The sequence below is a fragment of the Triturus cristatus genome, chromosome 7 (genome assembly GCF_964204655.1).
Source record: "Triturus cristatus chromosome 7, aTriCri1.1, whole genome shotgun sequence".
In the NCBI taxonomy this organism is placed as follows: domain Eukaryota; kingdom Metazoa; phylum Chordata; class Amphibia; order Caudata; family Salamandridae; genus Triturus; species Triturus cristatus.
Window position 1 is genome coordinate 1,827,751,518 of NC_140590.1, and position 288,358 is coordinate 1,828,039,875.

The window sequence follows — 288,358 nt, forward strand, 5'->3', positions numbered from 1 at the left end:
GCAACACCATGTTACAGCAAACATTTTACACTCTTTGTTACAGAACGCGAAGGTACTGCCTTGTCGGTACTCACACAGGAACAAGCAGGATCACACAAACCGTGTGCTTATTTTTCTAGTACATTAGATCCCGTAGCTCAAGCTCTGCCTGCGTGCCTGAAATCAGTGGCAGCAACAGCTTTAGCAATCAGACAAAGTGATGCCATAGTGTTAGGACATCCGTTGACAGTACAAGTACCACATGCAGTAGAGGTTCTTCTGAACCGAACGCAAACACAACACTTGACCATAGCAAGACTTACAGGGTACGAATTAACATTGTTTCAGCCACATATAGAGATTAGACGTTGTAATACATTGAATCCTGCCACACTTCTGCCAGTAAACGGAACAGACCCACTAGCACATGACTGTATTGATGTTATTACTATCACGACGAAACCTAGACAAGACTTGACAGATATCCCATTGTCAGACCCAGACCTAACGTTGTATGTAGATGGTTCATGTATGAGAACAAGTACAGGAGAGTTAGTGGCCGCGTATGCAGTCACAACAGAAACTGAAGTTATTGAAACAAATTGTATTAGCACTTTGTCAGCTCAAGCAGCAGAGCTCATCGCTCTGACACAAGCCTGTATTCAAGCCACAAATAAGAAAGTCAACATATACACAGATTCACGTTATGCATTCGGAGTTGTTCATGACTTCGGCGTGCTGTGGCGAGAGAGAGGTTATTTAACTTCTCACGGTGCCCACATTCAGCACGGACCCCTTATTCATGCTCTGTTAGACGCAATTCATCTACCCACTGCAGTATCGATTATGAAATGCAAAGCTCATACGAAAGTTACTGATATCATTTCTCAAGGCAATGATCTAGCTGACAGAACAGCTAAACAGACTGCTCAAATTCACACATCTGACGTGACAAAGACTATAGTTCCGACAGCAACACATTACATGACAGTTAAGGATCCCGCTCTTGATGTAATTGACATACAGACACATGCTACACCAGACGAGATAAAGAAATGGACTGAATCAGGAGGGACCCAAACGGACCAGGGATGGATGACGAAGGAGAAATCTGTATGGTTTCTTCCTGATTCAATGGTTCAAGTCGTCATAAATACCATACATAGTCCAGCACATCTAGGAGAGAAAGCTATGCTAGACAGCATTCAACACATTTGGTTCAACAAACATTTACGAGCAGCAGCTAAGCAAAAGGTCCGTACCTATATGATATGTTGTCAGTTTAATCCAGGTAAATGCATCCCCGTAGAGCAGGGTGGATTTCAGCCCCCTGATCACCCTTTTGAAGTCCTCCAGATGGATTATATCCAGATGGAACGTTGTCGAGGATTCAAATATGTTCTCGTAGTTGTATGCGCTCTTTCCCGTTGGACAGAGGCGTATCCCGTCTCAGATTACACTGCCCCGACTACTGCCAAACAGTTAGTTCGAGAATTCTTCCCACGGTATGGTTTACCACGTGTCGTCTACTCAGATAACGGCCAGCCGTTCTCATCCGAACTAATGAAACATGTTTCACTTTTGCTAGGATATAAATGGAAGTTTCATTGTGTCCGACACCCCGAGGCAGCAGGTCTCGTGGAACGACATAATCAAACTCTGAAAATCAGATTGTCCAAAATATGTAGAGAGAAAGGTGTCGACTGGGTAGTAGCTCTACCAGTTGCACTCTTTTACATGAGAATGGTAGCACACTCTCGAACAGGGCTATCCCCTTATGAGGTGATCTTTGGCAGACCACCAAATATGTGGGGGACGCCTATACCTCGTAAAATAACTGATGTTGACTGTAATATGCTGACAGATTACCTGGCTTCCTTGATGTCTGCACTACAATCTTGTCGTTCACAGGTAGCTGCAGCCTTTCCTGACAACACCGAGGTGAAACCCCATGACGTAGTTCCGGGGGATCTAGTATTTGTGAGGAACTTTGATCGGAAGACTCAGCTGGATCCTAGGTGGAAGTCGCCACAATTAGTCTTGCTTACCACGAGGACAGCCGTGAAGATCGAGGGCCGGAAAGGCTGGGTGCATTCAAGTCATATCAAGAAATTTCATGGACTATCCTCCGATGTAGACATTGTGCCCTGCATTCCCTCACAGACTGATTCAAAACTTCCTTTGGTTGAAAAGACTGAAACCGAACTCTATAAAGTAAAACTGAGGCCTAGAACGTCAGACAATTTGATTGTTTAAGTCCTCTCCAAGGTGAAGCGGTTGAATTTGTCTCTGACATGTATCCTCTAGACCTGAATAGGGAAACCGATGAAAAAATGTTAAAACGACATGCGTATTGTAAATCACTGCGTAGTCATTGTACAGTGACGTTATTAATTCTGTTTTTCTTAAGTCTTTTAATAATCGTTGCAAGTATATTGTTGCACATATATTATCCTATTTCTAAACATGTTTACAATGTTACTGCCGAACATTCTTTTAGTGAATTACCACCGCATGAATTGTCCTATAGAGTTGCGCTGCGCAATAACACTTTCATTAGTATGTTACATCATTCCCATCAGACCAGCAATGCTACCAATTGTTGGATATGTGGCCAACTCCCCCCCTATCAGGATTATAAAGGAGTTTTGCCTCTCTTTCCATATCCATTCACACACAATGGCTCCTGCGGAGCATGGTTCAGTTTAATCAATTCCTTAGATTCAAATTCAGTAGTTCATCAAGACAATTGGGTATGGGGAAACCTGAACCTAGTTTTGCTCAAAGTCTGTTACCCTAATAAGGAGGGACTTCCCAAAAGAACAGGAACTGATCTAGAAAATGAAGTATATGGATTAGGTAATTTTACTCTTAACCTCATGATCCTGAACGTTGAATCCGAACCTACACCAATCTTGCCCGCCATGTCAGTATTCCCAGTTTAAGGGGAATTATGTGTAAGAAAGAATGGTTCCGTACACATGGGCCATAGTAAATGCGCCACTGTGATAAAATTCAGTGATCAAGGCAAATCTACATTTAGAGCTTCTCGTCATTCCTACTTTATATGTGGTCATATCGCATATATACGCTTACCTCTAGATTGGGATGGTACCTGTTACATAGCATTCCTTCTGCCACCTGTTTTTCTAGCCCCACCTGATTATCATAGGAATATCCATTTAGTACACAATAGAGAACGGAGAGATCTCTCAATTGTCGATTACACTGAGACGGCATGGGAAAAATATACAGATTTCAATAAAGGTCTTTTTCCCTATATAGGTACAGTTACTAATAGTAAGCTGATACGTAGATTAACCAGGACCCTTGAAGCCGTAGTGAATGAAACTATTTCCGCCTTAGGCAACTTGACAGAGGAGCAGTCTGCGATGAGGATTGTTGTTCTTCAAAATCGTCTTGTCCTTGACGTCATCCTGGCCGATAGGGGTGGAGCTTGTAGGGTCATCGGATCAAGTTGCTGCATATTCATTCCAGAAAATTCGCCATCTGTATATAAAGCTATAACTCGCCTTCATAAGATTGTAAGCCAGATACACCAGAATCCAGGAACCTGGACTTGGTCCAGTTGGTTTTGGAGCGTGCTGTCAGCCTGGGGATGGAGAATACTATCCTTCCTAGGTATTGGCTTTCTCATACTATTCAGTTGCTGCTTATGTCTACAATGTGGGCCAGCGATTTGTGGTCTGTGTGCCACATCGTGTATCCCACATTCAAGTTTTCGTACAAAATCCCGGATACAGAAAGAAGAACAAATGATACTATATGAACAGATCGATGGATTGATGAAGATCGATATTTCTTGAGGTCAGTAGGGGACAAGGAGGGAATGTGGAAATATGAATTTTCATGATCCATTATGTCCCCTATCTTAGACCCCAACGGTTCCATGTATATGCTACAAGTACATGTATGTTCCTTCCAGTTATGAAGACGCAAACACATGTGCGTCCACCGTCAACATGTCCTCTTTCAGATCCGCCATGAATGGGCCGGATAATCCATTCCTAAGTATGAAAGGCCACTGACTTTATATGGCTCAGTTACTCTATTTTGCAGTTCAGGCGAGTAGGCCCTGAATGCTGCCATCAAGCCTTTCCCTGTTTTCTAGTTCGGACAGCTCCAGTCTGAGCTCGCATCTGTATCCATGAACTTTGTCCTACTCCCTGCGCGGTTAACGGTGCCTGACTTCGGCCTGTCTGCCTGCCAAAAACTGTATTTCACCTTCAAAGATTATCTGCTCCGCTCCCCATCCAATGCATTCTTGTCTAGTAGTTTAAGTAAACATTCTTCCAGCTACCGAGCAAAGGGCCCGGCTTCTCTGTCTTCATGCAAGTAATTCATAAGCCCTGTTACCATGAAAGATTTCTGCCCTCGCATCTAGTGTAGACACTTAGACGCTTGTACACGCACACACAGTCAGTATAAAATAAGATTCTATCCTAAGAAACCTTCCTTTATGGATAGCATAGTTCTTTAAACATAGGATGTTAGATATGATTTGGGATTAGGTTGACTTGACCCCCCAGACTTCGTGTCTCCACATGTAGAGCTAAATGTCAAGTTCCCTTCACCCCTTAGTTGCACGTCAATCACACGTCATGCTGCTGCGCGCGCATCTCTGCCAAGTATTTCTGCTGACATTGCGAAATCATCTCATAAGATCCACCCATTTGTGACATCACACCTAAATGACGTTTTCTAGTTACACCCAGTTACACCCATTTTCATTACGCATGTATGATTTTATCTTCACTATCAATTGTTACGCCTCCTGCATTTGTTTCACTGTAATGTTTCTTCTATAAAACTGATTACTTGTCAATGATGTGTTGTTCTTCACTTCCTGAACCTCCGTGGTGATGGAACATGAGATCCCCGATTCGAATCGGCATTGGAATAAAGCCCATTCCGAACCTCTAATACCACGGATTCTGCCTCTTATTTTACTGAGCTGTTTTTATTATCTTTCCGTATCAAATTAAGTCCCGGTAATTAAATTATTTACCACAATATACATACTCATGATTTTAATTAGTCCATATTTTGAAGTAAACATAAAATGAATGTGTCAATGTGCAAAGAAATGATTGATTCCACCCCTCCTCTGGGTTGCTGCTGTTGTCCTGGCAGGTTGCCTCAGGTCCTCTTCTTCTTCCTCTCCAGCCTCTGGATTATCCTGATCAACACTGTCCTTGGTCAAAGGGGCATTAGTCCAGATACATATGTTGCGTCATATACAGACAAGTATAAATTTGCATCTCAGGGATGGTGAGTATAACAGTCTACCGCCAGATATGTCAAGGCCCCTAAAACAGGATTGGGAGACACCAAAAGTCATTTACACTATGGACCTGGTGCGGCCTAGTGCAACACACCTTGGGGATTTGACAGTATTTGGTATCCATTCATTGTTAGTCTGTACTGACAATAGCAGTGCAGATTTTCTCTATAACAATCACGATACACCCTTGGAGACGTCGTTGTTAGTTGTCAGGGTTATGCCGGCATACAGGATATTGGGGAGGAACCTGTAAAAGGATGCCTGTGATACTCCTGCCACTCTGGTGGTGGAATGTGGAAACGCTCCTGATGACAGCTTGTGGAGGACAGCGAGTAGCTTGTTCTGTGGAGGGCTGTTGGTGCAGTGCTGGGATGTGGGCTGCAGCCCAGGAGCTATCTGGATCAGGAGGTGGACAATGGAATGGGTTATGACCTCTTCTTGCCAGGGGTGAATGCAGGTGATCCTCTGGCAGTAGAACTCCTCCCTTCTTCAGCACTGCCGTGGTGGTGGTTGTAATCACCCTGCTTCTCCCTGTCCTTGCACATTGTGTGCACTCATGCTTCCCCAAGCTGGAGTGTAAATAGTACTAGTTTTATGGAACTGTCCAGCATGTTGGTAATTTAACTGTCCCAATGAATCATGTGCACTATTGATCTGAGTAATCCCTGGTTTCGTGATTGTTCCATCAGTTGCATGTTAGTGCGCTCTGGATATGTCCAACAATGATTGTATACAAGAGGAACATTAGTTACGCAAAAGACATTAAGCCTGTTTTATTTACAATCATGGTACGTAGCCACACAGCCAGAGACACGCACACATGGCCTAACTGATAGAGAAACATAGTCAGCACACCTCCATGTGGGGCAGCTCGAGCCCCAGGCTATAAAAAATGCTCAAACCATCTGCGGGCGTTTGTCCTCAGCAACGCTACATGACCTGAGTGCCTTATGTCTTCAGCGACGATCTTCCCGACTGGGGGTCCCTACTACCCCAATGGTATATGGTTGTGCTTCTCTCCTTCTTCCACAGTTCCAGGCAGTTCTAGAAAGTCTCTGGCTTTCAGAGGTTTCCTGTCTCCAACTTCCTGTTGCTGAAGTTCTGGTCTTCCTAGGTTGACACATCCGACACAACTGCCCGCAAACCTGCAATAGTAAAAAACAAACAGACAAAGAACATTCTCAGGTCTTCTCTATGCGGTGTCTTGCACTTGTCATTTTTAACTGCCTATAACATCGAGATAATTAGGAAAATATTGCCATAGAATTGTTTTGTTTATTTTGAACATTTATTCGTCTGTGGAACATTATATTATTTGAACAGTGCAATTCTGCATGTGAACATTTTATGTGATTCTGCCTTCTGCAGTACATGACTGCCTTTCTGTAGCACATGATAGAGGTTTTCATCAACAACACGAAGAGCGGACATTGCAAAATAGAAGATGTAAAAGGCATTCCCTCGTTTTGCTAAAAAGTGTTTTTTAAGGACAGATTTGCTTAATTTCTTTTCTTTTCATTGGTTATTGTGAATTTCCTGACACTCTCGTTCTTTGTGTAAAGCAGTGGACATAGGTGGGTGTTGTTCTCAAACTGCAGAATTCAGTCTGTACAGTAAGTGAAGATTAGTGTCATTAATTCTCATTCTTATGTTACAGCTTTTATATTGATCACTTTGACTCTCCACAAAAGGGTCTTTCAAGATCTCTAACTAGTGCTAATATTAACCTTGCTTGATATGTTTGTTCCTTGTATACATGTACAGAACTTTTCACCGCACTTTGACTCCAGGGGTACTAACCATTTCTTATTCTACTGCATATTAGATACCACCGACATAAGAGGGCCAGTCAGAAGACCACCACACCCTGATCTAGTGTACCCTTGATCCAGTCCCTGTCCGGACATGGATCACAAGACCTGCATTATCTTTTTGTTTCCTTCCCATTCCCCCTTCCCATGTGAGATTCTGAAGGTGCTGTGTTACCACGGTCAGAACTAAGATGGGATCGTGTCCAGTCATTACCCAAAGGGAAAGGAGCAGTTGTTCAGGTGAGTGACACAAGACAGTAGTGGTGGTCTCCCAGGTGCTCCTGGCTGCAATAGCAGGAGGTCCATGGAGTTCTCCTATTATCCAAGGGCCTCATTTATGAGGCCCCTTTTGTAACACATGCGCCCCCGGACATCACTTTTTGGAGGTTTTGGTGGTGCAATGTGCCATTGCAAATTTACAAGGCCACATAAAGCCATGTTTTGTGTTTTTTCATGCCCTTGGAATTATGTTCCATGGGTGTTGCCGCCCGTGTTCCCATGCAACACTCAAGGAATCTAAAGCATTCCCAGATTAATGAGTAAACCTGGGAATGCGGCAGATTCAAACGCCTTCCCAGGGGTGGCATTAGGGAGCAGCAACGGGGAGAAATGTTTTCATTTCTTCTTGTTTTTTCCTTTTTCTATAGTGTGCTGCATTCAGCAGCACACTTTGAAAAAGGTTATCACCTGAATTTATTGATTTTGTGCAGGAAGGTGTTCCTTCCTGTGTAAAACCAATCAGCACTGCAATGCATGCAGCAGCAGGTTGGACTACGGAAACGCCCTCTACGCAGGAGCCTCTGCCAAACTCCTGAAACGACTCAAGTGCATTCAAAACGCCTCTTCTCGCCTGATCCTCGACATCCCTTGCCGCAGCCACATCACACCCCACCTGAGAGACCTGCACTGGCTCCCCGTCAACAAGAGGATCACCTTCAAGCTCCTCACACACACAAGGCACTCCACAACACCAGACCAGCATACCTCAACAGATGACTCAGCTTCCACACCCCCAACTGCCAGCTCCGCTCCTCTGAACTCGCCGCAGTCCCCCGCATCCGAAGAGCGACCTCCGGCAGCAGATCGTTCTCCCACCGCGCCGCCAAGACCTGGAACACCCTCCCCATCCACCTACGGCAGACCCAAGACCTGCTAACCTTCAGAAGAACTCCTCAAGACCTGGCTATACGAGCAGTAGCAGCATCACCCCAGCGCCTAGAGACCCTCACGGGTAAGTAGTGCACTTTACAAATGTCCTAATTGATTGATTGATTGATTGATTGATCGATTGATTGATTGACTCTTGCTAAGAGCTACAACAAAACTTCCTACACCTATTTGTTTAAAAATTAGGCAATATGTCCATGTAATAATATAGACCCCACAGTCAACAGTGTATTAAGAACATGTCACTTATTTTATTTAGAACATGTCAATTCATTAATTTCATTATTTTTTTCTCTTTTTTTTATATAGAAAACCTATACAAATATATTTTTTTTATATATAAAACAATTACAACCTGTCTAAAAAACCCACACCATACTGATATTGAACACACTGCCAATGTGGCACATTTGACTACACATTCACAATAAACAAAAAAATAATAAAATGAGAAAAAACACAGTATACATAACAGTGAAACAATAATGATAACATAAGACCAGCGCCAACGCGCGTTTCGGAGATCCTATATATCCAATATAGGCTCCTTCTTCAGGGCGTGTTCGATAGGTCTTTTAAATAACAACATATGCCAAACATCATTTCATATCCGACATCATGTGGTGGGGGCGCTTTGCATATATTCAAATATTGGCAACTGTTGATACTGTGGGTAAAAAAACCGCAATGAGTATAATCCAAGTATATTCAAGTTTAATTTAATTAAATAATGGCTAAAGTTGGGAACAAGAAAGTAGAAAAATAACACCCAAGAGGTCCGCAATCACCAGAATGTGAAGTTGATAAACCGAAAATTAGTGTGAATCCATAGGTATTAGAAAGAGAAAGTTCTAGATTCCCATCACCTAGATAATGAAAACTGCAAATGAATACATACTAGGAACCAGCATTTTTAATCAACAACCTTAGATATAGGGTTGACTTCAAGAGGAGTGAGACTTTATTTGTAATTCACTGGAATGACAAAGATAAGAATGATAAAGTGGCAGGATGTGTCATCAGTTGTATATATTTATACATTCATAGGAACTAAGATCCTGCAGTTCTTTGAGAACATGTCAAAAATAAGTACCAGTGTTAAGAAATAAGTGCTGGTGCTGAGCACTGGCACAAATTAATCCCTGATCCAGACATATCACTCAATAATGGGCACATACTTAAAACAAGTGCAGTTTTCATTATCTAGGTGATGGGAATCTAGAACTTTCTCTTTCTAATACCTATGGATTCACACTAATTTTCGGTTTATCAACTTCACATTCTGGTGATTGCGGACCTCTTGGGTGTTATTTTTCTACTTTCTTGTTCCCAACTTTAGCCATTATTTAATTAAATTAAACTTGAATATACTTGGATTATAATCATTGCGGTTTTTTTACCCACAGTATCAACAGTTGCCAATATTTGAATATATGCAAAGCGCCCCCACCACATGATGTCGGATATGAAATGATGTTTGGCATATGTTGTTATTTAAAAGACCTATCGAACACGCCCTGAAGAAGGAGCCTATATTGGATATATAGGATCTCCGAAACGCGCGTTGGCGCTGGTCTTATGTTATCATTATTGTTTCACTGTTATGTATACTGTGTTTTTTCTCATTTTATTATTTTTTTTGTTTATTGTGAATGTGTAGTCAAATGTGCCACATTGGCAGTGTGTTCAATATCAGTATGGTGCGGGTTTTTTAGACAGGTTGTAATTGTTTTATATATAAAAAAAATATATTTGTATAGGTTTTCTATATTTAAAAAAAGAGAAAAAAATAATGAAATTAATGAATTGACATGTTCTAAATAAAATAAGTGACATGTTCTTAATACACTGTTGACTGTGGGGTCTATATTATTACATGGACATATTGCCTAATTTTTAAACAAATAGGTGTAGGAAGTTTTGTTGTAGCTCTTAGGTTTTCTCCCTGTACCTTCCTCACACATGTGAAATAGTCAGGGTCCCTCTATCGTTGTTTATTGATTGACTCTTGCACCATGGCACAAGAGTGTCTGCATTGGCACATGGCAGCCATTGTGCGCCAGTGCAGGTGAAACGGACAGGAATGCGCCATATCTTCTAGATACGGCCAATTCTTGCCCTTTTGTTTTGTCAAAGGGCAGATTCCTTGCGGCGCTGCCCTGCACAAAAACCTCTCAAATGAGGCCCCAAGTGTGTTAGCATAATTTTTAAGATCAGATAATTCCTAGTATTATAAACAGCAACAAATAGGACCCAGCAGCAGTTGTTTTTTATGACATACAAAGAAATCCTTGTAAATATCGCGTTGTGTGTTTTGCAGGAGTTGTTCCACAGGAACGCATAACTTGCATCTCATTTTCAGTAAGTCACACTAACCAAAGTGACACTGTGAAAGATTGCTGCTAACGCAATAAAATAGTCAATAACGGTGCTTCGCTGCAACTTGTAAACAAGCATTGGCATTGCCAATAGGTCTCGCCTTTGGGACCTTATAAGTGTTTAGCCATGCAACAGTTGATGATCTTGCACCAAGGATATTGTGCTGCATAACTAAATACTTATAAGGTTTCCAAAGCGAGACCTATTGGCTATGCCAATGCTTGTTGAAATAGGGTACATAAATGAATGGGGTAATGCTGCAACTCGGTGCTCTTTTGAACAGGGGTAAAATAACCCACGTAAGTGATGTGTTCAGCCTTCACCACAGCTGTATATTTCACATTAGTCCCGAGGATTCACTGCACAGTCCCCATGTGCGACTTGTGAGGGGCAGGCTCCAGCCTGGATGCTGCAGGACTACTATTGCAAACGTATTTTCTGCCACCGACCGCGCGCTCTGATAACTCGGAAATCTGAAGGATGCAGGCAGCGCTAGCGTTCCCGAGGAGCTAAGGCAGGAAGGAGGGGGCGGGGCCGTTCTAAATGGGATCCTGTCCCGGCATAAAACGTGGGCGGCCGTGGTTTAGATAACACAGGCCCTGCTGCGTTAACCACGGTTCGGTGTGAGTCAATGAAAGGAGTGGAGCTACTCTTCTGACGGAGCGGTGAAAGGACAACTAAAAGAGTCAGGACTGACAGGAAGTGAAGTACTAAACCAAACGTTAGCTAAACCAATAGAAACAAAGAATAAAGAAATAAACTGCAGAGAACGAGAGGGAAAAGAAAAGAGAAGCGACGGATGGAAGCTAAGTTAAGTGTCCAGGAAAAGAGGCGAACTAAAGTGGAAAGTTTGTAATCAGGAAAGGGTGCGTACAAATAATTGAACGCGAGGCTCAGAGAACAGAGGGTGTAAGAAAGATGGCAAAATGAGTGTGATATGAACAAGCAAAAAGACAGACAAAGAAAGATTCGAGGGAGAGAAAGAGGAAAGGAGGAAACGTGTGACAGGGATATGAAGGCAGCGTAAAGAGCAAGCAATAGTTCACTTTAACAAAATATCAAAGGAAATAAATGAGAGATAAACATTAAAAAGAGAAAGAGAGCAAAAGCATCACGAGACAGCAGGAGAGGGATAGTAAGAGCAAAAATATAGACAAGCGCTAGTAATGTTGCCAGTTGTGGACTAACAGGAAGTGAAGTATTAAACCAAACGTTAGCTAAACCAATAGAAACAAAGAATAAAGAAATAAACTGCAGAGAACGAGAGGGAAAAGAAAAGAGAAGCGACGGATGGAAGCTAAGTTAAGTGTCCAGGAAAAGAGGCGAACTAAAGTGGAAAGTTTGTAATCAGGAAAGGGTGCGTACAAATAATTGAACGCGAGGCTCAGAGAACAGAGGGTGTAAGAAAGATGGCAAAATGAGTGTGATATGAACAAGCAAAAAGACAGACAAAGAAAGATTCGAGGGAGAGAAAGAGGAAAGGAGGAAAAGTGTGACAGGGATATGAAGGCAGCGTAAAGAGCAAGCAATAGTTCACTTTAACAAAATATCAAAGGAAATAAATGAGAGATAAACATTAAAAAGAGAAAGAGAGCAAAAGCATCACGAGACAGCAGGAGAGGGATAGTAAGAGCAAAAATATAGACAAGCGCTAGTAATGTTGCCAGTTGTGGGTGTGCTGGCAGAGGAGGCTGGGTCTGCGCAGCAAAGCGGCCGTGCGGCCGCGAAATTGAAAGTGATCGTGATCAAAGCGGCCGTGCGGCCGCGAAAGTGAAAGTAAGCGCGGCGCGCGCGCCCGCGCACATGCACTGTAGCTTTAGGCCACGGCAGCACTTTGTAAAGCCCAGATATAAAATGTCTCTTCGAGCCTTTGGCTCGCGAGACCTAAAAAGGCGATTAAAAAAATCTGCCATAGTGTGAAACAATGAATGCTATGGCAGTGTTAAATCCTTGTACATGCCCCTTAGTGTCCTAGAGTGAGGGACTGCAGAAGAAAAGAGGTGTGAAGGGAAGAATGGGAGTAACTGAGACTCTCCAAAGACCACTCCCCCTTCTAGAGGCCTGAGTATTATTGCAATAATTTATTTTTTTCAATGTATTCATTGATTTATTTAAAGTGTTTTATAAAGCACAAACTAATTACTAATTTCTAATTGCTCGCAACAAAATCATTGTAGTAGCCGTTTAAATAATGTGGATACAAGCACTAACAAAAACAATAGGTGTGGCTTGTTTTAAGTATGTGCCCATTATTGAGTGATATGTCTGGATCAGGGATTAATTTGTGCCAGTGCTCAGCACCAGCACTTATTTCTTAACACTGGTACTTATTTTTGACAGTGCACCACATGGTGGCACTAGCTGTCTATTTTTCCAAAAGTAGTACATCAGCACAGGTTGTGAAAAATCAATGTACGTTTAAAAGTTAAAAATACCAGCATACCCAGGCTATTCTCACTACCAGGGCAACCTTGTATTTTTATTGGGTCAGAATTGTCACATATATCGGTGTGTGATGGTCAGCAGCAATCAATGGCACTGGAATCTGGGAGCGCTAGCTAGGGTTCTGGGTGGGGTCAGCAGCAGTGGCTTCCCATAATTTATATTGTTCCCTGGCACACACTTCTTGACAAACCAAGCACTGGTCTGGATGCAATAATATGAAGATAACTGAGAGGCATTCGAATCCTGGTCAGCTAGCACACTGTGAAAAAGCACAGGATTTTAGATAGCCTGTTAAGCCACACCTTTTAATCACAGAAGCTATTACTCTTGGAAAGGACTCTTGGGGGCATATCAGCAAAGCGAGGCGATAGAATTATCGCCGCTTTTGCAGCCGTTTTCGTCAGAAAAGCAGCGATAATTTTATCGCCTAATTAGCAAGCTCACGCTACTGCGGGAAAATTTGCGTTAGCGTAGGAATTCCTAACGCCCAGCTTTGCATCTCTAATGAGATGCAAAGTGGGCGTTCCTGACCTGGCATGACAGGAGAAATGTCGCTAAGCGACGTTTCTCCTATCATCAAGCCCCACGCTATGAAGCATAGCGGCAAGAAAAGTAGCGATAACCCCTGTTATCGCTACTTTCCTTATGCCTGCTTCAGGACTGACTGAGCCACGATATCCTATGGAAGGTGGATATCATGGCTAAGTTTGTGAGTCCTTATCATCAAGCTAACGCCACATTGCATGAGATTATCGCTTGGTTTCCAGCGATAATCTCACGTTAGGCAGTTAGCGTGAGGATTTTTATCGCTGAGGAGATAATCGTTGCTAATAGCATGCTATCTCAGCGATAAAAATCCACGCTAGCCGGCGATAATTATCCTAGCGCTAAGTGCGCTTAGCGATAATTATCACCAGTTGTTGCTGATATGCCCCATAGTTAGTTTAAGATTACTTGGGCACCCCCCTTCAAATAACTTCTCCTTTTATCTCACTTAAAGAACTGCTAAAGTTCATACATACAAGTCGGAATTTCTGCTAGATACTCCATCCACATTTGACAGCACAAGTCAAAAGCAGTAAGCAGAGACTGTCTCTCTCTGTTTCCACTGTCTCTTATGCTGTCTAAAGTTCATGCATGAACTAGGAGAGAAATTCTGAGTACAAAATGTATGAATTTTAGAAACCCCAAGCACACAAAAACAAGTGTTTAACTCTACTCCAAGCCAAAACAGGGTAAACTATAGATCAAAATATTGCAATTAAGAATTCATAATTTTATTCCAGAGAGAGTACATTTTAAATAAGAAGAGACTGCCAACATCACAGCATGATCAGACAATAACTGTAGATGTAAAAAGGCCGGAATTGAAGAAAGTGTTGTTAGATAACTTTTGCTCAGAGAATCATAAAATCTGCAAAATAAAATCAAGTGTATGAAGCTGTGAGGGGAACAACCATCACAGGGACTTACAAAATGTGAATAGAGGTCAAACTGGCCCAGGGGAAAACAGATGCAAAAACTTTATTCGGTTTATAAGAATAAAACCATAAAGTATTGTCGTACTTTGATATTCGGGACCGCGTAGGGAACAGGGCCCTACCCCTGTCTATCTTGGTATTAGCGAACCGCAAATGGTAAATGCGGCATGTACGAGTGCTTTATACATCGTTCTAGCTGTGAATGCACTGTGTACACGTTATTCTGCTCCACTACGCGGGTTCCATTTTGGAAGCAGTGGCCATCTTGTCATTGCCCTCACATAGGCTATGATGGAGTTAATACGGGCCTCACAGTACATGGGCTTTCCCTCTGACTTCTCTGTGACCTGGGCAGCTGGCTCTGCTGCCCCAGGTCAAACCGGTTTCACGAGCTCCCCTTCCTCCTTCCACCTGTGATTAGCATCAGGGTATGATCCGTCATAAAGCCCTTTCATTCTACACAATCCCCCGGCTAATCTCTTCCACACCTGCTTGTTCCTGCTTTATGACTTGTTTCCCAAAACAGGAGATGCTCATGTTTATTGGGGGGTCTCTTCACATCAAACATGGGATCTGAATCTTACTGTGTAAATCATTGTGGGCTGGCCGAACTGGAATGTGGGATGGTCATCATGACTCTGCCTTTTCTTTGTAATGTACACTTGTATATTGCCGTATCATAAAACCTAGGAATGTATGCTTGAGGCAAGGAAAAGTGTATTTAAGATGAAGTCCGTTCCTATGATTTTCAGCAGTCTCCTGAGAACATACACGCTGTTGTACTTCTAGGATACCTGTCATTGGTCTGCAGCCAATAAACGAATCTTTGACTTCACTCAGAAGACTCTGTGTTTCTGTAGGTCCGGAACAGGGTGAAACCCAGAAGTCATAGGGTGTGTGCCCCTGCACCGCTGGTTCTAAAATACCCAGTACTTCAGTTTGGCGCCCAACTCGGGACGATTTCAGCGGTACCAGTCCAAGCCAGAGGTTCGTGAGGAGCTTCGTGTGGAAATTCCGGAGGAAGGCCGCCACTTCATCGACCCCTGCATGTCGACGTGGTCCGAAAGTCTTTTCTGCGAGGTTCTCCGCGTCCCGACGGCTACGAAGGACTGCTGCCCTGATTAATCGACCTGTTTTGGACCCTTGACGAGTTTTGAGAGAGCGAAACAATCGAGAGAGTCTTCTGGTGACGCCATCGATCAGCAATATTCAGTTAAGTATAAGTGGAGCGTCTCCTATTTGTTTTTTGGTATCCTTCGGGATCGTTTGACTTGGTAAATTGGTACTTTGGAGTTTGCAAACGCCAAAACCAGAGGACTCGTGTATTCACGAGAATATCGTAATCGATAATCCTTTGACGTTTGGAGCTAGACTAGTGAGCGAAGATGCCTGGTTCTGGAATATTTGGTAGATTATTCTGTTTGGTTTGTGGAAAAGATTTCCAGCTAGAGGAATCATGTCCGGTTCCTCCGGTTGGAACTCCAACTTATGAGCTCTATGTAAAACATGGCGTAGGCCCCATTGCATATAACGAAGTGTGGATCCACTACACCAGGAAAGATGGTGTTTTAAAATGGCCCCAAAATGGTAGTTTTGATACCGATATTTTAGATAATTTGGAAATTAAATTGTTTAAGAAGAAAGCCCGGCCGGCGATGTTTGACTCTTTCCGCTTATGGCGAAAGGAAGCTAAACAGAAGGAAATTAAGTTAGCAAAAAAGAATAAGAGAGAGAAAGGTATGTCAGTAATGCAAGCAGCTGTACAATTTAAAGACAATGAGGAGGAGCAAATGAATGAGCAATTGCACAGGCAGCGTAAGTTAGGAATTGACAAATGTTACCCAGCTCTGCCACATTCTAAGCAGAGTGAGTCAGAAGAAAAGGAGAAAGATCCCCGGATGTCACATTTATTGAGTTCGCCACCCCCGTATGCTCAAACTGCCACGGCGCCTCCCCAGCTTGTAAATATGCCACCTCCAGTGCATATACTGCAAGCCTTGCCGCAACCGCCAGTTGCTTTGCAGTCAGTTCCTATTCCTGTAGCGCAGCCCTCTCAAACGCCGCCAGTTGTGCTTCCCACTGCCCCCGCACTTCCTGCGACTTTGCCTAATCCAGTAACTGCCTCCCCTGACACTCTTCCTTCCACCACTCCAGTACCTGTCTCTACATCCTCTTTTCTTCCCTCTGTTTTTCCCCCTGTTCTCGCCTCCACTTCTCCTTCAACGCGACAGCGCTTAGCTAACGTGGTTACTACATTAATGTCTCCTCTCTTTGGGTCATCTGGTGCGACTCCTGGTTTACAGCGTAAGCAGTTGCGCAGCCAATTGCCTAACCCCGATGAGAAAAAGGTAATAGATCATATGGCGCGTAGATGGATCGTTTTCCCTTCACTGTATGATGTGGAATCAGTTGTCAACACTTTCCATCAATGGGATGCCCCTAAACAGAGATATGTGTTTGAGAAAATGTGCGAAATTCTCTGTGAAGAATTGGAGGATAGTGGTAAAAATCCGAACCTGCAGGAGTTGTGTAGAGTGAGGTTCGATTTTGGAACTGGTATAATTGTGGACCGCGAAGTAGATAAAGCAGTTGCGGTTGTATTGTCCTTTAGGAATGACGATTGCCAACAGTCATTGTTTGAACAAGAGGTCCTTGTGGGGAAAAAGGCAAAAGCGCGACAATACCCTATGAGAGAAGTTCCCCCGGTATGGAAGGAAGCGGTTGCAGCTGTCGGTGGTAACCCCGCTGTGGCAGCGCATTTCCAGCGTGTTTGGGTGCATGTTCCATGGAAGCGCTCTGAGGTGTTAGCGCTTAAGCAGTCCTTGCCTGATCCCCGTAAAAACCCAGCAGGTTATTATAAAGAGTTGTCACAGACGGCAGGGTCATGCATTATGAATCTGGCCGACATAGACATGTTGTTTGGCAATGTTGTTCCACAGCCTCTATGGGGATCAATTCGTAATGTAGATCATAATGCAGAACTAGGAGATACATGGGCTAACATTGTTGCTGCTGATGCTAGACAAACGGGTGGTGCGAAACCAGAACCTTTAGTAGCTGAACTGCCTGGTAGAATCATCACGTATATGAAGACAATAATGCCTGCGATGCGCGTAAATTGGGACAAGTTATCGGCATGCAAGCAGAAGAAAGATGAGACGGTGTCAGACTTCTTTACTAGGTTTGAAGAAACGTTTATTGACCACAGTGGGCAGGATATGAGTACTGAGGGCGGCCAACGGTTGTTTGTGGATAAGTTTGTGCAGAATTTACTTCCTGACCTGTGTAAAAAGTTAAAGGATTCAGAGAGTTCCTGGGCTGTTTCTTCTTCCGCGCAAATACTGGCTACTGCACAGTATTATGAAAATAGAGATAAAGACGAGAAAGATAGAACGGAGAAGAAAACGAAGGAACTAAAGACAAAGGTCCTTTTACAGCAGGCCTATGCGCCACGTGGAGGTCAGAATAATTATAGGCAACCCCAAGGTGTCTATCACCAACCCCAACAGTTTCAGAACAATCAGCAGATGAACGGGTATTATCAACCACGTGTCCCTGTAGGTCCCAACCAATGTTCATACTGCAAAGAGGAAGGTCATTATAAATATAGTTGCCCTAAATTAATGCAGCGGAACGGTAATGCGTATGGCGCAAGAGGTAGGGGTGGTCAGCAAGCTCCTAGAGGCCGAGGGCGTGGGAGTGTTCCCCAGAACGCGCGTCCTCTGCCGCCTCAAAGTACCATCAATGGCTTTGATCAGCAAGCTAACGCGACTAGTAATACGGCCCAGTATTATAATGGTGATTATTATGCAGAGGACGGTGATGCAGAAAGTAATGATTACTAGGACAGCCATAGACAGAGAGAGGGAGTTGTTTCAGTGCCAGTGGATCAGAGTGGACCGTATGTTGAGGTGACTACAGCAAATGTAACGGAGCCTTTTCTGCTAGACACTGGTGCTGCAAAGAGTTCAATTATGCATTCAAAACTCCCTGGCGCACCTTTGTCTGGCGAGATAAATGTTTCAGTAGGTTTTTCTGGCGCCCCAGTAAGGAACCCGATTTCTAGTCCCATGTCACTTTCTGTTGGACCTTGCGAGCTGAAAGCACCCCTGATCCTAACAACAGGTTGTGGTGAGAATTTACTGGGATTAGATTTGTTGAAAAGATTGCACGCTACACTGTATTGTTCTCCTTCAGGGGTACAACTTACATTAGGCAAGAAAGTGATTTCCCCGATGTACTTGTCTAAAAATACAATGCCGCCTGAACTGTCATCCCTTCCGGATGCCCTTTGGGCTATTGGTCCCAATGACGTGGGCCTCTTGGAGATACCGCCATATGTGGTGACTTTAAAGGCTAATGTCAGACTGCCACGTATTCCCCAGTACAAGATCTCTAATGAAGGGCAGAAAGCATTGTTAGACATTGTCAGCGACTTGATTAAGAAGGGTGTGATCGAGGAAACAAGAGGCAACGTTTGCAATAGTCCGATTTTACCTGTCTTAAAACGGACGGATCCTTCACAGCCACCTGTTTACAGATTTGTGATCGATCTCAGAGAAGTTAATAAGATTGTTGTGCCACAGTTTCCGGTTGTCCCCGATATAACTGCCTTGTTAACGATGATTCCGGCCTCTGCTGCATGGTTTTCAGTGATCGATTTAAAGAATGCTTTCTTTAGTATCCCAATTGCAGAAGAGAGCAGAGATATTTTTGGTTTTAGTCTGGGAGGCCGAAGCTTCCGCTTCAAACGCGCTCCCCAGGGCTACTGTGAGAGTCCATCAATATACAGTCAGGCTCTGAAAGCGCAGCTTGATGCACTTGTTTTACCTAGTGGCGCTATCCTGATTCAGTACGTGGACGATTTACTGATCGCTGCGGATACTGAGAAGATCTGTAAAGAAGCCACATTGTCACTGTTGCGCCATTTATCAGCTTTCCATCACAAAGTGTCTCTCTCTAAGCTGCAATATTGTCGACAAGAAGTGACCTACTTAGGTCATCTCTTATCGAAGGAGGGAAGAAAACTGACCCCAGAAAGAATTCAAGCCATTGCACAGTTGAGTGTGCCAAAGACACAGAGAGAAGTGCGTGCTTTCTTGGGCATCACTTCATACTGTAGGCATTGGATCCCTAGTTTTTCTTTGTTGGCAAAACCTTTGTTAGCCTTAACATGCAAAGGCACACCGAATCCTATCCCATGGTCTGAAGAGTGCCAGAAAAGTTTTCTGGAATTGCGTAATGCATTATGTTCAGCACCTGTGTTGGGTACTCCCGACTACAGTAAGCCTTTTACATTGTATGTTCACGAGAAAGACGGATGTGCGTTGTCAGTGTTAACACAGCCTTTTGGCGACAGACCGCGCCCATGCGCATATTTTTCATCAACCTTGGACCCTGTAGCGAGGGCATTGCCAAGCTGTCTGAGAGCGACAGCTGCTGCAGCGATGTCTATCCGACAATCGGCTGGTTTGGTAATGGATAATACATTGATTGTTATGGTTCCGCATGCTGTAGACACATTATTAAATAGGACCAAGACACAACATTTGACTAGTGCGCGGCTATCGGGTTATGAACTTACACTGTTAGCTAATCACATACACATAAAGAGATGCAATACGCTGAATCCAGCTACATTGTTGCCAATTCCAGCAGACTCAGATGAGATTGAGCAACATGATTGTCTGTTCAGGACAGAAGAAGAGACGAAAGGGAGAGTAGATCTAAAGGATACTCCCCTGACTGAGTGTGATGGCACTTTATGGGTAGATGGTTCATGCTTCAAGCTCCCTAATGGTGACACGACTGCTGCATATGCTATCACGACTTTACACACGGTCGTGGAAACTGCACGAGTGCCACATAATTCGGCCCAAGCAGCAGAATTAATCGCCCTCACGAGAGCATGTGTGTTGTCTGAAGGAATGAGAGTGAACATATACACAGATAGCCAGTACGCCTTTGGCGTGGCTCATAATTTTGGGCATTTGTGGAAAGAGCGTGGGTTCCTGACGTCGCATGGAGCTAAAATTCAGAATGGCAAGTTGGTAAATGATCTCCTTGAGTCACTGACCCTACCGTTGCAAGTTGCGATCATGAAATGCAGTGCGCACAAGAAAGTCACGGATGATGTTGGACGTGGGAATGCGTTTGCTGATGAGACCGCGAGAGAAACAGCACAGAATGTGAAGACTAGAATGTATGTTGCAGGTCCCGCAAGATGGGTTAATGATGTGGGAATGTGTGAGAACACAATAGAGAGTGTGAAGTCGCTTCAAGCTGAAGCCACAGAGGAAGAGTTAAGCAAGTGGAGAGAAAGCATGGGTAAGTTGGATGAGAATGGTTGTTGGATTGATCTGACAGAACATAGGCGATGGTTGTTGCCTGATGCATATGTGCTCCCAGTAGTTACTATGGCACATGGAATGGCACACATCAGTACGAAAGGTATATGCAAGTTGTTAGCTCCAGTATGGCAGAATGCTGGGATTCCCAAGTGTGCAGAGAATGTGGTCAAGAATTGCATAGTATGCTTGAAGTACAACCCTGGTAGGGGAACCCCAACTCCGGCTGGTCACTTTGCACCCCCATCATGTCCATTTGAAGTTTTGCAGCTGGACTTTATTCACATGGAAAGATGCAACAACCTGAAATATGTATTGGTGGTTGTTAGCGCTTTCTCAAAATGGATTGAGGCTTATCCTCTGAAAGATAACACTGCCCTATCCACAGCCAAAGCCCTTGTGAAGGAATTTTTTCCTAGGTTTGGGATGCCAAGAATGGTGTGGTGTGATAACGGAAGTGAGTTTGTGGGTAAAGTGATGAAGAATGTATGTGAAGGGCTAGGGATAAAGCAGAAGTTCCACGCTGCAAATCACCCCTAATCAGCTGGATTAGTAGAACGCTACAATGGAGCCTTAAAGCTCAAGCTGGCCAAAATCCAGGCGAGCACCGGTCTTAAATGGCCTGACGCTCTGCCTCTAGCACTCCTGTCTACTAGAATGACCATACACTCACGAGTGGGACTTAGTCCTTACGAGGTCGTTTTTGGCCGTCCCGCCAACGTATGGGGTGTACCGAGACCTACGAAGTTCAGTGAGATTGAGCATCCAGTACTGCTCGATTACCTGTATGATTTGACTGTTAAACTGCGTGTTTTGCACCAACAGGTACATGATACTCTTCCCCAAGCCTCTGAACCTCCTGGACACCCTATCAACCCTGGCTCGTGGGTCCTGGTCCGAAACTTCCAGCGCAAGAGCAACGACGAGCCCCGCTGGATCGGCCCTCATCTTGTTCTTCTTTCGACAAGATCAGCAGTGCGAGTGAAAGGGAAGAAGCACTGGATTCATGGTACTCACTGCAAAGTAGTCCCCTTGCCTCTGCCATATGACCAGTGGGTCAAGGAGGGTATCGCCGACTCAGAGACAGACATTGTACCTCGCTTTGTACCATTCAGTGACGCACGCTTAAAAGACACAGTTTCAGACCAAGAGAGTGACAATATTCTGCAGGAAGCTGTGCCACCATCAAGTCGACTGGACACTACTGAGCCCGAACTTTTGTTTCAAAACCAAACAGCACCTGGCCGTTTCCGCTATAATTTGAGACCTAGGCCCATGGACAAATAAAGATTTCCTCATTATTTCCCTTTTGACATTTTTGCTCTCCCATCTGAAGGACTTTCTTGATTTTTGTTTTTCGAACCACCATCCGGGTTCTGCCGCAGGGTAGCGGTGCCAAGACTTTGGGGTACAGGCCGAAGACGCTAGGTCGACGGTTCTGGTTGGTCTAGGGCGTTTCCCTGGACTGACAGGCGTACTCTTTAGCAGAAGAAACTCATCCACCGCGAGCGGCCCGAGTAGAGGATGGAGTTTTTTAAGATGGAGAGACCGATTGAGGAAATGAACTTTAACGCAAGGATGTGTAGAATTGTAAAAAGTAAATGTTTTGTCTTTTCGTGCCTTTTTACATTGTGTAGTATCATAATGTTTATTGTAGGATTTGTGTTTTTCTCCGCTCAAAAGCCCATTGAACCCACTCAACAGCCTATATCTCTTTCTACTGCCTCCTCTCACTCTTTTCACCCTTTGCCTGAGCACGAACAGACCAGACGATCAGAGTTCGTAAATAACTCGTTTATCCAGCTCTTGCACCAGCACCAACTGGTAATGAATACGACCAATTGCTGGGTGTGTGGGTTAATGCCCCATACCATTAACAAAGGTATTCCCTACCTGGTGCTGCCGTACAGTTACAATGGATCGTCATGGGCATTCCAAACCATGTTTCTCTATGCTCTAGATACATACTCCCCTCGCCAACCGCGTTCCATCAGACCCATCACCAATAATAAGGCTTTGATGAAAGGAGTTGCCGATATGAGCAGGGATATTAATGCATACTCCTCTATTCCCAAAGAAGAGTTGAGACCTTATGTAGGATGGAACGCGACGGGGTATAGTATTAGTCTGGGTGAAAGACAGCGAAAAATCTCATCTCCAATCTGGGTCGTACCCCACATGGGTCGGTTCTGCTTACAGGGTAATGGTCAGAATCCTAGAGCTCAACTGGGAAGAAGTGACTGTACTGAAACGTACACTTTCTCGTCACAGTTTTCCCCTGCGTTTTTGGCTGCTAAGGGCACATATTTCATCTGTCATGACCGAGCATATACATGGTTGCCCCCTGATTTCTCGGGCACATGTTATATTGCGAACTTGCTACCGCCGACTTTTACTGCTGCCTCTGACTATCACAAGACCAGAGTTGTGAGAGGTGTGATTAGTAAGGAGGATACTGCCGGTCAGGAAGCGGGAGACTTCTTCTTGGGTTTCCTGCCGTTTTGGGGACCTATGGTCAATAGTAGGAACCTGAGACAGCTGACTCGTGTGGTTGAATCCACTGTCAATGTAACGGCTGGTGCCCTTAGTAATCTGACAGCTGAGCTCCAAGCGGATCGCCTTATGACTCTGCAGAACCGCATGGTTCTAGACGTTATTCTTGCAGACCGCGGTGGGGTATGCAAGGTCATCCAATCCAGTTGCTGCATTTTTATACCAGATAATGCTCCAACAGTGTATCAAGCCATCTCCAAACTCCATAAAATATCTGAAGCCATACACGTGGATAAGGGAGATTGGTCACTGATGGGATGGTTCTGGGAATTGATATCTGCCTGGGGTTGGAAAGTTCTGATGGTCGTTGGAATGATCTTAGCCATTCTTTTCCTGTTCTGCCTGTGTATACAGTGTGCTCCCGCGATATGTGGCCTCTGTGCTACCTTATGTGTAAGGAAACCTGTATCGAGGGACGAGCTAAGTAATAGGATGATGCTACAGCAACATCTCCATGACTTCGTGAACATTGACCTAGACTCGGATTAAGATGAGTATAGTAATTGCCTATGTAAGGGCAAAAGGAGGGTCTGTCGTACTTTGATATTCGGGACCGCGTAGGGAACAGGGCCCTACCCCTGTCTATCTTGGTATTAGCGAACCGCAAATGGTAAATGCGGCATGTACCAGTGCTTTATACATCGTTCTAGCTGTGAATGCACTGTGTACACGTTATTCTGCTCCACTACGCGGGTTCCATTTTGGAAGCAGTGGCCATCTTGTCATTGCCCTCACATAGGCTATGATGGAGTTAATACGGGCCTCACAGTACATGGGCTTTCCCTCTGACTTCTCTGTGACCTGGGCAGCTGGCTCTGCTGCCCCAGGTCAAACCGGTTTCACGAGCTCCCCTTCCTCCTTCCACCTGTGATTAGCATCAGGGTATGATCCGTCATAAAGCCCTTTCATTCTACACAATCCCCCGGCTAATCTCTTCCACACCTGCTTGTTCCTGCTTTATGACTTGTTTCCCAAAACAGGAGATGCTCATGTTTATTGGGGGGTCTCTTCACATCAAACATGGGATCTGAATCTTACTGTGTAAATCATTGTGGGCTGGCCGAACTGGAATGTGGGATGGTCATCATGACTCTGCCTTTTCTTTGTAATGTACACTTGTATATTGCCGTATCATAAAACCTAGGAATTGTATGCTTGAGGCAAGGAAAAGTGTATTTAAGATGAAGTCCGTTCCTATGATTTTCAGCAGTCTCCTGAGAACATACACGCTGTTGTACTTCTAGGATACCTGTCATTGGTCTGCAGCCAATAAACGAATCTTTGACTTCACTCAGAAGACTCTGTGTTTCTGTAGGTCCGGAACAGGGTGAAACCCAGAAGTCATAGGGTGTGTGCCCCTGCACCGCTGGGTCTAAAATACCCAGTACTTCAGTATACAATAAAAACATTGTAATCACAAAATAAATAAAAAACAATCCATATTCACGTTCACAAACAGATATGCATTCAGCGTACAGATTCCCCATAACAATTATGATTTAGCAGCATAAAATAATCTCTTAGTGGCCAGCAGAGTCCTACATGGGGGTCTAAAGTTCCTTACTGGTCGTGTGGCTTCAGACCATGCCCATTTCTTAATCGATGTGGATGATAAGATTCATATTACACGATCAGACTAGGAAATAGCACATTACGCTGATGTCTCAAAGGTTAGGGCTTCAAGGTGTGCTGGCTTCTTCCTTCTTCCTATGGCCATTGTAATGAGTGTTACAGATAAACAGATATCGCTATTTTCCAAGGCGTATAAGTAATTAAAAGCATCTTGATAATAGATATCTTTACCAATTTAAAAAAGGGAGGATAAAATACGTTTGCTAAGGTCCTTATTAAAGCTGCAAAATAAAAAAAAGTGCATTGTGCTTTGTCGTGACTTACCATCAAATGGACATTTTGGGAGATTTTTAGTCCAGCTCCCCTTTTTGGAAAAGCAAACTGTACTGTAATATGCCTAATCGCAGTCTGGTAAAATAACATCTTTGCTGGCCGTTCTTAACAATTGTCAAATAATTTGACTGGTCCCCATGTACATAATGTAGCAGATAACTAGCTATGTGGATTTTTTGCTTTCATTAAAATCTCTGTCTTTATCTCTTTGTCCCCTAAGTATGGTCCTGACCTCTGTTTTGGAATAGGTGAGGATATTAACTATATCATCTACTCCTGTAACGGGGTCCATTTTTCTTAGACAGGCCTCTAAATAGGACAACTATTTAATTTTCGTCCAAGCATCTAGGCTAAGGCAATCTAAAATTATTCCTTTGTCAACTTTGTTCCTGTTTTACCCAATATATTGACCCAAAGAATGATGGGCCTGATATGTAGGTTGTCATAAGGGAACTGCCACTTCCTTATGTGATATGTACATTCAGCTTGATTTCGGTACTGCCAATAATCGAGCCAGAAAAAGGTTTTCTAATGTCTGCAGCTTTGCACAGTTTGTAAAACCCCAAAGAGCAGCACCATAACCAGCACTTGAGATGCATTTACTATTGTACAGCATCAGCATTTCTCTAATTGTTTTTTGGTGTATTTTACTAGAAAACCTACAAATGTATTCTATCACCATTAAAAAATTAATTTTAGATATGTTTAACTGACTTTCCCAAGAGCCCGATGCAGTAAACTGAATACCCAAGTATGAAAAAGTTTGTGTCTCGCCTAGCCTCTCCCCCTTAATATGATGAATCCTCTTGTTTACTCTGCCTTTTCCAGCTACCATGGTAACAGTTTTCTTCAGATTAACTTTCATACCTTTATTATCCATAAATTTTATAATGATATATATCAGGAGCTACAGCCCATTAGCTATTCTGGATAGGAGGACGGCATCATCTGCATATAATAAAATGGGGACAGGGCGAATACCGACCTTGGGGACATCGGCTTTCATTTTTTGTAGGCATTCATCCACCCCATTAATGTAGAGTGAGAGGAGTAGGTGGGAATACCATTGGGACAGATAGTTGATAATACCCTGAGGGGCTCCCAGATCCGGAAGTGTTTTCCAGAGTATTATTTACCATACCAGATGGAAGGCACTGCTCAGATCAGCAAAAGATAGGTACACCTGTCATGTATCAAATATCAGATACATCATTCTTCCAAATCACAGTCGATGCAGCTCTCTGGAAGGCTGAAAACTTAACTCAACATGCACTTCAGAGGCTGTTCAAGGATAATAGCATTTTAGTATATTAATGACTGAAAATCAAAGCTAGAAGTTATATTTGGTTGCTCTTGGATAAGCCAGAACTTCTAAAACATACTAAAAATCGACTTGTGAATGCTGTTTTGAAGAACATAATGAGAAATTGTCCTAGACCAGACATTCGAAAACTCCTATCCTTCCTTCACTGAGCTACCACTAAAACACCGTTATTGTTTGGAAATCCCATATACACCCACTCGTGCATCAAGTATTGCTCTGGATTTTCAGACACACTCACTCTTGTATCAGGTATTGTTATGGAATCCCAGACATGCCCACTCTTGTATCAGCCATTGTTAATGAATCCCATAAATTCCCACTCCTGCATCAACTGTTGCTATGAACTCCAGACACGCCCACTCTTGAATCATAAATTGTTGTGGCATTTCAGACACACTCACTCTTGTATGAAATATTATTCTGGAATCCCAGACACTCTCACTCTTGTATCAACTATCCTTATGGATTCGCAGGCAGGCCCACTCTTGAATGAAGCATTGCCCTGGCATCCCAGACACTCTCACTCTTGTATCAACTATCCCTATGGATTCGCAGGCAGGCCCACTCTTGAATGAAGCATTGCCCTGGCATCCCAGACACTCTCACTCTTGTATCAACTATCCCTATGGATTCGCAGGCAGGCCCACTCTTGAATGAAGCATTGCCCTGGCATCCCAGACACTCTCACTCTTGTATCAACTATCCCTATGGATTCGCAGGCAGGCCCACTCTTGAATGAAGCATTGCCCTGCCATCCCAGACACTCTCACTCTTGTATCAACTATCCCTATGGATTAGCGGGCAGGCCCACTCTTGAATGAAGCATTGCCCTGGCATCCCAGACACTCTCACTCTTGTATCAACTATCCCTATGGATTCGCAGGCAGGCCCACTCTTGAATGAAGCATTGCCCTGGTATCCCAGACACTCTCACTCTTGTATCAACTATCCCTATGGATTCGCAGGCAGGCCCACTCTTGAATGAAGCATTGCCCTGGCATCCCAGACACTCTCACTCTTGTATCAACTATCCCTATGGATTCGCAGGCAGGCCCACTCTTGAATGAAGCATTGCCCTGGCATCCCAGACACTCTCACTCTTGTATCAAATATCCTTATGGATTCGCAGGCAGGCCCACTCTTGAATGAAGCATTGCCCTGTCATCCCAGACACTCTCACTCTTGTATCAACTATCCCTATGGATTCGCAGGCAGGCCCACTCTTGAATGAAGCATTGCCCTAGTATCCCAGACACTCTCACTCTTGTATCAACTATCCCTATGGATTCGCAGGCAGGCCCACTCTTGAATGAAGCATTGCCCTGGCATCCCAGACACTCTCACTCTTGTATCAACTATCCCTATGGATTCGCAGGCAGGCCCACTCTTGAATGAAGCATTGCCCTGGTATCCCAGACACTCTCACTCTTGTATCAACTATCCCTATGGATTCGCAGGCAGGCCCACTCTTGAATGAAGCATTGCCCTGGCATCCCAGACACTCTCACTCTTGTATCAACTATCCTTATGGATTCGCAGGCAGGCCCACTCTTGAATGAAGCATTGCCCTGGCATCCCAGACACTCTCACTCTTGTATCAACTATCCCTATGGATTCGCAGGCAGGCCCACTCTTGAATAAAGCATTGCCCTGGCATCCCAGACACTCTTACTCTTGTATCAACTATCCCTATGGATTAGCAGGCAGGCCCACTCTTGAATGAAGTATTGCCCTGGCATCCCAGACACTCTCACTCTTGTATCAACTATCCCTATGGATTAGCAGGCAGGCCCACTCTTGAATGAAGTATTGCCCTGGCATCCCAGACACGCCCGCTCTTGTATCAGGTATTATGCAACACAGGACACAACCGCTCTGGTATCTAATGCTGTTTTCAAATCCCACTGTCTCTGACCACCAGGCACATAGCACATTTTAATAAAAGAAAATATTAGAAAGATTTCACAGACAAAAAAATTATGAACTTTATTCACTTAGAACGATCTAAACAAGAATAATAATGATTTCACTATCAAAGTAGGAGCGGCGCAGGGGTAATCAATTCAAAGTGGAGATGTAAGACCAGTTGCTGATTCAAATCCATTCAAAGACATCTAACTCCAAAGCCAGATATAGCTCTCCTGTGACCTGCATCTTGCTGGCAGAATTTGAATTGCACTGATAAAAATAAGTGTTTATTTCCATTTTGGAACAAACTCAAATGTTTGAGCAGAATGGGAAGCGGCTCAGAAGAAGGCAATAGCATCACCATTTGCATCAGTCAAATGAGCAGCCTAGCCCCTGGACACAGCTGATTGTCTGGCACAAAGCAAGACAGGCTGATGCCACAAAAGAAGGCATCCTGTACAATCAGAACACGGATCTGAAGGCAAGCCATTCGGGTGGCAATATGCTTACTTACACAGACATCTCCCTACTGCTCTTTCACAGTCTTTGCTTCATCACTGGAGTCATAGGCAATATGTTCATACTCGCTGTGAGTCTCGCAGATTGGCTCAAGAGCAACAGTGGTCTCAACTCCTGCGACATCATCCTCTCCAGCCTTGGTTTCACCAACATTTCCCACATGTGTGTTTACTTTGTCTACAATGTCTGCAGCATCCTTGGGGGAGAATTCTATTTACTGGGCAATGTGTATGTACTTGTTTTCATCACCCTGTTTTGTTTGCGCTCTTCCAGCCTTTCATTCACCACCGTATTCTGCATCTACTGCTGTGTGAAGATTGTGAATTTTAACACTCCATTCCTCAGGAGGCTGAAGGAGAGGTTCCCAGGGGCAGTGCCCTGGTTGCTCTTGGGACATCTCTTATTTTCCTTTGCCACTTCTCTTCCTTTAGTCTTATATGAACATATTAGTGACAGTGGTGATGAGCTCTTCAACAACTTAACTATCACATCCTTGAGTAACTCTAGTGGAGGACACATCCATGATGCATTCTTCAAGACCTCACCCAGCACCGCCTCTAATGTCTCAAGTGAAGGAACCATAAGTGATGCATTCTCTAACATCTCAACCAGCACAGTCTCTAATGTCTCGAGTGAAGAAACCATAAGTGATGCATTCTTCAACACCTCAACCAGCACAGCCTCTAATCTCTCAAGTGAAGGAACCATAAGTGATGCATTCTTCAACACCTCAACCAGCACAGCCTCTAATGTCTCAAGTGAAGGAACCATAAGTGATGCATTCTCTGACATCTCAACCAGCACAGCCTCTAATGTCTCGAGTGATGGAACCATAAGTGATGCATTCTTTAACATCTCAACCAGCACAGCCTCTAATGTCTCCAGTGAAGGAACCATAAGTGATGCATTCTTTAACATCTCAACCAGCACAGCCTCTAATGTCTCGAGTGAAGAAACCATAAGTGATGCATTCTTTAACATCTCAACCAGCACAGCCTCTAATGTCTCGAGTGAAGGAACCATAAGTGATGCATTCTTTAACATCTCAACCAGCACAGCCTCTAATGGCTCGAGTGAAGGAACCATAAGTGATGCATTCTTTAACACCTCAACCAGCACAGCCTCTAATGTCTCAAGTGAAGGAACCATAAGTGATGCATTCTTCAACACCTCAACCGGCACAGCCTCTAATGTCTCGAGTGAAGGAACCATAAGTGATGCATTCTTTAACATCTCAACCGGCACAGCCTCTAATGTCTCGAGTCAAGGAACCATAAGTGATGCATTCTCTAACATCTCAACTAGCACAGCCTCTAATGTCTCGAGTGAAGGAACCATAAGTGATGCATTCCTTAGCATCTCAACCAGCACAGCCTCTAATGTCTCAAGTGAAGGAACCATAAGTGATGCATTCTTCACCACCTCAACCAGCACAGCCTCTAATGTCTCAAGTGAAGGAACCATAAGTGATGCATTCTTCAACACCTCAACCAGCACAGCCTCTAATGTCTCAAGTGAAGGAACCATAAGTGATGCATTCTTCAACACCTCAACCAGCACAGCCTCTAATGTCTCAAGTGAAGGAACCATAAGTGATGCATTCCTAGGCATCTCATCCAGCATAGCCTTTAATGTCTCAGGTGAAGGAACCATAAGTGATGCATTCTTCAATGTCTCACCCAACACAGTCTCTGATGTCTTGAGTGAAGGAATCGCAAGTGATAAATTCCTTATCATCTCAACCAGCACATCCTCTAATGTCTCAAGTGAAGGACATATAAACAGCCGTTTGAATGAGTTACGATTTTACAGCCTTTTCTTAATAAACTTCTTTGTTGCTGCGTTGTGCATGGCGACTCTCAGCATTGCTGCTGCAACAATACTCACTTTCCTCTGCAATCATATGAGACGCATGGGGCAGAACATGGATGGATCTAGCAGCCCCAATGTTGCAGTTTACTTGGGGGCCATAAAAACTATAATTTCCTTGTTTATGCTCTATGCCTTGGTGTTTCTCTCTCAGTGCTTCGAGCAGTTATACATTGTCCTCCCAGGCACTCTAGAATTTTCAATATGTTCATGTATAATTTCCATCTTCCCAGCCGTGAACTCTGTAATCTTAATCCTGGGCTCCTCAAAATTTAAGAAGGCGTTCACAGAGATCATCTGTGGTTTAAGGGGCTGCCAAAGACCAAGAGTGCATGAAGTGGCCACTGTATATGACACGGCTGTGGCTCATAACACAGCAATTCCACTTGACATGCCAACAGCACATGACAAGGGTACTGTACATGACATGGGAACTGTACTCGGCATGTCCACTCCACATGACGATTCTAATGTACTTGACACAACTGCTGCACATGACATCGCCGGTGCACATGACATGGGCAGTACACATGACACAGCAACTGTACTTGACACGCCTGCTGCACATGACATGCCCAGTACACATGACACAGCAACTGTACTTGACACGGCTACTGCACATAACACAGCTGCTGCACATAACATGGCCAGTGCACCCGACACAGCAACTGTACTTGACACAGCTACTGCACATAACACAGCTACTACACATTACATGGCCAGTGCACCCGACACAGCTACTGTACTTGACACGGCTACTGCACATAACACAGCTGCTGCACATAACATGGCCAGTGCACCCGACACAGCAACTGTACTTGACATGGCTACTGCACATAACACAGCTGCTGTACATGCTGTACATGAGATGGCCAGAACACATGACACATCAGCTGTACTTGACATGACTACTGCAAATAACACAGCTGCGGTACATGATATGGGCAGTGCACCCGACACAGCAACTGTACTTGACATGACTACTGCACAAAACACAGCTGCTCTACATGGCTGCTGTACTTGAAACCACTATTGTACATGACACGCCTGCTGCAAAATGTAGGCACAGATTTATACCATACACACAGACATACACATAGATATGGAAAGGGGCTTCTGGAAAGCCCCTTTCAGCCATTGGCTGATGTCGTTCAGTTCGGTGTAGGATGGATGCAGGCATTAGCTAACAGCAGTGTCCCTCAGCCACGGTACCATCCCACAGCGTTTTAAAGAGGTAAACAATGTGAAAGAAGTTTACACAGCCTGTTGTTCCTCCTTCTCTGCTGAGCTTCAAGAGTCCTAAGAGCCTCAGCGCCTGGCAGGCTCCCATCATGGTGCCCCCATCTGGCACTCCTTGTTCTCCAGCCAGGCTTCCCTGCGGCAGCTGAGCGCCCCTTGCCAGGCTCCCATCATGGTACCCAACCCCCATCTGGCACTCTTTGTTCTCCCGTTAGGCTTCTCTGCGGCAGCTGAGCGCCCCTTGCCAGGCTCCCATCATGGTGCCCTCCCCCTAACCCCCATCTGGCCCTTCTTTGTTCTCCCGCCAGGCTTCTCTGCGGCAGCTGAGTGCCCCTTACCAGGCTCCCATCATGGTGCCCCCCTCCCCCCCCATCTGGCACTCCTTCTCCCGTCAGGCTTCTCTGCGGCAGCTGAGTGCACTTGGTCACCTGTACTATTGTCCCCTATGGCTCCCTCTTTTCCTCAAGAAGGCCCATTCTGAGCACTCATTATTACCCTTATCTGGGTCACATTAACATACCGAGGGGCTGCTCTGCACCCAGTGTGCACTTATCAAGGGGGTCTCCTTGTCCTCATAGAGGCCCACTCGGAGCACCCTTCACTGCCCCCCCCCCCTTTGAGATTCTTTCTACTCCCTCCAGCCCACTGTACACCAACTGAGAGTGTGGGGGCTTTTTATCATGCTGCCACTTGTGACCCCCGTTCTCCCAGCGCCTAATTTGAGGAAGTGGTTTTGGGGCTCAGCACGGGCACTTAATTGTCAATACTGGCACTTATGACAGATACCACATGGTGGCGCTGTTTGTGTAATATAGAGATGTGCACAACAACAGGTGTTTGTTAATCAAATAGACATTAAAACAACTAAGCTTTGGGGGCTTCGAACAGTCTGAATGGTCACACTTGTAGCAGTGTCATGGTTAGCAGTTGTGTATATACTGTCATTGGCAAATGCAAAAACAACAATTGATGGACAGAATGCAGACCAATGTCATACATTCACCCCAGTACAGAGATCTGGGCCTAAATCCATCGTTTTTTTGCTCACCATGCCATTCCAGTTTGAACCCAGCCATATGCAAATCAGTCTTGACCCTGTGCCTCATGGGAACAGTCCAGCCTGAACTGCCAAGCCAGGCCCTCCCTGGACTGGAAACAAGCATCCTAGGACCGGTTTCGGGGTTTCATCCCTCTTCAGCCAGGATAGCTTGATTCCAGTGGCATGGAGAGCACGGGACTCACGTCTGAGCATACCCGTCCCACTCGGGGTGACAAATGCAAAAACAACAATTGATGGACAGAATGCAGACCAATGTCATACATTCACCCCAGTACAGAGATCTGGGCCTAAATCCATCGTTTTTTTGCTCACCATGCCATTCCAGTTTGAACCCAGCCATATGCAAATCAGTCTTGACCCTGTGCCTCATGGGAACAGTCCAGCCTGAACTGCCAAGCCAGGCCCTCCCTGGACTGGAAACAAGCATCCTAGGACCGGTTTCGGGGTTTTGGGGCTCAGCACGGGCACTTAATTGTCAATACTGGCACTTATGACAGATACCACATGGTGGCGCTGTTTGTGTAATATAGAGATGTGCACAACAACAGGTGTTTGTTAATCAAATAGACATTAAAACAACTAAGCTTTGGGGGCTTCGAACAGTCTGAATGGTCACACTTGTAGCAGTGTCATGGTTAGCAGTTGTGTATATACTGTCATTGGCAGCACTGGCAGTGGCAATGGGAGGTGCAAGCTGAGGTGGCTTCCTGATGAGGGCCCTGGCACTTATTTTTTTTATGAATTAAGCACTGGCTTATCCTAAAAAATAGGTGACTGCGAGACTGTTATTGTTTTAACTTTGGCCAACCCTTCTCCTGCTGCCCGGCTGCTCCACAGCAGCTGTGAGAGCCCAGTGCGTCCCTGTCATGCTGCCCCTTTTGGCTCCCCTTGTCCTTAAAAAGGGCCGCTTCCAGCGACTGTCACTCTACCTTCTTTGACTCCCCCACAGTGCTTTAAATGGGCCGATACTCACCGGTACTGAGTACCTGCACTTCTCATTGTTACCGCTCTGAGTACCGACACTTCTCTGCTGCCAAGGAGAGTACCGGTACTCATCAAAGGTAGGGTCATTGTTGCTTTGGCTCACGCGCACGAACGAGGCTGTCTGACAGCCAAAGCGCCTCTAAAGCTGAGCCGCCTTTAAGCAATTCAGCAGGGCGCATCTGCATAATGTCCGGTGTTCACCACCACGCTGTGTTTGACAGAGCAGGGTCCATTCTGGCCCTATGCTGTCAATCACATTCACACCATGGTGTGCATTTGTGCACACACTCGATTCCAGGCATCCCGCTGACAGCAGCAATAGCAGCAATTAAGAAAGCCATGGGAGATAAGGGGTGTAAAATGACCTTTATCCCGCCTCAGTCTTTTGTGTGAGTGTCTGTCTTTTGCCTGCTTGTGTTTGTGTGTGTGTGTGTGTGTGTGAGAGAGAGAAAAGCAAGTGAAAGAGGGAGAGAATCCAGACACTAGGGAGGTATTTTAAAGGGTATTCTTGGAATGCTTTGTGTGAGCATTGCTGCTTGTTTCTGTGAGTGCGCACTCAAGAATATATAAGTATTCGGCCACATAGTAGAAGTGTCTTATATGTCTTGTCCTTAGCCCCGCCCACTTGATACACTCATAGCTCATTTTAAGAGTACCTGCATTTATTTTTTACCATTTAAAGCACTGCCCACCCCCTTCTCCTCCCGCCAGATCCCGTTTACAAGCCGTGAGCACCATGGCTTCCATAGTCATTAGTGTATGAGCAGAGAGCCTCCTAGGACTTCTAGCTGTAGGAACCTATGACCACTATGAGAGAAAGATTCCAGCAGTGTCTTTTATTTACTAGAGGAGCCTGGCAACTGTGACCTGGATGAATGCTGCATTGTTTACAACTGTAAAAAGAAGGATGGCCTGCATTTGGTTGTCATCAGATTAATGATGTAAGCATTGCACATTACATTTCGCCTCACATGACTCTAAAGAGCATTTGTGTTTCAAAAGTTAAGGAGAATCTTGCATGGAAATAACAAAATGTGTCACATTACAATCGCGCGTTTTCTATTTTACTCCAAAATGTAGGCCCAGATTTACAAAGACATTGCGTCTTATTGTTATGCAGAGTGTTGTCTTGACATTTACAATACAATACAATTCGAGATTTCTGTTGGATTGTAGCCAAAAGTAATGCAGAACTCTGCAGTATGCTTCCTTGTGTTACTTTGCATCAACCATGAGTTATTTGCTTGGGCATTCTTGTGGAACCACCCATGGTTTTGACGCAAATCCTAGCAACAAAGAATTGTAGCTAAGGATTTGCACCAAAATCCTGCACCTCCCTGAGACCGGTGTAACAAGTTGAAATGTTTTCATTTCTCCTCATTTTTAGCTCTGTGCATGTGAGTTGTATTCTACAGCACATATACAACGAGGAAAATACCTAAAAGCTTAGTTTTGATACAGGAAGGGACGCCTTCCTGAATAAAAACTATGCTTACCACATCGAAGACACCCCCTTTTCTTGCACTTTTTTATATAGTGCGAATGTGGCCCGGTATTGGAGCACATTACATGAGCACCAGTTAAATTACACAAGGTCACTACTTTGGCACTATGATGCAAGAGTGTCTGCGTTGGCGCATGGCAGCTTAAAGTGTGCCTAAGCAGGAAGGGAGGAGTTTTGTGCCACATCTTATAGATATGGTGCTGCTTAGGTCACTCCCGTACACGTGATGCAGCGTTGCACGGCAGCTCTAGCTACAGTGCGACGTTGCATGATTTCTTTTTAGTGATGTGAGATGTAATGTTGTTTCCGTGGGAGGAAGCGAGAGGAGTGTGCCTTAGCATTTGTGGCATCTTGAAATTTATGAAGCAATTAGTCTCACAAATGTGTTCAAAAGTGAATTTACAAAATCATAGCTTTAGTTTTTGATATGTATCCTAACACTGTGTGAATAAATGATGAAACCTATTTTTTTAATTTTTTTACTGCCTTTATTGTTAATGACTGTAAAAGAGGTTGGAAAAATGTGCAGCCATTGCATAACAAAAACAGCCTGTGCTGGTTTAAGGGAAGTTTTAAAAGCTGCATTGGGCGCTCTTGCCTCACTGAAAAGGTGTGCTACATTTTTCTGTGCTCCAGAGTGAAAACTATCACAATTATTACTGACACCACATCAACTGTAACAGCTTCACTTTTTATTTTACACTGCTTTCTAGTGTTGTCACCTTCTAAAAGGTTTCTTTGTTTAGGTCATGACTAGTTTTTGTCTCTTTCCTAGTTACCTGGCTTCTTGTCGATTTTCTTTAATACATCCCTGGTGATTGTATGTTCTTCTGCAAGGACGTAGCACACTGCGAGCAGTGGGAATAGGGGGACTATGAGGCAGATGTAGAGGTTGGCAGACAGAGTTTATGCTCTTGGGATGGCGGAGGACATTACCTGATGCATCCCAAGGGACCTTGGCTGACCAATGTAAAGTTGTCCGCCAACCCCACGGACAACTCTGTTCCTTGAGAGAAGCCGCTGCCATGGTGGCTCTGTCAATGCAGGAAGAGTTTGACAAATAGCACCACCCTCCTTACAGCGGCCATTCATCTTTTTTAATGTTTTTTGTTTTTCAAAAGCGGGAATTTGTTTTTGATAAACACAATACTATTGACTCAAAAATCCTGTGAGTATTCTCCCAGAATGTGGGAGTCAATTTGTTTTTTTCTCCTGTCCCTCTCCGCCAGGTTTCTCCTGTCAGTGAGACTGGGCTCTCTGGAGATTACCGGATAATTCAGATGCAGTCATTTACAGTTGTCGCTGGAAAGGGTGTTGCATGTCCAGCCAATGATTGCGTAGGTTGGTAAGAACCTTTTTCCTAATTAAATCAGATCTTCGCGTAGCTTCTGCAATATCTCCTAGACACAGCTGCAAAAATATGGACAGGCCTGCAGGCCCAGCTGAGGAGAGCCTGAATGGGCAGCAGAATAGGGACTTCAATCTTGGTTTCGCATCTCTCCTAGCTTGAGTCCTGGCTGGAGCATGCTGAGAAGAGCAGAGTGTGGTTAGCCAGCCTGTGCCAGACCTGCAGGCCCAGCTGCGGAGAGCCTGAAGGGGCAGCAGAATAGGGACTTCACTCTTGGTTCGCATCTCTCCCAGCTTCAGTCCTGGCTGGAGTATGCTGAGCAGGGCAGAACAGAGTGTGGTTAGCCAGCCTGTGCCAGGCCTGCAGGCCCAGCTGAGGAGAGCCTGAATGGGCAGCAGAATAGGGACTTCACTCTTGGTTCGCATCTCTCCCAGCTTGAGTCCTGGCTGGAGCATGCTGAGCAGAGCAGAGCAGAGTGTGGTTAGGCAGCCTGTGCCAGGCCTGCAGGCCCAGCTGAGGAGAGCCTGAATGGGCAGCAGAATAGGGACTTCACTCTTGGTTTCGCATCTCTCCTAGCTTGAGTCCTGGCTGGAGCATGCTGAGCAGAGTAGAGTGTGGTTAGCCAGCCTGTGCCAGGCCTGCAGGCCCAGCTGCGGAGAGCCTGAAGGGGCAGCAGAATAGGGACTTCACTCTTGGTTCGCATCTCTCCCAGCTTCAGTCCTGGCTGGAGTATGCTGAGCAGGGCAGAACAGAGTGTGGTTAGCCAGCCTGTGCCAGGCCTGCAGGCCCAGCTGAGGAGAGCCTGAATGGGCAGCAGAATAGGGACTTCACTCTTGGTTCGCATCTCTCCCAGCTTGAGTCCTGGCTGGAGCATGCTGAGCAGAGCAGAGCAGAGTGTGGTTAGCCAGCCTGTGCCAGGCCTGCAGGCCCAGCTGAGGAGATTGTAACAGTAAAATGCCAACAAGGGATTTTGTTTTAGGAAGGTTCAATTTCTTTGTGCAAAGCAAAAAACTTTTTATATGAGCTCAAGACTGATACTCAACCAAACGTTATTCAATTAAATTCAGTCAAAGATATATAACAACACACACGGGGTATTTTTTGAAGTGAAAAAATCACTGGCTTTTTATATAGAAACAATTGATAAAAAGGAGTACAGAAAACAGATAAATGTATAATGTGACATGAAGGGAAAAAACAACCAAATATTATCCACAATTCATGACATTACAAATATCCAATCCAATGAAATAAACAGAGGTCTATCTCATATTTAGAGAACAATCAACTGTGCATGCATGCTGTGGAAATGGATAATACAGTCGACGTTTCGGTCTGTTAGGGCGTCAATCAGTCAGATCATCTTCAGGACAGTTGAAAAATTCAAATGAAGACTCTCATGAGTTGTTGTTCAAATAGAGGAGTTATCACTTCCTCATTGATGATTGATTATACTTCATCCGGTCTTAGTTAGGTAAGTATATACCATATGAATGCCTGTAACGAGATGGGCAACAATGGAAGTCAGTTTTCTGATTATTCTGATCTTGTGTGACAAGGAAGGCCAGTTGGTCCTTCGTTGACAGGTGTCTTGATTCAGAGAGATGATTTTGTCAGACCTGTTGCAGATTCAGGTACCGTCCGTCGATAGGAACTCGAGCGAGGAGAGCCTGAATGGGCAGCAGAATAGGGACTTCACTCTTGGTTTCGCATCTCTCCCAGCTTGAGTCCTGGCTGGAGCATGCTGAGCAGAGCAGAGGAGAGTGTGGTTAGCCAGCCTGTGCCAGGCCTGCAGGCCCAGCTGAGGAGAGCCTGAATGGGCAGCAGAATAGGGACTTCACTCTTGGTTTCGCATCTCTCCCAGCTTGAGTCCTGGCTGGAGCATGCAGAGCAGAGCAGAGTGTGTTTAGCCAGCCTGTGCCAGGCCTGCAGGCCCAGCTGAGGAGAGCCTGAATGGGCAGCAGAATAGGGACTTCATTCTTGGTTTCGCATCTCTCCCAGCTTGAGTCCTGGCTGGAGCATGCAGAGCAGAGCAGAGTGTGTTTAGCCAGCCTGTGCCAGGCCTGCAGGCCCAGCTGAGGAGAGCCTGAATGGGCAGCAGAATAGGGACTTCACTCTTAGTTTCGCATCTCTCCCAGCTTGAGTCCTGGCTGGAGTATGCTGAGCAGAGCAGAGCAGAGTGTGGTTAGCCAGCCTGTGCCAGGCCTGCAGACCCAGCTGAGGAGAGCCTGAATGGCAGCAGAGTAGGGACTTCACTCTTGGTTTCGCATCTCTCCCAGCTTGAGTCCTGGCTGGAGCATGCTGAGCAGAGCAGAGTGTGGTTAGCCAGCCGGTGCCAGGCTTGCAGGCCCAGCTGAGGAGAGCCTGAATGGGCAGCAGAATAGGGACTTCACTCTTGGTTTCGCATCTCTCCCAGCTTCAGTCCTGGCAGGAGCATGCTGAGCAGAGCAGAGCAGAGTGTGGTTAGCCAGCCTGTGACAGGCCTGCAGGCCCAGCTGAGGAGAGCCTGAATGGGCAGCAGAATAGGGACTTCACTCTTGGTTTTGTATCTCTCCCAGCTTCAGTCCTGGCTGGAGTATGCTGAGCAGAGCAGAGCAGAGTGTAGTTAGCCAGCCTGTGCCAGGCCTGCAGGCCCAGCTGCGGAGAGCCTGAATGGGCAGCAGAATAGGGACTTCACTCTTGTTTTCGCATCTCTCCCAGCGTCAGTCCTGGCTGGAGCATGCTGAGCAGAGCAGAGCAGAGTGTGGTTAGGCAGCCTGTGCCAGGCCTGCAGGCCTAGCTGAAGAGAGCCTGAATGGGCAGCAGAATAGAGACTTCACTCTAGGTTTCGCATCTCTCCCAGCTTGAGTCCTGGCTGGAGCATGCTGAGCAGAGCAGAGCAGAGTGTGGTTAGCCAGCCTGTGCCAGGCCTGCAGGCCCAGCTGCGGAGAGCCTGAAGGGGCAGCAGAATAGGGACTTCACTCTAGGTTTCGCATCTCTCCCAGCTTGAGTCCTGGCTGGAGCATGCTGAGCAGAGCAGAGCAGAGTGTGGTTAGCCAGCCTGTGCCAGGCCTGCAGGCCCAGCTGCGGAGAGCCTGAATGGGCAGCAGAATAGAGACTTCACTCTAGGTTTCGCATCTCTCCCAGCTTGAGTCCTGGCTGGAGCATGCTGAGCAGAGCAGAGCAGAGTGTGGTTAGCCAGCCTGTGCCAGCCTGCAGGCCCAGCTGAGGAGAGCCTGAATGGGCAGCAGAATAGGGACTTCACTCTTGGTTTCGCATCTCTCCCAGCTTGAGTCCTGGCTGGAGCATGCTGAGCAGAGCAGAGCAGAGTGTGGTTAGCCAGCCTGTGCCAGGCCTGCAGGCCCAGCTGCGGAGAGCCTGAAGGGGCAGCAGAATAGGGACTTCACTCTTGGTTCGCATCTCTCCCAGCGTCAGTCCTGGTTGGAGCATGCTGAGCAGAGCAGAGTGTGGTTAGCCAGCCTGTGCCAGGCCTGCAGGCCCAGCTGAGGAGAGCCTGAATGGGCAGCAGAATAGGGACATCACTCCTGGATTCGCATCTCTCCCAGCTTGAGTCCTGGCTGGGGCATGCTGAGCAGAGAAGAGCAGAGTGTGGTTAGCCAGCCTGTGCCAGGCCTGCAGACCCAGCTGAGGAGAGCCTGAATGGCAGCAGAATAGGGACTTCACTCTTGGTTTCACATCTCTCCCAGCTTGAGTCCTGGCTGGAGCATGCTGAGCAGAGCAGAGCAGAGTGTGGTTAGCCAGCCTGTGCCAGGCTTGCAGGCCCAGCTGAGGAGAGCCTGAATGGGCAGCAGAATAGGGACTTTACTCTTGGTTTCGCATCTCTCCCAGCTTCAGTCCTGGCTGGAGCATGCTGAGCAGAGCAGAGCAGAGTGTGGTTAGCCAGCCTGTGCCAGGCCTGCAGGCCCAGCTGAGGAGAGCCTGAATGGGCAGCAGAATAGGGACTTCACTCTTGGTTTCGTATCTCTCCCAGCTTCAGTCCTGGCTGGAGTATGCTGAGCAGAGCAGAGCAGAGCAGAGCAGAGTGTGGTTAGCCAGCCTGTGCCAGGCCTGCAGGCCCAGCTGCGGAGAGCCTGAATGGGCAGCAGAATAGGGACTTCACTCTTGGTTTCGCATCTCTCCCAGCGTCAGTCCTGGCTGGAGCATGCTGAGCAGAGCAGAGTGTGGTTAGCCAGCCTGTGCCAGGCCTGCAGGCCCAGCTGAGGAGAGCCTGAATGGGCAGCAGAATAGAGACTTCACTCTAGGTTTCGCATCTCTCCCAGCTTGAGTCCTGGCTGGAGCATGCTGAGCAGAGCAGAGCAGAGTGTGGTTAGCCAGCCTGTGCCAGGCCTGCAGGCCCAGCTGAGGAGAGCCTGAATGGGCAGCAGAATAGGGACTTCACTCCTGCTTTCGCATCTCTCCCAGCTTGAGTCCTGGCTGGAGCATACTGATCAGAGCAGAGCAGAGTGTGGTTAGCCAGCCTGTGCCAGGCCTGCAGACCCAGCTGAGGAGAGCCTGAATGGGCAGCAGAATAGAGACTTCACTCTAGGTTTCGCATCTCTCCCAGCTTGAGTCCTGGCTGGAGCATGCTGAGCAGAGCAGAGCAGAGTGTGGTTAGTCAGCCTGTGCCAGGCCTGCAGGTCCAGCTGAGGAGAGCCTGAATGGGCAGCAGAATAGGGACTTCACTCTTAGTTTCGCATCTCTCCCAGCTTGAGTCCTGGCTGGAGCATGCTGAGCAGAGCAGAGCAGAGTGTGGTTAGCCAGCCTGTGCCAGGCCTGCAGGCCCAGCTGCGGAGAGCCTGAAGTGTCAGCAGAATAGGGACTTCACTCTTGGTTCGCATCTCTCCCAGCGTCAGTCCTGGTTGGAGCATGCTGAGCAGAGCAGATCAGAGTGTGGTTAGCCAGCCTGTGCCAGGCCTGCAGGCCCAGCTGAGGAGAGCCTGAATGGGAAGCAGAAAAAGGGACATCACTCCTGGTTTCGCATCTCTCCCAGCTTGAGTCCTGGCTGGAGTATGCTGAGCAGAGCAGAGCAGAGTGTGGTTAGTCAGCCTGTGCCAGGCCTGCAGGCCCAGCTGAGGAGAGCATGAATTGCATCAGAATAGGGACTTCACTCTTGGTTTTGCATCTCTCCCAGCTTCGGTCCTGGCTGGAGCATGCTGAGCAGAGCAGAGCAGAATGTGGTTAGCCAGCCTGTGCCAGGCCTGCAGGCCCAGCTGAGGAGAGCCTGAATGGGCAGCAGAATAGGGACTTCACTCTTGGTTTCGCATCTCTCCCAGCTTGAGTCCTGGCTGGAGCATACTGAGCAGAGCAGAGCAGAGTGTGGTTAGCCAGCCTGTGCCAGGCCTGCAGACCCAGCTGAGGAGAGCCTGAATGGCAGCAGAATAGGGACTTCACTCTTGGTTTCGCATCTCTCCCAGCTTGAGTCCTGGCTGGAGCATGCTGAGCAGAGCAGAGTGTGGTTAGACAGCCTGTGCCAGGCCTGCAGGCCCAGCTGAGGAGAGCCTGAATGGGCAGCTGAATAGGGACTTCACTCTTGGTTTCGTATCTCTCCCAGCTTCAGTCCTGGCTGGAGCATGCTGAGCAGAGCAGAGCAGAGTGTGGTTAGCCAGCCTGTGCCAGGCCTGCAGGCCCAGCTGCGGAGAGCCTGAATGGGCAGCAGAATAGGGACTTCACTCTTGGTTTCGCATCTCTCCCAGCGTCAGTCCTGGCTGGAGCATGCTGAGCAGAGCAGAGCAGAGTGTGGTTAGCCAGCCTGTGCCAGGCCTACAGGCCCAGCTGAGGAGAGCCTGAATGGGCAGCAGAATAGGCACTTCACTCTTGGTTTCGCATCTTTCCCAGCTTCAGTCCTAGCTGGAGCATGCTGAGCAGAGCAGAGCAGAGTGTGGTTAGGCAGCCTGTGCCAGGCCTGCAGGCCCAGCTGAGGAGAGCCTGAATGTGCAGCAGAATAGGGACTTCACTCTTGGTTTCGTATCTCTCCCAGCTTCGGTCCTGGCTGGAGCATGCTGGGCTGAGCAGAGCAGAGTGTGGTTAGCCAGCCTGTGCCAGGCCTGCAGGCCCAGCTGAGGAGAGCCTGAATGGCAGCAGAATAGGGACTTCACTCTTGGTTTCGCATCTCTCCTAGCTTGAGTCCTGGCTGGAGCATGCTGAGCAGAGCAGAGTGTGGTTAGCCAGCCTGTGCCAGGCCTGCAGGCCCAGCTGAGGAGAGCCTGAATGGCAGAAGAATAGGGACTTCACTCTTGGTTTCACATCTCTCCCAGCTTGAATCCTGGCTGGAGCATGCTGAGCAGAGCAGAGCAGAGTGTGGTTAGCCAGCCTGTGCCAGGCCTGCAGGCCCAGCTGAGGAGAGCCTGAATGGGCAGCAGAATAGTGACTTCACTCTTGGTTTCGCATCTCTCCCAGCTTAAGTCCTGGGTGGAGCATGCTGAGCAGAGCAGAGCAGAGCAGAGTGTGGTTAGCCAGCCTGTGCCAGGCCTGCAGGCCCAGCTGAGGAGAGCCTGAATGGGCAGCAGAATAGGGACTTCACTCCCGGCTTTGCAACTCTCCCGGCTTGATTCCTGGCTGAAGCATGCTGAGTAGAGCAGAGTGTGATTAGCCAGCCTGTGCCAGGCGGCTTTGCACATTGTAGCTGTAGGTTACCTCATTCTCCTAGAAGCAATCAATCCCCCCTGCTCTCATGCTTATGACCCCACACTCCTTGCTGAGACACTGACTACAGAAGGTAGGCAGTCGGAATGACACACCTACTGTACAGGTGACTGAGTTAAGTCCCCTACCCCTGATATTCATCAACGGTTGGCCACTGCTTAATTAAGTTGCTTGTTGGGCAAGACCTATCGACTTTATCAATGCCAGTTACTTTGGTTTCTACCCCAAGCCGAGGGAATGTAATAATAGCGTTAGAACCCTTCTGCCTCAGTCTATAACTGTTGCTAAAGACCCTTACACTCGTCTTAGGACTTGTCTGTGACACAGACATATTAATCAGAATTGGGGCCTTCAACAATCGTTACTCTTTCTGCAGCAGACTGTAATGCTTAATTAATAACTTGCTCATCAATTCCCTTCCCAAATGCTCCCCTCAGCTTTCAATCTTCCCCCAGTGAACTTTCACCCTAGTTGTGCCCATACTTTTCATCCACTTTGTGTGAGAGAAAGCCTAAGTTTGGGTAGTGGGTGAGAGTGTCTGCCTGTATCAACACAATTTGGCTAAAGGTTAGGGTAGCAGAAAGACATCATGTACCCTATGACATCGTCAGATGAAGTAACATCACAGGAAGTGATCATCCACGGCCCTTGACCCTACTGACCACAAAAAGTTACACGACTGAATTAAAAATAGCAAAACAAAACACAATATCACTAAAATGACACATTCCTCATAAATTAACTAGGATGCTGCTTCAAGTGAGGTAACCGTGATATTCCACAAAGCACATAGGGACATATTTACAAGCCTTCACCGCCACCGAAGCGTCACTTTTTTTGACACTTCGGTGGTGCAGCACAATGTTCCATATTTACAGGATGGCGCTAAGCCACCTTGCAAGGCTTAACGCCACCCTGTAAATATGCCCCTTTCTGCCGCAATCCTCTGCGGCAAAGGTGCGTGCAATGAGTGTTGCTGTGGGCGTTCCACCACAACACCCATTGCTTTTTTACGCTGCCCCAGAATTACAAGGCTGAGGCAGCACCAAAAACTAACGCTATGGAATACCAGGTGTTAGAATGTGAAATGAGAACCAATTATTAATTTCTTCTAGTTTGTGTCTCTTACCATGGGGTGCTACATTCTGCAGCACACATAGAAGACACAAATCACCTTTATTGATCGTTTATGTGCAGGAAGGTCTCCCTTCCTGCATATAAACAATTGTCCCTGCATCACAGGCACCCTTGCAACATGGCTGGTGCAAAAAAAGCTTCCTAGCGCCAGCACTAAGGGAATCACAGGGGTGCACCGGGTTCTTGTGAATATGGTGCATCCCTGTGTTTTGAAAACGTCGGACCGCGGAGCTGCCAAATTTGGCTGAACACCTTGCTCCGACATTTTATTGTAATTTGTCCCTCACTCATGAGCAATCATTGTATGCACAGATACAGCATAGAATGCCTCACCCAAGCGTAGTCATGATATTCCAAGGCCAAACCCTATATGCCGAGGGGCAACCTCCAGTGCCATGTCACAACAACCATATGCCCAGGAATGGCCTAAAATGACCACACCGATATAGAGTCATTCACAAACTTCAAAGAACAAAGCTTTCATCTAACAAAATCCGTACTAGCTCAAACGACAGATAGCAGTGCTATCCCTCTGGTAACATGCTGAAGCCTCAGACAACACACCTACAATTCAAATAGGAAAGGGGATGTTGACTATTGAGCTGAAAGTGCCCGCTTCATACTAAAACTGCAGGACATACACATAGGATACCTTTCCTCATCAATAATTCAAAATTAATTGGTCTGCATTTTTGAGTGGTCTGTAAGTGTGACACTAATCAGTCCTTCTTGTATCATCATTAAACACTCCTGATGAGCCTTCAGATTGCAGACGTTTACTCAGGTTACACTACTTTAATGGTCTCAAGCTGAAGGATCAATAGATCTTACATTCTCATAGCTCATGCTGCAGAGTTACTCCTCATCCTACAAAGTTCCTACAAGATGAAACTTCAGACAGCAGAGCTATACTTCAACTTACGCACACATATCATAGGTTCGGCCTTGAAACATGTTAATATGTGCGCAGTCGCTGAACAGAAGTCTACCCACATTTTTGCAACTACTGAATTGATTAAGACTACAAACAAGGTATAAACTACATACACAACAGTTGTGTGGTAACATGTTGGCCTGAATATTGTATCTTTACTATTTTGAGCATTCCTCTGCTTAAGTTACAGGTGCTAAACAATTAATCAATTAATGTTGTAGGGATTTCCCCTCTGGACCCACTTTGGTTCTCCCTTAGCTTTGCATTTGAGGCTGCCTCTGCTTGCTCTGCATAGCCACCTACAATACTTTGTTTTTGTGACAGCCTTTCTTAGAATACTCTGCACATGTTGTTTGTTATTCAGGGACTCTTCTTGGGATTAGTCTGCGCATTACTACAAGGTTGCTGGGAATGCATGACAACTTAGTGTACTGCTTTTTCTGCTTGTTCAGCAACAGATCCTAAAGTCTAGACATAAGATGGACACATAGCTGCATCTTCATCACAGCTCAACTGTTTTATCATATAAACTGTGTTCCGTCCCCTTGGGGAAAGAAAGGAGAATTCTGGCAGAGAGAACTGTTCTGGAATGACAGCAGTGCCTAACATGCAGCCCTGCGTAAACTAAGTTTACACTCATGATGCGAACCACCTAACTGCATACACCAGGTATGAGGTCGTAGGCCAATCCCAGAAATCGCAAACATATATGTCACTGTGCTCCCATAGTAAGGGGAGACCTAGACAGATATATAATTTGCTATGGTTGGGAATATTTATCTATATAGTCTGTTAGTAATGCTAATTACTTTGTTTAGTTGCATCTTCCTAATGATTGCAGCACATTTGCTTCATAATGGACTACAAAAGTTTCAATAACTGTATTGTAAACTTTCTTTGTCTTTCTCCTGTTTACTACTGGCACGCATGAGTGACTAAGTGAGTTACAAAAGGGAAGAATCTGTTTCCCAGTTCCCTTGAGACTAGAGAGTCATGTTTGAGGTTTGCAAAATCACCTGTTACTCTGGGAAGGTTAGGGGTTCAGGTGAACACTGTTAGCTAGCCAGGATGGGGCTGACAGGCACTGATGTAGTGGAGAGACTCAGCTGCATATTTACAAAGAAGTGACAGAGCGCGGCATTAGCCTTCTTGGCTTAACGCAGTGCTCAGCCACTTCTGAAACACAAAGCTGCACCGGATATGTGCTGCTTTGTGCAACACACATAGAAGTTGCAACTCGTCATTTTTAAAATGATTTACTTTATGTGCAGGAAGGGACACCTTCCTGCACATAAACAATAATACATTGCATTTTCCTGTTTCTATTTGTGCTGCCCAATGAAGAACACATAGAAACAGCAAAAGGGAGGAGAAATAAACATTTATTCTTTTTTCGCCATGTTATGACCAGGTTGTTTTTGGTCAAAATTTTGGCTCCCGCTCCTATTTACGCCATCCTTGTACATAGAGGACACCATCAGAATCAATGGGTATTGCGGCGGAACACCCACGGAAACACCCATTACCCACCCCTTTCACCCTAAGTCTAGCGTGAAAGGGTGCCTTATTTACAAAGCAGCATTAAGTCACAAGAAATTTCTTTTAAATACGTTCCTGTGGCGATAGGGGCTTGTAAATATGCCCCTCAGTCTTTACATACTGATGTCCTGTCGTCCTAAAACACAGTTCTGCATTACCAGCTGAATCTGTGCAAAAACACTGCCCATGCATTATTCAGATGACGCAGCTTTGAGGTTACACTGATTGTCCCTGTAACATCTCATTTGATTGAACATTACCTAGAACAAATCTTGTTCAGATACTGCTCAGTGGGTTGTGTGATATTTGCAGTAACACTGGCTTTGAGATTCGGCTTGGTACATCGACTAAGTCCTTATTGCCGGAAAACCAACCACTTGTTTACTAGGAAAATCTAGAAAATGCATCATGTATCATGTGCAAGTATGACCCGTTTACATAGTCCTGGGCAGCACAAAGTAATTTAGAACTTGAATACTCATATCGTATCGTATAAAATGTTTATTTCCGATTCAAGGATCCACAAAACACAGTACAACAATTAACTGTATAAAATCAAATAAATAGACATCAATATGTTCAAGAATCTCATAAAACATCAGTGTCATTAAACCTCATCCCACAAGAAGAGTAGGAAAAAGAAGAAAAGAAATGGAAAGAAAAATAGAAGTCATAAAAGGGGAGATTTCAAGGGGGAAAGAGCGGCATCTCCAATATAAATAATGTCAGAAGGTTCACTAATATGCATTATTGCTTCGGGACCTGACAATTCACAAGTGGGGGATCCAGGCAGCGTACAGATATTTTGTCACCCCAACAGCAATTACCTCTCCCATGTCCAATCTTAAAGTGCATAGTGCCTGAGCACAGTGAGGACAGCCAAAAAGATTACATAGCGACCTCAGCCATTGTTTTCATAGTCTATCATAGACAGGACAGAAAAAGGTAAAATGGTGCAGAGTTTCTTCCGATGACTTGCATGCGGGACACACATGAAAACTACAATACTATGTACCCCAGTGTATACACAAGCTGTTTTAGAAAGAGTTGCAGGAGAATGGAACCTGGCACAATATCAAAAAAGGATTCATTAGTGGGGGAAAGCTTGATGTCTAAAGAATAATCAGTAAGACTACCCACTTTGGCACCTATCAGATCCCTCAACAACAAAAACTCTTTCAGTCGTTCTTTGACCAAGGAGCGAGAGACTTGTTTTGCCTTGGCAGGTGTTTCCATGAGCAAGGACAGGTCTATCTCTTACAATGTGGCTTTTATATGACCGAACCAGCCAATCCCCTCACAACCTGGAGATTTATGAAGATCCCTGATCACAATTCTATGGAAGTCCAGTTTATCCATAGACTACAGTCTATGCTAGTACAAGATAGGGCGACACGTAATAAATTGATTTATAGGAAGCTCTGTGGAAGGTTGAGAATGCTCCTCACAAACCTTTTTTCGGTTTTACCAAGTTTATCGCTTTTGATGTGTCCCCATATTTCTACACCATACAAGTCTGTGCTTTTTGCTTCGATGTTATAGATGTCCACCGCTGGTTCTAGAGAGTACGCATGGGCCCCCTTTGCGCAGTTTGGCTACAGCAACATCTTCTTGTTGGAGTCTTAGTGAACATCTCTTGATATGTGACAATCAGCTCACGTTGTGATTCAGGCAGACCCCCAAATACACAAACTCCTGCACTTTTTCTAAAGCAACGCCCTGCACCAAAATACTAGTTCTAACAGATTTGTAAGGATTAAAAACCATAATCTCATTTTATTAGCATTTAGTTCAAGACCACGATCACTACAGAAAATTATAAAGCAATCGAGTAGTGCCAGCAGACCACGCAGGGTTTTGGAGATTAAAACCATGTCGTCTGCAAAAAGTGGCATCACAATTTTATGAGGGCCAAGTTTTGGTGCAGCGTTACCAGGAAAATCAAGTGTGTGCACTAAATCATTAATATAAAGAGTAAGAAATCTCAGGGGCAGATTTACAACAAAGTAACGCAGCACGGTGCAGCAAGTCATTTTGCTGCGCCGTTCTGCGTTAGTTTGGAAAGCACAGAGATGCGACATATTTACAAGAATATGTCACATCTCCGTGCTTCCCCTGCGCTGGCGCACAAACTGCAGCCATGCGCCGGCGCAGGCACCCTTGCACCATGGTGCAAGTATGCCTGCGTCATGGAGAGATCACAGGAGGCTTTTTCCTCTTTCAAGGCGTGCTGTAGAATGCAGCACACATTGAAAGAGGAAAAAACGAAGAGAAATGAAAACATTTCTCCTCTTTGCGCCTCGCTACGCCACCTCTAGGATGGCATAGCATGCACGCGCATCTCCAGATTTGCGATTTCTCGTAAATCTGGAGATGTGTCTTGTTCCATGGGTGTTGCGTGAGAACACCCACAGCAACAACCATGGAAAGCCCCTTCAACGCACAGTGCTGCGTGTGAAGGGGCCATATTTACAAGAAGAGGAAAAGTCACGCAGGGTGGCTTTTCCTCTCCTTGTAAATATGGAGGAGCCCCCTGCGCCACCAGTATGTCACGAAAAGTGACTTAGTGGTGGCGCAGGGGGCTTGTAAATCTGCCCCTTTGTTTTTAACCTTCCTAAAGGAGCATCTCCAGCACAGATACACTTGGAATATGGCCATCAGAATCAGGAATATTGTAAAATAGCTATCTTTGCAAAATTGTGTTGGAAATTCCGAGCATCCGAATCCGGAACTCTGAATAACCTATGCTGGACTGAAATAAGGACCCAGTTTGATCAGAAAACACCAAACACATGGGGCGAACATCTGAGTACAGCCCTGGAAGTTTTAGACATTCAAGAAGTTTGATGGAAAGAACAGCATTAAATAGAGTGTGCAATGCCACGCCCAAGAAATTATCTTTTATGGAAGACAAAAGAAGACTAACCAAATGTCGACATGTTTGGTCTGGAATAAATTCATACACACAGCTAAAACCACAAGCTTATTTAGCAGCTCATTTTCAACTAACATTAAAAAAGAGTTTTATTCTGCACTGACTAGGAGATTATAACTCGAAGGACTTTGTTCCTACCTGGAAAAGTAAACATCATGTTGAAAATTGTCGTTTATGTGGTTACCACACAGAATCCATATGCCATCTGATGTGCGCCTGCCCTACAGTAAAAGATGAAAGAAGGAAGCTTCTAAAAGTAATCTTAAATGAATTAAACATCCGCCCCTGCAGGCAGGCCATAACTAGCTGGATGGGGGGCTCATCAAACATTTTAATTTGCCACGGGGTAAAGTTCTTGACACTGGTTAACAACTTTCTACTAAAAGCGGACTTGGAATAAATAATTGAGCCTGAAACAGGACTGGAAATTTTATAAAAATTGTAAACATTTTAAAACAATGCATTACATTTTTGGAAATACCATTCTTTTAAATTGACCGTTTTTATATTATTTATTGTGTGCTTTATGGTTGTGATAAACCAGATAAAGGTTTTTTCGACTGACTGACACCCACAAATGATTAGAGTTCCCAATCTCGGGGCCAGCCCTGCTAAACATCAGTTTCAATCTGAAAAGGGTCTGTGAGCTCACCGTGGTTGCCATACCTAACTCTGGCAGTATTGAGTGCATGCCACCTGATTAGGACAGACAGAATATTGCAGGGAACACCCATCTTTTCCCGAACTTCCCACAGCTTGGCCCTGGGAATAAAATTGAAAGCTGTTTTAAGGTCAACAAAGACCACAGAAAGATTGCCCTTGTCTAGCAAGACTGTTTTCCAATATAGGGCACAGAAACTGAGTATTTGATCCACTGTACTGGCCCTATTCCAGAAACTCGCCTGAAGCTCTGACAATACAGAGTTGTCCTTTGCCCAGTCGAGCAGTTGATCCAGTATAAAACGAAAGAATCATTTTTGCGATGGGTCGATAAGGCTGATGGGCCTATAGTTCCCAGCGTCTTCTTTGGGCCCTTTTATGTGAATCAGAACAATCTCTGTGGTCAACCAAGAGTTGGGGATCTGGCCACCTACAATTTTAGAATGAAACAGCAGCTGGAAATATGTGGCCCAGATTAATGATTCTGAACTAAAGAAAGGGTATCGGGCCGGGGACTTTTTGTACTGGGAGAAGCATTAGCACCACCGTTACATCTTTGAGATGGAATGATACAGAGAGACCTTTAATCTAAGGGAAGACATAGAAAATTCCCTAATTGAGAAAACTCTGGGTTGGTCTTAGATAAAAAAAAATTGGAAATGGTCCACCCAGGTCTGTGGCTGTAACTTATAATTGACACTGGTGGTGGCATTCCGCCTGCCATCCCCAGAATGATTCAACATCCCCTGCCCGAACTGCTGCTACTAAGTCCTCCCACTTCTCTTGTTCCCGATCAGTTTTGGACTGATAAAGTGCCTCTTTATACTCCTTCCTTGTGTTAACAATGTTTTGCCTGTTTCAGTTTTTTAAGCTTTGTATAAGGCTACCTCTTGAGTTCCTGCAACTGGAATTGAACCAGGCACTTGCGGTTTGGACCCGTTGTGTCTTGCAGACGTCTTTAAGGCTTTAAGAGAGCTAACAAGGCTTTCATGGCATGTAACAATAGAATTATGATATGTAGTTGATGGCCCCATGGTGTTCAGTGCATTCAGGTTATTCGTCACCTGAGCATATATCTGGGCCACTATTTTTGGGTCCTTGCAAGCAGCCCCCCACTTTAGGACTCGCTTGTTATTCGAGATTGGCATGGCAACCCCAGAGTTCGGGGAAGCACATTGATGAGCAGTAGATTTATCTTCACTTAGGGATAGATGGAGAGCATTATGGCCGCTATCATGGCACTCAGCAACTATCATATCTATAAGGGATGGACATAGCGGCAGGAATATGTAATTGATGCAACTCTTTCGTGATGCTCCCTTAAAAGTGTGGGCACCACTAAGGTCTGAACGGAACATACCTTTACAAGCCCTGAGACCAAAGGGAAGAATTATGATCATCAATTGGTCAGCAATGGGAAAGCATCTTGTAGCAAGGCCCAGATCTAACACAATGTGATTGTAGTAGTAGAAGGCCACCAAGGGATTTTGTTTTAGGAAGGTTCAATTTCTTTGTACAAAGCAAAATACTCTTTATATGAGCTCAAGACTGATACTAAACCAAACGTTTTTCAATTAAATTCAGTCAAAGATATATAACAACACACACGGGGTATTTTTTTGAAGTGAAAAAATCACTGGCTTTTTATATAGAAACAATTGATAAAAAGGAGTACAGAAAACAAGTAAATGTATAATGTGACATGAAGGGAAAAAACAACTAAATATTATCCACAATTCATGACATTACAAATATCCAATCCGATGAAATAAACAGAGATCTATCTCATATTTAGAGAACAATCAACTGTGCATGTATGCTGTGGAAATGGATAATACAGTCGACGTTTCGGTCTGTTAGGGCGTCAATCAGTCAGACCATCTTCAGGACAGTTGAAAAATTCAAAAGAAGACTCCTGCATAAATATAGTATCAATTAATTACAAAAATGGAACATAAAATTCTCTTCATAGTAGATAGAGAAAGCAGAGGGATAGCCCGTGTGTGAGAAAGCAATCTTGTTTAAAGAAATCATTGTGGAAGAGACACCTTATACCGAAGATTATAGCAGCGTTGTAGCATTACCGTATACTTCAGTGAAAAGGGTAAGAAGAGTATGTTGTTATTAGTGTTAGCTCAATGAGACTGACAAAGAGATGTTGCGCTTACTCATGAGTTGTTTTTCGAATAGAGGAGTTATCACTTCCTCATTGATGATTGATTATACTTCATCTATAAGGCAGAAAACAATTATAGAGTGGTCATGGTTAGGCCTTTTAATGAAAAAACGAATGTTTATGTTAATTTATATAGTTGAGACATACCCGGTCTTAGTTGGGTAAGTATATACCATATGAATGCCTGTAGCGAGATGGGCAACAATGGAATTCGGAATTCTGATTATTCTGGTCTTGTGTGATAAGGAAGGCCAGTTGGTCCTTCGTTGACAAATGTCTTGATTCAGAGAAATCTACAAAACGAAGATTCAGCATGCTGTTAGTTAAAGAGAGCAAAACAATAATAGGTTGTCTTGTATGGTAAAGGGCTTCGAAGGTAGATGGCGAAATAGAGGCACATCGTGTGCATTAGACTACCCACATTTAAAGATATGCTAGCAAGGGAATATCTAAATGCTGGAGGGTGGCGTGTTATTAATAAAACACAGCCCGTTATCAGGACAGAGCGCCCAGCATTGGTTGTGCAATCAAACCCACGACTGAAATTAACACTACGTGGTAAAACGAGGAATGCTGTATCTATTACTCACGATTTTGTCAGAACCATAGCAGATTCAGGTACCGTCCGTCGATAGGAACTCGAGCACAATGCAGAGTTCATCAGCGTTTATTTAAAGGCGTTTAAGTGGCCACAGCTGTTTGTGATTAAAGCACGAACCGGATAAGACAGAACTACCGTGAATGTAGCGGACATCTTGTAGTATGTTTTTTTACAAGATTAATGTTTCTGTTAAACATTTTTACGTATTGCCGTGAGGTTAAAGCCTTTATGGGATGTAAGGACTACAGTAAAAGGCACAATAGTTGACGGTGACAGTGTCAACGAAATGTTAAACGATAAGTTAAGTAATTGCCGAAAAAGGCGGACATCTTGGAAAGGTGATTTAATGTATTTGTATAGCTTGGGATGACTGAATAATTGCCGAAAACGGCGGACATCTTGGAAGGGTGATTCGTGTCACGTCTTAAGGTTGATTTACTGCATTTGTATAGCTTGGGATGACTGAATCATCAGATGTGCGCTTGTTTAAAGTTTTCATGATTACATTAGAACAAAGTGCAAAGCAACAGAAATCGTGAGTGAAAAAAGAGAGAAAAAGTCAAAATAGACATTATTCACAGCACATATCAATTCTAATACATGGTAACAGTAACATTACTAACCTAATATACAGCAATGTATGGCAAGTAGAGCATAGAGATGCTATAAATAATACATCTTATATTCCGACAAGTTGACAAATCTTAAAAAAGAGGCTCTAACTTACTATACATTGATATACAACATGTCAATTAGAAGATACATAATACTGCAGCAAATTCAAGCGTCTCACGGGCAAGCATCCAAAGTAGTCAATAAGAATGTTGTCTATATATACAGAAAAAACATTCCAACGAACATTTATTGATTTTATATGTCATCTAATATAGAGTTGATAGACATTGGTCTCATATACACATCATGTATACATAAGAACACAATTCGGGTTCAGTTAAGGTCATAGTATTTGCAGAAAGGAATCATAAGGAATGGGGTATAGCAGCTGCAAGAATGAAGATTTAAGTGAGACACGCCAAGGTATGCCACTCAGTTGCCATGTTCAGACCCTTTTTGATATTATCAGTTTTGCAAATCCATTGGTTCTCTTTGATCGTCAATATGCGATCAACATTAGCCTGTCTGATTGTGGGTTTTACCACTTCTATGATCCACCACAACATCTCTTTCTCCGTATGTCGAAATCGTGTGTAGTGATCAACAAGTGGGGCATTTTCAACTTTACATCTAATTCTAGATTGATGTTGTAAGATGCGTGTTTTGGCCATCTGGGTTGTCTTTCCTATGTAGTTAAAACCACATGGGCATTGGATGCAATAAACCACATTTCTGGTGTTACAGTTAGAGAAAGATTTGAGTGCTACAGTATATCCATTAAGATCAAAGGATTTCAATTTGATGGTACTAGGGCATGCTGCACAGTTGCCACATTTATGGTGTCCCACTAAAGGTATTATTTGTTGCATACCATCAACAAGATGTTGTTGTGGTGTTTTATACGTGTGGACCAATCGGTCTTTGATATTAGGCCCTCTTTTAAACGAAAAGAGTGGTTGGTCTGACAACTCAGGTAAGGATGCCAAAAGCGTCCAATGTTTTTTTACAATTTTTTTTATTTTGTTTGTGGCAGTCCCGAAGGTGGTAACACAAACTAACATTGGGTCCGGTGTCTTTTGTTTGATTTCGAGAAGGGCATTACGGTCATTGTACCAGGCTCTCTTTAGAGATTTCTTAAGTAGTTTATTTGGATACCCTTGTGAGTGCAGTTTTTCTTTAAGTTTCTTAGCCTCAAGAAAGTAATCTTCTCTTTTGGAACAGTTTCTCCGTAGCCGGAGAAATTGTCCAAATGGGAGTCCATCCTTCAATGACTGTGGGTGGTGACTGTCATATTTTAAAAGAGTGTTGCGTGCCGTTGGCTTAGTGAATAAAGTGGTATAAAGTGTGGTGTCTTCCCCTACTTTAATTGAGATGTCAAGAAAATTCATACATTGATTGTTAGAATCAAGTGTGAATTGCAGGTTTGGATTTCTAGAATTGATCCATTCATGGAATTCGGTGAGTAGCTGTTTACTGCCTTTCCAGATTAAAAAAACATCATCTATATATCGTAACCAACTGGTTATGTTGGCCGCAAAGGGATTGAGTAGATCGTAGATGTGTCTTCGCTCGAAATCAGAGACATAGATGTTAGCTATGTCGGGGGCATAAACTGCCCCCATCGCGACACCTTTAAGTTGTTGGTAGAATGTACGCTTGTAAAGAAAGAAATTTTCACATAGTGAAATTCTGATACATTCGACAATAAATTCAGTTGGTACCGCATGTGGCCTGGGTCTGTTGTTTAGTAAGTCTTCAATGATCTCTAAGATCTCTATCTGTGGGATGTTTGTATACAAGCTCTCGATATCCATGGATACCAAGAGCTCGCATTTAGGATCAAAGCTGTGTTTGTCTACTACATTGATGACTGCTGTAGTGTCCCTGATATATGTGTTTGTTTCTGTGGCAAAAGGTCGAATGAAGAAGTCGGCATACTGAGCTAAGGGTTTTAAAATTGAGTTACAGCCCGATACAATTGGTCTACCGGGGGGTGTCGAGGTATTCTTGTGGATCTTTGGTAATATATAAATTACCGGAACCGTGGGGGATTTGTTTATCAAGAATGCTGCTTCCTTTTCACTAAGCCAACCTCCTTCCAAACCCATTTTGCTTAGTTCTGCGATTGTTTTCTCAAGTCGAGGAGTGGGGTTGCTAGATAGTTTTTTGTAATGAGACTCAACCGAAAGTTGTTTAGTTATTTCGGTGTTATATGCTACAGAGTCCCATAGGACAATGCCTCCGCCTTTATCGGCCGGTTTTATGATCGTATCAGGCAGTGCCTGGAGATTCTTAAGTGCCAAATGTTCATCTTTGGTGAGATTGTATTTAACACGAGCTGGTGTATTGAAAAGGTTGTCAATTTCTGTGAGGATAGCATTTTCGAAGGTGACAATTTCTTTAGCTATCATTGTATTCGGAGGGAAGAAGGTGGACCGAATATGTAGTCCAGTTGTGTCAGAGTCGCGTGGTATATTTTTGTTAGCAAAAAAATTTTTTAGTCTTACTGAGCGAAAGAATTTAAATAGCTCTAGTTTAGTTTGGAAGAGATTGTTTTTGTTTGTGGGGACAAAAGAAAGTCCTGCTGAGAGAACTGATATTTGTACCTCTGATAGTTGGTGTTTAGATAAATTGAAGATGGGTATTGTTTGAGTAGGATTTACCACTCGTAAAATTGATTCCGGGTTTGACGATAACCTGGTGTATACTGGTTCCGGAACCATCCTCTCCTGGTGGCTCGTGTTCTCCGTGGGTAAGGAGATCCTCTCCGATCCTGTCCTAAAAAAGGCTGTCGTGATGTGGAGGGTTGTTGATCATAAGAATGTCTATGGGTGTTATCTGATGCCTGATCACTATCGGTATCAGAAGTGGTGTCGGAAAAAGTCACTTTCTTGCGTTGGTGGTTTTTAGGCCCTTGATTAGACCCCTGTGTTTGATAAAAATCTTTGTTTAAGTAGGGATAAGTTCTTTCCTTACTGTATTTCCTTATGTCTTTTTGTAGTTTATCTGTTTTTTTGTGTGAGTTGAATTCTTCAAAGTCTTTTATGGTTAAGGCAATTTTATCAAGTAATGCTTTCGCATTAGTGATGCTGGAGTCGGTGTTGATCTTATTCTCCAAGCTTTCTATTTCCTTAGTTAGTAATTTAATATGTTTGATAGCCGTTTCTATGCTAAGCACCATCCAAGTACGAGAGCATTTATTGGATGCAAAGCTGAAACCTATTTTAAAATCTTCATCTTCAATGAAGATAATAGGGATGTTTTTGATCTGAAGTCCCGTTGGGATTATATTCGCATTTAGGCAGTCGGTGAGGAACTTAGCATGTAGTTCAGTACGAACTAATTTCTTTTTCAATCGTTCCAAGTGATTGAGATCAGTTTCGAAGGGTGAAGATGTAATAGGTCCTCGGGTGCCTAGCAGCGAAGGGCCTGCAGCTATTTTCAACATGTATTCATCGGTGTATGATAGGGTTTCAGCTTCAGACATGGATGAGGCTGGAAACACTCTTGTTTGAGGATAAGTGATCTTTAAACACTATTCTGATATACCACTTAAAAAAGTGACCCGAAGCAGACAATTGTCTGCGCTTAAAATACTTAGATCCAGGGGTAGCACCCAATATACCCTTGAGGGCTTGGGCAAATGTGATTGTAATAGTAGAAGGCCAACAAGGGATTTTGTTTTAGGAAGGTTCAATTTCTTTGTACAAAGCAAAATACTCTTTATATGAGCTCAAGACTGATACTAAACCAAACGTTTTTCAATTAAATTCAGTCAAAGATATATAACAAGTGCTTCGGGTCACTTTTTTAAGTGGTATATCAGAATAGTGTTTAAAGATCACTTATCCTCAAACAAGAGTGTTTCCAGCCTCATCCATGTCTGAAGCTGAAACCCTATCATACACCGATGAATACATGTTGAAAATAGCTGCAGGCCCTTCGCTGCTAGGCACCCGAGGACCTATTACATCTTCACCCTTCGAAACTGATCTCAATCACTTGGAACGATTGAAAAAGAAATTAGTTCGTACTGAACTACATGCTAAGTTCCTCACCGACTGCCTAAATGCGAATATAATCCCAACGGGACTTCAGATCAAAAACATCCCTATTATCTTCATTGAAGATGAAGATTTTAAAATAGGTTTCAGCTTTGCATCCAATAAATGCTCTCGTACTTGGATGGTGCTTAGCATAGAAACGGCTATCAAACATATTAAATTACTAACTAAGGAAATAGAAAGCTTGGAGAATAAGATCAACACCGACTCCAGCATCACTAATGCGAAAGCATTACTTGATAAAATTGCCTTAACCATAAAAGACTTTGAAGAATTCAACTCACACAAAAAAACAGATAAACTACAAAAAGACATAAGGAAATACAGTAAGGAAAGAACTTATCCCTACTTAAACAAAGACTTTTATCAAACACAGGGGTCTAATCAAGGGCCTAAAAACCACCAACGCAAGAAAGTGACTTTTTCCGACACCACTTCTGATACCGATAGTGATCAGGCATCAGATAACACCCATAGACATTCTTATGATCAACAACCCTCCACATCACGACAGCCTTTTTTAGGACAGGATCGGAGAGGATCTCCTTACCCACGGAGAACACGAGCCACCAGGAGAGGATGGTTCCGGAACCAGTATACACCAGGTTATCTTCAAACCCGGAATCAATTTTACGAGTGGTAAATCCTACTCAAACAATACCCATCTTCAATTTATCTAAACACCAACTATCAGAGGTACAAATATCAGTTCTCTCAGCAGGACTTTCTTTTGTCCCCACAAACAAAAACAATCTCTTCCAAACTAAACTAGAGCTATTTAAATTCTTTCGCTCAGTAAGACTAAAAAATTTTTTTGCTAACAAAAATATACCACGCGACTCTGACACAACTGGACTACATAATCGGTCCACCTTCTTCCCTCCGAATACAATGATAGCTAAAGAAATTGTCACCTTCGAAAATGCTATCCTCACAGAAATTGACAACCTTTTCAATACACCAGCTCGTGTTAAATACAATCTCACCAAAGATGAACATTTGGCACTTAAGAATCTCCAGGCACTGCCTGATACGATCATAAAACCGGCCGATAAAGGCGGAGGCATTGTCCTATGGGACTCTGTAGCATATAACACCGAAATAACTAAACAACTTTCGGTTGAGTCTCATTACAAAAAACTATCTAGCAACCCCACTCCTCGACTTGAGAAAACAATCGCAGAACTAAGCAAAATGGGTCTGGAAGGAGGTTGGCTTAGTGAAAAGGAAGCAGCATTCTTGATAAACAAATCCCCCACGGTTCCGGTAATTTATATATTACCAAAGATCCACAAGAATACCTCGACACCCCCCGGTAGACCAATTGTATCGGGCTGTAACTCAATTTTAAAACCCTTAGCTCAGTATGCCGAATTCTTCATTCGACCTTTTGCCACAGAAACAAACACATATATCAGGGACACTACAGCAGTCATCAATGTAGTAGACAAACACAGCTTTGATCCTAAATGCGAGCTCTTGGTATCCATGGATATCGAGAGCTTGTATACAAACATCCCACAGATAGAGATCTTAGAGATCATTGAAGACTTACTAAACAACAGACCCAGGCCACATGCGGTACCAACTGAATTTATTGTCGAATGTATCAGAATTTCACTATGTGAAAATTTCTTTCTTTACGAGCGTACATTCTACCAACAACTTAAAGGTGTCGCGATGGGGGCAGTTTATGCCCCCGACATAGCTAACATCTATGTCTCTGATTTCGAGCGAAGACACATCTACGATCCACTCAATCCCTTTGCGGCCAACATAACCAGTTGGTTACGATATATAGATGATGTTTTTTTAATCTGGAAAGGCAGTAAACAGCTACTCACCGAATTCCATGAATGGATCAATTCTAGAAATCCAAACCTGCAATTCACACTTGATTCTAACAATCAATGTATGAATTTTCTTGACATCTCAATTAAAGTAGGGGAAGACAACACACTTTATACCACTTTATTCACTAAGCCAACGGCACGCTACACTCTTTTAAAATATGACAGTCACCACCCACAGTCATTGAAGGATGGACTCCCATTTGGACAATTTCTCCGGCTACGGAGAAACTGTTCCAAAAGAGAAGATTACTTTCTTGAGGCTAAGAAACTTAAAGAAAAACTGCACTCACGAGGGTATCCAAATAAACTACTTAAGAAATCTCTAAAGAGAGCCTGGTACAATGACCGTAATGCCCTTCTCGAAATCAAACAAAAGACACCGGACCCAATGTTAGTTTGTGTTACCACCTTCGGGACTGCCACAAACAAAATAAAAAAAAATTGTAAAAAAACATTGGACGCTTTTGGCATCCTTACCTGAGTTGTCAGACCAACCACTCTTTTCGTTTAAAAGAGGGCCTAATATCAAAGACCGATTGGTCCACACGTATAAAACACCACAACAACATCTTGTTGATGGTATGCAACAAATAATACCTTTAGTGGGACACCATAAATGTGGCAACTGTGCAGCATGCCCTAGTACCATCAAATTGAAATCCTTTGATCTTAATGGATATACTGTAGCACTCAAATCTTTCTCTAACTGTAACACCAGAAATGTGGTTTATTGCATCCAATGCCCATGTGGTTTTAACTACATAGGAAAGACAACCCAGATGGCCAAAACACGCATCTTACAACATCAATCTAGAATTAGATGTAAAGTTGAAAATGCCCCACTTGTTGATCACTACACACGATTTCGACATACGGAGAAAGAGATGTTGTGGTGGATCATAGAAGTGGTAAAACCCATAATCAGACAGGCTAATGTTGATCGCATATTGACGATCAAAGAGAACCAATGGATTTGCAAAACTGATAATATCAAAAAGGGTCTGAACATGGCAACTGAGTGGCATACCTTGGCGTGTCTCACTTAAATCTTCATTCTTGCAGCTGCTATACCCCATTCCTTATGATTCCTTTCTGCAAATACTATGACCTTAACTGAACCCGAATTGTGTTCTTATGTATACATGATGTGTATATTAGACCAATGTCTATCAACTCTATATTAGATGACATATAAAATCAATAAATGTTCGTTGGAATGTTTTTTCTGTATATATAGACAACATTCTTATTGACTACTTTGGATGCTTGCCCGTGAGACGCTTGAATTTGCTGCAGTATTATGTATCTTCTAATTGACATGTTGTATATCAATGTATAGTAAGTTAGATCCTCTTTTTTAAGATTTGTCAACTTGTCGGAATATAAGATGTATTATTTATAGCATCTCTATGCTCTACTTGCCATACATTGCTGTATATTAGGTTAGTAATGTTACTGTTACCATGTATTAGAATTGATATGTGCTGTGAATAATGTCTATTTTGACTTTTTCTCTCTTTTTTCACTCACGATTTCTGTTGCTTTGCACTTTGTTCTAATGTAATCATGAAAACTTTAAACAAGCGCACATCTGATGATTCAGTCATCCCAAGCTATACAAATGCAGTAAATCAACCTTAAGACGTGACACGAATCACCCTTCCAAGATGTCCGCCGTTTTCGGCAATTATTCAGTCATCCCAAGCTATACAAATACATTAAATCACCTTTCCAAGATGTCCGCCTTTTTCGGCAATTACTTAACTTATCGTTTAACATTTCGTTGACACTGTCACCGTCAACTATTGTGCCTTTTACTGTAGTCCTTACATCCCATAAAGGCTTTAACCTCACGGCAATACGTAAAAATGTTTAACAGAAACATTAATCTTGTAAAAAAACATACTACAAGATGTCCGCTACATTCACGGTAGTTCTGTCTTATCCGGTTCGTGCTTTAATCACAAACAGCTGTGGCCACTTAAACGCCTTTAAATAAACGCTGATGAACTCTGCATTGTGCTCGAGTTCCTATCGACGGACGGTACCTGAATCTGCTATGGTTCTGACAAAATCGTGAGTAATAGATACAGCATTCCTCGTTTTACCACGTAGTGTTAATTTCAGTCGTGGGTTTGATTGCACAACCAATGCTGGGCGCTCTGTCCTGATAACGGGCTGTGTTTTATTAATAACACGCCACCCTCCAGCATTTAGATATTCCCTTGCTAGCATATCTTTAAATGTGGGTAGTCTAATGCACACGATGTGCCTCTATTTCGCCATCTACCTTCGAAGCCCTTTACCATACAAGACAACCTATTATTGTTTTGCTCTCTTTAACTAACAGCATGCTGAATCTTCGTTTTGTAGATTTCTCTGAATCAAGACATTTGTCAACGAAGGACCAACTGGCCTTCCTTATCACACAAGACCAGAATAATCAGAATTCCGAATTCCATTGTTGCCCATCTCGCTACAGGCATTCATATGGTATATACTTACCCAACTAAGACCGGGTATGTCTCAACTATATAAATTAACATAAACATTCGTTTTTTCATTAAAAGGCCTAACCATGACCACTCTATAATTGTTTTCTGCCTTATAGATGAAGTATAATCAATCATCAATGAGGAAGTGATAACTCCTCTATTCGAAAAACAACTCATGAGTAAGCGCAACATCTCTTTGTCAGTCTCATTGAGCTAACACTAATAACAACATACTCTTCTTACCCTTTTCACTGAAGTATACGGTAATGCTACAACGCTGCTATAATCTTCGGTATAAGGTGTCTCTTCCACAATGATTTCTTTAAACAAGATTGCTTTCTCACACACGGGCTATCCCTCTGCTTTCTCTATCTACTATGAAGAGAATTTTATGTTCCATTTTTGTAATTAATTGATACTATATTTATGCAGGAGTCTTCTTTTGAATTTTTCAACTGTCCTGAAGATGGTCTGACTGATTGACGCCCTAACAGACCGAAACGTCGACTGTATTATCCATTTCCACAGCATACATGCACAGTTGATTGTTCTCTAAATATGAGATAGATCTCTGTTTATTTCATCGGATTGGATATTTGTAATGTCATGAATTGTGGATAATATTTAGTTGTTTTTTCCCTTCATGTCACATTATACATTTACTTGTTTTCTGTACTCCTTTTTATCAATTGTTTCTATATAAAAAGCCAGTGATTTTTTCACTTCAAAAAAATACCCCGTGTGTGTTGTTATATATCTTTGACTGAATTTAATTGAAAAACGTTTGGTTTAGTATCAGTCTTGAGCTCATATAAAGAGTATTTTGCTTTGTACAAAGAAATTGAACCTTCCTAAAACAAAATCCCTTGTTGGCCTTCTACTATTACAATCACATTTGCCCAAGCCCTCAAGGGTATATTGGGTGCTACCCTTGGATCTAAGCAGATCTAACACAGGCACACCCCAAGCAGCATCTTCTTCTACGGGTAATTTAGAAGGCTCAGGGCCGAAGAGCTCGAAAGTAACATGGAAGTCTCCAGTGATAATTACCCTGTCATTATTTTGGAGGGAATCTAAGGCTTTTGTTAGAATGCCCAGAGTATTAGATATTCTGTTTACCCCACTGGGCCTGTTGTAGGAATATGTCTCTTTACACCGCTAGCAAATACCCCGCGGTAGGTTACAACGCGGATGTTACATCGTCCGCGTTGTTACCATGCATGGCATTACATCGCAAGTCGTTTCTACGACTTGCACTAGGTGGCGCGCTGGACTCAGGAATAGTATAAATTACTATTCCTACTCCAGTTAGCGCAACAGCAGGGAATGTGTTGGATTTAAAATCCAACACATTCCCTGGTGTTGCGCGCCATCTAGCGCAAGTCGTTGAAACGACAGGCGATGTAATGCCATGCGTGGTAACAACGCAGACGATGTAACGTCCGCGTTGTAACCTACCGCGGGGTATTACCCGCATTGAAACCGATGTTTCCCCTGTTGTAGACGTTAAAAGCATACCAAAAAGATCCACCCCCTAACAGTAGACAGCCCCATTAACATCTGGTGAATTTATGTCGAGCCACGAGATGTGGAGCGCTAGCAAATTTTTAAACCACACCATCAAGCCCCCAGCAGGCTGCACTCTTCCTCATGTAAAAGCGGGACAGAAATAGGTGATAAACCCAGACCTGTAAACTGACTCCACACACCATGTCTCTGGGAACATGCATAAATCAAACGTGTTAACAAAAGTCCCCCAGTCCCGGTCTACCAGCTTGGATTTAAGTCCAGCTAAGTTCAATAAGAAAATGTTCCAAATCTTTTGCTGAGACCATTAATTGGAAGATGACAGAGACTGGTCGTGGTGTAGTGGTAAAATTGAGATGACCGAAGATGTCCTTCTTGGGGAAGATCCAAGTGATGAAGCTGCAATCTCAGTAAGTAGATTTACATTTACATTTACATTTACATTGACAGTTGGAAGTCTTAGAGTGAGCCTAGCTAGGCACAGAGCTAGAGGGTGTGAGAACAAGGGCCCGATGGAGATTTTTGGCCACAGCAAGAATGGGTTTACCAGAAACTTCATCCTGTAGCCGTCAGTACTGAGCAACAAGAGATGAAACAATTACAGGGGGATTTTTCTCATAAGAGTTGGCAATTATGAAGCCGGCATTGCCCCCAGGAAAAACACTCTATAAGGCCACTTTAGAATAAGGGGGGTTTAGTGCAGCCAGAGTCACCCGTAGCACAGGGCGGCTACACTTTACCCCTCAAATGCCCTGCAGGTCCTCTGGGGCAGAGAGTTAGAGCCATTACTGGCCATCAGTGATTTGCTGAGCAGCCGCGGGGTTCACGTGGGATTTCGGGACTACGGGACTACCTTCTGTGCCCCTGTGAGGGGCGGTCATCCATTGGGGTAGACACGACAGACTGTCCAATGCACCAGTAACACTGATGTGGTGATTCTCCTTTTGGCCAGGGCCCCTCCCACTGGTGATCTCGAGGGCTGGCGGTTGTGCACTTGGGTCTCAGTCCCGGGGGCGGCATGATGTGGCGCTGCTGCTGTACGAAGGATTAATGTTTCTCCGGCAACGCTCTTCTGGACATTGGGTGAAAGAACCTAGTCAGCTCATGACTGGTGCCCGCACTGCCTGCGCAGTCCGATTCACAAAGGAGACACGCCGGTCCTACTCCCAGGGGGCATGGGCACAGACTAAGCAAAGTGTTTGATATGCATTTCCCTGGGGAATCCGCTGCCCCAAACCCTTGCCTTGGGTTCAGGCAGGAAAAATAGAGTGCTCCACATGTGCTATTTCCAGAATCAGGATGCTGAGCAGCGCTCACCTCATGTATCCTCTGGAAGAGTGCCCACACTTCATGTGGAGAAAAAGTGAAGCTCTTCAACTACACTGTGTAGGTCAAGCAAGGAGCAAAGAACATTGCTCTCCATAAGCTGGGCTCTTTGGAGAAAACTAGGGGGGTGCTCAGTGAGCGGCAGGCAGGCCAGTACATAAAGTGTAATTGCAGAGTGGTAGTCCCTCCAGTAGCTCAACAGGCCAGCACAATCAAAGCAAGTAGTCCAAATGGCAGTTCCTCCTAGCAGCACAACAGTCCTCTGGCAATGCGCAGCATGTAGAGACAGCAGTGTCTGGTTACAAGTCCCACACAGAGTCTAAAATCATGGGTTGAGAGCCCCTGTAATTATACTAAAAATGTCTTTATTCAAGGGATGACTTCAAAGCACCCCTTAGAAGTGTGCAACAGTCCCTTTCAGCCCAGCCCTGGCTCCAAACATTGTTAGGGGGTAAATCAGCTCTTTGTGTGAAGGCAGGACACAACCTATACAAATGTAAATTATGAACGCCCTCTTCTTCTCCCAGCCCAGGAAGACCATCAGTATGCAAATGAATGCAGATGTATCCCTGACACACCAAGCCCTTGCTGTGTTGTGGCTATCTGGAAAGTATGCACCAAGTGTAGCTGTCACCCAGCCCTAAACAAGGATTTGACACATGTCCCACCTTGTACTTCCACAGCACACTGCCCATAGGGCTACATAAGGCCTACCTTAGGGGTGACCTATGTGTAATAAAAGGGGAATTTAAGGCTTGGCAAGTAGACTTAAATGCAAAATCAAAGTGACAGTATACTGCACCTGCAGGCCCTGCAGTGGCAGGACTGAGACAGGTTTGAAAGGCTACGTCTTTGAGTGGCACAAGCAGTGCTGCAGACCCACTATTAGCATTTTATTTACATGTCCTGGGTATATGTTATATCACTGTACAAGGGACTTACAAGTCAATCAAATATGCTAAACAGTTATAAACCAATTGTATCTTGCTAAAAGGAGGGAGCACATGCACTTAAGCACTGATTAGCAGTGGTAAAGTGCCCAGAGTTCTAAAGCCAACAAAAAGAATGTCAGAAAAATATGCAGAGAAAGGCAAAAGGTTTGGGGCTAACCGTGCAAAAAGGGCCAGGTTCAACAGGCTGTCTCTGGAAAAACACATCTATGAGACAAGAAGCAAGTTATGCATACCGTCTCTATGTAACTGCCAAATTTGTATTATTGGTGTACTACCAAAAATTGTTTTGCATCAATATCAGTAGTTATTACTAGGATTTCTGGTTCCTACATTCTGATTTCTTGCGCAAATCTATTTAGGGGCAGCTGGAAAGTTTCTGGTCTAAGCTGCTGCCTCAACGGTAGTCTCTGGATATTATGAGGTTTCCCAGGTAAGTGCCTGCTCTTAAAGTGTTTTGTAAAAGCTAGTAAGAATGTCTAATGAGGGCGAGGTGTAACATAAAGTTTCTGATCTCAAGAGTCTGAGCTGTCTGCTGGTCGTTTTTGCCCAGGTGCAACCAGTTCTAGAGATAGCAGAAGGTTATGTGAACTGAGAGTTTCTCAGCTGTGCTGACGGTTGAGACCACCTTGGATCTGATCATCATTAGGAACTGCCGTAAAATGCTCGAGGTGTGTGATTCAAGGTGCTCACTCAACATCTAGACCTAGAAAAACTGTCTGAGCTCCACCCACAGCCTGTGAAAGGGCTGAGGTTGTGCTGGTGCTGGTCCAGGCAGTCAGCACTCTTCTTAAAAATCTACCTAGCTTTCATGGTCTCTCACCCCAAGTTCTTTTAACTCACATCCTGAATCCTCACTCTCTGTCCATAGGCGACTTACATCCTTTCTCTCTCACGCAGTGTCTTTCTTTCTTTAACTCAATCTCTCTCTCATACACTCATTCTCTCCGCCTTTCTCTGTCTCTCACACTCTATCTCTCCGCAAGCTTACTTTGTTACCTTAGTGAACATTTTAATGCAAATACTCTTCAAGGTGTCCTTCAACCCATCATGTTTTACCCCAAGGACACCATCACTTGGCAATAGCTACTGATCTCTCTCATCATGACCCTGCATCTCAGGAACTCATGGATCCTAGTAGTGAGGAGTAGCACAGGATCAGAAGGGCTGGAGGGTCAGAAGAGTGCAGACACCAGCACAGAGGAAGCAAAGATAGTGGTAGGAATGCAGGAGGATAGAGTTAACAAAATGTGTTGGTAGCTACAGTAGGTTTGTTTGTTTGAGTGCATGACATCTCATTTCTGGAATTTCATGGTATAATTGACAGGTTTCTTCACCTACCACCCTACCACATAAGAGCTGTATTTGGACTGAGTATTTGTAAACAATTAGCAGAATTGATGAGCGCCTGACAAAGCTCTTGAACACCACAAAATAAAATGTCAAATGTCCATCCTTGCTGTCCTGTTCATCTCACATCCCATTACCCACCGGATCCTCCATATGTAGCCAAACATGCAAAGGGACTCCCTGTATTTGTTGATGGACATGTTTCCAAGACAAGAAAGAAAGATTGTGATACAGACCAAAACATTAAAAGCTGCCATGTTTAACTATTTCTACTTTTGCACCCATAATGTTCTCATGAGCTGTTTAAAGAAATTCACACTCGGCAGGAGGCTTCGCTGCTGGTATCCCCCAGGTTACATCAAGTACAGTACCTATTGAAAAAAAATTGAACTGCAAGCGATTGGCCTCTGTCAACTATAACTACAAGTTTCTGTTAAGTTAGTCAATCTGTTGCAGCTTCCAGAAAGGGCTTGAGCACATCTAGTGCACCCTTGACAGACTTTTACTGATCCAACTTGTAGTTATCCTGGATGTGCAGTTGAAACTTTGGGAGCGGAGGTTGAAATATGTTGTAGCATGAACCTTTACAGATTCAGTCTGCAGTAGCTATTGTTAACAAAGTTCCATTAGATTGTGTCTGGCCATTGACCCTGTCATCTCTGTCTTCATGGGTTTATTCTTGTACATGCTCACAATGACTCCTAAACCATGAGCACTAGAGCAGCACTGTGGAAGATCTGCCATATCCATCCAAAAATCCATTTAAAAGGATCAAGTACACCTGATCACTCACTTCAATGGGCTTTGCAAATGATCAGTGTCTTAGAATGGTGTTAAATCAATACTATAGGTGATATTTTGCTGGCTTTAATTTTGGTATCCAAGAACGTCCTCAATCTCATTATCCTCCAGATTGAGGATGTTCTCATAGAAAAATGTTGAGATGCATTTCCTGATATTTCCTGATATATTTTGAAAACTCTTGTTTAAGTTATTTCTCTGGAAAGCTAGCTATACCAAGTCTTCAATCATTTATTGTTATTGGATCACAGAAACCTCCACTACTGTCTCCCTTATTTTAGTTGAATTCCAAGGTCTCTGGTCATTGCAAGATGGAACATTTGGCAGAGAAAAAATCTACTTAAAAACATGGCTTCCATGACAATCATTAGTAAGGAAAAAATGATTGAAGGATGCAACTGTATTTCAAAATCAAAATACTGTCAGCACAGAAAACATTGCCTGGAAGTGGCATTGCCCGACCAGGTGCTGATTCAAATCAGTTCAAAGACAACTACTCCTAAACCTATACGTAGCTCAGTTGTGATTCATGCTTTGTTGAAAGAATTTGAATGACAGTCACACACATCTCTGTTTTGTTTTCATTTTGGACTGCACTCATGTGTGACAGCAGAATGTGAAATATCTCAGATGAACATTCGACTTGTTCAGAGAAGAAGAATGACAAGATAATCTGTTTCATCGCACAAACAAGAATATTGGTAATTATAGATGGGATAAAGTACACCAGGCCATATGATATGGGGATACTGCAAGTCTGTGATGAGTTCCTTTATAAGGTCATGGAAATTCAAGGTGACTTGCAGTATCATTATAATGTACAGCTACATGGTCACACCAACATCCTGTGCACAAGCTTCTTAAACCCTGTGTGTCTTGCTCTTCCATGTACATTGCAGATTCAAAGAATAAAAGCAGAACCTCTATTGTGAAATTTAACACACCAAAAAGCGGTTAGTAGTTTGTGCTAAAAGATATCAGGATCAGTTTTGTTGAAGTCCAATAAACAAAAAATGCTGTGTTGAACCTTAAAGAGATTCTATCTTTCCTGTAATTATTTATGGTGTGAAAAAATGGCCATATTGCCATGATTAATGATCAGCTTTTCAACTTAGAAAATCATGTCAGAAGAAAGAAAAGCTTGTTCCCATTTTCCTTGATCAAATTGCAGGTTCAATGATGGTGCATGTCCTGCCTTTCTCCTTGGAGGCTGGGTCTGTAGAAGGGATTGTGATGTCAGAACTCACCTGTAGCAAGTTATTACAGTCCAGTGCGTAGGAAAGTGGGCTACTGGTTAAGGAGAGTGAAACCCTACTCAAGCATCAAACACAGTTCTTGTCAGATTAAAACACAAGCAAACCCACAAATTAACCTGTCCTCAACGCTCTAGTACATTGGCACAAAAGCAGTCAGGCTTAACTTTGAGGCAACGTGTCAAGTATTTGTGCAGCATTTCATTCAGTAATAAACACAAGAAAAAATCCACACTAATTCAGTAGAATGTAATAAATTATTTGACATCAAAATGACAAACTTCAATCAGTAAAACAGCAGCTATGTAATTTTAAAAATGTAAGTAAAAATAGTGCTTAAAATCACAAAGTGCCAACTGTGGATATCTGGTCATGTTTGACTGGGAAAAAGTCACAAGTTGAGGCCAACTGGGATGGAGCATGGACCAGATACAGGGACCAAGTTATGCCTTCTGAAAAAAACTGCCTTATATCCTGGTTGAGGAGTGATTTGAGGTTCTGCATCGAGGATGGGTTGTGCAGCGCTGGGACAGGGCTGCACTGTGAGGTCCTGTGTCGAGGATGTGTCACGCAGTGGCGGTTCCGGGGAGCTGTGGGGCTGCAGAGCCAGGTCTTGATTCAAGATGCGTTGCGCATCAGAAGTTCCGAGGAGTGGCTGGGCTGCAATGAAAGGTGCTGTGTGAAGGAGGTGTTACGCAGCAGTGGTTCTGATTCAAGACTGCGAGGTGATGGATTGCGTTGCGCTGCAATAGTTTTGCATGGACTACATCGGGGCTAATAGTGCACATTCAGGCCCAATTCCAAGAGTCCATGACTGAAGTGGCACCATCTGGCAGGGTAGGACTCACAGATGACAGAGTCCTGGGTTCAAGGTGGTCAGAGCCTTTTCTGTCATTGAGGATCTGATCAGGCGACAGCCAACTGGTATTTGGAGTCACCCTGGTAGTCCTGGGTTAAAGATGCAGATCTAGTCCTTTTCACTCAGGCAGCAGGACAGCGAGGCAGCAGGATAACAGTCCTTCTTATGGTAGAGCAGCTTACTGAAAAAAGTAAAGACTATTTACAGATCCTCTGATGTTGTAGGTGTAACATCAACTCCAATGCCCTCATTCTTTCCATTCCTGATATCACAAACATGTCCACCTATGTGTATCCTTTGTCTGCAATATCTGCACTATGGTCTTGTGGGAATTTTATTATCTGTAAAATGTCTATATAGCTTTTCACATCACTGTGTTTTGTTTTCACTCTTCCAGCTTTTCATTTGCTGCTGAATTGTGCATCTGTTGCTGCATAAAAGATTGTGAGTTTCAAAACTGCATTCTCTGTGACACTGGCGGTGAGGTTCCCGGGAGCAGTTCTTTGGTTTTCCTTTGGATCTCTCTTAGATTCATTGTCCCCTTCTCTTCCTTTTACTTTATATGATCACTTCTATGCCATTGGTGAAGCTTTCCTCGACATATCAACCAGCAAAGATTCTACATTTTGGTCAAAGGACACAAACATAACTTCTGAAGTGAGGACCACTTTTACAGCTTCTTATTAAACACCTTCATTGATGCATTGTGTTTGGTAGTCCTCACCTGTGTTGCTGTGACAATTCTTGCCTTTCTCTGCACTAGCATGAAGTGAATGCATCAGAACATGGATGAATTTAACAAGTCCTACTTTGATGTTTACTTGTGAGTCAATAAAAAGGGTAGCTTCCTTATTTATCCTCTATGTCTTGGTATTACTTTCTCAGTGGCTCATACATATACAACCCTTCGCGGCACTCAAGTTTCAAGTGTTTCAAGTTTTATTTTATTAATTATTACGGAACTCTGAAGTAGTCCACATGAAATCACAAAGTAAACATGCATATAAATGAGATAAGATTCTAATTTTCAAAGAAATACTAATATTAAAATATTCCACTCCAACACGGGATTTGACAATCACAGAAGATATCCAAAGTTCTGAAAAATTATCATTTAACAAAATTCCAACAAGCAGCAGCATGTTATACAAAATGAAGTACTAAATATCTTTCATGCCATCAGTGCTGGAATTTTCGAAATATATATTAAATAGAAACAATTAATTTTATACCACAGAATTACAATAAAACAATACAAACAACTAATACATAAAAAGTAAAAAATGTTTGCATAGGGAACCCTATCAACCTTTACAACATACAAACAAGTGCACCTTAATATAATTATAAAAAGCACTTATAAAAGTAAAAATGTATATTACAAAATATTTAATTTGGAGGAGAATAAAGTGATTGTAGTACTGCTAATGCTGAGAGGATAGATACCTGCAAACATTTTGACCACAGCCATTTCTGTCTGCATAATGACAAAGCAGGACAAATGAACCATACCATTTAGCTAGGAGAGGACTGATAGGTAGCTTGCCCTGCCTCAGCAGTATCCAAAAACGTCGGACTCCATGCACCAGATTCCATGTATTATAAGTCTGTACTTTATTTATCAAACAGGAATCGATAGCCGGATGGTAACCCCTCTTTAAAATATAGGCATCCCTGTCCATGTGTAAACTTAGGGACCAGGTGGCTCTTTAATTGGTGTGGTGTCACAGTGGTAATCACTGGTCTAGATTCCGCAGGTCTATTGCAATTATATGGTTTATATATCTTATCTATATCTCAATGAATTTTCATTAAGACCACCTAAAATATATTTTCGTCGCCAGAACCTAGGTGTACCATGGTCGATCTTTGCTAGGCTGATGGGCCAAAGCGCTACCCTTGCAAGGTCCAGCACCCAAGTACTTCTCAACCCGAATTCTAGCCTTTCAGCAGCCACAGAGAGAGCTGGGTTAACTGAGGCCACACTCCTTAGAATTCCACCTTCCATTGTGTTTAAGAAGCCCCATTTTGACACGTGTCTGCTGTGTTTGTCTAAGTGCATTTTTATCCCTTTTACATCAATTGGTAGCCCCTTAATGGGAGGTAAAAATGTATATGGCGAAGACCTTTCATCCACAGCACAGTATCCATCCTCTTCTAAAATGGGATAAAATCAATCCCCCTAGTTTGGAAACTTTAGGACAATCAGTAATTGTAGAATAGAAAGTTACATTTGCTTTAAAACTGACCTTAATGGCTAAAAGAGAAACTAAATTAATATCATACCTTGGATAAGATTTAAATTCTCAATCTCCGTAAAACATTTAAGCAGCAAGGCCCTCTTTAGAAATAATTCTCCATCAAACAGGGGAATAAAATATAACCTATAAGGGTCCACATTACACCAAGGAGGTTTTAACCCTTCTAATTATGGAAAACCTCTTTTTTTTACTGGAATCTGTGAAAGGAGCCGCCATTAGTTTCATTAAAGATGATATAAAAGAGAATGACGCCCTTTAATCTCCCATTGGCACCACTGCTAACCCCTCTGCCAGAGCGTTAGTGTGAACACTTTCAGGGACGTTAGATTCAAAGGAGGTGATATTGGAAGGGGAAATGCTCCGTGTAGCACCATTGACTCCACTGCAAATTCCTCTGCAGATAAGTTAATCTGACTACTTTCAGTGTCAACAACTTGATGAAATACTTGGGGGGGTTGAATTAATCCCGTTGTACTAGATACAGCCTCTATGACCTCTATATCTTCTCTGAAATATAGTCTCTTTTTAGCAAATCTGTGCATAGGTTTTTTCTTCTTTCCTCTTTGCTTTTCCTTCCTCTCTTTTCCCTTTGCCCGTGGAACACCTAAATCACCAGAGTTTATTTCATGACTGAGCTGGGTTTTAAAGATTGGAAATACTTCCTGTTCAACCCTTTTAGCTGAACCATCCAGATTCTTCCCATTAAAAGTAGGAGTAGTATTAGAAGTAGATTGTATAGGATCAAGTGTGGGTTCAGATAAGCTTCCTGGATTTGAAACTTTTTTAACCAACATCTTACACTAGGGTGTACCAACCTGATCACAAACGCCAATTTGACAACCAACATCAATCTGAACATTCCCTTAACAGGATGTCATAGCCACCTCTATTTCTACTGATTCAGTGAGACCTATTTCCTTTCCCTATTTATTTCTTATCAACTCCTCTAATCTTTGAGTCTCCATATCCAGAATACAGTTAAAACATCCAACAATTTTTTCAACAGCTTTAGGAGAGAAGATAACAGCTTTTCTATGCACACTAAAGAATCTGATACTTCTACCTCTTCATTTAAAGGGTGACTGGGTTGGTAGTCACTTATAATAAGATAAGGGGTCACAGAGAGGTGACGTATCAAAGAAGAATTAGTTGAAGGAGTGCTACTGAACAGTCTCATTCCCAAGGAGACTCTCGCAGCTGGGGTACCCACATTCTGCACGGTCTTACTAATAATATCGTGTAAATCATATTTTTACAGAGGTCTATATCCAGATCTGATAAAGTAAAATCCTCATCCTGGGCATTGGCTACTATTGGAGAACAAGTAGCTTTGTGAGGAATCATGTGTGGATCATTGATTACGGTCACTGATGCTGATTAAATGGGGCTGATAAGGTCAGGTGAGAGGTTGGGCCACTTATACACCCAGAACTCCATACAAGATCTTTCTATAAAATAGGCAGCCTCCCCACCCCCTCACGGCACTCTTGAATTTTTAATATGTGCTCTTGTAATTTCTATCTTCCCAGCCTTGAACTCCATGAACCTAGTCCTGTACAACTCAAAACTCTAGGAGGCCTTGACAGATTTCAAGTAACATTTGAAGTGCAACCAACGACATAGTTTGACACTGCTGCTGTTGACAGACTCCCTTCGATCAGTGAGGCATAATTCCATATCACAGGTCTGCGACACTGGGTGCCACTAACCCTGTTCAACGCAAGCCAGCGACACGTGGTGCCACTAACCCTGTTCAACGCAAGCCGGCGACACGTGGATGAGGCCTCAGGCCTACCCTGCGGACCAGTAGGTCCCACATCCAGCACTTAGTCGCGAATCATGAATGGCAGAGTCCACACCAGTGAACGCACGGAGAGGAGTAGGAGCAAGATGCGGCTCAGTCCAGACGCAAGCCGGATCAGAGTCATGGAGGTGATCGAACACTATCAACAACTGACCTGGTGCCATCAACCCTGTTCACCACAAGTCCACATCCCGTGGTGCCACTGAACCTGAACTACGCAGGCCAGTGGGGCCACCAACCTAAACCGGTGACACTCGGTGAATGGCCCGTGCTGACCACTGCCTCAGGCCTACACTGCGGTCCAGTAGGTCACACATATGGAACTGTGTCTTGTGTAAGATGTGGAGGAGTTCACACCATTGGACACGCCTCATCTCAGGCGGCATCTCCTAACAGCACTGGTGCCACTAACTCTGTGCGCAATGAGTCATGGGCACTATCTGGTTGGACCTTGGTGGCATTTGAGTCCATGACCCGGTGGTTTTCTGCATCTCCATCTAACTGGACCGGACTTGGTGTCAGACATGTGTCTGTTCCATTCATCACCACCATAGTGACTGTTTCTGCGTGGTCCTGCCCTATGCATCATGCCCTGGGGGTACACCTTCCACTGTCCACGAGACACTCCGCGACAAGCCCCTTTGTCATCTACGGAATCGTGCTCTGCACTCATGACCCTGCCCCAGTACCCTGCAAGTCAAAGGCCCGTGGCGGTAGGTCCATGCAGGACACTGTGCATCCGGGGCGACTAACTCTGTGCAGCACAAGTCATATGGCCTTTATGGTTGAATGGTTGTGTCCTTTAAGATGTACACTGCTGTCGATTCCTGACTGCATCAGGCAGCCCTTGCCCGCTGGTTTGCACACACCCCACACACATCCAACACAGGTGTCACTAGGTAAGTGTGCCTGCTAATAAATGTGGCCATGCGCACGTGCCCATAGCCACTCACACCATCTGAGCAAGTGTGTCCGTGTGCTCATTGTGTCAACATGATGGGCACTGGCCCTGCAATATCACATTGTGCTGTCTTCAGTGGAGGTTACCATGTCACCTCAGTGTTGGCAGTGAGCCTAGACATGTAGCCCCGCACGCACCCCTCTGCATGCACAAGTGGCATGTGGTGGTCCGACGTATGTCAGGTCAGTGTAGGGATGTGCTGATTCGGCAGGGGGAGAAGGGCGTGGCTCAGACCTGGCCTTGGGCAGGAAGTGCAGTAAGTGTGTCTCTGTGTTGGGGTGTAGTCGCCACCAGGGTCACCGTAGTCAATGTTGCAATGTAGCATGCACCAGGAGGGCGGGCCCGCACGTACGGGGACATGGAGCACAAGACTGCTTGGGGTCTTGGCACATGCATGCCAAGTGTTATGTGTGTCAGTCCTGCGGATGCATGAGTCAGTTCCTTGGCCTCTTTTGTTGCATGATCACAGCCAGCCATGGGCTGTACACCTGTGTCCGCCCTGTCCGGAACATTGACCTACACTCATGTGGCCGCACACCTTCAAAAGGCCAGCATCATGGTGTTGTTGGCATGCTGCTGGACATGCGCGGACAGGCATTACAATGGCGTGCCGTAGGAGTGCACATGATGCAACCGCGCAGGGCAAACAAGTGTGGGGGCTCGTGGGAGGCCGCTCATGTGCCACGTGCTGGGCATATCATCCATGATTTCCAGAGTTGCAGACATCCCACCACACCCACGCCAGGCCTCTGTACATCTCCTGTATGCATGCAGATGGTGAAGTTACTGTAGGGATTTAAGGTCCTTTGTCTGAACTATCAGGCGGTAGCATATCTGCAGTTCCGAGCAGGAACTTGCATGTGGCCAGCCCCCCCGTCAGATACAATAGCATTTGCTTCCGACTCCCACACTACGCACTGCCCGATGTGAGACCAATGTGTACACATCTCACATGCAGAAGTCCTTGGTCGTAGTTGGCGTGCATGAAATGGCCTTCACACGGACTCCCACCCCACCCCAAGTCTGCATCCGTTGCACACAGACACTGCTCATTGCACCGAGCTGTGCCATTTTATCCACCGGACTGGTGCAGGGCAAGCCAGTGCCGCTTCATGCAGAGCCACTGATGCAACGGCAGATTATCCTAGACACATGCTCGACTCCAGTCACGTGGAGCTGTACCATGCACGTCTGCTGCATGTCCTGGGGGCACTGCTGTTGGCAGTGCTGCGGATCAGTTACCAGATGAGCTTCCGCCTTGCGGACGTCACCTGCGTTCAGCCTGTGTTGCATTGGATTAGGAAGTGTGTGTGTGCCCCCTGTTGGCCCACGTCCAGGAGTGTTACCGTGATGCCCGTTTGTGGCATGCATAGATGTTTGTCATGCAGGCTGGATACTGGACCTGGGAGATTGCACAAGTCGTCATGTGCAGTGAGCACATTGAGCCACTACCCGATTGGGCTTTTGTTGCACATTGGGTCCAGTGGTTGGAGTCAGCACATCTCTCCGAGTCAGCTGAGGGATTACGTCGACGACATGTCGGATGTGGTGGACAACGATTGCTCATTGAAGATGTTGGCCTACGCTGCTGCACTCGCATTCATGGACGAGTGACAAGGTACCTGCAGCCACAACTGGATGTGTCCCATTACACGTGCCCCGACGCCTGGTTACATGTTGGTAATCTGGTCACATGTCCCAAGACGACAGTGTACATGGCTGCATTGGCCTGGATCTGGGCGCTGACAACCAACGCGGGTTGGCACTGACTTGTGTTGGTGATGGGCCCCCCGAGGTGGACATGGCCGCTTTCCTACGTTCCTCATTCAGACATGCTGCTACATTGGTCGGCATATCATGGCACTTCTCTTGTTCGTACTGACACGCACTTGTTGATAAAGTTTCCGCACTATCACTTGTCTCCAACTGTGTTGTGTCTTGATTTATATGCTAATGTGTGTGTCACGGACTCTCTGGCTCCCTGCCATACGTGCATTGCTGCCTCATCAGGACAGTGGGTTTGCACTTGTGCATTATCATGTCCCTGTTTTGTGCTTTGCCAGATGCGTATGGCCATTTCCCGGCCACAGGCGGGTGCACTTGTGTCCTGTGTTCAGTTGTGCAAATGTTGATGTTTGAACCACATTTTGTTCGATGTTGGGGTGCACTGCTTCTTATGTGGGTGTGCTGCATTGTGTGTGAGATGTCCCTTCAGCTCTGATTTGGTGCACCCTTCTCCCTTTCAGGCAGTATGGTTTTCACTTCTGTGCTTGTTCAGTGGTGTGATATTGCCGGGTTGTGTGACTTGTGCTCTTGGTTGGTGTTGTTACTCTTGGGTATGGTTTGTCTGCAGTTGTGCTGTACTTAATTGTTCTTGTATGCCAATGTGCCCATCTCCTCCCACCCCCTGGTCCCTGCTGGTTCCTCTCCCTGTTGCTGTTGTGTCTGTTGTTTTTGGCAGTTTCCGGTCCCCGAGTCCTGCCACCATCTCCAGACTGATGTGGTGGACACTATTTCCTCCATGTCATCCAGCTCCTGGCGTGGTGCTGGACACCCACCTCCGGTGTGCATTGCTGCCTTATTGTTGTTGGCGTGTTTCTGCTTGTTTGTGTGTTTCACATCATTCCAGATGTTCTGGTTTTCTTCCATTATCTTCCTCCGCTCTCAGGCTGCATTTACCTTGTCCAAGATGGCCTGCCTTGTACAATGTTTTGTTGCCAATGGGGCTTGTGGGGTTGAATACTGGCCCGGGTTGCCTCCATTGTGCCTGGCTGTTGTTTTCTGTTTGGTTTGTCTTTCTTTTTCAGGCTTTTGTTGTGCTTATTCCCACCTGCCGAGTGTGTTGCGGGCCTGGCGGTGCTTATCCCTGCTTTCCTCATCGCGAATGGGCTCAAACATGTTTTTTTGTGTTGTGGTTTGTCTTTTTATCTCCGTAGAGGTGGTTGTATCGCGGAAATTGCCCGCGGTTTCGGCAGACCATCACATGGTACTGCCTTGTTGTGAATTCCACGTTGACACTGGGTTATTTTCCCACGAAAGGCTGCGATGTGTAAAGTTGCATTAGCATTTTTTGGTGATGTTTAGCACACATTCTTGTGAATATGCCCCAATGTTACACGACAAGTCCTTCCTACATCATTTTCATGCTTGGAGTTTTTGCAATTTCTTGGCAGAACATTGTGGCAGTTCTACTGTTAAATGCTAAGTTTCGTGGGTGGGGCGATGGGGTAATGAAAATAGTGAGCATTGAAGAGCATTGATTGTTATTGGAATTAATCAGACAAAGAACTTCACCAGACAAGAAAACTTTGCACCACATCAAAAAAGAGCTATTAGTCTGTCAATTCTGTCTATATCCAGGGCTCTGACATTTCCCATGAAGCACTCCTAATTTTAAAATATTCACAATCCTGTTTATAGTAAAAGGAATTTCAGGAAAATACATTGGTTTGAAGTGAATATACCTATCTAGTTTAAAGTTTTCTCTGTAAATTACAAGGCCAATCGCATCATCACACTAGACTACTGACCACCAGTTCTCCACTCTTCCCCCCATTGGTAGCATGTGTGTCACCTGTCACATCACTATGGTGAGATGGGAGACTCCACGTCAAGAAGAGGAAGTTGAGAAGACAAGCCTCTGCCTTCAACTTTTCAGCTCCTGGAACAACCTCCCTGAAGAAGTGAGACAGCCTCCTTCACCTCTGACCTTTAGGAAAGAAACGACTACTCACCTTTTTCAATTCTCCATCTTATTCATCATTATAGACCCATGCATGAGAAGCACTGACCATGTTGAAATTACTTGTTTATTTTCTTGCCCTTTCTTCCCTCTTTATCTTACAAAGTAAATGCCTAACCACTGCCCTTGGAGCTTACAAAAGCCACAGCCCAAGGTCCATCCAGGGTAAAGTATCTGTTTCTCAAATGGTCCTGGTCTGCACTATATAAATGTAACTTAATGTAATACATATTTCATAACAATTTCTAGGAATCAAGATCCCATATGTGGTTAATAATTCAACCACAGTAAAACCTACAGATTTTGAAACACTATGGATCTAACCAACGTAATCATAAAAAGGCGCAAATTGTTCAAAATACCTCTATAAGGGCAATGAGAAGCACCTTGGCTTTCTGCCACAACACAGAGCGCATCACCTGTACTTTTTCCAAAGCTTTCCATGTACAACGCTGGTTAGCAGGTCATAACATTTCAAGAACATTATATCGGAGCGAAGACAAACTTACATTCTGGTAAGCATCAGAATTAGGACATGCTTCCTAACACTAAATCCACATTTACTTTCTGTCTTTGATGTGAGTCCTTAAGATCCAACCCCAGTAAACAGCATTTCTTCAACAGACGTCACTGCAGTCTTAACAGAAAACCAAGTGAATTTGTTGTTGATGAAAGCTCAAATATCTGCATGTGCATTCATCTGTTTGCCTCAAAGATATTTATGTTTTTACAAGTAAGATATCTCCACTGGCATCAATTAGCATTATTTACTTGCAGAACGTGCAGACATTGATTCCTGAACCTCATAGAAATAATCATATTTATATAGTGTTCAACTACAAGTCAATCACTCTGGAACTTCCTTTTGTTATTGACACATCTTATTCTCCCATTTTGATGTGCAGATACTTAATTAACAAATTATTTACAAAACCATTTTGAATGAAGATATCAGACATCACACAAAAAATGTATGCGCTTATGCTGTGTGTCACTCTTGGAAACCTGTCACCATTAGTGACCTCACTAACAACTTATTTGTGAGGTCACAGTGATACAACAAATAAGGTGTGAAAATGGTATAAACAAATGGAACATTTTAACCATGAAGGTATCAAATATGCAGCATTTATTTTTATAATTCAAAATTTCAAAAGAAGAACAATTTTATAAATGTGGGTGTTGTGGACCTTATTGGACCACACAGGGTAATTATTTGAACAGTCCCCAGTGGATTGCCCACTTATCAGTTATTTTTAATCCATCCGATGTGAGTTCGTAATGAAATTCTAACTTTCTTAACTCTTGGAAATTGACTTTTCCTTTCATCCACATTTCTCTATATCAAAGTAACTTCCTCGTCTGATTGTGTCTATGCATTTCAACCCCATTGGACCTCCTACTCCTATGGGTATTCATCAGGACTGTTATGACTCAACTCTTGCCTTGGGGAGAAAAAACATCGGTATATATTTATGAAGGACATATATACATATATATTGTATGTAAGGTGTGCCCACCGGCTGCAATACTGGACATGACCGGAGTTTTGATGGAAGGGCCACGATGAGAGGCCCGCCGCAACTTGGAGATTGAACTTTACAACAGCCAGGGTCTGCAGAAGGGATTTTCCTGTGCACTTCGTGCTACAAGGACATCAGCTTGAAAGGCAAGTCACGAGCTGTAAGGTTATTTGGTGGTAGCGGGACTGTCTTGTGAAACACTGTGCCCGTCTTCTGGAACTTTCCGTTTAAAGGCAGTGATTGCATTCGGCGCACAGTGGCACAAGGGTAGGTTTGCCACTTACAAGCATTGAACAACTAATGGGAAAAAAATACGGCAGTTATGGAGCATTATGGGAATTGTGGTACTTTGACTACATAAAAAATAATAAATACACTTTGCAGCAAAGGAGAACATTTATGGATGAACACTATTGTACATGTAATATGTGACGTCATCAGCAGTGCATTGCAGGGGCCCGAGTTATAGTTAGCTGAACTAACTATAACGGGGGAATTTCTAGGGTTTTGTATGAGGGAAATGTCCAGCTAACTATAACGCCCCTGAAACCTATGGTTTTCTCAGTGAATATATATATATTATTTCATTTCGGACACTCTGCGCCAGTGATGTGCGGTCATGTGACAGGGGTTGACTGGTGCTCTCACCAATAGGAGAGCGCAGGACTATTTGAAAGCGCAGGCGGGGCAGTATCCTGATTACTACAGTGGCATCCGAGGAAGGCTTTATTAGCCAAAATGCATCATGCCTTAAGCTGTGTGGAATAAACGTTTCTGAATCTACTCCCTGTGTGGCCTCCTCCTTTTCTTGACTGGAGGGGCTTTGTGCATATATATATATATATGCATATATCTTATATTTTGGACAGTTCTGATTAAAGTTCTGCTCCCCTCGGGTTATCAGGAATTGTGGGGTGACAAAGGGATCTCCCTTGTCATGACTTCCTTGTTGATGGATTTGGTTTTACTGGCCTTAGGATTCTGTGCTCTTTAGCTTCTTTTTGCATTTGTCACCCTGAGTGGGACGAGTATGCCGAGACGTGGGTCCCGTGCTCAATGTGCCACTGGAATCAAGATATCCTGGCTGAAGAGGGGTGAAACCTGAAACCGGTCCTAGGATGCTTGTTTCCAGTCCTGGGAGGACCTGGCTTGGCAGTTCGGGCTGGACTGTTCCCATGGGGCACAGGCTCAAGACTGATTTGCATATGGCTGGGTTTAAACTGGAATGGCATGGTGAGCAAAAAAACGATGGATTTAGTCCCAGATATCTGTACTGGGGTGAATGTTTGACATCGTTCTGCATTCTGTCCATCAACTGTTGTTTTTGCATTTGTCACCCCGAGTGGGTCGGGTATGCCCAGACGTGGGTCCCGTGCTCTCCATGCCACTGGAATCAAGCTATCCTAGCTGAAGAGGGGTGAAACCCCGAAACCGGTCCTAGAATGCTTGTTTCCAGTCCAGGGAGGACCTGGCTTAGCAGTTCGGGCTGGACTGTTCCCATGAGGCACAGGGACAAGACTGGTTGCATATGGCTGGGTTCAAACTTGAATGGCATGGTGAGCAAAAAAACGATGGATTTAGGCCCAGATCTCTGTATTGGGGTGAATGTTTGACATTGTTCTGCATTCTGTCCATCAACTGTTGTTTTTGCATTTGTCACCCCGAGTGGGTCGGGTATGCCCAGACGTGGGTCCCGTGCTCTCCATGCCACTGGATTCAAGCTATCCTGGCTGAAGAGGGGTGAAACCCCGAAACCGGTCCTAGGATGCTTGTTTCCAGTCCAAAGAGGACCTGGCTTGGCAGTTCGGGCTGGACTGTTCCCATGAGGCACAGGGTCAAGACTGGTTGCATATGGCTGGGTTCAAACTTGAATGGCATGGTGAGCAAAAAAACGATGGATTTAGGCCCAGATCTCTGTACTAGGGTGAATGTTTGACATTGTTCTGCATTCTGTCCATCAACTGTTGTTTTTGCATTGGTAGGCCTTCAGCACTGATTGTGCACCCAATTAAGTAACACTTTAAACATGCTGCAGGCCTGCCATTACAGTCTGTCTGTGTGCAGTTTTAAACAGCCGCTTCATCCTGGCAAAATAAATCTTTTGCCAGGCCAAAACCTTTTTTATACATATATGATACCCCTAAGGTAGGCCCAAGAAGGCCCGGAGGGCAGGGTGAAATGCATTTATAAAGTAGGATATGTTCTTTTAAGTTTTACATGTCCTGGTAGTGACAAACCTTTCAATTCGTTTTTCACTACTGCAAGGACTTCCTCTGCCAAGGATAACATTGGAGCTATCCTTATTACAATTTGTAAGTGCAATTTCCCTGATGGAAACAGATACCCAATTCATGTTGGTGTCTCTGAAATTGTAAAGAAAAAATAATCACAACACTTCTCCCGGGTAGACCTTTAAATTCATTACAATAATCTGAGCTCAACCCTCTGGTAGCTATCGCCCAGAGCAGATAGGCTTATCATAGGGAAATGAGTAAAGTATTTATGAAATACCAAACATTAATGAAGTCACATTGCAAAACAATGAAAATCCCAAACCAAATTGCAAAAAAAGAGTATAATTTAACAAACATAATAACAACAAAATTACAAAAATTCAATAAGGGGAAACGGAGCAGTTGGCGAGAACCTAGGTGAAATTTGACACTGACTGCGATGGAGCCCAGGTCAGATACACCAACCAGGTTTACTCTGATCAAAGATTTTACATTCTAACATTGGTCATTTAAGCCCCAAATCACCATGGCAGTATAATTCTACTGCCCCTCAGGGGAGGCACTTAGAGACTTGCTGCGTGTCAGAGGCTAAAAGTAGGGTACTGTACAGGCCCAGTTGCCAGTGATCAGTTGGGCAGTTGCAGGAAAAGGCCTCCTGTTGCTTGTTGTGGCCCTGTAGCTTTCCGCCTTATGGCCCTTGGAGTACACTTCTCTTTCCTTGGTACAAGAGAGAGTGGGTCCAGTGGTCCAGGGCTCTTCTCAGGTTGTAGACAGCGAGTTCAGTCCTCTCTGGTCCAGTAGTGTTCTGAAGTGGGTGCCTGGCGATGACACATTTATGCCTGGCCCGGCATCTGGGTGGCACACCTTATGGATGAGAATGACTCCAGGGCATGCCTTAACCAATGGACACAAGTTCCTGGGACCAACTCTACCCACTCTGGAAATTTTCAAGATAGCTGAGGTCTTCAGCCACACTAAACTTTGGCTCTGAGGTGGTGTGTGTGGGGAGTGTACTATGGTAGAACAAGTGTCCTGAAACTTCTAACACTATAAAGTGTTTTGGGACAGTCACTATACCCCCTTAAACCCAAAGACAGAACTTTGATAGAACACAGCGAGGTTTTCCAGCAACCAACCAATGGATCCTCATTTGTTTTGACATGCTGTTTTCCTTTCTTTCAAGTATGCCCTCATTGTTATATGTGAGAACCCTGAGACAGAAGTCTGCTAGAAGAAAGCAGTGTTTTCCATCAACCCGAGAGTGAATAAACTAACATTATTTTAGCATCCTGTTTCCTGTCCTGTCAATTGTTCCCTCATGTTATATGTAAATCCAGCACACATATTAGAGAATTTGACACTGTAATGTCAAAAAGGATGCTCACAGATCTACGCAGCATATTCTATCAGGTTCAATGGACTCCTCTCTGCTTATTTAGGACAGCCAATTGTGCTCCTGGATGCATTTCCTATCCTTTTCACACCAAGTCAAGTGACAATTACTGGCTGTCAGACGGGGGGAGTAAATGCAAATTTAGCCTCCAGAAACATCAGACAGTAAAAGGGTAACTTTCTAAAAGTTACTTTTCCTTACTATTTATTTAAACTCTGACTTCACCATTGAATTGGAAATTTTTTATGACTATTAAAAAATAGGTGTTCAATTATTTCTCTAGCTAGCGCCATTCCTGTGAAAGAGTATATGGATTGTTATCTGTATCTGGTTTTCTACATCGGCCAGCTATGCCTGCCACAGTGAAAAATAGCTTTTGGTTGTTTTTGTTCTACACATCCTAATTTTAAATACCATGTGCCCTGCCTTTTGAACTACAAGTCCTTCATAGGGGTAAATATTAATAATTAAAAGGGAGGTTTTGAAGGGTTTATCTTGACAGGTCGAATTGCAGTTTGTACACTGCCACAGTCAGGCTACATTGGTAGACCTGAAGCCATATTTGCACTGCCACTGTATTGGATGGCACAAGAAGTGCTTCAGTCCACTTGTGTAATTTAACCTCAGGGCCTTGGTACATGTTGTACCATATATTAAGTTCTTATAGGTTATTTAAATATACCACTTTGGAATATGCCAATTCAACCATGTTTTAAGAGGGAGCACATGCACTTTACCACTGGTTAACAGGGTTAAAATGTATAGTGTTCTACAGACTGAAAAACTTTAGGGTCCAGCAAAAAATATGACATGACCATGCAGGAAAGGCAAATTTTCTACATGAGCTATAAACAATCTTTGTAACATAGTCTTCCCAAAGTCAGCTTGTGCTACCAATGAAACTCAAACACAATGGATAGATTATTTACTCTCCATTTCAGTTTACTGCATCTTACTGCTCCGTATCTCAGAACACAGAGGTGGATGCCCGGCCATCCATTCTCCTCAAAGAATGTATACCTTATATTGTCTCAGAACCTGTAAGGGGGAGGGCAGGGCCACAGCACAGACCGGGGCTTTTGGGCCCCAACAACAGTGGTTGAGGCCGTTTGCCATTGGTGTACTGGGGGTCAACAAACTGGGCCAAGTACAACTTTTTCCACACTGACAATCAAGGTACCGAGGGTGAGCAGTCACAGGCTTCTCCGGGAAGTAGCGGGCGAGGGGTTCAGAACTCAACAATGAACCAACAAACAAAATAAAATATTATCCAGTCAAGTGCTAAACTTTTAAGGGAAGGAAAGTGCTGAAATCACACAGCATTATGAAATACTACACATTCTAAAGGTAGTACCCTCATAGGGTTGTATGCCTCCTATGGGATTTAATGAAAGGTGGATATCCCTTCAGTGCCCACTTCATCCCCTTTCTCTCTTGTGTGCCTTTCACACAAAATCTGGGTACTGGCTTAGGTTAGGTACATGTGCATAGCTGCGATGGGCACAGGTAAACGCGGTGGGGAGGAGCGGGTGGGAGTGGGGGGAAGTTGACAAGACGACAGAATGGGTATAATTAAATAAATAAATAAAATCTATTCCGTCGTCTGTCGGCATACCCCCTGACACATCCTGCCCCGCCGCACCGTGCTTACCTGTGCTGGCCGCCACTGCATGTGCAGGTCTCTAGAGATTACCCCAAAGGTAGGCGACATGTCAGTTTAATATTCTTACAACCCGACAGATGTGTGCCTGCAAAGGTGGGCACTAGCAGCAACAGTTTCTTTGTGCTCTGATGCCTGTGAGTCTAAGGTGAGCAGCATTTCATGCTCTTGAGCTCTGGCGCTGGAGCGGAAGACCTCAAACGATGGGCTAGCCTCCTTCGGGTCATTCCTTGTGTGTCCAGTCTTCCCCTGCACCAATGTAAAATAATAAAACATCACCGCTTTCTCTGCCTGTCTATGACCCGCTGCCAGGGTGAAGGCACGTGCGCAACCAAGGCCACTTTGCGCACAGCTTCCTCTGCCTGTCTGCGCCTGTCAGAGTGCCAGGGTGGCACAATAGAAGAGTACAGCATCCACTGCTGTCTGTTGTAAGTCACGGTCCCAGGATGAAGGCCTGTGCCCATCCACAACCACCCCGAGCTATCTATGTGTGTGCCAGAGTAGTAAATTACAAGAGTTCTTCTTCCTCAGCATGGCCCTGTACCCCGGTGCCAGCAGGCAGAAATATGCGCACCCAAGGCAGCTCTGAGCCCAGCCTCCTCTGCCTGCCTGTCACGTGTGTCCAGTGCCAGGGCACAGGCTTGCGACCACCCAAGGCCGCTCTCTGTGCCACGGCACAGGCTTGGGACCACCAATGGCCGCTCTCTGTGCCACGGCACAAGCTTGCGACCACCCATGGCCGCTGTCTGTGCCACAGCGCCGGCTTGCGACCAACCTAGCCGCTCTGTGTGCCATGGCACAGGCTTGCAACCACCCACGGCCACCCTGAGACACCTTGTGTGTGCCAGAGTAGTACATTACAAGAGTTCTGCTTCCTCAGCATGGCCCTGTGCCCTGGTGCCAGCGGTCAGAAATATGCGTACCCAAGGCAGCTCTGAGCCCAGCCTCCGCTGCCTGTCTGTCGTGTGTCCAGTGCCAGGGAACAGGCTTGGGACCACCCAAGGGCGCTCTGACTCCCTCTGAGCCCACCCTCCTCTGCCTGTCGGTCGTGTGTCCAGTGCCATGGCGCAGGCTTTCGACCACCCAAGGCCGCTCTGATTTCCTCTGAGCTCAGCCTCTTCTGCCTGTCTGTCGTGTGTCCAGTGCCAGGGCCCAGGCTTGCGACCACCCAAGGCCGCTCTCTATACCACGGTGCAGGCTTGTGACCACCAATGGCTGCTCTCCGTGTCATGGCACAGGCTTGGGACCACCCATGGCCGCTCTCTGTGCCATGGCACAGGCTTGCGACCACCCACGGCCACCCTGAGACACCTTGTGTGTGCCAGAGTAGTACATTACAGGAGTTCTTCTTCCTTACCATGGCCCTGTGCCCCGGTGCCAGCAGTCAGAAATATGCACACCCAAGGCAGCTCTGAGCCCAGACACCGCTGCCTGTCTTTCGTGTGTCTAGTGGCAGGGCGCAGGCTTGGGACCACCCAAGGCCTCTCTGACTCTCTCTGAGCCCACCCTCCTCTGCCTGTCGCTCGTGTGTCCAGTGTCATGGGGCAGGCTTGCGACCACCCAAGGCTGCTCTGACTTCCTCTGAGCCCAGCCTCCTCTGCCTGTCTGTCGTGTGTCCAGTGCCAGGGCTCAGGCTTGTGATCACCCAAGGCCGCTTTCTGTGCCATGGCGCAGGCTTGCGACCACCAATGGCCGCTCTCTGTGCCACGGCGCAGGCTTGCGACCACCAATGGCCGCTCTCTGTGCCACGGCGCAGGCTTGCGAACACCCATGGCCGCTCTCTGTGCCATGACACAGGCTTGCGACCACCCATGGTCGCTCTCTGTGCCACAGCGCAGACTTGCGACCACCAATGGCCGCTCTCTGTGCCACGGCGCAGACTTGCGACCACCCATGGCCACCCTGAGACACCTTGTGTGTGCCAGAGTAATTACAAGAGTTCTTCTTCCTCAGCCTGGCCCTGTGCCCCGGTGCCAGCGGTCAGAAATATGCGCATCCAATGCAGCTTTGAGCCCAGCTTCCTCTCTGCCTGTCTGTCGTGTGTCCAGTGCCAGGGCGCAGGCTTGCGACCACCCACGGCCGCTCTCTGACCTGCCAGCTCCGCCGGGTGCAGCCTCGGAGCAGAGGTCCCGGCGCACGCGGTTTCCCTTTCCTGCTAGGTGTGCGCTCTCGGCACACGGGGCTGCGCGCGGCGCGCAGACATCAGCTCTGAGGATGGCGGAGGAGCTGGATACCTACTCCGAGCTGGACCCCAACCCTAAGGATGAGGAGAAGGAGGAGGAAGGCGCCTACACCGAGCTGGACATGGGGACCAAGGAGGAAGAGGAGGAGACGTACACGGTCCTCCACCTGGAAGCGCCGCACAGAGGTACCATGGGCTATGGAGGGATACGGGGCTGTCCGAAGCTCGTCGGGGGCTTCTCGCAGCGCTCTATTAGGGGGGGGGGAGGGGAGGTCGGCGCACAGAGACAGGAAGCCGCACTTCCTTTTAGAAATGGAGCTTTTCCTTGGCACCGTCTTCCCTTCCTGTTGGACACATGATTATTGAGACGCACATTAATTAGTTTCATGGTTTCATGTTCTCGAAGAAGTGCTTTTGAAGATGGTGGTCTTGTTATTTCGTTTTAACTTCTGGACACTGACGTTTCCACAACGCGACCCCCCCCCCCCCCCTTTTTCTTTTAATCAATCGATATGTAATATTGACCTTTTAATTGTATTTACAATTCAACTCTAACGTGAGGGGATACGCTTTAAAAAAACTGTAATGACTTTTCTTCTTCGCTCATTCAATTTTTTTCTGTTTTTGTTGCCATTTTTTTACTGGATAAAGTTAGCTATTTTTTATTGAGTGCATTTTTATTTACTTTAAACCCTGGACAATTTGATAAGCCGGTCATCTGGGCAGTTCTAGGAACTCACAACGAGCCCGAATGTGATTTTAGCCAGATGGATTGTTCTCCGGACTCAAGCAACAGGAGGTGTCTGCTGCTCCCCGGCATCAAGCAACAGGAGGTGTCTACCTCAACCTGAACTCAAGCAACTGGAGGTGTCTGCCTTAACCTGGACTCAAGCAACTGGAGGTGTCTGCCTCAATCTGGACTCAAGCACCTGGAGGTGTCTGCCTCAACCTGGACTCAAGCACCTGGAGGTGTCTGCCTCAACCTGGACTCGAGCAACAGGAGGTGTCTGCCTTAACCTGGACTCAAGCAACTGGAGGTGTCTGCCTCAATCTGGACTCAAGCACCTGGAGGTGTCTGCCTCAACCTGGACTCGAGCAACAGGAGGTGTCTGCCTTAACCTGGACTCAAGCAACTGGAGGTGTCTGCCTCAATCTGGACTCAAGCACCTGGAGGTGTCTGCCTCAACCTGGACTCGAGCAACAGGAGGTGTCTGCCTCAACCTGGACTCAAGCAACTGGAGGTGTCTGCCTCAACCTGGACTCAAGCAACTGGAGGTGTCTGCCTCAACCTGGACTCAAGCACCTGGAGGTGTCTGCCTCAACCTGGACTCGAGCAACAGGAGGTGTCTGCCTCAACCTGGACTCAAGCAACTGGAGGTGTCTGCCTCAACCTGGACTCAAGCAACTGGAGGTGTCTGCCTCAACCTGGACTCAAGCAACTGGAGGTTTCTGCCTCAACCTGGACTCGAGCAACAGGAGGTGTCTGCCTCAACCTGGACTCAAGCAACTGGAGGTGTCTGCCTCAACCTGGACTCAAGCAACTGGAGGTTTCTGCCTCAACCTGGACTCAAGCAACTGAAGGTGTCTTCCTGATCCCGGACTCTGCTGCACCCCGGTTTCAAGTACCAGGTGGTGCCTGCTGCACCCCGGCCTCAAGCTACTGGAGGTGTCTGTTGCAATCCGGCCTCAAGCAGCAGGAGGTGTCAGCTGCACCCTGGCTTCAAGCAGCTGGAGGTGTCTGCTGCACCGTGGCCTCAAGCAACAGGAGGTGTCTGCTACACCCTAGCCTCTAACGAAAGGAGATGCCGGCATCACCCCATCCTCAAGCAACAGGAGGTGTCTGATGCACCCCGAACTCAAGCAACAGGAGGTGCCTGCTGCACCTCAGCCTCAAGCAACATGAGAAGTCTGCTGCTTCCCGGCCTCAAGCAACAGGAGGTGCCCGCTGCTTCCTGGCCTCAAGCAGCAGAAGATGTCTTCTGCACCTCGGCCTCAAGCAACAGGAGGTGTCTGCTGCACCCCCGCCTCAGCAACAGGAGGTGTCTGCTGCTCCCCGGCCTCAAGCAGCAGGTGGTGTGTGTTGCACCGCAGCCTCAAACAACAGGAGGTGTATGTTGCGGCCTCAAGGAACAGGTGTCTGCTGCAACCTGGCCTCAGGAACTGGAGGTGTCTGCTGAACTATTTCAGGGCCAGCAAATGGTACAGTGTCCATTGAAATTTGCAATGCAGTTTTCAAAACTCAGGAATGCATGTGAAGTGGACCTAACACCTTCCTCGCACTGTTCTTGGAATGTTGTGGTGATGGTGAGCAGTTGTGTATCACCGTGTGCATCAGTTATGTATCACCGTGTGCATCCCTGAGGCTTCTTGAAGCTTTTGGGAGAGCGGGCGAGAAGAAACGAGAGGTTAAGACAAAGAACTGAAAAACGAGACGTGTAGCGGGAGTTATCTGTCTCATAACGCTGCTACCTTACGGCTGACGAGTAGGGTGACCAACCATCTGTAAATTTCAGGGACAGTCCGTAATTTGGACCTCACGACCGTTGTCCGTGAGGAACCCTTTTACAGACGCCTTTTGTCCGTAATTTTGGAAGGTGCAGGGAGCAGAACTGTTCCCTTTGAGAGGCCTCTGCTCCCTGCTGGGGCGCCTCACACTCCTCCTGGAGCACAAGAACAGCCCCACCCGCGCAGGTTCATTCTGTATGGGGCTGATTGCCACGTACAGAATGACAATGGGGCAGACTCGGCTGTAAAGGCATGTGGTGGCCTCCTCCTGCCTCAGTGTACCAGGAACAAAACAACTCGTGTTTAACCTTGCTAATAGATTTGGAACGTCCCTACAGTGCACGAGGAACTCTTGAACTCGGCGTCTCAAGTGTAATTAGGGGCATATTAGCAAGCCAGCCGATAAAATTGTCGTCGCTTTAGCGGCAGAAAACTGCCGCTAAAACGACGATAATGGGCTTGATAATATGCTCTATGGAATTCCAATTGAAGCTCAGTTTAGATGTCCTTCACATCTAACATGGGCTTCAATTGGAATTCCATAGAGCATATTATCAAGCCCATTATCGCCGTTTTAGCAGCAGTTTTCTGCCGCTAAAGCGGCGATAATTTTATCGGCTGGCTTGATAATATGCCCCTTAGTCTTTGAGACCGACCTTTGATGTGAAGTCGATTTCACCGCCCTGTTCACTTCTTGAGCTATCTTTTTTGTATGCGCTTTCAACGTGGAGGTTTGAATTATTTCCACCTCTCGAGGCAGGTTGAACATTGGGCAAATTTGGCTACCAAACAGCAACTTTCGCAACACCTGAATGCTTCCATCAATCTAAGGAATAAGCAATCACATCAAAAATTGAGCCCCCAACAAAGTTTATGAGCCTTACGAATACAATTACAGAACCCAGTCACAGCCCCGAAGAGAAGCCCTTTGATTCAGAAGGGCTTTGAAACGCGTTGGCACTAATTTAACCAACAGGGGATTACGTTTTTAAACTAAGTAGCAATTGACGAAATGTATTCTAAATCTGATGATATTCTATGGCTAAAGCTAAAATATCCCTGTTGGATGGTACCCTGAGTTTGCTCTATAGGGTTTCCTTGGCCATGCACTGTTGTTGACTGGTAGCAATTTGAATCTGTACATATGTGTAGTCTGGATGTTTATAATTTAACAAGTTGTCTCTCAGTGTGAACTTTGTATCGTATTATTGCGTTTCATGTGAATTTGGTAATGTGAATTTTTGTAATTTGTGAAGGAAGTTGTTTAATTAGTTAAGTGTTGTCCTTCTTTTGTACTAAATATTATTGAAGCTAATCGAAAACAAAAGAAAAAATTAAATGATTAAATGATTGGATCAAATTATTAAGGATTTTGGCCCGAGTCTGTTTAACTGATGACAGCATATCTAAATGGTCAGGTAGTTATCCCTCTTGTTCAGTGTCCAGCAGGGCATTCTGTTAGATGGATGAAATGTAAAACGCCCACGCTGCACCGGGAGAAAACAGTTTATATATAGAAGCCCGTGAAACAAGTTAAAAAGAACGGGTTATAGTCCTTTCACTGTCTCATCATTTTAGAACTGACGTATTTTCAATATTATATTCAACACAGCCATGGTTGCTGCTTTTTTATTTTAAGCAACTAACAACCATTGACAAAGCCAATAGTTCTGGCTTGTTGTTGGTGTAATGATACTTGCTATATTATATATCTGGATGCAATGACAGAAACAACATAATACCAGTCGGCAGGAACACTATGCTAAGCACATATTTTTAGCTTAGGGGTTTTAAGCCACGCCCTTAATTACATCGAAGACCCACTTTGAAGAGACCCCCCAGTTTTTTTACCCGCTTAAGGCCCTGGAAACAACATCATGTCACCGTCACCTCACGTCCTGGCACTGTGCATCATGCATAACTTCTAAGTTTTCAGATTGCCTATGTGCAGGGGCATAGTGAACCCTACCCCCACCCCACCCCTTGCTTTAGGAACTACAGTGAGGTGAAGTTCTTGATGGGCCTCTTCTGTCTGCAACTCTGCAGACAAAGGCTCAGCTCATAATATGAAAAGGTGGGTGGTAAATAAGTGATAGAATGTGTGAATGGCTGGATGGATTAGTGAAAGGATGAATGGATTAATGAAAGGGTGAATGGATAGATAATGAAAGAAAGGATAGATGAGTGAGTGGAAGGATGATGGGAGAAAAGGTAAATAGATGGATGTATGGGTGGAGGGGTAGATGGATAGGTAAAAGGGTGGATGGATGAGTGGAAGGGTAGATGATGGACAAGTGGATTGGTGGATGGATGAGTGAAAGGATGGATGGATTGATGAATTGATAAGTGAAATGGTGAATGGATGAATAAGTGAAAGGGTGGATATAGGGATTAATGTGTGAGTGAAAGGGGGTTAGATGGACAAAAGGATGGATAGATGAGTGAAGGAGTGAAAGGGTGGATGGATGAGAGAACGGATGGATGGATGAGTGATAGGGTCAATGGATGGATTCATGGATGGATGAGTAGATGGGTGGGTGGAAGGATGGATGGATAAGTGAAAGGGGGATGAAGTGAGAGAAAGGGAGGATGAAAGACTGAAAGGGTGAAGGGTTGGAAGGATAAGTGACTGGGTGGATCGAAGAGTAAGTGAAGGGATGGCTGGATGGGTGAAAGGGTAAATGGCTGGATGGATCAGTGAATGGATGGGTGGAAGAGTGGATGGATGAGTGTATGGATGGATGGGGTGAAAGGGTGGTTGGATGAATAATGGATGGATGAGTGAAAGGGTGGATGGAGGGATGGATGAGTGAAATGATGGATGAAAGGATACACGGTGGATAGGTTTGCAAATGGTTGCATATGTTTGGATATAGATGGGCACACAGATGGAAGGACAGAATGAATGGTGAAAGACTGAATGGTAGATAAAAGAATGATTACACCTTGTAGCACCCATTATCTTAAGCAACATTTCCTATACATTGACTTTCACGTTTATATGAGTTATTGTCTCTATATGATGTGTGTGTGATGTAACGCACTCGACGCCCTGCCCCACATACTTGGGATGAGTAGCGCTATAGAAGAAATTAAATACACATGAGAGACGGTCTATGTGAAGATGAGGGGCGCCATTGGAGGGTGGTAGCAAGGCCGGACTGGCCAGACCAGGCATCGGGTGTTTCCCTGGGAGGTTGGAAGGGGGGGGGGGGGGTGTGACTGGGGGCTGGCACTGCAAAGTTCCTTGTATATCCAGTAGTTTTCAATTAACAATAAAAGCGGCCCCACTTGTATTCTACTGGAGCGAGATGCGAGTTTTAATCGTCTAAGGTAGCAAGCTGCGGGCAGACTGAAAAGTGAAGTGCACGATTGTCTCAGCCAAATATAAAATTCTTTTGTCTATTTACTTGCTTTTATACTATTGTGCGACCTCCTCTGATGTGCCTGTAAAACTTACCTTTGGTCCCGAAGTTTTGTCTTGAATTTTGACCCTTTATCCTGAATTTTTGTCCTGAATTTTGACCCTTTGTCCTGAATTTTTACACTCACACTCCTGAATTTGCACCCATGCCAGTTGTTCACCCTACTGAGCAGGGCCGTCGGTTTGTGTGGGGGGCGGGGGGGGGAGGGACAGAGCGGGGCCACGGAATTGGCTATCATTACTTCATGCGTTGAAGTGGCCCGGGGCCATGGGGGTGAGGCCCTTTTGCCGCCCAATTGTACCTTTTTTTTGCTACCACCTTTCTTTATAGCCGTAAGCATCCGCGCCAGGTGGGCGGCGTGTATCCCACGTCCCAAGACCCTCTCAGTGCGCGTGGCCGAGGGTGGAGGGGAATGTAAAACCTGCGGCAAAGGAAGGAAGCCGAGGTGCAGCAGGCCCTGAGGAAGTAAACTGGCGCGAGTCACCGAGCTGTGTACACAAAAGAGGCGCAGCCGGGCATTCCTCTGAGCAGTAACCGCATGGGAATGTATATCCAGAGCCGTCACACTAATGTGAGTGTTTGCTGTTACACAGCACGCGCTGTAATACACCGAGGCCTGTAAGAAGCGTGTAAGACATAGAATCCTGCAATATATGTATGCAAACTTGTCCGTAATTCTCCTATTACAATCTACTTGTGATTTCACTAGTGATTTGTGATAGAAAAATGACGCCTGCTACTGCAAGCCAATAGGGATAGCTGTAACATCTCTGCATGTGTGCCCGTTTGTGACGTGTCTCCTCTTGAATAGGTAAGAGTGCTTCTTGGCATTTCGTCATCAGCGCGAGCACGGTTTTATCAATGAATTGTCAGTTCCTTGACTGTCCTAGTTAAAGCTAGCGAGTCTGCTTTTTAAGAGAGTTTCCACCCAATATTTTGAGACTAGTTACACGGTCAGTAGAACAACAGTTAGATCCCAGAACCCAAAACGCCCACATATATCTGTGTATTTAAAACACGTATTCGAGTGTCAGGGATCTGAAGGTTTTGGTTCGATGAGGGAGTAACCAGGGTGACCAGGTTAAGAGCTGGCATTCTTACAGCAGCTGGTGAAACCTGTCTTCTGCTCACAAAGGCCTCTGTGTCTTGTACTTCACAAGGTTCAAATGTAGAAGTGGTCCAATGTTGCTAACTCGTCGTATTTTTAGGCATTGCTAATTTTATTAGTGGTCTCCTAGTAGAATCCTTAATTACAATTCCAAAATGTTTCTTTAATGCCAGCTCCTGTTGCCTTGCGATGATAGCAAAGCTCTGGAATGTGTATTTTTAAAGGGACGTCTTTGTCCTTTTGGTCTCGTGGCTGCTGTGCACCTAAGACTGTTATCAGCCCAGTATTAAAAACATGGTCTGTCCTGGTATGTTAATAGATACCTAACAGAAGATCTATTACCAGGGGTCTCCAGGCGCCTAGAATTCGGAACTCTTCACCCTGTCACTCCAGTCCTTGGAAACAACTGGTTTTCAAATTTCACCCAAATGTAGTGAGGGAGTTTCCAGAGCGAAGAGAAGAGGGAAGGGTAGTGCAGAGCTAGGGGGAGCAATAAGCAAAGCTTCACCCCTTGGTTTAGATTTGGGGACTTTGGGAACCTCTAGAGCACACCCTAAAGAGGAGTGAGGCCGCCTCCTGGGGTCATAGCTCCAATATGACTTTTGATGAAAGCAGGCGCTCCGACTTCAAGCGCTTCATAAACCATACAGAGAATGCTAATATGTATTACATTTTATCAGTAACCAGGGCCCTTTATGCAATTAAAGGTTTAGTAAGTGTGCATTTTGGGCTTTTCAAGACCAGCCGTGCAGCGCCATTTTGAATGACTTGAAGTTTGCTATGCATGGACTTTGACTGTACAAGATCAGCTGCATCAGTGTAGTCAAGCCGGGAGCCTATCAAGGCCTGAACTGCTGCATGCCTGGTTCCATGAGTCAGATAGTGAGTGAGTCTCCTCAAAGCCCTGAGATGGTGTGCACCCGGATACTGTTGCAAGAAATTGATTGGGTATAGACATGGCCACTGGAATTATGCATCAAAGGAGAACCAAATTATGCACCAGGATTGACGAAATTATATGACAAGAAAAGGCAAATTATGAGGCATAATGCGGCATCTTTTGGTGATAGTATTACTTCATCGTTTTGTCATATTTATACTTAGTATACCGTATCTGAGGAAAGAGTCCATCTTAGTTAGTACCAATTTCACACCCAAATGCAGCAATTAGCAACTGAAAGATGACCATTCAACTTTGGCGAAAAGCCTTCATGTGTGCAGGAACCGGAGTCACCATATTTATTGTAACTTTTGCTCCGTTTGATCTAGTAGCACATTTTTGGGGGTTAAAATCTGCACATTATGTGGCAGATGATGGATTATGTGGCAAATGCAGCAAATCCATGATCATGTAAAAAGTGCCGCAGACTCTCATAATTCCTGTGGCCCTGGGTTACTGAGAGCTGAGCATCAGTGTGGATGCCCAAGCTTTTACCGATAGAGTTATCGCCCATTGACAATAAGAACTTCACTCGTCTGTGCATTGAATTTGAATTTATTGCTCCTCAACCAGTTCCGTATAGATGTTCCATATATAACTCATATGTTGTTCGTAGGTAGCACAATAAAGAGATTTTTGTTTTATTCTCAAAGCAAATTTAAATCTGGGTGTCATCAACTCTGACACCCATTTCATCAAAGAATTTTCTCTGTGAAAAAATGTATACTACATGGTAAACTGATCAGGCGAAACGGCGAACCCGGAAGAACATGATGAACTTTCACTATTTGAGAGGTAATCAGTGGCATCCAGTCAAAGGCAGCCGACAGGGACACACTGGGAACTTAAAACCGCCAAGACAAAAATGATAAATTCAGCCCCCATGTGCAGATGCTCTGATGCATGCTTGAACCAGAGCAACTCTTTCAAGTTGCCGTCGGGATCGAGTAATGTGCCTCCAATTATCAAACCGGTCTCCTGAGGTTCCAGCCTCCCGGGGGATTGCCCGCTTGCCCGGCTGGCCAGTCGAGCCATGGCAGCAGATACATCCGACAGAATCAATGCACTGACCTAGCGGGTATCCAGGTCAGAGCTGAGGTCATCAGTGGACACGAACCGTTTCTTTACATTAGCCAGTCGGAAGCCCACCTGGATCTCATTTGACACAATCAAATTGGCTAGATGGAGCCATTAGCTCTGAGTAACCACAACATTTTGCAGCAAGTTCGCTTCAGAAGGTAACAGTGAAATTGGGCAGAAGTTCTATAAAGTTGCCAGATCGAGACCAGGCATCTTCAACAGAGTTATTAGAGTAGTGTTCTTAAATTGAGAATGATCACATCCCTTACTTTAAGAGTTATTCAAGAAACCACACAATGGCTGGCTCAGAGAGTGCTTTAAATATGTTAGGTGAGCAAGGGCAGGAAATGATCATAAGAAGCACTGGCAAAGTCAATTGGTCTGGCTTTTAATTAAGGCGCTTACTAATTCATGCGCAAATTAGTGTGTGTGTTTTCATGGGGATATATGAATGTGTTAGTAAATGAGGGTTGGGGAATGGGAGTGGGTGGTTGACTGTGAGGGACTGGAGAGGTGCATGTGAGTGATTGGGTGAATGTGATAGGGATGTTTAAAACAGATGGGTCAGTATGAGTGGATAGCTCATTGAGGGTCGGCAGGATAGCCATAGGTAGCGATTACAGCCTGCTAACTAAATCTTGTCACCAGTCTCCACACAGACTTGAATTCCCAATGAGACTTAACTACCTTCTCACTCCCCAGTGTAGGGTTTTTAGATATTAGCCTGGCTGCTCCAAAATATGGATAACACTTCCAGCAAGCAGGGCCTGAAGAAGCAGAGCCATTGCCCTAGTGCTTAATTTGTAAAAAAAGATAAGTGAGGGGCCCTCGTCAGGAGGCCACTCCAGTTTGCACCACACATTGTCCATGTACTCACACAACTACTAACAGGGCAGGACAGGAACAGCAACCAGCCCTGGCAGATTGCTGCTGGAAGCGAGTGGGTGGGGGAGGGTGTGCTAGTATTAAGCACCGCTCCCACTTTTGCTACGGGGACCGATATTGCAGCAGTGCTGCAAAACTGGCACCCAGTTACAAAAACGACAACCACAGCCACAAAACCTGCTCCCACCCCTCCGGCCCACTGTGGAAATGCCCGGTGCCCACTACAGCCAGTTCGGCCCTGACTACTAACCATCACCCTGAAGTGTGACAGTTCAGACTGTTCTAGGCCGCCAAAGCTTTAAGAATGACTTGGGTGGAAGGTATTAGTTGTTTTTAATGTATATTGAATTAACAAAAAAATATTTTCCTGCTCATCTTTAAATTACAGAAACACCGCCACCATGTGGCAGCTGTCATAAGTGCAGGTTCAGGCAATTAAGGACTGGTGCCGAGCATCAGAAACCACCGGCTCAAATTAAGCACTGCATTGTCCATCTCAGTGCATATTGTGTACTGATGACATTAGCTACAGAAACCAGCATCTAATTCTGGTAATAGCTAGATCCACTTTATCCTAACTACCAATATTTACTCTCACAAACAATATTCACTTTTCTTTGCATGCTATTGCTAAAAGGTACTAAAACATTCAAATCATTCTAGGAATGAGCACAAAAAGGTGAAGCCAACCCTAATTGATCAGCTGGTGGCCTCTGCTTGGGAACAAACCCAGCGTCATCTGTATTTTCACCCCAATTAAGCTACTTGGAAATAACTGATAATTCAAAAGTCTGGTCCCTTCACCCTGTCTGCCTGGGTACCTAGAGGCTGAGGGCCTTACTGATCAATCTTGTTCTCCAATAGTATGCATTCAGTTTTGTAGTTACCATCGCTAATGCTGCATAAGATTCTATAGCTTGATGTGCCAAAGAGAGATGCACTTTGACTAGCTCTTCCTTTTTTCACACAGGCGTGGCCAGCACAGGTAAGAGCAGTGGGGCAGAGCAGGGTAGGTTGGAGAGGAAGTCAACAGACGACGGGATGGGTAAAATTAAATAAATATAAATAAAACCACTTACCTTGCACTCGCCGCATCGCTGACTCGTCAAAGGATTTTCTCTGTGGAAAAATGTATACTACATGCTAAATTGATCAGGCGAAACGGCGAACCCGGAAGAACATGATGAACTTTCACTATTTGAGAGGTAATCAGTGACTTCCAGTCAAAGGCAGCCAACAGGGACACACTGGGAACTTAAAACCGCCATGGCAAAAATGATAAATTCAGCCCCCATGTGCAGGTGCACTAATGCACGCTTGAACCAGAGCAACTCTTTCAAGTTGCCGTCGGGATCGCGTAATGTGCCTCTAAGTGTCAAACCGGTCTCCTGAGGTTCCAGCCTCCCGGGGGATTGCCCGCTTGCCCGGCTGGCCAGTCGAGCCATGGCAACAGATACATCCGACAGAATCAATGCACTGACCTAGCGGGTATCCAGGTCAGAGCTGAGGTCGTCAGTGGACACGAACCGTTTCTTTACATTTGCCAGTCGGAAGCCCACCTGGATCTCATTTAACACAATCAAATTGGCTAGATGGAGCCATTAGATCTGCATAACCACAACATTTTGCAGCAAGTTCGATTCAGAAGGCGACACGGCGAGTGAAAGGGAAGTGGTTTTATAATTTTTTTTATTTAATTTTACCTATCCTGTTTTCTGTCCACTTCCCCCCACCATGCCCTGCCCCCGCCCTGCCCCACTGCCCTACCGTTCTTACCTGTGTCGGCCATACCTGCTTTCACAGCCTTCTAAAACAAAAATGGACAATTAGGAGATTGTGTTATATAAGTTCCTCCTCATTTTCAGAAGAAGTGATTAGACTACTAAAAGTGGACCTCTAGAAGAGGGGGTGTAACCTAATTTATGATCCTCACAAATTTGGTGTCCATTAATTTTGAGATTATTGACTGTGAGGGCTTGATATTAATCATATTAATATGCACATATTTTTCTATAAGAAGCTAACACGAAGTGTGGTGGAGGGTGGTATAATACTAGATAAAGGAAGCATGTGACGTGGTAAGTGTGGTTATATGAAGGACCATTGATTTAGATTCAATTTTTATGGTTGAAAGTTATTTTTGAAACAAATCAATGGAAATCTCTAATGTGGTTATTTCGGTTATGCAGATATGGTTCTATTGTCACTGCAAAGTTGTCCGTACGCCACTGATTTGAAATTTGTGCATGATCCATGGTCAAATATGGAAGTATTTGTAATCTTTTCACAAATGTGTACTCTCTTCTTTTACCTACCCACTGATAGCCACTATTTCAGCTTTACATTCTGTAATCCAATAATTCTTCCATCCATCATTCAGTGTTTACCCATTCCATCCATACACTGATCCATTCACTATGCCAAACATCGATCCATCCATCCACTTTGCCATCCATCCATGCACTCTTCTGTCCAGCCACTCATCCACCAACTCAGGCAACTATCTATCTATCTATCTATCTATCTATCTATCTATCTATCTATCTATCTATCTATCTATCTATCTATCTATCTATCTATCTATCTATCTATCTATCTATCTATCTATCTATCTATCTATCTATCTATCTATCTATCTATCTATCTATCTATCTATCTATCTATCTATCTATCTATCTATCTATCTATCTATCCACTCATCCATTCTTCCATCCATCCTCTCTGACATCTAACCATCCATTTGTCGACTCTTCCATCCATCCACTCTGTCATCCATCATCAATCCACCCACTCTGCTGCACATCCAGTCCTCCATTCAACTATCCACCCCCATCCACTCCGTCATCCTGCCATTCAGTCATTCATCCATGGACCTATCATCCATCCATTCACTCATCCATCACCTCTGCCATCCATCCACTCATCATTTCACCCACTCATCCAGCCATCTAGCCCTTCACTCCGCCATTCTTTCACCTGTCCAGTCACCTATCCATTCATTCTTCATTTTAACCACTCATTCATCCATCTTTGCTTAATTCCTTTCTTACACTCTTCCATCTGTTAAAAATTCCTTCCTTCTTTCATTTTTAGGTCTCGCATAGCGTTGCAGTGCAACGCACTGCTCGCTTTGCGAGGCATGCAGTGTACAGTATAGTGGGGAGAAGCCCTGCCCACTTTCCGTGCATCTTTTTCATTGGCTTAAATTGTAAATCCTGCATTCTCATTGGTTTTCAGCTTATTAGTCCCGCCTCCTGACAGCCATGTCGTCATTTTTCTCCTTCTATGGCTATCAGCCCCTTTACTTTAAAAACTCTTTTGTTCCCCTGCCTCCCCCCTTCCCTCCCGCAGTTTGTAACTTCTCTGCCCACCACCACCCCCCCCAATCCCATTCGTAGGTTCTTGGACGCCTGCATGTTTGTTTATAATGCAAGAGGCCTTTCGTAATAAGAGTCCTATTGTATTTATAAGTACTTGTTTTCTCTTGGCATTGGCTGGCTGAGTCTCGCACTTTATTTTGCCCGACCTGTCCAGAGGGCTATGTCATGCATGCGTCCAGAAGCAGCTATACAGACGCTCCTGCATGAAGAGGAAGGTGTTTACCAGGAGCCAGGCAGCCGCCCGGCAGAGCAGGAAGAGAAGCGCACTGCAGGGCTGTTTTTTTATTGATAAAGCCCGTATTTTTAACGCAAGCCCAACATGATTGCAAAGCACTTTACTGGTAACTTGGGAAGCACGGATGAAAAAAATTGTCAGCTGACAGAGACTACGGAAACAAAATGTTGCTAGAAACAGATCTGACCTGTGCTGAAAGAAAGCGCTCTTGGTCGTGAATATGATCACCCGAAGTGCTAATCACTCACAATTGTGACTTCCCTAGGTGTATTCTCCCTAAAGGCGAAGCGTAATTGACTAGCAATACCTACGTCAGAAGCGAATGTAAATTCAGCGCTGAGACTGAACCCTTGATACCAAACGTGCCAACACAACAATACCCTTTCTCTTCTTGGCTTTTTATTGTCTCTCTGTTGCTCTGTAGTACTGTATCCTGTTTTTAGCACTTCCTTTGTGACTATACTGGGCCCCCTGTGGGGAAAGACATGTTTTAGGTTTTGGGCGTAAGGTAAAAAGTCACCAACCCAGCTGCAAACGACGGGAATAACTTTGGCTTGCAATAGCCAGGAGTGCATGGGCTCTTGGAAGTTTAGCACGCGGCACTTGCCAGGTGCTATATCAGAGAAGATGAACACTGGTGCAATCACAAAACCATCTTTATTTTAATGCACGTACACACAAACATGTGCAAGCTGGGTCTAGTGGTTCAGAAGACTCGTGCATTCTCATTGTAAAGCTTGTATTTGATTTTATGGTCCATACACATATATCAAAAAGATCCGGCTCCTTTTTCGGTCACTTCTTTGTTCTCCTCAGACAGTGACACCCCTGGGAATTGCAGAGCCCTCTCCCACTGAAAAAAGTGTCATGCTTCATCAGCGGGCTTCCCACACCACGGACCCATTCGGGTCGAAAGTGGGCTCTACCACTGTAAGTGGGAGGGAGGTTTTTTGTGTGTTTTAATTGTGGAGTGGGTACTCCACACAATCAAACCAATGATAACAAGCATCTGCAATGCAATAGGTCTCGCATTTACGCGAGTTTAAGCTATTGGCACTGTAAATGAGAATGCATTTTATTTATGTTTCAAAAACAAAATCATAAATAAAAGGCATTGTCATTTGCAATGCCAATAGCTCAAACTCGGGTAAATGCGAGACCTGTTGCAATGCAATAAGTCTCGCATTTATGAGAGTTTAAGCTATTGGCATTGTAAATAAAAATGCATTTTATTTATGTTTTTATAAAGCAAAACAAAACAAAAAAGACATTGTCGTTTATAATGCCAATAGCTCAAACTCGTGTAATTGCGAGACCTATTGCATTGCAAATGCTTGTTTATGTATCAATCTTTCTTTAATCCTTGCTTCTGTTTGCTCTTCTGTTGACTGTTTTCCTTTATTGTGGTAACTCTGCGCTTCTGTCTGCCGAGCTGCGGACAGCAGAGGTGCTTAGAGGTCTCCACCCCCTCTACAGATGCTAAATCAGTTTCCCAAATTATGAATTTCCAGGTTTGGAATCCACGCAAACCCCCTTGCGTGGGATGAACCAATCGCAGAATTCCTGTGTTTAACACAAGGCTAGCCGTAGCCTACATGCATGACCTGAAGCAGGGACTTCCTTCCGTGCCCTGCAGCGGACGCTGCCCCGGAAGTGGTGAACACCTCGAGAACAATAGCTGTGGCCTCCTCCCGGCCGCAGAGAGCGCTGGGCAGTCAGTTCTCTCGTCGTTGGGCAGAATTAGGCATTAAAGGCGTCCCAGATACAGGGCAAGAGATGCAAGACAACTTCCGTCCTGGATAAAAACTCTTCAGACTCGCTAATGTGAACCGGAAGTCTCCCTGACACGTACACACATTGCCATCGCTGCCAAGTTTTGAGGTTGTTATGTGTGGCCCATTTCCACATTTTCCGTCTGCTTATGAGTGACGCTCTGAGTGATACCGAGAACTGAGAGCCGAACAGGGAACACATTGTGCCCATGTAGTGAGTGAGATACATTTCACAAATTAGCCCTTGATCTTGTATAAAAACTGCTCAATGCTCCAACGTGCTCCAACGTGCTAATGCAAATTTTACTAACTTCCCTTTGCGACCAGGATCCCCTCCCAGGCGCATATATATATATACCTTCACAACCAATAAATACGTGTTTTGGAGCCATTACTATATTGTGGTAATCTTCTGTGTTATACCAGGCAGTGGCACATATTCTAGTTACATTAAGTGGCCTGGAAAGCTGGAGCAGTCTGTCAGAGACAGCATCACGACAAACAACCAGGAGCTCCTGTGACGCTTCTCAAGGAAGTGACGCCTGGTTCACCACCTCTGTGATAAGCTGCACGAGGTTACAGCATTGGTATTTTGTACATGTTAGTCATTAACAAGAAGACATGAGAAGAGTAGGCCTATAACTTGTCTGGGCCACTTGGGGTTCAGGTAGTATTCTCCCGTTTCTTTGCTGAATGACGTCCTGCAGCACCTCTTCCTAATCACGGGGTCAGGGGCTGCACCGGGCTCCAGGAGTTGATCTTCGAGACTAAAAAGCATATCAAAGTGCAGGCCTTTAAGTGGACCGGGTCCTGCCGGTGCTGAAAGCAGGTGCTGAGACGGATCCCTATCGGTCTCTCCATTTTTACCCTCACCCTCAGGATGAAAAAAAAATCTTAACTCTGCAACAACAGTACCACCCTTCACTGCTTTCCTTCCAAGAGACCCGTTGTAGTTCATTCAGTCTCATCGTTTCAGAAAGGAAGTATTTACAAAATTAAATACAACGAAGCCATAGTTGCTACTTTTTTATTTTATGCAACTAACAACCATTGACAGCGCCAATCTCCTGGCTTGTTGAGGTGTGATGGATGTATTATATATCTGGATGCAATGACAGAAGTAGCAAAAAACCTGGGGCGGCACGCTATACTATGCACAGATTTGTAGCTAACCTGTTTTTAAGTCAGGCCCTTAATTACATCGGCCACTCCCCTTTGAGAGATCCCCCTTATTTATTCCACTTAAAGCCCTGTCAAAGTAGAGCTGTTCCCAAGAAAACGCCACCTTTGCTCTACTCTAGCGTCTGCGTTGAGTTCTAACGAGCAGCATGACAGTTGTATTTATTTTCGAGCTGCCATGCTGAGAGCGCCTGGAGCAATCCAAGCGGAGCTCTAATTAGTGTGACGCTTAATTACAGTGGGGCATTGCGGGGCTAAGCGTTGTAATGCGTAAGGGTAACCCGCGATGCGTGGCACTTGGAAAGACGGCACAGCGCATGAATCGACTAATACACAACGATTACAAAGGGCGGGTTAAACCCTAGCATGACAAGTCCCCAGAGAACAGGAGCTAGTCGTTGTGTTTCTCAGGCACGATCTGCACCTGTGCCACTAAGGATGGCACCTGTCATGCTAAGGTATTAGGCTACAGAGCCCACGTTAAGCTTGTGGGCTTTGCTCAGTGTATAGATTCACTAATTTGTTACACAACTTGACTGTGACTGAGTCACCAAAACTAGTGCCCTGAGTTGCACAAGTGTAAAAAGACAGTGCACAGCCACATTGGCCTTCTCATGGTGTCACCTCCAGTGGTGGCGCTCAAACAAAACTGCCTTGCGTGACACAGCGTGGCACCATGGTGCAGCGGTGATTGTACACTGAGTGTGCACTGTATAGCATAGGATTTCCACTGGAAGCGTGCACTTCCTGTACACATTCCTGAGCCTAAACAGACTGAGAAGGATCCCCAGCACTGGATGTGAGCCGTGTACTGCTGCACACAACCAAATGAGTGGGATGTGTGAGAAATATACACATTTCTCCTTTTTGTCTCCTGCTTCAACGACACATTATTTTTGATGCACAGCCAGTCTGGCTATCTTAATATACTGGGATTTGCACCAAAACTGTCTGCTCTGATCTCCCAAGTAACACCCCCTTGAAGCAATGCAGCAGACCAGGGGTTTGTTTAGAGGAAAAGGCACCAAGCCGGTGCAAAACACCATTAGTGCTGGACATTAAATCCCCTCGGGAGACTTTGCAAAACTTTGCGTTAATTAGTGTTGCTTTGCGCTGACACAAAGTCTAGAAAACCTGCACCTACATTCGTATGTGAATCATCACATGTGGTCTCCCAGAAGCAGAGGCACTGAAGCCTTCTGAAGATGGGCAGTCCCCATTGTATGCAGTGACAAAGGTGTGGGTGGACAGCTTGGACCATATGTGTGCACCCAGACTGTGGGTCTTGAGTACTTCATTCCAATGATGACCACTTAGTGCCCCTAAACACCCCTCCAGCTAGGTGCAGCTGTAAACAAGTGTACGTTGGAGGGGTAATTGGATCTATATTGGAAAGACCTACGCGGTGAGGGCACTCTGTCTGAAGTGCTTCACAATCCCCAAGATCAGACCTAGTTTGTGAGAGTGCTCTTCTAGGGCCCCCCTCACACCCCAGTAGGTCAAGATAACAGACTGTAGTGACCTACTGCAACACCTCAACACACTATCAGGCCTACATCTAGAAGACACAATATCAGGAGTGCTTTTAGAGGGTATATTACTTTGTCTATTTTGCAGTAAATTTTAACACATTTCCACACGTTGGTCAGATGGTGGCTTTTGGGTGGGAGTATATGCTCCAGTGAGCGTGAGTCTGCACCAAAGGCACTTTTAGAAGCTGAGAGCTGTGGAGGGGCACAGGGTTGCTGCATGGACTTTCAGCTTTTTTGAGAGTTCCTGGGCCATGAACCTCCACTGTGTGTGCCGCGTCACACAGACACCCACCGTGACTCTGCTTTATGACTTACGGGCCAGCACCCACTCTGCACATGCAAGTGAGTGGGGCTTGCTGATCTCATCTTCCGGGCCCAGATGCAAGGTTGATGAGAGACTAGGAGGGCTGCCACAGGCAGCAGCTGACGATACTTGTTACCAAAATGGTCCCTTCACGAACCTAGTTCAAGGGCACTCTGGAGGGCAAGGTGAACCAAGAGGTGCCAAACAGGGTTGCGTGACACTGCACCGGACACCTCAGCATGTCCTGCTAGCCCTTGCTAAGCGGATGCTGATGAGCAGGCAGTGTTTAGTAGTGACGTCAATTGTGATGGCCTTTGCTCAGTGTCATCCACACTGTGCCCTGCAAGTACAATTTGTGTTGCCGTTGGGATGGGCAGCTGCCATTGCAGCTCCAACTGATATCACTGCTGCCCCCAAAATGTGCCCAGGTCAGGAGAGAACAAGGAGGGTGGACCTACGGCCCTCTGTTGTTGAGTTGTAGTTCCCAACCTGTTGAGAAACGGCCTGTGTATGGAACACTATAACAATATGTATGTTTTGTGATTCCATTTCAATATGGCAGCCATGTTGGATCTACATGCAATGTGGTGGCCATCTTGGAAGTACTGAAAATCATTTTAAAAGATTGTTGTCCATCACTATTGGTTTTCTAGTGCTTGTTTCACAATTTTACGAACAATGGAAAGCCACTGATGGCAGCTACAGGCGGCGGGCAGGAGAGAGGGGAAGGTTAGAGATTAGAAAGAAGCTCTCAGTGCTAGCATTGCTTGATATCTTAAGTGTTAGAAGGGAGGATTAGGAAGGGGACAAAGGGAGGGCGAGAGAGTGGATTTGAAGCAAACATACCAAGAATGGCTGGGAAGGCGTGGAGGTGAAAAGAGAGAGAGAGACAGAGGGACAGAGAGTGAAAGCAGCGGGATATGCAGTCCCACTGAGTGCTTAGTCGGAAATGCCAGAGAAATATGCAAAAAGAAAACTAGTTCCCTGATGTTGGCAGTGGAAGGATGCACGCACACCAGTGAAAAGCAAGATGAATCCTAGATACTGACCATCATGGCTCAGTGAGTTGAGGTCAATGGTGAACTGAAGCTTGAGAGTTCAAATGTGAAAAAGCAGAAATAGCCGTCCATCCTTCTGAGGTGGCAAAATAGATTAACTTTAAACTGGATGATGGGAGCATCTGTTATGCACAGCGCATAGACAGGAATATAGTATGAGGCGCTTGTGTAGAACAAAGTAAAATTACTCTTTGTTTGGTGCAAGCTAATTTGAAACTAACAACACATCTGATATCACAACTTTACACGCTTGAAAATCATCGTCACTCAAAGGAGTTCCTGAGTGATTAATCTATATGTCTAGGATGGGTCGATGGGATTCCTGGTGTGGTGGCACTTTGATGCCCAGTGCCACACACCACACGAGGTAATCAGATTTTCTATTGGTTTTCTAGTGCTTGTTTCACAATTTTACGAACAATGTTTCGTTTCAGAAATCTTTATTTCGATCACAGATCATAAAAGATACATAACAAAATATGGACAATTAAAAAAGTATTAAACATGATGTGATCCAATGAATTAAGACATTAAAATGCATTAAGGGAAAAAAGGAAGTATAGTGTACTGTGCTAAAATCTAACAATAAGTCAATTTATACAAGTCTTTTCAGGACGCTGCTACGCGTAAACCACATGGAAGTTAAGAATTTCGCAACTGCAAAAACGACAATGGGAGAAAGGTCTGACTTTAAAACCCTATAGGCTGGTTGGAAGGATCTGAAGCCCAAGTTCCTAAGTAACGGGACTAACCAGCGTTTCCTGCTCCTCTTGTAGCCCTTGCAGAAAAAAACGGCGTGAACTTCGTCTTCTTTCGGATGAGCACAAACAGGGCAGGTTGCTGTGGTGGAGCATGGAGACCAAGACGCTGTGAAAAAAGCTAGAGGAAGGCATCCATATCTCCATTGAAAGAATAATTTCCTCGTTAGCAGAGGGGAGATCGCATCAAGAGTGCTTTCAAGGCAGTAGGAGTCTTTTGCTTTCAGGAATAAGTGGGTCAAGGATCCTTCACGGCTCTCGTTGATGGCTCTTGTGAGCATCAAATTGTAGTATGCTCTTGCGAGTGCCTTCTTTGAAATCTTTACACAGGATTTGGAAGGATCGGTATATAGTTCCGGATAACCCAGATCCTCAAACCTACCCTTGACATAGGTCAGCCACGGAATCCTCGAGGCGTTCCGCAGCTGTAAGAATTCCTGAAGTTCCTCTCTGTAAATTAAAAGATCGGAGCTACACCACAAACGCCTCCAAAAGGTTAGGGGTTTAAGACCTAGCTCCTCTGATATTGGTCTTACTCCCAGGTCTAATCTAAGGGGGAGTAATGGAGTGCTTTGAGGAAGGGCAGTTACCTGTCTCAGGAATTTGTTTTCGGTGGACTGTAACTTTGGGACATGAGTGTGACCCCAGATTTCACCCCCATATGTAACACCCGCCCTTGCTTGGGTTTTATATATATGAATAATTGGGGTCAGTGGACGGTAGAAAGATTTGTTCGCCAAGCGCAAAGTGCCACCCGCCAACTGTGCCAGTTTGATGGTCGCTTTGGCCTGATGAGACGTCCACGATAGATGTTCGTTTAATGTGATCCCCAAATATTCAATATTGTGCACACGTTCCAATTGTGTTGTGCCGAGCCTGGGTGGGGCACGATTCTGGGGCTTGGGGTTCAGAATCATGAACTTAGTTTTTTGAGGGTTGATTTCCAGTCCCCGATCGTTATAAAAATCTAGAAAACCATCCAAGATGCGCTGGATCCCCATAGGGGATTTAGACAGCAGCAGGGTGTCATCTGCAAACATAATTGCAGGCACCCTGCTGCCGGTTAATTTTGGAGCATCCGAGTTGTGAATCCTGTTTAGGTGAGCAACTACCCCGTTCACAAAGATGCAGAACAGGGTCGGTGCGAGCACACAACCCTGTCTCACGCCTCTGCGAACGGGGAACTTTTCGGTTAGTTTGCCACCTTTGCCACACCTTACGCGAGCGTAGTTATTGTGGTGAAGTCTCATCAGGATTGTCAGGATGTCAGTAGGTACGTCCAACTCTTCCATAACTCTCCATAGCCTCGCTCTGGGAACCAAATCAAAGGCGGCACGTAAGTCTACAAAGATGGTGTATAGACTGCCGCCCTCGATTATGGCTGTTCTCCAGTAGAGGAGATTTAACCTGAAGATTCGGTCTATGGTTGACACGCCCTCCCTGAATCCTGCCTGGTTTGGGGACAAGATTTCCATTTCTTCGATCCAGGCCTGCAATCGATTCAAAATCAGTCTACCGAACAATTTTTGGGATATATATCGATTAAACTGATAGGACGATAGTTGGAGGGGAGCAAGGGGGATCCCTTTTTGAAAATTGGGACCACCTCTGCTCCCCTCCAAGTATCAGGCACCTCCAGTCCCCCGGCAATAGCATTAAATACTAGTGTGAGATAGGGTGCCCATATCCCGGGTTCCTGCTTAAACAGGTCACCGGGCACCCCATCGAGACCAGGGGCTTTTCCAGCAGCTAACCCTTTAATGGCTTCCCTCACTTCTTTTTCAGTGAAAGCAACCCCGATCGGGCAGAATGAAATTGTGGGACCATCTCTGTTCTGTTCACCCCCACCCTCTGCGTACAGGGCTTCAAAATGGGTCTGCCATACCGTGGGGGCTATATTGGGCTCTATTGCGGAAGATAAATCCTCCGTGCCATTCGCCACTACACGCCAAAATTTACGGGAATCTCTGGTTGTTAATGCATTAGTGAGATTTTCCCAGTAATCGTGGTCCCATTCTGCCCTTGCATTCTCTAGGAGGATTTTGTAGGATCTTCTCCTGGCGCGAATTTCATCTTTGTTGTGATGTTCCTTTATGGCAAGTAGCAAGTTGGCCTTAGCTTCCCTGCAAGCAGCATTGTACCAAGATGTCTTTGGTTTAAGGCCATTCCTTTGCTTTGAAGATGAAAATAGATCCTGCTCTAGGGTAATGAGGATGCCTGCATGTATTTGTGCAAGCTCTCCTCGCATAACGTCGTCTAAAACCCTAGATCCTAGCTGGAAGGCATCCTCCAGTAATGGAATTATCCTTTCATATAGGCGGGATATTCGATCTGGGTTGCTGGCCAGTTTCTCCCACTTGACCTTCCTACGATTATTTTCAAGTAGGAGGCCCGTTTTATCTTTAACCAACCCATTGATTCTTGGGTCTCTCCCAGGTAGACAGTAGGTCAATTCCAGGGAGTTGTGGTCACTGTCTAGTCTTGGGGTAACTTTAAAGTCCACTATTGCTGACCACATGAACAGTTTAACCATTATGTAATCCAATCTGGATTCGCTGCCGGGTTTATTAAAAGTATGGATACTTGGCATGTCTGATTTAGTGCGACCGTTGCATGCCCTTAGACCAAGGTTGAGAGTGAGGGCGGTTATCTGTAGGGCAAGTGGAGTCCAAGCGCGTGGAGAAGGTGCCACCGTCTCAGGTATGAGCCAGTATGAGTCTTCTTCCAGAGAAGGACCATCACGTAGCCCCGGCAGTGGTTCATATTGAGCATTAAAATCGCCTCCTACCAGGCAAGCCAGTTCGCTTGGGATACCTTCTAGGAGCTTGGCTAGCTCATCCACTGTGCCAGATTCTTTATGCATTGGAACCGGCCTTGAATAGATATTAATTACTATCAACTTCGATGAGTCTGGCCACTCGAGTGAGACAGCCAGTAAATCATCAGAAGCGGTCTCTAGATAAGTAGCTTGGCATCCTAAATCCGTGGCTACCCATGTGGTTAGTCCCCCAGATGGCCTGCCCCTACCCCCCCATTTAGCTGCCTTGAAGAAGGAGGCAAAACCCGGAAATGCTATTTCTTCACGCGCCCAAGTTTCTTGTAATAGAATTATATCCTTCGAACTGATATATGTACCCCATTCTGTGCAATCTATCTTGCTAGCAAGGCCAGCCACATTCCATGAAATCACTATTATTTCTAGTGGTTGGGTGGAGGCCGTGCCCATATAAGCCAAAGTGGTGGTGGTGCACTCGTGGGGCCGCCGAAGGTTTGTGGGGACGACGGACGTGCCCTTGGGGTTATTATCATGGAGGGGAGAGGAGGGCGCGACACTTGGGACAAGTGCAGGATCGACTGTGCCAAATGCTGAAGGATGAATATCAGCACCCAGGTCAAATTTGAGCCCATTTATGTGAGATGTTTGAATTGCGCTCCCCTCATCAACCGCATGTCAGTCTACCATCTCAAGGCTACTAAAGCGGTTATGGGTAGATAGATGGGCGGGGTAGTGTATTCTATGTGGCCCTGGAATTCCCCTCCTCTGTCCACCACCTCCCCCCCTCCTTCTTGCAACAGTTTCCCAGCCGGCCTCACCCCTATAAGTAGGGAACTGCTCTGTTGGTCTTTCCCTGTATGACGGATAGTTGTTGTTCTTCCTCCGACTATTTTCCCAACCCTCCAACAGCTCCTGGTGATGCCTCCACCTGTGATCCTCCAGATTGTAAAAATTTGAGGGGTAAAAGAATGAGAGGGGTAATGGTTGGATGGTGCTCGCAAAATCCCCATCAGCAGCACGGGTGCAGATATATGCGGCTGCATTCGGATCTCTGAAGGTGACCAGAATGCAGTCGCCACCGATGGATTTCTTAGTGTAGCCCACCCACGTTGCCCTCCTAGCCATGGTTATATCGCTAGTAGTACCTCTCGGTAAGGGTCTGTTTACGGAGAGCCAATTAATTACTTTATTCATAAGTGAGATGGTGGATTCAGATGTAGTAGAATTTAATTCAGGGACCCCCACCAGAACCAGAGTGTAAGGTGCTACTTCTGGGGGGAGGTTTATGAATTTAGATTTAGAAGTAATGTCAGGTTTCTCTCCAGTAGTAGGAGGGTCACTCTTAGCTTTGGCCGGAGGCTGGGTATTATTGTCTTTCGGCGGGAGGGTTGATTTTGGGATAGCAGTAGCTGATTGTTGAATGGGAGTGGGGGCCTTATTTACAACCAATGGTGCCGGAGCGTTAATTGGTACAGGTTGTGGGGGTTTGGGATTAATTTGCGGGGATTTATTAGTAGTTGGTGTGGGAGGGAAGTTGCCTTTGGTAAGTTTTGAACCTGATCCCTCTCTAAATATTTTGGTCCCACTGTTGACAGTTTTCCTTGAGTCTACGAGTTGCACGGTAGCCTTTTCAATACTAACTAGTCTGGCTTCAATCTTAATCAGTCTTGCCTCAAGAGGGCTCAACAGAGACCTAACTAAGGTGCCTATATCTTCCAAAGTAATGTCATCTGAAATAGTATCTGATGGTGCGTTGCTAATAGGTTGTGGTAATGAAATAAACTTACTCGTTCTAAGGGGAGATGGCGGTCCTAATGTATTCCCAGTGTGCTCGGAGGAAGCACCTATCTCCCTTTTGCCTCTGGCTTGCTTAGATTTCGAAGTTTTAGTCCTATGATCTACTTTATTTTGGAGGCTCTGCTTCTTTTTAGGAACAGCCCCTTCCCTGGTACCCCTGTTGCTGTCTAGGTTAGTTCCTGCAACTTTAGCTGTCTCAGTGTTCTCTATGGATGTAAGCTGGGGGGTTTGCGTGTTGGGTAGGGCCATAAGGCTCATGTCCTCAAGGTAACTCGGGGCCTCAGTAGTAAACTCGGGATTGGTGAAATTAATGGCTGGAATAGGACATGTTGCCGGGTCTATACTATGGTTATTTGGAAGACCAGGTCTATTTTCTGGGGTTCTAACATGGGCCATAGGGCCCAATGAGGACCTTCTTACCCAGTCTATTTCTTGTGAGATTCTGCGCTCGAGAACCTCTATTTCCTCAAACACAAGGGAGCCAGCTTTGGCAAAGTAAGTGTCAATAGGTCCTTTAACGGCCCCAGATGCAGTTTGTGAGGAAGTTTTGCTCCTGGTTTCCCGTGTGCACATTTTACTGACAGATCAAATACCTTTGGATCCAGGCGAAAGAGGGGGGGCCCGGACCGGACTCTCACGTACTCGAACGGCCTCAAACGGCCCGCTCTTTGCCCGGTCTTCGCCCCGGACGCTCCCGCGCGCTCCCGCGCAGCGTCGCTCTCCAGTATTTATATCCCAAGGACCAATGAGGTGTGTTGTGACAAGGTGTGGGCGGGGCGTTCAGGGAGAGCGGGGCCAGGTGACTCAGCCTCCGGGTCCGGGACTCCTGGGAAGATGAGTCCCGGTTCACGCTCGCAGCCCTGTAGCCTTGCAAGCCCCCACGAAACAGCCAGACCGGCAGGAGACCAGCAGTGGCAAGTGGAGGTGAGGGGGTTCCGCAGCGGGACCCGCGAAGCGGGTTCCGCAAGTCGTGGGCGTGAACAGCCCTCACACCAATGCAGCGCCAGCCAGAAGCAACAAGCAGCGTCCCACGAAGAGAGGGTCCAGGTGCAGTTTAAATTTAGCAAGGTGTGGGCGGGGCGTTCAGGGAGAGCGGGGCCAGGTGACTCAGCCTCCGGGTCCGGGACTCCTGGGAAGATGAGTCCCGGTTCACGCTCGCAGCCCTGTAGCCTCGCAAGCCCCCACAAAACAGCCAGACCGGCAGGAGACCAGCAGCGGCAAGTGGAGGTGAGGGGGTTCCGCAGCGGGACCCGCGAAGCGGGTTCCGCAAGTCGTGGGTGTGAACAGCCCTCACACCAATGCAGCGCCAGCCAGAAGCAACAAGCAGCGTCCCACGAAGAGAGAGTCCAGGTGCAGTTTAAATTTAGCAAGGTGTGGGCGGGGCGTTCAGGGAGAGCGGGGCCAGGTGACTCAGCCTCCGGGTCCGGGACTCCTGGGAAGATGAGTCCCGGTTCACGCTCGCAGCCCTGTAGCCTCGCAAGCCCCCACGAAACAGCCAGACCGGCAGGAGACCAGCAGCGGCAAGTGGAGGTGAGGGGGTTCCGCAGCGGGACCCGCGAAGCGGGTTCCGCAAGTCGTGGGTGTGAACAGCCCTCACACCAATGCAGCACCAGCCAGAAGCAACAAGCAGCGTCCCACGAAGAGAGGGTCCAGGTGCAGTTTAAATTTAGCAAGGTGTGGGCGGGGCGTTCAGGGAGAGCGGGGCCAGGTGACTCAGCCTCCGGGTCCGGGACTCCTGGGAAGATGAGTCCCGGTTCACGCTCGCAGCCCTGTAGCCTCGCAAGCCCCCACGAAACAGCCAGACCGGCAGGAGACCAGCAGCGGCAAGTGGAGGTGAGGGGGTTCCGCAGCGGGACCCGCGAAGCGTGTTCCGCAAGTCGTGGGTGTGAACAGCCCTCACACCAATGCAGCGCCAGCCAGAAGCAACAAGCAGCGTCCCACGAAGAGAGGGTCCAGGTGCAGTTTAAATTTAGCAAGGTGTGGGCGGGGCGTTCAGGGAGAGCGGGGCCAGGTGACTCAGCCTCCGGGTCCGGGACTCCTGGGAAGATGAGTCCCGGTTCACGCTCGCAGCCCTGTAGCCTCGCAAGCCCCCACGAAACAGCCAGACCGGCAGGAGACCAGCAGCGGCAAGTGGAGGTGAGGGGGTTCCGCAGCGGGACCCGCGAAGCGGGTTCCGCAAGTCGTGGGTGTGAACAGCCCTCACACCAATGCAGCGCCAGCCAGAAGCAACAAGCAGCGTCCCACGAAGAGAGGGTCCAGGTGCAGTTTAAATTTAGCAAGGTGTGGGCGGGGCGTTCAGGGAGAGCGGGGCCAGGTGACTCAGCCTCCGGGTCCGGGACTCCTGGGAAGATGAGTCCCGGTTCACGCTCGCAGCCCTGTAGCCTCGCAAGCCCCCACGAAACAGCCAGACCGGCAGGAGACCAGCAGCGGCAAGTGGAGGTGAGGGGGTTCCGCAGCGGGACCCGCGAAGCGGGTTCCGCAAGTCGTGGGTGTGAACAGCCCTCACACCAATGCAGCGCCAGCCAGAAGCAACAAGCAGCGTCCCACGAAGAGAGGGTCCAGGTGCAGTTTAAATTTAGCAAGGTGTGGGCGGGGCGTTCAGGGAGAGCGGGGCCAGGTGACTCAGCCTCCGGGTCCGGGACTCCTGGGAAGATGAGTCCCGGTTCACGCTCGCAGCCCTGTAGCCTCGCAAGCCCCCACGAACAGCCAGACCGGCAGGAGACCAGCAGCGGCAAGTGGAGGTGAGGGGGTTCCGCAGCGGGACCCGCGAAGCGGGTTCCGCAAGTCGTGGGTGTGAACAGCCCTCACACCAATGCAGCGCCAGCCAGAAGCAACAAGCAGCGTCCCACGAAGAGAGGGTCCAGGTGCAGTTTAAATTTAGCAAGGTGTGGGCGGGGCGTTCAGGGAGAGCGGGGCCAGGTGACTCAGCCTCCGGGTCCGGGACTCCTGGGAAGATGAGTCCCGGTTCACGCTCGCAGCCCTGTAGCCTCGCAAGCCCCCACGAAACAGCCAGACCGGCAGGAGACCAGCAGCGGCAAATGGAGGTGAGGGGGTTCCGCAGCGGGACCCGCGAAGCGGGTTCCGCAAGTCGTGGGTGTGAACAGCCCTCACACCAATGCAGCGCCAGCCAGAAGCAACAAGCAGCGTCCCACGAAGAGAGGGTCCAGGTGCAGTTTAAATTTAGCAAGGTGTGGGCGGGGCGTTCAGGGAGAGCGGGGCCAGGTGACTCAGCCTCCGGGTCCGGGACTCCTGGGAAGATGAGTCCCGGTTCACGCTCGCAGCCCTGTAGCCTCGCAAGCCCCCATGAAACAGCCAGACAGGCAGGAGACCAGCAGCGGCAAGTGGAGGTGAGGGGGTTCCGCAGCGGGACCCGCGAAGCGGGTTCCGCAAGTCGTGGGTGTGAACAGCCCTCACACCAATGCAGCGCCAGCCAGAAGCAACAAGCAGCGTCCCACGAAGAGAGGGTCCAGGTGCAGTTTAAATTTAGCAAGGTGTGGGCGGGGCGTTCAGGGGGAGCGGGGCCAGGTGACTCAGCCTCCGGGTCCGGGACTCCTGGGAAGATGAGTCCCGGTTCACGCTCGCAGCCCTGTAGCCTCGCAAGCCCCCACGAAACAGCCAGACAGGCAGGAGACCAGCAGCGGCAAGTGGAGGTGAGGGGGTTCCGCAGCGGGACCCACGAAGCGGGTTCCGCAAGTCGTGGGTGTGAACAGCCCTCACACCAATGCAGCGCCAGCCAGAAGCAACAAGCAGCGTCCCACCAACAATGGAAAGCCACTGATGGCAGCTACAGGCGGCGGGCAGGAGAGAGGGGAAGGTCAGAGATTAGAAAGAAGCTCTCAGTGCTAGCAGTGCTTGATATCTTAAGTGTTAGAAGGGAGGATTAGGAAGGGGACAAAGGGAGGGCGAGAGAGTGGATTTGAAGCAAACATACCAAGAATGGCTGGGAAGGCGTGGAGGTGAAAAGAGAGGGAGAGACAGAGGGACAGAGAGTGAAAGCAGCGGGATATGCAGTCCCACTGAGTGCTTAGTCGGAAATGCCAGAGAAATATGCAAAAAGAAAACTAGTTCCCTGATGTTGGCAGTGGTAGGATGCACGCACACCAGTGAAAAGCAAGATGAATCCTAGATACTGACCATCATGGCTCAATGAGTTGAGGTCAATGGTGAACTGAAGCTTGAGAGTTCAAATGTGAAAAAGCAGAAATAGCCGTCCATCCTTCTGAGGTGGCAAAATAGATTAACTTTAAACTGGATGATGGGAGCATCTGTTATGCACAGCGCATAGACAGGAATATAGTATGAGGCGCTTGTGTAGAACAAAGTAAAATTACTCTTTGTTTGGTGCAAGCTAATTTGAAACTAACAACACATCTGATATCACAACTTTACACGCTTGAAAATCATCGTCACTCAAAGGAGTTCCTGAGTGATTAATCTATATGTCTAGGATGGGTCGATGGGATTCCTGGTGTGGTGGCACTTTGATGCCCAGTGCCACACACCACACGAGGTAATCAGATTTTCAGACAGGAGAGTTGGCAATCTGCAGCTTTTTCTGTTTGCAAAAGAGCAGAGCCCTACAGCAATCAAGGAACTTACCTCAAGAGGGCGCTTGAACACCATGTCAGGCAGGGGCAGCAAAGAGTTTATCCTCTGTGTAGTGTCCTTCTGGGCACCTACTAGTGTTTTGCTCTGTGTTACATTCACACTAGCACCCACCCATCACAGGCGTCATGAGTCAGGTGACCCTGCTAATAAAATGGGCCGGGTGCAGATGCCATGGGCCAGTTTCAGTACCTAACAATTGTGCCCGTGTGGTCCTTGATCTGCATGTGGGCCTAGGGGCCCAAGCCACCACAATGGCGTTGAGGCAGGTCTGACACTGCGTGGCTGTTGCTAGGTTCTTGATCATCTCTCATGGGGAGGAAGTGAGCCAGGGATGCGACACCCCCACTGTGTTGTATACGGCCACATGTGACTGCGGTAAATATCGGGCTCAACACGGCCCTTTGCCTTCAAGGATCTACAACCGGAGACTGGCTGTCTCCTACCTCCACTGGTTCCGGTAGATAGAGAAGAGAAAATGCAGCTACCCAATTCCGGTGAGAGCAAGAGCCCCCGCTACACCAGCAATGTACATGCTGCAGCGCTCAAGTAGTCGAGGAGCCCAGTGACCCTCAACTTAAATCCCCGCCTCAATCCCTTTTACTGTTGCTGCCTGAGGCATCAGCCGGCTGGTGAAGCATCGCAGCCCAGCAACGCACCATCTGACCATGCTCCCTGGTCTGTCTCCTGCATTACCCGTGCAGGTGTGAAGAGCGGACCCACCCTATGACACCCGAAAAGAGAGCAAGCCTTAGAGAGTCCTGCGGATACCGGTGCTCGAGAGCATTTGAAGCACCAGAGGTAGGACTGAACCTACCCTGCAAGGGAACTTCACGCCACACAGCCCCTGCCCTATGAGCGCCTGAGGGCGAAGTGAAGGCAACGCGGTGAGAGGGTCAATGCCTCCGTACCTGCTGCCAAAAAGGTGCCTCACACACCACCAAATGCCCCAGCGAGCAGGTGCCACGAACGGAAGCACAGACATCGAGGAAAGCCTTGCACCAGCTTCTCTCAACTACGCTCAAAGCCCACAGATGCAGGAGAGACTGTCGCGGCTGGCGTAGAGAAGACCCGAGTGCAGGGCCACCTAGCGGTCGCAGGCTTACCTCAGCACCACACTCTGACTAAAACAAAAAGCAGCAGCAAGGACACTGAAGCACGCGTGAACTGCCCTGGTGTAAAACGGCCACCGTGCCCCCTATAGATTTTCATACTACACTACCACAATTGCCCGTAAGAGAGAGGAATGGGCCGGAGCGACTCCTATCTGCCCGGTACTGAGGTAAACATGGCTGGTAGAGAGAAAGAGAAACAGCCCGCACTATGAGGCAGACTGTACAACCTCCAATGTTACAGCAGCTACGCCACTTACCAGGGAATGTTCTGTGAGGCACCCCTGAGCACTTGGAGCATCCAGTGATGATTGGAGCCATCCTAGCCTTGCAGGCGGCCCCGCACCTGCATCTCCACTCCAGAGTGATACCCAGCTTTGACCAAAACTGCAGTGACCGGGACCAATAATTGCACAGCAGTGCCACCTAGTGGCCATCATTGGTTACTGCGCCTGGGAGAAGGGAGCTCTTCACAAGGAAAAAGCCAACAGCCTTAGAAGAGATGTCCTGTCCAGCACAGCATGGTGACTAAAAGTTCACCCCCCCCCCATAGCAACATTCTGCGTGACAGGCAAGTCAAGCACAGCAAAGGGTAAAGAAACTGCCTTTCAAAAAGTCAGCCCCAGAGGAAAAGCTTACACGGCATGAGAGCCTCTGCTGCACTGGACAAAGTAAGGGGAAGCACAGTCTGCAATGTCCCTGTTGGAAGTGCCCTACTTTAAGACAAGGGGAAGAGACTGTTGAACCCCGAGAGAACCCTACAGAGGCCTAAATCTACCCCAGCTGGGAAAAGGACTGCCACGTCTGTGAAAACAAAACCCCCCTATTCCTCAGTAAGATGCAGGGGATGGGCAGGCAGCACGCAAGAGCTTGATAGTTAGGATAGACACACGGGAGACAGAGACATCTCCACAGAAGGGAAGCAAGGCGGAAGGTAACACAGAGAATCTCTGCCGCCCCCGCAAAGCCCCACAATGTGTCAGACAGCCAAGTGTCCTCCCTCACACTGCCTCAAGACGGAGGTGCCAGTGATCCAAGACAGGCAAGAGGAGAGTTGCACACTCGACGTGGCAAGCTGTCACCACAACATGTGCTCCAACGACAGGTGGCACGCGGCCAGATGCCACATCACACTGCAAGCAAGGAGCGTATCACATGAAGTGACCGACCCCACCGAGAATGCATGAAGGAACGAGCAGGCAACACAATGGTGCAAGCTCGAGGTGCAAGCACAACACCCTCGAGAGAAGAGGTAACCTGCCATCCTGGCCGAGGACCACGGCAGAAACCCCTGAGGAGGGGATGGTGCCCACAAAAGGTCCTCAAGAGGAAGAAGCAATTCCTACAGACAGGACCCTCCTGCGACAGGTCCACAGAAAAGGAAAGACCGTCCCAAGGGCCAGACCCGACCGGCAAGATGTCCATGTGGCGCAAAAATGAGACATGTGGCAGGAAGCCACATCTGAGTGATGAACCTGGTCAGAAGAAGGAGAAGAGCGTGGCATGATGTCACTCCACGAAGCAAGGAAGGAGAGTGGCACAACGCCACAGGGAAAACAACCACCACAGGTGCACAAGAATGAAAGGAGAAGAGCAACAGGACAGAGGACTCGTGCCAGCACTGGAGAAGGTGTTCATCAGCACAAATGCAAAAACAACAGTTGATGGACAGAATGCAGAACAATGTCATACATACATCCCAGTACAGAGATTCCGGTTCAGGGAAGACATGGCATGGCAGTTCAGGCTGGACTGTTCCCATGAGGCACAGGGTCAAGACTGATTTGCATATGGCCATGTCTGAACTGGGGTGGCGTGGTGAGCAAAATAACGATGGATTAAACCCAGATCTGTGACTGGGGGTGAATGTTTTGCCAATGTGCAACATTCCATCCATCATCTTGTGTGTTTTGCTGTTCGCCCTGTGTGGGAAGGGTATGCCCAGACATGGGTCCCGTGCTCACTATGCCACTGGAGTCAAGCTATCCTGGCTGAAGAGGGGTGAAACCCCGAAACCGGTCCTAGGTTGCTTGATTCCGGTCCAGGGAAGACATGGCTTGACAGTTCGGGCTGGACTGTTCCCATGAGGCACAGGGTCAAGACTGATTTACATATGGCCATGTCTGTGCTGGGGTGGCATGGTGAGCAAAATAACAATGGATTAAACTCAGATCTGTGACTGGGGGTGAATGTTTTGCCAATGTGCAACATTCTGTCCATCATCTTGTGTGTTTTGCTGTTCGCCCTGTGTGGGAAGGGTATGCCCAGTCGTGGGTCCCGTGCTCACTACGCCACTGGAGTCAAGCTATCCTGGCTGAAGAGGGGTGAAACCCAGAAACCGGTCCTAGGATGCTTGATTCTGGTCCAGGGAAGACATGGCTTGGCAGTTCGGGCTGGACTGTTCCCATGAGGCACAGGGTCAAGACTGATTTGCATATGGCCATGTCTGAACTGGGGTGGCGTGGTGAGCAAAATAACAATGGATTAAACCCAGATCTGTGACTGGGGGTGAATGTTTTGCCAATGTGCAACATTCTGTCCATCATCTTGTGTGTTTTGCTGTTCGCCCTGTGTGGGAAGGGTATGCCCAGTCGTGGGTCCCGTGCTCACTACGCCACTGGAGTCAAGCTATCCTTGCTGAAGAGGGGTGAAACCCAGAAACCGGTCCTAGGATGCTTGATTCTGGTCCAGGGAAGACATGGCTTGGCAGTTCGGGCTGGACTGTTCCCATGAGGCACAGGGTCAAGACTGATTTGCATATGGCCATGTCTGAACTGGGGTGGCGTGGTGAGCAAAATAACAATGGATTAAACCCAGATCTGTGACTGGGGGTGAATGTTTTGCCAATGTGCAACATTCTGTCCATCATCTTGTGTGTTTTGCTGTTCATCAGCACAAGCCAGCCACCGGGGTGCAAAGACGTCACTGGAGATAGCATCGCGAGAGGACCAACTGTAAGCCGCTAGAAAGCGCGAACTGCGTCTAGTCCCCACGCTTCACAGTTCGACCATCCTGTCACCTGTCATCGGCTGCATGGAATCGATAGTACTATGCCCAGTAGTGCACCTGCTGGAAGACAATTGCAAGTGGCCACAAAGTCCCTCCAGTCCTCCTCAATCCATGAGGTCACCGAAAAGCAAGAGATCGCTACCTGTTTGCCCAACTGAAGGAAAGTTACCATGTTCGTCATCCAAAGTGCATCTTCAAGAAGAACATCAAAGGAGCATCGTACCACCAAAGTGGATCCAACCACTCTAGACAACCGGAGCTCAATGAGGCATTCCTGGTGCTGTAGCATGCTTGCCACCCAGGAACCTTATGTGTGTCCCTGTGAACCAGAAGCCGGCTGAAAAAGAGCGTTCCCGACCATTGGACCATCCACCCTTGGAGTTACATGAGGCCTACGAAAGGCCCGCACAGCCCACTTGGTCACCTGGCAATCCAGGGTCAAGGGCCTCAACGGAATTTCTGTGAGAGGGTAAACCAGACCGTAGAGATGCGTCAACAGACATCCCACGACAGACACCGGGAAGCACGGAGGTCACAGATGAAGACTGGTCACCCAAAGACCATAGAAAGGCATAGAACCTGAGCCCTGATGGCGGGAACACCCAGACTGAGACACCACCCTCTAAGGCTACATGAGCGACTTGGATGTGGTCCTGTTGGCAGTTCCTTAACAACGCCTTCCCGTGGCCTATACAAAGCCTGCACAGTCCACACGGTCCCATGGCAGCCCAGCAGGAAGGTCCTCCAGGAAATTCTTGTGAGAGGGGAGTCCAGGCAGGAGAGGCAAGTCTGAAGCTGCTTGGCTATCGGGAACTGGAAAGATCATCAAGTACGTAGCCTCCAAGGAGGGCCTCATCCACCAAGGTCATCCTCCATAGCTGTAGGTTTGTCATCCACTGGAACCTGAGCACCTGCAAGATCTCCAAAGTAGACTCCACCACCGCTCCAGATGCACTGCTACTAGAACTATATAAATAGACTTCCACACCGCGAGACCAGGCCAATCTGAACTACATCACCAAGGTGGACTAAAGCATCCTGACCATGTGGTCCAAAGCTCCATCACTGCCTGGCTGATGGCCTGAAGAGACTCATTTGGTGCTGTGTATTGTTTATTCGTTTAACTTATAGGTTGGACTTTCGTTTGTTTCTTTTCATTAAAGTTTGGGAAGGATGTAGTGTCCTGCTGGACACGTTCTAGTGTTTTGCTCTATGTTCCACTAACACTAACACCCACCCATCACAGACGGCACCAGTCAGGTGACCCTGCTAATAAAAGGGACTGGGCGCATGTTCCCTGGGCCAGTTCCAGTACCTAACTATTGTGTCCATGTGGTCCTTGATCAGCATGTGGGCCTAGGGGCCCAATACACCACATTCTGCAGACAGAAGGAGAGAGTCCAGCACAGAACAGTGCCTCTCTCCGCTCACCTCTCAGATCAAGCCACCCCATCTTTCTGGAGGAGGGGGATAGGATGTGAGATGGGAAGAGAAAAACACTCAGTGATCGGTATCACACACATTGAAGGTGGGAGAGCTGAAGATGGGTGAAGTCGAGAGATTTAAGAAGCACTGTGATGCCAGCGATGACTAAGAGGGGATAATGGTTTGGGGAAAGAGAGAGAAAGGAGCATGTGATGTACTTTAATAGAGTGCTAAAGTTTAAACTCCAGAGAAATCTGCAAAAATTAAAATAGACCACTGGTCAGTAGAGGAGGAAAAACTCAACCAATCAAAAGAAGGGTGAATCTTAAATCTTCCAAGGGCAGCAGAGCACAATGGGGTGGAAAGCCACTGAACTGGGAGCAATTAATTGAAAGTGGCTAGAAAGACATCCGATTGTGAGTACGGGGTTAACCCAATGTCCTCTTTATGTATATTCTAACATTTGGTGAGGCTCACATTGTTTTGTTGCAGTTTCCTGCAAACACAAAAGAGAGGCCCCATTTCTCAGCATCACACTGACCTCAGGGAGAACACATTCCAGCAAGCACTGGCTGACGGTAGCTGACCCATTTGCCTCATTTCCTGTTGATGGTTTTTAAATTAGGTCACCTCTGGCAGACTGATAAGGAGGTTTTTACACTAGACCTAAAAAGTGGTTTCTCCGTATGCACTTGCATTGTTGTAAATATGCTTGTGGATTTTGTGTTGTTCAGTTTTTTAACATATCTTTATTTTAACCATTGCTATAATCCTAAGCAGTAATACATTAATCATGTATGTCTAACAAAACGTCTCCCTGCAGTAGCAACCATTGTTGCCCCCCCACAGAGAGAAATCCTTGGAAAGTGTTAGGTGGGTCATACAATCCATATTTTGCCACCAAGATATTATTTCTTATTCCTCTAGAGCAGATACTACAGTCATGTAGTATTGTCAAGAAGAAGTGTGTGGGTGGGGGGGGGAGGCTAGGGCTTTTAATTTTCACTAATAAGCAACAGTCTAGCCTTCATTCATACTGTGACCACCCCTGGGGTCATCCCCACTGGTCTCCGATCATTATACACCTTTCTCTTGCACATCACATCTCAGGGGAGCCCATATCCTTTAAGATACCCCTGTAGCTTCCGGTAGCTTCTGTATCAGCTTTTCCAGTGATGCTTTTTGGAGTAGTCAGCCATTGCACATGCATGCATGATGTTCTAGATTTTCCTTGATGGAGGATAGAAAGATTTGCTTCTTTTAGCAATGTAGATATCCATCTCTAGCGAGAGGTTGGGATCTCATCTACATCGGAGTGGTCATGCAACAGCGCTAATTGACCAGATGGTTGAATAGGTATATGTTATGTTATGTTATGTATTGGTTTATGTTGAGTGCACATTTCACCCAAAGGTCTCAAAGTGCTATCCTGACTCAGAGAACGGGAGAAGGAAAAGGAGGTCAAGCTGGAAAGGGGACAGTCTCAAAATAGCCAGGTCTTGAGGTATTTACGGAACTTTCTGTGGTCGAACTCTGCGCGGAGATAGAGAGGGAGTGCGTTCCACAATGTGGGGGCAAGACAGTAGAAAGATCTTCCGCCGTTCCTGGCGGTGCAGATTTTCAGAGGAATTAGAAGATGTTTATTTGTGGATCGGAGAGTTCTGTTTCAGTTTAATAGCAAGATAATGGGGGCTGTGTCCACTGAGGGTTTTGTGTACCTTTTTGGTATTAAGCGCTCAACAAATCCAAATTAACATAACATAACATCAATTAAAGTCAATTAATCTTGAATGTGATACATTTACTGATTGGCAGCCAATGTAGGGCTTTCAGACTTAGAGCTGAGGGGGAACGGGCTGGGAGATTTAATACTAGTCTGGCTGCCGTGTTTTGAAGGACCTGAAGTTTAGTTAGGTGCTCTTCATTTATGGAAGCCAAAAGGGCGTTGCCATAATCCAGACGGCTGATGATTAATCATTGCACCAGTGGCATGTGAGAGGACAGTGGGACCCATTTAAAGATCTTACGGAGGCTACGCATTAGTCCAACTGATTGACATGGTCTGACATGAAAAGTTGGCTGTCAATCTGCGCTCCCAGGTTGCGGACTGCCGCCTTAGGTGAGGGCATATGTCTAGATTTAGAGGCCACCAGTCACTGGACCACAAGGATTGTACATTGCTGAAGAAAATGATTTCGGTGTTGCCGGTTTTGAGTTGCAGATGATTGTTTAACATCCAGCAGTGAATGGCAGACATACACTGCTTAAATCGGTGTTTGGTATCGGTTGGGTCTGGACCGAGAGTGATTAGCAGCTAAGTGCCATTAGCATACGACACTGTGTCAAAGCCGTGGGTTTCAATTACATTGACTAGAGGTGATACGTACAGATGGAAGAGTGTAGGGCTCAGAATGGAGTCCTGGGGGACACCCTTTTCTATGGGTTGGCTGCTACAGGTAAATGTGTCCATTTGAACATTGGAAGTACGATCAGTCAAGTAGCTCCTGAACCAATTCAGTGCGGTACTCCTGACATCCCTTTCCCGCAGACAATTGAGAAGAATGCTGTGGGAGATGGTGTTGAAGGCAGCCGACAGGTCGAGAAGGACCAGGATGGCAGAATGTCTGGCGTCAAGGGCGAGTCTAATATTGTCTACTGTTTCCAATAAGGCAGTTTTGCTGCTGTGAGGAGCCGAAACCCAGATTGAGAGGGATCCGGCAAATAATTGCTCTTTAGGTAATTAGTGAGTTGTTTGTTGACCAATGACTCTAAAACCTTCCCGAAGAGAGGAAGAAGAGAGATTGGCTGATAATTGTTAGGCTGCTTAGGATCAAGAGTAGGTTTCTTTAATATGGGTCTAACCATAGCCTCTTTCCATCTGGTTGGAACAATTGAATGGAGTAGTGATAAATTGAGGAGTTTAGTTAGGCCGGGAAGGAGGGCTGGTACTATTTTGGACAGAGTGTGAGAGGAGACTGGGTCAGTGGGGGAGCCAGATTTCACCCTCCTGCGCACAGAGGAGATGTCTTCATGGGTGAATTCAATGAATTTGTTAAGAGAGGTTGAAAACGGGGGGGTGATTGCTGGCAGATCCCTGATGTAGTGGTTTGCTGACTGTGTGGGGGAAGAGGCTATGAATGTTGTTGATTTTGTGCAAAAAGAGCTATTGATGGACAGAATGCAGAACAATGTCATACATTCACCCCAGTACAGAGATCTGGGCCTAAATACATAGTTTTTTTGCTCACCATGTCATTCCAGTTTGGACCCAGCCACATGCAAATCAGTATTGACCCTGTGCCCAATGGGAACAGTCCAGCCCGAACTGCCAGGCCAGGTCCTCCCTGGACTGAAAACAAGCATCCTACGACCGGTTTCGGGGTTTCACCCCTCTTCAGCCAGGATAGCTTGATTCCAGTGGCATGGAGAGCACAGGATTCATGTCTGAGCATACCCGTCCCACTCGGGGTGACAAATGCAAAAAGAACTATTGAAGGACAGAATGCAGAACAATGTCATACATTCACCCCAGTACAGAGATCTGGGCTTAAATCCATCATTTTTTTGCTCACCATGCCATTCCAGTTTGGACCCAGCCATATGCAAATCAGTCTTGACCCTGTGCCCAATGGGAACAGTCTGGCTCGAACTGCCAGGCCAGGTCCTCCCTGGACTGAAAACAAGCATCCTACAACCGGTTTTGGAGTTTCACCCCTTTTCAGCCAGGATAGCTTGATTCCAGTGGCATGGAGAGCACGGGACTCACGTCTGAGCATACCCGTCCCACTCGGGGTGACAAATGCAAAAAGAACTATTGATGGACAGAATGCAGAACAGTGTCATACATTCACCCCAGTACAGAGATCTGGGCCTAAATCCATTGTTTTTTTGCACACCATGCCATTCCAGTTTGGACCCAGCCATATGCAAATCAGTCTTGACCCTGTGCCCAATGGGAACAGTCCAGCTCGAACTGCCAGGCCAGGTCCTCCCTGGACTGAAAACAGGCATCCTAGGACCGGTTTTGGGGTTTCACCATATGGGGTTTTGCATATGGCCAGGTCTAAACTGGGGTGGCATGGTGAGCAAAAGAATGATGGATTTAACCCAGATCTCTTGACTGGGGGTGAATGTTTTGATTTTTTCTGCATTCCGTCCATCAATTGTGTGTCTTTTGTTGTTGATTTTATACACAAAGAAAGATGATAGACTGTCCACCCACTCTTGCGATGAAGTCTGGGTTGACTGACAGGAGGTGGGGTTGGTAAATGCTTTTAGTATTTTGTACACTTCCTTGTTGGAGTGAGAGGCTTGGTTTATTCTGTTCTCTAATTAAGTATTTTTTTGGCCATTGCAATGTGGTCAAGATAGCACCTGTGTGTGGATTTGTAGAGCTGTCTATCTATGGCACTTTCTGAGTGCCTCCACTTGCGTTCAGCCTTTCTAGCAGCTAATTTATCTGCTTTTAAATGTATGGTGAACCATGGCGATAATTTATGGACGCATTTGACTTTTTTTCCAGGGGCAATTCTGTCTAAAGTCTGACTGATTGCTGCCTCAAAAGACTCAGCTGCCACGTTGGGATTGTCAGATTTGAATAAGGGGGGAGTGAGGGCATGTTAAAATAGAGGGAAAAAGAAGCTAAGTTAACATTGTCCCATGACCTACTTAGTATTGGTACTTTTGGGGATTATTCAGGATCGGGGTAACCTGTATGTAGAATTTTAGTAAATGGTGGTCAGACCAGAGGACTGGAATCGGAGATTCGAACTTGATGTGGGAAGAGTTGGTGAATAGGAGGTCTGGAGTGTGGCCAGCTGTGCGGGTGGGACCTGCTACCTGCTGGTTGAGACCCAAGGTATTTAGGCTAGCGATAAGAGTGTTAGAGTGCAAATAGCAAAAAAAGTTCGGCATGGTGATTAAAATCTCCCAGTAGGAGAAAATTATCAACAGCTAGGACATGTGGAGCAATCGTCTCGATTAGGTGGCTTGAAAAGGGTGCTTTATTGCCTGGGGGGGCGATAGAGTAAGGCACCTCTCCACGACCCCTTAGTAAGGCAGTTCATTTTGAAGATGCAAAGTTCTCCCCAATCTGAGAGGAGGGTGTCAATTATGCAGAGTTTGGTGTTGGCTCTGAAGGCTATTGCTAGGCCACCTCCTCTCTTGTTGTTCATGTCCAGTCTAGTCAGCTGGTACTCATGGGGAAGGGCTATAGTGATGTCAGGGAGAGAGGACTCGTGGAGCCACGTCTCAGTGACAAAGAAGAGGTCTGGTTTCTCAGAATCTAGCAAGGTCCAAATTTGAAGGGCATGTTTTGAGAGATAGAGAGCATTGCAACATGTCCCTGTTAGATGGATAGGAGGGGCCGCTGGAGTGTCCTTTGGGGGTCAAAGGGTCTGATTGCAAGGAGATTTTGCTGATAGGGGGGGGGGGGTGTTTGTTTGAGCCGTGGTGACCTCTGCCAACAGCAGGAGGTTTGTGAATATCACGGTGGGGAGTGCTCTGTTAAGTGTGCAAAGCTCCTGGTTGGTGTACTGTATTATAGCCATGGGGGGACTATGGCTTCTTTAGATTATTAGGAAGGAAAAGAGAGGGGCAAACAGGGAAAGAAATGAGCAGTAACCGGCGACGGCCAGGCGTGGACGGGCACAGACGTGCTTGCCTATGGCCGGCGCTGCGCGCGTCCACTCGAAGCACTTCCCTTTAGCCGGTTGGAAGTGGGCGGGAAAAGATTGCAGCAGCTCCAGATCTCAGACCAAAACTTGGATATCATTGGGCAGTCTCAAAAAATGGCCCTCAGCATCTTGGCAAACTCTTTATCAGGCTGGATCACAGGAGATGCCAGACTTAGCCAGATGTGAGGGCATCCAAGGCCAGCTATGGAAGATCTTGTAGAAGGTAAAGTGAAATCTTACCTCACACAGTCCCTTAGCATGCGTCTTGTAAAGTAGGGACCGTTCTTCCATGTAATCAGCCGAAATAATGATTTGCAATGGGGTTGGCCAGAGTCTGAATCTCTCACATAATGTAATGGAATAAAGGGCTGTGGTAATCATATTTTATAGCTCGGCTACCACTGCCCTTGTTAGTCCCTCACCGTTTAATATAGTCACCCATGTGGGACATACATAATGGAAGTGTGGTTCCTCCCAGGATTTGGGATAGTCTGTGTTTCAGTTGTAGTAACAGACACTTTTGGTTGTCATCCAGGCCAAATTCTTCTGTTTGATGTTGAAATTCAACTGTGTTGCTAGTGTGTGTGTCATGTGGCACACAGGTATGATCCCTTTTTACTCTCATGTTTTCCAATAAATTAGGCGCCAGCTGGCTATTACCCCCACGTTATGCCATAATGGAGAATCAGCACATAGGTAGGGATCAAATTTCATATTTATATTTATAGAGAACCAGTTTACCTGCTTGGTGTTGGGCACAGGAACAATTGTTTTAGGGATAGCAGCATGAATACCCCTTGTTCCAAAATGTTTGATCAGTGTATTCAGTTCCAATGTGGCCCAAAGTGCAATTGACGCTGTCTCATTAATGATGTGTACTAATTGTGAGAGGTGCTGCAGCACATAGTGTGATCCTATATGTGGTGAACACAGTCCACCTGCAGGCGTGTGTGTCTATAGTTTCCAAGTCTCTCACATAATCTGTCTCTGCTTCATAAGAATAGTTTAATGTCATAATTTGCTTCATGCAGTAGGCAGGGTGGAATCAATTTGGGACCCATTTCAAAAACACGAACCTATGTACGATCGCCATCTATAATATTCACACTTTCCCCACGAATGGCACATGAAGAAGCACCCACCTTTTAAAATCCAGATTTATTTGCCGGATCAGGGGATTTAGATTGTCCAGTGCCATATCCTGTGGAACCTATCCTTATGATGGTGCCTAGATAATTTAGGTTGGGTCTGATCCATTTAAAATGATACCCCTCAAGTTCAGTTGTAGTGGTTGTCCTAGATATCAGTTCATGCAACGCAGAGCAGCAAGTGAACTTGTGATGAGTTGTGTGAATGGAAGAGAGCAGAACTGCATCATATCTACTAAGTAGCGATGCATTTCTGCTATCTGCCTGCAGTCACATTTTTGGCATGCATGCACCAATGCAGGTACCCTTGCGCCATAGTACCAGAGTGTCTACGTTGCGGTAAGCATAGCTTTTGTGCAAGAAGGGGTCCTTTGCCGTACATAAATAGTGGGCCTGATTTACCCCCTGGTGCAATGATGATGGAGTACCATCTCCACCAAAGCAAGTTAGGCCCACCTCATTTATGACTCATTCTCAGTGAAATTGCTCTCCCACCCTTGCAGCTCCACCATTAAGTGAGGCCTCCCCCGAACCCCTGCACTCTCGAGTGTTGGTGTTCGAGGCCCTCCTCCACCCGCAGGTTATACCTGCGCCTCATCCCTGGTGGTCCAGTGGACCTCTGTCTCCTTTCTCTCCCTCTGCTTTCCCTCTCCGTTTCACTTGTTTTACCCTCATTTCAATCTCTCCCTCTCACTCTATCTCTTTCCTCCACCTTTCTTGCACTGTTCTGCTTTATTCCACTTTTTATTCCTCTTTTCCCTTTCCGCCTGTTTTTCCCGTCGCTGCTGCTCCCGCAGCCCTTCCCCCCAGCATGACCTGCGCGACCTGCCCAATCCAGCTCCACTCCCCGCTCCCACCTCCCAGCTGTCCAGCCCTCCCCGACCCCTACTTAATGGCACCCCCTGTGCGGCCGCACCGCTGGCGGGCCGAAGGCACGCCAAAGGCATCCTGTCTGCGCCCATCTGAGACCAAACCGCGACCAGTGCCAGGAACCCTGGACCTCTGCACTGCCAACACTATGTCCCAGTGACACTCCACGCACTCAACCCTGGCCGCAACAACAACTGCAAGCTAGCATCACCAGCCGACACCCATGGACCCTTCAGCTCTCACCGATGCCGGCACACCTACAGCACCGCCAGGAACATGGGCCAAGCACAGCCCATCCACAAGAAAACACCAGAACTGAAGACCCTACAATGCATCTCCCTCAACGCCAGATCTCTCCACAAACATGCCTCCAAAACCTGGGACCTCCTCGACAGCACCACCCCGGACATCGCATTCTTCATCGAAACCTGAACCAACACCACCTTGGGACCGGACATCGCCATCGCCATTCCCCAAGAATACAAGATCTCCCCGAAGGACCGCCCCCCCCCCCCCAGTCCGGGAGGAGGAATCGCCATCGTCAAAAAATCCACCCTTCACCTGAACACACTCCCCAACGAGCCTACAGACCTGATGGAACACCTGCACTTCAAGATACTGGCCAGCCCTACCGCCACCCTCCAGGAAACCCTCATCTACTGACCCCCTGGACTCCGCGGACCATTCGCTAACCCCATCACGGACATCATCGCCCTGCATGCCATCACATCCACCAACTACACCATACTGTGAGACCTCAACTTCCACCTCGACAACCAACTAGACCCTGACACCACATTCCTACTGGACAAACTCCACAACATTGGACTTTGCAAGATCGTGATTGAACCCACACACTCAGCAGGACACACCCTCTGCCCCCTCTTCACAACAGGAAACTCCATCACTTTCAGCCACACCACCGAACTCCCATGGACAGACCATCGATGCATCCACTTCACCTTCAGAACACCCACCATCCACGGACACCAGCACCTGCTCCCATGAAGAAACTGGACAAAAATCACTGACCAGCTCACCTCCTCACTCAGCAACTCCACTCCGACCACCGCGCAAGACGACGCCCCCAACACCGCCTCCGGAACTCTACACAGATGGATCACCGACAGCGTCAACACCATAGCCCCCCTCAAGAAGAACAACAACGTAAAACACCAAGAAGGCCAGATGGTTTACCCCCGAGCTCCAAGAGTCCAGGCGCACCTGCCGCTGCCTCGAGAAGCCCTGAAGGAACTCCAAATCCACAGAAGCCCACAACAACTTCAAAGCAGCCACCACTGCTCACTACCAGCTCATCAGAAACATGAAAAAAAACTGAGATTGAAGACAGAATCTCCACACATGCACACAACAGCAAAGAGCTCTTCAACATCATCAAGGAGTTCGCCCAACCCACCAGCAAGTCGACTGACATTCCCCCCTCACAAGACCTCTGCACCAAACACAACACCTTCTTCCACCACAAAATCAGGAACATCTACAACAACTTTGATGAAGACAACCAACACACGGAACCCCCACCAGCCACCCCCGACACCCTGAAGCCAACGATTGACCACTGGTCAGCTTTCACCACCGAAGACACACTGAAGACGATGAAGTCAATCCACTCCGGGGCCCCCACAGACCCCAGCCCCCACCACATCTTCAACAGTGCCACCGACACCATCGCACCCATGCTCCGCCACACCATTAACTGCTCCCTGGTGAACGCCTCCTTCCCTGATGACTGGAAACACGACGAGATCAACCCCCTCCTGAAGAAGCCCTTGGCGGACCCCACCGACCTCAAAAACTACAGACCCATCTACCTGCTGCCGTCCCAGCGAAAGTCACTGAGAAAGCCATCAACAGTTAACTCGCCACCTTCATCGAAGAGCCCAACATCCTCGACCCATCACAATCCGGCTTCAGAAAAAAAAAAACACCGCACAGAAACCGCCCTCCTCACCGCAACAGACGACATCCACTCCCTACTGAACAAAGCAGAAACAGTAGCCCTCATCCTCCTCGACCTCTCAGCGGCCTACGACACGGTTACCCACCGCACCCTAATACGCAGAGTCCACGATGCAGGTATCCGGGACAAGGCCCTGGACTGGATCTACTCTTTCCTGTCCAGCAGAACGCAGTGGGTCAGACTCCCCCCATTCCTCTCGGACCCTACACCAACCACCTGCGGAGTCCTCCCTCAGCCCAACGCTCTTCAACATCTACATGGCTCCTCTCGCCCCCAGCAGCAGAACCTATGGACTCAACATTGTTTCATACGCAGACGACACCCAACTCATCTTCTCCCTATCCAACGAAGCCAACGCAGCCAAGCACAACTTCCAAGAAGGCATGGAAGCTGTCGCCAAATGGATGAAAAGCAGCTGCCTACAACTCAACACAGACAAAACAGAAGTACTCATCATGGGCCCACACCCCGATGCCTGGAACGACACCTGGCCCCCCACCCACCCGCAGGGACCACGCACGCAACCTTGTAATCATCCTAGACTCCAAGCTCAAAATTAAGCGCCAGATCAACTCTGTCACATCCTCCTGCTTCCACATCCTCCGCCTCCTACGGAAGACCTTCAAATGTATCAACCTCCAGCACAGAAAAACCGTCACCCACGCCCTCATCACCAGCAGACTCAACTACGGCAACGACCTCTATGCCGCAATAAACAAAAACCTTGCCGCAAGCTACAAAACATTCAGACCGCTGCCGCAAGACTGGTCCTCAACCTACCACGACACTGCCACATCACCCAACACCTGCACACACTCCACTGACTCCCGATCGAGGCTAGAATCACCTTCAAGATCCTCACCCACGCACACAAAGCCCTCCACAACACCGGACCAGCATACTTCAACAGTCGAGTCAACTTTCACGCACCCCAAAGAACCCTACGATCAGCCCAGCTCTCTTAGACCGTGGTCCCCCGAGCCAGAAAGACCAGATCAGGAGGCCGCTCCTTCTCCTTCCTCACAGCCAGAGCATGGAACGCCCAGAGCATGGAACGCCCTCCCGCTCCACCTCAAGCAGACAACATCACAACCCATCTTCACGAGAAACCTCAAAACCTGGCTCTTCGACAGACCCCTCCTTGATGGACCGGAACCTGCACCTCCCCTCCTCCCTAGTGCCTTAAGACCCTTACGGGTGAGTAGTCGCACTTTAACAAACCCGTGATTGATTGATTGAATTATAGTCAGGGAGAACTTCAATATGTAGGTGATGGAAACTACTCTGGCTCCACGGCCTGCATACACCTTCAATGGTGTCAGACCATCCTACTTTGTGTGGATGAGTAAATGGCCAATATTTACTGTCTATCACTGCCAGGAGACAGTGAAAACTGTAAAATGACCCTCATTTTCTTGTTTTTATAAACAAAATTCTGCTATGAGGAGTTTGTTTAGAAAATAAAAAAAAATTAACGTTTGATGTACGGCTCCGTCGTTAAAAGAGACAACCGTCAAACTTTCAAAGGATTTACAGGAACTGCTGTTCCTTTAAATCCAATAGATTTGCACTAGGCCAGTAGACATCTCTAAATCTGACAGGCAGGTGCTCCCTCAGAGCGAAAGAGCACTTTACTCCATCACCCAGACAGACTCATTTCCCATCTGCCAAAAGTCAAAATCAGGCCCTATGTTTTAAGGTATTTGCCTCTTTTTATTTGTTTTGTGGAATGCAGCATACATGAAAAGAGGAATAAACAAGGAGAAAATAAGTCATATCTCCTAGATACCCCTGACTCAGGGAGATGCATGATTTTGGAGCAAATCCCTGTCTACAAATCTGTATCCCCCTTGATACAAAGTAACAGAAACCCAATGCAAATTCTTTGTAAATCAGGGCTCAGCAACAATTCTAATTTTACCCAGTTAATTTTATTCCTGGAAAAAGACAGAAAAGCTGCTTGAGCGCAAGTAGGGAGCATTGTGGTTAAGCCATTGTGAATAAAATGCCCTCCGTGTGGAAAAAGCTTCTCGACTGTACAAGCCTCCATGTCTACCCTGTTAATTTCCTGCATCTTCCAAATGGCTGCACCTAATGGCACTAGAGCGTTCAGAAAGACAACAACGAGGGACAGTCAACTCTTGTCCATTAAAATTGGAAATGGCTCTGACAGAGCCCTTCCCCTGTCTGTCACATATTCTATCAGATTATTATATAACCACTTAGCTTCCTTGATTTAGGACCCAATTTAAACTGGGGTGAAATGGTGAGCAAAAGAACGATGGATAAAACCCAGATCTCTTGACTGAGGGTGAGTGGTTGAAAAGTTGCAGCACTTCGTCCATTATCTTGTGTTTGCTACGTTCACCCTAAGTGGCCAAGGGTATGCCGAAACCAGTCCCAGAACACTTGTTTTCAGACCTGGGAGGACCTGGACTGTTCCCATAATTAGCAGGGTCAAGACTGATTTGTATTAGTGGGCAACAGAATGATGGATTAAACCCAGATCTCTTGAGTGTTTGTAATAGTGCTCGCACTCCATCCATCCATCCTCTTGTTATGTCAAACGTGGTGGATATCCCGTCCGCAGTGTTACAAGTGCATTATGTCCTATGACACTTGTAATACGGCGGATGGGATATCCATTTATGATGGAGTATCCTATCCACCAAGATCTAAATCAGGACCAAAGTTCTCTCCAAAGTCAAACCTCTCAAGAACTCTAAACAGGTAGCACCCAATGAAAGGATTGCTCCACGTTGAGGGTAAGGTCCACCCTTTGGTTTACAGCCAGCTTATAGACAGCCATAAGAGGTGTACCCGAGTAGATTTGTTCTTCACAAACCACTTCTGATTCATGGATCATGGATGGAACTATAAAGTGAGATGTAGCTGCCAGGATCTTTGCAAATCTGAATTTACGAGGGATATTAGTGTATAATTAGGGATATAGAGAGGGCTCTCTCAGGTTTATGGATCATTGTTAATATGGCTTGTTAGAAAAGTACTGGATGGAGCCTGTGTTCGCTACCTCTAGAAGAGCTGCATGTAGCAGTTTCACACTTGTGTTTACCTACATTTTCTAGACCTCACACTGTACACCATTGTACCTGTGTGATTTGCTGTTGGGCAGCAAGGATATTGGCTCATCTGTTTCTTGTATCGCATTTTCCCTCTCCAATAATTCTCTGCCTTCATCAAAATAATTTTGAGTTTGGGTATAAGGCAAAGAAGGTGTCTTCCAGTATTATCATCGCTGCCCTCCATGGACATTTGCAACCGGATTAAAAAGCTTGAAATGTCTACACTATGGGCCGTATTATGAGTTTGTCAGTTCGTGGGCGGCATAACTGTGGTGACGGTCCAACCGTGGAGAGCTCAGCTGTCTGCCCACTGTATTATGAGTTGGGTGGATTGCCTTTGCAAAGACCACGGCTGAACCGCTGAGACCGCCAGCAGACCGCCGACCACTGGGTTCACAGTTGGGGAAAGGCAGCCACCACAGAGCATTACAGGAGAACTGCACCAGCGTCCATTTTACGAGTTGCCTTTTCCACGAGCTGACCGTGGAGGTCCGATCGCCTGCTTTAACGTGGCAGAAACAAAGGATTTGAGTGCATGCTCACCCCTTTCTTGTTCTTCTAGGCAGTCTAACGTGTATCCCTTTCTCTTCTGATCTCCCCTTCACAGCAGGATCTTGACCCCAAGGATTGCGACCCCATTTGCAATGATCTATAGGTGAGACCTTTCCATACCATATACTCATTGCAAGGACTGTCCACATATGGGCCGGACTCCGGCAATGAGTAGATGGTATTTTTCCACATGTATCATGCATGTGTGTGCATTTGACACATATGCAGTCGAAATGCTCATGCAGGCATTGATATATTTGGAAAAAGTATTCACCACTGCTGCAAGATCTCCACATCCACATAATCAGGCCTTATATCTCTTACTTGTGTGTGAAAATGGCCTTCCGCATTCCCTATAGAGTGTGCTGCCATCTGAGACTCCCTTTGTTTAATTTGGGCAACCAGTTAATGGCTGGCTTTTTCCAAGTTCAAAATATCTGTGGCAGAGTTTATGTAATGTGTATTCTGCTTGGTGTGTAAGACAATTGTTTATTTTACAGGGGCCATCAAATATTCTGTGATGGGGGGTGTTTGTTATATCTGTGTGTAAGTTCTCTAATGGAGCTTTCTAGATCTGACTGCTTATCTGTTAATTTGTCATGTCATAGCGCTTTTTTGATTAATTTCTCTGAGTAGCCTTCTCAGCCGCCCACATAGGTTTGCTTAGGACACAGTTCCCTCATTATCAGATAGGTAGGAATGCATGTGGGTCTGGAGTTTCCGTTTCTCCTTCTGGAGTTTGTATTTTGCTGCAGTCATGCGCCACAACCTTTGATATTCTGCCAATATCAAGTGCCTGAGATATTGGTGCGTGGCCGATAGTCTACCCTTCAAGATATCACAAGCCAGTTTGCCAGCGAGTGTAGTCCCTGTTACTAGTTAGTAATCCATCCTAGAGTTAGAATAATGTGCAAATTAAAGGAAACTGAATTCTTTGGTGGCTGGGGGCCTGATACCCAAAGGTACCTAACACTTTTGAGTACTTTTTAGTATGTTTATTACTTTTCACTGTTCACTAACTCCAAGTGCAAGTTTTTACAAAAAAAAAAAAAAATACATATATTTTTTAAAAGCAGTAATAAATGCAACAATACGTATGGCCAGCCACTGGTACTGCAACACCCTCCCACAGAAAGTAATAATAAAAATTCATATGTTACATTTAGTTAAATGATTTAAAATACTTAAAAATGTAACTAAATATACATTAATGTTAAAAATATATACAAAGTGCACACATTTATTATTTAATTATCGTATCATCTTATCTTATCAATAGCTTTATTTCGATAACATGTATCATAGAAGCATTGTTCAACAGTTGTGCAGTGAATAAAAACATGTACTCGAAAGTGAAAACTCTTTGAATACAGAAATTCAGTAAAAATGTGCTGGCACAGCATTTCTGGCGTTATGTTACATTGCAAACAATAAAACAGATATCATTAAAATCATTTTTCGTAAAAAGTGCGCAGGCAAGTTTCTACAAGTTCACTCCATAGCATGTACACATTGGTTAAAGGAGAAGTCTAAAAAAAAGTGGTAAAAAAGAACAGAGTTCATCACAGCAGTATTTATATAAAGTGCAGGTGCTTTGTCCATCTGGTGAGATGTTCTAGATTTGCGATGACATCCCGATGTAAACTATGATTTAGTGAATGTAGCGTCACAAAGCTTTTTGGCTGCCTCTGGTGTCACACAAGGCCAGTGGTTAGGTTGCCCCACGCAGGGTTTTATGCATAACTAAACAAGCGTGGCTTAGAAACTTAGCCACCCCGCAAGAGAGCGTGGCTTAGAAACTTAGCCACCCCACAAGAGTTGTTTGAATTATAAAACATGTTAATGGTCTGTTTTGGATTAAAAAATAATATAACAATACATCCTATTAAACAAATAATCATAATAATTGTAATTACTTCTATACATCACTTATAATAAGTATTAATGCACATCACAATCTTTTTTTCCTTATGGTTGGAATCCATTTGTCAATATAAGTTTCAGAAACATTATTTAAACTTGATTTAATATATTTCCATTATTTTAAAAATGTAATTTATTAGTGCTGAAATATTTGTTATCCTACATTTAAAGTAAGTATTTAAATACATGAATTTACATTAATATTTATCATAAAAATATATGTACTATTTATTGTCTAGTTAAATAAACCTTTTTGTTTTTCTCTATAGTTTACCAAGTGGAAATCCCAGCACTGTCTGTGGAGTCTCCCTATGGTACATCATAGGAAATATTAAAATATTGTATTTAACTATGCACCATCCTCATATAGCAGACAATCAGTGGACCTCCTGACCATTGCTCCCAATCCGTAGTGCGGCGCAGACTCAATGGCAAAGAGTTCCCTCATTTGCATGGCACCATGCCCCCATGCAAATGAGAAAGTTCTCTTGTGATACCACTGGTTCACTACTATACTGGTCTGATCCAGATTCCCCCCCTTCTGTAATTTCTAAGTACCCAGCAAGCGCAAACAAATGGCGCACATGCCCATTGTGCCTCTGAGAATCTTTGTATAATACAGCTTTACATGAGAAGCATTCCTAAATGCCACTATACTTCTGCATTTTCAGATCTCTCTAGGTGTCCAGCCTGCAGTCGTCTTTCCCTGGCCCTGGGAATCACGTCGCTGTTCCTGTTACTGACTGTAGTTGCCCTGTCTGTCCTGAGTAAGTACATTTGTAGGGCATGCTTAAGGTACCATCATCATTTATTATGTTCTTTGTCTGAAATCCTGGTGTCAGCATGAAGGGGAGATGTAGCAAGACATTTCCTGGTATACCCTGTCCTTTAACCATACACACACCACACTTTCATCTGCTGCTCATTTTTAAACAAATTTAGTCCATGAGTCAAGGAACTAGCAAAATTGGTATTTGTATGCTCAAAGTCACCATAAACACCCTTTTTTATCTTCAGTTATTTCGGGTGTGCAATAATAAAATATGGGTAAAGGTTCCCCCAACTGTACATAATCAGGATATGGCACTTCACGATGGAGACTCAACGCCCTATCTGTGACTGTCCTGGCCTAGCCACTTTCCCCTGTGCTCACCACCAGCTCACCACCAGCTGAGAGTCACAGCTGGCAACACAGACCATGCACTCTTAGTCTGGGATCAGTAAATTTGTTCCTGCTTATATAAGATGTTTCGCTTATTCTTGCATTTCCAAAAGAGTATTTGTTTTTGCCACGATGTTGTGTTTCCCTATTTGTTTATAAAACATATCACTCATGTATAGTGCAGGCTATAAAAAGAGTTGACTCTATGTATCTTTATGAGTTCATGTTGTGAGTGGTTATTTTAATGGACCTCAATTGATAGCTGTGGAGTTGAGTCCTACACAGTGCACATTTTACACAGTGGGTCATAAAAGGGTTCAAAGTACATGCCCATCCAATCTTTGGCCTTTCAGTAGAGGGCATAGAGCAAAGTTCTGATGTGACAATTGTATTTATGATTCTATGCCAAAGTGTATGAAGGAAGTACATAGCTGTAAAAGTATTGACAGGGTGAAAGTGAAATCAAAATGAAGTGCTTCAAGGTGAGTGGGTGTGTTGGTGAAGTGAAGGAGGGGCAAGGAAGCACATGCAGGATAGTATGAAAAGAAGGTACTAAAGATGAAAGAGAAGATGAGATGTGTGAGATATGGCAATGGAGTGTTTCAGAAGGATATGAGGAGAAAAAGGGCATAAGTGTCTAACCGAGAGACTGCCAAAGTAAGTGGTTGAAGATGAAAGCAGGATCGATTAAGGCAGTCTGAAGACATTACCCCTTCCACAAATCTTACTAAAATTCAATTATATCTATCTATCTATCTATCTATCTATCTATCTATCTATCTATCTATCTATCTATCTATCTATCTATCTATCTATCTATCTATCTATCTATCTATCTATCTATCTATCTATCTATCTATCTATCTATCTATCTATCTATCTATCTATCTATCTATCTATCTATATATATACATACATACATACATACATACATATATATATATTCACTGAAAAAACCATAGGTTTCCGACATGTTATAGTTAGCGGAAATTTTACTGATAAAAAACCAATGAAATTCCCCCGTTATAGTTAGTGCAGGCAACTATAACTCACGCGACCGCAATCCTCTGCTGATGCTAATACTGTATTTAGACACTTATTTGCCCATGTCTTCTTCCATAAATTTTTAGCTATACATATATTAGAAATTTTTTTTTTTCATAAAGACACGTATGTCATCACCAGAAGATTGCGGTCGCGTGAGTTATAGTTGCCTGCACTAACTATAACGGGGGAATTTCATTGGTTTTTTATCAGTAAAATTTCCGCTAACTATAACATGTCTGAAACCTATGGTTTTTTCAGTGAATTTGCAAGGTTTTTTAAATGCTAATTCCTAACTATAACGTGTGTGAAACCTATGGTTTTTTCAGTGAATTTGTACGGTTTTTTAAATGCTAAGTTACTTTACACCATTCGTGGCGTGAACGCCCACTTAACGCAGTTCGTTCCGTGCGCGCACGGTGCGCTTCGCGCACCGTGCGCGCACGGTGAGCACGCGGTGCGCTTTGCGCACCGCGCGCCCACTTTACGCAGTTAGTGCCATACACGCACCGTGCGCACATGGAGGACATATTATGCGCTTCCTTGTGATAGGTAATCTGTTAAATTTAATTTGTAAGTGATGACAATAATATGCCATGCACAGAGAGTGTTTTTTTTTTTATTAAAATTTTTAGCGTAAGCGCACCGTACGAGTACGGTAAGCGTAATCGGCGAAATTTTCAAAAAATAAAAATTTACCGTTTTTGGCCTTTGAGGACTCAACTAACATGGCTATGTGCATGGGCGCTGTCTAAACAGCCCCTTTTTATGTTTTTTGCCTTTATTTACAGCCCCCCCCTCAGAGTGCGAGAGAGAAAATGGCGGCCGCCGCTTCCTGGTTTCGACCGATTCGAATGTTTACTTAGATGTAACAGCCAATCAGAATCGCGCTCGCGCACGCCACCGTACGCGTACGGTAAGCTTACGGTAAGCGTACCGTAAGCTGGCTCAGATATATATATTGATTTAAAGGCTATTTTCTCAGAATCTACTGAACAGATTTACACCAAACCTACAAAAGGCACTTCCTTGACCTGAGGACTACCTCTCTGCCAAATTTCTAGTAATTCTGTTCAGCCGTTCGGGCTGTAGCCTTGTCTAAAGGTCCTATGGAAAAATGCATGGGAAAAATGCGTTTTGGGACCCCCCTTTTATCTCAGCCCCCGCTTGACGAATCCCCCCGAGACTTTCAGGGTAGGAGCGGAGCGTAGCGCCCCACCTATTTTGAGAAATTCGCGAGGATTCGTCGACCGGCGCCAAAGTTATTCAAAATAGAATGTTGCGGATTTCCTATGGAAAAGGGGTCCTAACTATAACTACCTACTGGCGACCGCCAGTAGGTAATATATATATATATATATATATATATATATATATATATATATATATATATATATATATATATATATATATATATATATATATATATATATATATACTGCTCCAAGGTTCCCCTAAAGTAGGACAGCACTCAGATGAACGGTGTGATAATTTAATGGCAAAAATATGTCTCCAGACAGGTTACCGCAACAGTTCCTCTTAGCAGTGCCAGTCGATTAGCCGACGCGTTTCGAAGCCTCATTGCTTCTTCTTCAAAGGCTGGACTGTTATGCTTGACACTCCCTCTGATTTCACCTGTGATTCCACGCCCTCTGATGGACTGAGGATTGTGGTCCTTGTGCTCTGCTCATGAAACCCTGAATGGGTGCACTGATTATATTCACTGCTTGGCAAAATTCGAAGTCCTCCAATGGACCCCCGTCACAGAGGCACATTAAAAATCCAAACCGCTCATACCGCATACAGGCAAGGTTGATCCTACACCTTGCGGCACCCAGTGATCACGGGTTGGTGCACGTCCTCGCGGCAAGGGAGGCCGCGTACATATACTGCTCCAAGGTTCCCCTAAAGTAGGACAGCACTCAGATGAACGGTGTGATAATTTAATGGCAAAAATATGTCTCCAGACAGGTTACCGCAACAGTTCCTCTTAGCAGTGCCAGTCGATTAGCCGACGCGTTTCGAAGCCTCATTGCTTCTTCTTCAAAGGCTAAGGATATGGCACTTCACGATGGAGACTCAACGCCCTATCTGTGACTGTCCTGGCCTAGCCACTTTCCCCTGTGCTCACCACCAGCTCACCACCAGCTGAGAGTCACAGCTGGCAACACAGACCATGCACTCTTAGTCTGGGATCAGTAAATTTGTTCCTGCTTATATAAGATGTTTCGCTTATTCTTGCATTTCCAAAAGAGTATTTGTTTTTGCCACGATGTTGTGTTTCCCTATTTGTTTATAAAACATATCACTCATGTATAGTGCAGGCTATAAAAAGAGTTGACTCTATGTATCTTTATGAGTTCATGTTGTGAGTGGTTATTTTAATGGACCTCAATTGATAGCTGTGGAGTTGAGTCCTACACAGTGCACATTTTACACAGTGGGTCATAAAAGGGTTCAAAGTACATGCCCATCCAATCTTTGGCCTTTCAGTAGAGGGCATAGAGCAAAGTTCTGATGTGACAATTGTATTTATGATTCTATGCCAAAGTGTATGAAGGAAGTACATAGCTGTAAAAGTATTGACAGGGTGAAAGTGAAATCAAAATGAAGTGCTTCAAGGTGAATGGGTGTGTTGGTGAAGTGAAGGAGGGGCAAGGAAGCACATGCAGGATAGTATGAAAAGAAGGTACTAAAGATGAAAGAGAAGATGAGATGTGTGAGATATGGCAATGGAGTGTTTCAGAAGGATATGAGGAGAAAAAGGGCATAAGTGTCTAACCGAGAGACTGCCAAAGTAAGTGGTAGAAGATGAAAGCAGGATCGATTAAGGCAGTCTGAAGACATTACCCCTTCCACAAATCTTACTAAAATTCAATTATATCTATCTATCTATCTATCTATCTATCTATCTATCTATCTATCTATCTATCTATCTATCTATCTATCTATCTATCTATCTATCTATCTATCTATCTATCTATCTATCTATCTATCTATCTATCTATCTATCTATCTATCTATCTATCTATCTATCTATCTATCTATCTATATATATACATACATACATACATACATACATATATATATATTCACTGAAAAAACCATAGGTTTCCGACATGTTATAGTTAGCGGAAATTTTACTGATAAAAAACCAATGAAATTCCCCCGTTATAGTTAGTGCAGGCAACTATAACTCACGCGACCGCAATCCTCTGCTGATGCTAATACTGTATTTAGACACTTATTTGCCCATGTCTTCTTCCATAAATTTTTAGCTATACATATATTAGAAATTTTTTTTTTTCATAAAGACACGTATGTCATCACCAGAAGATTGCGGTCGCGTGAGTTATAGTTGCCTGCACTAACTATAACGGGGGAATTTCATTGGTTTTTTATCAGTAAAATTTCCGCTAACTATAACATGTCTGAAACCTATGGTTTTTTCAGTGAATTTGCAAGGTTTTTTAAATGCTAATTCCTAACTATAACTTGTGTGAAACCTATGGTTTTTTCAGTGAATTTGTACGGTTTTTTAAATGCTAAGTTACTTTACGCCATTCGTGGCGTGAACGCCCACTTAACGCAGTTCGTTCCGTGCGCGCACGGTGAGCACGCGGTGCGCTTTGCGCACCGCGCGCCCACTTTACGCAGTTAGTGCCATACACGCACCGTGCGCACATGGAGGACATATTATGCGCTTCCTTGTGATAGGTAATCTGTTAAATTTAATTTGTAAGTGATGACAATAATATGCCATGCACAGAGAGTGTTTTTTTTTTTTATTAAAATTTTTAGCGTAAGCGCACCGTACGAGTACGGTAAGCGTAATCGGCGAAATTTTCAAAAAATAAAAATTTACCGTTTTTGGCCTTTGAGGACTCAACTAACATGGCTATGTGCATGGGCGCTGTCTAAACAGCCCCTTTTTATGTTTTTTGCCTTTATTTACAGCCCCCCCCTCAGAGTGCGAGAGAGAAAATGGCGGCCGCCGCTTCCTGGTTTCGACCGATTCGAATGTTTACTTAGATGTAACAGCCAATCAGAATCGCGCTCGCGCACGCCACCGTACGCGTACGGTAAGCTTACGGTAAGCGTACCGTAAGCTGGCTCAGATATATATATTGATTTAAAGGCTATTTTCTCAGAATCTACTGAACAGATTTACACCAAACCTACAAAAGGCACTTCCTTGACCTGAGGACTACCTCTCTGCCAAATTTCTAGTAATTCTGTTCAGCCGTTCGGGCTGTAGCCTTGTCTAAAGGTCCTATGGAAAAATGCATGGGAAAAACGCGTTTTGGGACCCCCCTTTTATCTCAGCCCCCGCTTGACGAATCCCCCCGAGACTTTCAGGGTAGGAGCGGAGCGTAGCGCCCCACCTATTTTGAGAAATTCGCGAGGATTCGTCGACCGGCGCCAAAGTTATTCAAAATAGAATGTTGCGGATTTCCTATGGAAAAGGGGTCCTAACTATAACTACCTACTGGCGACCGCCAGTAGGTAATATATATATATATATATATATATATACACATACATATATATATATATATATATATATATATATATATATATATATATATATATATATATATATATATATATATATATATATATACTGCTCCAAGGTTCCCCTAAAGTAGGACAGCACTCAGATGAACGGTGTGATAATTTAATGGCAAAAATATGTCTCCAGACAGGTTACCGCAACAGTTCCTCTTAGCAGTGCCAGTCGATTAGCCGACGCGTTTCGAAGCCTCATTGCTTCTTCTTCAAAGGCTGGACTGTTATGCTTGACACTCCCTCTGATTTCACCTGTGATTCCACGCCCTCTGATGGACTGAGGATTGTGGTCCTTGTGGTCTGCTCATGAAACCCTGAATGGGTGCACTGATTATATTCACTGCTTGGCAAAATTCGAAGTCCTCCAATGGACCCCCGTCACAGAGGCACATTAAAAATCCAAACCGCTCATCCCGCATACAGGCAAGGTTGATCCTACACCTTGCGGCACCCAGTGATCGCGGGTTGGTGCACGTCCTCGCGGCAAGGGAGGCCGCGTACATATACTGCTCCAAGGTTCCCCTAAAGTAGGACAGCACTCAGATGAACGGTGTGATAATTTAATGGCAAAAATATGTCTCCAGACAGGTTACCGTAACAGTTCCTCTTAGCAGTGCCAGTCGATTAGCCGACGCGTTTCGAAGCCTCATTGCTTCTTCTTCAAAGGCTGGACTGTTATGCTTGACACTCCCTCTGATTTCACCTGTGATTCCACGCCCTCTGATGGACTGAGGATTGTGGTCCTTGTGGTCTGCTCATGAAACCCTGAATGGGTGCACTGATTATATTCACTGCTTGGCAAAATTCGAAGTCCTCCAATGGACCCCCGTCACAGAGGCACATTAAAAATCCAAACCGCTCATCCCGTATACAGGCAAGGTTGATCCTACACCTTGCGGCACCCAGTGATCGTGGGTTGGTGCGCGTCCTCGCGGCAAGGGAGGCCGCGTACATATACTGCTCCAAGGTTCCCCTAAAGTAGGACAGCACTCAGATGAACGGTGTGATAATTTAATGGCAAAAATATGTCTCCAGACAGGTTACCGCAACAGTTCATCTTAGCAGTGCCAGTCGATTAGCCGACGCGTTTCGAAGCCTCATTGCTTCTTCTTCAAAGGCTGGACTGTTATGCTTGACACTCCCTCTGATTTCACCTGTGATTCCACGCTCTCTGATGGACTGAGGTTTGTGGTCCTTGTGGTCTGCTCAGTCCAGCCTTTGAAGAAGAAGCAATGAGGCTTCGAAACGCGTCGACGAATCGACTGGCACTGCTAAGAGGAACTGTTGCGGTAACCTATCTGGAGACATATTTTTGCCATTAAATTATCACACCGTTCATCTGAGTGCTGTCCTACTTTAGGGGAACCTTGGAGCAGTATATGTACGCGGCCTCCCTTGCCGCGAGGACGCGCAGCAACCCGCGATCACTGGGTGCCGCAAGGTGTAGGATCAACCTTGCCTGTATGCGGGATGAGCGGTTTGGATTTTTAATGTGCCTCTGTGACGGGGGTCCATTGGAGGACTTCGAATTTTGCCAAGCAGTGAATATAATCAGTGCACCCATTCAGGGTTTCATGAGCAGACCACAAGGACCACAATCCTCAGTCCATCAGAGGGCGTGGAATCACAGGTGAAATCAGAGGGAGTGTCAAGCATAACAGTCCAGCCTTTGAAGAAGAAGCAATGAGGCTTCGAAACGCGTCGGCTAATCGACTGGCACTACTAAGAGGAACTGTTGCGGTAACCTGTCTGGAGACATATTTTTGCCATTAAATTATCACACCGTTCATCTGAGTGCTGTCCTACTTCAGGGGAACCTTGGAGCAGTATATGTACGCGGCCTCCCTTGCCGCGAGGACGCGCACCAACCCGCGATCACTGGGTGCCGCAAGGTGTAGGATCAACCTTGCCTGTATGGGGGATGAGCGGTTTCGATTTTTAATGTGCCTCTGTGACGGGGGTCCATTGGAGGACTTCGAATTTTGCCAAGCAGTGAATATAATCAGTGCACCCATTCAGGGTTTCATGAGCAGACCACAAGGACCACAATCCTCAGTCCATCAGAGGGCGTGGAATCACAGGTGAAATCAGAGGGAGTGTCAAGCATAACAGTCCAGCCTTTGAAGAAGAAGCAATGAGGCTTCGAAACGCATCGGCTAATCGACTGGCACTGCTAAGAGGAACTGTTGCAGTAACCTGTCTGGAGACATATTTTTGCCATTAAATTATCACACCGTTCATCCGAGTGCTGTCCTACTTTAGGGGAACCTTGGAGCAGTATATGTACGCGGCCTCCCTTGCCGCGAGGACGCGCACCAACCCGCGATCACTGGGTGCAGCAAGGTGTAGGATCAACCTTGCCTGTATGCGGGATGAGCGGTTTGGATTTTTAATGTGCCTCTGTGACGGGGGTCCATTGGAGGACTTCGAATTTTGCCAAGCAGTGAATATAATCAGTGCACCCATTCAGGGTTTCATGAGCAGACCACAAGGACCACAATCCTCAGTCCATCAGAGGGCGTGGAATCACAGGTGAAATCAGAGGGAGTGTCAAGCATAACAGTCCAGCCTTTGAAGAAGAAGCAATGAGGCTTCGAAACGCGTCGGCTAATCGACTGGCACTGCTAAGAGGAACTGTTGCGGTAACCTGTCTGGAGACATATTTTTGCCATTAAATTATCACACCGTTCATCTGAGTGCTGTCCTACTTTAGGGGAACCTTGGAGCAGTATATATATATATATATATATATATATATATATATATATATATATATATATATATATATATTACCTACTGGCGGTCGCCAGTAGGTAGTTATAGTTAGGACCCTGTTTCCATAGGAAATCCGCAACATTCTATTTGGAATAACTTTGGCGCCGGTCGACGAATCCTCGCGAAATTTTCAAAATAGGTGGGGCGCTACGCTCCGCTCCTTCCCTGAAAGTCTCGGGGGGATTCGTCAAGCAGGGGCCGAGAAAAAAGGGGGGTCCCAAAACGCGTTTTCCCCATGCATTTTTCCATAGGACCTTTAGACACAGCTACAGCCCGAACGGCTGAACAGAATTACTTGAAATTTGGCAGAGAGGTAGCCATAAGGTCAAGGAAGTGCCTTTTGCAGGTCTGGTGTAAATCTGTTCAGTATTTCCTGAGAAAATAGCATTTAAAGGCATATATATATGTGGGCGGAGCCTAACCACACATCTCATCCTGAGATCTGATTGGCTGTCAGCACTTCATCCAAGAAGTGTTGGCAGCCATCTTGGGACCAATATACATGATAGCACCTCATTAAAAAGCATTGCAGTTAATAGAAGGTTTTAAGACTTTAGTTACATTATAAATCATTTGTTGATGGTACCATACTCATTTTAGGAATTGTGGTATGTTCTAAGGTGATTTCACCATGTGAAAAAGCCTTCTGCTGGGATATCATGATTGAGAGAAAAATATTTTCTCATGCTTTTACCACAGAGGTTTGGAAGGTGATCTATAGGCTAAACTGAGAGCTTATTTTCTGTAAATTCACATTATCTTTCTCAGTCATGTGAGAATGAAGTCTGACATTCTCAGTAAAACATGTACATCCAACAAGGGCAGAGACTGTCAGTTGATTCCTTTGTGTTCTACTGCAGCTTCCCAGAGTGTTCCAAAGAACTACTAGAGCGCTAACAGTCCTACTTATGATAAACGTATGGCACACCTGAAGCCATCTTGCTTGGATTAAAGTGGTAACTCTTAAAACATTTAATTTAAAAAGGAACGAAATGAGGGGGTTCATTTTTCCATAAAAAGTATGATTAGTGCTGCAGAAAGAAAAATTAGGGCACATTTTGAGTGACTTCTCAAATCCTCTTCTATTTCATTAAAAAATTCTGACATGCAGACTGAAACATGCACTTTCAATACCAGCAGCAGTTTTCCCTGGTGAGCAGTAGCTTTACTACAGTGATCTAATGAGCAAAAAGAGTGCTAACATTCTGAATTTATGGCAAATGTGTGACACATCTGAATGCCTTCTTGATGGAATCAAAGTAAAAAACTGAAAGTATTTCCTACTGAGGAGACTGCAGTAAATGAGGAAATTAGGAAACTTCATAACAAATAAGTCTCCCAAGATGGCCACCAGAGACAAAAGAGCCCAAATGTAGCCCAAATATCACCCAGATGTAGCCCAAGTATAGCCCAATGACAGAATGTCCCAGAATGTTCTTAAAAACAACTAGAGCGCTTACTGTCTTCATTATGACAAAAGTATGGCACACCTGAAGCCATCTTGATTGGAATAAACTGGTAACACTTAAAACATTTAATTTAAAAAGGAACACAATGAGGAGGTTCATTTTGCCATAGAAATTATGATTAATGCTGAAGAAAGAAACTGAGGGCACATTTTGAGTGATTTCTCAAATCCTCTTCTATTTCATTAAAAAATTCTGACATGCAGACTGAAACATGCACTTTTAATACCAGGAGCAAACTTCCATGGTGCAGTAGTTTTACTACAGTGATCTAATGAGCAACTAGAGTGCTAACATTCAGAATTTATGGCAAATGTGTGACATATCTGAATACCTTCATGATGGAATCAAAGTAAAAAACTGAAAGCATTTCCTACTGAGGAGACTGCAGTACATGAGGAAATTAGGAAACTTCATAACAAATAAATCTCCCAAGATGGCCACCGGAGACAATAGAGCCCAAATGTAGCCCAAAATCACCCAGATGTAGCCCAAATATAGCCCAATGACAGAAGTGTGCAAAACACTTATTATTTTGTGTTTTTGCAGTGTTATATAGTGCAGACTTGTCAGGTATTGGAGTGCTTTACATGAGCATTGGTTACATCACACAAGAACAAATTCATTTTGGTTGTAGACATGGGGAGACTAAGTGATTTGACCAGAATCACAGAATGTCGAGCTGAAGCAGAAACTTCAACCTGGTTCCCCAGTTGCAAAGTCTGCAGTTCTGGAATTAACACCACATCCTCTCCCCTAAGTGCAACATTTAATCAAGTGGTCAACTGGATAAAAAAACATAAAGATAACAAATAATTTAAAAGTGCTTTGTCGCTATTTGAAAACTCAGAAAATATGTCCTTATTTTAGTCTTTTAGAGCACTAACCTTAATTTTGATGCCAATAAGACCCTCTCATATATGTAATTTCTAAAGGAAATGCTCTAGGTATTACAGTTTTGATTACATCAAGATGATGTCAGGCGTTCCACACTTTTGTAATAAATATAGAATGTTAGCAATCTAGTTGTTCATTAGGATACTGTTGAGAGGCAGAGGCCAGGGGCACGGACTCTGAAAATTGAAGGCAGGTAGGAGGGTGCAAAGGCAACAATTTAACCACACTGAGCAGGCAGGAAGGGCCGTGGAAGCACAACAGACTATGGAGGGCAGTGGAAAGGGGGGCAGGGGCAACAAACCAACAATACAGGACTTGCAAGAGAGGCTGTTGGAGGGAAGATCTATTACGGGTCAAGGAAGCTAGGGGCGGTCCCCAGATCCCCGGGAGCCACCACAGAACTGAGCAGGAGAGTGAGTCAGGGACAAAAGGGGCACCTTAATTTGAGCCGGGGTGCCTAGGAACGCTTGCTCCAAAAATGAAGAAAACAGACATATGAGACATGGAATTGGAGGCAGAATACAATGGCAGTTTAATGAGAAGATGCAACTTCAAAGAAACCGCAGAATAGAGACATAAAGTACAAAATACAGAATCCAGATAATCATACAGCTGTCATAATATTCTCTGTATCTCAATTAATGTACTGACAGAGAGAGAGAGAAAACACATCTATAAATGCATCATGAGAAACAAGTTACACCAAGGAAAATGTTACCTAGGAACACTCACGTTTACTCTTAGAGCAAGCATTCCTGCAATTACAATACAAAATCTTTTAAATGCAAAAGTAAAGAGAACAATGGTTAAACATAACATGACATTTCATATAGGTAAAATAGAATAAGATACTTCAAGCAAAGCAGAGCAAGACATTTTAAGCAAAGGAAGACAAGAGCTTCCAGCTCTTGGGGAAAACCTGCACTGCCTGTTCACCTACATACAGACGGCGAGGTAGTCCGTCGATATCTGTGGGTGCTCCCTTTTTATATCATTTTGTGGGCTCCTTTGCACGCTACATCTACCTACGTATGCTACCCAAAAGCTTCGTCTGCAGATTTTACCAGACATTTCGTCATTTACCCACTTAATGCTGACAATGGACTGGGTGAAAAGGTCAGTCTCTCAGGCCAATCGCTTATCGTAAGTTCCATAGAGCAAGCAGAAAATAATGGGTATTGTACGGGAATTCAATATATTCATGTATAAAATCTCCTCAGTTCTCCTAACTTGACGCTCTGCGGTTGCCACTTCCTTAAAAGTGGTAAACCTGCCCAGGAAGCAAGTACCAGTCCAGGATGCAGCCTACTGTATGTCGACAGCTTCAGGGGGATGTTGAACTTTGATACCGAGCACGGAGCACTCGGGTAGGGTGGGGGCTACTAGTTTGGATCAGAAGGCCTCGCAGACCTGCCTTCAGACTGCTATACACCTAAATTGCAGAGCTATGGTCAATTTAACAAAGAGGCCTACATATTGAACAGAAGGGCCTACACAGGGGTTTTATGCTGGCTGAGTGGTAAGGATGTCTCAGGATAATTATATAGCAACACAGGACCCGCTGGTCAATATAATACGGTCTACAAATGCAGCTGGCAGGGCAAGGACAAGGGTCTCATACTTCAGGTGTGGACAGAACGGGTCAGGGGCCCCCTGTGATACAAAATCTACCCTCCTTCAAGGCTGTGGCAATGTAATAGACCATTGTGGGCAGAAGGAAGAGGCAATGGTAGTACAACCATACATGCCAACAGACCCGATTCAGCCAGGAAACGTCCAATGTTTTTAAGCTCAAATGGGCTTTATTTGATCTGTCTCCTGTCTACAATATCCTCTTTTTCAATGTAACTCAAAGGGGAAAATCAATACCCCAGTTTTTTTTCAAAATCTCCCTCTTACCAAGTTCAAAATGTTCGCAAGTATGGTACATTGGATCATGGAAGGAAATGGGATAGGGACATGGACATGGACTTGGATAACAGAGGACAGGAGGGACATGGAGAGGTGCACCAAACTGACCCTGCAGGGCAGGCATCAGGGTTTGCAGCAGCACAAAACACCACACAGGGCATGCAGGACGGGAGTGCAGCACAACAATCCATAGAAAGCAAGAGGGAGGGGACAGGACCATGCACATGGACAACAGAGAACAGAGGGGCAAGAGGCAATGGTAGCTAGCTGACCATAATAGACAGACAGGAGAGAAAGCTGCAGCATAACAGACCATAAAGGGCAGGAGGGACGGATCAGGGGCATTACAATGGAACAGACAAGCCAGGAGGGAGGGAGTAGGGCTGGGGGCAAGGGGGCAGGGCAGGTGCAGCAAGATAGCCATGGAGGTCAGGCAGGATGGGCACTAGAAGCAAGACACACCATGAAGAGCAACAGTGAGACTGTGATGGCATACACACAGACCATGGAGGGAAGGTGGGAGGGGGTCAGGGGCAGCTAACTGACCACACAGGGAAGGTGGGAGGGGCCATGGCAGCACAGAAGACCATGCATGGCAAGTGGGAGGGTTAGTGGCAGCACAATGGCTATGATGGGCAAGAAGGAGGGTGGAGGGGCATGCACAAAGGACGATGGAGGATAGAAGGGAGGGTCAGGACCTGTGCACAGACAAGAAAGTTCAGGGGAAGGGACCTCACAACAGACCACACGGGGCAGGCAGGAGGAGCAGTTGCAGCACAACAGACCAGGGAGGGCAGAAGGGTGTGGCAATACAATGGACCATGTAGGACAGGAGGAAGAGGATAGGGGCATGGCATGTGGACAGGCAGGGTGGAGGTGGCAGGGACAGGTTACAGTCATCTGACAATGCTAGGCAGGTGGGAGGGGAGTGGCAGCTCAACAGAACACTCAGAGTAGATAGGAGTGGCAGGTCCATGGGACATGGTGGGCAAAAAGGATGGAGCAGGGGCATGCACAAAGACATCGGAGGGCAGGGGGAAGGAGAATAGGGGCAGCAAGCTAAGCACAGAGTTTAAGCAGGAGGTCAATGATGGGGCATAGAATTGGGCAATGGAGGGCAGGAGGAGTGGACTGGTACATCATACTAAATTGAGGGCAGTGGCAGCACATCAGACCATGCATGGCAGGAGGGAGGAGGCTAGTCCATGGATTCACACAACAGAGGATAGGGAGGAAGGGGATGGGGCAGCAAGCTAACTGTTCAGAGAAGGCGGGTATTAGGAACTTTATTGTTTTTAAAACATTGTGTCTGTGCGAACTACTTAAAATATGAACAAGTATGCAGCATAATCTCACTTTTATTCAGGAAGAAGAGGACGTTTGTGACTGTGACTCCGGGCTCACTTTGCAGAAACAGCCCCTGACCCTCCACCCCCTATCGCAAAATGTAATGCCCGTGAAAGGGTAGGTGAACACAGTGTTATATAGAACATAGTCCTGAGAGCACGATTGAAAATGAAAACTAGATATAGTGTATGGTATAAACTATGCACCAAAAAGTGTGATATAAGATGAACCGGGCGTGAAATATAATATGCAATACATTGTGCGCAATGACAGATTCATTGGAGAGCGCGAGATAGCACAGGCACTAGCGCGTGCTATGCGATATGCGCCTTGGAGTGTAATATGCACAGGGCAGTGTTGTGTAACCTAACTAGTCTCTAAAGTTGTAATATAAAATATGTGCTGGGGAGTGTAACGTTGCATATGCACTGTGACAAAGATATGGATCCCAGATTGTAATATGTATGGCATAGCACTGTGCGTTATAACATAGGCATCGAGAAAGGCACGTTAGATGGGGCAATATAACCCGTGCGAAGACAAGTGTGGCATGACATATTCACGGGGTGGTGTTACAGTGCACATGGGCTAGAGAGTGTCATAGCATATGCACTAGCTAGTGGAATACAACACAGAGGTGTGTGGCACTCGGCAGGCAATGGTGGGTGTAACACAGCATTGGGCTCTGTCAGGAGCACGCTGTGACTCTCAAGTGATGTTCGTCCCCTTTCCAGAGAGTAAAATAAAAAGTATTACACATCCGGCAGTGGATGTGTGTTTTATTAACCGTGAGGGGGGTTTCTTGCATAGTTTTGGTCGAATTTTTGTCGAATCCCCTTTGAATGGCTTGGTGTGCATGTGTATTAAATGTGCCCGTCAATAGCTACCCATGTTTGTATAAATAAACGACAAGGGTGTCTACCAGGATTAGGCACGGTAGGGCATCAGACATGTCAGAGCTTCACTAGTGGTGTAAATACATTCCACGTGGATTCATTGCATGCATAGTCGCCTTTTAATGAATATCACGCAAATCGTCATGGTGATAGGTACGTACGGTTTGTCCAGCATGTCCTAGGTGTGTCTATAAATATATATTTTTTTAAAATAATAAAAAACAGTGGCCGGCCCTGGGGATTGGGGTCAAAAAAATATAATTAGGAGACTGGCCCTGGGGGATGGGGTCATCAGGGCCAATAAATTAGAATAAGAAGGGGAACCAAACAGCCCCCCTTCTTAAAAAACTAAAATAAATAAAAGACTGGCATCGTGCCGGAGGCCATGCCCCCTCCGTGCAGCACTCTGCAAACGCGCCCCCAACAGGCATCTCCAGTATGCGGCAGGGAGCTGCGCTGCAGCCAGGTGTTCTGAGGCCAAGCCCCTTTTTACACCTCTCTGCAACGCAGCTCTGTGGCGCTTACTGGAGGTACCTAGTGGTCTAGTTTGACCCTAGGGACCCTTAGGATTCAGGGGGACTTAATCTCTCAACTTAGAACAGCCACAGGGTGCGTTTACACAGTGGTGAAGGGAGGGGACGGGGCCTGAGGTGACGTGTGCAAACACGCACTATGGCACGTTTTAAATTGGGGATATAATTTCCCTTCAATACTGAGGGCCCCTGGGGGCTAACTAGCCCACCAAGTGCTTCCAGTAAGCGCCACTGAGCTGCATTGCAGAGAGGTGGTCCAGGCCGTGCCACTTTTTACACCTCTCTGCAACGCAGCTCTGTGGCACTTACTGGAGGTACCTAGTGGGCTAGTTGGACCCTAGGGACCCTCAGGATTCAAATGAACTTAATCTCCCAACTAAAAATGGACACAGGGCGTGTTTACACAGTGGTGAAGGGAGGGGACGGGGCCTGAGTTAACGTGTGCAAAAACGCCCTGTGGCCTGTTTTAAGAGGTAGTTTTAATCCCCATGCCCTATTATACACTAGGGGCTTACAGAGGAGGTCATGCTAATCACAGGGGGACCCCAACGCATAATGTTCCCTAGTGTATGTAGGTGTTTTCACTGTATTCTAAGTGTCTTTTAACATAGCACTGGCTCTAGGACTGGTTAGTCAGACTCAGTTACCACCAGTAGCCGTCTGAAAAAGTTGAGGGTACAGGATGATTTTGCAACAAGGCTTCTTTCTGCTCTTCTTTTTGTTCTTTCTGCACGTTATCCTTCTTCCTGCACTTATCTTCGTATTTGAGGACTTCTGTTGCTTCTTTCTGCACTTCTTTTGTTTCTTTCTGTGCATTTTTTCTTCTTTCTTCACATGTCCTATCTCTGTAGGCATAGTTAGAAATTAGCATTTAAAAAACCTTTGAAATTCACAGAAAAAACCATAGGTTTCAGGCACGTTATAGTTAGGAATTAGCATTTAAAAAACCTCAGAAATTCACTGAAAAAACCATAGGTTTCAGGGGTGTTATAGTTAGCTGGACTTTTCACTTGTACAAAACCATTGAAATTCCCCCGTTATAGTTAGTTCAGCTAACTATAACTCGCGCACCCGCAATGCACTGCTGATGACGTCACATATTACATCACTCATGACATGGTCAGTGACATCACTCATGACATCACTGATGACATCTCAAATGACATCACTGATGACATCACTGATGACATCATCCTTGTGATAGAGTGGCAGACCTCCTCTCACCCTAATATAACCTTTGATACACACATTCAAAAATAGAGACTAAAATTTTCAAAACAATGGACATACCAATACCAGTTACAACAACCTCTTCAGTAATTCTAAGATCCACATACACATCCACTCATTCACCAACAGTCCTATACAGTCACTCATACATGTACTCACTCATCATATGTACTCATACACCTATACATCCTGTTACACAATGCCCCTCATCCATAGAGTTACTCACACACATAGTCACTCATGCTAATAAAGAATCAAACATACATTTACTTGCATATACAGTTATACACACACCACCATACTTACTTCTACGGAAACTTACACATACTTAGTCTTTTAAACAATCACTTATAGAAACACATACTTATTCATACAGGAACTCTTTCAATCTCTCACTCTCACATATACTCACATATATACACCAATAGTCACATATACTAGTTTAAAACATATGTAGTTACTCATAAAGACACTATTGAGACAGTCATTCACTCACTAACACACCCATACACACACTCATCCACCCATACAGTCCTGCACACATGCTGTGTTCAACACATACAAACAGTGAGTCACTCATTCATGCACCTATGCACTACGTAATACCCCCCACCGAACCATGCAGACACTCAGACTGATACTCAAAAAACCAACTAATAACCTATATAGACACCCATGTAGCTACTCACCAACCCATGCAGCCACTTATACACAAAGTGAGAGACTGATACAGATATTTACATATTTAAACATTACTCACTAAGCCATGTATTCACTATGATACACTTAATCAGTCAGTTACACAATCAATTTTTCAAAAACAAATCATCCATTTAGACACTTATATACCCATTTATTCTTCCATCGACCTTGAGATATACATATATAAAACATATTTAATTTTCAGAAAAACACACATTCACTGGATGATGTCATCAGTGATGTCATCAGTGATGTCATTTGAGATGTCATCAGTGATGTCATGAGTGATGTCACTGACCATGTCATGAGTGATGTAATATGTGACGTCATCAGCAGTGCATTGCGGGTGCGCGAGTTATAGTTAGCTGAACTAACTATAACGGGGGAATTTCAATGGTTTTGTACAAGTGAAAAGTCCAGCTAACTATAACACCCCTGAAACCTATGGTTTTTTCAGTGAATTTCTGAGGTTTTTTAAATGCTAATTCCTAACTATAACGTGCCTGAAACCTATGGTTTTTTCTGTGAATATATATTTATTTATATGTATATCCTACTGACGGTCACCAGTAGGTAGTTATAGTTAGGATGTAGTTTCCATGCAAAGAGTGTTTTTTATTTGTCAATACCTTTGGTGTTGTTTGACAAATCCTCAGGAATTTTCAAAACTAATGGGTCAGTCACTTCAGCTGCTGTCTTGATCTCTCAAGCAGGGATGGATAAAAAGGGAGGTTCGCAGTTACAGCCCGAATTGCTGAACGAAATTACACAAACGTTTGTAAATCCATTCAGTAGTTGCTGAGAAATTTAAAGATAACTGAGGCCACAGTGGATCCGTGACCACTTCTGATCTCATGCCAGAGATCTGATTGGCTGCCAACACAAACCAGGAAGTGTTGGCAGCCATCTTGTGACTCAATTCAAAAGATTAAAAGTAGGAAAAGTGGGCAGGGTAGAAACACCCTGACCCCCTTGGCGTCTTGGGTGTCCCACAGAAACCCCCCAGGGCCCATAATTATTATTTTTTTTTAAATTTGTCGAGAGTTGCGCTGAATTCATGACTCCTGCTGAAAATGAAGCCCATGCTTTGTTTAATTTAGGCCTAGGTGTCGGTCAGGACCCGGGGGCATTTGAAAATAATGATGGGTTGGCCCTCACGGCCCCCCGCACATCCCAGAGGACCACCACCTCCCGGGGCTGAAGACAAAAGAAATGTGGGGGCCCCCAGCAGCCCCAGAGACTGCCACCCAGGGATAAGTTATATAATAATGCATTTGTGGGCACATGCCACACGAAGCAGACCCCGAGACCACCACCTCTCTGGGGCACATTATTTTAAATTCATACAAAATGTGAGGGAGGTCATACGGCCTCCCGCACCACCCCTGGGACCGCCACCTCACAGTGGCACATACATTATATAAAAATAGGTAGGGGAGGCCATAGAGCCTCCCCACAGCCCCTGGGACCACCACCTCTGAGACTTAATTCACAAAGGAGAGAGCCATGTAGCCCCCCTCCAGGAGCCGTAGATGGACCTGGGGACCTCCACCCCCCAAGGACTGGCTCCAGCAATGTCCCAGGGTGTCCCCTCCCGGGACATTGCAGTTTGCTATAGCTTGGTGGGAACACTGCTCCTGCCAAGCCATAGTAAAACTGCCAGCTTTCAAGCAAGAGCAAAAATGCCCTCACTTGTTGAAAGGGGAGGAGTGTCTGTTTCAGTGAGAAGGGAAACAAACTTTGCTTTGGGATCCAGGTAGCTGCACGTCAGCAGCTCCCTGGATCCCAAAGCAATGTTGGCTCCCGCAGGAGGCTGGGAGCTGGCAGGGACCATGCAGGCTTTGAGGCTCCCTGCGGTACGCAATGTGGAAAATGTGGGTGCCTTAGGTTAAGACCAGGGCACCCACATTACACAGGCTCCCTGGGTCTGCGGGGCTGTGTGGCTCCCCCTCCCATGTATTAAAAAAAATAAAAATGTGGCAGGCCCTGGGGATTGGGGTCCTTGGGGCCAAAAATTGCCCAGGAGAGGCCTTCATAGAAATATATATATATTTTTAAAGAAACGGCTGGGCCCTGGAGGATGGAGTCACTGGGCCTGAAATCTGCCCTGGAAGGCAGCTGCACGGCCCCCCTCCTTTAAAAAAAATAAAAAGTAATCATTAAAAAAAGGGTATGCCTGGGGGTGGTGTTTTAGGGTTTAGGTCAGTACAGTGGTGTTTGGGCAGTGTAGGAGGTCGTTCTGTGGCTTGTGTTTCAGGGTTTAGGGCAGTGCAGTGGTGTTCTGGCAGTGTAGGGGGTCGTGCTGGGGCTGGTGTTTCAGGGTTTAAGGCAGTACAGTTCTGTTCGGGCAGTGTAGGGGGTCATGCTGGGGCTGTTTTTCAGGGTTTAGGGTAGTGCATTGATGTTTGTGTAGTGTACGGGGTCGTGCTTGGGGTAGATTTAGGGTTTAGGGTAGTGCAGTGGTGTTTGTGTAGTGTAGGGGGTCGCGCTGGGGGTAGTGTTTTAGGGTTTAGGGCAGTGCAGCGGTGTTTATGTAGTGTAGGTGTTCGTGTTTTAGGGTTTAGTGTAGTGTAGTGATGTTTGGGTAGTGTAGGGGGTACTGCTGGGGGTAGTGTTTTAGGGTTTAGGGTAGTGCAGTGGTGTTTGGGTAGTGTAGGGGGTCCTGCTGGGGGTAGTGTTTTAGGGTTTAGGGTAGTGCAGTGGTGTTTGGGTAGTGTAGGGGGTCCTGCTGGGGGTAGTGTTTTAGGGTTTAGGGTAGTACAGTGGTGTTTGTGTAGTGTGGGGGGTCCTGCTGGGGGTAGTGTTTTAGGGTTTAGGGTAGTGCAGTGATGTTTGGGTAGTGTAGGGGGTCGTGCTGGGGGCAGTGTTTTAGGGTTTAGGGTAGTGCAGTGGTGTTTGGGTAGTGTACGGGGTCGTTCTGGGGTAGTGTTTTAGGGTTTAGGATAGTGCAGTGGTGTTGGTGTAGTGTAAGTGGTCGTGCTCGGGGTAGTGATATAGGGTTTAGGGTAGTGCAGTGGTCTTTTGGTAGTGTAGGAGGTAGTGCTGGGGGTAGATTTAGGGTTTAGGGTAGTGCAGTGGTGTTTTGGTAGTGTAGGGAGTCGCACTGGGGGAGTGTTTTAGGGTTTAGGGTTGTGCAGTGGTGTTTGGGTAGTGTAGGGGGTCGTGCTGGGGTAGAGTTTTAGGGTTTAGGGGAGTGCAGTGGTGTTTGGGTAGTGTAGGGGGTACTGCTGGGGGTTTCGTTGTAGGGTTTAGGGTAGGGCAATGGTGTTTCGGTAGTGTAGGGGGAACTGTTGGGGTAGTGTTTTAGGGTTTAGTGTAGTGCAGTGGATATTTGGGTAGTGTAGGGGATACTGCTGGCGGTAGTGTTTTAGGGTTTGGCATAGTACAGTGGTGTTTGGGTAGTGTAGGGGTCATGCTGGCGGAGTGTTTTAGGGTTTAGGGTAGTGCAGTGGTGTTTGTGTAGTGTAGGGGGTTGTGCTGGGGTAGTGTTTTAGGGTTTAGGGTAGTGCAGTGGTCTTCGGGTAGTGTAGGGAGTCGTGCTGGGGGTGGTGTTTTAGGGTTTAGGGCAGTGCAGTGGTGTTCGAGCAGTGTAGGGGGTCATGCTGGGGGTGGTGTTTTAGGGTTTAGGGCAATGCAGTGGTGTTCGGGCAGTGTAGGGGGTCATGCTGGGGGTGGTGTTTTAGGGTTTAGGGCAGTGCAGTGGTGTTCGGACAGTGTAGGGGGTCATGCTGGGGGTGCATTTTCAGGGTTTAGGGCAGTGCAGTGGTGTTCGGGCAGTGTAGGGGATCTTGCTGGGGGTGGTGTTTCAGGGTTTAGGGCAGTGCAGTGGTCTATGGGTAGTGTAGGGGTCGTACTGGGGGTTAGTGTTTTAGGGTTTAGGGCAGTGCAGTAGTGTTTGGGTAGTGTAGGGGGTCATGCTGGGGTGGTGTTTTAGGTTTTAGGGCAGTGCAGTGGTGTTCGAGCAGTGTAGGGGGTCATGCTGGGGGTAGTGTTTTAGGGTTTAGGGCAGTGCGGTGGTGTTCGGGCATTGTAGGGGGTCATGCTGGGGATGGTGTTTTAGGGTTTAGGGCAGTGCAGTGGTGTTCAGGAAGTGTAGGGGGTCATGCTGGGGGTGTAGTTTCAGGGTTTAGGGCAGTGCAGTGGTGTTCGGGCAGTGTAGGGGGTTGTGCTGTGGGTGGTATTTCAGGGTTTAGGACAGTGCAGTGGTGTTCAGGCAGTGTAGGGGGTTGTGCTGGGGGTGGTATTTTAGGGTTTAGGGCAGTGGTGTTCGGGCAGTGAAGAGGGACTTGCTGGGGGTGGTGTTTCAGGGTTTAGGGCAGTGCAGTGGTGTTCGGGTAGTGTAGGGGGTTGTGCTGGTGGTAGTGTTTTAGGGTTTAGGGTAGTGCAGTGGTCTTTGGGTAGTGTAGGGGTCGTGCTGGGGGTTAGTGTTTTAGGGTGTAGGGCAGTGCAGTGGTGTTTGGGTAGTGTAGGGGTCATGCTGGGGTGGTGTTTTAGGGTTTAGGGCAATGCAGTGGTGTTTGAGCAGTGTAGGGGGTCGTGCTGGGGTGGTGTTTCAGAGTTTAATGCAGTGCAGTGGTGTTTGGGCAGTATAGGGGGTCATGCTGTGGGTGGTGTTTCACAGTTTAGGGCAGTGCAGTGGTGTTTGGGCAGTGTAGAGGGTCGTGCTGGGTTTGGTGTTTCGGGTTTTAGGGAAGTGCAGTGGTGTTCGGGCAGTGTAGGGGGTTGTGCTGGGGGTGGTGTTTGGGGTTTAGGGCAGTGCAGTGGTGTTCAGGCAGTGCAGAGGGTCTGCTGGGGGTGGTGTTTCAGGGTTTAGGGCAGTGCAGCGGTGTTCGGGCAGTGTAGGGGGTGGTGTTTTAGGGTTTCGGGCAGTGCAGTGGTGGTTGTGTAGTGTTCAGCGCATGCGCTGCGTCGCTAGGCGAGACCTAAAAAGCACTGCACCAAGATGGCTGCCAACACTTCCTGGATTGAAGTGTTGGCAGCCTATTAGAGCCAAGCTTGTGCTTGTGTAGTTAGGTCCCACCCAGATATATAAAGATTTTTTTTCTTTAATGTCTCAAAAACTTCTGAACGGATTTACACCATTTTAAAAAAAAAGGTCGCTTTATGAACCAAGCACAACCTTTTTGCCAAATGTGGTCTAATTCCGTCCTGCAGTTTCAGCTGTAACCGTGTCTAAAGTTTCCTATGGGAATTTGATTTTTTGACCTCTATTTTTTTAATTTCTCAGGAACTACTGAACAGATTTACACCATTTAAAACAAAGGTCTCTTTCTGAACCAAGGGCTACCTTTTTTTCCAAATTTGGTGTAATTCCGTTCAGCAGTTCGGGCTCCCGCTTTGGGACCTACCTTTTTTCTCGGCCCCCACTTGGCAAATCACCCCAAAACTTTCAGGATAGGAGCTGACCGGAGCGGGACCAACGTTTTGAAAATTTTGCTAAGATTCGTCAACCGGCACCGAAGTTATTGGGAAAAGAAAAAACGCTTTTTGAATAGAAACAATGTCTTAACTATAACTACCTACTGGCAACCGCTAGTAGGTAATTTATATATATATATATATATATATATATATATATATATATATATATATATATATATATATATATATATATATATATATATATTACCTACTGGCGGTCGCCAGTAGGTAGTTATAGTTAGGACCCTGTTTCCATAGGAAATCCGCAACATTCTATTTTGAATAACTTTGGCGCCGGTCGACGAATCCTCGCGAATTTCTCAAAATAGGTGGGGCGCTACGCTCCGCTCCTACCCTGAAAGTGTCGGGGGGATTCGTCAAGCGGGGGCTGAGATAAAAGGGGGGTCCCAAAACGCGTTTTTCCCATGCATTTTTCCATAGGACCTTTCGACAGGGCTACAGCCCGAACGGCTGAACAGAATTACTAGAAATTTGGCAGAGAGGTAGTCCTCAGGTCAAGGAAGTGCCTTTTGTAGGTTTGGTGTAAATCTGTTCAGTAGATTCTGAGAAAATAGCCTTTAAATCAATATATATATCTGAGCCAGCTTACGGTACGCTTACCGTAAGCTTACCGTACGCGTACGGTGGCGTGCGCGATTCTGATTGGCTGTTATATCTAAGTAAGCATTCGAATCGGTCGAAACCAGGAAGCGACGGCCGCCATTTTCTCTCTCGCACTCTGAGGGGGGGGCAGTAAACAAAGGCAAAAAACATATAAAGGGGCTGTTTAGACAGCGCCCATGCACATAGCCATGTTAGTTGAGTCCTCAAAGATCCCCTAAGGCCAAAAACGGTAAATTTTTATTTTTTGAAAATTTCGCCGATTACGCTTACCGTACGCGTACGGTGCGCTTACGCTAAAATTTTTATTAAAAAAAAAAAAACACTCTCTGTGCATGGCGTATTATTGTCATCACTTACAAATTAAATTTAACAGATTACCTATCACAAGGAAGCGCATAATATGTCCTCCGCGTGCCCACCTTGCGTGTATGGCACTAACTGCGTAAAGTGGGCGCGCGGTGCGCGAAGCGCACCGCGTGCTCACTGTGCGCGCACGGTGCGCGAAGCGCACTGTGCGCGCACGGAACGAACTGCGTTAAGTGGGCGTGCACGCCACGAATGGCGTAAAGTAACTTAGCATTTAAAAACCCGTACAAATTCACTGAAAAAACCATAGGTTTCACACACGTTATAGTTAGGAATTAGCATTTAAAAAACCTTGCAAATTCACTGAAAAAACCATAGGTTTCACACATGTTATAGTTAGCGGAAATTTTACTGATAAAAAACCAATGAAATTCCCCCGTTATAGTTAGTGCAGGCAACTATAACTCACGCGACCGCAATCTTCTGCTGATGACATATGTGTATTTATGAAAAAAAAATATTTGTAATATATGTATAGCTAAAAATTTATGGAAGAAGACATGGGCAAATAAGTGTCTAAATACAGTATTAGCATCAGCAGAGGATTGCGGTCGCGTGAGTTATAGTTGCCTGCACTAACTATAACGGGGGAATTTCATTGGTTTTTTATCAGTAAAATTTCCGCTAACTATAACATGTGTGAAACCTATGGTTTTTTCAGTGAATTTGCAAGGTTTTTTAAATGCTAATTCCTAACTATAACGTGTGTGAAACCTATGGGTTTTTCAGTGAATATATATATATATATATATATATATATATATATATATATAGATAGATAGATAGATAGATAGATAGATAGGTAGATAGATAGATAGATAGATAGATAGATAGATAGATAGATAGATAGATAGATAGATAGATAGATAGATAGATAGATAGATAGATAGATAGATAGATAGATAGATAGATAGATAGATAGATAGATAGATAGATATGTGCCAGTCGCCACTGGATAGTTATCGTTAGACCTATTTTTTCGTTTGCTAATAACTTTGTCCCAATTTGATGAGCCTTCACAAAACTTTCCCAAAAAGAGCTTTTTCTTTACTAGCGCCTTCCTGTCAAGTTTAGGGGTTTTCCATTAAGAGGGGGGGGGGGTGTGTGAAAAATTCCTACATACCATTTCCATAGGGATTTTTGAAATGCACTACAGATAAAATGTTTAAACAGAACCGCACCAAATTTGGCAGCAAGCTAGAGCTTGGTCTAAAAAGTGTGTTTTTTAATATTTAGTGTAAAACCTTTCAGTAGTTTCTTAGAAATGAAGGTTCAAAAATATTTGTGTCACTGAATGGATGGGTTCACTAGACTTGTACGAGAGTCCGGTAAGCTCATCTTAAAAGAATAGAGCATACTGATTGGCTGGTGTGGGGGCGGTTTCCCTTTGGTCACCTTGCTCCCACAGAAATGAGGTGCCCACTGGAGTGAGCGCTCTGATTGACTGGCCTGCAACATGAAAACAAATGTAGTGGTGGCCACTACAGGACTTTGCCACTTAGCCCCCACTCCAGAAAAGGCTTTAAATTAGAATATGAGAGGACGGGGTAAGTATACCTTAACTCCACAACCCTAGTGAGTGGGTCGAAAATCTGAAAAACATTGTGTTTTGTCAGGATTCCGCTGTTCTCCAACAGAATCATAATAAAAAAACTAATTGCGGCAGACATTGTTTTTTTAATTAAAATTATCCCCCAGGTGGGCCGGGGCCCAGGAGTGAAAACACATATAATTTATTTTAAGTTTTGGCAGGGAGTCATGTGTAACGCCCAGTCCCTGATCCAGTTTCGGCTTCAGGGACCCCCTCCCCTAAGCCCGCCGTATTTATCATAGAGAAGAGAGGCACACCCCTGGGGCCTGCTATTTTTTTTTAAAGCAGAGGGGGTGCTCCCACCTACCTCTCATAAGTTCCCAGGCACCCCATGCCTTGGGGCTGCCATATGTAAAAGAAAAAGGAAGCACACTTGCATCCCCCCTCCCCAAGCAGCTCTGAGGCCCTGGGGACCCCATGTATAGAGCCGGCTCTGATAATGTATCCTGAGGAGCTCTCTCCTGGGACATAGTTTCCCTGAATGCATGTAGCGTGGGCAGGAAATATACTCCACGCTGGTGGTAGCACACTTTTTTTCCCCTGTACTCGATCTTACAGGCAGAGAAATAGATATTGCTCTTACTTGGCAGTAACTGTGAAAAAACCCTGCTCCAGCCAGACAGGAGCACTGCCGGATCCCACTGCACCCAGGATGGGTGCATGTGGGGAGCCGGTGGGCCTGAGGGGCCCAGGGGCTCCCCCTGGCCATCAATGCTGTGTCTTGTGGGTGTCCCAGGTAGGTACCAGGGCACCCACATTAGGCCCCAGGAGATTGGGTTCCGAAGGCCAATAAAGGCTTGGGCAGGGGTCGCATGTCAACACCCCTTCAAAAAATGTGGCTCTATGGGATGCAGTCCCCGGGGCCCTTAAAGTCTCTGAAAGGTGCGGCTGCATGCTCCTCTCTCCTTGTGGGGGCTGCATGCCCCTCTCTTCTTAATAAAAAATATGGCCCCAGGGCATGGAGTTCCCAGAGTTCATATGATCTCGGGTAGAGGGGGTCTATTGTCCCCCATACCAAAACAACTAGGGTCCTGGGGTATTAGGTTCCTTGGCCCCATAAAGGGCTCGGCGGGGCTGCATGCTCCCCTCACCTTAAAGAGAAATAAATCACTGGCTCTTGCCGGCACCCTGGATGGGTGTTGGCAGAGGAGTCATAAGGATTGCGGTGGACCAGCCCCCCTACCCCCACGATCCCCAAGAAAAAAAAATCTGGGTGTCCCAGTTGAGCACCGGGACACGGAAAATATATCTATTAAAAAATGTATAATAACAAAATATATTTTCAAGGCCCTAGAATAGGCAAGGGTATCACAAAACTTTTTTTTAAATGTTGTAGGGTTCTGCAGGGAGTGCAGTAGCCTCCCCAGCAACATTAAAACACCCTCTTGTGATGGCTGTACTTTGAGGCTTGAAAATGTTAAAAATGACATTTTGATATTTTGTTTTTTAAATAAAGCTTTAATATTTTTTAATGACTGTCCCTTTTATTAAACATTTAACCGAGTGAGGTATTGAAATATGCATTTGATTATAATTATTGGTCATGTTCTGATAAAGACAATACAAGTGATTTATGTTATTTGCCGACCTCTTCATAAACCAATATGCCCACTTTTCATAATTTGGTGTCTGACCCTATGACAAAGTCAACAGGTCAGCCTTACTTAAAATGACACCTCTTATATTTAGCCATGTGTGCCTGCAGGACTTTGGATGCCAGGTCCACTGACCAATCCCCTCATGCTCATGGCTCGTGCACAGTGAGGGGCATGTTGGGCAGCAGCAGGGTTTGTGCCAGGGTCTGGTCTGCAGCCAACCGCACATGGATGAAGGTCATGCATGGCGTGGGGTTGGCTGCCTTTGAGCAGTTCGTTTGACGGCAGGTCATGGATGACATGGGGTTGACATTAGGTATGCTAATAGAATATTACTTTATATTAAAAACCCTAGAAATTCACTGAAAAAAGGGTTAAAGTGACATCAAAGCTAAGCATCCTACTTTCCATTTTTAAAAAACCTCGAAATCCACACAAAGAAACAACGTTGAAAGGGATGTTATAGTTAGGAGGAAATGCCCATTAAAACATACCATTTTAAAGAAGAAACAAACACAGAAATTCACCAGTTATAGTTATCTCAATTAACTATAACTCATGCCCTAAATAATCTTTGTCCCCTCGCCATGTACTGCTAATTACCGTCAATATTACATCACTCATAACATGTTTGATGACATCATTGATAACATCACTGCAATATCTGAAAAGACATCAGTAGTGACAAGACTGCATGCAGTAGGTATTTAGAGGAAGTGCAGATTTACTATTTTCAATTCCAACTTGTACATTGTACCTCGAAGATACGTACCTTGTAGATATATAAATCGTCAAGGTACGTGTATGTGGAGTTAGGTATCTAAAACCCATACATACTTACCTTTCGATATTTAGGGGCAGATTTACAAGCCACTTGCGACACTTTTACGCTGCCGTTGCGTCACTTTTGTGACGCAACGGCGGCATAAACAATGCGCCACATTGCGACTTATTTACAACGTGACGCATCTAGGCAGATGTATCACGTTGTAAAGTCCTGCGCCACATGAAACCTGCGTCAGGTTTCATGTGGGCGTTCTGTCGCAGGGTGGGTGTTCCCTCGCAGGAAAGCCCCATAAAACTGATGCATTGAAATCTACAAGATTTCACTGAGTCATTTTTACGACGCTGCTGCGTCAAATCCTTACACCTGCTTGCAGCAGGCATAAGGAGTGATGCACCACGTTAAGTATCGGCAGCCCCTGTGCATTGCAGGAGTTGCATCATGCTTGCAACGCGACTCCAGCAGTGCGCCACCCGTATGCCACAAGATGCGTCACGCATCTTCCCCTCCTTGCACCATGGTGCGCCACATTGTAAATGCAACGCATCCGTGGTGGCGCAAGGGGGGATTACATGACGCATCTGTTCTGGCGCATCCCTGCTGATTTGCAGAGATGCTCCAGAAGTTGTAAATCTTCCCCTTAGATTTTATATTTTGGCTCGATGTTTGGATGCCTCGATATTCTAGCTAAGGTGGCATATTGAGCTGGGGTTATTTGCCTGAGCCCATCCCCCCAGGTACTATTTGGAATAAAGTGTTTGGGGATGAAATGGGCTGAAATTTGAACTGCTGGTGCTTTAGTGTCGCTAAAACCAACACTGCAAGTTATTCCATATTGTAACCTGGAAAACAGCAGTCAAAGAGCCCATTGCTATACTGTGACCAAGCAGTAAAATAGTTTTCCCAGGGCTTTTTTACCCTTTCTTTCCAATATTTCTGACCACTGGGGCTAGGAGATGTGAGGATGGGAATCTTAGAGTTTGAAAAATAACACAGGGCAACATTCTTTAATCTCTGCCACAGTTTGCATGCACATGCATTCAGTGATCTGCAGTCTGGAACAGCTCTGTTTTTGAGCCTTTGCTAAAACACATGTAATGTGGCTCTGCCCTCAAGCTTTAGGTCAGCATGCTCCACAGATGTGGTTGCTCATTGTTTCTCTGTTTCAACCATTTGGGGTATTTTTGTACAATCAGATGTGCAAATGCCAAGGCCAGGCTTCTGTTGATAGTATTCTTGGGTTTATTGTTTGAAGGTATCCTGGAGCTTTACTAAAGTAGTCGTTGTGAACACTACAAAAACTGTGTACATAACCCTTGCATCCATGAGAGGACAATGGAGCAGCTTAAGAGCTGGGGTGATATATTCCTGTGTTTGCAGTTTCAGGAATATTCTGGCCTCTCGATTCTAGTCTTTGCACCCTTTCACTTACCTTCTCTGTCTGCCTTGTATGAACAATTTGTTCTGGTTCAAATCTATTTAATTGATTTTGTTAAAGGAAAACATAATACAGCCACTCTCACCTACATCCAAAGGCCGGTAAGGATAGTGTAGAGAGGGATTGGGGGTGGGAAGGAGGGAAAAGACAACAGGTCTGAACAATGTTTGAACAGTTCTGGCTTGCCACCACCAAAGCTTCCTTTCACTCTCCCCAGTGTTCTTTGCAGAGGAGTAAGAGGAAGGAACTCTGGGGCATATTATCAAGAAACGGCGTTAAAATTATCGCCACTTTAGCGGCAGAAAACTGCAGCTAAAGCGGCGATAATGGGCTTGATAATATGCCTTTGAGAATTCCCATAGAAGCCCGTGTTCTGGTGTCAACCTGGGCTTTTATTGGCATTCTCTGCGGCATATTATCAAGCCCATTATCGCCGCTTTACTGGCAGTTTTTTGCCGCTAAAACGGCGATAATGGGCTTGCTAATATGCGTTATAGAATCCCAGGGGGCATATTATCAACAGCCAGCATTAATTATCGCTGGCCGTGCTTAGTGATAATTGAGTTATCGCAGGCTATCTCTGGAATGTATCGCCCTGGTAGTGCGTTATTAACAACGCGTTTCTCCAGGGCGATAACAATTCCAGAGATAGCGGGGAAATCGCCGTTTTGCAGGGAACATCGCTGGTTTTCCAGCAATGTTCCCTGCATAACGGCGATAACCTTGTTGATACGACCCACAGGGTCGTATCTGCATAAACCACCCCAATGTTAGGGATAGGTAAGTCTGCTTTTTAGCAAACATTAGTTTTTGGAGAAAACAGCGGTCTTCTCCAAAAACTAACGTGTGCTAAAATGCTGGGGCAGCCTTGTAAATATCGCGATGTGAACATCAGCAATATTTACAAGGTTGTCCTGCCCAGTGACGCCCACTTTGCATCTCATTAGAGATGCAAAGGGAGGCGTTGGGTAAAAGGGTGCTAACATGCGCTAAAGCATGTTAGCACCCTCTTGTTAATAGGGCGATAGTTTTATCTCCGCTTTTTTGGCTTTAAAAGCAAAAAAAGCGGAGATAAAGCCCTTGTAAATATGCCCCCAGGTTAGATGTCCTGCCCATGTAACCTGGGCTTCTATTGGAATTCTACAACGCATATTAGCAAGCTCATTATCGCCATTTTAGCGGCAGTTTCCTGCTGCTAAAACGGCGATAATTGTAACGAGGTTCTTGCTAATATGCCCCCTAATTTGTATCCAATGGCAAATGTATTATGAACAGGAATTGGAATTCTTGTTCACTGCCTCAGAACTGCAGGTTTACCTGATCCTGCTGAAGAATGTGAGATGCACTTATGTATTTAAGAACAAACAGGACATGGAGGAGCTATGGCATGGCACATCATGAGGATTCTATAGGCACAATGCAAACCAGTTGGCTGAAGTTTGAAAAGAAAGATGCTGTCTATTGCCCAGTGAACATTCAACTCCAGCCCAATCTCTCAGTACGTTCAGTAGGATGATGTGGTCGATGGCGTTAAAGGCCACTATATGGTCGATATATGGTCGAGGAGTATGAGCGTTCCTTTCATCATCCATGAACAGTAGGATTTAATCTCAGACATGACGCAGGGCAGTTTTGGTGCTGTTGGCTAGCTCAATCCCAGGCAGAAGGTCCTGCATTATGTGAATCAGTTCCAGGTGTCTTTAAGACTAACTTGGACCCTCTAATGCCATCATATTGCTGATGAAAGGCAAATTGGACATCATGGATATTTGTTGAGAGAAGGGGAGTGTTTCAGTGTGCTGATTGAGGTTTCCTTGAAAAATGAATCTGTTATTTATCATGAATGTGACATCCATCTCAAATGAAACAAGGATTGCTTCTTTCATGCAGCTATACCAGGATCTGCAGTCTAACAAAACACTTTTAAATTTTTGTCTGAAATCTAAAGATTATCCTTGGTTACTAGTTGAAAGGGTTCAAGAGAATATTGCATAGGTATAGGTGTAAAAATGGGAGGGTAAGTTTTTTTTTGTTTTCAAATTCCACCTGGAAGTTTGTGCTTCTAGATTTAAAAAATAACAAATTATTCATAATGTTGGTAGGTCTCATATTTAGTGACTTTAAGGATGTAAGGAATGGTAATCTCCTGAGAGATGTTGATGATCTCAATTGTTTGGTTTGAGGTTTTGAGCTCTGTTAAGAGCTTTCTGGGAGTTTCACCTATGCCTCTTAATTTATTATTTTTATCACCTGCCATTTATTGTTATTTCAGAACTGTTTAACATTTTCTGGGAGTTCCACCTATGCCTCTTAATTTATTCTTTTTATCGTCTGCAATTTATGGTTATTTCAGAACTGTTTAACGTTTTCTGTGAGTTCCACCTATGCCTCTTAATTTATTCTTTTTATCATCTGCCATTTATTGTTATTTCAGAAGTGTTTAACGTTTTCTGGGAGTTCCACCTATGCCTCTTAATTTATTCTTTTTATTGTCTGCCATTTACTGTTATTTCAGAACTGTTTAACGTTTTCTGGGAGTTCCACCTATGCCTCTTAATTTATTCTTTTTATCGTCTGCCATTTATTGTTATTTCAGAACTGTTTAACGTTTTCTGGGAGTTCCACCTATGCCTCTTAATCTGTTCTTTTTATCGTCTGCCATTTATTGTTAGTTCAGAACTGTTTAACGTTTTCTGGGAGTTCCACCTATGCCTCTTAATCTATTCTTTTTATCGTCTGCCATTTATTGTTATTTCAGAACTGTTTAATGTTTTCTGGGAGTTCCACCTATGCCTCTTAATCTATTCTTTTTATCGTCTGCCATTTATTGTTATTTCAGAACTGTTTAACGTTTTCTGGGAGTTGCACCTATGCCTCTTAATCAATTCTTTTTATCGTCTGCCATTTATTGTTATTTCAGAACTGTTTAACGTTTTCTGGGAGTTCCTCCTATGCCTCTTAATTTATTCTTTTTATCGTCTGCCATTTATTGTTATTTCAGAACTGTTTAACGTTTTCTGGGAGTTCCACCTATGCCTCTTAATTTATTCTTTTTATCGTCTGCCATTTATTGTTATTTCAGAACTGTTTAACGTTTTCTGGGAGTTCCACCTATGCCTCTTAATTTATTCTTTTTATCGTCTGCCATTTATTGTTATTTCAGAACTGTTTAACATTTTCTGGGAGTTCCACCTTAGTCTCGTAATTTATTCTTTTTATCATCTGCCATTTATTGTTATTTCAGAACTGTTTATTGTTTTCTGGGAGTTCCACCTATGCCTCTTAATCTATTCTTTTTATCGTCTGCCTTTTTTTGTTATTTCAGAACTGTTTAACGTTTTCTGGGAGTTCCACCTATGCCTCTCAATTTATTCTTTTTATAGTCTGCCACTTATTGGTATTTCAGAACTGTTTAACGTTTTCTGGGAGTTCCACCTATGCCTCTTAATTTATTCTGTTTATCGTCTGCCATTTATTGTTATTTCAGAACTGTTTAACATTTTCTGGGAGTTCCACCTATGCCTCTTAATTTATTCTTTTTATCGTCTGCCATTTATTGTTATTTCAGAACTGTTTAACGTTTTCTGGGAGTTCCACCTATGCCTCTTAATTTATTCTGTTTATCGTCTGCCATTTATTGTTATTTCAGAACTGTTTAACGTTTTCTGGGAGTTCCACCTATGCCTCTTAATCTATTCTTTTTATCGTCTGCCATTTATTGGTATTTCAGAACTGTTTAACGTTTTCTGGGAGTTCCACCTATGCCTCTTAATCTATTCTTTTTATCGTCTGCCATTTATTGTTATTTCTGAACTGTTTAACGTTTTCTGGGAGTTCCACCTATGCCTCTTAATCTATTCTTTTTATCATCTGCCATTTATTTTTATTTCAGAACTGTTTTAGCTAAAGTGCACTGGAGCGTAACAGGTATAGGCGCCTACTTTCTGTGTCCTTGGGTCAATTTGGTTTAGCAAAAGAGGCAGAAGATGCTTGCATGGCCCCTTCTTTAATACAGATTGTTCAGTGCACAATCCTAAAGGCATGTTCCCACATTTGCATTGGGGTGCGGTCTTTTGCAAATGAGAGAAATACTTTCCCTATATATTTTGGACGTGGGCACAGAGGCACAGGGAACATCAGGACAAGGAGGTGGTGCACAGTCAGTGCACGCAAGGGTGATGCTTGAAATGCAGGCATGGGGATCCAGTGAAAACCCCAAATATCTCTCCACCGGTGGATTCAGTCATCCACGGGCCACCAGGGGAATCTCTGTTCCTCTGTGAATGCAAGCTGGCTGTGAGCTACACCATGAAATACGAACTTCTGCTTCAAAGAGCCTCTCTACCTTTTACCAATGTACAGAACCATGGGCATCCATGAGTTCAGTGCATTATTTGCGATAAGGTGAACTGTCACTGTGTGCACTGGAGCAGTGCACCCGGACAAAAGCGAGGACAGAGCACCCTTTCGATAATGGTGCCCCTGGTGCACAGGGTTCAGGGGATTATGTTCACCTGTCCGGTCCGTCTTGTAACATTCCTTTTTCAGTTCTGAGCTGGATCAGCTTGTCATGTGTTGATATGATGTGAGATTTTCCAATGTGGGGGCATATCAGCAACAACCGGCGATAAATATCACTAAGCGCACTTAGCGCTAGGATAATTATCGCCGGCTAGCATGGAATTTTATCGCTGAGATAGCATGCTATTAGCAACGCTTATCTCAAAAGCGATAAAAATCCTAGCGCTAACTGCCAAACGTGAGGTTATCACTGGAAACCCAGTGATAATCCCACGGAGTTTGGCGGTAGCTTGCTGATAGGGCCTCACATACTTAGCCATGATATCCACCTTCCGTAGGATATCATAGCTAAGTCAGTTTCAAAGCAGGTGTAAGGAAAGTAGCGATAACAGAGGTTATCGCTATGCTGCTTTGCGTGAGGCTTGATAATAGGAGAAATGTCGCTTAGCGACATTTCTCCCGGTATCCTGCGGAGGAACGCCCACTTTGCATCTCATTAGAGATGCAAAGATGGGGGTTAAGGGAAATGGCGATAAGGCAAGGTTTTACGCGATAGCGTGACCTTGCTGATAAGGCGATAAAATTATTGCCACTTTTCGTCCGAAAACGGACGCAAAAGCGGCGATAATTTTTTATCGCCTGCTTGCTGATATGCCTGTGGTTTGTTATTAGTGGCATTCTGATCTCTGCCGATGTTTGTACTAGAGATAACATCAAACAGCAGTAATGTTTTTGCATCATTGCATCTCACTTCAACATGATTGAAGAATAACTTCTGTCCCCTATGGTACGTTATGGGTTTTATGTTTGCAAGGGAAAACCTGTGATTCCCTCTTTCTTTCCCTTGCATTCTGAATGCAGCATTTGATTTTAGCATATGTGGAGGATACGCCTCTGAGTTACCTTATTTAAGATATTGGGTTCTTGGTTGAGAGGGATGGAAGCCCCACCTCAGGAAACAAGTCTTGGCAGAATGAACCACAAAAGTCTCTAATTTAACTATTACTTAGCCCTCTAGTAGCTTGGCACAGAATCAGTCAGGCTTAACTTAAGGTACTATGTAAACTTTATATGCAGCACACAAACAGTAATAAAGTGAAAAAACACAACAATAAAAAATCCAAGACCAACTTTAAAAATAGGATCATTTTTAATAAATAAAATGGCACCAAACCAAATTAAATCCAAACAGTAGAACTGAATGAATCAATTTGTAAAGATTTTAGCAAAAATAGCACCAATTGCGGAATTCAGGTCTCAGGAGACTGGAGCAAAGTCAAGAGTAAATACTGATCATGATGGAGTGCAGGGCTCCACACAAGGTGGATTTTGCACTGTTTTGGCTCAGTTTCGGTCTTTGAAAGAAATTTAGATGAAAATTCCAGGAGAAGATGGAGTTCAGCAGGGCAAGGCAGCAGGCTGTGTCCAAGAAAGAATCGCCGGGGAGATCTGGACAAAGTCTCAGTTTCGCCATCAAGCTCGGTGAAGATTCCTTCCTTCGGACATTGACAACTTTTTGAAGTCCAAAACCTCCAGCGGGACAAATCTGTGAGCCGTAGCTGAAGAGGACTGTACAAGGCTGGATACCATCGCTCTGAGGTCCCGCTGTGAATGATTTGCTGCAGCTGTGAAAAACATAGCAGTAGCTACCGCGTAGTCAGGCTGACTGGCTATGCCCCTTGGGCGGATTGGCTGGCAGGTAGATCCCGATGCTATGGTTAGGCAGGAGCAGCACCTCTAATGCCACTTCCAATGGTCCTGGGTTTAAGGTCTCTGGTGCTTGTTATGTCCCTGTAGCTCATATAGAGCCAGATGTACGACCCTTTTTTGCGGCCGCAAACAGGAGATTCTCCCGTTTGCGACAGTACAACAGGGTAATGGCATGTACAAATGCTATTTTGCAAGTCCCTGACTCGCAAAATAGCATATGCTACTTTCGCTATTAGGAAGGGGTGTCCCTTCCTAATAGGGAGTCACCATGCCATGTACTATTGTTTTGCGACTGCATTTGTGGCCGCAAAACACACGCAGTTTAACACCTACTTCAAGTAGGTGGTAAACCACACGCAAACGGGAATGGGTCTCCAAGGGACCCCTTCCCTTTTGTGAGTATGTGAGAAAATATTTTTTAAGAGCAGGCAGAGGTCCCAGGGACCACTGCTTTCTCTCAACAAAATGAAACTGAAAAGTTTCATTTTTCTTTTTTAAATGCAGCCCATTTTCCTTTGCAGCCCATTTTCCTATAAGGAAAATTGGCTGCATTTAAAAAGAAATTGCTTTATTAAAAAAAAGCAGTCACAGACATGGTGGTCTGCTGACTACAAAAGGCCACCATTCCTGGGAGTGCTAGCCGTTCCTAATGGGGTCGCAAATTGCGCCTGCCTCATTAATATATTAATGAGGCATGCAATTTGCGACCCCATTAGGAATCGCAAACAGAGGCTAGGACACTGTTGTGCATCCCAATTTGCGAGTCCCAAATTGCAAGTCGCAAATGGGATGCAATTTGTGAGTCAAAAAATTGTGGGTCATACATTTAGGCCCATAGGCCATCCAACTACCCTTTGGAGTCACTCTGGTAGTCCTGGGTTTAAGCAGCAAAACACATCTCAAGGATCAGGACATTCCCCTGGGAAACACGGCAGACCTCGACCAGCAGACCAGTCCTCTGGTAACAGCAGGGACATCCTCTGGAGAAGAAGGCAGGCCTGAAGCAGCTGGACAGTCCTCTTAGAGTCCGTGCAGTCCTTCTGAAATCTTCTCCATGTCCAGGAGTGTCCTGAAGATGTGCGCTGAGGGTCCAATATGTATACCTGGTGCCAGCCTGTGAATTGGGGAGCACCTTGACCCACCGCCACATCTGGTTCTGAAATGTTCCTTCATTCTCCTGCTCAGGGTCTAAGAAAGCTGGGTTGACAAAAGGCCAGTGTCATGTTCCATAATGGGTTTGCTGAAGGTAACCATTTGCAGTGTAAATGGGGCATTGAACAGCTCTTCCCCTAGCCATTCTGGCAGGATGGCCCATCCTTCCAACACCTAGTCTCCCTTATTCTCACTGTCTGGGAGGAATACACAAATCCCAACAGCTGAGTTATTCACAGTCATGAGACCAAGGACATTGGCAGCAGGCACTAAATGGTTTGAACAAGAAAATTATAACTTTCTAAAAGTGCATTTTCGGAATTGAGTCTAATCGTAAAATTCCTATCTGCTCCCAATCAAAAGTAAATTATTAAATGTAATAACATAACCCAATGTTATCCAATGGGAGACAAAGGACTTTTAGTAGTGAAAAACAAATTTAGGAGTTTCACGAACAGCACATGTAAAACTTTAAGAAGCGCATGACATACTTTTTAAATGACAGCACCCTACCATATGGGCTGTTTAGGGCGTACCTTAGGGGTTACATATGTGTATTAATAAAGGAAGGTTTAGGTCTGGCAAAAGCTTTTTTGCCAGATCAAATTAGCAGTTTAAACCTGCACTATAGGCTGCTGTGGCAGGCCTGAGACGTGTTTTACAAGACTACCTGAGTGAGTGGCACAATGAGTGCTGCTGCCCACTAGTTATGTTATGTCATGTTATATTCCACTTGTAGCGCGCTCGGCTACTCACGAGTATCCCGGTGCGAAACCTGAGTATCACGTTGGAAGAGTCTCGACTCACCGGTCAGCCGGGTACAGCAGGAACGATGCGTTGCTAATAGACCCTCTCCCCATAGGGGTGACACCCATGCGTGCTCAAGAAACACCACACGTATATCACGCCTCTAGGGGGAAGGGAAAAAGGGGATAAAAGAACCAAAACGAAAATAATCTACTGCTGGCAGGCTCTGGCACGAGAGATCCTTGCTAGATATACAATCTCTGGTAAGGTCCACCCCAAAGGCCCTGCAAGTGGGACAGAAGCACATAACACATCAGACGCGCGCTCTGCACCTACCTCCCCTTCTCTGAGCTCCCCCCCGCTTGCACACTTACATTGACCAGTCTTTGCTTTCCCCATAGGTTGGCAGGTTGGTAAACATACTTAAGAATTCAGTACTGTTTTGTAGAAATGTTTATAGTACTTATCTGCGGGGGTTGCTGATGCCGATGGAGAAGACGGAATCCTTCCTTGGTTACTTCATCAAGAAGTATAAATAACGTATCTCTGCAAGCGCGACTACCAGCTTATCCCGGGTGTCCTTGGGGAGTCGGCACGGTAGTGGCTCACCTAGGTAGGCAGTTTGCGCCCAAGAGAAAGGTCTGGGAGGAAGGGAACAGAGAGCAGAGCGCTCGCTGTTTGTTGGAGGCTTGCGGTTGTCACCGTGATGCAAGAGGGGTTGTCGTTTGGAGTCCGGGAAAGAAACTCAGCACACGTCTCCACCTGATAGGCGAGTGCGTACCACGCACTAGCCCCTAACACAGGGACTCGGAGTTGCGCTCGCAACGGAGTGACTCGGGGTTATCCACTCCGTGCAGCGCGGGTGGAGAGCGGCAGCTGCAAACACGGGCCTGATGCCCGCGGGGTCTCCCTGAAGAGGAGAAGTTCGTCTCGGCGCTGAAGGGTCCCGCTTCGGTAGTTGTAGGCAAGTCCAAGGGATCTCCGTCTGAGAGCCGAAAGTACACAGAGTGACAAGCCCCGCGTTTCAGGTAGGCGGAGCTTATGTTGGCCACGCGCGGCTTGCACGAGGAGTCTGGGAAATGTAGTTCTTGCCTCCGTGACCTGGGAGGTGTAGTTCGCCGTCTTCCTGTCGGTTCTATGCCTACGCTGCGCCTCTACCAGCTCCTCCGTTCCCGAGCCCTGACACTGAGGCAGACAGAGGAAATCAGACAAAGATAAATGTTTTAAGATTCCTTTTGAAAGCAGCAAGCTCCTGAGTGAGACGAAGATCAGGGGGGAGGGCATTCCAGGCCCTACTGGCCCTGACCACCAGAGAGCAACCTCCAATCCTCTTAAGTCTAAACCTGGGAACTAGGGCCAATCCCAGAGAAGCCGAACGCAAGGCCCGTGCAGGGGCATAGAAGGAGAAACGCCTCTGGAGGTAGAGGGGACCCTGACCATGGAGGGCGCGATGAGCCAGAACCAGAGATTTATATTTGATTCTAGCCGCTACTGGTAACCAATGTAGGGCGATCAGGTAGGAGTCAACACTCAACCTAGGGGAGAGACCCAATAGCAGTCTGGCCGCGGTGTTCTGGACAACCTGCAGTTTCTTGATGAGGTATCCTGGAGAGCCAATATAGAGAGAGTTGGCGTAGTCCAACCGGGAAAGAATCAGAGCGCAGGTAACTGTAACTCTGGCTGCCTGCAGAAGGAGAGGAAATAACTTTCTCAGAGTTTTAATAAGTCCAAAACAGCAGCCAGCAGTTTTCTTAACCTGGGTGGAAAACAGCAGATTCTTCTCAAACCATATGCCCAAGTTATTAGTGGGCTGGCCCTCGGACGAGGGGAGAGGAAGCTCCTAAGGCCACAGCTGATGACGGAAGTCAGAGGGAAAAGTGCTGAAAAGCAGAATTTCCGATTTTTGGTCATTGCACTTGAGCTGAGCCCCTGCCAGCCAAGAAAAGATGGAACGAAGACACTGTTGAGCCTCCAGAACAGAGCTGGTGGCCTAGTAGCATTTAATTTGCAGGTCCAGATGTTATGTTGTTATGTTACTAAGTATTTCAAGAGCGGGCGGACACCAAAAAGGTCTCATGGTGCAGGGGCAGAAGAGGCAAGGACTCAGAGCTTATCCATAATCCTGTCTAAAGAGCCATGTTTTTAGCGAGGTCCTAAAGCTTGTATAGGAAGTTGTAGCTTTAATGTATGGGGAAAGGGAATTCCATATGAGTGGGGCAGTCATGGCAAACCTTGTGCCGCCCAGTCTCTTTCTACTGTACTTGGGAATCACAAGCAGATTTTGATGAGCCGATCTAAGGTTATTTGTGGGGGTATAGTTACCGATACTGGCGGTCACAATGGAAGGATTTTTGCTGTGACAAGATATAAAAATAATGCACCCATTTTTCAATAATGTCCCCTGGGTGACAGGCAGCCAGTGTAATTTTGCCATCAAAGGTTTAGTGACAATGTCTAGGCTGGAACCAGACCAGCCTGGCAGCCTGGTTTTGAACCAGCTGCAACATCTGACTCGGTCTCTTAGGAACTTCCAGATAGAGTAAGTTTGCTCTTGACCACTTTTTTTTGGAGGGGGGGGGGGGGGGGAGCACCATCTTCGCCACAATTTCAGTCTTATCTGAATTCAACTTAAGCTCATGACAATTTGTCCAGTCACAGATATATGCAAAAACAACAGTTGATGGACAGAATGCAGAACAATGTCATACCTTCACCTAAGTACAGAGATCTGGGCCTAAATCCATCGTTTTTTTGCTCACCATGCCATTCCAGTTTGAACCCAGCCATATGCAAATCAGTCTTGACCCTGTGCCTCATGGGAACAGCCCAGCCCGAACTGCCAAGCCAGGTCCTCCCTGGACTGGAACCAAGCATCCTAGGATCGGTTTAGGGATTTCACCCCTCTTCAGCCAGGATAGCTTGATTCCAGTGGCATGGAGAGCACGGGACTCACGTCTGAGCATACCCGTCCCACTCAGGGTGACAAATGCAAAAACAACAGTTGATGGACAGAATGCAGAACAATGTCACACCTTCACCTAAGTACAGAGATCTGGGCCTAAATCCATCGTTTTTTTGCTCACCATGCCATTCCAGTTTGAACCCAGCCATATGCAAATCAGTCTTGACCCTGTGCCTCATGGGAACAGCCCAGCCCGAACTGCCAAGCCAGGTCCTCCCTGGACTGGAACCAAGCATCCTAGGATCGGTTTCGGGGTTTCACCCCTTTTCAAGCAGGATAGCTTGAGTCCAGTGGCATGGAGAGCACAGGACTCACGTCTGAGCATACCCGTCCCACTCAGGGTGACAAATGCAAAAACAACAGTTGATGGACAGAATGCAGAACAATGTCATACATTCACCCCAGTACAGAGATCTGGGCCTAGATTTATAGCATGGTGTTTCGGAAGAATTTTGCGGATTCTGTTGTGTCATCACTGTTGAAAGACAACTACACATCAAGTGCATAGTTGTATATCTTCACCCCCTGTCCCTGTAAGGTGACAGTGGGCAGATATAGATGTTGAAAAGATGGGGGGACAAGGAGGACTTCTGTGGTACTCTGCAGTTAAATTCTACCTTTGACGAGGAAAAAGGGGTGAGACAAACCAATTGTGAGCGGACAGAAAGGAAGGACTTTATCTAGTCTAATGCAGATCTCTGAATTCCTGTGGCCCTGACACATTCGATTAAGGTGTCATGATCTACTGTGTCAAATGACGCGGATAAGTCTAACAGGACCAATGCCTGCGTCACTCCTTTGTCTGCTTCTTCTTTCATAACATCAGTTAGGGAGAGAATAACCTGCTCCATGGAGTGGGCAGGGTGCCTCTAAGAACCTGCTTAAAAGTTGATCAATATGTGTCTCTTGTAACTTGGCTGAGTTAGGGAGGAGTGAAATGGGGCGGTAGTTTTTCAGGATGGAGGGATATTACACAGGTTTTTTTGCAGTGTGATGACAGCTATCTGCTTGAAGGTATGGGGGACAATGCCATGACTTAAAGATGAGTGGAGCAGAGAGATCACAGGATCAGTGAAGCGTGAGAACATTTCTCTTAGTATCCGTGAGGGACAGATGTCTTACGGAGAGCCCGATATGACCTTGTACATCAATTTCAACAGGTCATCTTTAGTGATGGTCAGAAACACTGGGAGGTTTTTTTGCATTTTCTGAGCCAGTAGTACTAGCTAGGGGGCTGGGAGGAGTTCAATCTTTAATCAACTGTGCTTTGTCAATACAAAAGTAGCTAATGTTGTTACACAGTTTTTGGGTGGGGACTAACAGCATAATTGAGCAATCAGGGTTAAAAAGTTCTCTGAGAGTATCAAATATTTCTTTCGTTTCATTGCCAGAATTTAGAAAGTTATTTGAGAAATAGGTAGATGTGGCTTCTCAATTTGATTTCTTGTAAGCTTTTAGTCACACAATGAAAATGTCCTTATTCTCCGGAGTGTATACTTTCTGCCATTTTCGCTTGAACTGGCGTAGCTCAAGTTTGGCTCTTCTTGGTCCCTTTGTGTACAATTTTGATGCTTCATGGTGGCGAATTGTTTTTTTTTTCTGTCTCAGGCGTATTCATTACTGGATTCCTTGAGCCAAGAGGTTATAGCCTTTTCCTGATCATCTGGTTTTCGCTATATATAGGTTTGGTTGCTGCTAGAGAGTCTCATTAACCGGGGTTTAATTCCTAGAGTAAGAGCCAACACTAGTAAGGGGTTTTCTGACAGAGATGTCAGCTATATAAAATTTTATTAGATGATGATCTGACCAGGTACATGGGGAAACCTTGCAGTTAATGATGGTTAAATTCAAAGACCAGACGTGATCTAGGGCATTCCCTTTAATGTGTGTAGCTGTGAGTACCTATTGGTCAAAGCTCATACTGTGTAGAAAGTTGGAGAGGTTAAGTAGGCAGAACCAGATTACATGTAGTACCATATACTAGGGATTTACAAGTACATTAAATGTGCCAATCAGGTGTAGGCCAATTTTACGATGTGTTAGAGAGAGAGCACAGACACTTTAGCACTGGTTAGCTGTCAACAAAAACTGATTCAGAAAAGGGAGGGAATGAAGCAAAATCTTTGGGGTGACCCTGCAGGGAGGGCCAGGTCCAATACCAGCCCTGCCAACAATGGCCATCTTTTTGTCCGTCCTACTTGGCTGCCTGTTTTGTACCGGTTTCATCCATTTCTGTTCTTTGCTGTCTAATGGAACTTTGGCAAAGCTTAAATGGCGGTTGTGTCCTGCACCATCTACACTGAACGCAGAAAAGCCAGAAGGTGACTTCTAAGGGCTCATGCATACAGATCTGCTGTCAGGGAAAGTGCACAATCGTGAGATTATTGTGCCAACTGGTCTAGATTTAAAGTGCAAGGTAAGAGTGGAGTTAGGTCTATAGATGGGTGTAAAGGAGATAGTGGTAGATATAGAGATTGTGTAAAAGTAGGTGTAGCAGTAGGCAGAGATATTCCATTAGCATTCATTGTAGGTGTAGAAGTAGCAGTAAGTGTAGAGGAAAAGGTAGTTGTGCATGTAGAGGTAGGTGTAGAGATAGAGGAAAACATAGAGGCTGAAGTAAGTGTACTGGCAGGTAAAGAGGAAGAGTTAGACAAAGAGGGAGAGGAACAGGTGGATGTAGAATTATCCTTAAGGATATGATCAGTAGAAATGTTAATATGAGACACTGATGATGCCATTGTTTCATCATTATAGTGTACTTTACAAAAGGTTCTGTATTATTCTTAACTTAATTTATTATGATCACCAGTATATGTGAATTCTTATTTCAGCATTCTTTATTGTGCCATTTCTAATTTCCACCTCTTTCTGATATTGAGTAACTTTGCCTTTTTCTTCCCTTTAATGTTTTATTTACTATGCAATTGTCATAAATGTTTCATGGAAATTAAAATCCTTTCCTCCGAACACCTACATTCTCTACAAGTAGATGTTGAAGCATATAAATCAATATACTTTTGTTTGGGATCTAATGTCAGCAGTCCTAGTTTTAGCATTTCTCACATTTACACTAATATTTCCAAGTTTTCCAGCTTTCCAAGGCTTCTTGGATGGCCTTGCCACCGGACCTACCCAAGAACCTAAGTACCATTGGTAATGACAGCACACTGGCAGAGATGGAGAAGCTCTACAGAAACATGTCACACACTATGGAGACAATAAGGAAGCATCTGTGTGTGCAGTCAGGCAGTGGAGCAGGTAACAACTTTATTTAAAAAATGGGTATTGCTTTTACTGGAGTGATTAGACATTGCTACATTGGTTTCTGTACAAAGTAGCACTAGATTCAGTGGGAAATGGAGAACAGTATCAGAAGTGTGATGGGCTTCAGAATCAGTCCATGGATGGGAAATGCCATTACTCGCTCAAAGGTAACATGGTTGAATGGGTAAATGCTTCATTGTTTTAACATCAAACAACTCCAACCAGGAAAAAGCCAACAGCTTCACCAGAGTAGGGATAAAATGTTACTCTAAATAAATAGTTAAAAGCTTCACCAGGGTGACATCTAGCCTGTGGTATCTATTGAACAGCTAACTAGGACAAAATGTCTCCTCACAGTCATTCTTATTCATTCTTACACACTTGCTTTCAATCTTCCTCTCACTTATGTATTCTTACACATTCACACTCACTGGAACTCAATGTCACTTGTTCATTCTCATTCACTCCCTTTCACTCACACAAACATATATATTCACACATACAGTAAAACTCACATATACACACTTTATCACACAAACACACTCTTACAAACACACACAGCATATATTCAAAAGTATTTATTTCACCATTCAAGCTCCTACTGCTTCATTGCTTATAAAATTAATAGTGAATGATAGATGACTAATCACCATATAATAAAAGAGCCAGGAAATGCTGGAGCCACCGAAGCCCATAAAGGCCCATCTGATCTTGGAACGATTTTGCCACCTCTGAGATCAGGGATCCCAAAGCCAGTGCTATTGTCCGCAGGGCAAGGCAGATGAGTTCCTATATGATGTCCATGGGAGGATGACCAAACATATTCCAGGATCAGATAACCTATATGTGAATATCCCACCTGAATATATCTACCATGATCCTGTGCCTCTTTAGACCAGAATCCATTTTCTCAGAGTCAATTACACGTTTTAGGGTGGTTGAAAACCTTGACTAGAACTGAGGCATTTCACCAATGTGCGACCTCTTTGGGTGCATGCCACATCAGTGGCACTTCTAAGATCCATTGGAATCTATTGTTCAATGCAGCATTGTAGGTGCTTGCGTACTGACATAAACAGGAGTATGACCATAGAGATGGCATGTTGAGGAGCCCTAGAGTAAGGCATCCACATTGTTCTGTTAACAGTTGCGCCCTCTGGTGCAGCCATCTGTGAATGCAACTGACACAGATGCATGGATGAGACAGATTTAAGAGCTAGAAATTTGGATTGAAGTACATTGGATCATCTTGCAGAACATTGAACCCACCATGGTTGGCTTCTATTTCTCTACACATGTACACCATGCAGAGCTTGCTGTAGATGTGTCAGGCAACAGACGCCTAACGGCTCTCATGTTATCAATTCTATATAATGTGTAAACCAATTTAATGAGCCATCACAACAAATGCTACTGTTAGGTGTGCACAATTCTGCTTTCTAGATACCTGTTCTTCCGTGGTGGTGTTAGGCAAGCACTGCAAAAGCTGAGAATGCTTCAAAAAGGAAACAAAGAAACAAGCATGGGTAGAGATGGTAGGCATGTGAGCTTCTAATGTCATAGCACACGTGCACAGAGCCTGGCATGACAACGCCATGGAAAGAAACACCTGAAATCCCAGTAGAAGGCCAGAATAGCCTATACAGAAACATCATCTGACATGAATATTGAGTTCTAAATCTTGTTTACAAAGATTCGGTTCCATAGGGTGCAGATGTTCTACTATTAGCTTTAATGGAGAGAAATTGTGGTACACAATATCTAGGGGAGGATATTCATGTAAGAAGATATTCTAGTGACATTCTGGTACCACATCAGAGAACCAGCACCACTGCCCTTGGCATGAGCTGCAACCATCATACCTTGGCAATCTCTTCTGGCAGGTTACCCCAACATCATCACATTTGCCAAGTTACCCTGATATAACCACTTTTTTTTAAAACCTAGGAGTCTGCTTAGTAGGCCATGCCACATTCATGTGCAATGTGACAATAATATCACCAGACAGATCATAAATGGATTAATACATTGCCTTCTTTGTTTGTAAATATTTTATGAAGTATTCACTAACTAACAAAGATGGAAGTGTGACCTAAGACGACAACAAATAACACGGAAACCTGTTAATCCAGCCATCTTGTTAGTGTGTGTGGCACCCACTTGAATCACTGCGCCTGGGTACAATAATCAGTTCACGGTTATGTGGTGTGGAGGTCACAGTACTGAAAAACTAGACACATTAATCTGCCCCCAGCTGTGGATGTCACAGTACTGAAACACTGGATAAATTAATCTATCCCCAGTTATGTGGTGTGGCTCTCACAGTACTGAAACAATGGATTCATAATTGGTACATTATGGATGTATGTTACTATATCTACCTACTGTTATATCACATGTCCTACAACATCAAGGTATGTTTTCATTAGTTTTACCGCTGCGTTGAACTGACTATAGTGACTGTAGCCCTATCCTTCATGTATAACAACTATTTATCTTTTAGTCTAGCCAGAAAGAGCTTTAGCAGTTCAACAGTGCCCATGTGAGAGCATAGCAAAACAAAAATAGGGGAGAAACCTATTAGGAGCATGGTATTCTCTGATTGCCAGCATCTGTTTTAGCACTTTTATGGACTACATACTTTGTAGCGCATGGACTTATTTAGCATACTTTTTGCTATGCTTGTCAGGGGCACACTGGTGGTGTGATGCTTTGTAATAGACAGTCCCACCATGATTGTGAGGCACATGCTCCTGTTGTTGGTAGAGTGTGGAAGAAACATCTAAACTGTCAAGAACAGGTTACTACAGTGTTGCATTATCATGTTGGGCACTCTGGCACTGCCAGATGGGCCAACTTGACAGGAACTGGGTACTGTTGTGTTTTTGGTCACATCACAATCCACAAGACTAAGAAAACTGTCCTATGCACTGGCAGAACACTGACAGAATACCATTGTAAAAAATACCCTTGACAAAATTATTCTGTAAAAAAATTCAAAAAAGTATCTCCGACAATAAGATTGTCAAAAAAAATGCAAAAAATATAGATTTTTAATATAAGTATATATACAGTTTAAAATAGTTAATCTTGAGTATTATAGTATATAACATTAATATAATATACAATTAATTACACTAATATTTGATGCTATATATTAATATATACTTGTGTAAATACACACACTAATATATATATATATATATATATATATATATATATATATATATATATATATATATATATATATATATCGCAGCAAACCATTCTTACACGCGATCGTCTTTGACATCGATCAAGAAGGGGACGGACTCCACTTGATTGTTCCCAATTCGTTTTATTTTGTTCGTGTGCTATGCCGCCATGACGCGTTTCGGGCTCAACAGCCCTTGATCATATATATATATGTGTGTGTGTGTGTGTGTGTGTGTGTGTGCATGTGTCCGAGGCCCAGTGTTTTTCACAATCTAGCATTTATTTCAAAGTGCCAGTGGCAGCACACAGGTTTCCTAATGTGTTTCGGCTCCAACATGAGCCTGCTCACAGGTGAAAAACATTTGCTTTATTAGAACACTGCGTTTTTTATACATTCAGGCTCTCATGCGACTCAGTTCGCTTGAAGTCCTACATTTCCCAAAATGTAATGAAACTGTTAACAGACATTCCTCTTTATAGTGCACTTAGTTGTTTCCGTGGACCATAATAAATCAAAATGAAATCCTGAACAGTCTGACATGTACTTCAATCGTTTGTTTCCACAGACTTTCTTGCATATAATTGAAGCGCATTGGAAGTTTTTCACACCATGCTGCAATAAGAGAGTAATTCATCATCAAAAGTGGCTCAAAATAAATGTTGTAATGCAATAGTCAGTGCTTCCAATGCTCTAAAGTCTTTCAATCTGCAAAATGTTGCCACTGTTAGATATGATATCCATATGCAGGTAATCATACAAAGTCGGGACGAGGTGTCATCTCTCCCGAATCCCTTGCTCACCTCCACATCTAGACATGCCTGGAAAATCCCCCTCTAGCGTGGGGGTCAGTAGGTCATGCTCGTGAATTAAATCACACATAAGAACCTCCGTCTTCAGAGGAGGCTCCAACCCTGCAGGGTGGCCTTGGTAACATATATAAATACATATGTATTTATACTATTAACATAATGTAAAATAACTTGCACCAATATTTGATACTATATATAGATATATCCTTACATATATACACATGTATACATGTATATATATATATATATATACACACACACATACATATGTGAGTATCTATCTATCTATCTATCTATCTATCTATCTATCTATCTATCTATCTATCTATCTATCTATCTATCTATCTATCTATCTATCTATCTATCTATCTATCTATCTATCTATCTATCTATCTATCTATCTATCTATCTATCTATCTATCTATCTATCTATCTATCTATCTATCTATCTATCTATCTATCTATCTATCTATCTATCTATCTATCTATCTATCTATCTATCTATCTATCTATTTATATACATATACACAAATCCATATATATATAAATTACCTACTGGCTGTCACCCGTAGGTAGTTATAGTTAGGACCTAGTCTCCATAGGGAAAGCGTTTTTTTGATTTGCCAATAACTTTGGAGCTGTTTGAGGAATCCATATAAGCAGTCACACACCTCCTCACCCACAAACAGAGACACCCAGAAAGCCATAGAGGTAGTCAGACAAACAATCAATCAATCATCATCATCATCATCAATATATCTTTATTCGGATATTAAAACATCCAAGAAAAGAACAATACATTTACACATATCACAATACAATAGTATGGGCAACTTATCATAAAAAACCCTTGACAATAAGATCAATCAATCAATCCCCCATATAGCCATTCACATACCCACTAACACACTCATACACCCACTTTGACATCAACTGACAGATAGATACACTCATTCACACAAGTCACTCATCCATACATTCACGAGACACCTAATCACACACTTATATAGTCAGTTACTCACCCACTGAGTCATCCATAAAGTCACTCATGTGCCCACTGATTCATCAATGCTATATATATTTAACTCTCATAAACTGTTTAAAAACACTCACAGTCACTGACCACGTCATGTAATATATGAGGTCATAAGCAGTGCATTTTGTCTTAACTCGCTGTATTCCTCAGGCCCTGCCAAGCTGCCCAGTGTGGACCTTGCCATAGAGGATTTTTGTATCATCCCATCTTGCTTCGCAGACCTGTTCAGGTTTTAGCACATAAAATATACTGACACAACAAATTGATTTTGGAGATTCTATTGTGAATATATATGTAAATGTGTTTTTTCTACAAGAATTGCTATAAATGGAATGTGTTATTGGGCCACATTTATTTTCACTGCTGTGGTATGAATATATATATATTAAATTAGGATTTTCACTTATTACTTTCATGCATCATGTTGAAAGGATCCCATGGTCAATGTGGAATCTGAGATCTCACTGGATATCTGTGTCAGAATCAGTATGATGTAATATGAACTCTTCAGTGCTGTTTTATCCCCATGGATGTCAATACTTCACCTTCTATTTCACACATATCGCCCACAATGTTCATATCAAGATATAAGCCAGTTTTGCCGTATGATATTCTTGTTTCTCACTCACACAGATTCCACATGTCAGATTTGCCCCAACACCTGGAGGCAGACCCAAGAATGGTGTTACTATATCTCAAACGATAAGCAAAGCTGGGCCTCTAGTGAAGAATACTGCTCCTCCCGGGACTCTAGGCTGCTGACCCTGGACAGCAAGAATGAGATGGTAATGTACTGCAACCGGCCTTTGGCATTGTGGGAAGGCGCTTAATACCAACACAGGAGAATGATTGTGAAAGCATGTCTTTTGCCACAGAACTATCCCGGCTTTGTACACATTTTTTTCTCTGGCTCCTATATTGTGTTTAAGATTTAACAACTGGAAACAGCCTCAGCACAACAGGCTTCTAACTGTCATTAATTGCCCACCTTCATATAACATTCCATTCTTGCTGCTGCATTTAAGGTGGCTCTCATGGGGGCTGTGTGTGTTTTTGCTGTCCTGGTTAGTGTGGCAATTCCATAAAAAGAAGCAAAACTATACACAACAATAATTGGAATAAAAAATCTAAAAACCTCCACTAAAAAGTTAATTTGACTGTAGAAATATCACTAGAAATCAATATTTACATATGCAAGAAAATTATACAACAGTCAGTAAACCATTGTGCAAAATAATATATTGGTACCCCCTCAACAATATCCTAGTGGAACCCTTTGCTGCTGACTACTTTCACTGGAAACATCTTCTGTGTTATCATCATTGCTGGCCCCTTGAGAGTTTCTAATCCCAACTTGTCTGCCTGCATTCCACCAATTTTTGGTATCGCCCCTGAAAGCATTTATGCACACCTTCTCAACCATAAGTTCGGTATATTTCATGCTACCTTTCTTGGTATGAACAGGCACCTTTATCCGCACCATACCACCAACCTTAAAATGTTGTGGAACAACTTTCATCCTAGAGTCAAAATAATTATTTGGATTCTCTTGAGCTTTACCAACATTCTGTCTAACCACTTCATGCACATCTTCTATAACATTCTGTATCCCCCATCTTGACATCCATCCTGGACAATTCTTAGATGAAGGCTTTCTCCCCCTCAATAATTCAAACAGAGCACTGTTGTTGAAGAATCCACGGTGGTGCGGTACAACCAAAGCATTGAATGCACATCATTGTGATCAACACACTTCCTCGCCATCGCCCACTGAACACAGTTACCCAGGACTCTATTCATGCATTTACAAGGCCCATTCATCTATGGGTTGTAGAATGAGCTTTTAAGGTGCTCAATCCCCCTTTGTTGGAAGCATTTTTAGAATTCTTGATTGATAAACTGTACCCCATTGTCTGAGATAACGAAAGCTAAAAAACCCTCCCTTAGGAAAACAACCTTCAAAAAGTATTTAACATTTTTAGATGTCGGTTCTCTTATGAACCGGAGTTTAGGCCACTTAGAATAATAAACTTTGGCAACAACAGCAAATCTAGATGCAGCAAGTAACGGATTAAATGGACCTACAAGGTCAATACCCACTTTTTCCTAAGGTTTTGCTGGATATTCAATTTTTTGCATAGGGAGAGTTCTAATTTTGAACCCTTTCTCCACGCTGCTAAATACAATACGATCCTCCACATATTTATCAACTGCTTTATCCATAAGGGAACAACAGAACTTTTCACATACTCTTCGTTTCATCAAATTTCTGCCCAAATGTCCTTCATGCGCACCACACATCATTCTTTTCCTTAATCTTTCAATGGGTATCAGTCTTTCTTCATTCATAAGTATTCTGTCCTCAACTTTATGCTCCAAAGAAACTTTAACAAACATTTGAGACTGACAAGGAACATTTCTCTCCTTGTGCCATCCTTCCCTTACAAATTTCATCACTTGAACTATCAAATCATCCGTTCACAATTCTCTTCTTCGTTCCACTTCACTTATAGCACACATGTTCTCAACATCAATCGATGCAATAAAAAAAGTATCTTTTTCTTCATCCTTAACTATTCCCATGTCACTCTTAACAATAGGGAATCTGGAAAGATAGTCAGTCCCACCAATCCAACAGTGTTGCCTGGATTAAATATGCATCCCGGTCTGCTAAACCATGTATTTCCATTAATCTTATGATTGACTCTATAGTTTGAGAATTCTCTGATCGTCTGTACCACACTCCTGATTTTTCTTATCTAGAGAACAGTTTAGTTCTCCACTTACTATTAAGATATCCTCCCATCCTGAAAACTCAGACGCAAGGTAGTTAAACATTTCAGCATCATTTATGTTTGAGTCGTGTACCAAGTAAATTGTAATTTTCTAGGTGTCTTGTTGCAGGTAAGTGATTGCCCCCCTGCCCCTAACATCTGCAGCTTTTTGTCAAACCTGAAACACATTGCTAAGTGTCATTATTTCAAACCTGCATGCAGAAACTGATTGTGTGGTGCATGTTATGATGTGGTATCCTAATCAATCCAGGGTTTTTTTTACGAGTATGATGGATATGGATTATGTGTGGCTTGAGTAGCTTAATTTCTTCAGTAACAAGCCTCCTTTTGGTAGTCTCATTCAGGCACCTAACATTCCATGTCAAAATACTCAGTCCAGACATAATTGCCCCCTCATTTTTGGGTGCATTTTACTTATCTATTCCTGGTGTAAGTTTTTATATAGTTTTGCCTGTGTTTATTTTCTTTTTGAGCCCTGCTGTACGGGAAACAGCCTTTACAATGAGGCTTGAACCATGCTGTGCCTATGCAATGAGGTCCGGACCACAAAAGTGTCTTTACAAAGCATTCTTTTGCCACGCAAATCATTACAATGACTTGACTTGTGGAAAGCGTTGTTGGAATGATGTTAGAGTTTCCCTACTGTTGCGCAGACTGGAGTTGGAATAGTAAATTATACTGATCCAAAGTCCAGCTCTTTCCCAAAAGAAAGTCTTGCATGGTAAAGAAATGTGTTGTAAAGAGAAATTTGTGGTTCGGACCGTGTTGTAAAAATATGCGTGGTAATGCATTCTTGGTTTGAACATAATAACCTGCTGTCCCTATCACCCCAAATTCTGCCCCACTTCGTACCCTAGACCCATACCTTCTGCCACCCAACTCACAGAGTGCTCTCGGAAAAGAGAACATCTTCCCATAAGGAAGATCACTCTTGGTCAGACATCCGTCTGGTGCTCTAAGTGAAATAAACTCTCCTCTTGGTTTCTACTCTAGCCTCTTGAATCAAACCTGTGCATAAATCCTAGATCTGTGACTCCCACAGCCTAGTTATTCCATTTTACGCAACCACATATTGAACATTTTCATAACTGACTCAGACTTTAAGTTGTTGTAAATTGCCTAAAATTCTTTTGCCTTAATTTCTGAGTTGATGAAGTGTGAATGACCATCCTTGATGACCTGTACTGTGCAGGACCTCATAAAAATGAAGTCATGTTTGCATCCTGTAAGGTCTATGAGTTGTCTCAAACTCTTCCTTTGCTCTCCGGTGATATGATGGAAGTCAGGTGATGCACAGTAGGCATTCAAGAGCTTCTGTCTGAGTAGAAGGGTAACGCCAGGAAGAACCTTTTGTTGCAGGTCAAGGGAATGAGATATGTGAAGTTTCTTACTCAATGGAAAACTGTGAACTTGTTGAATCTTACAGTGCTGGTCACATTCACTCAGGGGCATATCAACAAGGGCTTTATCTCTGCTTTTTTGGCTTTAAAAGCCAAAAAAGCAGAGATAAAACTAGCGCCCTACCAACAACAGGGTGCTAACATGCAAATTTGCATTTTAGCACCCTTTTACTCTACGCTTCCCCTTGCATCTCTAATGAGATGCAAAGGGGGTGGTCCAGAGTAAAATAATAGGAGAAATGTCGCTAAGCGACATTTCTCCTATTATCAAGGATATCGCTAACCCTGTTAGAGATAAAAAAAAGCAGCGATAACTGCGGTTAACGCTGCTTTTTTACGTCTGGCATTTTTCTGACTTAGCCATGATATCCTATGTAAGGTGGATATCATGGCTAAGTATGTCTATCCCTATCAGCAAGCTGTCGCCAAACCTTGTGGGATCATCGCTGTATTTCCAGCGATAATCTCACAATTGGCAGCTTGCGCTCTGAATTTTATCGCTTTTGAGATGAGCGTTGCTAATAGCACGCTATCTCCGCGATAAAATTCAGAGTTGGCCGGCGATAATTATCCTCACGCTAAGAGCGCTGAGCGATAATTATCGCCGGCCCTTGCTGATAGCCCCTCAGTTCGGAAAAAGTTTCTTGAAGAAATTGTTTACAAACCCCCTCACACCAGGCCCTTCGAGCCATACTTCGTACCAAGCATTCCAAAATGTTTCTAAATTGTGTATCCTCACGCTTTCTCTGTTCGTCTTTTAACTGAAGTCTGTGGGCAACTGTTTTGTTATTTGCTTGAGGTGAGACTCTGCCCCCAGTGTTTGCTCTTCAAGTTTAATTATTCTGGTAGCAGCACGATTTAGGTGACTGTCTTTATGAGTATCTTTTTGATGTGATGTCATCAGTTGACATATAGGGGTTAAAGTAGGTTCTACAGAGCATGCTGTGCGGACATTCACTACAACCCCTTGCTTCCCCGGCTGGAGCAAGGTGCGATGCTGTGTAGTCCCTTTGTAATAATGTTATCCATTCCCTCTATGATGTCACTGCTTCCCCTAAATCCAGAGAGGTCAGAAAGAGAGAAACGGTCTTCTGGGTTTCCTGTCTCTCACCTCCATACTTAATGTTGGTAATCTCCACATCATGCATATCATCCCCTAGCCTCTTGTGATAAGTTCAAGTGTAGCTGCGTACTGCTAGTTGGCATCTCCACAGCACGTGCGTTCTCCTCCAGCTTGTTTGTACACAGACTTTCCGCCATTGTGGTTTCAATTGTGTTGTTATTAATATGTCAAGCTGCAGGCACTGCATCAGAGAGCGCTCAATACCGGGGGCTAAAATCTATATGGGGCAGCCTCTACCCCTCCACTCTGCTGCAGGCGGAGAGCTCCTTTCACCTATGCAGCACTATTCATCCATCCATTGGCGCCATCGGATGTGCATTCTGCATCCCTTGTTAAGCGGAACTTGAGCTTGCTGTCCGCTGTGTGTCGATCAAGAAGCCTCACTCCTTGCCCAGCCTCAGCACCGGGCACTTGTGCTGCTTGAGCAGCAGAGACTCAGGTCTCCCAATAGCCAGGACACTGACCTTTTACGTCTGATTTGATCTCTTCTGCTCCTGGGACTCACTCACCACTGCCTCAGCGCATGAAGCAGACTGCCTCATGCCTAATACCTCCATAATGCACCCTCTGGGACCGCCGCTGTCTGTAGCCGGCTCTGTGAAAGCCACCCTGTGTCTTGAGGTGGAGGTGGTGGGAGTGTGTTTGGCCTTTTGAGGCTGCTTCTGCGGTTTCATCCCCCTCGCTGTAGCAAAAGCCCACAGCCTGCCATGAATCCGGCAGCCATCTAGGGGACCAAACACTGCCCACTGCCCATGCGCTGTCAAGCCGTGACTGACCAAAGGACCTGCCAGAGACCTCAAGGACCAACATCTGGGAGGAGGGCCACACATGAATCTTGCCACAGCGTGCTTGTGAAGAGGCGATGGGTCAGAGCCATACATTACTCATGCATAGTGCAGTAGTAGAGAGGGAGAGAAGAGTGCTTTGTAACCATTGTTAGACCGTCGCCATCTTGAATTTTTTCACAAGATATTCCCAAAGAATCAATGTTTCTATTTTGAGAGGAAATGTTCATTCGACAAGAATATTGATTTTTATTGAGTTGTGAAACCTGATGATAGACACTTTGCTCCTACACTATCACTAATTAGTGGTCATAAGGGTACTAACCTTAGTCTTTCTATGTTGGAGCAGTCATGGAAAAGTGTGCATACTTGTGCAGCTGCACTAGTATCACCAGAAGTGGACTCTGGCCCAGGGCCCCAACCTTTCAGGGGACCCCCTGATAGAGCCATCTCTTTTATGCAGAGTCTTGCCCTGTTGACCTTCAATAATTCTTAAAGAGATTGTTTAAAATACCGTTTTTCCTTAAATCATTTTTTAATGTGGGTGATGTGTGAGAATATCTTACAGACATTTTTCAGAGAAATGTTGTGTTTATGTTTAATGCAACATCCATAAAAAAATTCTTTTAGATTTTAACAGGACCTCATATATAAGAAATGGGAGGGTGTAACAGAGATTATTTGCACTAATGTTAGTGAGCTGCACCTGTGATACAATATTGAAAAAACACATCACTGTCTCTGAATATAAGATGTAAGGACTTTTAAAATGTAGGTGACCCAGCCAAAGAGGGCTTGAAAGACTTGAAAGTCGATTATAAATTCAAAGCTGTTCCAAACAGGGCCCCCCAATATTTGTTTGACTTAGGGCCCCCATAATCCTTACTATGTCCCAGAGTATCACTTAGGGCTCAATTACAAGTCTGATGGCCACAGAAGGGCCAGACATGTGGGGTGCAGCGGATGCGGTCTCCTGGCTGCCCTATTACGATTAAGGTGGTCGGACTGACATTGCCCCGCCATAGCTGCAAGGGAACTGCCATTCCCTGATGGTGTTGTAGCGGTTATGAGGCATCAATATGCTTGGCGGGACCGCAGGAGTCCCGCAAGCATATTACGTGTTTCCTCTCTGGCATCGTTTTCATGCCGGGTTCTACTCCATGAAAACCCTGGCAGAGAGTGCCTCTGCACGCTGGGGTGCATGCAGAGGAGCACAACATGTGTCCTGCTGTGTGCATGCACCCCAGTTTCTGCACGGTATGGAATTCTCAGTCTATGCAGTTTATAAACTGTCTTAGGCATTTCCATAGCATTGCTCTTTTTAGTGGCACCGCCGTGGGAACGGAAAAAAAGTATGCCAGACATGAGATAACTCCTAAACTGGTGGGTGGCCTGAACATGGCTTTGGTGGTGCGACAGCGGGGCAGATCCTGTGCCACATGCCAAAGTCATCATCAGACCCTTAATATCTCCAAACACTGCAATGCGGAAAAACGTGGAAGAATATTCCCTGAGGCATGATCTTCAAACTCCGGTGAGATATAAAAAAATTGGTATTGCTCACAGGTAGTACGTGCATCTGTAAGCACCATACCTGAAGCAAATTAATTGAACATTGATGTCCGTTCTAGTACCATCCAGTCATGATCGATTTGACCTAACAGAGAGCTGTCCAGTGTCTAGCATCAGAACACAAGTCTAACTAAACATTCTTGTTGAATGGGCATATCCTCAAAATAGGTATTTGTGGGTTCTTGTTGTAAAGTGAAACAACGATGTGATTAAGCATTTACTAAAGACATTAATTCCCCTCTTATAGATCATGTTTTCTCTGTTATGTTGACCGAAGTTCGGACTCCATTTTGTATTGTCATGCTTCCACGTGTTCCCCACGAGAAGAGTCCAACCTCTGTGTTAGTTGCTCTTGTAATCTGCCTAGTAACAGTCTATAAATAGCTCCTTTGTCCATCTGGCACATGCCCAGACTTGACCGCATCTGTTATCAGTTAGCCTTGCTTGACCATGTTTTCGCGGGCTCAAAGAGTGTGTTAGCTCCGCCCACATATTGATTCAGTATCGAAAATAACCATAAATGGTAATGCTCTTCAGCCTCATGTTGTATCCACCCACTTATGAGCCCCTCTGTTGTGTATAAAAGGGGACTGTGTGCGCAAGTTCTTTGTGCTACTCTATGCAATACTGAAGGGTGTTGTATGGATTGTAGGACCACCCTTAAGGGTTAATAAACTTTGTCTTTGTACTTTGCAGTTTCCGTGCCAACTTCCTTATAGATTCCATTACAGGAGAGCGAACCCTTGTGTCCTGCGGGCCTAGCTGGGGCCTGTATTCATCAATTGGCGCCCGTCACGTGGGGCTCATCGGCGACTCGGATGCCCGAAGGACTGGTCGCGACGAAGGTGAGGAATTTGACCGGGGACGTGATCACTGCCCGCGGCGTCTTAGCCCTGGCATCCCGAGGTTTTTCTTCCTTCCCTTCCGAGCTGACCGTCTGGGTGGCGCCGGTCCTCGACTGAGACCTCTTCTGTCGGTCTTGCCGTGAAAGCCGTTTGGGCGATTGTGGAGCTTGGCAGTTGGAATCTGGACTCTTGATTGGTAAGAACCGGTGTACGGTACTTGCTCCGAGTTTTTGAAGCCTGATCTGGCTATTTGAGTTTGATTTGTGATGACTAGTCATATTTTGAATTTGTCTGTGTGAATATATATGCGTTGCAACACATATAGGCAGGTAATGTGGAGAGATTTCTCCGGAGCTGTGTAACTTTGAACGGCGCAACGATTAAGTGCCATTTTTCTATAATATTGCATATTTTGCATTATTTCTGAGCATGCCTGCTTTCAGCGCACTCCGTAAGTGGTGCTGCTGTTTCGGAAACCGGTTGAACCTCGAGGAATCTGCTCCAGCTCCCCCAGAGGGGACTCCTAATAGGGATATGTATGTGAAGCATGGTCTTTCTTCCATAATGTACAGCACAGTATGGAGGAAATATACAAAAAAAGATCCTGAGTTACGATGGCCTTTGTATGGATCGTTTGATATACGTAAGATTGAGTATGTGGAGCAGTGTATGTGTAAGCGGCGTGCTCGTCAGGATATGTTTGAGTGTGTGCGGTTGTGGGTGAAGGAGGTGCGTGAGCGAGAGAAGCGTGAGAAAGCGCTGTTTGATAAAGAACAACGGAAGAATGATCATGTGCGAGCACAGGAAGCGAAGCGTCGGGAGGACAGAGAGCAGACGGACAGGCAAGAGAAGGAGCGTAGGCTACAAGTTTCGGGTCAATATGCTGTTCGGCAGCCACTTTATCCTGTCCTTAATAATCTTGATGATGATTTTTATTTACTAGATCGCTCTCCGCCCCCTTATTTTGGCGCATCTGCTCCGAGGCCACAAGATTCTGTCCCGGGTCCGGGTAAGGTAGATACGCGGTCCATGTTATCGGCTGAGCATATGGCTGAGCTTCGGCAAATTTCCTTCCGTGCACTTAAGGGTAAGGTGTCCGTGGATGAATTGTTCCATACTTGGGGGTCGTGGCAGGATAGAGAGAGATTGTATTTTTTGAGTCATTTCGCTGAGGAAGTGATTGCTGCTTTTCGGAAATATTCTAGTGTCTTTGAGCCTGAAGAAGTGACATCGGATGCCAAAGCATTGCATGATGGTGTTTTTTCTCCCTCTAAGGCTCCTGATACGGCTCGGCGGCTATTCGCCTTGCGGGACGCGGTGCTGGCCCATAGAGAAAAAGCGCGCCAACGAGCAGGGGAGGAGACGCAGTCGGATTCGTGTACTGCAGAAGGCCACTCATCCACCTCTCAATCAGATAAGAGCGATCTAGTGCATGCTAAGCCAATGCGCGAGGCGGCGCCTTTGTATGTTCCTCCTAAAGGAGCGGGGACTAGCTCGGACATTACCTCCGCCGATGCTAAGGGATATTTTGTGTATAATTGGGTTTATACTCCGTGGCATAGAGCTGATGTGATGGCATTAAAGAATGCGCTGCCTGACCCCCGCAAGAATCCAGCGGCCTTCTATGAAGAAGTCGAGGGGGCCTTGAATTCTTGCGTCATGACTTTAGCAGACATAGATTTGTTCTTTGGGCTTATTCTACCACCAGACATGTGGCGATCTGTGCGGAAGGTAGATGATGTTGCCACTTTTAAGGCTCGATGGTCTGAATTGGAAGATGAGGATAGGGAGCGGAAGCCTGCGCAGAAACCGCCCCAGAGTATTTTAGATCTCCCTGCTGCTATTGTGACTAAGTTGAAGACAATTATCCCCCCTAAAAAGATTGACTGGAATATGTTAGCTGCATGTAAACAGAAAGTTGACGAGTCAGTTGCGGACTTTTTTACGCGCTTTGAGGAGACGTTTCATGATTTTAGTGGCCAGTCGCTTACTGACGATACGGGTCGCCACCTTTTTGCGGATAAATATGTGGCTAATCTGCTGCCGGCAGTTGCGGCCCGTCTAAAAGCAAGCGAGAGTTCTTGGTCCTCCGCTACACCGACGGCCCTCCTGACTATCGCCCAGTATTATGAGCGTCAGGAGCAAGAAGCAAAGGGCCAGGAGGAAAAGAAATCGAAAGATTTGAAAACAAAGGTGATGTTGGCACAAGTCTATGGCCCGCCCCGACGGGGTAGTAATAGAGGTAGGGGAGGATCTTATGGTCCTCCCTTGGGCCGATCTGATTTAAATAGGAACCAATGTGCGTATTGTAAGCAATCGGGTCATTGGGCTAGGGACTGCCCGGTGTTGCATGCATCGCGTCAGGGACATACCTCTGGTGGCCCGCGAGGTAGAGGGAGTTTCTCGAACTTTCGAGGGAATTCTAACGAACAGGCTCGTTTTGACTCTGCTGGGCAGCACCGAGATAGATCAAATGTTTTCGATCGCCAGCATCAGTATCAAGCATCAGGAATTGACCGGTCGGGGTACCATGACTCTCAGCATGCATAGGATTGCGTTGGATGGGGGTTAGAATCAGTTGAGGTGCCGGTCGATCAGAAGGGCCCTTATGTATCGGCTGAGGTTTTGGGCTCTACTGATCAGTTCCTAGTGGATACAGGAGCGACACGTAGTGCGTTATCTAAGCAATTGGTTCCGGGGGCTCCCCCATCCGGCTTAATGGTCACATCGGTAGGGTTCGATGGTACACTCTCCCGAAGCCCTCTTTCACAGCCCCTCATGTTTAAGGTTGATTCTTTTTCTGCACCCTGTCCGTTTCTGCTTGCCCCGTACACACCGGACAACATTATGGGTCTTGATATGTTAAAGCATTTTAGGGCTACGATCCGTTGCTCCCCTGCTGGTGTACGGGTAATATTGAATGACAATTACCCCCGATCAGAACGAATGTGTACGATGTCAGAGGATGCGCTGTTAGCTACCCTCCCTCGTGCTTTGTGGGCAACTTCGGATACTGATGTAGGACAAATGGTGATTCCACCGGTCCACATCAGCGTCCAGGAGGGGGCGGTGTTACCTCGCCTCCCACAGTACCGTATTTCCCAGGAGGGTGAGGAGGCTCTCATACAGATAGTGCAGGATTTGATAACGGTTGGGGTAGTCGAGGAAGTCCCCTACAACATTTGTAACAGTCCGATTCTTCCCATACTGAAAAAGGATACGGATGCCAGAGTTTATCGGTTTATAATAGATTTGAGAGAAGTGAACAAGATCGTGATACCTCAATACCCAGTGGTTTCCGATATCACGACGTTGCTTACCTTGGTCCCGCCTACGGCGACCATGTTCTCAGTGATTGATTTGAAGAATGCCTTCTTTTCCATTCCCATTCACCCTGATAGCCGATATCTTTTTGGGTTTACATTAAATAATCGATCTTATCGTTTCTGTAGGATTCCCCAGGGCTATACAGAAAGCCCTAGCATTTACAGTCAGGCTTTGAAACGACAATTGGATTCTTTTGCTCTGCTCGAGGGGGTCGCCCTCATTCAATATGTCGATGACATCTTGCTGGCGGCTGACACCCTGGAGTTGTGTGAAAAAAGTACGTTATCCTTACTTTCCTTTTTAGCGTCCCACAATCATAAGGTATCTAGGAAGAAATTGAAATTCTGTAGACCAAAGGTGACTTATTTGGGTCACCTTTTGTCTAAGGAGGGACGTGCACTCACACCGGATCGTATCCAAGTAATTTTGGATACACCGAGACCATCCACACAGAAGGATGTGCGTGCATTTTTGGGCCTTGTTTCTTTTTGCAGACAGTGGATATTGGGTTTTCGCACATAGGTAAGCCATTGTTAGCCCTTTTGACAAAGGACACGCCTGTCCCAATCCCTTGGTCAGATGAGTGTGATACTGCTTTTTAGCAACTACGACAGGCCCTTTGTTCAGCACCAGTGTTAGGAACCCCTGATTATGCAAAACCCTTTTCGTTGTATGTGCATGAGAAAGATGGATGTGCATTGTCAGTTTTAGTGCAGATGCACGGCGATAGGCAGCGCCCATGTGCATATTTTTCGGCTGTACTTGATCCTGTTGCCCGAGCATTACCAGGGTGTTTTCGCTCGGTTGCGGCGACAGCTGTGTCAATACGCCAAAGTGAGGGAATTGTGTTATCTCATAAGTTGTTGGTATTAGTCCCCCATGCTGTCGATGCCCTACTCAATCAAACGAAGACGCAGCATTTGACCAGCGCCCGTTTAACAGGATATGAGTTGACACTTCTGGCTCCTCATATTACGTTAAAAAGGTGCGTAACGTTAAACCCGGCAACATTGTTGCCATACCCCGAAACCCAGCCTGAGGCGCGGAAAGCGCATGATTGTATTCTCGTGACTGAGGAACAAACAAAGGGTCGTATTGATCTCCAGGATACGCCCTTTCCAGATGTAGATGGAGAACTGTGGGTGGATGGATCCTGTCTGAAGCTGCCAGATGGTACGGCTTCAGCAGCGTATGCAATTACCACATTACAAACGATAGTGGAGACAGCACGCATACCACAGAAATCAGCCCAAGCAGCGGAACTGATAGCATTAACACGAGCATGTGAGCTCAGTACAGGACTATGTGTGAATGTTTATACAGATAGCCGCTATGCCTTCGGAGTAGCGCATGACTTCGGCCTACTCTGGAAGGAGAGAGGGTTTTTAACGTCACATGGAGTACAGATAATGCATGGAGAGTTAGTTCACAATCTTTTAACCGCATTGACATACCCAAAGAAAATTGCTATCGTTAAGTGTAGCGCCCATAGGAAAGTAGTTGACAAAGTTGGAGAAGGGAATGCGTCGGCAGATCGAGTAGCACGGGAAACTGCGATGCAGCCCGGTACTACTGCCGTGTATGTAGTGAAGTCACAGGTGGAAAGATGGCATGATGCGAAGGAGGAAGTGCGAGAAATGCAAAGGACCGCTTCTGACAAAGAGCGGGAACAATGGGCTACTGAGGGAGAATTGGATGATGAGGGTTGCTGGAGAAATAAGCAGATGGATAGATGGAAATTACCTACGGCTTTTGTACAGCCTATGGTTCAGATGGCACATGGGCTAGCACATGTTGGAGCTTCCGCAATTGTGAAATTGCTTACCCAAGTCTGGGAGCATCCAGAGATTGCTAGCACAGCGAAGAGGGTGGTGCAGACCTGTATGATCTGCCTGAGGTACAACCCAGGAAAGGGTACTCGAACTCCAGCAGGAGGATTTGTGACACCCACTGCACCCTTTGAGGTTCTGCAGATGGATTACATCCAGCTTGAGCGCTGTAATAATCTGAAGTATGTTCTAGTAGTGGTCTGCGCTTTCAGCAAATGGGTTGAAGCGTACCCTACGAAAGACAATACTGCGATGACTACTGCGAAGCTGCTGCTGAAGGAGTTTTTCCCCCGATATGGTGTTTGTAGACTTCTGTGGAGCGATAATGGCCCTCACTTTGTAGCGGACGTTATAAAGTATGTCTTGAAGGGTCTAGGCATCACTCAGAAGTTCCACGCCGTGTTTCACCCTCAGTCTGCAGGCCTAGTTGAGAAGTATAATGGTACACTGAAGCTTAAGATCGCCAAAATTCAAGCTTCGACGTCTTTGACTTGGCCAGACGCTCTGCCACTGGCGTTATTGTCAATTAGATCGGTACCACACTCTCGAACTGGCCTTACACCTTACGAAATTGTTTTTGGACGCCCAATGAATATTTGGGGTCCACCAAAACCTAAGGCTGTGTATGATGTACCTTGTGTAATGATGAACGATTATCTGGCACAGTTAACGGATAACTTGGTTTCTATTCATCAACAGGTCCGAGAGGCGCTCCCTGATCGGTCTACCGGTGAAGGACATGGTCTCCGGCCTGGTGACCATGTCATGGTGAAAGTTTTCGACAGGACGAACAGCTTGGAACCGAGATGGGTGGGCCCTGAGCAGGTCCTCCTCGCAACGAGGACGGCTGTGCGAGTCTCCAACCGAAAGAATTGGATCCACTCTCTGCACTGTAGGAAGGTGCCGCCCGGATTGGTGGAACCTGCCGTGCTGACCGATCAACGAGAAATTTTGGCTGCAGAGACAGGCCGTGCTGCGGAGCCCAACGCCACTGAGGAGCTCTTTCCGGACCACGCGACTCCTGGAGGAAGGCGATATCATCTTCGACCAAGAAAGTGAGTTTTCCAGTACCGGGACATACTGTCAGAACGGCCCTTGGGTTAGTGAAACGGAGAGCCGATGAGGCAAGGGGGGGGGATCAGCCCTGCATTAGTGTAGTGACACCCGTCTTGGCCCGCTGGTGAAGAAATCAACCGCTGCCCAAGGGGAAGAGTTCTGACAGACTTCTAGTTTCAGGAAGATATTGGGTTTTATTTTTCCTTTGATATGGAGAAAAAGAAAATACTTTGCGCATTAGGGTTCATGTTGACAGTAGCCATTGTTGGGATAACCACATGGTTCGTGGAGGATGTAACTCCCGCTCGGAAGATTCTTGTGTTGACAACTCCGGTGCCTGAGGAGCACTACTTTTATACATTACCGTATCAAGAATTGAAGCATCGACAATCTTACTTGAATAACACTTTCATCCAGATGCTGCATCATACCCACGTTGCTACGAATGCTACGAACTGTTGGATATGTGGGATGATGCCAGCTCATCAGAAGAAAGGAGGAACGCCATTTATACCACTTCCTTTCTCTCATAATGGCTCTTGTAGAGCATGGTATACCTTGCTTTTTGCTACTCGGAAACCAACAGTGGGACGATTGCTCTTCAGACTCAATAAAGAATGCCATCAAGACAAAAATGGGTATCCACAAGCGAATGGGACAATTTGGGAGTGGGAAGAGTACCGACCAGACAATGAATCCATTCCCTACATCTTTACGAGCACAAGAGACACGGTGGGAAAGGACAAGTTTGTAATTCAAGTAGCACAAGCTCAAGCGGACCTGTGTGTCCAGAGTGTGGGTTTTATTCCTGTTGGTGTTAGTGATTGCATTACTGTTTTGAACATTGATGGGTTGAACAATAGTACCTTCTTAGCCTCCCATAATACGTACTTTGTGCGTGGAAATAAAGGTTATTACCGTCTGCCGGCTGGGTGGTCTGGGGTATGCTATGTATCATTTCTATTACCTCCAGTATTCTTAGCTCCCGCATCTTATCATAAGGATTTGAAATTATTAAATAATGTGACTGTAAATAGGTATAAACGTGCTTTATCAATTGATGATGTAGATCAGACTGACACCAGTCTGCAACAGTATATTGATTTTAACTTGGGACTGTTTTTCTTTGTTGGAGCTGCCCTGAACAGTAGGAAGATCCGAAGATTAACAAGAGTGGTAGAAGCTGTGACAAATCAGACTGCTGCTGCTCTTGGGAATCTTACGGAGGAATTACAGATCACTAGAATTGTTGCATTGCAGAATCGTATGGTATTAGATGTTATGCTAGCTGACAGAGGAGGAGCATGTAAAATTATTGGAAGTAGCTGTTGTGTGTTTATTCCTGATCATACGCCATCAGTTTATAATGCCATCAATAAACTGCATAAGATTGCAGCTGAGATCCATACGGAAAACGGCACTTGGTCCTTTTCTGGATGGTTTTGGGCGTTAATTACTGCCTGGGGATGGAAGGTTCTAACTGGTCTCTGCATTATTGTAGCGGTTCTGTTTTCATGCTGTATCTGCGTTCAGTGTGGTCCTTTACTCTGCTCATTATGTGTATCATTTTGTATCCCCGATAAGAAAGCTATTGCCAATGTCACTTATCAGAAACGTTTAGCTAAGGAAGTAGAAGAGATGATGATAATTGATATATATGATGATTATTCTAACAAGCCGGATGTCTTCAGTAAATGCTGAAAGGGTCGTCTGTTGTAAAGTGAAACAACGATGTGATTAAGCATTTACTAAAGACATTAATTCCCCTCTTATAGATCATGTTTTCTCTGTTATGTTGACCGAAGTTCGGACTCCATTTTGTATTGTCATGCTTCCACGTGTTCCCGACGAGAAGAGTCCAACCTCTGTGTTAGTTGCTCTTGTAATCTGCCTAGTAACAGTCTATAAATAGCTCCTTTGTCCATCTGGCACATGCCCAGACTTGACCGCATCTGTTATCAGTTAGCCTTGCTTGACCATGTTTTCGCGGGCTCAAGGAGTGTGTTAGCTCCGCCAACATATTGATTCAGTATCGAAAATGACCATAAATGGTAATGTTCTTCAGCCTCATGTTGTATCCACCCACTTATGAGCCCCTCTGTTGTGTATAAAAGGGGACTGTGTGCGCAAGTTCTTTGTGCTACTCTATGCAATACTGAAGGGTGTTGTATGGATTGTAGGACCACCCTTAAGGGTTAATAAACTTTGTCTTTGTACTTTGCAGTTTCCGTGCCAACTTCCTTATAGATTCCATTACAGGAGAGCGAACCCTTGTGTCCTGCGGGCCTAGCTGGGGCCTGTATTCATCATTCTTAGTTCCATCTACTGCCCGACCACCATTGAATGTAATGCTTACCACAAAAGTGGGACACGGGCAAAGTGGCTGATGATGACGTGTAAAATCGAATGCATTTGAAGTGCTGGCGGACTTGCCGGTGGTTCCAATCCATTACAGACTTTGAGCTCAAGGCTGAGTCCTTGGATGAAGATCTTACATTTGCTGAGGACGAAAATAGTCTAAAACAAATAGTAACTTACCATGGTTAGGACATTTAAAAATATTTAAATGCATTTACTGGAGAGAGGAATACTATGTAACTGTACCATGTGTGTAACTCTGGCAGTTGTGAGGGCCTCCGGCAACATTGTTGTTGAGAGCTTTAAGCTCAGTAGAACCGGAGTAGGCTTGGAGATCATAAAACAGTACTCTAATGTCCATGCGTTGCCACCTGCTCCAACAATCTCTAGCATCTAAAGCTTTAGGTTCAGCGTACTTTAAACCATAGACCATAGCAGACCCTGCTGTACCTATTCCATAGCACAACAAACCTCTTAAGACTTCAGGCTCAGGTGGGTAGAGTCAGGGCTCAAAGTGGGACGGCTCCTGCCGGTGCTAAGCACCAGCAATTCTAAAAAACAGATGCTGAGAATAGTGACAGCTGCTATGGGGCCATGGTGGTGAGGCGGGTGGGGTTAAGAAAACAGAAAGAATATTGCACTTACCAGGCCGCTGCCGCTCCTCCATTCTTCTTCTGACAGGAACAGGAAGAACCCAGGCTCCCAGTCTCTGCAGCCAATCTTGATTCTGCTGACAGCAGCATCATGATTGGTCTGAGCTCTGTGGTTCAGCGCTCAGATAGGCAGTGAGAGCCTGGGAATGTTCTGCACCCAGGCTATAATACAGCCTGGATGGAGAACATGTAAAGTGCGTATGATGGTTTGGCCGGCCCGAGACGGCCAGCCAGATCGTCTTGCACACTAAAGTGCGCATACCAATCCTCCCCCTGCGGGCTGACAGCCCAGCCCCACCCTTTAATCAAAACTAGGCCAGTGCTGTAAAAATAAAATCATAATAACGTTATGTTCTTATGATTTTATTTTTCGTATGAGGGATGCTCCTCTGCCTTAGCTGAGGAGCAACCGCTGGCGGACACCGGTCCCTACCAGGATCTTCTTTGGTGCCCTCACTCTGGGTGTCAAAAAAAATCTTCACTGGGAGTGGGCTGTGGTGGGGGCAGGGGCAATAACAGCCATTACCGGCCTTTGATGTAACCCTGCAGAGACTCCTTTGCTATGAATGCTGCCACGAAGGAGGTAATCAGAAAATACGATCACCTGCTAGTGATCTGAAAGAGCATGGCGTGGGGAAGGTCTGTAGCGGGGCAGGTGGGGTGAAGGGCAGAGTACTCCATGAGGATCTGCAGCGGGGCAGGTGGGGTGAAGGGCAGAGTACTCCATGAGGATCTGCAGCGGGGCAGGTGGGGTGAAGGGCAGAGTACTCCATGAGGATCTGCAGCGGGGCAGGTGGGGTGAAGGGCAGAGTGCTCTGTGAGAATCCGCAGCGGGGCAGGTGGGGTGAAGGGCAGAGTGCTCTATGAGAATCCGCAGCATGGCAGATGGGGTGAAAGGCAGAGTGCTCTGTGAGAGTCCGCAGCGGGTCAGGTGGGGTGAAGGGCAGAGTGCTCTGTGAGGATCCACAGCGTGGTAGGTGGGGTGAAAGGCAGAGTGCTCTGTGAGGATCTGCAGCGTGGCAGGTGGGGTGAAAGGCAGAGTGCTCTGTGAGAATCCGCAGCAGGGCAGGTGGGGTGAAAGGCAGAGTGCTCTGTGAGAATCCGCAGCGGGGCAGGTGGGGTGAAGGGCAGAGTGCTCTGTGAGGATCCACAGCGTGGCAGGTGGGGTGAAAGGCAGAGTGCTCCATGAGGATCCGCAGCGGGGCAGGTGGGGTGAAGGGCAGAGTGCTCTGTGAGAATCCGCAGCATGGCAGGTGGGGTGAAGGGAACAGTACTCCATGAGGATCTGCAGCGGGGCAGGTGGGGTGAAGGGCAGAGTGCTCTGTGAGGATCCGCAGCATGGCAGGTGGGGTGAAAGGCAGAGTGCTCTGTGAGTATCCACAGCGGGGCAGGTGGGGTGAAGGACAGAGTGCTCCGTGAGGCTCTGCAGCGGGACAGGTGGGGTGAAGGGCAGAGTGCTCTGTGAGGATCTGTCGCGGGGCAGTTGGGGTTAAGGGCAGAGTGGTCTGTGAGTATCCGCAGCGGGGCAGGTGGGGTGAAGGGCAGAGTGCTCTGTGAGGATCTGCAGCGGGACAGGTGGGGTGAAGGGCAGAGTGCTCTGTGAGAATCCGCAGCGGGGCAGGTGGGGTGAAGGGCAGAGTGCTCTGTGAGTATCCGCAGCGGGGCAGGTGGGGTGAAGGGCAGAGTGCTCTGTGAGTATCCGCAGCGGGGCAGGTGGGGTGAAAGGCAGAGTGCTCTGTGAGAATCTGCAGCGGGGCAAGTGGGGTGAAGGGCAGAGTGCTCTGTGAGAATCCGCAGCATGGCGTGAAGGTCAGAGTGCTCTGTGAGGATCTGCAGCGGGGCAGGTGGGGTGAAGGGCAGAGTGCTCTGTAAGGATCCGTAGCGGGCAGGTGGGGTGAAAGGCAGAGTGCTCTGTGAGAATCCGCAGCGGGGCAAGTTGGGTGAAGGGCAGAGTGCTCTCTGAGGATCCACAGCGGGCAGGTGGGGTGAAGGGCAGAATACTCCGTGAGGATCTGCAGCGGGGCAGTTGGGGTTAGGGCAGAGTGCTCTGTGAGTATCCGCAGCAGGGCAGGTGGGGTGAAGGGCAGAGTGCTCTGTGAGAATCCACAGCGGGGCAGGTGGGGTGAAGGGCAGAGTGCTCTGTGAGAATCCTCAGCGGGGCAGTTGGGGTGAAGGGCAGAGTGCTCTGTGAGGATCCGCAGCGGGGCAGGTGGGGTGAAGGGCAGAGTGCTCTGTGAGAATCCACAGTGGGGCAGGTGGGGTGAAGGGCAGAGTGCTCTGTGAGAATCCACAGCGGGGCAGGTGGGGTGAAGGGCAGAGTGCTCTGTGAGGATCCGCAGCGGGGCAGGTGAGGTGAAGGGTAGAGTGCTCTGTGAGGATCCACCGTGGGGCAGGTGGGGTGAAGGGCAGAGTGCTCTGTGAGGATCCGCAGCGGGGCAGGTGGGGTGAAGGGCAGAGTGCTCTGTGAGGATCCGCTGTGGGGCAGGTGGGGTGAAAGGCAGAGTGCTCTGTGAGAATCCGCAGCGAACAGGTGGGGTGAAGGGCAGAGTGCTCTGTGAGGATCCACCATGGGGCAGGTGGGGTGAAGGGCAGAGTGCTCTGTGAGGATCTGCAGCGGGGCAGGTGGGTTGAAGGGAACAGTACTCCATGAGGATCTGCAGCGGGGCAGGTGGGTTGTAGGTTAGAGCAAAGTCTCTGGCGCTACATTTACCCGGTCTGCAGTGATGAAGCTGCCGCGTGCTGCCACGTATTACCAGCTTCCAGACACTTTTTCAAGTTCACAATAAATAAAAGTGAGTATTTTGCAAAGTGTAATTTAACGTTTCTAATGGAGTGGTACAGTTATTTCACACTATCATAATTACAGAATTCAAGCATTTTCCCTATTATTTACCACAAAGTTGTTGTTACTCGTTTATCTTCTGCAGCTAACAACCATTGATAAAGCCAATAGTCAGGGTTTGTTTTAAGTGTGAGCCAGTTGTTCTATTATATATCTGGATGCAATAACAGAAAGAGGAAGCAAAATGCCAGTCAGGCAGCAGAGTTTTGATCTTACATGTTTAAGCCACGTTCTTTATTACATAGGTTACGCCCCTTTGAGTGACCCCCCAGTTTTTTCAACCAACGTAAAGCCCTGGTTAGAGTCCTGCTTGGATACAAATTCCCAGCAGAGCCTTCTGAACAGATGCCAGCCTCAGGAAAACTGGAGAAAAAGAATACACAGCCTAAGACCTTTAGATATTGTGGCTGTTTCTTGAAAATCATCCTCTCCAGGACTTCAATAAAGCCAACATCCCAGAACCCATCTCTGACAGGCCCTCCTGCGACCTATGTGACCTTGTGTATTGGTTTCTCTGTCTCGCTTCATCACTAGGTTGGCAGTTTGACGTCATAAGAGCGTCACTGTTTCACTTTTTTCTAGTTTTTTTTAAATTGACCATTACAGGAAGCGTCATACTTTTGGATTTCAATTGGAATATTTCCCCTGCTTAATATATTTCTAACCTCTGTTTTCTTTACTTTTTTTATATTCTTCCTAATTAACTTTTTAAATGTTTTTATTGTACTAAAGTTTCAATGCTTACTTTCTTTCCTTCAGCTGCCTTGTCTGGTTGTTTTCTAAAAACACAGTACTTCGGCATTTTGTAAGAATTACTTGAGTGCATGGCCCCTGCTACCAAATGTGGTACAATAACTATAGTTAGTAACCCTGTTAATCCTAATGGCTTCCTTTACTTACACAGTGTGGGATCTCTGCTCACATCCAGACATTTGCAAAAACAACAGTTGATGGACAGAATGCAGAACAATGTCATACATTCACCCCAGTACAGAGATCGGGGCCTAAATCCATAATGTATTTGCTCACCATGCCGTTCCAGTTTGAACCCTGCCATATGCAAATGAGTCTTGACCCTGTGCCTCATGGGTACTGTCCAGCCTGAACTGACAAGCCAGGTCCTCCCTGGACTGGAAACAAACATCCTAGGACCGGTTTCGGCGATTCACCCCTCTTCAGCCAGGATAGCTTGATTCCAGTGGCATGGAGAGCACGGGACCCACGTCTGGGCATACCCTTCCTACTCGGGGTGACATATGCAAAAACAACAGTTGATGGACAGAATGCAGAACAATGTCATACATTCACCCCAGTACAGAGATCTGGGCCTAAATCCATCATTTTTTTGCTCAGCATGCCGTTCCAGTTTGAACCCAGCCATATGCAAATCAGTCTTGACCCAGTGCCTCATGGGTACAGTCCAGCCCGAACTGCCAAGCCAGGTCCTTCCTGGACTGGAAACAAACATCCTAGGACCGGTTTCGGGGTTTCACCCCTCTTCAGCCAGGACAGCTTGATTCCAGTGGCATTAAGAGGACGGGGCCCACGTCTGGGCATAACCTTCCCACTCGGAGTGACAAATGCAAAAACAACAGTTGATGGACAGAATGCAGAACAATGTCATACATTCACCCCAGTACAGAGATCTGGGCCTAAATCCATCATGTTTTTGCTCACCATTCTGTTCCAGTTTGAACCCAGCCATATGCAAATCAGTCATGACCCTGTGCCTCATGGGTACAGTCCAGCCCGAACTGCCAAGCCAGGTCCTCCCTGGACTGTAAACAAGCATCCTAGGACCGGTTTCGGGGATTCAACCCGCTTCAGCCGGGATAGCTTGATTCCAGTGGCACGGAGAGCAAGGGACCCACGTCTGGGCATACCCTTCCCACTCGGGGTGACAAATGCAAAATCAACAGTTGATGGACAGAATGCAGAACAATGTCATACATTCACCCCAGTACAGAGATCTGGGCCTAAATCCATAATTTGTTTGCTCACCATGCCGTTCCAGTTTGAACCCAGCCATATGCAAATCAGTCTTGACCCTGTGCCGCATGGGTACAGTCCAGCCCGAACTGCCAAGCCAGGTCCTCCCTGGACTGGAAACAAGCATCCTAGGACCGGTTTCAGGGTTTCACCCCTCTTCAGCCAGGATAGCGTGATTCCAGTGGCATGGAGAGCATGGGACCCAAGTCTGGGCATACCCTTCCCACTCGCGGTGACAAATGCAAAAACAACAGTTGATGGACAGAATGCAGAACAATGTCATACATTCACCCCAGTACAGAGATCTGGGCCTAAATCCATAATTTATTTGCTCACCATGCCGTTCCAGTTTGAACCCAGCATTATGCAATTCAGTCTTGACCCTGTGCCTCATGGGTACAGCCCAGCGCGAACTGCCAAGCCAGGTCCTCCCTGGACATCCAGACATTGGCTATATTTTCCCGCAGCCTTCACGTTTACAAGGGTTTGCTGGATAAGCAGAGTTGCACGTGCCATGCCCTTGGAACTGGTAAATACAAGGCCACTGATTAAAAATAAGGCAGCCCGCGTGCCCTTTACGCTGCCTAGATGTGAGGGGCATGCTTGGATTCATTTATTGAATATTGAACTGTATTTAAAGGTGAAATGCAGAATGGATGGGTAGCACCGCAGTTATTTTATAAATGCATTATTACATCTCTTGAAAGTAGTTCCTTCCACTAATCCAGAGATTTACCTTCTGTCTAATGTGTTCTTCCCTGCACAGGATGAAATACTCCAGAAAGGACAGGCCTCGGATTATTACTGGATAGGACTTGTTTACAGGGAGGCAGACGAGCAGCTGGTGTGGCTCCATGGTGCGCCTCTGGAACAGAACAGGTACGGTATGCTCTGTTATAAATCCACCAACAGCACATACAGTGTTCCAACGCAACTGCCATGGGTTTTGACACATTCCCAGATCTACAACGCCTTGTAAATCTTGTAATGCACCAAAAAGATACACCTCTCCAGGTAAGGCATAACCAGAAGAAATATCTTTATTTCTCCTAGTCTTTTCCTCTTTCTATGTGTGCCGTATTTTGCAGCACACATGCACAGAGGAAAAAGACTCTGGGGGATTGTTTCTGTGCAGGAAGGCGCTAAAAAGAATCCTGCTGACAAAACAAACACCCCTGCACCATTTCGAACTAGGCTGCCAAAATGACACTAGTGCAGAGGTAAAGAGGACAGAAACCCGTCATATTGGATAAATACGGCCCATTCCTGCCCTTTCTCTGTGATGCAGGGCAGCGCAGCAAGTTAACGTGCTGCGCTGCCCTGCTCTTCTAAAGTCATAGATATGGCTCATTGGGGTAGATTTTCAAATATTTTGCACCTGGTTAGCGTCACAAAATTGACGCTAGCCAGCACAAAATGTTTTTTACCAATTTACTTTCAGGTGCCAAACTTATTTTGCGTTGGAAAGTACCTTACAATTAATGCAAAGAAGCACAAACTATTGCTTTGCATTACTTAGCAGCAAGGGGGCATTACATGGGTGGTACATGAGTGTTCCCATACACCCACCGATGGATTTTGACAAAAAAAAACCTCTGCAAACAATTGTAAACAGGATTAAGCGCCAAAAGTTAACACCATCTGAAAGGAGGCGTTAAGAGGAGAAATGTTTTCATTTCTCCTTTCTTTTCTTACTTTGCATGCATGCTGCAATGCGCAGCGCATTTACAAAGTGGGAAAAGTATTTGAACTTGTCTAGTAATAGTATATTGTACAGGAAGGGTACCCTTCCTGTACAGAACCTATGCTAGACTCAGGCCCGCACCATGGCGCTATATCGTTAAGGTGTGTGCCTGGTGCATGACAGCTGCAATCAGCGCTGGCGCTGAAGAACCAGAACCTTTTGGGCCTGGCGGCGCAGGGTACGCCCAAGGTCTCCGGAGTTTACCTGCTTCGCTACACAGAGACACGGGACACTCTGTCGGCGTTAGAAGATTGGATTTATTTAGCTGCAGCTAGTACAGTTATCCTAGAAGTACACAAAGTAGGTTCTCAGGAGACTGCCACTTCACTCTGTGGCGCATCAGGTTAAATACTATACAAAAATACAATTATTAACGAAATACACTCCCAGAGCATATACAAAAGAGCCAATAAGGAAAGTTGGAAAACAAGGCGGAACCAATAGAAAAGGTTTGAAAACAGAAATATCGGATGACTCTAAGAGACCTCTTCTCCAACTGTGTTTGTCACCCCACCCTCAGGCTAATACATTACAGATTCATAACTAACTTGCAGGTGGTGAGATACGTTTGTGTGTATTGGAGGACAGTCGTGAAACGAGAGAATACTAGCAGGAGACAGTGAAGGCCAGTCGATAAGATAAGGTCAGGAAAGAATAGTGTGAGCCAACAGATAGTTGAGACGCGGATTAGAAAAGCCAGACAGGGATTAGTGTACTCGGCTAGTTCTAACACCAGCTTTGCAAATAGAGGCCGAGGGCGTATTTCGACACCAGGCTACAGAAAAAGCAGAATAGACTTTGTTCGCCGTGCTGCCTGAGTGATGGCAACACAAAATGGCGACGGGCCACAAAATGGCGGGTCGATTCGATCGTGATCGAAAATCGAAGTTCCTCAGACCCTCCTTTTGCCAGAACTCAGGCAAGACAGACTCATGTTAATCTGAGTCCACGTCAATAGCCATGAGGTCATCGAGTTGTTGCTGTAACATTATTCTTATGTTTTCTGTTACTTGTGGCTTGGGTTTTGGGATGCACATAGTAGCACAAAGATCACAGATAGCGGGACCACAGTGCATACAAAAGCAACAGGAAAATATAATGGTCAGGATTATACCAAGGAACGTCAATGCTTTCCAACCCCATTTGGAAACCATTCCGTTAAAGACCAATCTCCTTCGTCCTGATGAATAGACTCAGAGATTATGTGCAACTTGGAGATAGCTTGGCATACTGTTGGAGCGTCATTAGGAATAAAAATACAGCAACTTGACCCGATCAATTTGCACACTCCACCACGATCGGCAAGAACAAAGTCTAAGGCAACTCGATTTTGCAAGGTCATAAGACGATCCGCCTGTAGTTCTGCCGTGATGTTACTTAAGGCTCCTACAGTGATGTCTATTGTAGTATCTGCGACACGGACCAATTGCCTTTTATTTCTGCTGTTAGCCATGGGACCCCAGAAGGGAAGAAAACCTTTAAGGAAATCCCCTCCTTCTTGTCCTGCTGTGTCCTTCGAATCAATAATCCCTCTGCCATATCGTGTTCGGTGATGATTTGCGGAAGCAGTGTAAGTAGGGGAAAGAAGAAAAGCTATATAACAAGTACCAGAGAAACCAAGTATAAGCTCTATCATAGCAGATGAAATAGGTGCCTTGAGAAGGCACTAGAGGAGGCGAGTTCTGAGAGGAATAAACGTACGTGTAGGAGCAGTTATTCCTTTGTGTAGTGTCAGAAGGGCGATCATTGATCTGTAAGCAGAAGTTACCCTATGTGGTATAGTCCAGATTGGCGAGGACTTTCTTTTTCCAACCTTACTATTGAGACTCGACATATATTGGGTGACATTCCAATTGGTGTATGCTTTTCTTTCGTCGACGGAGATTTTGCTGTTTTCCATGATTTTAGCCATAACTACCATACCCTTAATCAAGGAACTGTGACTAAAGTCCGGATAATTAATTTGTGAACTAACAGATCGTCTGAATTTGCTTTGATAAGCGTTGGAGAAGATGACGAAGTAAGCCCAAACAGAACCTTCATAAGAGAAAGGAAGGACTAGATATGGCATTCCTTTCTCCCGTGGTATGTGGCATAAGACCACACACCGAACAATCAGTTGTATTAACCACTAATTGGTGCTGATGTAATAGCTGGATAAAGGAATTGTTATAATACTCAGTTCTTCTGACGAGTTAATGTGAAGGGAGAGTATAAAAGAGGTGTGGAGAGATAGTAGAGGAAGGCAAGGAGGAAGAAGGGGAGGTATTTCTTGGCTGCAAAGCCTAAATTATCCACCCAATAATTGCCAAAACAATACATAATGATATAAAAACACATAAAGTTATACTAAAACGACTGTACATTATTTTACAGGATGTTTTCTTCATTTCATCTCTTCTTTCTTTATTACTTAGTGTAGTTTCCATCTTACTAATGGATGCTCACGGCAATTTTCCTCAATCACTGAAGTCACGATGCTCTACCGTCCTATGACACTGAAAATCCTGCAGACCTATTGTCACTACTCAGGTCGTGACCTAGACTCCTACCGTGACCCTGCAACCGGGAGAGAATACTACACAAGGGAGAAGAAAGTCTTAAATATTCTTTGGCCTGGGTCTCAAGTTGTAATGTTCTTTCCCTGGAACATTCTGATTTTGGAACAATGTTTGTGGTTCAGTCGTATCCAAGCGACGATGCGATGGAATTGCTTCCTGTAAAATGTCGTCGTCCTCTTTCTCAGACAGTGTCCCATTCAGGTGTGCATCACTAAAAGGCACGAATCGTGGAGTCTTTTCGCTTTCACAGTCACCAACCCCTCTACGAACCCACTGATCGAAAGGCAAAGGTAAATGCAAATGCACTTTTTTGCAATGCACACCGTGAATCCAATTTTTCTTTCCATCGACTTTAACTGCTGTCCTTGTAGTCAACAAAACCATTTGAGGCTCCCGCCACCTGGGTTGCAAATGGCTGGACCTCTGACAATTCTTCACACACACCCAGTCACCTGGTCGGATGGAATGACCTGGGTCTGTGGAGGCCTCCGGCAGAGCACTCTGAACCTGTTGATGAAGAACACGCAATTTAGTCGTAAGGTCATGCAGATAATCAATCAACATTGGATATGGCAAGTCTGAGAATTTCTTAGGGCGAGGTATTCCCCATACGTTGGCCGGATGGCCAAATACCACTTCGTAAGGGCTAAGTCCCAAACGAGAGTGTACTGCAGTTCTGGGGGAAACATCATTTACAACGCGGGCATTACATCGCGATGCCATTACATCGCGGTCTTTACAACGCAAGTCGTTACAACGACTTGCGCTAGATGGTGCTTTAGGACAAGGAATAGTATAATTTACTATCCAACACCTTCCCTACTGTACGTAGACTGGAGTTGGAATAGTAAATTATACTACTCCTAAGTCCTATTCCTTGTCCTAGAGCGCCACCTAGCGCAAGTCGTTGTAACGACTTGAGTTGTAAAAACCGCGATGTAATGTACCGCGATGTAAATGTATGCGTTGAAACGTCATACATCCCAGTTCTGGTGGATAGCAGAGCTAACGGCAAAGCATCAGGCCAATTGAGTCCTGTACTTGCTTGAACCTTTGCTAACTTCAACTTTAAAGTTCCATTGTAACACTCTACTAAACCCGCTGATTGTGGATGATTTGCCGCATGGAACTTTTGCTTGATAGCAAGACCTGCACAAACTTTCTGCATGACTTGGCCAACAAATTCGCTGCCATTGTCACTCCAGACAATGCGCGGCAAACCAAACCTGGGGAAGAACTCTTTTAGTAGGATTTTAGCTGTGGATAGGGCTGTATTATCCTTTAGAGGGTATGCTTCTATCCATCGTGAAAAGGCGCATATTACCACCAGAACATATTTGAGGTTGTTGCATCGCTCCATATGAATGTAATCGATTTGCAACACCTCAAATGGATATGTTGGAGGAGCAAAGTGACCTGCTGGAGTTGGGGTTCCCTTTCCTGGGTTGTACATTAAACAAACAATACAGTGCTTTACTACATTGTCTGCACATTTTGGGATATTCTCATTCTGCCACACTGGTGCCAGAAGTTTGCAATGCCTTTTGCACTTAAGTGGGCTGGACCATGAGCCATAGTAACCACTGGGAGAACATAGGCATCTGGTAACAGCCAACGCTGATGTTCAGATAATTCCACCCAACAACCCATCTAATCTAACATTCCCGTACTTTCTTTCCACTTGCTCAACTCCCTTTCTGAAGCCTCTTTCTGAATCGTTTTCACGCTTTCCACTGTATTCTCACACATTCCTCTCTCTCTGACCCAATTCGCAGGACATGCCACAAACATTCGACTCTTTGAATCTCTCGCTGTTTTCTTCGCTATTTCGTCTGCAAATGCATTTCCTCGACCAACATCATCCGTAATCTTCTTGTGTGCACTACACTTCACTATCGCTATTTGGGTAGGTAAAGCAAGTGACTCAAGGAGATCAGTCACTAATTGACCATGCTGTATTTTGGTGCGATGTGAAGTGAGGAAACCCCTCTCCTTCCAGAGACGCCCAAAATTGAACGCTACACCAAAAGCGTATTGGCTGTCAGTGTACACGTTCACTCTCTTCCCTTTCGATAATACACAAGCTCTCGTTAGTGCTATCAATTCTGCTGCTTGCGCTGAATTGTGTCTAATACGTGCAGTTTCCACAATCGTGTGTAAGGTAGTTGCAGCATAGGCTGAAACCGTATCTCCATTAGGCATCTTAAAATAAGAACCATCTACCCATAGAGTCCCATCCGAACTCTCTAGCGGTGTGTCTCTTAGGTCAATTCTTTCTTTTGTCTCTTCCTCAGTACGGAAGAAACAATCATGTTGATCCTCAACACTCTCCTCATTTGGAAGGTGCAACAAAGTAGCTGGATTCAAGGTATTACATCGTTTAATGTGTATGTGACTAGCCAAAAGCGTCGGCTCGTAAGCAGTTAAACGTGCACTCGTAAGATGCTGTGTTTTTGTTCTGTTTAGCAAAGTATCCACTGCATGTGGCACCATGACAATGAGAGTGTTATCCAACACCATTCCAGCAGACTGTCGGATAGAAATTGCTGCTGCTGCTGTCGCTTTGAGACAACTGGGCAATGCCTTAGCTACGGGATCCAACGTAGCCGAAAAATAGGCACATGGCCGCTGTTTGTCTCCAAATTGCTGTGCCAAAACTGCCAATGCACAACCTTCTCTCTCGTGAACATAGAGCGTAAAAGGCTTAGTGTAATCTGGGGTGCCTAGTACAGGAGCAGAACACAGAGCGGTACGTAAGTCAGTGAAACTCTTTTGGCACTCATCAGTCCAAGGAAGGGGCTGAGGCGTATCTTTTAAAGTGAGTGCCAACAAAGGTTTAGCAATTAGAGAGAAGTTAGGGATCCACTGTCTACAATAAGAAGTGATACCCAGAAAGGCACGTACTTCCCTCTGTGTGGATGGTACAGACATTCGCGCAATCGCCTGCATTCGTTCTGGTGTCAAACGTCGTCCCTCCTTTGAGAGGAGATGACCCAAGTAGGTAACCTCTCGACAAACATATTGTAGTTTGGAAGGTGAAACCTTGTGATTCAGTTTAAACAAGTGGTGCAACAAAGCAACAGTGACATCTTTGCAGATATCTTCTGAATCGGCGGCGACTAACAAGTCGTCCATATATTGAATAAGAGCAGCACCAGACGGCAAGTGAAAAGTATCAAGATGACATTTTAAAGCTTGGCTGTAAATGGAGGGACTTTCACAATAACCTTGGGGTGCGCGCTTAAACCGGAAGCTTCGGCCTCCAAGAGAAAAACCAAAAATGTCCCTACTCTCTTCGGCAATGGGAATACTAAAGAAGGAATTCTTTAGATCGAAAACAGAAAACCAAGTCGCTGTGGAAGGTATCATTGTCAACAAAGCAGTGATATATGGAACAACAGGAAATTGTGGAATCACAATTTTGTTTACTTCTCGCAAATCAATTACGAAACGGTACACAGGAGGCTGAGAAGGATCAGTACGTTTAAGAACAGGAAGAATAGAACTATTGCATGTATTACCTCTTGTTTCTTCAACCACACCCTTCCGAATTAAGTCATGAAGGATTTCCAAAAGCGCTTTCTCACCTTCAGCAGAAATTCTATACTGTGGGATGCGTGGTAATTCAACATTGGGCTTGAGAGTGACAACATAAGGCGGAATCTCAAGACAACCCACATCGTTCGGACCCGTGGCCCAAAGTGCTGCTGGAAGAGAAAGTAATTCAGGAGGAAACTGATCTTTGGACAAATACATTGGGGAGATCAACTTCTGTCCTAGAGTAAGATGTACGCCAAAAGGAGAACAATATATTGTAGCATGCATTCTTTTCATTAGGTCTAGACCCAACAGATTCTCACTGCAACCATTCGTTAACAGAAGTGGAGCTTCCAAATCATAGGGACCAACTGAAATAGGCAAAGGGAAAGAAACTGGATTGCGAACAGGGGCGCCAGAGAATCCTACAGAAACATTCGTTAAGCCAGACAAAGGTGCCCCAGGGAGTTTAGAATGAATGATAGAACTTCTCATTGCTCCAGTATCCAGAAGAAATGGCTCTGAAACACCCATTGTAGTGACGTTAACATAAGGACCATTTTGATCTACTGGGATTGGCACAACTCCCTTACTCTGTCCATGGCTGTCCTAGTAAGCATGAAGACTCTCATTCCCGCCTTCAACATAATGGTCTGCATTGTAATACTGTGTAGAGCTCACATTTTGCTGATCAAAGTAGTTCGCGGAATTGAGAGAAGGAAGGGCACGCTGTTCTTGAGTCAACATACCCCGACCTCTACCTCTGTTTGCTGACTGGAGGCCAGCACGACCTCGTGGAGCAGATAACGCTCCATTGCGCTGCAATAAAACCGGACAACTATTCTTAAAATGACCTTCCTCTCTACAATAGGCACATTGATTAGGACCTAACAAAGGTCACGGATTGTATGGCTCAGGTTTTTGATACAACCTCTGAAACTGCGGAGGCTGCTGAATTTGAGGCTGAGCATAACGTGGCGGATAGGCTTGTTGCAAGAGAACCTTCGTTTTTAATTCTTTTGTCTTTTTCTCTTGCTTTTCTTTTTCTTCCTTGTCCCTATTCTCATAATATTGGACAGTAGCCAATATCTGAGCAGAAGAAGGAACAGCCCATGAACTTTCTGAATCCTTTAATTTGTGTGACAGCTCTGGAAGCAAATTGAATACAAATTTGTCCACAAATAATCGCTGTCCACCCTCGGTAGCCATGTCTTGACCACTGTGGTCGATAAATGTCTCCTCGAAACGAGTGAAGAAGTCAGAGGCACTTTCATCTTTCTTTAGTTTGCATGCTGCTAGTTTATCCCAATTAACTCTCAGTGCAGGCATCATAGTTTTCATTAACGTGATAATTCTACCAGGAAGTTCCGAGATCAGAGCGTCAGGCTTTGCGCCACCCACTTGGTCTCTATCTGTATTAGTTATAACATCCCAAGTAGCTCCTAGTTCCTGTGCGTGATCCTCTCTACGAATCTTAGCCCATATTGTCTGTGGGACTACATTACCCATCAACATATCAATGTCTGCTAGGTTCATAATGCAAGCATCAATTGTCTGCGATAATTCTTTATAATAGCCTGCAGGGTTCTCATGAGGATCTGGTAGAGTCTGCTTAAGAGCCAAACCTTCAGATCTCTTCCAAGGGACATGTACCAATATACGTTGGAAATGAGCAGGAATAGGTGCCTCCTTCCAAACTGGAGGAACCTCTCTCATAGGGTAATATTTCGACGTCAGTTTAACTGACGGATCGGAATCAAGAAAAATCTGAGAAAACAATAAGGATCTATAAGAGATAAGTGTCCTTACAGCTTCCTCAACCTCAGAACCTACAATAAGTCCTTTTTCAAAATCAGCTTGAACATTTAACAGATCTTTGAGCAGAACCGGTACCACTGAAGCCGCCCCACGTTGGGCGCCAGTTGAAGAACCAGAACCTTTTGGGCCTGGCGGCGCAGGGTACGCCCAAGGTCTCCGGGGTTCACCTGCTTCGCTACACAGAGACATGGACACTCTGTCGGCGTTAGAAGATTGGATTTATTTAGCTGCAGCTAGTACAGTTATCTTAGAAGTACACAAAGTAGGTTCTTAGGAGACTGCCACTTCACTCTGTGGCGCATCAGGTTAAATACTATACAAAAATACAATTATTAACAAAATACACTCCCAGAGCATATAAAAAAGAGGCAATAAGGAAAGTTGGAAAACAAGGCGGAACCAATAGAAAAGGTTTGAAAACAGAAATATCGGATGACTCGAAGAGACCTCTCCTCCAACTGTGTTTGTCACCCCACCCTCAGGATAATACATTACAGATTCATAACTAACTTGCAGGTGGTGAGATACGTTTGTGTGTATTGGAGGACAGTCATGAAACGAGAGAATACTAGCAGGAGACAGTGAAGTCCAGTCAATAAGATAAGGTCAGGAAAGAATAGTGTGAGCCAACAGATAGTTGAGACGCGGATTAGTAAAGGCAGACAGGGATTAGTGTACTCGGCTAGTTCTAACACCAGCTTTGCAAATAGAGGCCGAGGGCGTATTTCGACACCAGGGTACAGAAAAAGCAGAATAGACTTTGTTCGCCGTGCTGCCTGAGTGATGGCAACACAAAATGGCGGCGGGCCACAAAATGGCGTGTCGATTCGATCGTGATCGAAAATCGAAGTTCCTCAGCGCTAGGGAAGGGGGAGGAAAGTACCACATCCATGTAAACATGACATTCTCCTGCTCCCTCCCTGTCTCACAACGCAGAGCGCCTCTGTTCCGGCTGTTCTGTTTTGCGTGCCATTCTTGAACATCTGCCCTGAGTGTTTTACCCTGCGCAAAACCTGCTTATTGCTAAAATTAAATTATGTAACACTACAACACTTTTTGGTTTTTTTTATAAACCAATTTATTGATGCAGAATAAAATTTGTGGAACTTAGAACTTAAGGAAAGGAGTAATGGATAAGAAAGCGAGGTTAACTGAGAAGTGTAGTCTGAACACCACCCAGATATCAGGTTCTTCCTTCTAGATACTATAAATTGTGTAACACAACATGCGTGAGAAACAAAAGAATTGTCCTTGGATGTCAATATGTTTCAGCTGGAGACACAAGATAGGCTGTGACAAAGGTCATTGGGCACCACAAGCAGAGTTGTTTCAGTGCCAGGAATGGAGCATTACCTACACTGAAGGGGGTAGTCACTAGCGTATACACAGACACATGGCCGCCTGCACAGCAGCCATCTTGGGAATATTGCTTCTAAATGTAAAATATAAAGCATAGCAAGACGGCTGACATTCATATATGCATGGATGTGCGTCAGTAACATAGGTCTGATTTTTCGTGAAGTAACAAAAGTAATATCAAGATGACCGCTGTGCCTGTGTGTACGCACCGTGGCCATCTTGGAATGGTTTTTCCCTTGCTTTGAAAATATGAAATCCAAGATGGCTGCAGGCCATCTAGTTTACGTCTGCAGTGTGTAAATGAGCACTCCTAGCAGCCATCTGGGGAAATAAATAAAGTGCTGACACAGCCAAAAGGTTTCTGCCACTTTGTCAATGGTCACACCTTTTGGCTTTGCCATGCTTGTTTTATATCTATACAAAATTTTAAGTAGGTGAAATGGTTAACATCTGTGATCTGCCGCAGTGTACAATACATGATTGGCTGAGCTGTCAGTGCTTGTCTTTAGAAGCAATTCAAAATATTGGTGTGGTGGGTGACATGCATTGAATTCAATATCAAGACGCAAACTAGATGGCCTGAGCCACAGGATGTTTATTTGATTTTCTTTTATTATAATTACAAAGGATGAGAAAAAAGATACTGGACAGCAGTTAAAAAGATATAAACAAAGTGTTATGTACCCCATAAATTAACACATGGTTCATTGAACTCTGCCTGCATATATATATTTACATAAGAACGTATGTACCTATGTGTGTAGTTGTACTTGTAAAGCACACACATAATCCGATAACAAAGCACCACTGAAAACTAAGTGAAAGACCTAAATTGCAAATCAAGTTGATGTACAAGGCGGTGCGTCAACCGTAGGTTTACCTCTTTCCCTCTTCTATCCCACCACTACCCTTCTCTATCCAAATACCTTAATAACATATCCACCACTCAAATTACTTTCATATTTCACTATACTAATTTTCAACACTAATCCTTTATGGGTTCCGGAGTAGCGTGCTACTCGCCAAAAACCCGCTTCAACACCCCATCATGGGATCAAGCACTATATTAATGCAAACCTTTTTTCCCTCTTCTATCCCTCAGCTATCCTTCTCACTCCTAATAACTGACTAATATCCACCACTGAAATGACTTTTATATTTCACTATACTAATTCATCACTAATCCTTTATGGGTTTCTAGAGTAGCGTGCTACTCGCCAAACAAAAAGCACTTCAACACCCCATCAGGGGTAACAAGCGTTTTTTAAATACAAACCTTTTTTCCCTCTTCTATCCTTCCGCTATCCTTCTGAATCCAAATAATTGACTAACCTATCCACCACTTAGATCACTTTCATATCTCACTATACTAATTCAACACTAATCCTTTATGGGTTCCGGAGTAGCGTTCTACTCGCCGAACGAGCACTTAAACGCCTCATCAGGGGTAGTAAGAGCTATATAAATGCAATTACAATACAATACAATATTGTGTGTGGTCTTGTGGTTCTTGCTTGCCAATGGTCACATCTACAATAACCCAATCAACTCTTGCTCTATAGTGTCACCCGTGTGACTTCTGTAATTAACTCTTTCGGCTTCTGTCTTTCCCCTGCTTACTTTCCTTTATATTCTCTCTCCTGTCTTGCTGGGCTTGTGGCACAATGAGTGGTCTGTGCTCTTGTTTCATCTCTTGGTAACACCATGTCCTTCAGGTTTACAGTGAAGAAGAGGAAGAACGACAGCAACTGCGCCTCTCTCGCCAACAACGAGATCTATCCTGAAGCTTGCCACAGCCAGAAGAAATGGATCTGCGAGAAAAGAGTCTTTCGGTTCAACCTATGAATCTCATTTTTGTTGATGTCAGGAACAAAGGTTGGGTTATTGATTGAGATCCAGCATCTGAAGGCTCCATGTCCTCAGTCGGCCAAACCTGACAAAAGTAAAACTAGAGGAAGCAGCTCCACCATGGGATCCTCAATCGCAGGAAGAGTCCAGGCCATAGTCGGATCCGGACAATCCTTGATACCCTAGTATGTTGCACACATTGCTTACGTGAACGTTTCCACAGAAGTAGAAATGTCCAGCGACAGAAGCTCCAACCAGTACTTCTTAGCGGCTGCCTCATTTGTCCACCTGGTGATCAACCATTAGGGATTTAATTTGACTGCTGCACAGATGACCTCCATTGCTTATCTATGTTTTTCCATTGGATGCTAAGGCTCAAAGTGCCTTTGACCTCACAAACCCACTCTTAATATGTATGGACAGATAGGAAGTCTAGAGTAGATGGTTTCATTTTTTCATATGTTAGGGTAATGATATTTGTTGCACTGCATTTTTTGGTTATAAACAAATCATGTGATAGTAATTGTGATAATTATGTTTTAGGGCAGTGTTTCAGGTGATAAGTGTTATTTGTTTTGCTTAATATCTTTGCCACCATGTGATGAATCTGAATGACTCTTCACAAAAATAAAGTTGATCTTTTTTGAGAACCTGTGCTCTCCCCTACAGAAATAAAACATTTTAACAGAATTACACCAAACTTGCATGAAAATCAAACTTTACTCAGGGAAGTGCATTGGATTGGTTAGCAGAAAATCTATTCAGAAATCCCTTTTCAGAAGTTATCCTTACACAAATGTTTTAGGTGGACTGGAAAGGGTTTGCATCTCATGGCAATACTGACAATTTATTGCATATAACTTTAGTGACCTTTGATGTATTTGAACGCAGTTTCACAGATGTTGAGCTTACTCTTGGTATTTAAAAATGTGGAAAGATTTGTTAAGCTGGCACAGTTAAAACAATGGGAGGCAAAATCGTGATCATTTGCTAAAAACGGTGGCCTCATTTGACATTTCGTGACATTTAGTTAATGGCAAGATTTATCAAGATCCGTTAAAAAGGGGGACATTTACCACACCGGGCAACAGCGTTTTAATGTGCTAATATTTAATGCATCTACGTGAAATTTGGTAGGAAACCATTAGCAAGTTAAGACCTGTGCTGGAATCTCAGCTCCTATGCTGACCCAACATAGGGGAGCAAGGTTACGTTAAACAGGAGTGGCAAGGAGTCATTGATTTCCAATCAGTACACATTGCTAGCTGAACTTTGAAGAAAATGTCTGTTTCAAGTTTACTACTCCGAAATAAACAAGCATTGGCAATGCCAATCGGTCTCGCCATATTTTTAAGTTTTTGTATTAGTCATTCTTTTGTAGCTTTGTTTTCAGTTTAAATAACAACCAAAGTAATAAAATGTACCCCTGCTAAACAGTAGTCAACCAACAAAAAAAAAAGTTCTTGGTTAAGATAACGTTTTTTTTTTGGCTCTATTTTAACTAATCTTTAACATTTGAACTGCTATTGGTTCTAGAGAGTTTTATGATGTAAGAGAGTGAAAATGCGAGCCATGTAACCAACAGCAACAACACAGCCTTTTTAACATGTGCATGATATTTAAAAAATGTGTGAAGTACTTAACTGCGGCTCCAAGAAGACGGATAGGGCTACGCAGCTACTTTGAAGTAATTTGTTTCTTTCTGCTTGTAAAGCACACGATCTGAAGAAGACCTTTGAAGTACTCGGGTGCGGCTTTAACACCAAGCCAAGCAGCAAGTTTGCAATTATGTGTTTCTTTGTACTCCAGAAGCATATAATTAGAAGAAGACCTGTGAACTCCTTGGCTGCGGCTTCAACAAAACAGACGTTAAAGCAGGCACCAACTTAGCATAAAAACGTGTTTCTGTGTACCTAGGAAGCACACTGTGGGCAGGAGCTGAAACCATTTGCACTTTATGAACATGACGCGCTTAGCTACAAAACAACACAGTACGATGTAATCTTGAAAAAGACGGAAAAATAGTAAGCAGCAGCTACTAAAAAAAAAACTGTGTGTTCCTGGCATACGATCAGAACACGCTGTAACCTTTTGCACTTTATAAACATCACGCCAGCCGAAAAAACATCTGTGTTGTGCCTGGAAGGCAGACGGCTATCAAAGGCTGAAATCTTTTGCACTTTATCAAGATGACGCGCTTGGCTGAAAAACAACACAGTACAATATAATGTAATAATGTGTGTGTATCTTGAGGAATAGCGCTGCTGTCTCTGTCCTCGCATATTACTGTGTGTGTATTTCGAGGGATGGCGCGGCTGTCTTATTCCTTGCAGAGAACTGCATGTGTATGTAGTATCTTAAGGGATAGCGCTGCTGTCTCCTTCCGCCGGACCACTGCACGTGTATGTGGTATCTCAAGTGATAGCGCTGCTGTCTCTTTTCTAGCAGAGCACTGCATGTGTATGTGGTATCTCGAGGGATAGCGCTGCTGTCTTATTCCTCGCAGAGCACTGTGTGTTGTTTACATGGTATCTTGAGGGATAGCGCTGCTGTCTTATTCCTCGCAGAGCAATCTGTGTCTATTTTGAGGGACAGTGATGCTGTCTTCTTCCTTGAGGGATATTACTGCTGTCTCCTTTCTTGTTGGACACTGCGTGTGTATGTTGAGGGATGGCGCTGCTGTCTTCTTCCTTGACGGATGTCACTTCTGTCTACTTCCTCGCTGAGCACTGCATGTGTATGTATTGAGGGATAGCGCTGCTGTTTCTGTCCTCGCACATCACTGTGTGTGTATCTTGAGGGATAGCGCTGCTGTCTCTGTTTTCGCACATCACTGTGTGTATCTTGAGGGATAGTGGTGCTGTGTATGTTCTTGTAGAGCACTGTATGTGTATCAAGGCTGAAACCTTTTGCACTTTATCAACATGACTTATTAATATGACACGCTTGGCTGAAAAACAGCACAGTACGATAAAATGTCATCTTGAAAAAGACGGAAACACAGTAAGCAGTTGCTAATAATAACAAGCATTTGCAATGCAATAGGTCTCGCATTTGCGAGAGTTTAAGGTATTGCCATTGTAAATGTCACTGCCTTTTATTTATGTTTTAAAAACAAAAACGTAAATAAAAGGCATTGTTTTTACAATGCCAACAGCTCAAACTCTTGCAAATGCAAGACCTATTGCATTGCAAATGCTTGTTTTGTTAGGATATGCATTGCTTTTTAAATTATGTTAGATTGTTTTACTTGCGACATTTTAAAGACTGGGGGCTTTTGCAACGTAATGAACACAGTGTACTAATTTAGGCAATGAAATAGCTGAACACAAAGCATTGTATTTTAAGTGGAAAAGGGGAGTGAGAAGATCTTAATTCAGTTACTGAATTGCAAAACACGTGACCAGAAACATGGGTTCAGAATCCTGGTTGCTCTACTCAATCGCAAATTACTTCATTAGACTATTCCACCTTTTTGCTGACTGTCAACTCTATGAGCATCTTTTAGTGACTTAGTTCAGCATGTGCACTATATAAAAACCTCACTCTTGTATGATATACTAATGATCACTGGAATTAAGCGATTTAGAGGCTGCCGCATTTTCTGCAAAATTATGGATTTGATGCACAATCCATCTTCTGTTTCATAAGCTACCCATTTTGACAAAAAATATTTTTAGCTCATATGGATCAAAAGTTACTGAACCTACTGTGACCCATGTTGCCACGAAATGGAAGAACTATACAAAGGTACTAACTGATACTAATAAGGTGAAAACTTAGCCCAGACAGTGTTAACGTGAAAAAAGATACAATTAGAAATTAATAGCATCACAAAATGTGCCGCAATAAGATGCATAATTTGCCTTTTCTTGTCGCACAATTTAGTCAGCATGCCGTATAACTTGGTCCTCTCTGTCGCATAATTCCAGTGGCACTGGGTATAATAAATAAAATGTCCTTATCCATGTAATTACAATATTGGAGATACATATCTAAAGCCCGTGACGATCTAAAATGTCTTGCTTCACCCATGGCAGTGTCGTCAGGACACTGAAGACGGGGAATTCATAAAAGTTTCTAAGTTCATGTTTTTATAAGGCGTGAATGGGGCAATGTAAACTACTGTAACAAAGTGAAACACAAGCATTTGAGAAATACCGTGTTTAGTCTAAGGGGGTCTTTAAAATATTTTATATGAGGTTTGCTCAACACTGTCTCCCGTCCCTTCCTTTCCAACGCTGTCTTCTTTCACCCCAACTCTACATGCCCCTGCTACCCTTGCAGGCATCCATTGACCACAGACTAGTCATGACTTACCCCCAGGCTGCCATTCATTCTACCTGCAGCGGCAGTTTCTCAAGGATGGGCACCGGACCAAGGGTGTCATAGGTGGTGCAGTAGGGTGGGGGAGGCAAGTTCCCATCAGGAGGAGAGCACATGTCCATATATTCAGCTGTGGCAGCTTTTTAACTCCGTCCCGGACCCGACCTCTCCATCCCAGGCAGCAGTGTTCATATACCAAAACAGCACTCTACTATCACTAAAACTGGCGCCATGGACAACCAGCAGCTGGCGCCGTTAACACAGAAGAAAGGACTACGAAGCGCTCGTGCCGTTAACACAGAAGGAGGACTATCCAGAGCTGCCTCCAGGAAGATAGAAAAGGGAATGTTAAGAGCGTGAGCCACCAACAGAGAACAAGAAACAGCAAAGGGGAAGGTATATTATATAAAATAAGAGCGACAGGCAAGTTAACGGTGCAGAGAGAGATCGCGAAGGGCACATTGGGAACTGTAGGGACACGGGAGAAAAAGAAGTGCGAACAACATAAAAACAAGCATTGGCAATGCCCCGAGATCACCGCCGCGGCCCTGAGCTAAGATAATGCCCCCAAAGCAAAGCAAGGTCCTACGAGCCGGCTCACTGCCAATGTCCGAGACTCACCCACACTCTTGCCCCCACCGCAGGCATTCACACACTGCCGCTCCCTGGACTCTGGTCAGGGCGTTGTGGTCTCTTCCGACCCTTCTGGCAGGCAGCAGTTGAATGGGGGAGGAGGTCAGGTTTCTTGGTGACGGCATGCTCTTCCTGGAATTCACCGCAGCTCCTCTCCGGGATGAGCCCCTTGTTGCCGAGCAACCTGCGTGCGGGCACCAATCCCAGCGGTGCAATTCCCTGACATCAGCGGTGCAGTGCACAGGGTTCCCAAGGCTCCTGAGCTGGCGGCAGTGATCCCAAGGGTGATTGGAGTATCGCTTTAGCTTCGGGGCAAGTTTAAGTGGCGTAAACACAAGCCCACGATGATAACACACAGTCACAAGCAGAGATGTGGGGGAGGGGGCGAGACAGAATGCTTGGACAGCGGGAGGGGTGGCATGGGAAAAAAGTAGTGCTCAGCAAACACGCAGTAAAGGGGCCAGTAGCTGTGGAAGAAGACATGGCCGTCATAAGGCAGGACTAGCAGCGCTTAAACCAATCAGAAGGCAGCATTTAGGCAGCATTTAGAAAGGACAAAATCACAATCCTATGAAAAAGTGGGTTTGGGAGTGGGCGGGGCTTCCCTCACCTATAGTGTATACTGCATGCCTCGCAAAGCTAGCAGCGCATGCGCTGCACCGCTAGGCAAGACCTAAAGATGTGTATTTGCAATCATCTAGAATGAACAGCACCATCTCCACCCACCGCTGAGAGGAAAGAGCAAGCAATCACGAGCAAAAATGACAGGCAAGCAGCAGCTTAGACAAAAAAAAAACATTGCCCATTTGAGCACTGCGTGTGTATGTGGTATTTCGAGGGATAGCGCTGCTGTCTTATTCCTCGCAGAGCACTGTGTGTGTATGTTGAGGGATAGCGCTGCTGTCTTGTTCCTTGAGGGATATCTCTGTTCTTTCCTTCCTCGCTGAGCACTGCGTGTGTATGTGGTATCTCGAGGGATAGCGCTGCTGTCTCTGTCCTCGCACATCACTGTGTGTGTATCTTGAGTGATTGTGCTGCTGGCTCTGTTCTCACACCTCATCGTGTGTGTATTTTGAGGGATAGCGCTGCTGTGTCCGTCCTCGCATAGCACTGCGTGTGTATGAAGGCTGAAATCTTTTGCACTTTATCAACATGACTTATTAATATGACGCACTTAGCTCAAAAACAACACAGAACAATAAAATGTAATCTTGAAAAAGACGGAAACACAGTAAGCAGCTGCTAATAAAAAAAAATGTATTTGTGTCTCGAATACACAGTCCATCTCCACCCACTGCTGAGAGGAGAGGGCAAGCAAGCACGGGCAAAAAGGACGGGTAAGCAGCGGCTTAGACAAAATAAAACATTGCCCATTTGAGTACTATGAGTGTATGTGGTATCACGAGGGATAGCGCAGCTGTCTCCGTCCTCGCACATCACTGTGTGTGTGTATCTCTCGAGATAGCGCTGCTGTCTCCATCCTCATACAGCAATGCATGTGTATCAAGGCTGAAACATTTTGCACTTTATCAACATGACGCGCTTGGCTGAAAAATAACACAGTACGATAAAATGTAATCTTGAAAAAGACAAAAATATTAAGCAGCTGCTAATAAAAAAGAAATGTGTAAAAATAAACATTGCCCATCCAGCCCTTGGTGCCTAGGATTAAGGGCTGTGATTCCAAATTAAAGCTTGTTAACTTTATTGGTATAGTTATTTTAACAAGTCTTAAGCAGCGCGCACCACTTCCTAGTTCTCCGGAAGCCCACAGTCCGACACTTACAGCAGCCCGCTTCCGCTGGCTGGGTCCAGAACTGGGAAGGTGGTGACAGCAGACAGCCAGCGGTCACCGATACATCCATTATCGAGAATCAGTAGTGAGGCGGTCAGGGAAGAGGAAGCAATGCCGGCAAAAGGCCGGGACGAGTAGAGGCTCCGGGAGACAATAGGGGCAGTAAGTGGGAGCCGCTGCAGCCGAGTCTCCGTAATATGAAGCACAGCACCATCTCTACCCACCGCTGAAAGGAGGGAGCAAACAAGCAGAAGCAAAAAGGATAAGCAAATTTTAAAAAATTGCCTCGCACGAATAAAACTGAAACGCACTTGCATTGAAGTAAAAAAAAAAGAGATCCACGAAAAACAAAAAAAACAAAAATGCACTAACACCAGTAAAGGGGCCAATAGCCATAGGCGTGTCCAACAGGGAAAAAGGAGGGACATAAAACACGCTAACCCAATAGCAAAGACATTTTGAAAGACACACTCAAAAACAAATAGGAAAACGGAGGTGGAGCCTCCCTCACTAAAGCATATACTGCATGTCTCAACGAGACAGAGCTTGCGCTGCCTAGGCGAGACCTAAAAAGGGTAAAAAAAAAGGTATTCATCAATAAATAAAAATAGGGGTTTTATTTTCTTGAATGGGGCGGAAATAAGGGAGGGCTCCCACTTCATCATCGACCTGGAACGTCTAGCTGTCAGCGAAGGGTGTGGAGGGCAAAGGGGGAGGGGGCTGGCGGTAACGGGTTAAGGGGAGGGGGGAGCAGGGGGTTAAGCAGTTGCTGAGTGTTTTTTTGCTTAGTATATGTCATATCGTTTGTGCATATCTAAAGAGGAATGATTTGTCTTTTTTGTTGAAGCATATTCTAACTTATGTGATGGAGAGATCTGATACTAAGAATTCTGAATATAAAGATGGGGTATATTTCGGATTTGCTCACTAAATGTTTTTGGCCTCAATGATAAAAGAAAAGAGGTATGCTGGCCAATAACCTTTGACTTATGCAGGTTGATGTTATCTGTCTTCAGGAGACCCATATACCCTGGAATAAGCATTGATGCCTGAATGATCTAGGTTTTGATGTGTTAGCATGTAATCAGCAGGGGACGACAACTAGAGGAGTCGCAATCCTGGCAAGACACGGTCTGGGGCTTTGTAAGGGAGTCAAGTAAGATAAGGTGGGGCGGAGGGCTATAGTAGAATTTAGATTAAGAACTAATAACGCCTCCACCACGATCTGTTCTATCTATGGCTCTAACCTAGATGATCCCTATATATTGAACTACCTAAGTGTTAAACTTGCCCTTTGGCCACATCCCCTGATTCTATGTGGGAACTTTAACATCCACTTAGATAACGATTTTAATCTCAATGTTGATTTACCATACCAGGGCAGGAAGGCTGGGGTCTTCAAGGCCCTGCAAGGCTTGGCGAGTGAACAAGGTCTGGTGGACAGCTGGTATAACCAGAGGCCAGCTGATCCAGGATTTACTTTCTATTCGGCCCCTCATAACAAATTAGTTTGGCTGAACTATTTTTTTATCACGGCATAACTGGCAAAAATAAGCAAAATAGAGGCCTTTCCAAGGGTCATCTCAGACCATAAACCCCTCGTAATTTAATTCCCACTAACCAGCGTTACTAGAGTACTGAGGCCCTGGACCTTTGAAAGAAAACTTTTGGCCGACCAGCTATATCGTGAACACAAGGCTAAGGAGATTTTGTAATTTTTTTGTATTTATAGGGGATCAGCCCCTGAAATTATAGTTTTGGATACTTTTAAGGCAGGACTTCGAGAGGAGACTCTGAGGTTTTTCATCGCCCAACAGAAAGCTCTGCAAGGAAATTGGGAATTGGTTTGAGCAGTTAAGAACCGCCGAGTTAGAACTTATGGAGAAAATAATTATGGGGCAAAGCATCGAGGACTGTCAGCAGACAATCGCGATTATTACATCTAAGATACATCATCACTTTGGAACTTAGGTGGCAACCAAATATGCACAGTATAGGTCTGAGTTATATGAATTAGGGGAGAATTCTGGGTGGGTCTTGGCAAATCGTCTCCAGAAACGAGAGGTGGCCAATCGAATTGGAAAAATCAGGGATCATTTAGATCTAATTCAAGACTCCCCAACAGAAGTTTTAAATGTATTTAAAAACTATTACGAACAACTGTATCTTGAAGGAGTGTCTCCTCCATGGGGGATATCTTTGGAAGATTTTTTTTGGGGCCTTGAAACGGCGGGTATCACTGAGGCACAAAATGAAATTCTTGCCTCACCGATTATGTGGGAAGAGCTTGAGACTGCCTTAACTTCCCTAGCTCTTGGCAAGGCTACCGGTCCCGATTGCATTCCTCTAGAATTTTATAGAGTATTCTCAAAAGAGTTACGGCAAGAAATATTACAAAATCCTTCAGCCGGCCAAAGGGGCCATGTCCCTAGTTCATGGCAGAAGCCAACTATACTTTTTTTCAAGAAAAAAGGGAAGCCTGACCTGGCTCCAGCATCATATAGACCTATTTCACTTATAAATTGTGATAGTAAGATCTATTTGAAAATCTGTAATTTGCATATCAGGGCAGGATTCAAAGGAGCTTGATATTAGTAGAGGCAAGAGGCAGGGGTGTCCATGCTCCCCTCTTCTTTTCGCCCTCTACATTGACCATTTTCTTAAAATATTAGAGCAGAAGGCAGTAAAGGTCAATGTTTCCGACTATAGGGCACTGGCATATGGGGACGACATCGCAGTGCTCACTGCTGATGTCGTCTTGGCACTCCCAGAGGTAAAGTCTTTAAATGATCAGTTCAATACCTTATCAGGATACAAGCTAGCTAAATATGGAGAAAACACAGATCCTAACACTGAAAGATGCTTACAGAGTATGGAGACAGGTGCGGCGGAAATTGAAGATCCCCAATCTTAAATGCTTCTACTCCATTCTCTTCTTCGAGGCTACTCCCATCAATCTTTCAGGACCAAGTCTCTTTTAGATGGGAGAGAAAGGGGATCAGCTCCTTAGTGATTTGTGTAGGGGAGGGCAACTATTGTCATTTTCGATTTTGCAGGAAAAGTTTGGGGTGGAGAAAAGATAATATTTGAAATATTTGCAGATACAGAGTTATCTTAGGGGAAAGTAGAACAGAAATGATATTGGTAAAATTACCCCTGATGGAGACAGTGAGGGATAAGCCCCGGATTGGGAAGATCTATGACATTTTAATTCAAGTCTCCCTAGATGACATTGATACACAGAATGTGAAATGGCAAAATAGACTTGGAATTGAATCAATAGTTAGTGAGGATTCATTGGAGCTAGCAAATCAAGTGCTGTTAGCTGGAAGTCTTAGGAGCCAGCACTTTATGTCTGTTTTCGATCTTTATTACACCCGAGCAAAGATAGCTATATGGAATGGTAGGGTAGGGGGAAATCTAATAGATGTGGTTTACATGCTGCTGATACAATACACATGTTTTATTCCTGCCCCAAAATGGATCTTTTCTTACAGGAGCTGGAGGCCTTTTTAATCATGATTTTAGGTTTGCCGGTACCAATTGCACCAGCTCTCTTAGTTCTGGGATTAATAGATAAGTCAGAAACAAAAAAAAGACTAAGGCCAGAGTTAGGCTTCTTATTCGCTTGTCTATGCATTACCTCTCAGTGGATAAGCACTGACCCTCCCACTTTTTCTAATTGGCTATCTAGAATATTGGCTATCTATTATATTGAATCTTCAATGTACAAGTTAAGGGGCCAAAATAAAATGAGTTAGGGCAAAGAAGTTGGGCCCCTATTGCAAGGTTTGTTCACTGATAGGTCAGTGGCAGGCAGGGGTTTCATAACTCAGTCCCTTTATCTGTGATGATCAGTTGGCAACATGTTTGTTAATGAAGCTTACATCGGGCACCCTATTTATTGCACAAGCACTTTTTTTCTCTCAGTCACACCCACTCTTGCATCAGTTACTGTTTTGGAATCTCGGTCACACAAGCTCTTGCATCAGTTACTGTTCTGGAATCTCAGACACACCCACTCTTGCATCAGTTACTGTTCTGGAATCTCGGTCACATCAACTCTTGTATAACTTTCTGTTTTGTCTCTCAGTCACACCAGATCTTGCATCAGTTTCTTTTCTGGAATCTCAGACACATCCGCTTGTGTATCAGTTACTGTTCTGGAGTCTCAGTCACATCAGCTCTTGCATCAGTTACTGTTCTGGAATTTCAGTCACTCCAGCTCTTGTATCAGTTGCCGTTCTTGAATCTCTGTCACACCCACTCTTCCATCAGTTACTGTTCTGGAATCTCAGTCACACCAGCTCTTGCATCAGTTACTGTTCTGGAATCTCAGTCACACCAACTCTTGTATCAGTTACTGTTCTGGAATCTCAGTCATACCAGATCTTGCATCAGTTTCTGTTCTGGAATCTCATACACCTCCGCTTGTGTATCATTTACTGTTCTGGAATGTCAGCCACATCAGATCTTGCATCAGTTAATGTCCTGGAGCATCAGACACACCAGCTCTTGCATCAGTTACTATTGTCGAATCTCTGTCACACCCGTTCTTGTATTAGTTACAGTTCTGGAATCATAGACACACCAGCTCTTGTATCAGTAACTGTTCTGGAATCTCAGTCACACAAACTCTAGCATCAGTTACTGTTCTGGGATCTCGGTCACACCCGCTCTTGCATCAGTTACTGTTCTGGAATCTCAGTCACACCACCTCTAGTATCAGTTACTGTTCTGGACTCTCAGACACACCCAGAATGTCAGATGCACCTACTCTCTTGTCAACTAATATTCGACTATCTCAGTCACACCAACTCTTGTATCTGGTATACACACCCACTCTTGTATCAGGTATTGTTGTGGGGTCTCTGACACACCCACTCTTGCATCAGGTATACACACATCATATTGTATCAGGTATTGTTGAGGGATATCAGACACGCCTATTCTTATATCTGGCATGCAGACCCACTCTTGTATCAGGTATTGTTGTGGGATGTCAGGCACACCCACTCTTGCATCAGGAATACACACATAATATTGTATCAGGTATTTTAACGGGATGTCAGGCACACCCACTCTTGCATCAGGTATACACACATAATATTGTATTAGGTATTGTTGAGGGATGTCAGGCACACCCACTCTTGTATCTGTCATACACACCCACTCCTGTGTCAGGTATTGTCGTGGGATGTCAGGCATACCCACTCTTGCATCACGTACACACACATAATATTGTATCAGGTATTTTTGAGGGATGTCAGACACGCCCACTTTTGTATCTGGCATATAGACCCGCTCTTCTATCAGATATTGTTGTGGGATGTCAGGCACGCCCACTCTTGCATCAGGAATACACACATAATATTGTATCAGGTATTTTAATGGGATGTCAGGCACACCCACTCTTGCATCAGGTAAACATACATAATATTGTATCAGGTATTGTTGAGGGATGTCAGGTACATCCACTCTTGTATCTGGCATACACACCCACTTTTGTGTCAGGTATTGTTGTGGGATGACAGGCACATCCACTCTTGCATCGGGTACACACACATAATATTGTATCAGGTATTGTTGAGGGATGTCAGACATGCCCATTCTTATATATGGCATACAGACCCACTCTTGTGTCAGGTATTGTTGTGGGATCTCAGACACACCACCGCTTGTATCAGTTATTGCGTTCTGTAATTTCAGACACACCCACTCTTGTATCTGGCATACAGATCCATGCTAGTGTAAAGTCTTGTTGTGGGATCTCAGATACATCCACTCTTGAATCCGATATATACACCCATTCTTGTGTCAGTTATTGTTGTGGGGTCTCAGACACACCCACTCTAACATTAGATATACATACATAATATTGCATCAGGTATTGTTGTGGGATCTCAACACACCCATTTATGTAGCCAATATACACACCCACTCTTGTGTCAGGTATTGTTGTGGAATGTCAAGCACACCCACTCTTGCATCAGTTATACACATATAATATTGTATTAGGTGTTGTTGTGGTATCTCAGACACACCCACTCTTGTATCAGGTATACACACATAATATTGTATCAGGTGTTGTTGTGGGTTCTCAGACACACCCACTCTTGCATCAGGTATTGTTGTAAAGTCTCAGGCACATGCACTCTTGCATCAGGCATACACATATGATCTTGTGTCAGGTATTTTTTGTAGAGTCTTGGACATACGCTGTTAGACTTGGCATCTTTTGGCGTGTTTCCCCTGAGTTTTTGCTTTCTGACCTCCCGGTTTTGACTCCTGTAATAAAATGTGTTATGGATTGGTGTTTCCATGATTGGCCTATTTGATCTATGTGTCAGTCCCTAGTAAAGTGCACTGCGAGTGCCAGAGCCCATAAAATCAAATGCTGTTGGTGGGCTGCAGCTCCGGATTGTGCCACCCACGCAAACAGTCCGTAAAGTGTAACTCTGGCCTGTCATTGCAGAGCCTGTGTGCAGTCTGGGACTGCCATTTCGACTTGGAAAGTGCACCCACTTGCCAGTCCCTAAACTTTCCCTTTTCTACATGTTAGTCACCCCTAAGGTAGGCCCAAGGTACACCTGTGGGCAGGATGCATTGTATGTGAAAGGTAGGACACGCCCTGGTGTGTGTGGCATGTCCTGATGGTGAATTACAGTCTACTTCGTTTTTCACTATTACAAGGCTACCTATTCCCCATAGGCCAGAAAGGGCATGTTTGATTATAACATACTATAACCCTAACTGACACAGGGAACATGGTAGAAATTCGAGTTTAGTATGCCTGAACTCAGAATGATAAAATACATCTTTTAGTGAAGTTGGTTTTCACATTCTGTGTTCGAAAATGCCACTTTTAGAAAGTAGGTATTTTCTTACCTAACCATACAGCCTGCCTCTGCTAGGTCGTGTATTGTCTGTCTGGTTTGTGAGTAACAGGGGCTGGGGGAGACTCCAGGAGACAGGGTGAGTCAGCACAGGGCTGAATATACCTATCTGCATGTAGACCGGTGGGAGGAGTAGCACCTGTGTCTGAAAAGGGCTGTGCCTGCCTTCCACAATACTGGCTCCACCCCCTGTGGGGTGTCTGGGGACCCTGGCCCACACTGACAAAGGAAGAAGGTGCACACTGGCAGAATGCACCCAGAACTGGTTTGAACTAGGTACAGGACAATCTGCCTGCAGAGGACAAAGGATTTGCTAGTATACATATTGGGGCCCAGACCCCAAGATTTCAGAACTCTTTTGGATCAAGAAGACTGCCAAGAAAAAGAGCTGGAGAAGTTGTGAGGAGGAACTACTACTTTGCTGTGTGCTTTGCTGTGTTGGCCTGCAATGGCTGCTTCTATCTTGGGCAGTGAAAGGACTGGACTGAACTTTCTGCAATCTACTTTTGTGAGTTTCTTCAAGGGTTTGAGGTAGAGCTTGCCCCCCTGTTCAAAAAGTCTCAGGAACAGCAAAGACTTCAAGCTCGACGCCGTCTACGACGCCGCTGCCGACTTCGTGTCCTGAAGGCACCGCAGAGGGCACTGCCGCACCGCGACCCTGGTCTCACCGATGCCGCCTGCTGATGCCGCCACCAAGCCGCTGCTCGCAACGCGACCTGTGGGCACCACACTCCGCACCACCTCGCTTCACGACGATACCTTGGTATCCCTGACGATGCCACTCCACGCCGGAATCAACGGCGCTGCTTGCACCGTGGTTCGAGGGCACCGCTCGTAAAGTTACACGACGTACCGCCAACATCCCGCACTGCAACCTTGGCCTACCGACGCCAGGTCCATTGACTCCAGGCCGTCAGCCAACGACAGCACTTTAGCAACGACGACGATGCTGATTGCTCCGTGATCTACCAGCACCATGACGAGCACCGCCTTCATCCCATACCGCAACCCTGGTCTCACCGACGTTTTCATCTGATGCAACCACCGAGCCGCTGCTCGCACCGCAACCTGAGTGCTCCGTCCATCATTTCCTTTGGTTTTGCTTTGTTCGCCATAAGTTGGCAGGGTATGCTCAGACGTGAGTCCCTTGCTCACTTTGCCACTGGATTCAAGCAAGCCTGGCTGAAGACAGCTGAAATGCCAGAAACCGGTCCTAGGAAGCTTGTTTCCGGTCCAGGGAAGACATGGCTTGGCAGTTCGGGCTGGACTGTTCCCATGAGGCACAGGATCAGACTGATTTGCATATGGCCATGTCTGAACTGGGGTGGCAGAGTGGGCTAAAGAACGGTGATGGAATAAACCCAGATCAGTTGACTGGGGGTGAGTGCTTGCAATGTTCAACACTCCGTCCATCATTTCCTTTGGTTTTGATTTGTTCGCCATAAGTTGGCAGGGTATGCTCAGACGTGCGTCCCTTGCTCACTTTGCCACTGGATTCAAGCAAGCCTGGCTGAAGACGGCTGAAATGCCAGAAACCGGTCCTAGGAAGCTTGTTTCCAGTCCAGGGAAGACATGGCTTGGCAGTTCGGGCTGGACTGTTCCCATGAGGCACAGGGTCAGACTGATTTGCATATGGCCATGTCTGAACTGGGGTGGCAGAGTGGGCTAAAGAACGGTGATGGATTAAACTCAGATCAGTTGACTGGGGGTGAGTGCTTGCAATGTTCAACACTCCGTCCATCATTTCCTTCGGTTTTGCTTTCTTTGCCATAAGTTGGCAGGGTATGCTCAGACGTGAGTCCCTTGCTCACTTTGCCACTGGATTCAAGCAAGCCTGGCTGAAGACGGCTGAAATGCCAGAAACCGGTCCTAGGAAGCTTGTTGCCGGTCCAGGGAAGAAATGGCTTGGCATTTCGGGCTGGACTGTTCCCATGAGGCACAGGGTCAGACTGATTTGCATATGGCCAAGTCTGAACTGGGGTGGCAGAGTGGGCTAAAGAACGGTGATAGATTAAACCCAGATCAGTTGACTGGGGGTGAGTGCTTGCAATGTTCAACACTCCGTCCATAATTTCCTTTGGTTTTGCTTTGTTTGCCATAAGTTGGCAGGGTATGCTCAGACGTGAGTCCCTTGCTCACTTTGCAACTGGATTCAAGCAAGCCTGGCTGAAGACGGCTGAAATGCCAGAAACCGGTCCTAGGAAGCTTGTTTCCAGTCCAGGGAAGACATGGCTTGGCAGTTCGGGCTGGACTGCTCCCATGAGGCACAGGGTCAGACTGATTTGCATATGGCCATGTCTGAACTGGGGTGGCAGATTGGGCTAAAGAACGGTGATGGATTAAACCCAGATCAGTTGACTGGGGTTGAGTGCTTGCAAGGTTCAACACTCCGTCCATCATTTCCTTTGGTTTTGCTTTGTTCGCCATAAGTTGGCAGGGTATGCTCAGACGTGAGTCCCTTGCTCACTTTGCCACTGGATTCAAGCAAGCCTGGCTGAAGATGGCTGAAATGCTAGAAACCGGTCCTAGGAAGCTTGTTTCCGGTCCAGGGAAGACATGGCTTGGCAGTTAGGGCTGGACTGTTCCCATGAGGCACAGGGTCAGACTAATTTGCATTTCGCCATGTCTGAACTGGGGTGGCAGAGTGGGCTAAAGAACGGTGATGGATTAATCCCAGATCATTTGACTGGGGGAAGAGCTTGCAATGTTCAACACTCCGTCCATAATTCCCTTTGGCTTTGCTTTGTTTGCCATAAGTTGGCAGGGTATGCTCAGACGTGAGTCCCTTGCTCACTTTGCCACTGGATTCAAGCAAGCCTGGCTGAAGACGGCTGAAATGCCAGAAACCGGTCCTAGGAAGCTTGTTTCCCGTCCAGGGAAGACATGGCTTGGCAGTTCGGGCTGGACTGTTCCCATGAGGCACAGGGTCAGACTGATTTGCATATGGCCATGTCTGAACTGGGGTGGCAGAGTGGGCTAAAGAACGGTGATGGATTAAACCCAGATCAGTTGACTGGGGGTGAGTGCTTGCAAGGTTCAACACTCCGTTCATCATTTCCTTTGGTTTTGCTTTGTTCGCCATAAGTTGGCAGGGTATGCTCAGACGTGAGTCCCTTGCTCACTTTGCCACTGGATTCAAGCAAGCCTGGCTGAAGATGGCTGAAATGCTAGAAACCGGTCCTAGGAAGCTTGTTTCCAGTCCAGGGAAGACATGGCTTGGCAGTTCGAGCTGGACTGTTCCCATGAGGCACAGGGTCAGACTGATTTGCATATGGCCATGTCTGAACTGGGGTGGCAGAGTGGGCTAAAGAACGGTGATGGATTAAACCCAAATCAGTTGACTGGGGGTGAGTGCTTGCATTGTTCAACACTCCGTCCATCATTTCCTTTGGTTTTGCTTTGTTCGCCATAAGTTGGCAGGGTATGCTCAGACGTGAGTCCCTTGCTCACTTTGCCACTGGATGATTCAAGCAAGCCTGGCTGAAGATGGCTGAAATGCTAGAAACCGGTCCTAGGAAGCTTGTTTCCGCGCCAGGGAAGACATGGCTTGGCAGTTCGGGCTGGACTGTTCCCATGAGGCACAGGGTCAGACTGATTTGCATATGGCCATGTCTGAACTGGGGTGGCAGAGTGGGCTAAAGAACGGTGATGGATTAAACCCAGATCAGTTGACTGGGGGTGAGTGCTTGCAATGTTCAACACTCCGTCCATCATTTCCTTTGGTTTTGCTTTGTTCGCCATAAGTTGGCAGGGTATGCTCAGTCGTGAGTCCCTTGCTCACTTTGCCACTGGATTCAAGCAAGCCTGGCTGAAGACTGCTGAAATGCCAGAAACCGGTCCTAGGAAGCTTGTTTCCGGTCCAGGAAAGACATGGCTCGGCAGTTCGGGCTGGACTGTTCCCATGAGGCACAGGGTCAGACTGATTTGCATATGGCCATGTCTGAACTGGGGTGGCAGAGTGGGCTAAAGAACGGTGATGGATTAAACCCAGATCAGTTGACTGGGGGTGAGTGCTTGCAATGTTCAACACTCCGTCCATCACTTCCTTTGGTTTCGCACTTCGCACAGCAGCACCCGATGCTGGCCGACGCCAGTGCTCCTGACTTCAACAAAGAGGAGATCAACCTGCAAAGTATGTCACTTCGAGGGCCCCGACGAGTCCGGAACCGACCTCCGGAACCGACGCCTGCGGATGCCGTGTTTTCAGAAGCTCATCGAGAGGTCATTGACGCCCTTCATTTCTGAAAGGTACTGTTTGCGGGGCTTTCCGACACAGTAACTGGCCTGCGACGCCACGGTCAGCCAGAACTGTTTGTATTTGTTTGCTCACGACGCCATGATAGCCCCAGACGGAGGTATCGACATCAAGGAACTGTTTTACAAGGTTATTTTGATAACTGAAGATGTTTTTTAAGTACTGTATTGTGGATTATTTATAGTTTTGGTCTTGTCTTAAGTATATAAAAATATTGGATATTTTTCTAAACGGGTGTGGTGTCCTTTTGTAGTGCTTACACTGTATCACTGTTGGTTATGTGCAAATGCTTTACACACTGCCTCTAAGATAAGCCTGATGGCTCATGCCAAGCTACCAAGGGGGTGAGCAGGGGTTATTTTAGGAGTGTAACTCCCTTGCCCTGGCTAGGAAGAAGGGTCCCTACTTGGACAAAGGTGCAAGCCCTTGCCAACTAGAGACCCCCATTTCTAACATTGGTTGTCATCGGTGAGGATTGGACTTGTGTTTGCACTTGACTTACAGTGATTGGTGTGAACTACTACAATATCGCAGACCATTACGTACCACATGCTGGTTCTTTTTCTTTTTTACCTATTTTTGAGCTTGCCACTTTAAAGTTGCTATTTCATCATGCCTGAATCAAGAGCATCATCTGTTGCATCCCTGGAAATTGCCTTTGAGGAGGATAGGTTGGAATCCTACAAAGTGAAAGAATTGAAAGCCATTTGCAAGAACCTGAAAGTCCAAGTCAGAGGCCTCACTAGGAAGGATGAGCTACAAAAGGCGCGGAGGGCCTGGGCAGCAGCCAGACAGGCCAGCGAGCAGTCTGGTATCCTCAATGGAGAGGCGGAGGAGCCTATTGCTAGGGTGGATGTGCTTTTGGGAGGGGGGAACCTTTCAGGCCAGGCAGCAGTAGCTTGTTCCCAGAGGAGCTGGAGGACAGGGGGGATGCAAGGAAGGTAGCAACTGAGTTAGACAAGCTCAAATGAGCCATGGAAGAGAAAAGGATGATGTTAGATTATGAGATCAGAATGAAGGAGCTGGATCAAAGGAGTAGACCCAGCTCAGATGGTTGCAGCAATTTGTCAGGACAGGCAGACAGAATCGTACACATCCCTAAGAATGTGGGCAGAGAGTTCAAAAAGGGGAATGACATACAGAAGTGGTTTCAGGGTTACGAGGCAGCGATACACATGAATGGGGTCCCTGAGATGAATTGGGGAGCAGGATTGTGGCCTCTGTTTCCAGAGGAAGCCAGGGATACTTTGACAGTTTGGGTAAGGGGCCTAACCTCACCTTTGCTAATATGAAGGAAGCCCTTCTCACTAGGTATGGTCTCACTCCTGAGAAGTACAGGAATCACTTTAGATCCAGTAAAAAGTCTGAGGCCAACACTTGGTTGGAATGTGTGGATATGTTTTGCAGGTTGTTGGATTGCTGGGTGAAGGGCAGTAATGTGACAGATTTTCAGGGGCTCTACAACTTGATTGTGTGGGAGCATTTGTCTAGTCTATGTTTTGCAGATCTGCGTCAGCACCTATTCGATAGTAGGCTGACTGACCCCAGGAAACTTGCTATGGAGGCATACTGCTGGGTGAGTACCAGGGTCCACAAGAAAGCATTTGGGGGAGACTCAGCCAAAGGTGGGCAGGGTCCCCAGCAGAACAGTGGGGGGGGACAAGTGTAAAGCACAGGAGTTCTCTAAAGGGCCCCAAACTAATACCCAGGGTAAAGGTTCCCATCCCCAGGAGATAAGAAGAAAGGGGTCTCTACAGGAAAGCCTGCTGAGACCGGCCCCGCAACTGTTTTTCATGTGACCAGGTTGATCATCTGAAGGGGGACCCCAGGTGTCCAAAGGGGACGCAGCCACCCACCGGTGGGCAGACCAAGGTGTTGGCTAGTGTAGCGCTTGGGGAAGAGGGGCACCCACAGGAGGGTGGGGATCCCGCAGTAATGACCCTCGTCTCACTAGTGGACAGTGTGATGGTGCCAGGAAAACAGGTGCCCCCTAACTCAAAGAAATACAGCACCTGGGTGACCATCAATGGCAAAAGGGTAGAGGCTCTCAGAGATACTGGAGCCAGTGTGACCTTAGTCCGGTGTCACCTGGTATCTGAGAAGCAGGTAGTCCCATGGGCATTCCACCAAGTAGTTGCTGTGGGCAACTCAGAGCACCAGTTTATGGTGGTGCAGGTTTCCTTTGAGTGGGGGGGTCTCAGGTCCCTTGAGGGTGGTTGAGCCTTACCATGCCTGTAGATTGTCTGCTAGGTAGCGACCTGGAGCAGTCCTTATGGAAGGATGTTGAGCTCACGTCTCACTTGGTGATGCTTGAGTTGCCAGAGTGGGCATGCGTGTCTACTCGGTCAATGGCAGCCAGAAAGGGTGATCAAGAGGACTTGGAGCCTGAAACAGTGGCCCAAGTCCCTGCCAAGAGAAAGGGCAGGGGGTGCACGAAACCAGCCCCTGAAGTTCCCACGGACCGGGAGGAGGCTGACCTTGAGGGGGACACCCCGGTGCCTACAGGGGAACAAGTAGCCGAGCTGGTGGACATCTCTGAGCTGACCCATTGCAAGAAGGGGGTCCCACCAGGGAGGAATTCTGGAAAGAGTGCCCTACTCTGGAGGGTCTGCAGCGGCAGGCTGCAGACCAGGCAGCTGGTGATCAGTGTGGATCACATCTGATCTACTGGGAGAATGGTCTCCTGTATAGTGAGCCTAATGTTTCTACATGTTAGTCACCCCTAAGGTAGGCCCAAGGTACCCCTGTGGGCAGGGTGCATTGTATTTGAAAGGTAGGACATGCCCTGGTGTGTGTGGCATGTCCTGATAGTGAATTACAACCTAGTTCATTTTTCACTATTGCAAGGCTACCTATTCCCCATAGGCCAGAATGGGCAGTTTGATTATAACATCCTATAATCCTAACTGACACAGGGAACATTGTAGAAATTCAAGTTTAGTATGCCTGAACTTAGAATGATAAAATACATCTTTTAGTGAAGTTGGTTTTAACATTCTGTGTTTGAAAATACCCCTTTTAGAAAGTAGGTATTTTCTTACCTAACCATCCAGCCTGCCTCTGCTAGGTTGTGTATTGTCTGTCTGGTTTGTGAGCGACAGGGGCTGGGGGAGACTCCAGGAGACAGAGTGAGTTAGCACAGGGCTGAATAGACCTGTCTGCATGTAGATGGGTGGGAGGAGTAGCACCTGGGTCTGAATAGACCTGTGTCTGCCTTCCACAATGCTGGCTCCACCTCCTGTGGTGCGTCTGAGGACTCTGGCCCACACTGACAAAGGAAAAAGGTGCACACTGGCAGAATGCACCCAGAACTGGATTGAACTAGGTACAGGACACTCTGCCTGCAGAGGACAAAGGATTGGCTAGTATAAATATTGGGGCCCGGACCCCAAGATTTCAGAACTCTTTTGGATCAAGAAGACTGCCAAGAAGAAGAGCTGTAAAAGCTGTGAGGAGGAACTACCAGTTTGCTGTGTTCTTTGCTGTGTTGGCCTGCAGTGGCTGCTTCTGTCTTGGGCAGTGAAAGGACTGGACTGAACTTTCTGCAATCTACTTCTGTGAGTTTCTCCAAGGGCTTGAGGTAGAGCTTGCCCCCTGTTCAAAAAGTCTCAGGAACAGCAAATACTTCAAGCTCGACACCGTCTATGACGCCGCTGCCGACTCCGTGTCCTGAAGGCACCGCAGAGGGCACCGCCGAAATGCCGCACCATGACCCAGGTCTCACCGATGACACCTGCTCACACCGACACTGAGCCGCTGCTCTCACGGAGACCTGGGGCACCGCACTTTGCACCGCTTCACTTCATGACGACGCCTTGGTATCCCCTACGCCCCTCCATACCAGAATTGACTCCGCTGATTGCACCGTAGTTCGAGGGCACCGCTCGTAAAGTTACACTATGCACCGCCCTCATCCCGCACTGCAACCTTGGCCTACTGACGCCGGTGCCATCGACTCCAGGCCATCAGCTGACAACAGTGCTTCAGCAATGACGACGACGCTGCTTGCACTGTGACCTGCCAGCACCGTGACGAGCACCGCCTTCATCCCACACCGCGACCCTGATCTCACCAATAACGCCATCTGACGCTGCCACCGAGCCACTTCTCGCACCGCGACCTGAGGGCACCACACGCCGCACCGCAGCACCCAACGCTGGCCGACGCCACCGCTCCTGACTTCAACAAAGAGGAGATCGACCTGCAACGCATGTGACTTCAAGAGCCCCGATGACTCCTGCAACGACCTGCGGAACCGACGCCTGCGGATGCCGTGTTTTCGGAAGCTCATCGAGAGATCACCGACGCCCTGCATTTCTGAAAGGTACTGTTTGGATTTGTTTGCTCACGATGCTGTGATAGCCCCGGATGAAGCTATCGACATCAAGGAACTGTTTGCCAAGGTTATTTTGACAACTGAAGATCTTTTTTAAGTACTGTATTTTGGATTTTTAATCGTTTTGGTCTTGTCTTAAGTATATAAAAATATTGGATATTTTTCTCAACTGGTGTGGTGTCCTTTTGTAGTGCTTACACTGTATTACTGTTGGTTATATGCAAATGCTTTACACACTGCCTCTAACATAAGCCTGACTGCTCGTGCCAAGCTACCAAGGGGGTGAGCAGGGGTTGTTTTAGGAGTGTAACTCCCTTACCCTGACTAGGAAGAAGGGTCCCTACTTGGACAAAGGTGCAAGCCCTTGCCAACTAGACACCCCCATTTCTAACATATGCACTCTTGCATCAGGTATACACACATAATCTTGTGTCAGGTTTTGCTGTGGGATGTCAGACGCACCCACTGTTGTATCTGGCATACACACCCACTCTTGTGTCAGACATTTTTGTGGGATGTCAGGCACACCCACTCTTGCATCAGGTATACACACATAATATTGTATCAGGTATTGTTGTGGGATCTGAGACACACCCACTCTTGCATCAGGTATACACGCCCACTCTTGTGTCAGGTATTGTTGTAGATTCTTGGACATACACACTCTTGCATCAGCCATACACATATGATCTTGTGTCAGATATTGTTGTAAAGTCTTGGACACACACACTCTTGCATCAGGTATATATATATAATCTTGTGTCAGGTATTGTTGTGGGATGTCAGATGTACTTACTCTTGTATCTGTCATACACACCCTCTCTTGTGTCAGGTACTGTTAGGGATGTCAGGCACACCCACGCTTGCATCAGGTATACACACAAAATATTGTATCAGGTATTGTTATGGGATATCAGGCACAACCAGGGCTCGAGTCGGGGTACCACGCGGGTGGACGGCGTCCCCCCACTTATTTTACTGGGTTGTTACCGGGTGGACGCCGTCCCCCCTGCCCAAAAGATGTAGCCGGTATCCGAGTCTGCACCTACGTGCGAATGAATGCCTTTCAAATGCACCCGAGGCTCAGAATAATCTCCCCTTCCACCTCGCGCCCTCCCCTTGCCAGCCTTTCTCAGAGCCAAGCCGAGGCGCCAAGGCTTCAAGGAGCTGCGCTATCAACACGCCGAGCATGTCACTTCTAGGGACCCCGACAGATGCCCGTACTGCCTACAGCCCGAGTCTGTAATAACCGTGTAATCCGAGGAATGGGTCCTGTGTATAGTGTGGTCTTGTGTTTTGAGTGACTGCCACTTATTGAAGTATTATACTTCTACTTGTATCTTGTATGTATTCACGCATTTCAGACGGAGACCAGCAAATTTCGTGACAATTCCTGTTGTGACGTCACTTCCGTTGACACAACCTAACTCGAGCGTCCCCCCACTTCTTTTTTAGGACTTGTGCCCTGGGCACAACCACTCTTGCATCAGATGTACACACATAATATTGTATCAGGTATTGTTGAGGGATGTTAGACACACCCACTCTTGTATCTGGCACGGAGACCCACTCTTGTGTCAGGTATTGTTGTGCAATGTCAGGCACACCCACTCTTGCATCAGGTATACACACATAATATTGTATCAGGTATTGTTGAGGGATGTCAGACACACCCACTGTTGTATCAGGTATACACGCCCACTCTTGCATCAGGTATACACACATAATATTGTATCAGGTACTGTTGAGGGATGTCAGACACACCCACTCTTGTATCTGGCATGTAGACCCACTCTTGTGTTAAGTATTGTTGTAGAGTCTCAGATACACACACTCTTGCATCAGGTATACAAATATAATTTTGTGTTGGGTATTGTTGCGGCATCCCACGGTCTCAGACCATTGGAAAGCAGAAAGTTTAAACTGAAATATATTTAGAGATATATCAAGAACAAACAGCATGGCTTTTAATACTTCCAGCTGTGGAGTGATCATAGAATAAAATTGCATTTCACAATAAAACTTCACGAAGTTCAGGAAACATTGGATGAAAGTAGCGCTACACTACCAGGTGCTGATTCAAATTAAGTTATAGACACCTAATGGCAAATCCAGATTTAGCTCAAGAGTGATCTGTGTTTGGCTGGCAAAATTTGAATTCTACTGATTAAAATGTGCATTTATTTCCATTTTGGATGGAACTCAAAAGTGATGGCAGATTGTGAAAAGGCTCTGGAGAACATCTGACTCACAGCAGAAGGTCAACAACAAACTACCATTTGCATCAGTCAAATGAGAACAGCGACCTTTATGTGCGGCACATTGAAAATAGCAACGCTTATCCCTGGATGACCTCAAACCATGCAAGAAATAGGGGCACTGCGGCTGATACCCTACAGGCAGGGAATCAAAGTCCATTGACTGATCTAAAGATGGACTATTCTGGATGCAGTGTGCTTACTTTCAAAGATATATCAGAGCTACTTCTTCATATTGTCTTCTTTATCTTTGGAGCGATGGGCAATGTCTTCATTCTCCTGGTGAATTTCATTCATTGGCTCAAGCGCAATAGAGACCTCAACTTCTGTGACCACATCCTCTCCAGCCTTGGTGTCTCCAACGTTCTCCACTTGTGTGTTTACTTCTTCTGCAACCTCTGCCGCATTGCCTGGAGGGAAGTCTACCTCATTGTCTCTAAGCCAGTGCTCATCACCTTGTTTTGTGTGCGCTCTTGCAACTTCTTGTTCACCACCAAATTTTGCGTCTACTGCTGTGTGACGATTGTGAATTCCAGTGCCCCGTTCTTCATGAGGCTGAAGGTGAAGTTCCCATGGGCTGTACCATGGTTACTCTTGGCATCTGTTTTCGTTTCATTGGCCACCTGTCCCATTTGGGCATTTATTTGGGTGCCATTAAAACCATTAGCTTTTTATTTGTTTTCTATGCCTTGATTTTTCTCTCCCAGTGGCTCCTGCTCCTACATCCTACCCTCCATGAGACTCCAGGAATCATAGTATGCATGCTGATAAATTCTATCTTCCCAGCCCTTAGCTCTGTGATCTTCATCCTGGGCTTCTCAAAACTCAAGAACGCCTTCACAGAGATCATCTGCCACTTCAAGAGCTGTTGAGGACCAAGGGCTTGACACGATAACTGAACCTGACTCGGCTACTGCACAAGGCTTTGGTGCTAAAACCTCTTTTAACTTCTTAGTAAAGGACATGATCTGCCGCTTGGACCACACTGTCCTTAGTAAAATGCATTTCACGAAAATGGAGCTCGCGTTGAACTGACAACACACCTGCTAACTTTACCACACTCTGCACATACCATTTAAGGCCATCCATGTCAATAAGATACACTACCAAGCTATAAAAAAACGCTCTCTAGATGAGAAGTCTTCGTGTGGATGGGATGCAGCGTCTTTTTGCTTAACTTAGCAGGCCCCACTGGAGATACAGATATTCAGCCTTCTCCCTTCTCTGGTCTACACTTATCCAGGCAGAATCAATAAGGATTTTTTAATAAACTTTGGGTGATACTGCTATTCATCCCCCTTGTCTTCTGTGGGGCGTATTATTGCCCACAAGGAAACGTTAAGAAATCTCTAAACCCTGATAAAGTCCCTTGTCAGAATGAAACACATTAGCTGGGCTGCAGTTTGATGTTGTGAAGAAAAAAGAAAATCTTTTATGGAATATCTTATCATGGATCCTGCTTTATATTGGATCTAGAAGAAGAATTTGAATGTTTGAATAGTCTGGATTAATATGTGATTAATTTAACTTTCAGTAAAAATGTTGGACTTCCTAAGAACTCCCTTTTGTAAATTGTTTTCCTCTCTTGACCATGATTTGTGTCCAGCAGGAGGATGAGATGGGAGACTCACAAGGCCAGGAGAGATAAGGAAGCAACAGGGGCCTTCTCCGCACACTCTCCCAAACTCTGGAACTGTCTCCACCTAGACCCAAGTCTGGTCACCTCACTTCTGACTTCCAGGAAAGAACTCAAATCCCACTTATTCAATCTGCACCTCTTTCATTGTCCTCCTCTCTCATACCCACTGGAATTTGCCATGTTGCATTTTATTTACTTCTTGGCCATGTGCCCTCGTCCCCCCCCACCTGTTGTAGGTGCCCCACCATTTCTGTTGGGATCTGCACCAGCTGCAGCATTGACGCAGCTCCTGTCTACAGCTGTCTGCTGCTCTTTGTGGCTTTGTCTATTTACATAAAGTGCTTAATAAAATACTTGAATATGCAAATATCTAGGGGACAAGTCAGTACTGCAAAGGCCACCTGAGCTTCATTGTCTGAATCACAGTGAAGCCATCCAGATTTGATTTATAAGGACTCCAGGGCACGTCACAAGCTGGCGTCTGCGGGGGATGAGCTTGCTCAGTACGATTGGTGGGGGGGGGGGTGAGCTTCAGATTTTCCAACCATCACTTTGGCATATAATGATAAAATACATTAAATTAAAGGGAAAGAAGTGCGATTTAAAGGGGGACTAAGTAAGTCAGAGAAAACACAATATTTTGTAAAATAACCGAATATTTACCAGAAAATACATTTATTGGGGGGGTGTAACTCCCTTCACCCCATCCCCCCCCCCACACACACACAAATAAGGCTATGCTCCTGAAATAGGGATGCCAGTCTTGGAGTCTTTCAAATGTCCTTTGCTTCAAGGGGGCTTGGAAGACGTCACTCTGCTACACTGCTTCCTGATTTGTCAAGCCAGATCACGTGACTAGCTGCACATACTTAACTGTCTGCAATATCACGTCATTAATATTAACGGTGCGATTAATACTGTCCTTGTTTTATTAGTTGCCCGCTGGTGGAACCTTCTGTGGCTCTGTTTGCAGTTTTGAAAAGGCTGCCAGGCAGCGCCAGCTGGCCCAGGTCTCTTTTTCCTTCCTCGCATTTTTTGTAGGGTGGACAAGGCCTCATTCAGGGAATGGGTGCCTGGGGTCCATGGTCACAATTACTAACATGCGTGGCATTTATGGAGGGGTTTCCAGAATGTACCTGCCCAGGGGCAAGATGGAGGGCGGCTAGCAAAGGACCCCCCTGACCATGAGAAAGGCGAAGGCTAACAAAGGCACCAAGGCCCTTGGACAAGAGGGAGGGGCTAACAGATGCCCCAGACCTTCGAGTGACCCAGGAGGGCACCAGATGCAACTCCTGGCCTTCTGCAAGGCAGGGTGGCACAAAAAACCTTCCTGCCTCTGGGTAAGGGCAGAGGGTGCCACCCAAAAACAAATCACTCTGGAGCAAGGTGGGGGGTACCTAATGCTCCTCCGGCAAGGTGGGGGCAAAAGATGGCACCCCAGGACTCCTTCACAATCGAGAACAATACTTATAAATGTTTTTTGCAAATCATTCCGAACCGCAGAAGTGAGTGGATATGACAAGGGACCCCCTTCCTAGGTGTGAAGGGTGAGTGGCAGAAGTTACTGATAGCCGAGTTGGGGCGGGGAGGGGGGGCAGTGGACAGCCCCCCCCCCTCCCCCCTTTGAGAATCGTGGCTGGTGGCCTCGGGTGGACCACCTGTCACCATCTTCCTTCGATGTATTTAAGAAAAAAAAGGTAAACCTTTATATTTTTTTTATAAAAGAAAACAGCAAACCTTCTACTGTAGCGGAAAGGGGCTTTTTAAACAAGCATTTGCAATGCAATAGGTCTCGCCCTTGAGAGAGCTTGAGCTATAGGCGTTGTAAATGACAATGCCTTTTATTTATGTTTTAAAAACCAAAACATAGATAAAAGGTATTGTTATTTAGAATGTCAATAGCTTAAAGTGGCATAAATGCGAGACCAATTGCATTGCAGATGCTTGTTTTGTGGGTGGATATAGGCTGTACCGGATTGAGGTCATGGAACCGTTTGACTGGTTAAAAAGGCTGTGACTCAACGGTCTTGCACTAGCAAAGGAACCTCTGATAGCGAGAGGTGAAGGATTTCAAACCTCGGTAAGGTTTACACCTTTCAAAGTCGTTAAATTGAGTAGCATTATCTTGGCCTTCGCCTTAAAACCATATTATAAATATATTATGTCCACTTAGGTGGGGAATTATATTGACTTTTCTAAGGTATAACTATACCATAATTATTGTATTATTTCTGTTATGATAACTTGGTATTTATTTTTGTTTAAAGCCTTCTAAGTACAAAATCGCTTAGAAATTGGATTGGGGGGGGCGAATGGAGCGAGGCTGTGAGTAGGAAGGCGATATTAATGAAAGAGCGAAAATGAAGGCGGTGAAGTCAATGCGTGTAGGAACCATGGGATGTACTGATGAGGCAAGGACTGTGAGCGAAGAAGACAAAGACTGTGAGTGAAGTGAGAGGACGGCGTTTACAATAATGTATCCCCGTAAAGAAGTTAAGGGCAGTGAGTGAAAGACCTAGCTCTGACTAGGGTTAGCAAACGAGTTGAGTATTACTTAAGCTAATTGTCAGGCCTTAATTTCTTTTTAACATACATTCTTTTCCGACACGTTAGTTGATTTGAAACAAGACTACATTTCCCGGAATGTATCAATTTGTTAATTAAGAGGCTAAAGCTGGAAGCAGTGGGTCTCTGTGGCACGGGGTGCCCTCGGCTGTGAAACGAAGACTAAAGGGCGCAAGGCTGCAAGCAAAGAGATCGAGGATTATAAAGCGCCGCTGACTGCTTGGCGTCTCACCAAAATGTAGGTTTTTGCAGCACTCAGCTTGTGAGATCCCCACCGAAACAAGACGGATGGTGACACAGGCCCTCGTCAGCAGTAGGCTGGACTACGGCAACGCTCTCTACGCAGGCATCCCGGCCAAGCACCTGCAACGCCTACAATGTATCCAAAACGCCTCCGCCCGACTGGTCCTCGACGTCCCCCGCCGCAGCTATATCACTCCACACCTGAGGGACCCACACTGGCTCCCCGTCGACAAGAGGATCACTTTCAAGCTGCTCACCCATGCACACAAGGCACTCCACAACACCGGACTAGCCTACCTCAACAGCAGACTCAGCTTCTACACCCCCACCCACCAGCTCCGCTCCGCCAGCCTCGCCCTTGCCACCGTCCCCCACATCCAGCGCACAACCACCGGAGGAAGATCCTTTTCCTTCATTGCCGCCAAGACCTGGAACTCCCTCCCCACCCACCTGCCGCAGACCCAAGAAGTGCTCACCTTCAGAAAACTCTGCAAGACCTGGCTCTTCAACCGGTAGCGGCACTGCCCCCCCAGCGTCTTGAGACCCTCACGCGTATGTAATGCACTTTATAAATACTGTGATTGATTGATTGATTGATTGAGATGCCTAGTCAAGAAAAACAAGCGTGCGCTGCAGCAGGGGGAGGGGAGAGAGGAGGGGGCCTCAGTTGCAGGAGCGAGCGGCTGGCGCCGCAATAATTTATAACATTTGGCACCAGCCGCTCGCTCCAGCAAGTGATTTGCCAGACATGCATGCATTGCCATTGAAGTCAAGAAAAATAAGCGCGTGCGGCAGCAGGGGGAGGGGAGAGAGGAGGGGGCCTGCACGATTCACTTGCGGGAGCGAGCGGCTGGCGCCTCGATAATTGATAACATATGACACCAGCCGCTTGCTCCCGCAAGTGAATCGCCAGACGTGCACGCGTTGCGATTGAAGGCAATGGAATACGTGCACCTTTTTGGCTGAAAAGCTGAAGCGATTGCTAAAGGTCTTTTGCCTAACAGCGCATGCGTGCTGTGTAGGCGAGATCTAAAAATGAATATGAAGCAATATGCAATAGGTAAGGTGTGGCATTATCCTATAAGGCTGACTTGGATATCTGGTGATGATCTCCATATCACTCCGACTTTGTCTCATGCCTAATGATGTCACCAGAATCGATTAATGCAATATTAGACACTGTTACACAGTTACCAGTTATGTATCTCTCTCTCTGTCTCTCTCTCTCTCTTTCTTTCTCACCCCCACTCTCTCTCTTCTTCTTTCTCTCTCTCTTTCTATATTTTGCTAGTTGAACCATGAAATTTGACTTTGCAAAAAGGGTTAAAGAGTCAGGGAATAGGGCCAAAGCAGAACAATGCACACAATGTGGTGGAAAACACAGCTCCAAAATAAACTCTGGAATGTCTTACCGAGTTCAGAGCTAGTGCCTCCTTTTCATTGCCTGAATTATTCAGGTCACCCCTTTCAGCACTCTAGATGGACAAGTCATGATCCTTTCATCCTCTTCAGTTTCTGCAAAAGGACCGCACACAGTCAAGGGCCTTTCCCAAACTTCACGCCACATTCATCACTTCAGCTGAACTCCATTCCTCCCTTGCACACTATTCGCAGAGTAACTGACTTCACAGAAATGTTGGGAATGAAATCGCTTTAGAATTCCAACTTGTCTTAAAAGTACACTACCTCAACTTTGTTCTTCAGGATGTCTAAATTACAAATGGCATCCATCAAACTACTTTCTTGGTTTTACATCCTGAGGGAACTTGTGTGTACTAGATAAGTGATCTCTTCTTTGCCAGACTTACACTTATCCACCCTCAACTTCATGCCAGCATTCTCCATTCGTTTCAACACCTGATGTGTTCTGACACTGCCTCCTTCCTATGTTTCGCCAAAATTCATCGCATCATCCTGGAAGCATCTCACTACAATAAGGTCCCCAACCAGAGTGTGCGTGACACTCTGAAATGCTGATGCCACAGAGACTAACCGCAGCAGCATCCTGAAAAATGTATACAACCCCACTGACAGGATGAAAGTGTTGGTTCCTGTGTGCTCTCATTTAACTTGGCCTGAGGGTATGCAGACTTTACGTTCAAGATGGTAAAGAACTAGCACCTGCCATCATTTTCACCGAACTGGGTAGTGGAAACCTAACCCCCACTACTGCTGGAGCAGGGTTTTCTGTTGAAAATTTATCGAGTTTTAAGCTCCAGTTTTGTCTATAAGTCGTAACTAAAATCATTAATCTATAATCGATAATTATTGGTTTTGTGAGAAACTTTGACTAACCAACATGACTAACAAGAGGAAAACTACACGTGGGAATGCATATATGTTGCTCAATAATAATGTGCAGGTTTAATTAAATGAATGTTGCTAAGTGCTATTTGTTTTAAAACACAAAACGCTTTTGAAATAACGTGTACTAATGCTTATTTATGTCGCAGATGGCTAGTTAATTACATACACATAAGGGTATTAGTGGGGATTAACACTGTTTAATCATTGCGATGATGTAGTAACGTTGTTTGTATTTCTTTCGATTAAGATGGTCCGTTTTGGCCTAGAACAAGATGGCTGCCGTTTACAGCCTGCACTCGAGTGATTGAATTTTGATGAGAAGGCCTTGCTGAACATGGTCGAGAGTCACCTGACCACAGCCTTCGCCTGGTTTAAAAGTTTTCCGTGAGGACAGCAGCTCTGGGCGTGAGTCCAATTGCCTTGGACAAGGATAAGGCCACAATGAACAATGACAATGCTGCGGTGGCTCTGCTAGAGATATCAAGGAAGAACGTTTTCGAAAAGAAACATTTGCAAACTCGAGTTTCCTTCTTCCGTCTTTTTATTTTTGTGATTTTTCTGAGCGGAGGTTCTTACAAATGTTGCGATGCAACATCCTTTCCTGCTCGTTTCGCTTGGTGATCCAATGAACATTTAGAATTTTTTATGTTGCTTTATTTTGCAAATTCTATTATAAATATTGTTAGACTAGGGAGGGTCTAAGGCCACTTCTTCCCAAACCTGCGTTGGTGAGGATCGATGCTGTGAGGACGGTGACTCGGGAGACTTTACTGAGAGACCTGTCCTGACCCATTTATGACATTTAGCTAGAATAGGTAACTATGAGAATAATGATTTTGCTTTCGATTGACTTTCATTTGAACTAATTTTAGATAAAATATCATTTATGAATTACAGTGTTGGTGGTTATTTCTTGTCGTTTATTGAGTACTCTAATGTGATTATTGTTGTTTAAATCATGACTCAGGACAGTAACAAACTGATCGCATTGACCTTACTGTAGATACAGGGTGTTTAAGGAGTTTTCTCTCTCCATGTTTAGTGCTGATAGAGTAATCGAGCATATGTTAGTGAAATGGGCCCAAGCGTGTGATGAGTGCATGTGCGTGTATCTGTGAAATTACTCTATCCGTGGAAGTAGGGAGAATTTGTAAGCCCTGATCTGCAGCAATTTCCTGGTAGCAGAGGAATGGTTTTGATAATTGTCTTGATCTGATTAGATTGCTTGTACATTGGCTTTTTGATTCATTGACTTATTGATTGATGTTGGTATATGTACTAATACTATATGTTGAAGTCGTCGTATTGAGTTTTATGTAGTGCTTCTGGAACTTGGGAGCTGGTGGCAGTTCCGTAGTAGGGCAGAGGGAAGTGTATGCTGCTCTCGGGAAAGACGGGATTGTTGGTCCTGTACGTATGCAGGAGAAACGTGTGACAATTGAAGTTGCGCGTCACATTGTCTGGGTTCGGAATCAGTGACATCGTCGTGTGTTACTATTAGAGACATATTTTCGGTATAAAAGGAGTGCGTATGGTAGCGAAGGTTATCTGTGAAACTCTGGTCTTAAGTCCCAGGGATCCGTAAGGTTTGCCGTTAAAGCTTACCGCTGGAGAAGTAATAGGTATTCTCTGAGCTTGTTTGAAGGACTAGGCAGAGGTATACACTGCTTGGTTAACGTATGTTATAATTCTGTAGCAGGGCAGACTGTTTGCTGTTCTCGGAAAAAGCAGGATTCTGTGTGAATGTACTACATTTTTCCTTGTATGAAAGTGCGTGAATGTATGAGCATTTAATTGATTGTAAGACTCTTTGGAGCAGTCCTAGAGGAAACAGTTAATGGATGCATGTTAGAAGGGCAGAGTAGAGGGATGTGCTACTGTGTCAACGAGAGTATTAATTCCGTAGTGGAGCAGAAGTGAGTGCTGTTTCAGGGAAAGACGGGATTCTTGTGAAAAAGATTTTCTTTACTATTCTGTGGTTAGCGAAGCAGACAATGGAGATGTTTATATGTTGTAACTAATAGATTTTGTAAAAATTTAAAATGAGGTCTACTGAGGAGGTTTTGTAAAGGAGGGGTAGACGAGTGACAGGAGACAGAGCAGAAGCTGCAGTCAGCGACTGCTGACGTCATAGAGACAGCGCTCTGATTGGGTAGTGGATCAGAACAGTGCTTGCGCTGGGATTGGTGTGTTGGTGTGAGCCGCGCAGGGATTGGAAGGAGTACAGGGTGACGTAGACGCTCCAGGATTGGTGCGTTGGTGTGAGTCGCGCTGTTATTGGACGAAAGATTGTACCGTACAGTTGTGTTACGGAAGGGATTCGAAAGTTTTGGTAAACGCTAAAATGTATTACCAAGAAGAGAAAAAGAAGAAATCCTTGTTCGGTAAAATAAAAAGATGGTTTGACAAGGATAAAGACATTAAAACAAGAGAAGGTGAATTGTTACCTCCAACGAAAACGCCTGCATCCTTCATGGTTGCGAAATATGGGTATCATACCTGTATATGGTTAGACAATTGGGTTAGGTACACTAGAGAGGATGGTGTTTTGGCTTTCCCGGAACATGGTTCATTTAATATGGCCGTGCTAAAAAATTTACGGGAAAAGATGTTGTGTCTTGACCCAAGACCAAGGCCGACACAGTTTGAGGCGTTGGTGGAATGGGAAGATGAAGTACATGAGCGAGAAAAACAGAGGTCTGGAGGCAACTATAGGTATATGTTTGGGAGGAAATATGATCGTGAAACTCATCATGATCGAATGAGGAGATGGCAAGATGCTAGCATGACAGAAGGATTATATCCTATGAGGGCGATTGAAGAGAAGGAAGAAAGAAAGGAAACAAGAGGGGTACCTGAAGCAGAAGTGAAAAGGTATAGAGTTATTGATTATGAGGATGAGGTCTTGGATGACATGATTTACAAGAGACCACCACCGTATAGACCAGAACCAGAAGAGAGCACACCAGTTGCTACTCCAATAAGAGATACTTTGCGTATCATAGAGACAGAAGTTGTGACACCTGATTTAAAAAGTGGTAGCTCTTTTAGAGAAAGAGAGAGAGAGAATCGATGTGGTGACGAGAATACGAGAGAATTAGCCAGAACTACATCTGAACTGACTGAAAAGATTAGAGAGCTGACGAAGAATTTGGAAGCTGTTACGGTGCCTGTAACCATAGGTCCGGTTATGCCTATTTTTGATAAGCAGAGGACGGGTGAGAATGGTTTGATGGTTCCATATGTTGGGAATAAATTAACAAGTTTGGCTGGTCCTTCAGGAGAGTCAGGAATAAGGACAGAAAGTAATGATTTGAGACAATCAAGACGTGACACATGTAGTGGAGGATTAGAGGTGCAGTCTAATTCGAGATTGGATACTAGTGATACTAGTTGTTCAGGGATGCCGATTTTGGAACCACAAAGGATGCCAGAGAAAATGGGTGCAGTGAAAAAGTCTACAGAAATAACAGCTGAAGATTTGAATGATTGGTTGAAAGTTCTTCAGAAGAAGGATAAAGATTCACAGGCAATTGATGTAGCCAGGTTACGCATTGAATTGGAGGAGCTTGTTGCAGGGACAATTTCTACAGACATACTCAAAAACCATCATGATGGAGAGTTGTTATTCATGTGCAAAAGCATCACTTGGAGGGTTAAGAATACACATGAAAGGTTAAGAACAATAGCGAGTGAACAGGGAGTTGACATGGATAAGGTGAAAGTTTTGCAGAAACCTTACAGTGTGGATTTCACTGATAAGGATATTGAAAATCTAAATGGTGCTGGCAGAAGAGGACAGATTAAAGAGATGATTGCCTTATTGCGAAAATGGGGTGATGTAGAAAGATGGAAGGATAGGTGGTATAAGAGAAGGGAAGAATCAGTAGACAGGACTTATTTAGCATTTCCTGTGAGAGAAAAAGAGAAAACAGTGGATGCTTATCCTATGAGAGAAATACCTGGAGGAGGATATGTACATGTTCCATGGACCAGACAGGATATTTTATCATTTACAAATGATTTCCCTCGACTGAGAGAAAAGCCCGTCGAGTGGTATAGGCAGGTAGACAGATTTGTGAAATTGTCGAAGGTGCTGTGGATTGATCTGAATAGTCTGTTTGATATAATTGTTCCAGCAGACTTGTGGGCTGAGTGTAAAATAGTAGTAAGTTGGCCTACTGAGGAATATCCAAGAGATCAGAAAACAGGAGCACCAGATCCAGAGGTAATGAAAAAATACGATCAGGTAATTGTATTCCTGAAAAATAAAGTACCTCCAAAAGAGACAGACTGGGTTAAGATAGACCGAACACATCAGGAAGCGAAAGAATCAGTTCATGCTTTTTACGAAAGGCTGATACTGGCTTTCAAACAATTCAGTGGAGATGAACACCTGGGTGACAAGGATTTGAGTCATTTTGTATACAGATTTGTATATGGCCTGAGACCTGAGATTAGTGAGAGAATTCGTGAGCATACAGTGGACTGGCAGAGTAGGAAAATAGATGAGATCCTGAGACATGCGAAATACTTCAGTGATGAAATTGAAGCAAAACAAAGAAAGCTGAAAGAAAAGGCAATGTGGGCACAGGTGAAAGTTGCAGAGAGACAAGAAGCACAGTTGGTGGAACAGGCAAATAATCCAGGGAATAGGCCCAGATATGTGGGGAAAGGAAAGGGAAATTTAGAAGAGGCGAAGAAAAAGTTCCCTTGCCACAACTGTGGTCAACTGGGACATTGGAGATCCGAGTGTACAAATCCACCATTAGTGAATAATGAAAGTAAACCATTAAATCAACAGGTGCAGACTGAGGGGTGTAATCAACAGCAGCAACAGCAGAAGGTTGTTAAACAGCAGAGTCAAGAGCCAAGACCGCCCTTGCCGCAGAATAGAGGGTCCCAAAAGTACAATCAGGACTCGGGATTTTACAATGATGAGCAGGTAAACAAACCAAGGCGTTCTAACCCGGTACAACAGTATTGGTTAAAGAATGAAGGGAGTGAGTCTGAAGGTGATTGTTGACGGTGCCGAAGAGAGGAGGAAGAGTGCATACTTGGTGCAACTCTAGAAATAGACCAGGCAGGACCATTTGTAGATGGGAAAACAAATGAAGAAAGTGTTACTTTTTTAGTAGACACAGGAGCGACGAGATCAACTGTCAGGTCAGCAGATATTAGAAATCTTCCTCTCTCGGATGAAGCAATCCAAGTAGTTGGTGTAGCAAATACACAAATCAAGACACGTCTTACTGAACCAGTAAGGGTAAGAATAGGGAAATTTTCAGACATGCACAGATTTGTGGTCTGTGACACTAGTCCAGTAAATTTGTTAGGTAGGGACCTGTTGTGCAAGATGAATTGTATAATTTTCTGTACTCCGGATGGAATAGCTTTTGAAACGCAAGATGAGGATGTTTTGTACCGAATGACTCTAGATAATAGAGAGAGTGAGATGGTTGGTGCATATGCTGTGTTTAATCCAGAGGATTTGCCTCAAGAGCTGAGAGACACAGTGAAAACGCCAGTTTGGGATTTTACTGGAGAAGATGTGGGATTTATGAATAATGTAGATCCTGTGAAAATTTCAGTGAAAGAGGGAATTACTTATCCTAATATTCCTCAGTACAAAATGACACCAGAAATAATTGAAGGAATAACTCCTATTATTGAGAAAATGATATAGCAAGGAGTTTTGAGAGAATTACTGAGTAGCCCGTGTAATTCACCGATAATGGGGCTAAAGAAGCCGAATGGGAACTTCAGGATTGTACAAGATTTGAGAAAGGTTAACAAAATTGTGGTGGCATGTTGTCCCATTGTGCCAAATCCGTCAGTGATTTTGTATCAGATTCCACATGATGCTGAGTGGTGCACAGTGATTGATTTGTGTCATGCTTTCTTCTCGATACCATTGCATCATGACAGCCAGCCGATTTTTGCATTTAGGTTTGGCCAGCGTATTTTAGCATGGTGTCGAATCCCACAGGGGTGCACAGAGAGTCCTTCGATATTCAATCAGTTATTGAAAAAATCATTGGAGAGTTTGATCATGCCTGAAAGCTCAGTACTAGTGCAGTATGTTGATGACCTACTTGTGGCATCAAAGACAAGTGAAGCTTGTGAAATAGATACTATAGCTTTACTGAATCATCTGGCAGATGGAGGGTTAAAGGTATCTCCAGCCAAATTGCAATTTTGCAAGAAAGAGGTGCATTATCTTGGACACAATTTTGAAAAGGGTCTGAGAAAGGTGACTGATGACAGGATCAAAATTATCAGGGGAATGAGGGCCCCAATGACCCAGAGAGAAGTGAGGATGTTTCTGGGGATGGTGGGTTATTGTCGTCAGTGGATTACTAATTTCTCCCTGATAGCAAAGCCACTGATTAAGCTGACAAAGAGTGAGGTGAAAGACCCATTGGAACTAGATGGAGAACAAATGGCAGCATTTGAGGAGTTGAAGAGCAAAATGTGTGAAGCCCCTGCTTTGGGAATGCCAGACTATGAAAAAGAGTTTGAGTTGTACTGCAGTGAGAGAAATGGATGTGCACTTTCAGTGTTGATCCAGAAGCATGGACAACTGAGAAGGCCTATTGCGTACTTCTCATCGACACTTGACCCTGTAGCTGTGGGTTTACCAGGTTGCCTGAAATCGGTAGCTGCTACATGCAGAAGCTTGGAACAGAGTGAGGGTATAATAATGGGATATCCTGTAAGGGTATTCATACCTCATAATGTGGCAATTCTTTTGACAAGAAGCAGAACTCAATATATGTCACATAGTCGGCTGACTAAATATGAGAAAGTCATTCTGGGAGCATCAAATGTGACTCTTGAGAGATGTGTGAATGTGAATCCAGCAACATTATTGCCTGATACTGAAAATGTGGGTGTAAAGAATGAAGATGATCATAATTGTTTGGATGTGCTTGATTACTGTACAAAGCCGAGACCAGAAATAAGAGATCTTCCATTGCCTGAGAGTGATCATGTGCTGTTTGTGGATGGATCTTGTCTGAGGAATGATGATGGTGTGCTATGTGCAGCATATGCAGTGTGCAAAGTTTCGGAAGTTATGGAAGCTTCGTCATTGAAAGGAGTGAAGTCTGCTCAAGTTGCTGAATTGGTGGCATTGACGAAAGCTTGCAAAATTGGGAAGAATCTGAGAGTGACTGTGATGACTGATAGTCAGTACGGATTTGGAGTCGTGCATGATTTTGGCCAGCTTTGGCTACAGAGAGGTTTCTTGACGTCGAGTGGGACTCCAATAAAGAATGCTGAAGTGATTGGAAAATTGCTTGAGGCGATACAGCTGCCTAAAAAATTAGCAGTTGTAAAATGTGCTGCTCATGGACAAGGAGATGATTTTATTACCCTTGGAAATCGTTTTGCAAATGACATTGCACAATATTGTGCTAAAAATAATCAATCGATCAATAAGGCACGAGAAAAGGAAATGTTTTTGTGTTCTGGGATGTTTACTAATGTCCTAGAAACGTGGGATGAAGTGAAACAGTTGCAGGATGAGGCAGGAAATGAAGAAAAGAAAGATTGGATTAAGGCAGGTTGTGCCCCAAGAGAAACAGATCATGTCTGGATCTATAGAGATGGTAGACCAGTCATGCCCAACTCTATGCTGTCGACAATGGCAAGAATGTATCATGGCCAGGGACATTTGGGAAGGGATGCGATGATCAGGTCTTTTAAGCAGACTTGGTATAATGCAAAATTCAGGTTGATTACAGAAAGCATCTGTCAAAGATGTTTAATTTGTCAGCAGTTCAATACTGGGAAAAAGACAGTGGTGAGTCTGGGAACGATAGGCAGAGAAGGTGGTCCTTTTACGAGAATGCAAATTGATTTCATTGAAATGCCACAAGTGAACAGATTGAGGTATGTTCTAGTGGTAGTCTGTTTGTTCTCGAGATGGGTGGAGGCCTATCCGACTGGGAGAAATGATGGAATAACAGTGGCAAAGTTACTGTTAAGAGAGTTGATTCCTAGGTACGGGTTTCCAGTAACGATTGAGTCTGATAGAGGTGGACACTTCTATAATGAGCTCATGAGTTTAATTTGTGAAGCATTGAGCATACAGCAGAAGCTACATTGTGCATACAGACCAGAGGCTTCTGGCGTGGTGGAGCAGATGAATGGCACAATCAAAAACCGAATTGGTAAGATGTGTTTAGCCACTGGAATGAAATGGCCTGATGTCTTTCCTCTAGTGCTAATGACTATTAGGTGTACTCCAGATAGAACTACTGGTTTGAGTCCACATGAGATCTTGATGGGACGTGCAATGCGACATGCATTTGTGCCTGTCAATAAGTTGATGACAATAACTGATGACATGATTTTGGATTACGGTAAAGGCCTGGCTGACGCAGTTCATTCTGTGTTTCACCAGGTTGGAGAAGTCGCTACAACACTTGAGAAGAAGCAAGCCCATGATCTGAGTCCAGGGGACTGGGTGAGGATTAAAGTGCACAGAAGAAGAAATTGCTTGGTTCCAAGGTGGGGAAGACCAAGACAAGTTATTCTGACTACGACAACTGCAGTAAAGTGTGCCGGTGTGAAAAACTGGGTGCATGCAAGTCATACTCTGAGAGTTCCAAATCCAAAGGAAGGGACTGGTAAGGAGTATTTTAAAGAATCAGATTCCAGTGATGATGCAGAGACTGAACCAGTGAGAAGGAATCGGAATTTTGGAAGTGGTGTAGGAGGAAGAGAGTCAGGTGATTCTTTCTTTCCAGGAGAGGCTTCAAGAAAAACATTGAGAGTCTCAGAAGGGAGATCAGATTCTGTAAGAGTGCCTGAAGTTCCAACGAGCAGTGGAGAAAACAGAAGAGAAAAGAGCAATTCCACAGTGACTACACCTGAATCAGATGAAGAAGTTGAAAATCCACTTGAGATTACACCTGAAGAAGCAGGGTCAGTAGAAGTTAGAGAGGGACAGATTGCGGAAGACCCCCGAGGAGGTGTAGGGAACATTCCTGATAAGTTAGGTGAAGGGACAAGTAGACAGCAAGAAGATTGCGTGTCGGACACCCGAGGAGGGACAGAGTTAGGGAAATCTCAATCAGTGGTGGTAAAGACTGTGGAGCGAAAGAAAACTGTTGAAGAACAAGAGGCAAATGAGACAGAATCAGATGAAAGTGAGAATGAGAAATCAGAGGGTCGAGTTCTGAGAAAGAGAACTTGGATTGGAGAAAGAAATAATAAAGAAGTAAGACCAAAAAAGGTTGTAAGAGGAGATCTTTGGCCTAACAACAGGATAAAGAGGTTGAGATACAGACTGACACGAGCAAATACATCGAAAGCTGAACAAGTGAACGAAGTGTCGAGTCAAAATCCAGCAAAGGGTGAAAAGCTGAAAGAGTTGAAGGAACCAGAGGAGATCAAAAGAATCAGAAAACCTAACCAGAAGTATAGGTCGCCGGAATGGACGTACGTGGCACTGTCTGAAGGTGAAGAGGCAGAAAGTCAAGGAAATCCAGAGGAGACCATACGTGAAGTGGTTGAGGAAGATACAGGTGAAATCCTGAAAGTTATCTTGACTGACATCGGAGAAAAGTCGGATACTGAGGATGTTGTTGGTGATCTAATACAGTTTGATGTTGAAGAAGTTGAAGTGAAGAGTGATGAATATCCAAATTGAGTGAACTGAAGAAATCACTTGGAGAAAAGTGAAAAGAAGAAAGTCTGAAATTTAGCTGTCTGAAGTAATCCAAAGTTCTACAAATTCCAAAGTGGAGTAGTAGAGGCTGAGTCAAAAGACACGGTCAAAGTAGTAAAATGGCTAACATAGAAAATAATCAGAGTAGATGTGCCTTCTTTAAAAGATGGTGTAGAATGTGCTGCTGCTGTACTGGATTATTAATGCTATTATGGGGTGTACTAGCTTTATTAGTTACTTTTAAAGTTACAATAGGTATATTTGAAATACACAATGAGAGTGTGACTAATGTAGAGAAGAGTTCGCAGAAAGTAGTTCCAACTAGAATTAGTAACACTTACATACATAAAGATAGGTCAATTAATGATTTTTCTAGCAATGTTTTTTCAAAATTGTTGTATGAATACGTAAAGACGATGGAAGTTAGGGATTGTTACGTATGTATGCAATTACCTGCATCCGTTTCAGAGGGTGTTACTTATCACCATTTACCAGCTACGTATGGAATTTCATGTAGTGTGCTAAGTAGTGTTTTTTATTTGTTAGGGAAAATAGATTATGAGATGTCTAACAAAGATAACATTTTTGGACAATTGCCTATGAATAAAAAGCTGAATCCAGCTAAAGAAGCTAACATTTTTGGTGAGATTTTTATTGAAAAAGAAGAATTAACATTAGATTACATTTTTAAGAACAATTTAACTTGTAGCTTGAAAGAAGAGGAGAAGGCTTTCCTAAATATGGTGGAGGAAAGGAGAATGAGCATGCATGAAAAGGCAGAGAAATATAAAGTGAGTGAGACAATTTGGGACATTGAGATGGGAAAGGAATTGAAGAATGGGGCTAGTCCAACTTTGGCTCTAGATGCACCACAGAAGGGTAAACTATGCATTACCAGGAAGAAATCCCAATATGATACATATTTTGTTGGGACTAGTGAGTGTCATGATACATACTTCATTGCAACAGGATGGGGTTTCAAGGGAGGAGAAGATCCAGTTTTCCCAGGAGTGTATTATGTTTGTGGGAACAAGGCTTATTACGGATGTATGACGTTACAACGCACACTTTTACAACGCATGCACTTACAACGCATTTTTTACAACGCATAATCCATTACAACGCATGACATTACAACGCATGACACTACAACGCATTTTTAAAAAATACCTTTACAACGCATTTCCATTACAACGCATACTACCTTTACAACGCATACCATTACAACGCATAATATTAAATTACATTTAAGGTAAGTATTAGATAGTATAGGGGTAAAAGTTACTTTTCTAACTCCAGGGGGTGCAACAGTAGGGTAAGTGTTGGATAGTATAGGGGTAAAAATTACTATTCTAACTCCAGGGGGTGCAACAGTAGGGTAAGTGTTGGATAGTATAGGGGTAAAAATTACTATTCTAACTCCAGGGGGTGCAACAGTAGGGTAAGTGTTGGATAGTATAGGGGTAAAAATTACTATTCTAACTCCAGGGGGTGCAACAGTAGGGTAAGTGTTGGATAGTATAGGGGTAAAAATTACTATTCTAACTCCAGGGGGTGCAACAGTAGGGTAAGTGTTGGATAGTATAGGGGTAAAAATTACTATTCTAACTCCAGGGGGTGCAACAGTAGGGTAAGTGTTGGATAGTATAGGGGTAAAAATTACTATTCTAACTCCAGGGGGTGCATCAGTAGGGTAAGTGTTGGATAGTATAGGGGTAAAAATTACTATTCTAACTCCAGGGGGTGCATCAGTAGGGTAAGTGTTGGATAGTATAGGGGTAAAAATTACTATTCTAACTCCAGGGGGTGCAACAGTAGGGTAAGTGTTGGATAGTGTAGTGTAATATTATGCGTTGTAATGGTATGCGTTGTAATGGTAGTATGCGTTGTAATGGAATGCGTTGTAAAGGTAGTTTTTAAAAATGCGTTGTAGTGTCATGCGTTGTAATGTCATGCGTTGTAATGGATTATGCGTTGTAAAAAATGCGTTGTAAAGGTAGTGCGTTGTAAAAGTTGCGTTGTAAAGGTTGTTCCCCCTTATTACAGGTTGCCTGACCATTGGTATGGCACGTGTTATGTGGGCCTGGTCTTTCCGAAGATCTTTCATATAGATAAGATAGAAGATGTAGAACATATTAATTTACTAACACGTTTTAAGAGAGAAACTTGGTCAGAAATCGTAGGTGATATATTTGGTGCTTTGATTCCAGCAGTGGGAATTTCTTTAAATGCATATGGGATTCGGAAACTGTCAACAGTGGTGGATCGCTTATCGACAAGTACCGCTGGAGGGTTTCTTTTGGTGAATACGGAGATGATTGCCATACGTGCCATGTCTATGCAAAATCGACTTGCCCTTGATATTCTATTGGCCAAGGAGGGTGGAGTCTGTGGAATGCTGAAAGTTCAACATTGTTGCACTTACATTCCTGACGAAAGCAAAGACCTGAAGGTATATATCAAAAATATTACTGATTTGCATGAAGAATTAGTACCACTGGAAGCTGAAAGTATCTGGACTAAATTAGCTAATAAAGTTAAAAATGTTAAGAGTTTTATTGCTAAGATAGGTTGTACTATTATAGGTAAGATATTGTTTCCTTTGACCTGTGTAATTGTTGCTTTATTGATACTAAGATTAGTGTGTTTGTGTTGTAAAAACAGGGGAGGGAAAAAGAGAATAATTAAAAGCAATGCTGAAAAGAAACAAAAGAGGTCAAGGAGAGATCCACAAGAGATAGAATTAGAAGAGTTGAGGGAGAGTGTGTACTTGGAGGCGAAGAGGGATGATGAAAGGGAGTCTAGTGTGTAGTGTCGTGAAAAAGAAAAAAGACATTTCCAATTTCTCCTAAAATGGGACTAAATTTTTTTGGGGGGATTGTTTAATTTGGTGATGATATCACCAATGGGGGAATTGCTGGAGCAGGGTTTTCTGTTGAAAATTTATCGAGTTTTAAGCTCCAGTTTTGTCTATAAGTCGTAACTAAAATCATTAATCTATAATCGATAATTATTGGTTTTGTGAGAAACTTTGACTAACCAACATGACTAACAAGAGGAAAACTACACGTGGGAATGCATATATGTTGCTCAATAATAATGTGCAGGTTTAATTAAATGAATGTTGCTAAGTGCTATTTGTTTTAAAACACAAAACGCTTTTGAAATAACGTGTACTAATGCTTATTTATGTCGCAGATGGCTAGTTAATTACATACACATAAGGGTATTAGTGGGGATTAACACTGTTTAATCATTGCGATGATGTAGTAACGTTGTTTGTATTTCTTTCGATTAAGATGGTCCGTTTTGGCCTAGAACAAGATGGCTGCCGTTTACAGCCTGCACTCGAGTGATTGAATTTTGATGAGAAGGCCTTGCTGAACATGGTCGAGAGTCACCTGACCACAGCCTTCGCCTGGTTTAAAAGTTTTCCGTGAGGACAGCAGCTCTGGGCGTGAGTCCAATTGCCTTGGACAAGGATAAGGCCACAATGAACAATGACAATGCTGCGGTGGCTCTGCTAGAGATATCAAGGAAGAACGTTTTCGAAAAGAAACATTTGCAAACTCGAGTTTCCTTCTTCCGTCTTTTTATTTTTGTGATTTTTCTGAGCGGAGGTTCTTACAAATGTTGCGATGCAACATCCTTTCCTGCTCGTTTCGCTTGGTGATCCAATGAACATTTAGAATTTTTTATGTTGCTTTATTTTGCAAATTCTATTATAAATATTGTTAGACTAGGGAGGGTCTAAGGCCACTTCTTCCCAAACCTGCGTTGGTGAGGATCGATGCTGTGAGGACGGCGACTCGGGAGACTTTACTGAGAGACCTGTCCTGACCCATTTATGACATTTAGGTAGAATAGGTAACTATGAGAATAATGATTTTGCTTTCGATTGACTTTCATTTGAACTAATTTTAGATAAAATATCATTTATGAATTACAGTGTTGGTGGTTATTTCTTGTCGTTTATTGAGTACTCTAATGTGATTATTGTTGTTTAAATCATGACTCAGGACAGTAACAAACTGATCGCATTGACCTTACTGTAGATACAGGGTGTTTAAGGAGTTTTCTCTCTCCATGTTTAGTGCTGATAGAGTAATCAAGCATATGTTAGTGAAATGGGCCCAAGCGTGTGATGAGTGCATGTGCGTGTATCTGTGAAATTACTCTATCCGTGGAAGTAGGGAGAATTTGTATGCCCTGATCTGCAGCACTACTACCTAGTCAGCAACCTCAAGTCTACACACAGTCTAATGGCTCTGCTGGCCATTTGCAGAACTACCATTGGGGGCAAACAGCTTTGTTACCTCAACTGGCACTGCAATCCCTTCCTCACATAAACCCGCCAACTCTTTCTTTACCGCCTCTTCAATATCAAGAGGCAATATCAAGAGGCATCCTCCTAACTTTGGCCACCCCAGGTGTAGCACCTTCCTTTCATTTTATTAATTGGGAATAATTATGCAGGTAACCCAATTTAGTGCTGAAAACCTTCGGATACTGTTTAGGAAAGTCACTGGATTCTTCGAAAGCCTGTCGCACCCACATCTGGGGATCAGCATTCGGGGCCAAAAATACTCTCTCCATTGTGACCACCCAAGTATATTGTCCCCTTTGATAGCCACCTACATCTTGTCCCCAGTAGCACGCCCCTCGTTTTCTATAAAGGCTTGGAATTAGCCCTTCATTTTTTTTGTCAACTGTTCCCTATAACACTTCAAGCAGAAGTTTATTTTCTCCCAACTTAGCCCCTAGAGTGCTTTTATTTTTATTTTTTTAGACGTCTAGTGAAATTATGCTTCTCTTGAACATGAATCAATCATCATGGCTGTTTCCATGTCATCAATGTTCACGGTGTCCCAGGGATTACCATGGGATCTTTCATCTACTTTGAAGAACTATTTTCTGACTCACTACTTTGTTTTTGACCGGTGCTTTCCTCATACTCCAACAGGATTCATCAAAGTGGCCTCTCTTCCTGCACTTATTGCAAATGCACTTTTGTGTTATCTCTGTGCCGCAGTGACCCACCGCAAAAACATCTGACATTGATTTAATGTGCAAGTTTTCCCCTTGCCTCTGGACCATTCACTTCCATCATCTTTAAATCATCTTTTCTTCGCTCTTGCACATAGCTCAGCATGTTCTCCACCTTGTAAGTAGGGGCTTCAACATCACAGATTGGTGGCCCCCCTTCCAACCACAGTTACACACTTATTTTGTCTGACGTACAGCGCACAACAAAATGGCCTTTTATCTGGCCCTCAGAAAGAGACCCAAAGGTGCATGGTGCTGTGATGTACTCTCCCAATGACCTCTCTCCCCTCTGAACCCTCCTTCCAGAAGTGAGACATCTCATGGCCTGTGATGGCAGCAGTGACACCAGCGCCTCCCCGTGGCGGTGCCTCCTGGCCTCTGCACGAGTTCTTGCTTCAGGTACCTTCTTCGGGTGATTGGGGTGAACTTCTCTGATTATTTCACATCTGGAACCTATGACTGGCTCTCAGAGGTGAATCCAGGAGTGCGAGGAGGCGCTGCTGGTGTTTCATTCCATTGCCACCTTCAGAAACTCTTTGCAAGTCAAGGTCAGAGCACTATTGACATTGGTCGCCCTTCTGGTGTAATGGGGTCTGGGAGGGTTGGGGGAGATGTGAGCAGCATTAGTGCATAACCTATGGGAGCAGGTGGTGCCACCCATAGCCCGACCAATGCTTCACTTAGGGCAATTGTGAGGCGGAGGCAGACATGTTTTATTTTGTAACCGCTCACTGGCCTAGAACTAGCCAACGAGAGGGGAATTTAAAAATGCATCACCTGAAGGCAAGGCTGGAAGGCAGACAGAGTCTACAGAGGTGTGGGAATCTACTGGGGATTTTAATCTTTATAGCTCGTGTCAAGAGGCGTCGGTCTGTTTATCTTTACCGTAGCCTTGATGTGGCTCAGGGAGTGCCAGGCCCACTCCATGGACCCCCCTCCCCCCCCCCCAAGTTAAGGAGGACTTTTGCTCTTTTCATGACTGCATCGGGCTGTGGTATTAACAGGTCAATGACCAGGGGCGTAACACAGGCCCCCGCAGCCCCCGCAGTGCGGGGGGGCCCCCGCGCTCCAGGGGCTCCCTCACAGTCTCACTCAGCAGAGCCATCAAGCAACTTGCAAGCTTCAAGTCTCTGCGCCCACACGCACCATTTAATTTATGATAAGTTCAATCATGAATTAAATGGTGCGCAGGGCGGTGGCCGGCCGGCCGCCCGCCCACCCTGTAAATTAAATGGTGCGCGCCGCGCACGCCACGGCCAGCGGCCTCTTCATTATTTAAATGGTGCCGTTTTTGGTACGCTGCCTCTAATTGGGTGGTGCGCACGGTCACGCTCGGACGGGGCCACAAGGGACTTTCACTTCTTGCCGCGCGCTGCGCATGCGGTTCGGCAGTGTGGAGGTGGACCATCTGGGCAAAGTACTGACCACTTCAGGGACCAAGAAGTCAGTGAGTGTGAGTGTGGTGCCGGAGCAGCTCCTTCCACCTCGCTGCTCGAACCGCAGTACTGTGTAGTGCAGGTGATCTGATTAAGGATGTATGACTGTGACCTTTATCAACTCCCCGCCCTGCCCCATCTCCCGCTAGCTCCTCCCAGTGTCAGATTCACCTGTTCACCTGAGCACAGGTGGAGCTGTGGGGGCCGGGGGTACATCTTTGCTGGGGTGAGTCGGTGCCAGGACCCGGGCCACAAGGGCAAATCTGAGGGGGCAGCAGCGTTGGGGCACAGGGGGAGATGGTGTAAGGCGGAAGAAATATAAAAGGGCAGGTTTTAAAGGTGCAGCCGAATATCTGAACAAGATACAGGTACATGTCTGAAGTGGGTAACTGGGTAGAGCTGGGAGAGGCAGCGGGGAGGATTTAAAGTGGCAGAGGGGCAGATCAGAGGAGGTAGATGCGCAGATCTGAAAGAGATTCAAGAACCTTATGGAACCCAAAGGGAGTCTGGATGTGAAAAGAGGCGAGGTGTATTGGGTAAGGTTTAAAGGGGCACTGGGCAGCGAGTACAGTGGATGGAATTAAATTGGGGAGTACTTGAGAGTGCTAGGGGTAATACTGATGTACCACAGGGCAGATATGCAGTGTTACAGAAAAGAGCCCAGTAGTACATGGTGCATCTGAAATGCGCACAATGGCAATTAAAATACAAGGACAGATGTGAAACGGGGTCGGGCCTTATTCTAAGGTGGTGGAGAGGCAAGGACACATTTTTAACGCGGTATTGGGGCAGATCTGAGGGCGCTACGTGACCACACCACAAATGGATGGATCTGCTAGGGGTGCAGTGGCAGCTCTGAAGGGGGCAGGCCCCGATCTGGCTGAAGCCGAGACGGATGAAGAGACCGGGATAGATCTAAGACGGGAAGGGACAAAGCCAGGGGGTGCAGAGACCGATTTCCAAGGGACAGGGCCTCTGGGGAAAGACAGGTTCTCAGGAGTGAACAGGGTAGAAATAGCACTCATGGGGGCAGGAACAGATGTTTAGGGGGCAGAGACACTTCTCCAAATACCCTGTGGTTAGGGACTTATTTCCAGGCTGAAGGCAGCTCTCGTGGGCAGGAAGAGGTCTTCAGGCTCCGTCAGACACTGACGGAACCCTTAGTTGTTTTGTCCTCACCCCATCTGTGGGTTAGACTAGAGGCTGAAGGGAATGGAGACCGTGCAGAACCCTCCAATAGGGAGTATTCCTGTGAGACAGATGGGGGCACCAGAGGAGTTCCTTGGATCTCAGAAGGGCGATGGCCCTCTCCCCCGGCAAGGGAAACAACTTCCTGCTAAGGATCGGCTCTCTGACATTTTTACGGTGACACTTGATGAGGGTTCCGCCCTTCCCAACCTTCAGGATCAGCTCGCCACCCTCAATGTAGCATTTTCCAAACCTGGTACATCTCTACGCACCCTGGTAACAGTGCCACCTGTGCCTGGCAAAGTGTTACTATCCTTGGGTACACTGCTCTCCACCCTGAGTGAAGTGTCACCTGCCCCGGAGGTGCATGGTGGCACGCAGATACCCCTGCAGGAGACAAGCTGCCCAGACCATGGACTGCCACAGAGTCGCTGGTGCCAGGAAGAGTCGCGACCGGTGTGCCTGCAGTGCCCGTGCCAAGACCACCACACCAGGGATCTGGAGGAGAGCACCAGCAAGATCCGGGTAAGAGGGCATGGAGCTCAGGAGTGTGGCATGGTGGGGTGTTGGCGGTTCTGGGGGAAGGGACAGGGGTATGCATGGACAGAGGCAAATAAAACCCCAGGTTTGAAGCAGACGAAATTATGAGTGATAAACCGGCAAGGGGACAAAGGACAAGGGGAGTGTGCAAGAAGCAGGGTATCAAAGTTAGTGGTTAAACTAGATCACAAGGAGGCTGCAGGGTTGTCTGAGGTGGGACCACACAAGCATCTCAAGTGCAGATACTGGGATTGTAGACTATCGCTTGTGAGTGATGCAGGTAAGAAGGCAGCAGGAGGCTTCATAAGGATGTAACAGGGACAGATGGGGAAGCTGGAGTTCTAGAGGCAGAATCTTCAGAAGGGCTAAGGGCAGACAGTGTCTTAGTAATGTGGCCAGTGGACGTCTCGGGAGTCACTCTAACTGGGGTTCCCCTTTTATTTTATTGAAACAAAGTGAGAGTTAGGATCAACCAATAAAGCCATTCGTTTCAATGGGGATTGTTTTGGAGTGGATCCTGTGTGCTTTTAAATAAAACTCTATTCCTGATTTCGACTGAACCCGTGCTTCATATTTATTTTTAAAGAGGTCATGCATGGCTAGCATAAAAGGTATTATTTGGCCATAGCTCCGTACTTATAAAATTAGGTTATGCAGGTAATATTTAGTGGTTACTTTTCAGATTTTTTTTTCTGTTTCTTTTTTTCTCTGACCCGTCAGGGTATCAGAGCGGTGAAAAAAAAAAGCAGACAAGTCATACGTATAAAATAAGACGCAATCAGTTATAAGTAAGAACAGGAAAACTGCTAAGTAACCATCGGTTAGGTGGATGCATGATCCGGAGTTATCTACATGAGAATCGTCCAGCTGCGTTCCTCTGGGTTGTTATTGGAGAAATTTGTTCATTAGAAGCCTTTTCACTTCTTTTTTGAAGGAAGTTGTGGAGGGGTTGGTCCTGATTATGGGTGGCGGTGTGTTCCATATTATAGGGACTAAGCCGGAGCAGGACAGGTTGTAAGTTTCCTTTCTCTTGAGCTTCTGTGATTTTAGCAATAGGGAGTTGGTGCTTCTTAAGGAACGACTGCCTCCGACAGTCCTAGTTTATTGACCAGGTACACATGAGTGTTGTTATTTTGTATGCACGATGTGTTGTATGTTAATGTTGTTAAACACTTGAGCACAGAATTTTGACTCAATCTTGTTCGTGTTTATTTTTAAAGCCACCATGGCTAGAGTAAAAGGTATTATTTGAACATAGCTAGTTTATTTTCTTGTAGTTTTCTTGCTTATATTTTTGTTTTAATCTGGGAATATTTGATTTAAGTTACCCTTCAGAAAGAGTATTGTACTTATTTATTTTTTTACCATTAATTCACACTCCTCTCTAACACATATATTTTGTGTACAGGATGTGTTAAATTTTAGTGTGCTATATTAATTATATTAATTGTGTTATATTAATATAGGTTTTATCAGGGGCGTAACACAGGCCCCCGCAGCCCCGTAGTGTGGGGGGGCCCCGAGCAGGGGGCCCTCTCAGTACAGTACTCTGTGGCTGCTCAAAGTTCCTGCATGTCAATGCTTAATTGGTGCCGGTAGTTTCCGGTGCTAAGTAGCACCGACACTTCATTTTCAGAGCCGGCTCTACACTCTAGATTGGCTGCTCATTAAATTCACTCGGGTCTCAACGGGGAAGAGCTGATCTCGCACGTGATTGTGTGTAAACTATTACAACTTGGACGCTGCACCAGCCCGCTTTATGAGGCACACACTCAGAAACTGCCAGGGTCCCTGCCTCATTGTAAATTACAGGTCACTCCAATCAAGCGCTCCAATGATGACCGCTTACAAACTATATTATTAGCCCGCTCTGTCCCTACTTGGCAAATCAGCATGTGTGTGTCCTGAGTCGGACCAATGGGATCAGTATTTTCGCCACGCCCGCCCACGCCTACTGCGCAGCCGCAGCTCTTTTTAACCGATAACATGAAGGAAGCAGCGTGTTTCGCAGAAGGCCTCAGAATAATTAAAACTAAAAGGAAGTCCCAGTAAGTAGCGATTTTGTAACATGATTCTAGTAGTAGTGTTTGTGAACTGTGAGGCGAAGCAAGTATGGAATGTCAAATGTATGCTACGTTGCATGTCGCATCATTGTGCAGTAGGTGAGGACTCCCCGTATATTCGCTTGGAAATTCCCTGGACAGTCACGAAGTTTTTTTTGCACATTGTATGTATTATTTATTCGGCCCTCCCTCCGTTTTAAGTCGCTCTTCGCCCCCTCTCTTTAGGTTGAATCAAAGAGACGTGCGCTTATTTTGTTGGTAATGTTCTACGCTGGCCCACCTTTCTGTCTGCGTTCCCCTCTGTCATCCAGAGGCAGTCGCCCACCTGGAGAAATGACACCTTCCCAACAAGCCTCTGAAAGGCTAGAAGAGCTGGGAAGGAGTCAGTCTGGTATTACATCTGTGGTCACAAAAACTCAATACTGATATGTGCCTCATCAGGGTACGAGCCCTCAAGTGACGACTATAATATGTAACCTCATATTACATAGGATTGGCGGAATCCTACTGCAAGGTCATTAACCTCAAATATTAGTTAAAGAGCCCTACGGTTAATACCAGGCTAAAATGTTATTTTTCCCGCTAAGCTGCAGGGGTTTCGTGTCACCTCACTTGAAAGCCTCAGCATGCAGAAAGCAAAGGCCAACTTTTACTGCCTCAGGTCCAGATGGAGATGTGTGAGGAGAACAGTCAATCTTGGCCACGGAACCACAAGTCTTCCTGAGGCTGTGGCTGAATGAAGCCAAATGTCATGCAGCCTGACTCTGGCTGTGCAGATAGGTAGAACGCAGCAACAACAGATCTGTGTATAAAGTCATGGCTGATACAAACTAAACACATTTTGTTTGCAAACCCAGTGTAAGAAGTGCAGACTTTCCGGGCCTCCGGTTGTTAAACTTGATTGAGGAGCACTGACTGTTGGATATATTGTGCCTCAGGTAACAGTCTATCAAATGCGTTGTGCTTTAAAATGTTGTTTTCCCTAAGGTGGACTGCCCTGCATGCAAATCGAAAGATTTTGTGATAGATCAAAATGGAACAAGACAGAAAAACTGTGACCAGGGGAAAAAAGCAGAGAGGAGAAGAAACCTGCAAGAGTGAGAAAAAGTGGTAGGGGGAGTTTCGGGGGTGGATTAAAAAGGTATACGGTGGATTCAAGCCTTCATATTCAGCCTTTGAACATGTAAAAAAAATGTATATAAGTACTTTTCAACCTATGTAATTTGGCATGGATTTGAGCTTGCTGCAGATAATGTTTGTTTCAATACCAGGGAAATCAACAGGAAAAATCCAGCCCGGTAACCATAAAACACTCCACAAGCAGTCACAATAAATGGGCCACACTGACCTGTCTGACCAGCCCATCGGTCACTACCTACTTGTCCTGTAGGCTAGTCCCACCCTGGTAGACTTGGCATTCTGCGCGCTGACATTCAGTAGCACCGGCCATTCTCTTCTAAGTAAAGCTTTGAGCCTTGGCACTTACTGTTTTACCGATTGTAATTAAACAATATCTGTATAACCGTGTCAATTGATTTGACTATGCAGTACTTGTATTACGTTTCCAAAGTGCCTGTGACCATTGAGAGCTTAATGGGCCAAGGCTTCAGTCGGTACGGCGGACACAGTAGCCTGCTGTAAAGGGGCAAATCAAAGTAACCGGGTCTCTGGGGCTGCATTGTCAGGGAGTGGGGGTGCAGGTTATTGGAGAAGTCTGGGTCTGTGGACGAGCGAGGGTCCCGAGGCCCTTGTGGTTAGAGAGGACTATGGCGTGTGAGACACCGTGGAACAGTGAGGGTTATAAGAGGAGCCCTTGGAAAGGGGCATGTGCTTCCTGCCCTTAACACAGAGGCCACCCACCTTCCTCCAATGCAGAGATGGTGTCAAGTGTCCTTACTGCACACATTGTGCTGCTTTTCCATAATACCGATTGGTGGCAGACTACTCTTTGCTACACAGAGTGAGCTGCTTGCCCTTAATGTAAAGACTGCCTTGTTCCCTTTAGCACAGACCTCCATCTGTCCTTAATACATGATCTACATCAAGGCTGCTCAAGCCATACCGGGAGAGTGGAAGGCTGGGGGGCCACTTTTATAGCAGTGCAGCACTTTTAAAGCGCTGCAGAGTTCCTTGTATATCCAACAGTTTTCAGGCAACAATAAATGTGCCAAGATAACTCAGTGGAATGTTGCTTGTGTCACAGAGACCCTTATGTTACTGTGCAATTAATAAGATACAGTCATGATCTAGCGCAGTGAGCTATGAACTGCCATCAAAGCGCTAGATGTAAACAGCATGGTACAGGTTATAAAGTTAGAGGTCTCCTTTGCTGAAATTCAGATTGGGTAATTACATCTGGCTTTCAGCAGTGCCAGTTGAGGATGTGGGTGGAGCCAATAGAGTAAGTGGGTGTAGCCAGTGGAGGAAGTGGATGGAGCTGGGAGAAATGGGTGTGGGCTCCTGGGCTTAATATTTTACAAACTAAGCACTGTCGTGTGTACGCTAACTGTTCAGCTTGGACCATCAACGAAGACAGTGATTTACTTATCAAAGAGGCTCTGTTGATGATTTGATTGTGTCAGTTTCCAGCAATAAGCACGCAGACAGCCCACGTGTCGGGCGACGCTAGTTTTTGTTAGTTTGAAGATTACGTTCTAACAACCATGCTCTGTAGGACCAGTTGTTTTATGTTTTTTGTTTGTAAAACACGTCTCTAATTAAATGCTTTTAAAATGAATAGTTATACAGCTCAGATTTATTTGTCTAGGTTTCATTTTAAAAGATGGGTGTAATTAATCGGTCTTGTTAAAACATGAAGTTCATCAGCTGCCGACTCTGGGATCTTTGAATATCCTGCATACCAATACTTGACTCAATTAAGAAAATAGATAAGCAACTGCCAGGAGATTTCATTCCAACTGCCGCATAAATGACACACGTGGTCAGTGCGTAGCAAGGGTGCATACGGCCCTAATGCAAGTAAGGAAAACCATCCTCCTGCTTACAGATTGGGTAGTCAAATGCAGCCATTGTACAGTGCAGTGGGCCCCTCACCACCCTGGGCACTAGTTCCACTGCACCGGCTCCACCAATGATAGCTGTGCCCCTGAGCCTGTTTAAGTCCTCTAGCGCTCTTACAGCCGGCATTGCATACTGCTTGTTTAAAGATGGCTCAGGCCTTCGATACATTTTTGGAAGGTCACTCCTTGTCAACAGGAATGCAGTTTTCCACCTTTAATGTTTGATGTAACAACCTAAGCGATTCCAAGCGTTTTCTTTTATTACATCAATTGACGCTGAAAAAAATGATCTGTATACACTACAGGTGCATCGTGTGCTTTGTGACACTGGATCAACTAGTAACTTTACCCTTTTGTGAAATTCTGATAAAGTTTTTAGGTACTGTCCTAGGTTGGCATGCAAAGAAGCATCCTGCATTTTGCGTTTTTTGCTGTTTTAGGACCTTTCTTTAATACATGTCTTCTACTGTTACATGCCCATTCTTCTGGGGAAGCTGGTTTGATTTGAGGTGTGTCACATCAGATTATCATATACAGATACAGATTCCCTATGGGTAAGTGGCGTAATGATAGTCCCCGTGGTGCAGGGGGGTCCCCGGAGCTCCAGGTGCCCCCCTCCGGCACTGTGGTCCGGAGCATGGGGGGCCCCCTCCATGTAACTTGCAGGGGGGCCTCCTCAAGTTTCGTTACGCCACTGTCAATGACGCTGTGATCAGACTCTCGAATCCGGCCCTTGTGATAGGGTTATCGATGACTATAGAACATGCCATGCCTGGATGGGATCTATATGATGGCTCGAGGCTTGGGTACCAAACCGTCACTCCTCCACAGATGCAGTGTAGAGGTCATGGGGAAGCGACCAAAACTGGTTACTAAGTGGCACTATGCTAAGAATGACAGGTGCGCGGATAATTGTAAATTAATAAAGTACTTTTATACAATAGTGCTGCGTGTTGAGTTTAAGGCATTTTAAAACTGATTTCCTATAAAAGTAATTGTTTAACTTTTTTTGCACATACTCGCCCGAGCCTTACTGGGCACCACTCACAGATACCCCCGGTTGATGCCCGGACGCCAGGCAGCAGCTGGGCGACTGAAACCACGTGAGGAATGAGTTCTCTTCGTGGGGACATTGGTGCCAGACTTTGACACCCCAGAGACACCACCCCGCGGAGTTTAGACTGTTCCGCCAGAAGCGCAGCTGTGCTCGTCTGTGAAGGTGAAGCCAGAGTGACGTCAGGGCCGTGCCCTAGAGGGTACCCTCATCATATATAGAGGTGGGCCGCGCGCGCTGACTTCAGTGGGTGCCACTGGCCGGGAGTGACCTGCTGAATAGAGTGATATCCGTGCTTACTCCAGGAAAGAGTCCCGCCTGCTCTAATCCGTGAGTCTCCCCCTGGTATCTGACCAGGGGCCTAGCTTGGTCGGTAAGACTTGGGGGGGGGGGTGGAGGGGTGGGGGGATGGGGGCTGCTTCAGAATGTCCGACACTCACCCTAGCGTAATATAAAAGAGAGAGGAGTGCGCGTTGCGAGAGGTGCTTCAAACAGTATTTTGTAAAAGAACCATGTTGTAAGACCTTTAAAACAGCGACGAGAATACACGTCTTTCTGCGTTTCTATGAGAGAGTTTTTAACAATCCCGGGCACCTTATCATACTCCGCTGAAACCTCCTGTTCCCAACCATTTATCAAAGAGTACATTTGTTGGGAGGGTGTAACACCCCCTGCAGCCACTCCCCTGTATCGGGCTTCAGCTGAGATGTGAACTCGCTGCCCCGACCCCTCCTCGCGGCCGCACCCGTCGTGCGTCGCTGGTCCCTGCCCACGGGCTGCCCTGGAGGTGAGTGACGCTTACACAGCAGCCCAGACAGTGCCGAGCTTGCTGCTGACGTCATTTTAATTTGCAGCGATGGGCGTGGCCCCAGAATCTGCGAATGTCTCCTGGTAAGTGACCTACCGCTAAAAGGTCCAGACACTGAGCACTTTCCATACTTTCACCTACATAATTACCATGCCAGATGTTTGCAGATATCATAACGTTATACAGTTTCATGAGGGAAATGTTAATATCATTCAGACTGAGTGATACGCGGTGGCAACTATAAATTACCAGAGCACCAGAGAGTAAGAAGGATTCACCCTCAGTCACTGAGTGCAGAGGTGGCAGCTTGCTTTACTACCCTGCAGACTGCTGTCCCAACCATGCAGCACATATGAAAACAGGGGTGTCCAACATAGGTCCACGAGGGCGTGATCCATGTCCCTGACAGATTTTTCGGACATACACAAAATTCTATGTGGCTAAATTGAAAGCTTCCCAAAGTCGCTGGCATTCCTGGACCTATGTTGGACACCAGGACATACAAGGTCTACACCATCTAACAGATTGTCGTAGCACTGGTTTACGTGAGCACCGCGCTTTTACTTGTGATGGAGCCCCAGGCTAAATTATTTATCTGAAGATAAAATGATGTGACCAGGGACACCTTCCTTTACCTGGGTAAATAAGCCATTTAAAGTTATACAGACGCGCGCAGCCATCATGTCATGCCGGACTCCATAACACAGGAATGGCCAGGGCTGATGAGTGTCTGGAGGCTTTTAGACTGGTATTTTATCGAGATTAAGGAAGCCATTCACGGCCTGTCTCTGTCATGGGCAGATGCCCAGCTCCTGTTACTCTCTGCTACACATGGGTGAAAGAAGCTGGTTCCCGGGGCCGCTTCATCTCCAGGGGCCTGTTCTGGGCTTGGAATTGTTGCAGCAAAGATGACCGGACCGATGCAATGCATGTTATGGTGATTTTCCTCAAACTCTCCACCATTTGTGGTCACAGGAAGAGCCATATGTATCACCCATGAATCCGTGCAGCAACTTGCACCCTTCCTAGATTGTTCACAATATCCCACAAAGGGTTCCTTTCTTATCATTTCTCCTAAAGTTAAAGAGAATGCAGGTAAAACCTGCCTCTGCCAATCATTCTGAAAATGTACACTCATTAAGATGTGTGGCTCATATATTGTTTGATTAATTTTCACTCCTCGTTATATTTGTTTTTTAATTAACCATCCAGTGGGCAGATTTTGGTAAGCCATATACATTTATTTTAATTTAGGTGCACAGACAGGTAGGCAGCAAAGTGATGTCCTTTTCAAACTCCTCTCCCAAGCATGGACTCTCGTCACCTTGGACTCCTTTCTCAGAGTCCTCGTGGGCTCTTTGGCATTACATTTAGTCGTCTGTGACAGGGATTTGGGGGGCAGCATCATCAACACGTTGTGCCAATGCAGTGTCAACAAAACTGGTTCAAAGTGTAGATTTGGGATTTACACTCCACTAGAGAGGAGCCCTCACCTAAAGCAAAGATGCCCTTTGCACTGTTTTGCACTACTTCGTGTCAAGGGGGTGTGTGTCTTATGGCTGGCACGTGGGCATTCCCGTGCAATCACCCAACGGAATTTGAGACAATGTCCTATTTACTGACATATGTAAACATGGCTTTGTACAACAAATTAACACCTCCTTGAGGCAGGCGTAACCTTTGAGAAAAGTTATTTTTCTGCAAACTTTACATATCTACTGTACTGCACAGCACACAATCAAAGTTGTCTTAGCATAATTGTTTGCACGAGATCACTGAAGCGTGCAAGGCTGTGTGCGCGGTGCAAGGGCCTAAAGTCTTCCATGCAAGGGAGGGCAGCAGGCCCCTTTCTGAATCGATATGGGGCTGTCCTGCCCTCTCTTCCTCACCCAGCCCAGCAGCTGTGGCTGCTTCACCGAGTTCTCTGACTTCTCCATTTCAAAGATTTTTATTGACATTTTTGCATAAAAAAGGAGCACAAAACATAAGCACACAAAACTAAACATTTAGTCATACAAAAACATAGAACATGCACAAAATCTGTGATTTCTAAGATCTACACTACCTTCCACTTCCCTCTATTTTCTTTATAGTCTGCCTTCCCCTTCTGTTCTAATAAGGGGTCTCGGGTATGTAGGAGGTGCAAAGATGCCTGATCTGCGGTAAGTGTATAGGAGCACAGAGAGGGAGCTTGGTGGATTGTTCTAGAAGCTAGGCGGCAGGTGTCAGTCTCGCCTTCTTCAGGGGGGTTCATATGGGCCTAGGTACTTATCCATAGATGTCCACATCCCTCTGTTAGGCTGTCTCTACGGTGAGTCTCGTAGGGACATTGCGTCTTCCCCTCTAAAGTATGTTACCCAGTTGAGCCACCCTTTGAACGATGCCTTGGATGTGTCCTTCCACTTGTTTAGAATCAATTTGATCCCGGCAGTTAGCAAAAGGTCAAGTAGGTCTCTATCTCTTTGAGACATTGGGTCTGTCGTGGATTTTACACAAACTACACTGGACTCCCGCTCGTCTGGCAAAACTGGGCATAAACACAAATGACCTATGCTGGAACTGTAATAGCGAGAAGGGAGATCTGGCACACCTCATATTTTACTGCCCTAAAGTTAAATCCTACTGGGGAATTTTTTTTACCTTTCTAACCGACATGCTCGGGTGTTCCCTTAATCCAGAGTAACTACACCTTTCACGAGTTCTCTGACTTCCAAGTTAGTTCGCCCTGAGGTCTTGTTTCCCCTCTGGATCGAGAGTGGAACTCAGAATCATTATGTTTTATCGCTAGTCTAGAGTCCCAGATTTGGGCTGCTGGGCGTGTAACCCTGCACTGTACCCTAGACTGGCATTCAGAGAGAAGAGCAGAGACCCTCACAAGACATAATCTTACAAGGAAAAGACATAGCTTCTTAAAGTGATGACTTGAAGTCATGCCCTGCTTTCCTTTTCATGTTTAGCAGACCAGAAGCGATCTTAACACAGAGCCATCTGCAGTATTAGTGTTCATTTATGAAATATATTCATATGTAATAAAAGCATACATATGCATTGTAATGGTTGCGTCTTGCTCTTTCGCAGCTGAAGAGGGAGGCGGACATTCTCTCTGCAATGGCCAGGGTTACCTCATGCACGCCTTCTGCAAAGTGGATGAGATTTTAGAGAAATGTATAGCTGGAATGTCAGTTTCATTATGCCCAGACTAAAAACATACACAATTTACGCATTACATTTTGTTTTTAGGAAGAAGTAACATGTTTGTGTCTGTACAACATAGCAATTAATGAGCGCTCAAATTGCAACCTGTCTCCATCTCTTTAGGTTATTTCTCACCCCACTGAGATATTGTCAAGAGAAACTGAGGCAACCAGTCCACGCATCTCCGGAAATCTACAATTTTTCGGATCCTGATTCTGCGAATTTTTTTAACCATTGAGCTTTAACTCTAGCCATTGCAGTCCTGTCGAGGTTCACAGCCTGAATGAATGCACACAGTTCAGACACACTGTCCCTTAAAATAACCAAGGCATAGCTCAAACCCTTCTGATCACCTGCACAGCCCTGCAAACGTTCCGAACTGGTTTCAGTCACAGAGCTCCACGGAGTGCAGCCAGTGTCCTGATCTATGTGGAGCTCAGGCCAGATACCTTCATATGGTGCCAACTGCTCTAGAGACACCACCAATGACACACCAAGGGTGCCCTGTATGACAGCACATCAGCACCAACCCACCGATGACACCTTCTGAGGTCACATTTTGAAGATCTGCAGACACCAGATTTCATATTCTAAAAATGAAAATAGACAATAGGACCTCAACGACTGAATTTTTTATTGTTGGGTTTTCTGATTTTCCCTCCCTGCAAGGCCCCCTCTTTGCTGTTTTTCTACTGATTTACCTCATCACTCTGGGAGGGAATCTTCTTATTTTGGCGTTGATTTGCCATGATTCTCACCTGCACACTCCCATGTTTTTTTTCCTTGCCAACCTGTCGTGCATCGATGCTACCTTCACCACGACCATCTTCCCAAAAATGCTAGTCAACTTTTTTGGACAGAACCCCCAAATCTCGATGAACGAATGCCTCATTCAGCTATACTTCTTCATGGCCATGGTGTGCGCAGAGTTCCTCCTCCTCACAGTCATGGCTTACGATCGGTATGTTGCCATCTGCAGCCCTTTGCGCTATACAGCCATCATGAGCAAAGCGGTGTGTTCCCAACTCTCAGCTGGAACTCTGATGTTCAGCTTCATGGAGCCGATACCACACACAGTCATGACCTCTGCACTGTCTTTCTGTGGGTCTCACCAGATCAACCACTTCTTCTGTGACATCACGGCCCTAATGAAGATCTCCTGCACCAGCACGCGCAGCATTGAGACGCTCATCTATGCCATCGGGGCGGTGGTAGGGATGTTCTCCTTACTTCCTATCCTCATCTCCTACGTCTACATCATCTCGGCGATCCTGGGGATTCAGTCTGTGGAGGGCAGATCGAAGGCCTTCTCCACTTGCGCCTCTCACTTGTCTGTAGTGACTCTCTTCTATGGATCTCTGATCATCATGTACTTGCGGCCCCCCTCGATGTACTCCCTGAGCCAGAACAAGATCTTCGCCCTCTTGTACTGTGCCGTTGTCCCGCTATTCAACCCCCTGATTTACAGTCTGAAGAACAAGGACCTCAGGGATACGCTGGCAAAATGCCAGAAGGAAATGCGGAAAGTAGGAGTGGAAATTACTCAGAAGTAATGTGGTGAGGACGACTGCTTTACCATTAATGACAGAGACCTTCATTTAGTGGGATATGACATAGGGCAGCACAGCAAGTCACCTTGCAAGGGTGCCTGGGTTGTCTGCAGGATTTCGTTTGTGCCGGAAGGGACTTTTTCCTCCACAAAAACAATCCTGGGAGGCGTTTCTCTCTTTGTGGGTTTCAGAATGCAGCGCACATAGAAAGAGGTAAAAACGAGGAGAAATAAACCTATACATGTACATGTACAGGTACATGTCTTGCTGCACTTGAGTTGTTGCAAGACACAGTGGCATGGACGGAGAACAGTCTCCTAGGATTTGAGTACATTTAGACCACAAGAAAGCAGTACCTTACATCATGTCAAAATTTCGCAAACATGAGAAGAGATTTGGAGCACTCTTGATGTTGCAAAGCTTATAAAAAAGCTTATAAAAAATGTTCCTGAAAAGAACCCTTTTCTAGGGCAGTTGTAATTCATTTTCCATTCATGAATGATTCCCATGTAGTTTCTTCCCTTCATCTCTTCAGCTCGGCAGCTATTGTGGAGCAAAAGGTGGAGAATAAGTCAAAGAATTGAAAATGGGCTCATTTTTCAAATGCTGTCACAGCAGATAATAAATTACAAATGGAGGTTCAAGGTCTGAATATAATTATACTGTTGTACTTCTACAATGCACACTATTACCTAAGGTCTCCCTTCGAATACACAGAACAGAGTTTATAAAGTGGATGGGCTTTTTTCATTATTTTTAAGGACAATGAAAATGCACCTTAGCAGGTTGAACTTCTATTGCCTGTAGTCCCGCCGTAAAGGGCTTATTATGAGAGCCCTGTGTCACTTTTGCACCACGTAAATATGTTACGCTGGACTGTAATAAAGATTTCAAGTGAGGAGATGTAAGTCTCCCTTTTAGAGTAAATTTATACTCGAAATGGGATTGTCTGTTAGATTATCGATAACAAAAATATCATGTGGACAGAATTTCATAAAAAAACTTTTGAAGGCCAAAATATTGAGAATGTAAGTGCTAATAGGTAAGTATAGATTTGCTATTCTGAACCCCCACACCTACATACCTGAATAGATATATCTATTGTCAATGTAAATATATGTATAGTAAAAGTTTGCTTACCCATAGAAACCTACCTTCACAACATTTTTTGTCCCTGATATTCTTGACACAAAATTTTGTCCAAACCAATATTTTTGACTCAATATTTTGTCTAAGCACCCAAAACGGTGAGTAGCCAAAAGTAGTAAGGTTACTCTAAAGTGTAAGAGTAAATTTACAAGTGAGTCAATTTTAATGGGTAAAATTACCTTTGTGAATAGGTCTCTAAGAGTACAAGAGTAACAGCGTCCCTTAAAAATTGAAGACTTTATAGAAGGCTAGAAACTAAAATAATAAATTTTTGTCTAGCTTTTGAAATGAAGGATACTTTAATAGGAAGTGTAATTTGTTGGAAATTCTACATTGATCAATGAGTGATCTAGTTATAAATAGAAGGTTACATTTTATTCAGTTGTATGTGACATAAACAGAACAATAGTAGATTTACGGGAGAGAGTTTTCTTAATTCCTGAGTCTGCACTGAGCTGCTGAGAGTGCATTCCACCGGTGTTACTCCACATGTGCGGTGGACGCCATTGGTTCATGTGCTCTATGATGGATGAGAGACAAACACTGAAGTAGTTGTATCTTGCATGACCTGGAGGATTCAGTGATTTGGGTATCAGTCAGGATTACATTTAATTCGATCAGTGGATGAATGGGAAAGAGGCGCGAGATGAGTCTTTATGTGAGTATTTTGGTGTAGATCTAACTGAGAATGCCGCATATTAACAATGTTTAGTAATCCAGTTTGGTCATGATTGGAAGAACATCTAGCAATCTTTGGTAGTATAAGAGGTGTGCTAGTGAAGAACAGCCCAGAGCCCCATGAACTGGGCGAGTGAAAGCACAGATTTAAAGGGAACTGAAGTCTTCCCACCTTTAATACTACAAGTGGAGTTTGAGGTAGAATCCAAACAATCTTCCTTGGTTAGAACACAAGAGTTATCAAACTAGCCTAGCTTGCTAGGTGGCAAGAGAGGCATAGGTGTTGCATGCCAAGGTACTTTCTTACTTATGCATAAACCTTGTATAGCCGTGTTTGGGTGAAGCATTGTTAGTTCAAAAAGAGAAGCCACTGTGGGGGAATGTACAGTTGTAACCAGAGAGATTTTCCCTACTATAGAGTGCAAAAAGGTGATTAAACTTCAGTAGTAGTGGTTTCATGAGTGGAAGTATCACAGCTGTTAAATAGAGCACTTATTTGTTTTTGTCTGGTATGTTTTTTGATGGGGGCTTTAAACTAAGAACAATGATGAATTTGCTAATGTGAAATGAGCCTAGTTTTGTGTTGTCAGGGGAAGTGTTCCCACTGACTTTTGCATATAAGTTTTCTATGGGTCAGTTGTCCTTTAATAGATGGGTTTAAGCGTCTCCCTTACATTTCCAAAGGGTGCTTTCAAAAGTTGATAGAAGATTTATGTGTTTATATGACTGACATTGTGATTTTTCAAGCAGGCTGTCCATTTTGCCTGGAAATGCCTGCTGTGCATATCCCCCCTATTAACCCTATTTGACATTGTATGACTCTTCAAATTGGTACCGTCGTTGGACTCTGCAGCTTCTCATGGAGTTTGCATAAGGCGTAGACTGTCAACTGAACTTCTGAATTCATTTTTTCTAGATGTAAATTCGCTTCCCCAGAGTCGCTGAGCAATGCTGCAAGATAATTATATGTACTTGAGATGGAAATTGTTTTGTTACCCACTTCCCATTAGAGTAATGCTTTTTTTGCACGATTCCCAACGACCATGACTTCCGTCTTATGTGGATTTATGGCCAGTCCATTAGTCTGGTTGTAACTGTTAAGAGCATTTAGTCACATTTGTAGGCTAATCTAAGTGGGGTCCATCACCACCAGGTCCTCTGCGTATTGCAATATTTGTAATCTATTGGTGCGTATTTTAGGACTTACAAGGTTTTCATTTTGAGGGGTCTTCTTGAAATATGCTGTATATAAATTGAAAAGCGGTGGGGAAAGTATGCAGCCCTGTTTTTGTCCGCGATCTGTGTGGCACCGTTTGGAAATGGTATTATCTGGCAGCCTGACTATTACTCAGGTTTTATTCTATAATGAGATGACTGCATTCAAGAGATCTTCTGGGATGTTCGAGTTCCCTAGCTTGCTCCACAGATTAAGTCGAGAGACCCAACTGAACGCTGCTGAGTAGTCGACAAAACAAGTAAAGACAGTTTTTTTAGTTTTTGATGTTTGCTTGCTGGCTCAAATAAGATAATTCCACTCTACTGTTGATTGTCGACCCTCCTTCACGGAACCCAGTTCGATATAGGGGAGGATCTCTTTATCTTCGATCTATCTGTTTAGCTCTGCCAGTAAAGTGCTGGCATAAGCTTTCCCTTCAATGTCCACAAGGGCAATCCATCTGTTGTTTTTTGGATCTGTGTTGTCTCTTTTCTTAAGTATTGAGTGTAACAATGAGCCGTACCATGCTACCAGAACATTGGCTTGCAGTTGGCATTCGGTGAACAAGGTGAATTGAACTTCTCCCCAATATGC

At 45.3% G+C, this 288,358-nt stretch overlaps 2 protein-coding genes across 2 annotated transcripts; both read left to right on the top strand.

Annotated features, from left to right (window-relative positions):
• The first annotated feature begins 88,484 nt into the window (after positions 1 to 88,484).
• On the top strand, positions 88,485 to 225,243 carry LOC146813313 (killer cell lectin-like receptor subfamily F member 1). Its single transcript, XM_085620141.1, has 6 exons — positions 88,485 to 88,769; positions 139,372 to 139,467; positions 183,228 to 183,401; positions 189,082 to 189,233; positions 211,789 to 211,901; positions 223,757 to 225,243. Exons 1-6 carry the CDS (start codon positions 88,616 to 88,618, stop codon positions 223,884 to 223,886), a joined length of 819 nt encoding a protein of 272 aa, XP_085476267.1. The 5' UTR covers positions 88,485 to 88,615; the 3' UTR covers positions 223,887 to 225,243.
• A 58,524-nt stretch (positions 225,244 to 283,767) lies between these two features.
• LOC146813314 (olfactory receptor 5M5-like) lies at positions 283,768 to 284,724 on the top strand. Its single transcript, XM_085615378.1, has one exon. It carries the CDS (start codon positions 283,768 to 283,770, stop codon positions 284,722 to 284,724), a length of 957 nt encoding a protein of 318 aa, XP_085471504.1.
• The last annotated feature ends 3,634 nt before the right edge of the window (positions 284,725 to 288,358 follow it).

What these genes read in the sequence shown, in the direction of transcription:
- LOC146813314 (XM_085615378.1), top strand. Translation starts at nt 283,768, where the DNA reads ATGAAAATAGACAATAGGACCTCAACGACTGAATTTTTTATTGTTGGG.
- LOC146813313 (XM_085620141.1), top strand. Translation starts at nt 88,616, where the DNA reads ATGGCGGAGGAGCTGGATACCTACTCCGAGCTGGACCCCAACCCTAAG. An exon ending in CCTGGAAGCGCCGCACAGAG is followed by an intron (nt 88,770 to 139,371) that starts GTACCATGGGCT and finishes CTGCATTTTCAG; the next exon opens with ATCTCTCTAGGTGTCCAGCC. An exon ending in GCGCCTCTGGAACAGAACAG is followed by an intron (nt 211,902 to 223,756) that starts GTACGGTATGCT and finishes CATGTCCTTCAG; the next exon opens with GTTTACAGTGAAGAAGAGGA.